Source organism: Oreochromis niloticus, linkage group LG13, assembly GCF_001858045.2.
Source record: "Oreochromis niloticus isolate F11D_XX linkage group LG13, O_niloticus_UMD_NMBU, whole genome shotgun sequence".
In the NCBI taxonomy this organism is placed as follows: Eukaryota; Metazoa; Chordata; class Actinopteri; order Cichliformes; family Cichlidae; genus Oreochromis; species Oreochromis niloticus.
The window spans coordinates 7,604,127-7,857,205 of record NC_031978.2 but is presented as its reverse complement, the minus strand read 5'-3'; the positions used below and the strand labels follow the sequence as shown (position 1 = coordinate 7,857,205).

Below are 253,079 nucleotides of genomic sequence, written 5' to 3'. Positions count from 1 at the left end.
CGCTTTGCAGTTATTTATTTGTAAAAAATGTTTGGAATCATGTATGATTTTCGTTCCACTTTTCATGTGTACACCACTTTGTATTGGTCTTTCACCTGGAATTCCAATTAAATTGATTCATGTTTGTGGCTGCAATGTATCAAAATGTGGGAAAGTTCAAGGGGGCCGAATACTTTTGCAAGACACTGTATATGAGCTATGGGGATTCTCCTGTATTGGTCCTATGATGCTGATATCTCAACAACAAGCATATCAACTTAAATATTTTAGACTTTGGCAAGAAGGATGCAGCAGAATATTGGCAAAATTGCTTGGTTAGTCACTCACTTTAGACTCGAATAGCTACAACACATATTGGATGCATTGTCATAAAATTTTGTGTTGATATTTCGGGTTTCCATCTGAAGAATCCCAGTTTGATGATCCACTGATGTTTACTTCTGCACCACCAATAGATCTGCATTTTTCATTGCTTTATTATTTATTAGTATTACATGTTTTTTCTGTGCTATTTGGTATGAAAAATCACGGTGAATGAACTGCCTGACTTATCAACAAGACTGTCAGGGTGAAAACAGTCAGCTTCTTGGTTCGGCCTGTTTAACCTGTTGGCATACAATCTGCACTAAAACAGAGAACATGGTAAACATTATAGTGTCTTAACTTTAAAAGTACATTTGCATGCTAACTTCAGCATTTAGCTGAGAGCACTACCATGCCACAGTGCAGCCTGTGGAGCTTTATGTACCCTTTGAGAGAGCCTGCAGAGAGTAGTGGCCATTATGCCCTTTATGACACATAATGCCTTTAAATATCTGACTTCCCAATTCTAAAAATGTGTTTTCTCAGTTATTCTCGATCAGCGAGTTTATCTGTGTCTAGTTGTTTGTAGTTGGAAGTGGGCATGAAAAGAGGAAGTGATTGAGCAAATCAGACATGTTGGAATTTTTTATGGTTAAATGACTGCATTTTTTGTACTGTTTGTCTGTGTTGCCAAAGTCGTTCAGTCGTTCAAGGTCAGATGTATAGAGAGCAGTCACCCATAGATATTTCTAAAGCTCAAATAATGTGAACGCAGAGGTTAAGCATACTGTTTCATGGTCAGATGTTTGTTTGGTGCTTTTTACAGAAGAAAAAAACAAACAAACAATTGTTGTATGTCTCCTGCTGGCAGTGGTCATCACTGGATTCTTCACCTAGAAAAGGAAAAGGAATGATGAGGAACAAAATGTATGCAGTTTTACACAATTTTACATGCAAATAAGGCTTATACAAGAATCCCAGAATACTGAAATTAGTGTTTTCTACCATTAAGTTTCAGTTTTTATGTTATATATTAGTTAAGCTCCACTTACAAAGACTTAATGAGCTCAAAACTCTTCCTATTAAAAATTTGTAACTGTGTGTGTGTGTGTGTGTGTGTGTGTGTGTTCAAACATTGTTCATTAGTTCACCATCTGGCTTTGAACCCAGAATTGAAATGTCCATGGCAGACTCAGAAATAGTAGCTTCGCAGTCATGTACTAGGTCAGTGTTCCTTTCAGAGACCAGCCTGCTATAGGCCAAACTCATATTTTCATTTTCTTTCACAAACATAAATTCAGAGTCTTTATTCTCAGTCTTTGGTTCTTTTAACTCAGAAGCAGAAAAACACAAACTTAAACTGGCTGTCTCACACTCACCAGAATTAACTTCACGACTCTTGGGAACACAGACAGAATACCCATCATGACAGTCCCCAGAATCAGCACCTGTTATAGTCTCAGAGTTCACAGAAACAGTGATCATGTGATCATGGTGGGGCTGGTTTCAAATGTCCCTGGCCTCTGAACACAGTTTCTTTCTTCTGGGCCAGGAAAACAAAACACAATGTCTTCAGACCCAACCTGTGGTAGGATTTTAAAGTCCAAATGGGCTGGTTTGGCCACGTGAACATCATTCATAACTGAACTGTTTAAGAAAACATGACTTGAATGTCCCTGGCCAGGTTTCTGGACTTTCAGTAACCCAACAGAGCTAGTCAAAGAAGATTCACATTCATTAATTCTGCCATCATGTAATGGATCAATGAACTTTTCAGAGCTTGAACTTTCCCATACAGCAGTTATTATTTACCTCTGATGGGGCCAGGTTAATGCTATGAGTCTGAATGAACTCTTCTGTAATTGGCTTGACAGAGCCATTAGCTTTACCGGTAACCACATTAGTCAAAAACAAATCAAAAGTGACGCTGTCAGAGGGGATTGAAGCCTCATTATCCTCTGACTGACAGAAATCATGGGGCTCTGTCCTAATATTTGGTAGTCTCAGTCCTGCATTCCCCAGCTAGCCCCCTACCAGAAGCTAACTTAGAGAATTAACAGGATTATCTAAGTGGGGGTGAAGTTAATGCAGTATTTAAAAGATCTGTGGCTACAAGTGGTGGTGCAGACTGTGAGTTTACTATGTCAGCATTACTCCCCAACAATACCCCATCCTGAAATGATTTAGAAGAAACAAAAGGGCACGATTCCAAATTTACACAAACTTAAGGTAAAACATGATCATTACAGACAGTATCGGAGGCCTAGATCTCAGCCTCAGCACTCACTGCGACCTGAGTGGAGCTGGAGTTACATGGTTCAGACACGTCCCATATTTTCGTCTTCTGGGGGACACAATTCACTCTTAAAGTTCAGAATTGTTATGGGAATTTTAACAATAACCTGCAACACACCCAGTGAGCTTGATTTGAAGTGGGTTTAATAAACACATTGCAATGTGGAGAGAGCATCCCAGTGAAATACCAGGACCATCTCTGAATTGTGGCCATCGCCCTTACATCTTATATACAGAGACACAGACAAAGAACATTCCTCAAACTCTTACATGTTGGCCCCTCTCACGGGGGGCGGCTATACCTCCTCCCGCACAGAGAGAATTATGACCTTGTTTTCTGCTTAGCCTTCACCTAAGGATTTACATCCCTGATAAGCAGAAGAAGTCTCACTATCTGTTTAATGTCTCCCATTACAATGGCCTAACTGTGTTAACTTTCCACATGCATGTAAAGTAGTGGCAGGAGTGCTCTTACTATAGTAAAGTGAGAAAGTGATATTACTATAACTAATGTGATATAATTAAATATGTGATTAATATATGAAAAAAGAAATCTGCCACCACAGAATATAAACTACATTGCCATTACTGTTCACTTAACCAGGTACACAAAACTCAGGTGAATTGTGCTTGTTGAGTACAGGAGGGAGAACTTCACTCTGAGATTGCTCTGAATTATTCTCCTCTGGTTTACACAACACCTCAATATTACACAATTCATAACTTGTATTAGAGTTAGTGATGGTGAGATGAAGCTTCGTGATGAGCTGAAGCTTTCCATGCAACTGGTCGACTCCCGGTTTGAAGCATTGTGATGATTCATTTGCTCTCCTCCACCATCAAGTGGACGATTCAAGTGAAACAGGCTCAATGATTATAATGATGTGATGTGTAAACCTCTAAACTGAATAAATAAATTGTTTTCATGGTTATTTATCCCGAATATTGTCTCAGTATGTCTGATACAAAAGAGAAAGTGGAAACTATCAGGACAGAGTGGTGTTCAGGACTCTCTGGACCAGCGCTTGGGCACGAAGCTCCTCCTTCAGTGGTCCCAGCGAGTCGAACGCCTCTACGGCACAGAATTTTCCCTCAGAAAAATGGCGTCCACAGTTGCCAATCCAGTGGAAACCACCCTTGGATTGGCGCACCCAAGGATGCAATCTATATTGCGGCGGAGCCTCTTGTGACGCTTCTCCCAAACTGAAAACACTTGAATGGTAAAATTATTTTAACATTACCTAATAAGACTGATTCAGTACAGAAAAGTAGTTATTTTAAACTTTTCTAGCAGTCCTTCACAAACAGGGAACAGTCTGTCTATTCTCTCCATCTGTCAGCTGCTGCTGGCTCTTCCTCCTCCTCTTCCTCACACACTGCTGAGTTTGTCCTGGTGGATCATCAGGGGTGCAAAGCCTCACAGATGATGTGCAGCAGTGGGTCCCTCAGTCTGTCCTCACTCTGGACACTTGCAGTTGTCACACATGGAAATCAAATGTGTGATAAGCTGCAGGATTCAAACACAAGTGTAACTTATAAATACATGTTCATACTTTTATTCCACAATCAGAGAGAAAGAAACAGAGAGAGAGTGCAGGACAGACAGACAGGTGACAGTCTCAGGTGTACACACTGCTACAAAACAGCACAAGAGAAGGAGGATTTAGTGTTTGTGTTATTACGAGTGCTAAACAAGAAGAGTTCCCAGATGGTACAGTGGACACATGTGTGACTCCTGTGATTAAAGCATCTTTCTTTCAGCTTAACGAGTGAACCGTCAGCTCGTTCAAACACACGTTAAAGTCCGTTTGGCTCGACACCACCGAACAGAGGCAGCAATATAACATAGCTAACATTAACAGTGCAGTGAATCCTGCTTGTGCCGTCATATTCAGGACTGCAAACCGAGCAGCATCACTGACTTTCAGCTTGTTATGCTTGTGGATATATTACTGACCTTAATTTTAAGATTATTTTAAAAATGCATATTTTTTTATTATATTAAATTTAAATCAAATTGAAGTGTTTTTAAAGTTATATAATGCTATTTATATTATGTAAAGCAGATTTTGACATTTTAAGTTTTTCACGTTTTCAGATAAAATAAAAACACACAAAACAAAAACAAACAACAAGTACTGAACACTGGCAAACTCACCTGATTGACCAAAATCAACTCAAAATACTCCCACACGACAGAACCTCCTCTCTTCCTCACTGGCTCCATATCTCTCAGTAGAATGATCAGTGGTTTGCTCTGTCTCACCATCAAAACACTCCATAAATCCTGTGAATGATTCACTTCCTTATAAACCACTGAATCAGTTACGTTCTAAATGAAGCTTCGGACATCACTGATCACGTGACTCTGGCCAAACGAATCAAGCCTCTACACAAGGCTTCTGAAGCAGTGTGTTGATTTTTTTGACACACGCACCGGAGTGTCAATCAATCAATCAATCAATCAATCAAAGCTTTATTCGTCACATGCAGGTTGCTCTGCAGTGAAATGGGACCCCCCCAACCTTACACATATAACACAGACATTACATGGGGATACCGGTCGGAGATTGGTAGCATTAGAGAAAAACATTGAAATGTACATTACAATGGGAAAGTACAAGAGGAAAAAAAGAGACCCCTACTCATGCTGTGCTTCCATGGTAGGACAGCATGAGAACAGGAAACAAAAAAACTCCTCTGCACAAAAAAGCACATGAATGTCCACAGCACAACATTATGAAGGACATGACAAGCCACGGGGATGGGTGGGGGGTGAGGAGTTATCCGAAGCGAACACAGCAGCCGCCCTGCACAGCGCTATCATTCCAGCGCGGCACATAGACCCGCCGTGTTCCCCCGCAGGAAACAAGCATTGAAGGCATTTGGAAAGGGAGAGGGATCAGTGTTTGCTTATCAGTGTAAGTGTATGTGTATGCGTGTCCATAGTTCAGCGGAGACAGTGTCCTTCGCCCTGCCAGGCTAAGTAAACAGTCTACCAGCCAACCCAGGTGGCCTTGCATGGGATGGGAAGGAACAGTCACAACATAGTCGTTATCAGGGATTGTTTTTGATCGGCTCCAGCCTTGAGCCCGCAGCTGGCGCCGAAGGGGTAGACGTATAATGATGGTGATTTTTCTTTTGCAAACAACTCATAAGAATTTCAGGCTGTTTTTTAGCACTCCGACACTGGTCTCTCAATCTCCTTTTTTATAGCTTCGAGTTTCTCCAAGATGTTATTAGCCATCGATCCCGAGATCTTGTCACTCTGTTGCTCACAAAGCAGATCCTGAGACCTCACGACCGCAGCCAACTGATCCGAGATGTAGTCCAGCTTCCTCCCTGAGTTGTTGTTTCGGGTGGATTCGTTCCTGATGTAATCCAACATACGCTCAGAGGTAGGGATGGGTATCGAAAACCGGTTCTTGTTGAGAACCGGTTCCCACTGTTTCAATTCCTTGGAATCGTTTGCCATTTTTGCAAACGATTCCCTTATCGATTCCAGTCGCCCCGAATGACGTCACCACGTTGCGGAGCGTCGGAGCGTACCTGGCAGGAAACACGGCGTCTAAGCGGCTCAAACGCTTAAAAGTTTGTTTATACTTTACGAGAACGGATTGTCATCCGTTCAGGGCAACTTTCAATACTTGCAAAGTAGATATTTCATTAAGGGAGGAAACACTACGAATATGCAAAAGCATTTGCTCACAAAACACGCGATGAACTTAAATGAATGTCTTTAATTCCGCTCCGGAGTCGTGAATCTCAACCCAGCAGCAGCGGTAACGTTTGCACGTCATCTCCCGTTAATGCGGCAGGTAAATAATAAACTAACAGTGCATATTATGTTAGCGCGATCTGCTTTATTACAAAACCTGCCATTGTGCATTTAGGTGACCATGATGAGAGAGACAGAGTCTGGCTGGCGCTCGCTGGCAGTTGTCGCTGCAGTCCACCGGTAGCGTCTCTTTTCAGGCCCGCATGTCACCGAGCAGTGACTAGTTTGTGGTCAAAACCTTGCAGCCATTTGCCACAGCAGATGGTAAGTGAATGTGTTTAATTGTAGGCAGGGACATTACTGGATATTCTTGTGTAATTGCTACAGAATAATTTATGTTATACTTTGTTAATGCTACAGAAGAATATTTATTTTATTATTTTACGTTTACAATTTTCCCCGGGTACCCTGTGACACCCCATTGAAGAGCTGTAGGCTGTGGATCTCTTAAGATCTCACTGTTGGGTTTGTAAGGCCATGTTACTCCTAAATTTCTATCTTGTTGAAAGAGAAGATATAAAACAGTTCTAAGCTAATCGACCTTAGTGTTCTCCTTTTTAAAAACAAGAATCGATAAAGAATCGAATCGTTAAACAGAATCGAAAATGGAATCGGAATCGTTAAAATCTTATCAATACCCATCCCTACTCAGAGGTGTTAGTTTGAGCATTCACTGCAGTCGTAAGCGCCTCCAAGCTCTTAACCATGCTGCTGCTTTCAGTGAGCCCTTTCTGAGAACTCGCACCTCGTCCAATCGTTTCAATCCCAGCGGGCAGCCTTGTGGGGATTTGGACAGCCGGCTCCGCTCTCTCAATTTTCCAATAAGCCAGGGCCAAGCCAGCTCCGATCAGCAAGAACCCTGTTACCATGGTTCCGAATAGGTAGATGTCTTCAGCGTCCTCCATCGACAGTCCCGCCAGGCACACGACCCTCCAGTTCTGCCACCCGTCCATCGTGTATCCGGCAGGGAAAGTCCCTCCAGGGCACTCGGGCTCTCCCAAGCCCAGACTTCTCGCTGAGAAGATGGTGTCAATAGCGTTCAGAGACCAGTTGATCAAATCCATAATTCTCTTTTAGGTTTTAGACACAGACTGTGAGAGAGTGTTCCAGGGAAAGCAATAAAACACAGACAAGACAAGGACACAAGAAGCTAAGCAGGGAAGATAAGGGCAGGAGAGGAGAAAAGTGCGACCGCCTTCGCTGAGAGCCAAAGAAGTGTCAGCTTCAAGCGGGCCACCACTAGTTCCAAGACTTTAGGATGTCTGTGAAAAGGGCCCCGACCCGACACACTGTTCTGTGGGGGTTAGGGTTCCGTGGGCGTCAGACAAGGGAATCTGTCCTGCTTAACAGTCTTTATTGTTTGCATGCTTGTTTTTTGGTCTCTAGATGCGGCCCAAACTTCAGTCAGTGTTCCAGCTGTCTCACACTCCCATACACAAAACAGCCCCCAGCCTGGGACAAAAGGGAGGGAAAAGTTAGGGGTATAGAGCAGCAGCTCCCCACAGAGAGCTTTCTTCACCTGCACAAACGCAGCATAGCATAGCCCCATCCACTGGACCAGATGTGGAACACCCTTCTGGCTGAGATCAGTCAAAGGGCTAGTCAAGTCAGCAAACCCAGGCACAAACCAGTGGTAGAAACCCGCCAGCCCCAACAACTGTCTCGCCACCTTTTTGGTCTTGGGGCGCAGGCAGGATGCGATCGCTGCTTTTTTCTCCACCTGTGGATGCCCCTGCCTGACCCCCAAGTGGTACCCCAGATACTGTACCTCCCTTCATCCAAATCACACACTTCTTGGCAATAAGCACCGCCTGCCTCAGGGACTCCAGGACCACGGCCACCCACTGCGCATGCTCCGCTAAGGTGTCACTATAGATGATAACATCATCCAAGTAGGCGACAGCATATGCAGTGTGTGGCCGCAGCACCCGGTCCATGAGGCGCTGGAAGGTGGCCGGGACTCCGAACAAGTGTGACATGTGACGAACTGGTACAAACCATATGGAGTGGAGAAAGCTGTTTTTTCCTTACACTCTTAAAACAAGGTCATTTGCCAGTAGCCCTTGGTTACATCCAGCATAGTGAAAAAATGGGCCATGCCCAACCAGTCCAGGGGTAAGCATCAAAGCGTGACACTTCATTTACTTAGCGATAGCCTACACAGAACCGTATAGAACCATCTTTCTTCACTACAAGAACTATGAGGCTACACCAGGCACTGTGTGACGCTTCTGTTACTCCCTGTTGCTGGAATGAGGCATGACGCGACCACGATTCTGCTTTCTGGAACATTTTACTTTATTTAACCAGTTGCTGCTCGCACACTTCCACGGCTGCTGCTCACACACCCTACACCGCTATTAAGCTGGCGAGGCGTGATTGCGATGCCTCACACGTGCATCCGCTTTCCCTGCCGTGGCACCACTGACCACGCCTCGCCACAGTCCCATTTTCAGCATTTCAGCCAAATCCCTCCGAAACAAATTGCCTTTTATATTTGGGTAGCCTGTAGGGCCATTAACACACTGTCATGTCAAAATGGTGCTCAATGAGAGTCGTACGGCCAAGCAGGGGGGAGAACATGTCTGCAGAGTGCTGTTGCAATGTGGCAACATCCGCTCTCTGGGCCTGTGTGAGTCATCAAAATGGAGGGAGGCAGGAATGGTGGAATTTGGCACCTCCGGCCCTAACTCATCTCTCTCCTTAACCAGGTTCACCAGATAAACGGTTTTAGCCTCTCTCCATGCTTTCAGGAGATTGAGGTGATAAATCTGAGTGGCCCCTCCCCTGTCCAACCATGCAACCTCATAGTCGACGTCCCCCACTTGCCGGTTAACCACTAAGGGCCCTTGCCACTTGCCGAGTAACTGTCCGTCTTATACAGGTGTTGCTGATGCTGCTGAGCCTGGAGCAAATTCTCCCGTGATAACTTCCCCAAAGTGTGGAGCTTTGCTCTCAGGTCCAGCACATACTGATCTTCCTCCCAGTTTTCTTTTATTAGGTCGAGCACCCCAAGCAGTTTCCAGCTGCAAGGAAGAAAATCCCGTGTAGGCCTGGGGCACCTTCCGAACTCCAAATAACAGAGGGCCTAACCAGCGATCCCAATTGCGTTCAAACTCATGTGTGAACTTAGCAGACGCTGGTCTGAACAGATTTAATGCCCAGTAATTCGTAAAGCTCTTTTAGTGTGTGAGACATGAACAACGTGCCCTGGTCAGTCAGTAACTCTTTCAGGATGCTGACTCGGGAGATGACCTGAAACAAAACCTGCACAACACTTTTTGCAGAAATGGTGCACAGCGGCACTGCTTCTGGGGGTTAGGTTGCATAATCCACCAGAACTAATACAAAGGGATTGTAGCATGCACTCCAGTGAAATGGCCTGATGAGGTCCAACGGGACGCTCAAATAGGACCTCCACAAACGGTAATGGGCGCAAAGGCACTTTTGGAATGGCCGGCTGGTTAACGAGTTGGCATTTCGGGCAGGACACGAACTTCAGCGCACAGGTGAAGGGTGCCCGGCCAATAAAATCGGGCCATTATTTGCGGGCCATTATTTGTGTTTTATTACATCCCATATGGCCTGCCATGTGGTTATTATGAGCCATCCTAGAAAATCATTTCCCGGAAGCTTTTAGGCACCAACAACTGGGTGTGCGTTTCCTCTGTGCAAGTGTCACGACTCACTCGGTATAACCTATCTTTCAATAATATGAAGTGCAGGTAGGGAAGGTCCGCAGGAGTTCAGGGCGCACCACGTAACCATCAGTTTCTAACACTTGGTCAAAGGCTGAGCGCAGGGTCCCATCACAAGACTGCTCCAGTGGGAAATCTCCCATGGGGTGAATTTCCAGAGCTGGCTGGGCCTCACTTGAAAGACTTGGAGTCAGTGTTGGACGACCCTGCGTCACTGCTAAACAGCCCGCAGACACTATAAGCTGCTAATGGTTGTGATCGCATCCCCGGATACTGCCCCAACAGGTTGTTAAGTACTCGACCCATTCGGTCGCACATGCGACCTAATTTCTCAATGGTGCGATTAAAAAAAATTCTAGGTCGCACAGGTGTGACCAAGTTTTTTTTTAAAAAAAAGCCCATTAAGCCCATATTGTGGTCTAAACCAATCAGCGATAGTCAAGGGCGGGACCTCTCTGATTGGCCACAGTCCAGATATTCCTGTAGGCCTACGTGTGTATACGTTTGAAAGTGCAGGCGTATAGAGAGAGCTGAGTAGCCTAGGCCTGATAGAAGTGGATCTAGCTGTGGGTAATGAGAAAAGATGAAAAGAACAATTGATAATTTTTTTGTTAACTTAAAGTCTGATCTGTCCTAATTTCATAGCTAGTACCCTGGCACAGAGCCATCAACCTCTCAGGTTATGTCTAACACCGGTCCAGAGACGGCATCAGATAATGAGCCACATACGATCAGCTCTGAGCCAGAGCCCACTGAAAGTAAAAGGGGGAATGTATATACATTTCGAAGAGAGCTTGACCAGTTTCCCTGGCTAAGATACAGTAAAGATGACAACACGATGCACTGCATTTACTGTCATGAGTGTGGAAAGACCATGGCTGGTAATACTGCATTTGTGACTGGTGCTAATACGTTTCACATTGAAACGCTGAAAAAGCACAGTGTATCCAGAAAACACATTATATGCCGTGATAAATGCACTGCCCAAGTGTCCCCTCTCCCCACTGCCTTTCAGCAGCAGGCAGCAGCAAACAGGTCATCAGAGGCGGAGATGATGGTTAAGTTTAACATTGCCTACATTATTGCCAAAGAAGAAGTTCCATTCACCAAGTTTGAGTCCGAAATAATTCTTCACAAGAAAAATGGCTTGAACATAAAACCCACGTACAGAAATGATGTTGCATGCACCCAGTTTATAGATGTCATCGCGGACACATTAAAAAAGTGTTAAAAAAGAAAAAAAGAGGTCAAATTACAGGAGTTGGCCATCTGAGGGGCATGTGACTGAGGATAGTCCATAAGATATCAGGCTGTTCAGATATTGAGTTGTTTAGTTTGAAGCCTTTGAGACACTTTTAGATTTTCTTTTTATTTAATATATGGTGAGATGTTTTAAGTTTAAATTTCAGCTCAGTTAAGCGCTATAAGCACAAGCACTTTTTCAGTATCTTTCTTGTAGAACTGTGCTCCAAATAAATTTTGTGTTGACAAGATTATTAGTTAATCATTTACAAAACAATATTGTCTGTATGGACAGCAATCCCCCCCCCCAAAAAAGTGAACATGTAAAACTGCGGTGTTAAGCAATGCCGTTGAAAAATTTGGGTGCACCTAACTTTTGTGCTGGAGGATCTTCACAATATATCAAAATAATATTTCTCTCGGTGATGGTGCATACAATTCAGGAAACCCAGCGTGTGGTTTCCATTAAGAGAAATTATGACCTCAGGTGTTCTCAGGTAAATCAGTGCAACTTTCTTGTTGCCAGTGAAAACAAACAGCATGACTGACGTGATCAAATGCATCAGCCCCGATGTATTATGCATAAAGGTATTTGTGCAATCATCCGGAGGAAAGTACCAGATTCTTGTGGGACTTAAATAGTGAATTAAAATCTTTTTAATTCTCCAAATTCAGTCCCAGTAGACAGCTTCCAAAAAATATCCCAATAAGCGTTCTTGTATTTGTTTTAATTAACATTACAGCAAATAATATATTGTTTATTTATCTGCTTCTTCTTAAAAGGTCCACATAAATCAGCTTAATATCTTGCTTTTCTAAGTGGCTTTAAAACTGTTTTATTAAAAGGTTTTATTTGTTCTTCTGAGGGTGAATTAATCTGAAAGTAAGTTTTTTTTCACATGCACTCCCTGTTGTTTTGATACACATAAAAGCTCACAGAGGTCACACCACACCAACTCACACCTCAAAATCATGTGAGGGTGAGTCATTGCAGCCGGGTTGTTGTCAGTCACGGCGTGGGACTGCCGGGTAGACAGTCTGGTCCTTCCTGTCCATAACACACCTGAGCAGGTTGCATCTTAGCACCGACCAATAAGATGCTTATTCTTACCGAATCATGTGCTTCTTATGTGACAGACCTGCCTAAGGAAAACCAAAAGCTTCTTCTCCCGTGTCTTCTGGCACAGTGGTACTCTGGCTGATTCTCAAGCAGACCTTAATGTTCTCACATAAGCATGAAACAGATTTTTGTTTCCTGTTAATAATTTATGGATGAGGCAGGATGGATAAGGAGCTCATTCAAATGTATTTTTTTAAGATCTTATGAGAATGAAGATATTCACACCTGATGTCCTAAAAACTCACTGAAAAGCCTTCAGTTAATTCAAAATGCTGCAGCAAGAGTACTGACAGGGACTAGAAAGAGAGAGCAGATTTCTCCTGTATTGGCTTCCCTTCACTGGCTCCATGTTAAATCAAGAATTCAAAATCCTGCTCCTCACATACAAGGTCTTAAATAATCAGGCCCCATCTTATCTTAATGACCTTATAGTACCATAGAGCACTTCGCTCTCACTCTGCAGGCCTACTTGCTGTTCCTAGAGTATTTAAAAGTAGAATGGGAGGGAGAGCCTTCAGTTTTCAGGCCCCTCTTCTGTGGAACCAGCTTCCAGTTTGGATTCGGGAGACAGACACTATCTCTACTTTTAAGATTAGGCTTATAACTTTCCTTTTTGCTAAAGCATATAGTTACACTGTAAAATGTAATTCTAGATGTTTGTTATTTCAACATATTATTCTATATCAGTTTGACGATAGATGACTGAAGTTGTTGTTATAACATAGAATTACAAGTTAAAAACGTCCCAATTACACCAAAAAAAGCTAACTTGAAAACTCATGTCCAGCTAAATCAGCAACTTATGTGAACTTGACAATGTGGGTAAGTTGAGCACAGCAGGATTCAAAACTGCCTCACGTGACTGCTACCGAGGTGCATCATGGGGAATTGGCGGTTAACGACATGCTCACTTTACTTGGACGTTTTCTAATCGTCTTCTTTGGAATATGCTTTCAAGGTGAGTAACATTGGTTATAACTATAAGGAAAGAGAGCTACAAAAGTTGGAACATGTTTTGAATCTATGGCATGATGTGTGTTTTTCTCTTTTACCGAAATGTTTGCTTTAGCTAATGTAGCTTTAGCGGACAAGGTCCAGCTTGTATGTCATGACCAAACTTGAGCTAATAAACTGACATATGGCCTTTTTTATGGGTTTAATGTGGCACTGACCAAATCACAAGTATTGTGCCGCTAGCTTTAAGGTTGTGCACTCAACCACTGTTGCGATATTAGCAAGCTAACTCAGCTAATTAATAAAGCTTATTTCATATTGTCTCTGTACTTGTAAATTTCTTTCAAGTTCACAGGCTGTTGTATTTTGGTGGAAGTTCATTTTGGCAATATTTCCAATAACTGACTGGGTTCAAAAAGAACTTTTTGGCAGGACTCGGATGCTTGTTGTCATCTGTTTACCCCTATGTAATCACTTAAGTTGTTATGAACTGCTGCATGCTAAGCTGCAAGAGTGCACTGAGGACTGAGACAAAATATGGTCTACAAACCAGCATTATATTAGTTTTTATCAGATAGTCCTCCAGTGTGTTTAGTTTTTGCTTTAATTCTATTGTGCAGTTATTTGTTACCCTGAAATGCTTTATGCTTAACAACAGCTCACTATTTTGACTTATTTTTGAACTCTTGTGATCAGTATGACTAGTTTGTGTGAGTTTCCATACTAAAAGAGCTGTAGTGATAAAATAATTGGCATCAGAGACACTGATTTTTGGCATGGTATACTGCAGAAGTTTTTTTTTTTTTTGCATAATTTACCTTTTAATTAAACTGCATTCTCTGTATTGTAACAAAACTAACATTGTTTATATGTCAGAAAATTAGCAAACATGAATAAATGGCGAAAACAATATAATTATAACATATATTTTTATTTTACTTATTTTAGGTCTGTGAAGCCAAACTTGATGCTGGGGATTTATTTTTGTCAGTGGAGTCAAATGGTAAGTTACAATTTGTGCATTTTGTCATACTGGAAACACCACAGATTATATTGTAACTTAATAGCTCTGTAGAACAAATGATATAAAGATTGTAGTGTCAGGGTACTTCTTAAGAAGTAATATGGCACTATTGATGATCACATGCAGGTGGCATAAACTAAATATTCAGACCTGTTACCAACAAGTGATTCATTAACAAAAGCAATGGAGCAGACTGTTTAGGTTCTTGTGGTTGTAATAACATCCATAACTGCAAGTTTGTCATTAATTTATTTTCACAGGTCTAGATGATCACATCTGTCTTTGTCATTTAAATGAGGTGGACTTGCAAACTTTGCACTCTTTTGGGTAAATTGCTGTCCACTACATATACACAGAATGTGCACAGTATTTCAGATCTAAAAAGGGAGTATGTAATGGACTTGCTGGCTTTAATGTAAAAAGCCTGTTGTGTAACTTTAATGAGGCAGTTGGACTAAAACAGTATTGCTCATCAAGGTAAACATCTGAGGAATAAGGAAATTGTTACTTGTCCTTTTACTCAGTGTTCTTTTAATCGCACGTTTACTAAAGTTTTACATCACATAAGTCATTTTCACAATCATTCTACTTTAAAAGATTTCAAGACAGAGCTTATTGTTCTCTGAACTTCCTTGTTTGCTGAACGGCAGGTAAAGTGCATCTTTTTGTTTGTTTGCTTTTGTGTGTTTGTGTTTTCTCTAATGGGCCTCAGATGACTGTTTGCTTAAATTTGGGTCTCAAAGAATCTTTTTTTTTATTCTGCCTGTACTCTCCACCCCTCTTCTTCTATTGCTCAGGTTGAAGCAGAATTTGCCCGTCTTACATCTGTTGACCTGAAAGGGTTCCTTTTTGCTGTGCTTGACCATTATGGAGAGGTTCGTGGAGCTGTACAAAATCAAGAGCGGCATAGGAGGGCTAACTAGGCTCATAAAATGCTTCGGAGATGATGTAAGTGTTCAACTGCGAAATGTTCTCCTTTGTTTAAGTTTTAGGTTATCCAGTTCAACTGATGAACTCATTGAAAGAAAGCTGATAAGTAAAGTCTGTCATCATATTTCACAACTGGACATTTAGTGTGGTAACTTTTACAGAATCTGTGTATATTGGTGGTAGGTTGGATATCATATTCTACTTGAATGTCCTGATAAGCCTGATTCAAAATCTCCAATGATAATCATATATTGATGGAATTATGTATCAAAAAGCTGTGAATTTGGAGCTGTCTACATGCTTCATAAACACTGTTTAAAAAGTGTTTTTGTTTTCTTTTTGACTTCTTTGACCAGAGCCCTACACAAAGGAAGAGGACAGAGGACCTCATTTTCTAAAGGAAGAGCCCTCACACACTTTCAAGACTGTGAAGGTTAGCATTGTTTCTTTTAGTAAATTTAATAATGACAGCACCACAGTGGATTTTAAATGAAACATGTGTACTTTTTCCTCACCAAATGTATTATTACAAGATCTTTGACACTGGATTTGGTCTGGGTTTCAGAGAAACTAACTGGCAAGCTAGCATTGATATTATTAGTGTCTTGTGTTTATTCATGTCTTCACCAGGGTCTTTGACATTTCGCTGCTGTACTGTTCACTTCAGCTTTACGTTTGATTTCTCACATTGTATATTGTAATGGCAGAGATATTAGGATATTTAAGGGGCTGCAGTGGCTGCTACAGCTGTGGGGGGCAATACTTTGGTGAAATGTCCTGGACCCTGGAAAAGAGACTGTGTAGACTGGGTAAGCAATTAAAGGTTACTGGCCGAGAGTCATTGGGCAGCTGGGTAAAGGTGGATGTTGATATTCAGTGCCAATTATGCAACCTGTTCAGCCACGTCTATATGCTCTTTTTTCATGCTGTTAATATAGGGGGAAAAATAAACTTTAATCAATAAACTGATTAAAGAAGCATTGTCTATGGAGCCACAATCTGATCCTGTAGTGTAGCTGCAGTTTGCACATTTCGTGTATTCTCAGCCAGATTTGGTTTAGAGCACAGCCAATATTTAGCATAACTAGATTTAAATTCACACACTGGTGATGGCAAGCTACATTGTAGCCACAGCCGCCCTGGGGCGTACTGACAGAGGCGAGGCTGCCAGACATTGGCACCACCGGGCCCTCTGGCCACCACCAGTAGGCAACAGGTGAAGTGTCTTGCCCAAGGACACAACGACTGAAACTGTCGGAGCCGGGGCTCGAACCGGCAACCTTCCAATTATAAGACGAACTGTCAACTCTTGAGTCACGATTCAGTCATCCACCCATGTGTGTGAATGACTGAATGTGTAAAGCACTTTGGAGTCCTTAGGGGACTAGTAAAGCGCTATACAAATACAGGCCATTTACCATTTAAATTGAAAATTTTGTTTGAATTCTGCAATTGAAGACATGCTCAGTTATTTATGAACATGGTCTTTGTTTAAAGCAAGAAATGGATTTGTAACATGGGGGTGCATATCTCATTCTGAAAAAACTTTAACAACTAATAAGTGTTACCCAAAGCCAATCACCATCATCCAAAGCATCAGTATGGCTCTTCTTTGGAAAGACATGAATTCTTAAGCACAAGGGATATTGTGTAATTGTAATTGTGTAATTTTTTTTTTTTTTTTGTCTTTGAACCCTTTTATAGCCGACAGGTATTGAAGACACGTTTTCTAAGAGGATGAAAGTTGGCATTGCGATGGTGAAAGAAGAAGACATCATCGATGTGTTGGTTGTCCTTGAGGCGGCAGTAATCCTGTCTAATCTGAGGGATGTCTCAAGTGCCATTTCCATGCTGATGGGCCTTCTTTTTGCCCTCAACATAGACTATCCAAAGGAACTTAAGGACATCTTTGAAGTCATTCAGAACATCCTAATGAACATTGGTGGAAGGCAGTGCATCTCACTAGTGCATGGTCTAAGAAACAGACTCTTGCAGAAAGCCATGCAGAACTGTAATTGTATGTTCCTTAGTGTTAAGGACAGTTTTTATTTTACTGTTTGTTTTTTTATTCTTGCAAGTTCTCATTCTCACTTTTGTATGTCACTAAATGACTACACTTTACATTCCAGATTAGACAATTACTCATTTGTTCATGGTTTAAGAAACTTATGTGAACAACAATATAATGCTGGACTTTGCAGATGCTTATCTCATGCAAGTCAGTAGTTTTTCCTTTGTTTTGCAATTGAGCAGACTCAAACTGATGTTTCTGAAATATCCATATTATCAAATGTTTCAGAAGCATGCACTCATTTTCAGAGATATTGGTTCTGTGGAATTTGTTGCAATTGTAAACGAAGACAAATACAAGAGTTTGATGTCTTACTTGTTATAAACTGATCTTTACTGTCACTTATCAAAGGTTTTGTACTATTTTAATATTTCAAGTTTTATGCTAACAGGTGTGACTGAGCACAATGAAGTTTAAAAATTTTGTAAATGTAAAGAATAACTTTTCTAAAATATCAAGTGTCCCGTTGATACATTACATTAATGCAGACTTTATGTTGTTACTTCACAAGAATCACTACTGCTCCTAGAGTATTGGTCAGAATTTAATCTTCACCCAAACTGGGCTCAAGACCAAGTTCAAATTTATTGTTTCACAGGGAGCAGCCTTTGAGTTTTGATGGATTGTGAGCCTGATGAGCTACGTCACTGATTTTTCTGTTTCTCAGATGACTAAGATGGCACAATAAATGGTGAATGTTGGGTGCTCATGAGTAATTGTCTTGTCATGTTCTTAAAACAAACTTTCTGTATGAAATGATCAGATAGACTTTAATGGAATCTGTGGGGTTTTATTTTTTTTTCTGTAAACAACAGAAAATTAATTTAAAGGAATGTAGGTATTTAAACCTGAGCTCTAAGATGAACCTAACAGGTAGTTTTGCTGAAATGGATGTTAGAAAGCTAAAAAAACAAAACAAAACTTAAGATGTTTAATACACATTTTTCTTTACATCCAGTCAATCAACTCTGATAATTAAAATGAAAATGATTTACAAGTTCACTCAGCTACCTTAAGGAGCTCAGTTAATTAATAAACTTAAATCAACTTAGCTAACAGATTATGTTAGTTAAGCTAAAATAGATTCCTAAGTTAAAAGAACTACTAAAGTATTTGAATTAACTAAAAAACCCAAGTCAACTGAACTAGGACAAGAGTTTAAACAATAGATTATTTTAATTTAGCTGAAAGGGTTTTCCCAAGTAAAAATGACAATTAAAGGAGTTGAACTGACTAACAAATCTCAGTCAACTAAACTAAGATGAAAGTTTAGACAACATGTGATTTTTCATTAAGATAACAATTGGTTGTGTTATAAGAACAAACTCTATTTCTTGACTTAACTTAAAATTTTAAGGCAGCCCTTTACCTCATATTTTTAAGTTGAAACAACAAGTTATATTTTACAGTGTAGGGATGGACCAGGTGACCCTGAATCCTCCCTTAGTTATGCTGCAATAGGTGTAGGCTGTTGGGGGACTCCCATGATGGATTGAATATTTCCTTTTCAGTCACCTTTCTCACTCAATATTTATTAATAGACCTTTCTGCTGAATCACACTTGTTATTAATCTCTGGCTCTCTTCCACAGCATGTGTTTTATCCTGTCTTCCTTTTATTTATTTCAAGGCTGTGATAAATTCCCTCCTGAAGTTTATTCTTCAGTAACAGCTTTGTTTCTGCCAGTTGGTGGCTATATTTTAACTCCTACCTTACCACCGATTTAATACAAGGTGCACGTTTAGATAGAAGATATAAAATACAGTCATTTAAACTGGAAAGTGCATCTTCTTTCAGTTCTAAGGTGTTATGTTTCAGGACATCTATCCATCCTGTCTCTTATGCTTATCCTTATCAGGGTTTGCTTGGGGGGCTGGAGCCTATCCCAGCTGACATAGGGAAGCAGGGTACACCCTGGACAGATCGCCTGTCTATCACAGGGTTAACACAGAGTCAGACAACCATTCACACTCACATTCATACTTATGGGAAATTTTGAATCATCAGTTACCCTAACCCCAGTAATGTCATGTCTTTGGACTGGGGGAGGAAGCCGGAGTACCCGGAGAGAACCCACGCAAACACTCTCTTTTAGAGAGAAGAGGCTTTCTCTTGGCACCATTTCCAAACAAGCCATTCTTATTCAGTAATTTTCTGATTGTGCTGTCATGAATCTTAACATTTTGTCAGAAAAATTTAATTTTTGCATGTCAGTAAGTAAAAAATTTCTTTTTCACATGTTAGTAAGTCTGAACAATAAAGAAGAAGGCATACTTTCCATGCTTTTTTAATAGTTTGTATTGCTTTAAAAAAAAATGCAAGTATTCTGTCATTTATATTTTATTGAGATTTAAACCTTAATACAAAATTTCTTCTTATCATACCTACAGTATCTTTGCGACCCACTTTGGGGATCCCTGTTATAAAAGTCACAATTAAGAATAAAACATATATATATATATCTAATATATAACATGGTGAAAAATGTGAAATGATGAAATACCCTCAATTTGAGGCTCTTAGATTTTAAGTCATGTATTGGCATCATCATCTCCTGAAAGGATTAAACACACCAATTACCGGTAGATCCAGGACTAACCGTAGTCTAGGTTTATGAGAGTAAGAACAGTATATTTTAATGATACACTGGTTTTGTAAAAGCCTAACTAGGGACAAGGCAGAAAATTTCCAGTGGCTACAAACTCTCTGTGCAGCACATCAGTTTCATACTTTCTACTACCATATTTTTCGGCCCATAAGGCGCACTGTCGATGAACGGGTCTGTTTTCATACATAAGGTGCACCGGATTATAAGGCGCATTAAGTGAAACAAAACATTAAGATAAGTCAAACTTTACTCAACTCATTCTTCTTGCTTCCTCCACTTCCATTGATTCATTAATGCTGAATTCTCTCGCAGCTGCTCTTTTCCCATGTTGTTGCAGTAAATTAATGACTAACCTCGTATTGTGGATGGATTATCTTAGTTGTTCTCCTTACTGAACTTTGGTCCATTTGCAGCATCCTGCCATGCGATTGCATTTGTCCCTAACCTTCGGGAACCCTCGTGTTAACTTTTATCTAGTGGAAAAATTATTCAAGTTATTCATTCTCCAGCTTCACTGTGTTTATGTTATACTAACATAGTGGTGTCACTAGTGATGACGTAGCACATCATTATATACCAGCTATTCCAACTTCAGTATCCCTACAAACGTCACTGCTGTTTAGTTTTCTGTCTTCATGCATGTTGGAAGTGATAGCAGAGCTGTACGCTTTAATTTTTTCACAAATCTCTCAGTCAGAACATGGTGCTAACCTATTGCATGTGCATCTGGTACACTAGCTGCACAGTGGCTCAGAGGAAAGCACTCCATGGGATCATTAACACCGCCCAAAAGATCACTGGCTGCCCTCTCCCCACTCTGGAAGATCTACACAATACCCGCTGTCTTAAAAACGCTCAAAACATTATAAAAGATACCTCACATCCTGGCCACTCCCTGTTTGAACTGTTGCCCTCGGGCAGACGGTACAGAGCAATCAGTGCAAGGACAAATAGACTCAAACACAGCTTTTATCCAACTGCAATAACAGATCTGAATACTCTGTCCATCACATGACTCTTATATTAATCTATGCGCTGACTGAAGCATGTATGTGGGAATGTATGTGAATGTTTGCTAATACTATTCTTATTAGCACTTTAAGTATTTTATTTATTTTATTGATTGATTTTATTGAATTTTATTGTTTTATTTATATTTTGATATTGTTAGGGATGATGCACTGATCAGGGACCACTTTTAATTTCGTTGTACCTGTGACAATGACAATAAAGACATTCTGATTCTGATTCTGTATATCATGTTTAGGTGGAAACTAGTGAGCTAACTTCCTGCAAACTTCTAACTGTTTTCATGGATGCCTGGATGTTAAACTTAATTGTTACACCTGGTAAAGCAGCAACGCTGATCATTTTATTAAAGGTGAAAGAATTTAGACAGTTTTTAACTCTCAGTGATGCAGCGGTGTTCGTTTGACCTTGGGACCTGAATCAGACGGAGTTTAGGACCCAGATTAATCCGTGAGGCGGCTTCGTAGCTTACCAAACTCGTACCAACTCTTTTGACTGATTTTTGAGCGCTGTGTACCACATAAAATCAGTTCGAGGTCAGTAAGCACAACCAGAATTCATACATAGCGTGCATTGGATTATAAGGTGCACTGTCGATTTTTGAGAAAATTAAAGGATTTTAAGTGCGCCTTATAGTGCGGAAAATACGGTATATTAAATTGTGTCACCCTAAATCAAAATTTTAATCTATGCACTTGCAGACAGTAAGTGTTTGTCCAAGTGAGACCATCTGAAATAAATACTATAAGGAATTCCAGGCTACACATATCTGACACGCACTACACAGTTCACTGGTATTCAAGAATAAAATTAAAAATTTAGTAATAGTAAATTACATGTGGTTCAATGCTCTTTTAATTAGTGCTACCAGCCTGCAGTCACTTGCATGCATGACTCTGTTTATTAATTCACTTGGCTCCTTAGTTTTTAAGGTCAGACACTCCTTTCATAAGGTTCCATATCAATAACAGGGTTTTAATTGTATTTAGATTCCTTAGGAAAAAATGAATATTTATGTTCCTATGCACCTTCCTCAGGTTCACCAGGTTTGTAGTGTCCTAATGACCAAATTCTTCACCCTGGTTCACTGAGATTAGATTTCACTATCACATAGATCAGTAATGCTTTATCTGTCTCCATCTGTCTGTCTTGTATGCCGCCCTATCATTTAAACTTGTGCTGCCAGACAAAATTAGAAAACCTGCAGATTTAGCAGATTATCACTCACTTTTCAGCTTGTTATTGCAATATTTACATTCTAGTGTTTTGTTGAGATTTAGGTTCGACTTTTTTCTGATCATGATTCTGCTTCCTAATTGTACAGGATGCTCCAGCGGCAGGTACAAATAATGTGAAGTCTATACTGTATACATAAAATAGCCATGTTTCAGGGCACAAGAGCCACCGTTGAGCTGTTAGCCACAGCCTTAGAAGTCTGGTTGTTGGCCAAGAAAGCACACCACTGCTTTCCCACAGTTGCCCCCTGCTGGCCATTGGAAAATAACCTAAGTTTAAAGAGCTTCCACATTGTCACTTTTCAAACACCTCCCATCTTTTTTAAGCGGTCTGTGGACGAGAGCTGTTGTGAACTAGAATTATGTAAACAACATTAAACTGATTTGAATATTTAATCAAAATACTTAAAGATCATAAAGAGTAGCACTGATTTTTTTCTTAAAAAACAGATGCATCACTTATGTTTTGCCCTCTGTCTGCAGGCCTTTGTGGATTATAAGTTGGGTGGTATGGCATATATGGTTGCCTTGCCAATAAAGGTAAGAGAGTCTATGGAAAAAAGCAATTGAATGTTATTAAATACTGTAAATACTTAAATGTATTTGAGTTTATACATGCTGCGTAATAAAGTAAAGTAAACACTCTTGATTTCTTCTACTAGTTTGAGGAGCCAATCTACGGCAGCCAAAACACAGACTTTACTACATTTGTGACCCCTGGAGCTGTGCTCAGGTCAGTACACTGTGTGCTGGTTAAAGTATAGGGTAGTAGACGCGTTACTATACCTGTGTTTATTTTCCTTTTGGTCAATTTTGTGAAATTTTTGGCATCAGCTCATAATAACAACATACCACCTTGTCATTTCACTTCCTCCTTCTCTTCTTCTTTGATCCCTCCAGTATCACCTTCTACCTGGCCGTGGGTCTGACAGCACTCTCCTTCGTGCTCGAGAGGAAAGAGGGGCTTTTGGACAGATGCTGGGTTGCAGGTGAGCCATCAAAGCTCACATTGCTCACACATTCGCACGCGACTACAGAACCACTGTAGTGGTACACATATTGCACCTGTACACATTAATTTTATGCAGGTTTTGAGTGTGCAAGTGCATTTCCATGATGATTTGTAGTTTTAAAACACTCCCTGGGCTCCACTTACATACACTCAAGTGGAAAAAGGAAAAAAGAAAATTATTCACCCTGCTAAAAAAAATAACATACCTGTGGCTTATTGCCAAAAAGCTTCAAGAAATCTGAATGTTAGCTATACCTGTAAGAAGCATGTTTTTAATTTCTCTTGTCAAGATTTGACAGTCTGATCTAAAAGTCCCATTTTGGATTGTTTGCAGAACTGGTGTGGATCACATAAATGGGAAAACCCATAAAATAAATTGAGTCTGTGTTCAGTATTAACCATATAGTGGTGATAAGAATCCAATCAATGGATTGTTTCAAGTGTAATTCATGACTTGACCACTAGAGGGAGTAAGAAGATCACATTAGGGTTAAGCAGATGTCCTTGAGCAAGCAGACACACTGAAAACCTTTTGTTTTTTCTTCTTATAAACTGCTGTTTTTAGCATTAAAATGGATTATGACTTAATAGTAATCTCTTATTGAGTATTTGTAATTATATCAAAAATGTGTTATACTTGCAGATAACACTGAGTGAATTATTTTGTAATAAAAGAAATGTATAATATAGCTGAGCAGTTAAAAATTTTATGTTTATCCTCTGTTATGATTATGATTTGATAGATACTGGGCACCCATAAATTGAACATTACATAATTAATTAATAAATGATGTGAATGTAAAATGTGTATAAATCTTTTAGTGAGTTTATTGAATTTTGTCTCTCTGTGTTTCTATCAGGCGTGAGCTCTCTGGAGACGATGCTGGCTCACCTCTTCTCTCAGCTGTTCGTCATCAGCGTTCAGATCATCCTGCTGCTTCTTATGATACTGCTCGTCCTCAAGGTAGAAGCAATAAAACTGCAAAATAACACAGAAACTCAAAAAACAGACGTGGTCAGATGAATCTTTGATATGAGTCGATTTGAGGATGAACCTTTGCAGCAGTAAAAACTGAGGTCCACAGAGAAGAAAGTATCAGCAGGGGAAATGAATGATAAAAATAGAAGCCTTAAGAACGGTTTGGTTATATAAACAAGGCTGACTGTTATTTTTACCTCACAGTATAACAGATGTCACCTCACTGTTTGCTTCTTTAATTGAGTTTCTGTGTTTGCTTTCAGTCAGTGTGATGCCAATAAGTGTTTGGAAAGCCAGACCACAGGGTCAGTCCTGCTTAACCTTTGCTGAGACCACAACACGGTCACTTAATGTTGAACACTTTAGGTTGAAACGTGGTATTTCCTGTGCTCTTTGCAAACTCACTGTGTGAGGGAGATTTTCTTTGCTTTTTAAAACGGCCTCTGATATGGTTTCGTTCAACATGCAGGGAACAGCTCTGACATACTGAAGGTTAATGCCTCACTGACCTTTTACCATCTTCATTTGCATTTTTCCTACATCATCAAAATCAGACTTTACCTGCAGTGGATTCAAGTCGTAATTTTATGATAATTTTATTAACCTCTATTTTTTTCAAGCATATACCTTTTTCGCCACATAAAAATTTGGGTACAGTGCACTCGAGAGGAAATATATCACATAAAGGCCACTTTCCACTTTCTTCTATTGGTCCAAAACTGTTTCATAACATCACTTATGTGGCAAGACAAAGTTCAGCTACTATATATACGCATGGACTTATCAAACAGTGCTGCTTTTCACCATATTATGACTCTAGATTTAATGCAGAATCGCTGATGTCATGAAACATGTGACGAATCTTGCCAGTTTTCATTGGCTATTTGCCATTTTATGACTTAACTATGAGGAAATGAAAACTTGTCTTCACATTTAAAGACATTAAACAGTGGCTCAGTTGTGTATTGGTTTACACTAACTGACTAACAAGCAAAGAAATCCTAAAAGGAGATACAAATCCCTTTGGGATTGGGCCAGGAAGAATATATTAGGGAAAGGTGCTTCTTCTTTATTTAAAGAATATGAATCCTTCTGACATCCAGTGAGAAAAGTATCTGAACTGTTAAAATATGCTGTTGTTATGTTGTTGTTCCTAAGACATTTTTGGTATTTTATTTATTTTAGTTATACTTTTTGTAAAGTCTGCTTTTCATTTTTATTACCATTAACTTAAATGTCACAAGTTCGATTAACTTTAATAACTTTACTGTGATGACCAAACCAGTGGGAACATCAGGATTTCATTCACTACTGATTATTGATAGACATCCATATGAAATCAATACAGAGAAGAAAGAACAGAGTATAAATGTGAGTGTGTGTTTAGTTCATGCAGGGACCTGCTTTTATGCGTGCGCTCCTCTATGTTAGTGTGTGTGTGTGTGTGTGTGTGTGTGTGTGTGTGTGTGTGTGTGTGTGTGTGTGTGTTAATTAAGGTGCTCAAGTCCACAGAACCCACCGCTCCATAAATCACTTCCCGCTCCGGCCGTATCCAAGGATCACTGCGGGATCACTACAACAACAGGCCTTGATTGCTGTGGCAACCGAGTGGTCATGTGGTCTCTTGGTGCAGGTTTATTTTTGCACGTTGTCAGGGGAGACGGGAAGTGTCTTAACACTCCAAGGAGGGCACAGACACACACACACAGTTTAGCTAAGGAGCTTATCACCTGGAATCTTGTGAGGCGAGACTTCCAGTCTCTGTTTCACTGCTTTTATGTGATTTTGAAAAGTTTCATATCTCATTTACACCCCAGACCAAAGTTAATTATCAGTGATATTTCTTTCCATTTCTTGTGGTATTTTTGGCTGAAGATAAGTCCAGAAAATCAAAGTGCTTTTATTTGTTTATCTTTTTCCCCCTTTCTCTTCATCTCATCTTCTTGTCTTTTCCTGTGTTCTTTAAAAAAAATTCCACTGATTCAGAGTCCTCATAATCGCCCCAGGTGATTTAGTATTGCACTCTGATATGTTACATGTGGTGGACAGTTAAACTCCTCTCTGCAGTGCCGGATTTTGTACACCACTCTTTAATGCACGATAACTTCCCATATTAACATCACAGGACCATTTCACTGGTGTATATTCAGGGTAAAAACTGTTTGTCCTTGTTATCTGTGGTGAAACTAAATGTTAAAACTCCGTGAAATAGGCTTGAATGTCCAGGGACGGGAAAACAACCTTAACACTTAAAAACGTAATAGTTTATTTCACATTAGGAAAGAGTTCTCCACTGATTAAGGCAGAGATTAGGATCAGCCCTGCAATCTCATTTCTTTCTAACTCCTCACCTCTATTTATTTATTCATTTTCAGACTTCTCTTTCCCCGCAGACGATGCAGATATGATAAAATAGTGGAATTCCCCTTTAACAGCCACACAAGATGATTGTACATCATTTCGGGAGTGAGCATGCAGCAAGCGCTGGTGTAATTTCATGTCCAGCAAACGTCTTTCACGGTTCCTTTTTGAAAATGTATCATATCATGGTTTTCCATGGCTTTAGCTTCATCATTAATTCTGTGACACAAACATAAACCATCACAAACATTTAAAAAAAACTACTATCATCTTCAAACAGTTTTAGAAACACAACATTTACTCCCAGCAGATAGACAACTGTAATATATTTTACAAGAAAAGCTTACATTGTTTCTAAGTTTAAAAAAATCCGGCTGTAATGCTGCAGTTTCTGTGTGTGTTTATTCAGCTTTTTCTACTTGTGATAAGTAACACTGTGCTTGCTAAAACAATATTGAACACTGGACCATCTTTAGCTTTAATCACAGCGCACATTAGCTGTGGCATCATTTTGATGACCTTATGCAATGTTACAACATTTATTTCCAAGCAGAGCAGAACTGATGATGAGACGCAGGCAGTCAGCTCACCTCATTTTTGGGGGACATAATGTTGCTGAACTAGACCTGACAAAATGAAGCAACCACAGATCATAGCATAGCCCCCCAGAGGCTCACAGGGAGTAGACGTAATGGGTGCATCACTTTATCCACCTCTGTTTTTAGTTCCAGTCAGTCTGGAACAACGTAAACATGAGATTATTACCTTTTCCCATTGCTCCAGAGTTCAATCTTTATGCCCCCTAGCAAAGAAGCCATTTTTTCCAATTAGCCTCATTGATAAATGGTTTCCTTAATGCTACACAGCTGTTTAGTCCCAATACCTTGAGTTTTCTTCACACTGTGCAGAAAATTATCTTACTAAGTCGTTGAAGATTTTTCTTTTCCAACCACATGACTTTTAGTAATTCCATTACTCTCTTTAGTTGTTTTCTTTGCAGGCCAATAATTCGACCTTTCTGACCGCAGATATGGTTTCTGACATGGTTGGATAAAAAATAAGAAGCTACTCACTGCATCAGTTAGGGTTAAATGACCTGCCAGCTGAAACATGTTAATCACTGCAGTAATAATCTGATGGAAGGCCCTTACCCATGTTTATGATGCTGGAAGCACTGCCTTGTTCTAGCTTCCCCTCTATTTTTCTCTACTTTTAGGTCTGCTGCAGCTTTGCATTGAAAATACCCACAACTTAATCAAGCTTGTTATCTTTTTCTCACCCCTGCTCTTCATCTCTTTCTCTCTCTCTCTCTGTCTTTGCAGAACCCTAACGAAGGCTCCTTGGTGCTCGTCGTAATTCTGATCGTGCTGCAGGGTGTCACAGGCATCTCATTCGGCCTCGTCATCTCATCTGCAATCGACGACGAGCAGAGCGCCAACCAGGCCGCTCTGGGTATCTTCTACCCCAACCTCATCCTTAGTGGTAAGCAGTGAGATTTACTGTTGTGAGTGCAAAATGCCTTAAAAAGCACAGTAGGTGTGAGTCTGAGCATCACTGAATCAGGGAATTAGGGAATCTGAGTAAATCATCTTTGATGCTGTGAACTGGGTGTAAGCATATGTGTAGGTAGTGCAAATAAATGGTGGTTTTAGTTGGATTAAAAGCTCAAAACTTTAGAAGCTGTAGGAGGATGTGTAATATTTTGAATATATACATTATGGGAAATTTGTTTATCCTTTGCTGACGCTGATGTGCAAACAAGCTTTTACTAAGACTAAAACCCACTGCCAAACTTACTGATATTTAATAATTTATAGCAGATTTTCTTTAATTTTGGTTTTTCTTATGCACACTAAGTCATCCAGTGTTTTCATATCATATCAGACTTCTTGTTAGCAGCCCTGCAGTTGCACAGAGTGGTTGCTAGTCTTCCCAAGGGCCACGTAAAACAACAACAACAAAATCCAGTGAAAAAACATGCAGACAAGAAAAACATGCCTGAAATATACAATGAAGTGTAAAATGCTCTTATATCAGTGTGAGGCATATAAGATTTGTGATATAATTCTGACATGCTTGTTATTCCTTTGATAAAGTCCCAATTAATGATTCATGAGTAAAGAAACGGATATTCTTTAAGACATTTTTTGGAGGATGTAATACTTACTCTGCATATTTCTCAAATGCGTATCTGTGATGTCAGACCACACAGAATAATAAGAAATTCTTTAAAGGCTTTTTCTTATTTTGATGCTGTGGCCTAAAAGGATGGAAACAGCAGTGAATAAAATCTCTCCACCGCAGTGTTCATCCTGTTGCTGTTCTGCTCTGGATCTTCCAGCCATATCACAATATTTCCATCTTTCAACTCTGAGTCCAGACTTCCTTAGAAAAAGATGGAATTCTGACCATCTGCAATTCAAAGCAAAATTTGTGTGCTGATGAAGTGATTGCTGCAGAAGAGCTGCTAAATGCACCGTGAAGTGAGATTAGTTTTTCAGCTGCTCAGACTGAACTTTGAACCTGATTTGGAATGTGAAAAAAACAGAAAAAACAAGAGAGAGGGGAGATTATTTTAATGCTTCACAGCCTGCTTGTTATCAGAATCCAGACACAAAGCATTCCTGCTGGAGGTGTAAATGATATCTTACCCACATCTGACACATTGTCCTCTCTGTCCTGTGATGTAGGTATCATCTGGCCCGTGGAATGTATCCCGTATCCTCTCCGCTACCTTAGCCTGGTCCTTCCTCAGACCTACGCCTCAGAAGCCCTTCGCTGTATCATGTACAGAGGTAACGCTCATGGACAGAACACATCACACACAACAACAGTTTAACGTCATGTGTTACTGCTGCGTACCATATGGCATATTGGTAGCGTGTAAGAGTTAGCAGCGTCTGCACGGCTCAGATGATTACGTTGTGCACAACGGAGCCGGTTGTCTAAATCATTAATCAGCTCTGGGTCCAGTGTAACTCATCTCTCAGGAGGTGTAGTGGTTTCACTCTGTCTTCCAATCTTTTCTCCTCCTGTTGACCTCTGAACAATAAGACTTGATGACAGCACGAGCTCCCTTGTGTTACTTGATACAGAGGAAGTCGGAGTAGCCATTTCCTGTTTGAAGGCCTTATCGTATAGGTGCGGTGGAAAAAATCTCACAGGGACAAGTCCACAATGTCAGAGTTCAATTTCGGAAATGAACTGCCACCTTCTTTCTTTTTTTTTAACATGGAAAATGCAGCTTCATCCTGCCACATTTGCTGACTGGACTTGATGACTGTTTAATCTCACACAAAAATTCCCTGTCTATAAACTCAGACCCAGATTTAAGATTAAGCTATTATGCATCGTTTTCTTTTCTTTTTTTTTCCAGGGGTCGAAGCTTGTACTAAAACTTTTTTGAGATACTGAGGTCAGCTTATATATGAGAGATCCCTGTGAGATAAAATTTGGGCTTGAGTCTGCTCTAAACTCTTGGGTTCCCCCACCTTCAAAGGGGAGCCCATTATAAGAAAACTGGCATGAAGCAAAATGAGCTACAACAGCTTATTTCAAACCGAGAATAAACTAAGCTGCGCTCTGAGGTCTGTTTTAAAACATGCAAAGCAATTCTAACAGAGTCCAGCAGACATGGAAATTTAACAGTAGGTCAGCTTTAAATGAGTTGAAGCTACATCTGTGGGTCACTTTTTGTTCTTTTCTTTTGATTGATAATTTTTAATAGACAGAAAAAGAAGAGACACAAGTTACAATTTTCTAAATGATCTAGAACTTTTGATAAAATCACATCATGTTGTGTCCACTTTTTTGTAAACCCTTTCTTAATCTTATTGATATAAAGGATTAGTTTACTAAAGTTTTGGAAAACTATGTTGCAATAAAATAATTCAGAGACTGTCGGCTATAAAAAAGCAAAAATTGTCCCTGATTCTTATTAAAGCACTGGGGCCTCTTTCAGCAGTCATTACTCCATGTCCAATCTGACCACTTGCAGGTGTGCGTTTGCTGTCAAGCTGGGTGGGTGATGAGTGATGACGTTGATACAGCAAAAAAACTCACAGTTTTTAAAGAGCTGTGACCAGGTGCATGTTGAGGCATATCACAGTTTGGTTGAATTTCATCAGAGGTCACACACAGGTTACATTAGAGCTTCCCACTGGCACTCTGACCCGTGGGATAGTGTCACAGTGCACAACACTATAAATATATCTAAAAAAAATGTAAAAGCGTGCTCCTTTTTTGCACAGTTGATCTGACATGCCTGACACATCTCTGAGTTGCAGCTGGAAACCCAGCTCCCATTGATACTCTTCAACATGATGAGTCAAATGGGTACAGAAGCTGATGCTTGCTCTCTGCACAAATCACAAATAAAAGGATGGTTAGAAAGAAATCTTAAATTATTTTGAGCTCAGGGAGATACGCATAAGTGCATACGGAGACAACTTTGAAGTGAGGGGGTAGAGTTTCTGCTTTCTTATAGGTGCAGTCTCAGAACTTTTTGATCACAGTTTGCATAAATCTGGTGCTGAAATCGTCGACCTTGTCCACATACAGGTTCCGTTTCTGTGTCCACTCTGTGCTTGTTTTTTCTTTTGTTTTTTAATCTATGTAGTAAATGTAGATATAAATCTTCCCATCAGGCTGGGGTCTGTCTCGGATGATGGTGTGGCGAGGCTTCGCTGTTACCTTGGGCTGGAACACTTTTTTCCTCATTCTGGCAACAGTCATCCTGAAGCTGCGGACGTGACAGCCTCACCCCACAGAGCCTCCCTCAGAACGGGGGGTGGAGCTGTCAGGTGAAGCCCTGAAGTCAACGACTCACTTGGGCCTCCTGCATGTGGATGGACTGGGGCAACAGCAAGAGGGAAAAGAGAGGGGAGGGGTTCACTGTGGTTTAATAGTCTGATGGGTTGAATGCATCAGTCTCTCTCCTCCAAATTATGTCTCTCTCTCATACACACTTACAAACATAGACTCTTGGGGTCCCCTATCCAGCTGCCTGATCCTGCAACAGTTGCCTTTGGCCTGTTTAAATGCAAGTGTGAATTTAGGATTCTGCACACAGAAATACACAAGGTAGAAAATAAACATGCACAATATGTTATCTAAGTATCGTGTGTGGTCCTTTAGTTTGTTTCACTTCTTTCTGTAGCTTCTTTAATTCGACACCGTCTGAACGGCCATGCACCAGCTCAGGGTCACATTTTATTATTTTTGTTTGGCCTTAGTCTTTAATGCTAATAAAGATTTTTCTGTAATACACTTTATTTTACATCAAGTGGAGCAGCCCATTTGGGGGAGGGGGGGGGAGTGAATGTAACTGTTTTTTGTCCTTGCAGTATGTACTGTCTATCCTGTGTATATTTGCATTATACAGACAAATCTGTTCAAGTTTATATAAAAAAGAAGAATCTTAGCACAACAGAAGCTTTTTGTCCACAAGAAAATGTGAAAATGTTTTCAAAGCAGAGAACCTGAGTGGAGGATTGTTGCATAATGTCGTGGGACTAGTTTTAAAGTGCTGATTGCATCATGTTGCTCAGAAGGTTCTCACCCATTCAGACTTCCCACAGAAACACCATCTTCTCTATCTGCTCGCTTTTAATGTTTGTGTTCAGCTTTATGTCCTGTCTGTTTATGACTTGACAGGAAGTGGTTTCATCTCACCGTGTTACCAGGTGCTGCAAAATCGTCACGTAGAGGTGCATTATCGCTGTTGACTGTTCAGCCTGAAGGTTTTCTCATTTTTTTGTGTGCCTGCGTCTCTTTTAGGAGGAGATTGTTGATGGGGAAAGTATTGGTACTGTATCTGATTTTTAATTATTATTTCTCTCTACTTTGCTGGACAGAGTGGAGGTTCTTGGACAGATTTCCTTTCGCTGGTATATAGCTGTACTAATCCATACAACTATTTTTTACACAGACACTTAATTTGCTCAGACTTTTTATTAATCTGTCTTTAAGAATAATACAGATTAAAAGCACACATGAGTAACATGAGTAATGCTGCTTTGAATTAAACATGTTATGGAAAGTAGGGAGAAAAAAAAGGGAAGAAAAATCAAATGAAAATACAGAAATAAGGTGTTTATAGTCAGAAAGCTTGGTTTTCCTTCCTTTTTTATGTAGAAGTAAACTGCAATGAAGAAATTTTAATCTTGAATGGACTTTTGGGGGTGTTTTGACATGCTATAACAGATACCACTCTTTGTTTTGTGGGGTATGTTTCCAATTAGAGGTTAGAATAAACAATGAGGAAAACAATTTTAAAACAAGACATGCCTATATCTCACAGGTTGTTTATTTTTCTGTCTTAAATCTACATCATAGGTGCATCCTAACCAAAAACCATGCACAATAACCTGATGTGCACCTCCCCAGCAATGTAATTATATGTCACACTGATGCAGGCACAGGTGTAAATGCTGGCAACCACATCAGCCACCTGTGTACGCTACATCATAGTGTCTGCATAGATCCACTGCAGAAGAATAACTTGAGTGTAAACCAGTGAGCTGTCTGCCTTTACCCATAACATCATGTCTTCAAAGGAATAGTTTGACTTTCCGATGGCCTAATAATAGGGCAAGACTAAACAGTTGGCTTAGCTTAGCGCTAATACAGGAAAGGGTAAAACAACCTCCCCAATTTAAAAAATACAAAAATATTTAAAGGTTAGTACATGTTTTGGTTCATCAAAAAATAATAACTAAATAAATGAACTAAAATAAAAATAAGGACATATTCAATCACAAGTATGTTTTTACTGTTCAAGGGGTTTTTAAGAAGTGACATTGGTATAAATTCTTTTATCTATTTTCCCAAAATATCAAAGTGTTTCTTTAAATGTAAAAACCTTTGAGAGACCCACAGTGCTGCAAAAGCACCAAACCAGCATTACATGTCGTGCCAGTAGAAGTGTTTACATTCATTAATGTTTAATAAATCAGATTTTACTTTTTAGCCAGTTTTTGTTTCCATCCTGTTGATCTAAAAACACATACTGATGCATAATGGGTTTTTTTACCCATGATGCAACAGTGCTGGTAATGGCAGTTATATTATTAATATGTCCATTAACAGGATAAATTATGAATCTAAATGACTGTAAATCCCTCTGCTTGCTTTGTGTTGGCTTACATTATGGCTTAATGATGAAGATGTGCATACACCATGCTGTGTACTGAGATTTTCTTGCACTGTAAATCTGCTCTTGTTGCTCTGCTGTACATTCATCAGTGTTCCTTGATTGGTAGAAATAGGGGAGCGTTGACTTATTCGTCTTATTTAAACAGCTTTCTATGATGTTCAGAGGACTTCTAAATGGACTTTACTGTATTTTTCCAAACTGTGAGGATATACTGTAGCTCTGTTCATAATCTTACCTCTGTGCCTCAGTTGTGACTTTCATCACACGATAATGTGTCTTTATATAAAATCATGTTAAAGTGGTGGTAAAATTGGTACAACTCATGTAAAACTGTTGCTGATTCTGTGAAGATGCTTTTGTTTGGTTTGGTTTGTTCTTGGAAAGCTGATATATTGTTGCCAAAAACTCAGTTTGATCTGTGTAAAATTTCTGATTTTTGTTCAAAAGTGCTTTGTATCGATTACTGAGTAATAATCTTGTGTTCACTACTTACATTTACTTTCCCACACTCCAGTACAAGACCAGCTCAATAATATGTAAACACAAACATCTGAGCAAAAGTCTGCATGTCTTTGCATCTTGTGATTTATATGAACTGCAATGATCCAACTAAAGATTCTGATTTAAATAAGCTATGGGGATTCTCCTGTATTGGCTCTATAATGCTAACGATATCTCAAGAACAAGCATATCAAATTAACCCTTTCATACATAGTGGTCACTACAGTGGACAGCTATTCAAAGGCTGTTTTCTTGTATTTGTGTCAGTGTTGATGGTATATTTGCACATAAACCACTACATTGGACACCGATGTGTCACTCCATACCCTGCCACTCACTGGTCGTTTAATGTTACTATAGATGTATGATGTGTTTCATTGTAATTATTGTTATTTAACCCTGTCATGCATGAATTATGACAACCTCAATCAGAATTTTATTCTTAAGTATTTTTTATTCATCTTTTCATGACAAAAGATGAATAAAAATACTAAAGAAAAAAATCCTGATTGAGGTTGTCATAATTCTTGCATGAAGGGTTAGATATTTTAGACTTTGGCAAGAAGGATGCAGCACAGCATTCACTGACCTTCAGTTCTGCGCCACCAAGAGATCTGCATTTTTCATTGCTTTATTATTTATCAGTATTGCATGTTTTCCTGTGCTATTTGGTATGAAAATTCATGATACATGTGGAAGAACTATAATAACTTTGTTTCACTGACTTTTCAACAAGACTGTCTGGGCTAAAAAAAAAACAGAACAAAAAAACAAACCGTTTCTTGGTTTATGCATTTACAATTCAGCACGCAAAGAAGCTAATCTAACCTAAAATAATGAATATGGTAAATATTTAAGTTTATGTTTGCATGCTAATTTCCGAATTTAGCTCAACTACTGCTACACCTTAGTGCAGCCTGTGCAGCTTTGTGGTGTACCCTTTGAGAGAGCCTTGCAAAGAGTAACGGCTGCTCTTGTGTCCTTGAAATGTCCAATTGCCCTATTCTGAAAATGTGTTTTCTCAGTTAATCTTGATGAGCCAGTTTGTCTGTGTCTTTTTTTCTTTCATTTTGAGGGAACGACAAGAAGTGGTTGCGCAAATCAGACGTGTTGCAATTTTGTTTTTTGCAGTCAAATCACTACATTTGTTGTGTTGTTTGTCTGTGTTGCCAAGCCACCATCAGCCAGATCTGACCAATCACCCGTAATGCCCTTAGAAAGCAGATTAGCTGCACTATGAGTGTCAAACACCCAAGCAAATGTAATCGCTGATTATCTTATCAAAAATATTTTGTTGTTAAGAAATTTTAAACCTTTTTTTTTTTTCAGAAACTTTACAGTGAATACAAGTCTGGAAGTTTTCTTCAGTTCTCCTCGATAATATGATTAGAAGCAGCCAAGTCTTATTCAGAGTTGAGTCTTTTTGTAGTTGGAGTATTGCAGTTCATATAAACAATGTTATGAAGGTTTGTGCTGCCAGGTTGAATCACATCCTCTCTGCCCCAAACTCTACCTCCGCTGTCTCTCCCTAAAGGGCATGTAAAGCATTTAGACTCCTGTGTTGTGACATTTATGCACTGTGATAGTGGACAGGCGTGTCTGCATTCATGTATTCTCATACAATAAACTCGTCTGAAAAATCCTCTCTTTGTCTCCTCCTTCTGAATATTGGAGCCATGCCAGATTTCACTCGGTGCCTATAAAATCCCCGCAATTCCTGTGGTTACGATAAACACCCGGAGGCCATGCACGATAGATTTATTTGATGACTTCATAGTTGCATCATGGTGTTTGTTACCTTAGTGATGGAGATGACCCCACTGCGTCTTGTATTCTTACCTGACTGGTTGACTGTTTGAACTCTGTGTGTCTTTGTTTGCGTTAGATTCCTGTTGTTAGTGCTTTTGTTTGTTTATTCAGTCGCATCGAGGGGACTCAACTTTTGGGGACCAGAAACATAAGAAAAATATATGATCAAAGCCTAAGGGTTGGGGTTATGCTGGGAATTTAATGCATTTCCTCTGAAGTGATGGAACATGACTATGTGTGGTAAGCATGCCTCATGGCCCATTGTTCATGTTTATGGGAGATAATGAGTCTGTGCATGCTTGTGTGGGTTTATGACCTGGGCACAAATGTTTCTTTCATTAAACATATTCAAACATAATTATTGTGTATGAGCTGTCAGCGCACCATCTTGAAGCCACGTTTGTGCACGAAAGAAAAAGTTTATTTACACAACTGCAGAAAAACAAACAAACAAACTCAAAATACATATTTTGTAATACAAGTCAAAATATTAATCCAGGACATGAATGAAGACATGACTTTAAGCCTTGACATTTTTCTGCATTCATCCTCTTTTCAAACACCTCTTTTCCATTAACACTGTTTCTCTTCGGTGTGCACATTTCCTTATTTCTGCTCGCTATGGATGTTTTTGGCTCTGCACCATATATTACATAACTGGGCTTTGACACAAAAAGCTGTCATTGTTTGATATATTTGCTTTAGGTGAGCACACGCTGCCAGGCTGAAAAACAAATCTCATGGGATGCCAAACTCAACATTGCATTAGTTCATCTCTCAGCACTTTTCATCTTGCCTCTCTTGTCTGTCACACTTAGTCCCAACCCAGCCTCACTTACTTGAAGTCTATAAAATGTATCTTAAAAAGGTTCTCTCTTCCTAAAACAGTGAGACAGTATATTTTCTCCAGAGTAAATCAGTAGCACTGCTGTTTTTCAGTAGTTCAGAATAAAAATAAAATCATTGCATTGTGCAACAGTGCGGATATGTTTTTGGACAACTACGGGGTCCGGTGCCCTTAGCAGACTTTTGTATTTTTCTATTGTTGTGCAATTTGTTGGGAAAAATGAGGATTCCATTCAAGACAGAGTGAACTCTATGAGCGGAGTTCTTCTTGATGCTTAATATACAGTCAGTGGAATCTTTATTAGGTACACCTTACTAGCACGGGGTTGGACTCTGCCTTAATTCTTCATGTCACAGATACAAGACAGTCCTGGAAACATTCCTCAGAAATTTTGGCTACAAATCCATGATGCTCCAACACATCCCAAAGGTGCTCTATTGGACTAAAATCTGATGGCCGTGGAGACAATGATCTGAGCTTTGTGGCACTCGCATTATCCTGCTGGAAGGAACTATCAGAAGACACTGCGTTCATAACACTCAGGTAGACTGTAATATTTTAATAATGCTCTGTTGGTACTAAGAGCTCCACAGCATTACACCACCAGCAGCAGTCTGAACTGTTGGTACTCTTCGTGTAGTTTTTGCCTAATTCTGTCCCGACTCTCTGAATGTCTCAGCAGAAACTGAGACTCATCAGTCCAACCAAGGTTTTTCCAATCTTCTATTGTCAAATTTTGGTGAGTCAGAGTGAATTGTAGGCTCAATTTCCTGTTCTTAGCTGACAAGAATGGCACCCTGTGCTTCAAAGTTCAGCATATTGTGTTTGACCTGATGCTCTTCTGCATATCTTGGTTGTATCGAGTGTGTTTTTTTGAGTCACAGTTGCCTTCCTGTCAGCTTGACGTCGCCTGACCATTCTCCTCTGATCTCTGGCATCAACAAGTCATTTTCACTCAACGAACTGCTGTTCGCTGGATATTTTCTCTTATTTTGGCCATGCTCACTGTAAACACCAGTGATGGAAGTGTGGGAAAATCCCAGTAGATCAGCAATTCCTGAAATACTCAGACTGGGCCTTCTGGCACCAACAACCATGCCACGTTAAAAGTCACTTAAATTAGCTTTCTTCCTTTCTGATGCTTTGTTTGAACTTCCGCAGATAATTTTCATCATGTCTTCAGGCAAATGCACTGAGTTTCTGCCATGTCGTTGGCTGATTAGATTTTTTTTAAAAAACATCTAACAAAGAGACCTGTGAGTGTATGTGTGTTCAGTCTGTGAGTGAGGGTCTCAGATGACTTCGTCACATGGAAGGTGAAATTAAACGCCAACAGGCATAGAAAAATTTGCAGAGTAAACCTGAACATATTTAATCACACCCAATATTAACTAAAACCCTAATCAAAAGATAAATGGAGCCACAATTCAGATATTAATACTGAAAAAAATTGTTCAGCTTAAAGAAAAATCAGTTGTCTTCTTCTTCCTGTCATTATTATTAGTAGTAGTTCTAATAACTTATTATCTGTCTTTACATATAAAAATAAATTATGTTTCCTTCAAGAAATGCTTCATGTTGACTGTTTCAAATTTACCACATGTGCTTGTGTGCTTATGTGAATGCAGTTTCAGTTGTGAAAATCCCCACGCAATTCTCTTTGCCGTGTCTTAACTGCTTCTGTGCACTCATGCTGCTCTGAATCTAACATTTCAACCAGGCTGTACACCTCATAATGCAACCTCTGGAAAACAGATAACAGCCTTACTGACAGGCTGCTATTAAAACAGTCCTTCAGTTCAGTGTGAAATAGGAGACTGATTGTCTCTCCACGCTCGATTACAGGCGTTGGTGAGCTCGGTGTGCTACCTAATTACTGTCAGTGACTCTGCAATTACATTCAATGACACTTAAATCAACTTTAAGCGTTTGTGTTGTCATGCCGATACAGCTGAGTCTCAAATATACATATATATGGTGCAATGTGAACAAATGCACAAACAAATTTGCTACAGTAGGAGACGAGCATGGTAAAAAGGCTCTCTGGGTAACTGATGTAACTGATCCAGATTTTGCAAAGTTTGTTAAACTTTAAATGAAGGAAAATTCAAGTTACAACTGTACACATCTGGTTGACATTACCTCTAATCATTTTGAGATGCGTCATATGTTTATTCTCAAAAAACGTTCCATTTTTTACTCTTCCTGAAAACATCACAGTGTAGCTGAAGTTAGTTTGAAACGAAGCCTTGCGTCAAATTAACTGCTGTCCCATTTAACAAAGGGGCAATAAACCAGGAGAAATACAGCGCACCGCATGCTAGTGGTGCACGTGGCAATAAAAGTTATGATTTAAGGGGATGCAATCATGTGGGGGATGATTTCATCCCCTCAAATGGGACACAATCAGCAAACCCAGAACAGATTAAACCAAATAAAAGCTACATTAACCGCTATCGGTTTTATCAAACTCTGGGAGAGTGCACAGAAGAGATATGTACAACAGAAAATGGCGTCGTCTGTTGGAGGAAATGTCTTATGTCTCGTCAAATAGATATTACTTATCAATGTTTCATACTGTACAGTAGTTAATGTATTGGTTTACAATGGCTATAAAAAGCTGAACTGAAGGCGTCGTCTGTGGATCTACCCATTCAATTTTCCTGTTGATTTAAAACAGATGTTGGGTAAATTACATCTGTACAAAAAAAGAAAAGAAAAAAAAAGAATAAAAAATTTAAAATCACTTATTTAGGTACAGAAGGAGATCGAGACGTTCATTCCTGAGTTTCACGGGGTTATAACCAGCACTTTGTTCAGTGCTTTGTTAATGATCTTCAATCTGTAGTCTAATAAGTCACCTTCCTATTTCAGATTGCCAATAAATCACTCACATCGTTACTAAATCACTTCAAAAAGGTCTAAGTCATTGTGTTTGATCTTTGCGAGACCAGTGGGAAGCCAGATCTGAAATGTCGTTATCATATCAGGGACTCTGCAATAGCTTCGGTTTCAGTGCTGCACAAGTCATTCAGAGAGTGAGACTGTATGCACGTTTGAGGAAGGTACATTGTGATTTTATAGTGTGTGAATGTGAGGCAGTTTCACTAGTTCACAAAAAAAGTTTTCCACACAGTCAACGCAGTATTGTGTTCTATTCACAGCATGAGATACAAAAGACCAGGAAGCTTTCTAGTTTGGCTTTTTAATAGCCCTATCTACACATGCCTGCCACTTCATTAGGTACAGGACCCTTTTTGACTTTAGGGCAGCTTCAGTTTTTGCAGCATAGATTCAACAAGGTGCTGGAAGCATCCCTAGACATTTTGGTCTATAATGACATAACAGTATCACACAGATTTATCAGCTGGGCATTTGTGAAGTCAATTTCCACTTTGACGACATTCCAAAGCTGCTTTGTTGGTCTGAGATCTGGTGACTCTGGAGGCTATTTAGATACAGTGAATCCGTTGTCTGTTTGAGTCTAACTTTATGACGTGGTACATAATCCTGCCGGAACCAGTCATCAGAAGATGGGTACACTGTGGTCCTAAAGGGATGGACATGGTCAGCAATAACACACAGATAGGCTGTGGTGTTTAAATGATGCTCATTTGGTGTTAAGGGGCCCAAAATATGTCAAGAAAATATCCTCCACATCATTATACCACTAGCAGTAGCTTGAGCTGTGGATCCATGCTTTCATGTTATTTGTGCCAAATTCTGACCCTACCATGTAAGTATCGCAGCATAAATAAAGAATGATAAGGTCAGGTAGCATTTTTTTTCCCAATCTTCTATTGTCCAATTTCGGTGAGCACATGCAAGTTTGCTTTTCTCAGCTGACAGGAACACTCGATATGTTGTGCCTTCATAGATCCTCTTCTCCATACCTTGGTTATAACCAGTGGCTTTTAGAGTTGTTGCTGCTGCCTTCCTAGCTCCAAACCTTCTGCCCATTCTCCTCTGATCTCTGGCATCAACACCACCCTTTCACTCGGAGAACTGCTTCTAACTGGATATTTTCTCCTTTTTAGGCCATTTTTAGAAAAAACCAGAGAAGGATGTCTGGGAAAATCCTAGTAGATCATCAGTGAAATACCCAGACCAGCCCATCTGGTACAAACAACCATGCCATGGTCAAAGTCACATAAATCACATTTCTTCCCCATTCTGACGCTCGGCTTGAACTTCAGCAGGTTGTCTTCACTATATCTACATGCCTACATGTAGTTTCTGTGATGTGATTGGCTAATTAGATGACTGCATTACCAAGCAGCTGAACAGCTGTACCTAAAAAAGCGACTGGCGAGTGTATATTTCCAGTTGTATATACAAAGATCTACACTGCCATCTATAAAGCGTGCATAGAAGTTGATATCACCTCATGAATATGTTCTGCAGTAAATATATAACCACTGAAGTCATTATCTGATTATCCAACAGCAAAATTTAAATTAAGCCCAACCATATATCCACCGTTTCAGATACAAATGCATTTCAGTCAAATGACGCACTGACAGCTAAGACAGAAAAAAACGTTTTCCCAGCAGTTTGCCTCTTGATTTGGTAACTTTAATTTCTAAACTTGACCACAAGGAGTTTAAAAAGTACAACACATTAAAGGTTACAAGACATAACCTAAACTTTAAATTGACTGCATTTATAATGCACTTTTCTAGTCTTACCGACCATTCAAAGTGCTGTATAAATTATTCTTTGTTACCTGTATTTTTAGAATATTATAATGCATGCAGACAGGGGGCTTTTATTTTAAAATCCCACCAAGAAAGATGACATCTCTTCTCAACCCTTCTCAGTAAGGAGTTTGAGTTTGGTTCATTTACATCTGGAGTAAATTACTGTGCATGCTGCATTATACTGTATGTAATAGCGCACATTAAAGTTTCTCAATCACTCTCAGAAATGTTGCTGTATAATTATAATATTTGGTTCTTCAGTGGGACAAAGCAGCGTTGTTAGGCAGAACCAATTCCACACTTCATCCTTTCACAATATGAGCAATCACCTTCAGTTTTGTTAATCAAATACACAAAGGAAAGCACACACACACACACACACACACACACACACACACACACACACACACACACACACACACACACACAAAGCAATTCTGAACCCTACCAGTTACAAAAGTCCTCAGTCTCGTAATACCAGCACACTCACACACACAAGCACACACACACTGATTCACTCTATGTGTTGCTTTGTGATATGCTAAACATTCTGTAAACATTACCCTGTGCATGGTTACTGTCACCATGGCAGCATGACAACAGTGCTTAGCCCGGCCCCTCAAACACAGGACAGTAGTGTTATTTAATATTTGGCTACCCATGAGCACAGCATGTTTCTATCACATAATCCTGTCACACTAGTGAAGACTTCTCCATGCAGCCTTGCGCAGCTGAACACAGCCCAGCTGTTGCTATGTTTTGGTCTGATCGCACAACAACAACAAAGGATAAAATGCTCCCTGAGAACAGACTGGCCTTGGTGCAATCCCACACACTTTGTCCACGGTCAGCATCACATGGGATGAGAGCAGATGCTTTTGCTCAGATTTAGGGCGCTTAGATCATTCTGAGGTTGTGTATCAAGTTAATTAAGGAAGGACGGAAACAGATATGTTTATGTGGCTGTAACTGAGGAGATTGATGCCAAAATAAGTTTTCGGCCAACATGTGAAAAAGTTATTTTAATCCGCTTTTTGTTTCCAAAACAGCATCAAGATAGAGGTTGAAAACCCAGATTGTGTCATGAACCTGAAGTCGGTTCAAACTCTGTCAAAACATTCAGTAGCAGAACACAGAAACGGCAACATTCTGCTCGTTTAGTGAAACTTGCACTTGATTAGTTGTGGTGAGACGCTTAAGTATAAACGCCAATAAATGTACTTTTTAAAAAATCCTCTGTAGTAAAAAAGCAACCATCATCTCTGATTCAACCAGCAGAAGAAGCAGAGGTCAGGAGGCTACATTATTCTCCTCTCATTAAAGTTAAAACTCAGAGCTTATTTAAAGTGTTTCATTGTATTGTTAATCACTATCTTTATTTTGTATCATCTTTATTTAATCATTTGCTTATCATTTTTTGTATTGCTTATTGAAGTTTCTTACTGCCTGCATTTATATCAGTCAGAATTTTGGTTTGCTCATTTCTTCATGTAAACTGTCTTTAAACTGTCTCTATAGACTGAATCAGAATCAAAAGCGGCTTTACTGGTGAAGTATATGTACACATACAAGGAACTGGGCTCTGGTTCAGACACCAACATGACACAGACAATAGTAACATATATAGTATATTTATATGTACAATGGTGCAGTGGTGCAGAGTACAAAGATGCTGGAAGAAATACGTTTTCTTTACTATAAGTCCACGTTTGTTTTTGTTTGTTTTTTTAATCATGCATTTTCCTAATTTTTAAATCCTTTTAAAAAACAAAAAACAAAAAAACATTTATCCGGGTCAAATCCAGACCAGTGTGTTTAGCCTTGCGCTATATGGTTGCCTGCTAAAACTATAAGTTAAATTTAAAATTTCTTAATTCTTAACCAAGCAGCAACCTCAGGGGCTGAAAAGTAAAGCTAGCTCAGAAGCTCCAAAAACTGCAGTTCCAGATGGATGTCTGCTTGGCTTCACCTCTGTTAATCTGATCTGGACAAAACTGGACGTCTCAGCAACGACTGTGGTATTAAACCCCATCCACACAAGAAGCCGTTCCCTCGTCAAGCATCACTTTGTGGCTGATGGTTGCTCGCCATTAGGTATTGTTGCCTAGGTGACCCTCTAATACATTTACCACCTTGTCATATGTCAGTCAAGGGTGTTCTGTGTTTTCCTTCATACTCGGGTCAAGGACCCGCTCACTTTGCAATTATTTCACTTGAAGTCAGTGAATGCGACTAGCTTTCTGCGCTCTTTGGCCGCCACATCACTGCAAGTTGTTTCCTTTTGTGGCCGGGCGTAAGTGCATTTTGGAACATTTTTAATGCAATAAATTCAAGTTATATAGCTCACTGTGTGGCTAACTGTGTTAATACATTCTCAAAAATGTCTGTCCTCCAGTTTTGAGTAGTAAAATTGTTACTAAATACTTATACAGGTATAACTGTGGCAGTATTCTAGATATAACTTTAAGATAATATCACATTTTGCACTCAAGCAAGGCTTTTTACCATGTGCACACATAAGTAATGGCAGGATCCACCTGTACCCCAAGGGTTTAAATCCAACCATATGCGCCACAAGTGTGTGTCTACATTTTTCATAATTTCCTGATGTTTTACACAGAAGTGCAGCCCACTGGCTCCTGCACAGAGGAGCACTTGTCAAAACATCCATTCTGAGTGAACTGAACTGGCTGCAGGAATCAAAGGAAGGTGTGTCTGCTGCTTTCAACCCTGGAAACGACCAGGAGCAGTGTTGGTGTTGTAACCGTAGCAACGTAAACAGGAGGGTTCAAACACTGATTAAAATGTGTGCAAAGATTATGCAAGGTGTGTGTATGGAAGTGTGTGTCTATGTGTGTGTGTGCATGCATACTGCACACATGGTTTCTTATGCTTCTTAAGTCAAAGCCTTAAAGTCAGTCTTCTTTCAGTCTCTGCAGCCTGTTGAAAACCACTTCAGCTCACAACGCCCACTACTCACTCCTGGCATCCAGTGGAGCAGCAGGCGTGTGTTTTATTAGGAAACGTAAGTGTGTGTTTTACAGCGTCTCAGCAGCATAAAAGTAAGTCTGTTTCTGTGCTGATGTGTGTGTGTGTGTGTGTGTGTGTGTGTGTGTGTGTGTGTGTGTGAGAGCAACGCTGAGTTCAGTTTAATGTGTTCTTGGCCTCCCCTGATTTTTCCACTCATTCTCACATTGAAGGAGTCGTCTCCCACTCTATCCAACTATATACATACAAGCATCATCAAAAAACATGAAGGTCTTCTGGTAAGACTGATCTTTTGGGCGTTATATACACACAGCTGGGGCCGTATTGCAGTAATTTTGTTTGCGCCACATCTGGTGTGGTTTCACTTCCCAAGTCTTTGAAGGAGAAAAGGTCATTTCAGTGAGATTTAGTTTGTTCCTACGTGTTAATTTTTAAGTTTTGAGACAGTATTTTTTCTAACGTACGTCACTATTAACTATTCTTTTTTTAATTAAGTGGAATATGAACTGATCCTCTTTGACTATGTGTTAGAACAACTGTGCCTTTCACATATTTGCTGTAACTGGTCTGAGCCACCAAACTAGTTTCCTTCCTGTGGATTAATGATGTGATCTAGTGATGTTTAGTGATGAACAACAGCTCTGAAATGTTACACAACATCCTGTATTTACCAGCAGTTCTCAAGCATAAAGTTGGGATTTAAGTGTTTTTGTTTGCTGGTTGCATTTTTTTTTTTGCCTTCATTGGACAATCACTATGTGAGAGACAGACAGGAACAAGAACCAAATGTTTGCTGCGTGTGTCATGGCTATAATTAAACTAAGGCTATTACGACTATGCTGCTGGTTGTTTCTTATATATGGGTCAGATGATTTATACACTTTACTTCTACGTTCCACCTCCACACTCTATTATAACTGTCAAACAGATTCCAACAAAATTTGGATCAATGGTTTAAGAACATGTGCATACATTTTAGTATGGATGAAAGCAATTTTCAATGATTTCCGTACAGGGAGTGAATTTTTTGGACAAAAATTATTGATAATTTGGTGCAGACTCAGCAATTTTAAATAATTTGGAGAAAAAACAAATGCAATATCCAGCATATACACTGCCAAATCAAATATGCAGTGCTACCTGCTGTGGCGCCCCCTTGTCAGTGATGGAGCAGCTGAAAAGTAGCAGATTTTTGCTTATGCTACAATGCTTTCTGTTGACCATGTTGTTATTGTTTTTATTATTCAATATTATCTTCATATGAGATAACATCAGTCAGTTACACTTCAGAAAACTAGCCCTAATTTCCATCCCTTCATTGACTACTGGGTTGCTAAATTCTACAATAAGATACAGTTAAGTCTTAAAGTGTTAGGGCAATAACAAAGTCCTCCAAACTATTTAGATAACTGACTGACAAGGGGTTCCATGACCTGCTGAGTTCTGCTGTTTATCATTAAAAGATTCCAAGTATAGAACAAACATTTGGTAGCTGTTTACTGGAAGTCTCCAAACGAGGTCCAAGGATATGTCAATGCAAGAGAAAGGAAGCCATCGTTAGGAAAACCAAAATAAACCTATCGGATATATAACAAAAACTTTATGAGAGATCATTCTTAGAAGATAAGTAATTTACTGTCCACCTTAACAACACCAAAAGGCCTGAAAGATCACAGAGGACGACTCTTACAAACTGGGCCACATGGCCATAACAAATGGGAGATAAGATAAGATAAGGTTACTGTATTTTCTTCCATAGGAGGAAATCATCCAAGTACTGTCCTGAAAAAACAGACATTAACACCAAATAAGACAAAAACCACAAATAGAAACACAGACATGGGAATAAATAATAATAAAAATAATTTAAAAATAATTTAATCAACAAGTACCTAAAAACTCTCCATTTCTCTGTCACTCAGTCACAAGCTGCTCATGTATTTATTTATTTGTCATTTTTTGATGTCATGATGCTCCAAATGTTTTCATTTGGTCTGGAATGAAGACCGGCCAGCTCACCACGTAGACTCTTCTTTTATGAGGTCATGCTGTTTTAATAGCTGCATTATGGGTTTTAGCATTGTCTTGCTTAAATATGCAGGGCCTTCCCTAAAAAAACACATCATTTGGATGGGAGCAGATGTGCTAACTACCAGTCCCTTAGGCATTAATGCAGTCCCAATACCATCAGAGATGTGGGCTTTTAGAGTGAGCACTCATAACAAGCCGGATGAATCCTTTCCACTTTAGTTTCGAGAGCATGGTTTCCATGTTTTCCAAAAAGACTCTGAAAATTTCAAAGACCACAGAAAACCTTTTCACTTTACTTCAGCCCATTTTGAATCAGCTTTGGCCCAGAGAAGATGGCAGCATTTCTGGATCATGTTCACATATGGCTTTAACTTGCATTTGTGAATGGACAGACAATGATTTCTGAAAATGTTTCAGATTCCATGCAGTGGCTTACATGACAGAATCATGTGTGTTTTTAATGCAATGCTGCCTGAGGGCCTGAACATCACAGGCATTCAGTATGGTTTTTTTAGCCTTGTCTCCTTGTGCAAATATTTATCCAGGTTCTGTGAACCTGTTTTTAATGCTGCAAACAATGAGAAACTCTTTATAATTTTACATTGATGAACATTATTCCGAAATGATACATTGATGAACATTATTCCGAAATGATTCCACAATGTCTGGATCCAGTCTTTGTACAGAATGGTGAACCTCTGCCCACCTTGAGAAACTCTGCCTCCCTAAGACGCTCTTTTTAGACCCAATCAAGTTACTAACCTGTTCCCAATTAACCTATTTATTTGCAAAATTTTCCACCAGGCGTTGCTTATCAGTAACATTTACTTTTCTGGGCTTTTGGTGGCCTGTCCTTTTAGTTTTGAAACTTGTTGCTGCCATTAAATTCAAAATGAGCTAATTTTTTTTCATGAAATAATCAAATGTTTCAACATTAAAGATCTGATATATTTTCTATGTTCTATAGTTAATAAAGAATTGATTTATATGATTTGCAAATCATTGCCTCCTGGTTCCATTTAAACTTTACACTGTGTCCCAGCCTTTTTTTAAAGGCTGGGGTTATACAAATGTTGTGTCATGGTTCAAAAACCAATGGATCTGCTGAAGTTTCTGAATCCACATATTATATAAGCATACCTGGTGCTGTGTATGCACTATTTTATCCACGATCAAGACATATTTGCTTGAAAAATGTAATGGTAAGGTCTAATATAAACTAGACAGGACCACAAGCTTTGTATTAATGCTTCAGGTGTGCAATGACAGCTTTGTCATTGAAAAAGCTCATGAAAAAAATAACACAGACTCGTTATGCAAACAGCTCCGAAAAGTTTCATTCCACTGACTGAGTCCATGTCCTGGATACTGAAATATTTTGACTCAAACAAAAACAAATAGAAAGCCGATAATTCACCACACTAAAACCTGCTAAGTTGGTTTCTAAAACAAAAAGATGATTTCTGGAAAACACCCACAGACTCGCTTATCCTCACACACTCACGAACAGGAGGAAAAAGGAAAAAGATGGCATGCAGCGTGGTGGAGATAAAGACAAAGATGACGGCGGCAGCAAGACAGACACTAACGCAACTTTCATTCCAGTTAGCTCCACCCAGGATAAAGCTTTAAAAATGGTATGTAAGGTGTTTTCACTGAAGGTGAAGTCATGTACAGCAAATCTACAGAGTTATTATCACATGAATCTCACAGACTGATGTGAAAGGGGAGAGGCAGCAAAGCAGAAGAGCCGGTGTTCAAAGGAACCTCATAGTGTTTTGGTATATATCAAATCATCTTACTTTATTTTTATTAGATTTATTATTATTTATTAGATAATTTATTTCTTTCAAATATGGATTAAAAGAAGTTTTTTTTACTTTTTTTTTATAAAAATACATTCAGTTTATTCTAGTAGAGACAGTGCAAATGCCTATGTAGACAGTCTATTACGATTATCTATTACCACATCTGTCGTGAGTGCATAATTAAAATACAGTGTTGTGATGTCACAGTGAAAGTGAACTAGTCCTTCCAGATCATCTACTACTTGACTGACTCATGCATATAACTCATACTTATAATCCTACTGTGTATGAACTACGTGAATCTTGTGCACGCACATATGCTTGAAATGTAAAGGTTTTATTTGAAAAGAGTGGCTTGGTGGTGCCATTGGTAGCACTGTTGCTAGGTTAACAGTTGAAATAAACGGTTAACATGAGAAGTTACCATTATCTCATTAACATGAGAAAACAGATGATTCCCTGCTAGGCAGATGTGCATGTCTGCTGGGTTTTATGGTGTTATTGAGATGTCCTGTATCAGTCCTTGTGGCAGCAGAGATAAGTAAGTGGCTAAAAATAGATAGATGTAAACTGTCTCACATTTCCCCCCTTTTTGTCATATTATTTCATAAAACATATCTTTTTAGAAACACCTTGAACTGATATATTATTCTGAATTTCCTACAAAACTGTCTATGGTCATTTTCCCTTCATAACAAAGAGTTAATATGGACTTTAGACCATAGCTTGTACATGATAGATGTATGCAGCCACTATTACTTGAGCCACTGGTTTTATACTTCTAATCTTGAAGCCCCAAAGTTAGCAATTTAGCCACCAAAATTTTGGCTTTTAGACATAAACTAAAGTAAGCTACAAAAACCCCCCCAAAAAACAAAACAAAAGACAGAAGTTAGCAGGTCTGGATTAAAAGGTAGTCCATTAAAAGTCACCAGCAGAACAAACACAGTGGTGATGTCCCCTTGAGTTAGGGGACCTGAGGCCTAGCAAATACTGACCTGTCAGAACATCTGTCAGTCTAAGCTGCCAGCATCTATATTAGTATTAATGTTATGGATCGGTCTTGGGGGGTCCAACCTGTCCCTAAAGGTAATGTTAAAGGTCATAGTAAATTATGTTAGTTTGGTAATGAAAAGACCCACAAGGTAGATAAGCTACTGCATCTTGAGATTAACTTAATTATTTGGTTAATAGTAGTTTAGTGCTTCTGCAGCAATTAGTATAAAATCAAGCACCTGGCCGTGCAGTCTGACTTTACAAACATTAATGAAAGAATGGGTCATTTTAAAAAGCTCATTGAATTCAAGTGTGGTACTGTAACAGGTAATTTGGTGAAATTTCTTCCCTCCTAGATAGTCCATGATCGATTATGTGTTATTATGACAACGTGAAACTCAGCCACCAAGTGGAAGACCATGTAAAGTTAAAGAGCGGGGTTGCCAGTTGCTGGGGCACATAGTTCACACAGTTCAAAAAATCCTCTGGCATTAACATCAGCACAAAAATTGTGTAGCAGGACCTTGATGGCATGAGTTTACATGACCAAGCAGCTCCTGTACATGTAAAGTGTTGGTGGCCCAGTATGCTTGTCCATATGATGTAGTTTTAAAACGTGACTTCACTTAAAAATTTCAAAAGAAGTGGAAATGCGGTGAAGATATTGTGCGCAACTGTCAGTCAACTGTTGTGTGTGTGTGTGTGTGTGTGTGTGTGTGTGTGTGTGTGTGTGTGTGGTGATTTCATATTTCCACTCCTGTAACTAGAGAAAATGTCTCTCCTGTTTGTCTCCTGCTTTGTAATCAAAGACAGAGGTTTCTGCACTTTAGTAACTGAGGTTACATTTCTCTCTAAGTCTGCTATCCATGTAAAGTTGTCATTATGTTTTGCTTAACTTTGACCTAGTGTATAGGTTTATTAATCATAGGACTGAACCTTACTCTTATGTGTAAATTTAACGGGTCTTGCCGCTTATTATATAACCTCAGCTTTGTGTGAGTAACAAAATAAATACTCTCTCCTTTTTTAATAAAACAAAAGGCCGGCCTATCGCCCTTGTTGCCCATCCAGTTCATATACTCACCCAGTATAAATAAATAAGAAATAAATAATCGGGCTTCCCAATATCTGTAAACCTGAAATACTGCTATATATATCTTTTGCTTACGCTAATAATTATGTAAACTGAGACCCCTGAAGGGCCTCATACGAGATATGGGAGGTAAAACTTCAAGTCCCAGAATGCTGTGCGGCGGCGTCACTCTCCCTGTCCCCTCCTACAGCGCACGCTCGCAGGCGGAGAACGGGCAGAACGGGTCGGCTCAGTGTTTACGTTGAGATGCTCACAACAAAGGACAGCGCACCGCGGAGAGGCTGTCATTTAAAATAAAGAGAAAGCACCGTGGATATTTTCTCTTACGGTGAGCGTCTGCAACTCACGACTCCTGGAAGGGGAGAGCAAATTTAAAAAAAAAACCCTAATCTGCTTCTATTTTATTTATTTTTCCTACGTGATACGCTTTATTTTTTTTTTATCATTATTATTTTATTTTTTTAAGCAGCTAAGACGCGGAGAAATTAGGACGAAATCTTCTGCCGTTTTTTTTCTATGTTTTTGTTTTTTCCTTCTGAGCCGGTGGGACGATAGCTAGCTCCTTAGCCTCTGCAAGTTGGTGGGAAGGCTAAGCAGCTGAGACCGACCGCAGGCTCGGGACAATAAGAGGACCTCATCATTTATATCGCAGTGAGTTCGCAGGCCACCTGACTTTGCTTGATAATTAAAACAGCGGGTGTAGTGCGACAATAGCCATCCTGCTGCCCGCTAATAACTGTCTTTGTTCTGCAAACGGCTCCGGGAATGAACTGCTCCTTCATTAACGCTACTTTACCTCATTTGGTAATGTCCACTCACTCACTCACTCACTCACTGCGAGTAAAGTCATGACAGGGAGTGCTGCAGCTGCAGAGCGCTGATCTTTGTCTCTCAGACGCACACACATATGCACCTGTTTTGACTGTGTGTTTATCTAAGTGGAAATCAGAGGCAGCTTCGCTAAGATACAGCTCTCTGCTTGGCATTGGCTGACTATATCTTTGTGTGCACTGCAGGCTTCAGAGATGCAGGTATTAGTTTACATCCCATCCATCCTGCGTGCTGACCTGTCACAGGGAGGGGTGAGTGAGAAAGGGTACATTGCCTGATAAGGAATTAAGCGAATGGACGGACTCTTTTGCCATTTCCAGAGCTTGATTGCGAGTTAATGACTTCCCCCTCCTCTCCTTCTCTGTCTCCCATCTCATTTCACCTCTCTGTCTCCCCCCTTCTCCTCATCTCTTTTTCTTTTTTCTTTCTGTCTGGTTTGGGTAGCTGATGTGGATCTCACCACTTCCCTTCCCCTTTCTGGAAATGTCACAGAGAAGAGAGACGTGCATTAACACCATCTGTCCCTGGTCTTACTTCCATTGTCTGCCTTTTATTGTGAACGCTAATGAGGAAATGTTGGCAAGTTGTAGCAGCCAGTGCATTTCATTTTGTCACTGAACCAACCTCAGAGCTTTTTAAAATTTGTATTAGAATAGGAAATTCAAATAATTATAAACTGTCTAGTTCTATCACATTTCTTTTTAAAATTTAACCTTAAAAGAAAGCAAGAAAGTAGGCTTTCAACGAGTTATAGCTACAGATGCATAGTGCGAAAAGTGTTGTGTGTATATAACGTGCTCTGTTGCAGTCAGTTTTCTGCAAACATATAAGTTGTGCATATGGGTTTGTATCAGTGGCCAAAGACGTCTAGATCTGGTGTCTAGAATCAGACCCTGTATTATGAAAAAGATTTAAACAGTTCTCAGAATATGTCTTCATATTGTAGCAATGCTGATAACCAACCAAGCAGAGCAACATGGGTTTTTCGACATGTTCACAATAAAGTGTGTAGAAACACTGATGAATGACAAATATTCAACAAGTATTAGGAATTTGAAAGCAAAACAGTTACTGCTGCCAAAGCTGTTAAAGAACGGTGTCGACTGTTAATCGTGTAAGTTTATATGCTTTCGATGTCATTGCCAAATAAAGTCTGACTACAATTAAAATTTTGTCCTCCATTGAATTTATGTTAGCTTAATGTTTGCTTAGCTGTATTTTTTACCAGCTCTTATTTTTTCAACTGTGACCCGACAGTAGGGGGACAAGACAAAGAACAAACTAAAAAAAAAAAAAGTTCAAATTGGTGAATATCATTTGCAAATCTTTAGTAAACTTTATTATATAAATATATTATTATTACATTAAATATGGAATTAAAAGACACAAGAAGTAAAGTCCTCTCAGCTGAGAATCTCTGTCGTTTGTTGATGTTTGTCAGGGAAAGACAAAGACTTATAGAACTAAAGACTTTTTAACTATCCATCCACCAAAGCCAGAGTGATCTCCAAGGAATGGGGATGCTGTTTCCAAGAGCATTGATTGGTCAGTAGGTGGTGATTTTATACTTATCGATCCCCTGAACATAACAGAGGAAAAGGAGCGAACTGCTTTGCAACGCTGAAAATCCAGAGTTAAATCTGATTTCTTATCTCACTAATCCTTAATCCTGCTTCACAGTGCAGACCTGCAATTCATCACTGCTTTAAATTGTGGAAACTTCAGTTTCTACTGGGCCAGGATTTGTTGTGTAACAGAGGTGAGAGTGCAAGTGTTGCATATACACTTTTGCACATTTACATAGGGTGTGTTGGCTACAGGCCCAAGTGTGTGTTCATGTTCTCAGCATGCTTTAGAGTCTCAATTTCAGGAAGGAAATCGGAGCTGTTGGTGTCAGACGGGAGTGCAGCTCTGATGTCTTAATGGAGGTTCAGTGCTGCCTGTATCCTTAGTTACCCAGTCTGTGGGGACACAGGGAGGCCTCACAGTCTCGCCTCGGTCTGGACTGGAAAAAAAAAAAGAATGAACCCTTTTCATCTAAAACGTTTAAGTGTTTTAATTTCAATTAAATATTTAGCATGATTTTGTAGACGGACAGATTCAATAGCACCATGAAACTGTGCTAAACACCAACAGAATTACTAATGTGCTTGCCCCTATCGGGCTTTTAAAAGTGGCTTTCAATATTTGAAGTTATGAGCAGTTGACTTTACGGCAGTTTTGGTATTGCATTTATATTCACTTTTGTTTCTATGAGGGATTTTGGATTCCTGAAGCCATTTGCATGATGAAATGTTGTCATTACGAAGCAAATGTTCAGAAGTAGTTTTAGCAAAACATCTTTAGTGCGAAGATCAATGATAGTCTTTCAGAATTAAAAGGAAAATTCTACATATCCTACGTATTTTTTCTGTGTGTGTTTTGCACTTAATCTGAAAAATACTGCTACAGGAGATTTGTTACAGTATATTTTTAAAACAGCATCACAACATAGCGCTACATTGTTGTATTACTTTGTCAAGACAGCCTGATAAGTAGACTGTCGAAGATAAGTGGGCAAATTGAATGAATGCGTTTATGTGAACTGTGTAGAAGCCTTTTATTGCACATTCACTCAGACAAATTAAAGCTGCCAATCAGGACAGGATCCTTACATTGAGTGATTATATTTGAGTTTCAAACCAACCACTCAGCCACTTGCCAAACATCTGTGTGCTGGCACCCTTTTAAACCTTAATGATACAGTGTGCTCGTGCTGAGAGGAGATTTTTTGTGTTTGCAGCGTTCTTTCTGTGTGCACGTGCCTGTGGTGTGTAGTTTTATCAGAGAGGGCCGATGAGCTCAGCGGGTGTAATCGTCGGTACAGCTGAGCGGCAGCTTTCCTCCCGCTGTGTGTGAGGAGCTTGGCATACTCCGCCCGGTCCGGCTTACACTCCGCTGGGCTGGTAAACAGGCTGAAGTTTGTGCAGGGAGATTACGTCTGTCATGAAAAGTGGGTCAGACAGTGGGCACAATTCTATGGCCTTGTTTCTGCAAGGTAGGGAGTAAAAGAGGAAGGGGAGCGTTAAACCACCAGCCATTTTCCATAGTGTTGCTTTAAAGAGCCTGCGCTTAGGGCGCTTTCCTTTTTTGCCAGAGTCACGGTTAGGTTCTTGTGCATTTGCTTGCAAGGCAGTCATGTGTTGGTAGGCTGCTCTGTTAAGGAGCTGTGAGGATGCATGCTCAGTATGTGACTCATTTTAAAAAACAAATGACATTAAACTAGTCAAACCTAAGAAACAAATGGATCATTCCTTCCCCTCATTCCAAGTGGTTCATTTCAGATTCAGACAAGCATTTGTAAAAATCATATTTATGTGAGCAGCTGCCATAATATGTGTTTGCTTTTTGAGTCCTCATTTTCCCGAGATAGAACCAAGGTAGAGCCACAAATGCCACATATGCAGCTAATGCACCGGGTTAAAATAACCGAGTTTCCTTTGAAAAGATTTGGGAGAACGCTGCTTTTGTGGATTGCATTTTGGGCAAGTGAAACCAAACATGAAACTGATTTGCCAGAACATAAAAAACACCTGCCTATTTTGTGCATTGGGTCATGGACACAGGAATCTCTGAATGTTTCCTGCTGTGTCTAACACGGGGGTGTTGGGAGTGGAGCTTTTTTTCGGTAGTAGTCATCCTATTGTTGCTTAGTCGGATTTGGAATCTGGAATTTAAAGGCCCAGATAAGACTATATAGTCTTTATTGTCTTCCTCAAGTTGGTCCTGTCCAGTTCTTATGGTGTTGCAGGTGGTAATATCCGGATGGGGGAGTGCCTCGCTGTGGGTTAAGGCTCAAGGTTTTTCAGCACATCATTGCATTTTAAAGAGAAGATGAATGTTATTCACTTCACCTGGCAGTGGTTTTAATGCTGTGCCTGATTGCTGTATGGTCTCTTGAGTCTTATTGTCTTAACACAAATAAAGATTTTATAGTGAAAGACAACAATTCAAGACATATGGGTACAGCAGCTGAAGACAGTGCTTGCTTATGCCTTTTCTTCCACCAAAGCAAGAGCTGATGCCAAGGTGGATGTGATGAGTGCTGTCTGTTTGTTTGTTTGTTTGTTTGTAAGATTAAGCAAAAGCTACAGGGCTATATTTCGTTAATCTTACTGGAGCAGTGGAAAAGGAACGGAAATAAATCTTTCTTTAAAATTGCACGAGAGGTGAAGGATAAGAGAAAGAGCTTAGGTTAAGGACGAGCTCGCCCAGTTCCTTCTTAGTTCTTACTACTTTTTTCAGTCAAGGACACAGTACACTTTTTTTTGTTCTATATTTTTTTACTTTTTATCTTCTACCATTAACCAATTTGTTACTCTGTTCCTTTTCCTCACAAAGACCTTTTCTCTTGCTTTAAATACCCAAGTCAGAAAACTGAGGGTAGAGTGGAAATGGAAATAAACTGAAGCTTTTTTTTGCAGCTTTATTACTCTAACGGTACAACCGCTAAATTCATGAATAGGATCCCTATTTGTAAATGCTGATGGGGGAAAGAAATTCTGTTAATGTTGGGCATTTGCTTTTACACTTTAGTAAATAAATGCAGGTGATGTAGATACTCGATGTGCAGTTTGTTACATAAAGACAAGGCCACTAAGTTTCATGTTTTACCAAAGAGGCCGATTCATGGGAAAGCATGACCTTTTGACAGCTCTTATGCCCTGAATGGGTTGGTTTTCTCACCTTTGTGTTGTTGGCATGCCTTTTTGATGATAGTGAGCAACACCTCTCCCCACACTCAAACCGCAACCTGTTGCTACAAGAGCTTTAGTTTCTGTTTACATCACAATAAATTTTCACTTTTTATAGCTGAAACTGAAAGTGCTGTTGAGGTTGTGTATTTAAAAAAAAAAAAAAAAAAAACAGTGAAAGAGAACTTTTGTGCGATTATCAAGATAAAATCTCAGAGGTTTCCTGCTTTGCTATTAGTTCGGACAGGCGACTACAGCTGTTGATGGTGATATCAGTTGGCACTTTATACTGCTGCACGCACATGCATGCTCATTTTCATATGCACACATGGGCTTGTAATTGTCAACCCCTCCTTTGATCGTGCTTGATCACCATTTCCTGCTTCACTTTTTAACCTTCCTGTCTCAAATGAGCTTGCGTGTGCATCGGACACACAGACAGTTGAGTGTGTTACTTGTTGATGCTTTGGCCTCCCCATGGAGACTGTTAATGTTGAGAGAGACCTGCCAGTAATTGCTGAAAAAAATCAAGAGGTAATCAGTCTTACAGTCCTTGTGCAAAGGCAATTTGTAAAGTTTCTGAGATGCTAATTAAATACATAATATATAAAAGTGTTGTACTATTTAAATTTTTGAGCAATGTAAAGTCTTTGTTTTAAATGTCTGGAAAGAGTAGCCAAACTAATACAGCTGAAGCCTGAACGGGGTATTAGGACTAAATGCCAGCTCATTTAATTTGGCTGCCTTTCAACCAGGTGCAGCTCAATTAGACCTACACACACCCTTCCCTTTTCCCTTTCTAGAGAAAATCAACCGGCACCAACACTTTAAGAAATGGATGGTGAACGGAAACATTAACCAACCAAAGGCACGCAAGTGATGAGATCGTTTTCACTGATGGTTCCTTTTCTGCTTTAGCTTCTGTGGAAACAGGATGATTGATGCTACATACCTTTATAACATCTGTTTCAAACTACTAATTTACCTTTAAATACAGTAAAATTATTTAACTTAAATGTTTCCATCTTTCTAGTTGCTATAAACAATAAATGTAGTCATTGTATAGTTGGTAGGCAAGCACCGTCCTCCATTGTTTAGAGCAGTTACTTGTAAAGTCTGTACTGAAATCTCCCGGTAGACTGTGAAGGTTTTACAGAAGAAAATTTGACTTGCTTTACTTTTTAAAAATAAAACTTAGTTGCTAGAAGAAGATCAGTGAGTGAAAACACAAAAGCATCACCTACTTAGCCGCAGAGTTGGGGTGGACATTTAATATTTTTGGATTTTGAAATGGGGCTGACGTTATGGGCTGGTTTAGAGTTGTTGTGAACTCATTGACAGTTGTTGCTTTCCCATTGGAAGCTATAAAAACAAGTTGCTCAATTGCAGCTGCTCACATCTGTTGTTTCGAATTCCTGCCTCAAAAACAGCAAGGATGCACTGACAGTGAAAATAAACTTTCTCCCTGGAACAAACTCAGTGTTTTCCCCATGAAACTCGTGATGACATTGTAACTAAAGACATGTTAATATTCATAACCTGTATTTGTGTCTCTGTTATTAAAGCATTCAGATTGACAGTGTCTTGCACAGCATTTCAAAGAAACACTATATACACTACGAAAAGAGCAAAGATTGTCTTTTCAACGCACACATCACTCATTTGTCAAGCAAGCATAAATGGGCAAAACCTGAAGTGAAGGAAAGCTAAGGAGTTATGATAGAAAATGAAGACGCAAGTCGTCTCTGCCTCTGTATTATAGCTTCTGTCACACATTTGATATTATACAATAATATTTGACGCACGGTGCAATCCTTAAATGGCCTCCTGTTTGTTATTTTATTCCTGCACAGTTAGCATGAAGCACCCACAGTTTCATTGAACATGTACAATGACAATAAAGGGCTATTTTTTTCTATTCTGTTCTATTCAGTATTGTTTTTCTAGATAAGAGTGACACATGCTGACCTCAATAACACTGCACTGGATGCAGATGAATCATTTTGAGCTCACATATCACACACACACTGTTTTCTGCTGTTGTGTGCATTTAAGAAGGTCACATTGGATGCCTCATGCAATCAAAACATGACATGACTATATAAGCATTTGGTGATGATGATGTGGAGTCAATAAACACCCTGTGAGGACTTAACTTCGTGTGGGGAGAAAAAAAACAACTCAGGTCAATGAGTTTGGTTCTTTTATGTTGTTTTTTTTAGGCTAGTATAAAAAGAAGGAAATGCATTGAAAATCTGTGTTTCCGTATATTTAGTGACTCATTTTAGCATTTTTTTCCCACTGTCCTTGAGAATAACGCCATATTACATTGTGGACATCACCATGGTCATAACTTGTAGGTTAAGCTAATCATTTATTCTTGTTCTTTCCTGTCTCATGCTTTCTTTCCCGCCTGGCACACTGGCCAGGTTTGTCCTGGATATCATTCAGCTGCTTTTCTAGTGTGTCTTTTGTCTGGCGGTCGAAAGTACTCAGGCTCCACTGTGTTGAATATGGCAGTACTAGTCCTTGTTCTGCTCTGGACATCGACTGGCTCTTGAAATCTGTATCGCTTTCCATGGCTGCTTAGGGCTGCTTTCACAACTGCAGGGCAGGAAGTTTATCCGCTGAAAAGAAAAAAAGGAAAATTATTATTATTATATTTCTTTACAACCACGCGTACCTGTAGAATCTCAGGTATCCCTATACAGGAAGTCTGGACCAGTTATCCATGTAAAAGGCCAGAGTTTGTGTTCTGAGAGTGTTACTCGAAGTGGGATCACCTGGCTTACTGGCTTAAACTAGAGGCTAGTTTAAGTGCCAAAGAGACACACCTCACTCTTTACTGCTTTAGTCTAGTGTCTGCCTTTGCTTCTTCTGAAAACGCACCCTGAATTAGATATTATAACCACTGGCACTCATTAACAGCAGTTCTCCTCTTACTGATGTGGGTACTTGGTTAATTATTACTTTAATGGCGTGGAAATAGGCCCCAAGGATCTGTTAATATTTATTGGCTAAATGTTATAATCACAATCCTACAATCCTAACCTTTTGTTATTATATGAGGAGTCATCAAAGCAGCTTCTCTTGTTTAATCTTATATTTGAAATATTTATTGAAGAATTTAAGCAATGCAAGCGGTTATATAAAAAAAAATCAAATCAAAGAAATCACAGGCTTATCATAAAGCTTAATCAAGAGAACTGAGACTGGATATATAATGCTAAATTTGGAGAGAGTGATATGAACGTTGCATGGCCAATACAACCTCCCTCTTTTAAAGTCTTTGGGCCATTTTGGCAAAATCAGATTCAGAGCTGGCATTGGTCGATTCTCTGATGTTCCCAGTTCTGTACTCCAATTTACTTACCTACTTTCTATCATATCTTTCCCACTCCTAACTGCAGACATGTCTCAGCTTGGCCTTTATGATTATTTCAAGCACATTTCCTGTTTTTTTTACAGCTCATCCTTATTCACTGTGAAATTGCACATTCTTATTTTCTCAATGAATCATTACCTTCATGATAAACTGTTACTATAGATTATTGAATTTAAACAAAGTCATCATTAGTTTAATGGATTTCAGAAGTCGTAATAGTCATATTATGGGTCCATACTAAACCGCTTGTTTGTGGTTTATAAGTGGCAGGGGCTTGGGGACATCAGCCCATTTTGACACTCCCTCTTTGCAATCACCGGTTGCACTTAGGGAGTGAAAAGGTGGATATTCTCCTTGTCTTCCACTTCCTGTGTAAGGCTGTATTCGTCTGCCAGTAACTATTGACAGGGTCACTTCCTAAGATGAGCTTCCCATTGATTGATCAAGAATCATCATTCATCCATGTAAGGAGCATTTCTTATAGCTCACTGATCGGGTGGTTCAGTTTTTGAAGGGTGGACATCCACAAGAGACCTGTGGCTGGTCTGTCACCATAAACAGATGGTGGGGTATCTGGCATATCCTTAGCGTACACTCCTGTAACTCCACACTTAATATGTCCTGCTCCATCTCTAAAGACAGCTTCCACTGTCATGTAACTGGGCATTTTAAAGATTTTTTTCCTACTCTTCTGTGGTAGCATTCACTTTGTTTCTTCATCTTACCTGTCCCGTGGATCCATGTTCTTGGGTTGTTGTGCCCTGTCTTTTCAGCTTGTGACACATGTGGCTTGACTTATCTCTGTTTCCTCTCGCTCCTCCTGTGGGTTGTTCCTCCGTTTCACTGGCATCTTTCCTTGTTCCAGAATAGGGGGGGGTAAACTGGGGTAGGTTTAGGAGCCTAGATAACTTGCTCCCAGTTCAGCCCTTGGCTTCTTGCTCAGGGGCCCCTGGGTTGTGTCCTCATTAAGCCTGCAGCTTATATCAAAGTCTCCCTCCAAAGAAGTCCCTTTTGCTCCATCGCCCATGTCTCGCTTTTTCTTAAGTGTAGCTATCGTCCTTCTTCTGAGCAGCTTACAGGTTCTCTTCTTCTCCCCGCCTGCCTTTAGCAGTTTCTGCGGATAGGGAGGTCTGGCTTTTTGTCTTTGGTGTTCAGGTAGATGTTTTTACTGCTGCATTTCTACACCAGCAGCTGACTCCCGCCTGCTTTCTTGGGTTGTCTTTAAATTAAAAAACAAAACAAAACAGAAAAACACCTAGTTTTCCTCTAGTCTATTCAGACTTCTCAACTCTGTTTTAAAGATCCCTGGTTTATTACAGCAAAATGAGGAAAAGAAGTTTAATTCCAGAGTGACGTTTGCAGCTGTTTGCCGTTGGTTGATCCTTTGAGGATCCTATTTTTATACTATCCTTTTGAAGTCCTTCCTTTATGATGACACATTCCTTGCCATGAAACCCAGTTCCTTCTGAAACATGGCTTTTTATACTCTTTCTATCATACCCTCCCCCAATCTTTCTTAACTTCAGACCTGTCTGTCTACAAACATACCCTCTATGATTATTTTATGCAGACATACTGTTTTTCCACAACTTATCCTGATTCTTTATGAAACTGAAAATCCTCATTTGCTCGGAGAATTTTAGTCATTCTTTATAAACTTTTACTATAAAATCCTGAATTGTATCTTTGCAGTTACATATTTTTCGGAACTGTGCTTCTGGCTTTTAAGTCCTGTATCTGCTGTTTGTGTGCCAGGAGCACGGCGATATCAGTCCTTTTTGGTAGCTAAGATGCTCAACCTCTGCCACAGTCTAATCTGTATCTGTGGGAAAACCCTGGGTGTTGTACAAACATTTACAGTATAGACACATGAGGTTTCAAACTTAGAAAAAGTAAACATCTGAAGGATATGAAACATGAGGACGTCATGTGTCACCAAACACAAGAGATTCCGATGACCATGAAGATAATGAAGAAAAAACACACTGCACAAACACACAGGTGTCAAAATTTTATATCCATGATTACATTTTGTAGTAAAGGTTTAAGTTTATTACTGTGATGAGTATCCAGGAAATAATGTACTTCAGTGTAATATCCTGTTCTACAACTGTGATTATGACCTCATGTTTATGCTTGATTCCATGTTTTTATGGCCTGCTTGTATTAAGATGTCCAGTGTGAGTACAGAACATCCTTGTTGTACACATGCGTCAGTGTCTGATTGCATGTACCGCACATGCAATCATCCTATATTATATGTCTGCCTCTGTGATCGTGTCATTTTTGCATGTCTAGGACCTTGCGTAGGTTTGTGTCTCGTTACACGTCCACCTACGAGGCTGTTTGTCGTCTGTGTGTATAGTCTGTGTTCTTCCCTCTGAATCTTTAATGAGACTGTAACTCGAACACCAGCCCTCCTATTTCTGCCGCCGCCTTCTGTCATCAGTTATCCTCCTCCCCGTGCAGCTCACGGGAAAACCAGACAGTAGACCTTCCCTGAAAACTGAAAAAAGATACCTTAGTTCCACAGTGGACAAAGCAGCACAGGGGCAAACTGCGACAGTAACTGTATGACCTTTTTTCTCAACATATTAACATGCAACCCTGCCTGGCTTTTTTAGATATTTTGTAGCAAAAGGGAATTTGTGTTCCGTGTTTCAAGGTGTGAATATTTGCTAGATGATTGTAACTTGAAGATCTAAAGGTTTCTGGATATTTGTTAGTGGAAAACCCAGTGCCTTCATAAACTGATGAATTGATAGCACCACGGGAAAACCATAGCAACCATAGTATGAGACCATACTAGATTTCTACAAATGTCTGGCAAATAGCTTGTCTGGAGCTTGTCTTGTATTAGAGGCCTTGAGGTAAAATTAATTTCTTCCATTTGCCAGACAAAATAGGGTTTACTGCTATAGCCAGTTTTGGGGGGAATCAAGACTTATTTTAATTATTTTTAATTTAACACAGCCCAAGTTAGATTTTGGGAAGTCTGATTCACATGGAGATTATTCAGGAAAAAAAACAGAAAAACATGGGAACCACCTCTGTTTTTTATTACTCATCCTGAGCTACTTTTATTTGAGAGTAAAGATGCGGAAAGAAGGAAATACTGGGATGAGCCATGACACATTAGCCATGACTCAGATTCACCTCTGTTCACAGTGGACTTAGTCTTCTAATATACCTAGCCTCCAGACAGTCCCATATTATAAGACCTTGAGTGGATCTTGTTTCCTTGAGTGCGCTCTTGGATTTTGTGGAGCTGCAGTCCATTGGGGCCTCTGGAGCAACCAATGGTTTGTTTTAAGTTCTCAGCAGGAATTTGATGCCAGAGGGGTTTGACTCCAGTCTCCCATTAGGAATGGTGGGTGTGTGGTTGGGTGGGTGGAGGTGTTGCCATTTTATACTAGGCAACATTTTTACTTTTGAAGTGAAATATGAGATGCTTTGTAAATGGATGTGCCATGTTCATAGTTAAAATTGGCCAGGGAGGTGTGAGGTGTGTTGAGCCTGCAGCAGCATTTATGGGATGCTCCTGCATGTTTCCTTCTGGCTTTGATTTATACATAAAGCCCCTTGACCTTTGATGCCATCTTCACCATGTTCACATGTGCTTTCAGCAACACAGCTCAGGTTTACATTCCTCACCTTGTCCCTAACGTTCAAGTCCCCTTCCTGACCCGCTCCATATATTTCATGCCTGGCTGTTCATAGCTGATGAGTGCGAGCATTGTTGTGGCAACACTTCCTCCGGTCAAGTGCTTGGCATCCGGCCCAAAGTGGATTATTCTAATCGGCCTTGTTAGCGACTACTCGTTTTTTCCGCCATCGTCACAGCTATGGAAGATCCTCTTAAATATTAGCCACTACAGTGTCTATGTAGACTCACTGTTTCAGTAACACCACATGGGAAAGTGGTCTGCTTTGTGTAGAAGTTTATAAGGTCTCTGGTGTAAGCTAATGGTTACTCCAGAAAGCCCAAACACCACAGAGAGTGGATGTCTTCTAACATGTTTCCGTAAAAAGGGAGGAAATTTAACTCTACCTCACATACAAAATGACAGATGGGCTGGAGCTAATTAATTTTTTATTTGCCATACTAGAGAGCATATGTGCACCATCCTGAGCTAGTCGTGTATGTCTACTGCTTATTCACATTTACTTTAATGGTTTTTGGCTGAGTCTCCCTTCTTGTGTAAATCACAATTCTGCTCAGCTTTCATGATTAAGACAAACAAAACCAAATGAGATCCAGTGAAGTCACATATATTTTGCAGCAGTCAGTTACAATAAACTGATATATGAATATGAATATTCAGTTTTTGGTACCGGGAGCTTTTTTGGTTTTTGTTTGTCTTCCAACTGGTATTTATGGACGACATCTGGGTGGGCTTTTGTTGCATGCAAGTAAACAGTGCATATGTAAATCAAAAGAGGGATACAGTGGCTGAAATGCAGTCTCAAAACCATCTGTTATCATTAGATGATAAATGGTCTTTTTACAAAATTAATGAGCATTTGTATTTGGGCTATAAAGAACAGGAAGTCGTGGCCTACTTATTAATTATCCATATATACACTGGCAATATTGAAAAGCAGGAAACACTGGACTGATACATTAGGTGATAGCTGATGGGATTCTATCGATTGGGTAATGATTAACCTCATGATGAGATGACGAGTAGACTTGCAACTTGAGGAGGAATTAATAATAATAATGGATTGCATTTATATAGCGCTCTTCTAGGCACCCAAAGCACTTTACAATTCCACTATTCATTCACTCTCACATTCACACACTCACACATTCACAATTACCCTGCAGTAAAACCTAGATCCTGGATTTTTTTTTTCTTTGTTTTGAATTTCTTTGAATTTGTCTGTCTTTCAACGTTGGACTGCAAAGTCAAGGTTCACTGATAAATTTCCCAACCAGGCAGGATCAATTCAACATTTCAGTTTAAACCAGATGAACTAAAATGAGTCAAAAGACTTAAAATAATTTAGCTTGTGGGGATAACATCATATTATTTGATCTGGGGACACAACCACACACAAAGTTTTTGGTCTAGGTGTAAAATATGAGCTTTTAGACATTAGCTCACTGGACCACAACAGCTAAAGATGATCATTTTTGGGTGACTGCCCTGTCTTTTGAGAAGCAAAACTAATAAACAGAAAGAACATGTATAATTTGGACAAATTACAACTGCAGGGTCCGTTACTATGAAAGGAACCTCAAAGATTAAGAGTTCAAGAGTGGGAAGATATGCAAACTTTATACAAAACACTGAGCTGCTATGCTCTCATGTTATTTATTGAGTTAAATTCGAAGGAAAGAGACCACCAAAACTAAAAAAGAAAAAAAGGAGCTGTCCATGGATTTGCCCAATATATCGGTCCAGAGAGTTTTGTAGTGTGTGGATTATAGAAGTTATAGCTGTAGTGTGTTGAGTTTCTTTTAAAGTGTGTTTTAGCTTCGTTATTAGAAGTTAAACATGGAGGTTAACTGAACTTGCCACCCTTTGTCTCCAGTTTCCTCTGAGCTGGACGTGACTCGCTGCCTGCCTCACTGTGCCCACTGTTTTTATCTTCTCCCTGTCGAGCAGCGTCATGGGGCTCATGTGATTCTAGCCTGACACTATGTGTTCATCCATCATGGTGTAAATACTGGACCACACACAGACACACACTGGAGAGCACCTCCAGGGACCCCTGAACACGATAAGTGTGTGCCTGTCTGTGAGAGAGCAGGGAATTGGGACTTCCTGTGTGCATCGACACGCTGGCTCGGTGTAAATCACTTTCAAGCAGGCCGAGCTGCAGGCATGTCTATGTCCCAACAGAAATGATCCTATGGTCCTGTGAGGTCCTGTATTTATTTAGCCTCAAAATAACATCAAATTTAAAATACGTTTAAACCACTCACAGCCATACAAACAGTAATTTTATTTCAGTTTTATTGCTGAAGCTACCACTCAGCAGCACGTGTTAGGAATTCCCACTTTGACTGCTATTGATAATGCCATCTTATCTCTGTGTGTACACCCAGCTGAGCTGCAGGTGATGTAATTCACACTACACTAATTTTCTGTAACATTGCATCAGCCATGAATTTCCCAGACACAAGGTCGTCTGCTGGATTATAGTTTCTTTGGATGGAAATGACTCTCATGTACTCTTTGGGGGTTTATTTTAAGACAAAAAAAATCTGTTTGATTGGAAAGAAGTTTAATAGATAGAGAAATGGTCTGATAATGAGCTAATTCTAACATAAAAAAAATCTTTACATTAACTGTAAGAATTTAAATTTTACATTGTAGGAGGTGTTGAAGCCCTATTTCTTAAATCCAAGTCACACCACTGAAGGAGAGTGTGAGCAGCATGGAAAATTAACGCTCGGCATTTGCCAAGCGCAGGCAGATTTTGAGATTTTGTCTCGAAGCATCATCCAGTCAGTTTGGACAGTAACCAGCGGTCCTCTGGAACATCTCTCCAGTCTGTAAAAAATTTACTGCTTTTGAGCAAGACTCATCGTTACTCATACCATTTCAAAGCCTTCGATGTTCTGTTTTACATTTGGTCAGTCGTGCATGTTCTGAGAAAGCAGCGGGTAGAGATGTGCCAGTTAATGTACGTGTTTGTATTGAACCATTAAGCTTATCCCACCTTTAGATAACAGTTCATAAGTATTCAGAATGCAGAATTCAAAAGTTGTCTTATGGGGATCAATCCGATTTTTTGTTTAGTTGTAATAACACTCACCAGGCTGGTTATTAGGTCCACCTGTCTAGTAGCAGGTTGGACTCTTTTGTCTTCACAACTGCCTTAATCCTTCATGGCATTGATTTAGTAAGGTGCCAGAGAGGTGGACCATTGTGAATTTGATTTTGGCTTTCTGAAATGGTGAGGCACCCTGCTGGAAGCACCCATGAGAAGATGGGCTCACCATGGCATTTAAATGATGCTCATTTGGTATTAAGGGGCCCAAAGTGTACTAAAGAAGTATCCCCCACGCCATTAAGGCACCACCTGCAGCCTGAACTGTTGATGTGGGGTGGCTGTAGGTCAGGAGGTAGAGCAGGTCATCTACTGATCGTTAGTGGTTCGATCCATGGTTCCAGTCTGTATGCCAAGTATCCTTGGGCAAGATACTACTAACCCCAAGTTGCTTTTCTATAAACCCTAGAGATGGTTGTGTGGGAAATTCCCAGCAGATCGGCAGCTTCTGAAATACTCGGATGCCATCTGGCATTAACGACCAATCGGCTTTCCTCATTATTGTGATGCCCGGTTTGAACTCCAACGGGACAATGACTTTTGAAAATGTCTGTGTCTAAATGCACTGAATTTCTGCCCTGTGATTGGCTGAATAGATTTTTTTTTAATCAGCAGCTAAACAGGTGTACCTAAGGAAGTGTCTGGTGAGTGTGTGTATATTCCTGATACAGTATTAACTGAGGGGCCCAGTTTAATTAAATTGGGATCATTTTGAATTGTGAATTGTGCAGAGCTACTCTAGTAGAGTCCAAAAAGCATGGCGCTGGACTGAGGACTCTTAAGTGTAGACATAAATGGAAGGCCACTCATGAGAACAAACAGTGTATACCTTTCACAGAGTCCATTTCCGTGCCATGTCCCAGGTGACTTCCTTAGAGTTCTCCTCCTCTTTCCTTTCTTTTCATGTCCTGTAATGTTAACGCCAGCTGTTCATGTCCATCGATCTAACCATGCTGACAAAGGAAGACACAGACAGAAAGAAAAGAGAGAGAATCTATCATCACGTTTGCTCACCCTCCTGCTCCCCAGATCACTTTCTGAATCATCGAGCATCTAATCTTCCTCACCTGACCCACCCATGCAGCTATTCACACTGAAGAGCAGACCCCGAAAACGAGCCTGCACCCACACAAATGCATTTCACTTCACACAAACGCTCACAGAAAATCCCCACACACAACCTCCCACACCCAAACGGAACTCTCCAAAATACTTAACCATAATTTGTAGGGTTAACACATGATTTGACTTGTTATTGGGTCTTGTTAGGATGAAACTGGTTTTTTAAGACCAACAGCACTTACGAGGATGAGGTTTATGGTCAAGACTCTGCAGTCCTCCTTTTTTTTCTTTGGTCGTAAAAGCTCCAGCGTGATGTGCTGGATAATGCTCTGTTTTAGTCACCATTTGGAAAAACAATGAAAGACATTCCAAGAACCTGCAGGAAGCCTTTCATCTCGAGTTCTTTCCTTCTTTGAAAGCCATAAAGAGACGACTGATGTCAAGACCCGTGAGGCTTTTTTATTGTTACGTTTACCCCGCCATCTGCTTCAAGCTTGTTGTTTCACATTTGGTTGTAATTTGTTTGTGGGCGTCAGTGTCTGGATTATTAGCACTTTGACCTGATGCTGCAAAGATTAATCGTGTGACGGGTTAGTTGCGGAAAAGGCCTTCTCAGTGCTCTGTGGATGTGAAAAGAGTGAGCTAATAATTTATTTAAACAAACACCTTGTCGGCTCCCATTAAAGGTAAAGAGGCAGAAATTATACTCATCAGCTCACAGAAAGTTAGACTCATTCTGGTCTTCCTGATCAGCTGCGATCCTTGTGTTTTTATTCTTTTTTTTTAACCTTCTTTAATTAGAAATCATAATCTGGCAGACAGCTAACATTTTGAGTCGGCTCAGAAATTGGCTCTCCCATCAACCAGCTGGTGTTTGAGGTTTGTGATTTGAGCCATCTCACTCCTCCCCCACATCGGGATTCTTCTAGGAAAATAAAAATCACAGTTGTAAGCTTGACGCTGTTCTCTTTTTTCTTATGCTCTGTTTAATAGATGTTTTTACCTAATTGTAGATGTTTAACCCGACCCTTGAAGTCAACACTGGAGCTTCAGTCTGAGGCTGTTTTGTAGTACACTAAAGCTCTTTCAGTTGCTTTCTTAAGACAAAATATTGCTGCCATTGTGTCAACAAAGGTTTCCCATTTTACCATCTTTATATCAATCTTTGTTATTCTGTCATATTTTAGGACAACTTAAAATGACTGAGTTAAAACAAAACACTTCATAAACTTGTCCTTAAAGTAATATTTTGAAGAAATATGTTATTTCTCTTAATAAGATTAACTCAATGATTATGTCATCACATAGAAAAAAACTGACAGATCAGTGAGAGGAGAACCTGAACTTCTACTTGCAGGTTACAAGTCAACTTCTCAAAACTCCATGCTTCATCTTGCCCAAGTTGCCCGCCTTATTTCTAGCTAAAGCAGGCTGGAACACCCTCAAAGTGTCTAAATCCCTTTTGCAGGAAGCATTTAAGGCCAAATACTGCCCTCGGTTTGGAAATATGAATTTCAGGCCCTGTGATGACTGGTGCATGCCGTCACCGTAGTTACATATAAGATTTACATTTGCACTTCACTCGAGTGAATAATGTTATGACAGAAAGGTGCTTCTGCACTTTGGATAGTAGCATAGTACATTTCAAATTTGCAGCTATGACCGAGGGGCTTTGACCACAGCAGCAATAACCTCCTCTCTGTGAAGGTCATTCCTCAAGGCCACGAGCTTCTGCACGGAGATTTGTCTTCTGTGCTCTGCTGAGCTCAAGAAGCTTACCCTGGTTTCCATACAGAACGCAGGTTAGGCAGATTGGGAGTGTGACGGGGACAAAGAGTTCTGTTTTTCACATTCTTGGTGGTGTGAGATGATTAGCTGCTGTTGCTCGCTGGATAAGGATACAAAGATTTTAATCCACTTTAGAAAAAGCACAGTGAATATTTATAAACTTCCTTTGTGCTCTATCTTGATAGTGTCCCTAAATCTGTACTGAAGAAGGTTACTTGTGCAGGTAAAAGAAATAATTTCTATATGAGAATATAGAGACTATTGACATCTAAAAAACAGTAAAAAAGGAGAGAAAATAAAAAACACAACATCAGCAGAGTGCTAAAACTGAAACAACAACAACAAAAAAAACGATATTAGGGGAGTGATAAGAGTATTGGCCATAGTCAGCCTTGTTAACTTCTTGGTTAAATAGAACTCTGATGATGAATTCCCACCGACCATTTTTTGGTTGATGGGGACCCTCTTTGGTTTTGCTGCACTGTAACCATCTTTGATGTAAGCTCAGGTTGGTACCTAGAAATAGTAACCTGACCTGAGTGTCGGAGGAAGGCACAGTGGGTGGGAGCAGGTGTCTTACTGACATTACCATAAACCAACACTTCTACCAATAAAGTATTTTTATCAATTCAGTTGGAAAGTAGGACAACACCCACTGTATCTCTGAAGTAGCTCAGAATATCTTCTGTGTGATGTTTTTCGTTTTCTGTGGTTTTCTGATATTTCACTTGTAAGCATCACAGTTTCAAAAGCTTTCACCTGTGACATGAAAAGGTTTCAGTACAGATTGCAATCAGAGTTTGTCACAGCACGGCTGTCTTTCAGCACCATGGAGCATCTCTCTTGCTGCTCTACATTGCTGTGTCCTCTATTTACAACAGCTTTTTCCCTCTTTCTATTGGCAGTAAGTAGACTAAATAAGTCTGCTCAGGGTTAAGGGGCAATTATAAAGAATTAAGTGATCAATCCTCTCAGCACTAAAATGAAGACTTTTGGATATTTTGCTTGAGCACCCTTCAGCAAAGCAGATGTTTGCATTCAAGAAGATGTCTCACCTCTCCCTACTCCGTCTTATCTGTTTCCAGCTGCTTGTGTGCAGATTCAGCAGTTTCTCTAACCATACTACAGTATAGTACAGTAGTGCAAATCATGTTATGTCTACGATTTTTCTGACTGCAGATGTGACTCTGGGTTCTTTGATTGCAGAGTTGACTTTGGCACTGTTGTCTTGAACTTAGCATCTTTCTGTAAAGTGAGCTCTGGGCTCGGGATGCAGGAAAATTCAGTTCACACTAGCGCGGTGCATTATAATTTCTGGTTTTATGCACACATGATGGAAAGAAGTTAAAGCCCCCCTCGTGTTGGAGTTTCTCGGCCTGATGGCGGAGGGAGAGATTCTGTTTAAAAAGCTGCGAGCTTTTGAAGCACACGTGATTCTGCTGCCCAGCATGAAACAGCTGGGGAGCTCAAAGCGCCTCGCTTGCACGCCACTCATAGGAAACATGAAAGGTGTGAGATGCCTAAAAGCCTTAGTGTTTGAGGATGTGGTGAGAGCCAGTAATACTGGGATGATTAGGCATATGATGGCCTTCGTCACGAAGAGGTTTGATTAAGATCAGAAAAGCCACAAGTGATGAGATTAGCTTATTTTTTTCCTCACGTAGAATTCTCGTTTTTACACAGAAACCCAAACTAACAAAACAACGCTTACCTACTTTTTGCCTGCATTGGATTATATTTACTGTTAACCAAGCAGGCAGAATACTGGGTCCGTTTTCAATGTCATAATGAAACACAGAGGAAGTGAATGAGTGACACGAAGGTTTCATAACATCTTTTGGAGACACCCGGGCAGTTTGCCGATGTGACTTTTCAAGAAAAATAATATGAGGTGGATTTTATTTCAGAAACTCATTTATTAAAAAATTTAGCATCGCCATTCACTGTGTTGGATTATAGTAGCATCAAATGCAGCTTTCATCTTTGCTATTAAGATAAAGGGGAAGTTAAAAAAAAATGGAATTTGTTCGAACTGGAATTGAAAGAATTTAAAGAACTCCTCTCTAATTATGTACAATTTCACACTAAAAAAACAACAAAGTCCAGGTTATCTTTTCACATAGCAACAGGTATTTTCATATTAAATACCTCATCTAGTCCAAAAGGGCTAAAACATGGCATCCCCTTTGACTCTGTACCAGACATCTGTGATTATTTATTGATCGGATGACCCACTTTGCCAGGAGGATTTCATTACCGCTTTCCAGTAATGAAGATGCTGCACTGTAGGAGGTCCTGGTTTTCTTTCCTTCCTAATCAATCGTAGGTGTCCATCAAAGTCCTACTTTAGTCTTTCTGTGCCCTCTTGGGCATCTTTTCTTGACAAATCTTGCTAATTTATAGTCAGGGCCTACACCTAAAACGTACCCTCAAACAATAAAATGCCTTCATTTAGGTTTTTAGATTTAGATTGGATAAGGTTAATAGAGTAACACTGCACTTTTAGCTTCTATTTTGAAGCTACGTCTCTGTTGGGATTTCATTAGGGCTGCTTTTAGGAATTGTGGCACCAAAGTAGGAATTTAAATCACTTAAAAATGTCCCTAATATGTAGATAAGTGTCCATTTTGGGAGGTGTTTTCACATGAGCCAAGCTGAAGGCCTTAGGCCAGCAGCTCATGCATATCAGGACTTGCCTTCTCACTCAGTCATGCACTAGACTTTGCAGAGTAGTTAAGGGATTTCCTGCAAACAGAGCCAAAGAAAAGTCATTGGAACTGTAATAAAATTATTTTCTTAAACCATTCCATTAAACTGGGGTCCATTTACTCTATCAAATAGACGTGAAGTGGTCAGCAATAGGAGTTCCTGAACCAGGAACGACCCCGTTAGTTCTATTTTCTGACCCATTTCTGGTTCCTGACCTGCCAGCCGAGAAACACACGCTGCCTCTGTAGTTATGTTGTTTGTTTCAACAAAGCTGTGCTTTGTGATCCTGAAAGTGTGTCAGCCTTTAACTTACCATAACACTACCCTTTTTAAGCACTGCACACCTTTTAACTCAACATGAAAGCATTGTGCTTGATTCCAATCCTGCAGAGATCTCCGTTGAGTGTGTGGCGTGGGGGGCTGATGCAGGCTCGGTTTCACTGGGCACGGCTCTGTGTTGCTCATTGGCATACACTAAATAGCACAGTTTGACATGTTGCACTGTTGCTAAGTTGGCGATGCATTAAAAAGAAGAAGTACAGCTGCTATCCTGCATGCAAATATGAAAAAGTTGGTGTGTATTCGTCATGTGTTGAGCTCTTTTGGAAACCGGTGGGAATAGCAGGTGCCTTCTTGAAGTAAACTTTTCAGAAGGCTTTTGATTTTGAGGTTTCTGTTCTCGCTGTCAGCAGCTCGCCGTTACAAGCAGTGACCTCGGCCAGCAAAGTCAGCCTTTCTGAGATCTGGCCCTATTGTTGTAGGACTGTGTCTCGGTCGCTAAGCAGCACTTGGCATGCAGCCACACGGAGCTCTATGTCATGAAGAGCTGCAGAGGCCGAGAGCTTAGTCACACACACATTTAAAAAATTATATACACGCCCATGCAGTGTATGCAACGTATGTGTACAGGGGACGTCCTTTTTAAACAGTTTGCTCCCCCTCAGCTCCTCCAGTTTATGGATATTATTAGTCCATAATACAAAATGCATTTATTTTCCTCAGAAAGACGATTCTTTAAGCAAATGATGTAGGCAGTTTAACAAATAGTTTAAACCAAATTAAAGCAGAGAAGAGCTGCCAGAAAATGAATCAGCAGCACTCTTTATAGTTACTCAGTTTTTTTTCTTGAGTGAAAGCACCCACTCGTTTTTAAAGACATGTAAAGTGAGTATGTGAAGATGTCAGCAGTGACAAAATATTAGATTTGCAGAGTTTTTGTCTGTAGAGCAAACGATTAATCTATTAGCCAAAAAATAACTTTCAGATTAAATGATTGTATTTGTTCGTTCTGGTCCACTTCGCTTTCGATTTAGTGTAGCTTTGTTTGAACATGGCTGAGTGGAAGTCCATAAATGTGCATCCAACACATTTTCACTGTCGTGTTTTAAGAAAAATCCAGAATGTGCAGTTGTTGTGACTGAAGAGGCAGCTACTGGTTTTTCTGAGCTGAGACAGAAAGACATCCTGGAGCCGCTTCCAGTAATGAAACCCACAGCATCCTGACCTGTTTTTGCTTTGTTTTCAACGTCTAGATCCATTGGAAAAAAAATCGATTCCCAGTGAGCCAGCCAACAGTTTGCTCAGCACTGCTGATTGTGCACACGTGTGTGTTTGTGTACAGTAAGATGTGTGTTTTCATGTGCGTTGATAATTCAGAGTCGAGGTTTGGGGTTAGTGGGTTTAACCTCTTCTGTAAGAGGAGCATGTGGGCTGCATCTAGTTTCACAGTAGTGTCTAGTGTCAGGATAAGCTGAGAGGATTCACTGCTCTTCTCACCACCTGCTGAACTCTGCTCTTAAAGTGTCAGCAATGCCACAACAGTTTTGGCTAGTCTAAGTAAGTCATAATCTTTCTGATGGGGTGAAATGACGTGCCTGATCGTCTGATATTGCGTAGTCTGAACCAGACACAGCACGTTGGAATTTTTGTGAATCTTCCACAGTGATTCTGTGAGCACACGGTCATCACCAGTTGTCTTTTTTATTACCAAGTTCTCAGTCAAATACAATAATCAGCTAATCTGACACTGTGACCGTTGTATCAGATAAAAATAATGTGTATGTACTAACACTGAATATAGCTGCGTTGTTGGTGTGTAGTAACAATAGTTTTCAAATCTCAAAAAGTTGATTCTGTTCATCTGGATGTAGCGTTTTCAATGGGAGAAATGTTTCGTCACTCATCCAAGTGACTTCTTCAGTCTCAGCTGACTGCAGGTTTTCCCAGTCTTATAAACAGTACATTTGCATAATGACTGAAACCAGCCCACTGAAGGAACAATGGGCTGGGAGAGCAGTTCCTTGCTCATTAATATGCAAATTCTCATGACCATTGATCAACAACCATTGATCAATGGCCATGAGTACCGTTCAGGAGAGTTGGGGAATGGCTGCAATCACAGCATAAGATGGTAAAAGATGTACTCTTAGGCCCCCTCCTCGACTCAGAGATGGTCTTTCCCTTTTCACGTAATGGCCTCCTTGACTTCCTGCTCAAACCAGCGTTCCTCCCTGTCCAGGATGTGTACATCCTCATCATTAAAAGAGTGTCCCCTGGCCTGTAGGTGTGAATAGACTGCAGAGTCCTGGCCTGACGAGGTAGCTCTTCTGTGTTGTGACATCCGCTTAGCCAGAGGTTGTTTGGTTTCCCCGATGTATAAATCCTGGTAATCTGCCTGGCAACAGCGTACACTATATTACTCTCTTTGTGTCGGGGGAGCCAATCCTTGGAGTGGACCAATTTTTCGTTTTTTAGTTTTCAAATAGACAAGACATGAGTTAAACTCGAGCTCTTTTTATTGGCCACAAAGAAGTTATCTGTGGTTGCAAAAAGGGGCTCTTGTCTTATAGGATTCTATGGCAAAGCAGTGCTGGGCCATGACATAGAATAGAATAGAATAGAATAGAATAGAATAGAATTCAACTTTATTGTCATTGCACATGTCACAGGTACAGGGCAACGAAATGCAGTTTGCATCCATCCAGAAAGTGCTTTAGCCGTGATATAGATATATTACAATATATATTAGCAATAATATAGATGTGTAAGTATATTACAGAAATGGGTCTATTATGGTATGTTATAATGTACACGGTGTGAAGTATGTTATGAATATTCTATAACTATAAGTATGTACAGGCTGTAGTGAGTACAAGCTATGTACAGACATCTGAGTTTATGGGCTTAGTCACTCATTTCCAGTCATATTGAAGTTTCAGAAAGGAGGATTTCCCAGTTGTTAACCAGCACCATTAACCAACATAGTCCCCCTCATTCTTGTCACATCTGGTTTCATAATGCCAAGATGGTGGCAGAAAAAACAGATTTTGAGGTTTTGTGGGTGACGTCATGGTAACTGCATCCAACATAGACACTAATTTTGAAATGCCCAACTTTAGAGCTTTAAAAAGCTCACAGGTTGAGCTCATCCACTTGGATACTAGAGTTTATCCATCTGATGAATAGGTGTCATGACAAAGGTAGGTGTCAGGCATCTAAATATGGTCACCTCTGGCTCCAAAAAATAATAGAGAACGTAGTCCAAAACCAGTGAGTAATATCACTGTGGCTGCGTTGATCTTTTATATGATTATACGATTGTAAAGCAGTTCATGACTGCATGAGCATTTAGCATGTAAAGCGTGTAGCTCCTAAAAAGCTAAATTGTGATGATTAATAGCATGCCCTCATCTGACTACTTAAAAAAACAACTCCTCCCTCATGTTATTTTTTCTCATGTTATCACGAGAGATCAGATTACTGTCAGCAAGACCAAGAAGTAGGTTTCTGGGTCATTAAGAGCTGTCCAAAGCTGAACCTGGGAAAGCCTTTCTTCACCAGTGAACTAAATTATGTAAATGAGTTCTCACCTCTAGAAACTGCCACTCAAGTGTAAACCACAATGCAGTGTGTTTCCCCATGCTCTCTGCTGTAATATTTACTCGTCTCCAGGTAACGTTTTGAGCTACTGCGAGCTTAATTTGCACATGACATGTAGAAGCAGTAGAAAAAATGAGAGTTGGGTGCACCACTGATACCCACAGCTTGTCACAACTGATCAGCCTGAAAGCGGCGCTTGTGGTGGTATAAACACTTTGACTTCCTGTTTCTGTGTGGGAACTGTTTAAGTGTATGCATTTACCATTTAGCGCAAAGAGGCATCTTCCTCCTAGTAACCCACTGAGCATATGAGCTGTAGGCGTAATCAGCAGACTTCTAAAAGTGAGGGCAACAAATCATATCAGACTTTGTTTTGCACAGCATTGTACCGTGTGTTCTATTTCATGTGTGCACTGTTCTTAACAGCAGAACGGCTTATTTGTTTGATATTTTGGGAAGCAGCTTTTTCATTTCTGGAATAATTTGATGAGAGATGCCTTTCCATAAAAAGCTTTCCTCTGAACCTTCAGATTCTGTTCCAGAGGTAAGAAAACCTCAGTCACAGTACATTTGACACTTGTTACTGTGATAATTCGTTCTGTTAAGATGACAAGCGAGTTAAACACATCTGTGATAACAGCAGGGCAGAGAGAAATGTACAGTGTAAAAGTGTTTTAGTGGCTAGTTTGCCTCAACCTATAGAATGTTACTGATGCTGGTGGTATGGACACTTGGAGTAATTGGAGAGTGCAGCACGAGCAGAAGTTTTACGACCGTGTGGTGTGAGTGTGCAGTTTTGTTGCCTTTGAGATGATTGCTTAATAGATGGAAACCAGGTCTGCAAACATTCATAGTCAGCTGCTGTCTTCAAAGCCACTTTGGTGTGGCAATAAGGTCGTCTGCTGTCAGTTTGTGATTGCATGGCTCAAGGTGGCAATCTTACATTTGTGAGAATATGGTGATTAACTGTGACAACTCTGCGAAAATCACAAGTATTTTGCTGTCTGTAGCAGATCTGTTGCGTCTACAATAACAGAAATTCATATTAACTACTTGCATTTAGATTCCAGTTGAAACCTCATACATCTGACACAGAAACTGAGAAATTTCTGCTCAAATAGTTAGGTAATTTCTGGAGGACGGCATTCTAACTGCAGCATGGCTTAGGCGCTCACCTATGCCATGCTGCACAGGACACCTGTTATTAGTGGTTTTGGTGCTACAAATTCAGACTTTATTTAACAAACTAAGAATCACTAAGTAAGTAATTCTAACCACAAGTTGAGGTCTTGCAGTCAGGTCAGACACATCTGTAATAACAAAAACCTTCGATAGCAATTTAGTGGCCAGTTGATCTCAGATTAAAGAAAACCAACCCCTGGAACAAGCTTTATTTTCTGGACAGAGGCCAGTGGTACTGATGCCTCTGGTGTTTTAGTCCTATGCAAAGATGATTCTCTTCTAACTTCGGTCCTAAAACAAGTCTAGTCTATTAAAGGAAGTTTCTGTGAGTTGGTTAATTATCATCTACAAGCCACATCCTTGGATTTGGGCTTGATTTGATTTTAAATTGTGTACTCTGATGCTCCACAAACGCTCATATAACTGTTGCCTTTAGTTCAAACTAAATAGGGCATTGTGCCTTAAATATTTATTTGGAAGGCCTCTGTGTGAACCTAACGCTCAGTCTTTTGGGACTGTATTAGCCTCACTAAGAGTACTGAGAAACAACAAACCTACCCCCACTCGTCATCAAAACACTTTACTTCCTATACTTTATTCATGCACTCTCTAAGCAAATAGGCACTCTGGGAATATTCTGCTTCATATGTGGAGGGTTGCCTGGAATTGAAGTGATGATATTCTTGTTTGGAAAGATGTGCATGCTGTTTTTTTGGTTGTTTTTTTTTTACCTTGTAATTGGAAGAGAGGGGGACTTACACAAGAAAGGTCGTGAGTTAAATTTAAAGTAACAGGAAGTCCATCCTCTCCATTTTTCTCATGCCTTCTTTTCTCACACACACTCTCTTTCTCTTCTCCTTTCTTTGATTTCCTGTGTATTTAGAAAGTTGTGTATAAATGCTGACTTCAGAAAATGACTCAAAGCACTATATGCAGACACCCAGATCAGTCAGCAGAAACATTTCCCATCCAGACATGTGAAGGTGTAGATCTTTGCGTTTATTTATTTAATGTGCGGAAGTTTAATGTTGTAATCAGGCCATGTGGCCTGATTATGGTCATAATATGACCGTGACATTCAAAAGAATATCAAAAGAGCATCTTAATTGACTTCAGACATTCCACAGTTTAAAAACAAAAGACAATATAACCATATGACACCTGTTCTGAGGTCATTACTTTGGCTCTGCGTTAAATTTAGAATTGATTTTAAAATTTTAATGGTTGTTAGTAAGGCCCTGCAACATCTGGGACCTTAATATCTCTCAGACATGCTTGTAAACTGTGAACCAGCTCGACCCCTCGTGTAATCTGGAACAGACTGCCTGGATATTCTTTTTGCTCGACACCAACACTGGTGAAGATGCAGGAAAAACTTACCAAATCATTTCCATCTATCTCCATCTGTCATCGGTTCTGGTCTCATTTATAATTATCTGTTTATTTCATTTCTACTTCTGTTGTTTTTAATTATCATCTTTCATGGGGTTAACTTATAAGTCTTATTTACAAAGTTTTGTGGCTGCAGCCGCCTGTAATTTTGATCCCTGTACACTGAGATTTGGTCTTAATGTCATTTCATTAATCTTCATTTAAAGTGGCATTAAAGGACTTATGTGGAGCCCCTATAAAGGACAGCTCCATGTTTGAGGGCTTGTTAAATCTTATACTTGTGGTTTATTCTCTAAGTGAAGATGAAAGGATTGCCCAACTTTGTAAAGCTAATAGACCTCTCTGCATCGAATCATATCTGTTATTAATCTCTGTCTCTCTTCCACAGCATGTCTTTCATCCTGTTTTCCTTCTTTCACCCCAACCGGTCGCAGCAGATGGCCGCCCCTCCCTGAGCCTGGTTCTGCCGGAGGTTTCTTCCTGTTAAAAGGGAGTTTTTCCTTCCCACTGTCGCCAAAGTGCTTGCTCATAGGGGGTCATATGATTGTTGGGTTTTTCTCTGTATTTATTATTGTGCTATCTACTGTACAATATAAAGCGCCTTGAGGCGACTTTTGTTGTGATTTGGCGCTATATAAATAAAATTGAATTGAATTGAATTGAATTAAAGTGTTTAAGGTCATTTTACTTCTCAGCCCGAGGTGAAAATAGTGAAGTAAACTGCAGAAAAAAGAAAAGTGTGTTTCTAAATGATCTGATAGCAGGACTGTCTGTGAGTAAACACACTAATCTTTGTGTCTTTGTCACTTTTCAGTGTAGAACAAGTGGAGCTACAAGAGACGGACCCATGAAGCATGACAGGGTGGAGCTGAGGCTCAGCTGACCCTTCCCCTTCCTTCTTCTCCTTCTTCTCCCCAGTGCTCCATTCGATCAGCACCAACCCCCTCCCTTCCCCTCGTTGCCCCTTCCCTTCCCCTCGTTGCCCCTTCCTTCCTCCCGTGACCCCGTTGCATCTCACCCATCGTTCCTTGCCTCCAATTCCTCCAGACCTCAATAAACCGTGCCCAATGTACTCCCCGGAGCAGGAAAACATCTCCACCACCGCCTCCACCAAAGTGCCAGTGAAGTATGGAGAGCTCATTGTGCTAGGGTAAGCAGATGACAGATACTCAGCCTCACATCCAGAACACACATTTCTGAATTTGTATTATTTTTTATGCAGTTATTCTTGTCTGTAAATCTTCTTACTATATTAGACAAACTCTGTGTGTTTGATTATGGGCCGCCGACTCCTCCCACAGGATCTGGAGTTGAGCAACCAAACTTGACACACAGGTACATCTTAGGCCCAGAAAGGTTCTTATCTATATCAGATATGATGGCATTGTCACATTGCCTAGCAACCACCTAACAGCAGCCTAATGTGACTTTTTTTTTAGCATTTAAGTAAATGGTAAATGGCCTGTATTTATATAGCGCCTTTATGGTCCCTAAGGACCCCAAAGCGCTTTACATACCCAGTCATTCACCCATTCACGCACACATTCACACACTGGTGATGGCAAGCTACGTTGTAGCCACAGCCACCCTGGGGCGCACTGACAGAGGCGAGGCTGCCGGACACTGGCGCCACCGGGCCCTCTGACCACCACCGGTAGGCAACGGGTGAAGTGTCTTGCCCAAGGACACAACGACCGAGACGGTCCGAGCCGGGGCTCGAACCGGTAACCTTCCGATTACAAGGCGAACTCCAAACTCTTGAGCCACGATCGCCCCGATTTATGCAGCTATACCTTGTAAAAGCATTGTATCGTTTCTATTTCACTACAACAACACAATAACTTATACCCACAAAAGTTCTCATTTATTAGGACACCATCACTTTGCCTGGCAACCACATAGTAGTAATGGGATCAAATGACCTAATTTTTGCAATTATGCACCTGCAGCACATTATGAGAGCATGCTGTAGCTTTAATCCCATGACAGCAACATCTCAGTTATATCCACAAAAGCTGAAGTATACATGATGTATCATAACACCATCATGCTGCCTAGCAAGCACAAATCAGTGGGTTAAAATGACCCATATTTTTTTGCATTTATGCGTTTACAACACCTCATAAAAGCTTTATATTGTTTTATTTCATAGCCAACAGCACATAGAGGCCAAATAATACTGCAGCGTGGTGAAAAAACAGAAATGTTTTCATGATGCTAGAATAATAATCGTAATAAAAAGTAAGCTTAAATTAAAATCTGCCTGATTATTCGTTAAATTACCCGGCACCTCAATACTCAAAATATCATGTTTTTTAAGTCTTCCTCAATTTCAAAGCACAATTTTTGTACACTTTTTTCTCATGTCTCTCACTTTTTTTAGATGTCGTCAAATTCATGAAAATTATTTATAATATTTGTATTTAATTTGTTGATGTGTTTAAAGAATCTGATTCATGGTTGGTTAATAATTAAATGTGTTGGTTGCTGCTTGTAAGTTCTAGTACTGTTAATCTGGCTTCATAAATCAAGACTCACCCTCAAAACACGGACAGATAATACCTTAATACCCTTCATGCTCATGCATGATGAATATAGTCACTGTTGAGGATTGGGGGAATCCACAAAGCTGTTTTTTTTAACTGTGTTTTGCTACACAGTTATTATCTGGCATTCCAGATGCTGGACTGACAGTGGTTGGTTACAGAAATGTAATGTATCGTTCAGCACTGATTTACACTTTTCTATAAATGTTGGCTCTCTAAGTCGATCCCTTTCTGAGCTAATAAGTTAGCTAATGCATCCTCGTTAACCTCCTGTCACTTAAACCATCTTATAGATATAAAACCAGCAACAAAAAACAAAAACTAAAGAAGTTTTAAAAAGCACTAAAGAACCGGCAACACCTTGTGGCTTAATAATGTTTTAACTGTTCAGCTTGTTTCTGGTGAAGAGAATTATAGAAACATAATAGGGGTTGCAAGAGAAATACAGTGAAATTTTCGAGGTACTTTGATTGGTCAGTTCATCTGTGGATATTTTCTGACAAGCTTAGAATGATTCTTTTGAAAAGATGCCAAAAAGAAACAAAAGGAATGTGTTTCCACAAAGCAGCATAAACAGTAGGGATATTTTTATCCAGTTGCACAGGGTCATGCACTGAGAACACACAGAGTGGTGCTTTGGACTTATTGAACATGACAGTAACCACACTGCTCGATGCGTTACTAGATCAGTGGATGCTGAGATTTGTTTTGAGTCAAGTCCACATAGTCAACCCTTCACTCCACCCTGCATCTTCAGCATAGAAGACACATAACTATAACTGCACACACACTTTCTCCAGTAACAACTGACAGTGGAGGACTTCCTCTATCTGTATGTATCTCTTGTTTATTCCCCAAAGGGGCATTCCACTCTGGTCCCTGTCCCAGCCCACTCCACAGAGGAATGCAGATGTCGGAAAGACTCCTTACATGCACGTTCACAGACGAACAAACATGCACATGCACGCACACACATTTATGACCATAGAGCGCACATTTTTCATGTCTTACACACACACAGACGCACATAGTTGGATCCACAGCTGACTCACAGTTTGTTGTTCTGGGTTGTGCTAGAGCAGCATTGTCAGGGAGATGACCGTGGAAATTTTCCCTAGTGGAAAACCGCAGTGAGCAGTAAACTCAGTTCAATGCCTTTACAAGGGAGAACCCCAGTTTTCCGTTTTGCTCTGCTTTTTCCGCTCCTAGTTTTTTGATTCTAGGTCAGGCCTCCCTTTTTTAAAGGTCAACACAGGCACTCGCTGCTCCATGACATGAGCAAATACATACTGTGCAGCAACTGAGGCTGCTCTTTAAACCTTTACAGGGTTCATTGAAACTGCATGTGTTTTGTGAGTGGTCACTGTTGGAGTTGAGCATCTAACCCTCACATTAGCACCACAGCAGGTGTTTTGACCTATCACAGTAAAGTAAAGACATCACTGGCATTCAAGCCACGCTGCGAGCTTTCTTGTCTACAAGATGAAGCCTTATGAGCTTTACTGTTGCCTTTGAAATGGTTGCTTCGAGGACAAGGACCACTTTGCAACCACCTGCAGTTAGTCGCCACCTTCAAAGTGTCGAGATGGTAAGAGGTAAACTGGCTCAGTCTGCTGTCAAATAATGCAATCTGTTTGTTCATTTATCACAGTTGATTGGCGATTTTTGTTATAATACAGCAATCTGTTGTGGTCAGGTTGCGCAACATGTTGGCAATCAATCTGAATTTATAATCTGAATTTATAAATGAAGCCATGATTATTTGCAAACCTTCACCTATGTGTCTCAGTGCGCTTGCAGTCTGTCTGATTTGGACGACAGTTGTTTGGAAGCAGATTGCTTCATACCAGACAACCTTTGTGATTGTCTTGCGATTTAAAGTTGCCATCCAAAAGTAAAGGGTGTTGCACGCTCAGCCTCTGGTATCTTAAAGCAAAAATATTCAGTGCAATCACTGGGCAACTTTTCTCCAAGGAGGTTGCTATCCTATTTTTATTCTAGTGTGACTGAGCCACAAAGTAGCATTGCTCTAGTCTCATGTGTCAAAACTCAAAGACACATGAGACCTTTGTCAATTAAAACTGGCAAAGGCCCAAATCTTAGCCAGCTGCAGACTTAGTTTGATTTGTTGGTTTTTGTGTATTTAGTTACCCACACTGACTAAATGGTGTAACTTTGAGGCATTTATGTGGACTAAATCTTTGCTAAACGATATCCAGGATATTTTTAGTTTTTTATTTATCAAACTGTGTTCATGCACTACATATTTCCAGCCATTCATGGGATCCCAACTGGCCCATAGTAAAACTGTGTTCAGCTGCTCTAGTTGCAGCCAAATTGTACTGTGACACCAACAACAAATGTCTCGCAATAAATTATCAGAAAGCAGCTGTTGAAGAAATCCTCAGAAAATGTAAAAATGTGACTGTATTGAGCTGATCATTCGATTTAGCTTGAATCGCTGCCAGCATCCTCCTGTTCTCAGCTTCAGCAGAAATTAAATAAATCACTAGGAGAACAAAAGCTGGCATGATGGGTGACAGCTCAAGAAAGCAGGGCTCTCTTTTTCACCTCTTCCCTATCATAAAACCTCCTGCCAAATCAGGATGATTGCACTTTTGCTAGCTGGGGGGTTGGGAGACAAAAGGCAAAGCAATAAATTACTTGGAAGGCAGCAGGAAGGTTTTCATGGTTCTGCGAAGTAAATAGCTTAGCTGTTGTAAACTCCACCCATCTGAATGTCTGTTTGTCCGTCTGTTTGTGTCGCCTGTGTAACTGACAACAGATCCACAAATAGTAATAGAGAAACCCATCAACGCATAGCACACTGTTGTCTCTGACCTAAACGCCTAACTCCAGTCCAGTATGTTTCATGCCCGGTAATGCTAGTAGCCTAATGTGGAGGAATGCTGTGGTGTCTCTGGGGATGGTCTGTTTACAGGCGCTCTGGACATGCATGTGGGGCTTTTAAACAGCTGTAATGCCACTAGATGAATCAGAGCCCCTCCCCCAGTGCACCTCTGTCTGTCTGCATGCATCATTTCTGTGAGCTTAACTGTGTGTCCACAAATATTATTAGTTTATCCGTGTGGCTTAAATCCTCACGAATCATAAATGTGATTCCCTATACTTCACAGCTGTGCAAACACATACATACAGGTCTCACAGAGAGAACTATTACAATCATGTTTATTTTGTCTTTTAATGCCTACTTTTTAAAGCACAACATCTTTTTAAGTAATTACCAACTCTAAGTCAGTACTATTGCAGCATTAAAGGTGACTGGACTAGTAGATTTAACAATAAGCCAGATAATTTGTCAGGTTTTCCCAAATGCCCCATTTGGAGATCTCATAATAGAGGTGAGGCCTTGGAGACTACATTTACCCATGTCAGCATCCACCTGTCAGTCAATGGGATCATACACCCAAACTTTATGTCTTATTAAAACATAAACTAAGCCCTGTATAGGCTGTAATCATTTTATAGTTAAACTTGTATGTTTTTAACATGTCTTTGGGGACTGGCTCGCTATCAGAGCTGGCCTTAAATGTCCACTAGAGGAACTGCAGTTTTTGGCCTTGCTCACTTTATTTTTCAGCCCTGATAGTTGCTACTTGGTTTTACACATATAAACAGAGACACAGAGAGTGACTCATGCATGAGAAGTAATTGCTCACACTACCTGCCTTTATGCTTTTATAGGTTTACTGTATGAGTGTTACCTTGTTGCTGCAAACTGGGATTTAGTTTATTAGTGTTTGGAGTGAGTACACAGACACACACACAGACACACACAGACATACTAGCTTGTTGCTACCTGTGGGAAATGAGGAATACAGTATGAATCTGCACATTCAGACTAACTTTTTCCTGACTCTGGTTCTTCCTGTCTTCCAACCTGCATGCACAATCATGAACACACACTAACTTGTCACCGATCTTTGACCTTTCTGCTTTTGTTTTGAGAATATTTGTGTCATGCATGCAGTACTGCTACCCATGGGAACCTGGTTTTGAACTGCCAGCAACAGTTTGGTCTCTTTCCAGCAGACCGCCCTGCCCTTGCTCTGGATACGGGCTAAACTTCACCATGGTTACAGTCTTGCCATGGATACTCTTCCCAAACGTTGCCGTGGCTCTGTTCTCTCACCATGGTTACTCATAAACCCTTCAAGCGTTGTTTGATCCCAGATCTTCTAACTCAGAGAAACATTTAGCTGGAGGCTGGGCGTCCTCACAAACCCGCCTGTGTCGTCTGTCATACCTGGACTTCATAGAGGGGGTGGGTTTGTTTCAAGAGTCTGATTGGCCGGAGACACGTTCCAACTGTGCTTATACTGCATGAATAGTTTTCCTGTATGAAAAAGATTACCTCTTTGAAAGACTACAAATTGAACCTTAAGTTATGTGTGACTGTTTCTTATGTGTTCTGAGACGTAAAGTGCAGTTAAGGTATAAGTCAGAAGAGTTCATACCATAACGTCTGTGGCTTCTGGATGTCATAACAATGTTAAAGTAGCGAGCAGTGTTTATGCATGCAGTAATGTTTATAAAGCCGTGGCACCGCTCATAGGAATATCACTTCACACTGGTGACGGCTTATCTGAAACATGTGTGTGCAATAACGAGTAAAACATCTGTGTACTGAGAGAAACACGGATCCGATGTGTTTGGAAATCTCTTTTTGTTCAATAATAAGTTTGTTACAATTTTCCATAAATGAGCAAACAGAACCAAAACCAAAATGTAGTGTGTTTATATAAATACATGTAAATATTGCTTAGACTATTTATTATGTGTTGTCTGCTTAAATAATTAGTGGCAGACTTCAAATTATGTGTGATTGCATTTCCTTGTTGTACAAATAAACTAAGTCAGAGAAGCCCAACGTGCAACAAACCACTCCTCTTGTACAATTTTAGCCAAAAATCTTTCAGCAGGTCAAAAAGCGCAACATACTGTTCTGATGGACTTTCTGTAAGATCCAAATTTTCCACATTTTTCCAAAAATGTCCCAAGAACTTTTTAAATACAATTAGTTTGTCCTTGAATGTGCATATACTTTCACATTATTTTACCCTATTAGGTAGACCTTGCTAGTACTGAGTCATTTTAACACATGACAGCATCACAGTTACTGCAGATTTCTTTATTTCATGATGCGAGTTTCCCATTTCACGACATCCCAAAGGTGCTCTGCTGGACTGAGATCTGGTGACTCTGGAGGCCGTTTGAGTTTATTAAATTACTTGTCATGTTCAAGAAACTAATATGATATGATTTGAGCTTTGGGGCACGTTATGCTGCTGCAGGGCCATTCAAAGATGGTCTCACAGTGGTAGTAATAAAGGGATGGACATGGTCAGGAACAATACAACAGAAGTCGAGACTTATTAGCCTAGGTAGCGTTTTTCCAATTTTCTGTTGTCCAGGAGAGTCTGTGTGAATTGTAGCTCAGTTTCTTGTTTTTACCTGACAGGAGTGGCACCCGGTGTGATCTTCTGCCTGTGTGTGTGTGTGTGTGTGTGTGTGTGTGTGTGTGTGTGTGTGTGTGTGTGTGTGTGTGTGTTATGACTGACGTAATGTTAGTCTGCAAAACTGGGTTATAACACGTGGTCATTTGAGTGGCTGTTGACTTACTGCTTCCAGCTTCTCGTCTGACCTCTGGTATCATTAAGGCGTTTTCTTCCAGAGAACTGTGGCTCACTGGATATTTTCTCTGCAAACCCTAGAGACAGTTGTGTGGGAAAATCCCAGTAGATCAGCAGTTAGTGGGACCATGCCACCTTAAAAGTCAAATCTGAAATCACCTTCCCTGTTCTGATTCTCTGTTTGAACTTCAGCATGTCACATGACAGCGCTGAGCTCCTACCGTATATATCAAATATAAATGATTAAATATTTGCTTTCAACAGGTGTACCTAATAAAATGCCAGTGAATTACATATTACTTTTAACATGTATCCAGTGTGTAACATTCAACCTGTTTTGTTTTGTTTTGTTAAAAATAAAAACAATGCTATCAGCTTTTTGTCCTTTTTAGGGGTTTTTTTTGTGGGGGTTTTTGCTGGATACAAAGCAACTACAAATAACTTCAGCTCTATTGGAATTTGTTTTGAAATAATTTAACTACTTCCTGAAATCCTGTGTGGGCACTTTTACCTGGAAACTCAAACTACCTTTCAACCTGTTTTGCTTTAATGGCTTCCTTTTGTTGATTGTGTTGTTGTGAGGGCGAGTGAGCACCTACCTTCTGCTGTACTGAATAGAAAGTGTAAGGTTTTATGAGAGGGATGAACCAGATATCATCTTTTTCTTTCTGTCTTGGTAATCAGTGGCACTTTGACCTGCTCAAATGTGGACAGAAGTGATGAATGTTTTCTTATTTCAGGATGTTAACACGCTCAGAGAGACACAACAGCGCAGTCACAGTGCTGCTGAGAGCCACAGAGACTCCTTTCTGTTGGAGGGAACGCCTCTGTTTATTCTCCTTTCCTCAGCCATGTATCAGTCTAAATGAGTCTCTCTGTGTGTTTATTTTCTCAGCCTTTCGAGGGTTATGTTTGGAGGGCTTTATTGTTTTGGGGCACATGATGTACTGTTGTAGAAAGGCATGTATAAAAAGTATAGGTTGCTGTTTGTGTGCCTGTAGTCTTAGGCTCTTGGAGGGAGTGCGCTAAAAGGCCTCAAGCATTTTCCACAATGACTGTTTTTTCCAGCGTATTATGCAGCTGCCCAGACAATAATGCCCTATTGTTTTATGCATGCATAAGTGTGTTCATGTTTGTGTGTTTGTGTACGTGCAGATACAATGGCTCTCTGCCCAACGGGGATCGGGGGCGACGTAAAAGCCGCTTTGCACTTTGCAAGAGGCCGAAGGCAAACGGGGTGAAGCCCAGCACAGTTCACGTCGCCTGCTCTCCACAAGCAGCCAAGGTGAGACGCACAAAAACACGACCTTTTAGACTTACAAGTGATCACAAAGCTGCAGCCGTCAGATTCATTAAACATATGGCCTAAACATTTAATGATGGAAAATTGCATTCTTTAATTCATCTCTGCGTAGGTGTGGGATGTTGTTTTTATGAAAACGTCAAATACAAACACTGGTTCAGTGGTTTTGGCCTGCAGTGTTCCAACAAAGGCTTTTGTGAAACTCTGCTTTTTTGTTCTGTGATATTAAAGTACTGCACACAATGAATCTCACAAACACACACACACAATTGTCAAGAGAGAAAAGGAAAAAAAGCTCAGCAGAGCTTCCCTGAGTTTGCAGAACAAGGAAAAAAAAAATCAGGTACAAGGTTTTGTCAAGGTTTTAAAAGATATTTGGACAATGGCTTTTACATTGGATTTAACTGGAACATGGTCAAGGTTTATAAGAGAAACAAATGTGAGCGGTCCAGTGGAAGGTAACTGAGCATTTTCTTGCAAAATTCAGGGAAGAACACATTCATGTGTTTCCATCATCAGCCCAAAGACTGCCCAGAAATCCACTAAAATCTGTTAAACGATCAGGGAATTGTAGTTGTGTATGTGTGTGAGAGAGTGCTTTTTTGGTTTGACATCTGCACATAATGGCTTCTCTGAGAACACACACTTTTATTCCCTGACTCACACACGCACTCACACTCGGGTCAGGCTTTAGCTGCAGTCTGGAAGAGCGATTGTCCGTTTCTGTCCTGTGTGTGGTCCTAACTGACCAAAAAGAACATGGGTCCAGTTAATGATTACACATCTCCACCCTTCCTGTGTGCATCTGTTATTTTCTGCAAGGATCATTGAGCACATGTCAGAGGTGTTTTTGATATAAAACATGCTCAGTTCAGTCTTCTGCATTTTAAGTGAAGGGTTTGATTCTGCTTTCGTTGCTGATCTGATCTCTTCCTTCTGTCTTTCCAGGCCATAAGCAACAAAGACCAGCACAGCATCTCTTACACTCTGTCTCGAGCCCAGACGGTGGTGGTGGAGTACACCCACGACAGCAATACAGACATGTTCCAGGTAACAAGCCCCAGCTTTTATCACCATGCCTGGAGTTTTACAACCAATTCACAGTCCTTATTTTTTCCACTTCACTGCTCCACTCACACACATATTAAATAGAGGCTGGTAGCAGAGCATCTGCGTGTTTAGTGCAGGGATTTTCGATCTTTAAAGCAGAGCCCTTGAAGGGACGCAGGAATGAGAGACATGAGGCACACTGTGTGAGGTGAAGTGCATGATGTCTTTCTGAAAACAATGGGAAGTTAGTTGTTGTGGTTTGGTCCGCTTATCAACACAGTCAGCAGTTGGAGCTGCAGCAGTGGAAGTGACACACAGACACTTAAGATACTTTGAAACCTCAGTCCTGATTACAGCAAACTGCTTCCAAATTTGTACCTCTCGTCATAACGCACCCTTTATTCCAATGTGCACAATGAATAAAGGGCCACAAATGGACTTGGAAATGCTAAGAAAAAAGCCTCTTTGAAAAACAATATCAAAGTACTTCAGTTATAGTTGTCTGTGTACTAAAACAGGTTCAGCATCTTCATAATGTGCCATATCTCAAAGTATAAACCAGAGATTCTCAAACTTTTTGAGCTCTGTCCATATCAAGTCACCAATAAACAAGGAGCAAAGCTGAATTTTAGTTAATATAAAAAAGTCAGCACAAAAGCATCATTAGAGTTTGGTTTATTTTCTATACAAAAATCTTCTGCATAGTCCACATCCCCCTGGATGAGCCACAGTTTGAGAACCACTGGTGTATACAAATGTAAATGTATAAATGTTTTTAATTTTAAAAAAGGCCCTTAATGTAACACCTCTCCATGAATCGCCACCTTATCGTGGTGGAGGGGTTTGCGTGCCCGTGTGATCCCAGGAGCTATGTTGTCGGGGGCAACTTGCCCCTGGTAGGGTCTCCCAAGGCAAATTGGTCCTGGGTGAGGGGCCAGACTAAGTGCGATTCAAAAAATGAAAAGCAAAAACAACAGCAACAAAAACATAAACAAACAAAAAAACCTTAGAAGTACTGCCCAGATTAGGAAACTACCCAGGAGCCTTGGTGGAAGGGCTTGTTGTCAGCTCAAGTGATGTTCGACTCCACCATCCTGTCAGTTTACCACCTGCAAAAGGATCCATGGGGGTCCGGTGCTTTGTGTATTCACTGAGGTGTTGGCGGTGTAATCCCTGCCCCCCTAAGCTGCACATAAGAAAAGGCAGAACTGTTCATTTATTGGTCGATCTATGAAAGAAAGAATAAGATCCCAAATGCAAGCTTAGTCATTTGAAAGGAGGAGGTTTAAGTGACGTCCTACTAGAAAGAGGCAAGTCCAGGAACTGCTGAAGACAACACATTTCTCAGTTGGCTTGGGAGCCCTTCAGTGTCCTCACCAGAAGAGGGGTAAAGGGAAGCCTGGGCATCTCTGCTTAGACTGGAGTCCCTGTGTCCCAGACATGGATAAGCAGCAGAAAACGGATGCATGCTTGGATATAAAATGATCTTTACATCAGATGGAGTTTTGATGAAATGGTAAATGTTAAAATTTCTATTTATTTTATTTTATTTTTTTTGTCTGATGACCTTAACTGGTGAGTCTCCTTAAGCTTGGAAAAAACAGTCTACTGCTCTGCTGGTGCTTTCAGCCATGTCACATAATGACTTCTTTCCATCTGGTGACATTCATTCTTGGAACTGACTGCGTCCTGATCTCACTGTGTTGAGTAATAAAATGAACCAATCATGAATCATTCATCTTAGTCAGATTTGGACAAAAGATATTACTGCATCGTTAAAGTTATTAACACTGAATTTCTCCAAAGTCATTGTGTTCTTTCTTGACTAACACTAACACTGCGGCTTTCCTGTGTGGTGTTTATGGTGCTCTGTTGATGCTATCAGGGAGGAAAGTACTCATCTTTAGGGGTTTTATGGGTTTTATACAAGTTTGCAATGCATGTGAAGCAACTTGACTCTACTTAAAAGTCATTTAGCATGTCTTTGTTCTGCGTATTGTCTGCTATTAAAGATTATCCAACTGTCTTGGCTTTTAAATTTCTAATTTCCTAATGGATTTCATCCTGGACACATTCTGCATCCATTTGGCAGTTTTTGTCTCCATTTTCTGTTATGTTTTTCATCCTACCAGCTTCCCCTGAGGTAATGCATCATTATATTATCACATCGCTGAAAAGCATTGTGGGCTAATCTTTCCATCTCTCTTCTCCAGATCGGTCGATCCACAGAGAGTCCAATAGACTTTGTAGTGACGGACACAGTGGCAGGCAGCCAGAGTAACGCAGACACTCAGTCGGTCCAAAGCACCATCTCCCGCTTCGCCTGCCGCATTATGTGCCAGCGCACGCCGCCTTACACAGCGCGCATTTACGCCGCAGGCTTCGACTCTTCCAAGAGCATCTTCCTCGGGGTGAGCAGTGTTTCATCTGGAGCTTCAGACACGTGTGGGCGGGTTTATGAGAGCAAAAAGGCAGAAGGATGAGAGAAGGAAAGACCAAAGAACCACAGGATAAAGAGGAAAACAAGACATGAAAGATGTGTCATAGAGCGTGTGCTCTCATATTATTATAAAACCTTTAACCTGCTTTTACTTTTCCCTTTTTTTTTTCGTTTTTTTTTTTTTACTGTCCTTCTTAGTTTGTCATTGTTTGACAGCAGAGGACAACAACTGATGGTGTCCTGTTAGTGCTCTTGGTGGCAACACTAAACTCACACATGCTCAGTAGAGAAAGAGAAACTGACTGTTTTCAAGCTCAGTCTGCTAAATATGACAGGAGGTTGGACGAAGGGCTGCTGAACACATATGAATATCAGCGTGTTTTTTGCTTCATTCAGGAGAAAGCTGCTAAGTGGAAGACATCTGATGGTCAGATGGATGGGTTGACCACCAACGGCGTGCTGGTGATGCACCCTCGCAACGGCTTCAGCCAGGACTCCAAACCAGGCGTCTGGAGGGAGATCTCAGTCTGCGGCAATGTCTTCACCCTGCGAGAAACGCGCTCAGCACAGCAACGGGGAAAGATGGTAGGAACACATGCAAAACTTTTAAATCTTTGTTCCATAGGTGTATCTACTTAAAATTTCATACAAGTTTGAATCTCACTGACCTTGAGGTCAAGTTTTCTGAAAAAATATACAATAGGAGTGTCTACTAGGCTGCTGAGGGGCAGCACTGGTGGTTGCCAATATTTTTGACACTGTGGATTGTCATTTTTCAGCTCCACAGGTTTCAGCTTGGTCTCCACTAACTCCTAGCAACCTGTGCCAATCAAGGAAGTTAGTGCCAAGCTTTGTCACCAAAAATAGTCAATTCTGGCCAAAAGTTATGAGTTCCGGCATATTTCCACTTTTTTAATGTTGTCAGGAAATAGTCACAGTAATTAGTAAAATATACAGGTTAAAAGAAGAAACTCTGAGGAGCACAAGGGGGGACAGTCCAGATATGAAGGGCGAGGAAAATCAGCGAGTTCTAAAAGTTGCATAAATGTTGCACAAACATCATCACACGTTCAGTGATTATTAGCATCTCAATGTTAAAACTTTATTATATAGCCCAGTTATTTTGATTTGAACATTTTAACCTGTTTTAATCACTGCTAAAAAACGCATGAAAACCTTGAAAAATCATCGCAGGCCTGGTAAAAACCACCCATAGGGCAGGGGTTTTTTTGGGTAACAACAAAGCACACAAACTGAAAACCACATGGCAAACAGTAAATGCACAATTCTTGGTCTTTGTCTTTTTAGAGGTAATTTTCTCTTCTACAGTCACAAATATTGTGATTTTCTTGAATGTGGGAAATGTATCACGAGTTACTGTGATTAAAATGGTGAATGCATTTTCAGTCTCTCTGCTTCGTGTCAATCAGTTAACCGCAAAACATATTTCCCTCGCACGCATTCCATCACAGCATCTCATACTTCATCACAATCGCATAGCAGCGCTGTCACTCAGGCAGCAGGAGGTCAGTCAGAGCTTAACACCCACCAGGAGGTCACTGGGATGCCATCTCCATAGCAGCAACCCCTCCTGTCAAAGCTGTTTGTAACAAGACCATGTAAGGGATCCTCCTGCTGAGGTCACAGTCTCCCAGCCAATCGCGGTGTGGACAGTTGTCTGATTGGATTTACGAGGCTGTTGGGATGTTTCATTAGGTCTTTGTTTCTTCTCCTCTTCCTCCTCCTCTCCACAAGATGTATATCATCAGCCACGCGCACACAGTCAGCAGCCGTAATATTAATCCATCCCTTTATCGAGTGTCCCACCTGCTCTCAAGTCTTTCCACAAATTAACAGCTCCCTTATCTCCACCTGCCCTTTCCCATCCACACACTTACCAGCCTGTGCGTTATCCACCTCTACAGCATCCACTCGTTATTTCACAGCTGATTGATCATTTGTATTGCCAGCTGCGGGACAGCACATATTTTCATTATGCACGGTAACAAAGCGTGATGGTGTTTAAACCGTCTGCCTGAAGCACATACGAGTGGTTACTGCTCAGGTGGAGTCCTCTTTCATTCTCAGCGTCGCTACAGTTGTGGTAAAATTCACTATACAAAATGAAAGGCTGTGAGACTTTACTGCAAAGATAACTTGTACTTTCTTAAAACATGTTTCTTTAACATGTGACTACAACAAGAAGCATTAACTCTAAAGAGGCTGTTGGAGCCCTGGTGGATGTTTTAAAGATTACACCCATTGTTGTTTTGTTGTATGTGCTATTACACAGAGATACAGAAGAAAGAAAAACATGAATTTCATTTTAAAATTACCGTATTTTCTCTGTGATTTAAAAAAAAATATACCTTAAGTTTGTTAGTAAACCCCACTTAGATGAACTATTTTTCTTTTATTAAAGTCCTAAACAGGCCAAAATCTGTTTAGTGGAGAGCAAATCTTGGTTGTTGAGACTAGAATTTAATGAATAAATAGCTGACTATACATGTGTGCTTTTATAAGTCATTTATTCTGTTTTGGCCTTTGATGAATAATGTGAAACCAAAAGAGAGAAATGAAATCTTGTGTCACGATGAAACTGAAATAAACCTGCTCAATGCATTTTTGTGCCTCCAGTCACATCTCTGCATGAAGCAATAAAAACACGCCGTCATGTACAGGAAATTAAAAATAACTGCCATTGTAGAAGCTTTGCTACTCAGCAGTGACTCCATGCAGTCCCATCTAAATAAATGAGGAAACAGACCTAACATGAATTTTAAATCTGATAATAAGTGCTTTAAAAGTTTTGCAACTGTGATTCAGGATGAGGTTTAAAAAGCTTGTCTTTGTTGCCAGTTCTTCTTAGCCAAAAATAAGACATAAAGCACACTTCTCGATATCTTTTCTACAATAAAGTGTAGATGGGAATCACTACAACAACATGATTGTCTTAAATGCTTCCTGGACTGGATCTTTTAGTGGCAGAGGCAGCACAGCCTCCATCTTTAAAGTTAAGTCATCTCCTACAGATTTCTGTTCAGGGTTAAACTGCTTGCAAACCTTCCAGCAGATGTCATTTCAGTCCAGTTAGGTGTTGGTTTCTATTTACTCGATATCAAAACTAGAATTAAAAACTGAGCGTTGGACTCATCCAGCAACCTTAAATTATTAAACAACAACATTATTTTTGACTGAAAAGGGTGAAAACTGAATATGTTACTGGCTTCTAATGGTGTTTTCCGTCTTTCCTCAAGTCTCAAGTACACTTCTCTTAATGAGAAACTGCTCTGCCGTAGCGGACGCTGACACATGAAGGACATTGTGATTGAATGGTCTTGAATAAATTGGCTCAGCACGTTTGCCAAAAGCCCCTGAGTTGTTGCTTTAATGTTTAGCTCCACGGTGTGTAATCTTTAAATGAGATGACGGGGATAAAGATTCATCAGAAGCATTTTTGGTTGCTTTTTTGCGCCGTTACTGTGAGGTGAAGATGAAACGTGCACAAGTTTGTTTCAGTTATTGGGTGGATTGAGTCAGCCAGCAGGGCAACTGGTTTGCCCTTCTGTTTGACATAATTAGGAATATCTTACAGTGCAGTCTACACACACACACACACACACACACACACACACACACACACACACACACACACACACACACACACACACACACACACACACACACATATAACAGTGGGGTGTAGTGGGGGGTAGTGTTGCTGTGGGGGGTTTTCATGAGGGATGACAAATGATCGGAGTACAGTGTCTGAGCTCCTGCTGCGTTTAATACAAGCTTTTGTCCTGATAATTTAACGGTTTCAGTGTAATTAAATTAAACTCTGAGAGGAGGTGAGAGGATCTTGATGTTTACATGGACCGAGGGCCCTTATGTCATTAAGCTTGAGCATGATTATACTTCAAATACTTCTTCAAACTGTCTTTTTTTTTAAGTGGGTTAGAAGAAGCTACCTTATAAATACAGGGTTTTCTTTAACCTTCTGAACTCTCAGTTGTTCCAGCTGAAAAGCTGGAGTACGCAACATAAAGCCTGAGGGTGAGAATCGGCTCACAGACTATCTTAATCCAGGCCGGGACTTTTTAAAAGGAAAGGAAAACGAAACAATGCCTCAAAATGAATAAAAGGCAATGTTATGCAATTCAGTCTCAGAATAAATGACTATAGCACTTTGTACTGCTGTTAACTCTATTCCATCAGAGATCACTCTACTAATAGGTTCAAATCGGGCAGTTTGAAGGCTGTATTATGGTCGCTGCATGACCATAATATTGACCATTCAGGACAATATACAGTAAGAACAGATATAAACAGTGAGCCGATGGTCATTTTCACCATTCAGTGCTAGTACTGGGGTTTCACAGTCACCTACTACTAACCACGTTGACGGTAACTCGTCCGTCATTAGTGAGGGGAAAATGTATGTTCCCCAACCACTTGGCCTCCTTAAAGTTTCTTTGGACCCTTGCAGATTTCCGCAGTCACCCATAGTTTCTATGGAAAACTCTGACTTGTCTAAGAAAACTCTCCAGCTGCTCTCCAAGCAGGAATGAAATTGTGTAACATGCAACACAAACTGCAAACAGGGACAGTTCGCCTTCAAATTAAAGATGAGCATTTTCTAATGTGTTGGCTGCAGCTTTTACTCTGAAGGTGAATGTAGTCCACCAGGTTAAAAAAAACTACAAAAGGTGCACAACAACAGTGAGTGTGAGTTTGAATGACCAAATGTCTCAAGTCTTGGGAGTTTTTTTGTGACGTCTCCTTACTTTCCTGTCTAAAAAATCTCCAATAAAGTTAAAAATGCCAAAAAAAATCATGTTTAAAAACAACAACACCCAAGTGTAGTTTGCACCAGCAGTTGTGATGTCACTTTTGTTTTTTGCTTGGGGCTATAATCGACCTTTATGATGGATGCAGACTTTTTCTGAAGTCTTGCAGTGAGCATGTTTGCTGTCACCATTTTGGTGTTTTGCAACCGAGTCATTGCACCGACTCAAGATGTTAGCCAATGAGGATAACCCTGGATACTCCTCTGTGAAACTTGGAATGCCCAAATATACAAAATGGACTTAATGTTTTAATCAGTGTGATCTGAAGGGACTCGCTGAGAAAATAAATCAGGAAAGTGTCTACTGAGGTTGAGTCAGGTGCTGCCAGGTTGGCTTTACTTTTCAGACCCAGAAGCTACAGCCGCGTTTCTACTGTGCATCTTTCCTCTGTGCTTCGGTATTTCTGCATCGAATCCAGGCTTTAATGAAAAGGGAGGACATTATCTCAGGCTATTATTGTAGTCATGTATTACACATTGTGTTTGTTCATAAATAGTAAATGTAGGTCAAGAGTTTCTTCAAAGTCTGAGTTAGCTGTGACACATTTAATAACAGAAGATCAGTTTGGTTAATTCATGAATTTGACCATGTATGTTTTTTTATATTAATCTGCTATCACCAACATTTTCTTAAATCATTGATGTAGGTATGTAGTACAGTGGTAAATATTATATCCTGATGATTGTATAATAATCTACTTTAAGTTCAGTATTGCAGTTTAATGTGTTTTATCAGTGACCCTCACAGTGATACATATGAGACGATAACCAGCACAGAGGCATTTATTTGTTAATCTGTTTGCATTTATACGTTAAAAAGAAGCCCACATACTGTAGACGTATTTGTAATGAGTATCACATTTATGTAGGTTATCAGAATTCAGCTGTATTTCTATTATGTTTCATCATTTAACTTGATCAGTGTGTTCCTCTGGATAAAAGTAGAGTGTGTGATTTCACTGTGCAGATGTGAATTCTGTGTTATTGCAGAAGAAGGGCATTACTGACATAAATAACGCAACGTGCGCTCAGCAAACATTTGCTGCATACATGAAGGTTAAAGACCAGGAGGGACACATGAGCCAGCGGTGATGTAATGCTGCCGCTACGTAAATCTGTTCACCCTGAATCACGGGGTGACCTCAGTGTCAGTGTTAGGGTGACTGATGGCATCAAAACGTCTGGGAGCTGACTTCACCCTCATCTCTGTATCACTTATTGTATCACTTTCCCTCCCTTTCTCTCTCTCCCTTTTTTCTGTTTGTCTCCTGGTTTGTTTTGCTTTGTTTTTTCACCCTGCCCTCAACCCTGGTGTCCTCTGGTTATCTCAACATGGAATTTCCCATCCTGTCTGATCTTACAGAGCCAATCCGAGCACTTACTTCGAGACTGTACTTCACCAAAATTTCCACCAGCTCTCTGTCCTGCCCCGTCTGCCGCCGTCATTTCAATTTCCTCATGCCATGTTGTCTCCGGCTGTCAGCCCCATACTTCCCTCCCTGAAACCCACATCTGTCAGAGGGAGACATGTAGATATTTGTGTTACGCTGCCACCTACTGTGGTCAGACAGGTCCTGCAAGCCCCAGTGTTTCATGTTTCATGTCTCTTACAGCCTTCAGGGTTGAGCGTATCCCAGCATGCACTGGGTTAGAGGCGTGGCATTAGAGACACAGGAGAGGTCACTAAATGCAAAAGCTTGAATGACTAAAATAAAACCAGCTGTATTTGGAAAACGATAAATTAATCCTGCATGGTGCACAAATGCTAAAACCTAACAACCTTCTTCTAAACAAACACGTTTTAATATTTTTGTTGAAAATTATGTAAAATTTCATGTGTTCCACAGGATATTTGGATCAGGAGTGTAGCTGCTGTAAGAAAAAACGAATTTCAGAATGTGAAAACCTTTAATTTGAATAGTAGCTATAGTGAGTAAAGTACTAGGTTGCTACAACCATACAATAAAATGACAATAAAAACAAATGAAATTAGTAAACATGACTTGGTCAAAGGTCAGAATTTCCAATAAACTTCAGTGTGGATTTGCATTTACACGGATCAAGACAACAAACAACCTTTTTAATTAACTGAAAAACAGAAAAGCTAACTATTGGGAGACTCTGTGGGTGTAAAGAGATTTTCTTTTCCACAGATCCTTAAGTGTTCAGTTAAATTTTAAAGTATAGACTCACTGCAATGCAGTAGTTTACACTGTCACCAAAACTGTTGTTTTAAACCTCCTGTTCTTCTCCAAAGACACATTAGTGGTGTTTTTGAATTGGTTGTCTGTCTCTGTGTTTGCTTGGTAGTTGACCGGCAGCCTGTCCAGGGTGAAGAAATTGGTTCGATATTTAAGGGTCATAAAATATGCTAAAGAGTTAACTTTTACTTTTGTGAGCAATCTCATTTGTTACTGAATCCAGTTATGATTTTTTTAATTATTGCTTTGTGCTGAAAAACATTTAAATTTGGGACAATTGAGACCTTTCTTGGATTTTTTTTATTGGACTTGCTCAGGGAGGCCAAGAACCAATAGCACTTCATCATCTTGCCGCTACTACCTAATCAGCTCCTGTCGGACATAATGCTGTAGGCTTTTGGTGTCATTAATGTCTTCTGTGCACAATAAATCATCACCTTTCCACTTTTTTTGTTTAGCTTTAAAGAAAGTTGTTGAAAACAAGTTTTTCCTTACCTGGGGGTAAAAATCTCAGTCTTGTCTAATTTTGACTCTGGGTATAACCTGCTACCCTTCCTCTGTCTTTCAGGTGGAGATGGAGAGTCAGGAGCTCGTTGACGGCTCCCTTATCGACCTCTGCGGCGCCACCCTGTTGTGGCGCACTGCCGAAGGCCTGGCCCGCACTCCCACCCTGAAACACCTGGAGGCCCTGCGGCAGGAGATCAACGCGGCCCGCCCGCAGTGTCCCGTGGGCTTCAACACGCTGGCCTTCCCTCAATGCGTCGCAAAGACACACCTGACGAGAAGCAGCCCTGGGTCTACCTCCAGTGCGGCCACGTGCACGGCTACCACAACTGGGGCAACCACCGCGAGGAGAGGGAGGGCCGGGAGGGCCGCCTCAGGGAGTGTCCCATGTGCAGAACCAAAGGGCCGTACGTGGCCCTGTGGCTGGGCTGCGAGGCGGGCTTTTACGTGGACGCGGCCCCGCCTACTCACGCCTTCAACCCCTGCGGCCACGTTTGTTCGGAGAAGACTGCGGCCTTCTGGAGTCAGATCCCGCTTCCTCACGGCACACACACCTTCCACGCCGCCTGCCCTTTCTGCGCCCAGCAGCTAAGCGGCGAGCAGGGCTACGTCAGACTCATCTTCCAGGGACCCCTCGACTAACGGCGGGAACTTCCCAGCATTCTTTGGAGGTTTTATTTGGACGCTGACCCCGTATTTAACACGGGGACCTTCCCAGATCTGTTTTTTTCTGGACTTTTTGTCTCTCTCTCTCATTTTTAAGTGACCTTTGTATTGCTTTTTCATGAATGACGACAAAGATTTCTATATTTTCATGTGAAACCAGAGACAGAAAAACCAAACAAAGAACACTGCTGGGTCTCAAACCTTTTTTGCGTTTGTTTCTTGGAAAGGACTTTCAACAGTATTTATCTAAATTACTAACACACCGCAGCACAAACCTGCGGTTTTATTCATGTTTATTGTTGCATTATACATCTGTGTACATCTCTTAGAGCTAATTTAAACGAAGATGTTTATTTATGGCCCTGGAGCATCGCTTCATCCTTTATCTGTCAGATAACTTCAATACTATTAAGCGTTTTATTTTGAAACTTCAGTATATTGTTAACCAGATATAAAGTTTTAGGTGTGTTCTGAGGGTTTTGTTCTGTCTCTCTCTGCCTTGTTCACCACTCAGATCTGTCATATTTATACACCCCGTCCTCTCACGTCGTGTGTTTAAACCCCTCAGTTATTCTTCTCTCTCATTAGCCATCACCACAGCCTTTTCACTTGCAAAGCAATAGATCTGGAACTGAAACCTCCTAAAGCATTATGGGAAACCGAGTCTTCTAGGCATCTTTGCAAATGGCCTGAATGACTGCTCCCTCCCTTTAAAGTGAAATATCTTTGTGGGTAAGTGAGTGAATCTCTACGCAGCCATGTAGCTAATGTTATACTTTACACAAACACACACACACTTGCAGACACACACTCTAACCAGACCAGAGGGGTGCACTGCAAACCAAGATTAGTGGGTCAGCGAGGTATCTTTATCCTCAAGTCAGACTTTAAGTCACAAAGATGGCTTTCTGTTAACCATGTCTAGATCACATGGCACGTTATGCTGGTGACATCATCTGCTCCAGACTACATTATGTGTAATGTTTTGAAGGAAGGAGTACCTTTTAATAAAACTGGTGAAGGAAGACAATGCGTTGCATTGTCATTGGGAGTCCTTGCATTCAGCTGGTGATGCAGGACATGTATAAATAGTAATTTTATGCTTGACCTGAAAGCATATGGGGGGCATATGTGACCTGAAACCAGCAACTGAGCCCATTAAGGTATCAGGAAAGTGTTGACTTCAATACAACCAGAAAGTGTTCTTGTAAACAGAGCAGTCGCCCCCTGCTGGCTACCAAAACGAATGCAGGCATACGGTTTTCAGCCATCTTTTACAGTGAATAGAAGTGAATGCACTGGGCAGACTATATTATTGAAGAAAGCCTGGCGGCCACGTTGACCTTGCTTCTCAGCACACCCCTCTGGTCAGATGCTTTTCATGTGTGGACAGTGTCTGGTTTATTCTGCGTGATAACTGGGATGTCTGAGGCACACCTGCACAGTCAAAGCAAGATCACTACTGTGCCAGATGCAGTACGGTTTTCTGATCGGTATTAGTATTGAGCTCCGAATGTATTTGACGTCTTTTTGACAGCATTGCACTTATGCCAGTATTTTAAAATCCTTTTCTTGTCACGTGCCCTACTGGAGGCTGGAAAAAAATCAACGCACTATTTGTTCAGCTACACCTAAAAGTATGCAAACCGAGGCAGTTGAAGTCATTTCAGCAGGTTTCTCCTCCTCTCGTGTGAATCGTCACAGTGCAGGAAGTCCCATCTGTCTTACGCATCGAGCGAGCAACAAAAAGCAGGAGATACAAACACATCTGGTGTGGTTTGACTCAGGTTTGACACAAACACACACACACGCACGGCTTTAAGCTTCAAAACTCTCTTTATGCACGCGTGTGCGCTCATTAGGGCTTCGTGTTAACTTGTGCTTTCCAATCAAGGTCGAGCTTCAGATATCAGGGCTGCTCTTAGTTTTATTTTATGTTGATTAAAAACAAGCACGAGAGCTGTTAGGCTTCAATTATTAACTTTATAGTTAATAAGTGAGTTTAGAGTTAATACAGTAACTTGGAGAGCTATTATATATACATTTCTTTCAATATAGTGCTCAGTCATTTTAAGCCTTTATGAAAGAAAATAGAAGAGTAGAGCATAAAGTGTCAGACAGGAAAGGCCTCGTTTTCTAGTTTGTTTCCAATGTAGAGCTCTGAGTTAAATATAATATATTATTAGATAACCTTTTACTACATATGATGAAAACTGTCTTCCACTGATGCGTTCACTTTAAATAAGGACCTAAACAACCAACTGCACTCCATTATCTTTATATTTAAACCACATAAATGCATAAATCTGGAAACAGTTTCTTTAATGGGACTTGATCAGAGGAAAGATTTCTGTTGGATGTTTCTCTCTGCTGACATCTTAGCTTCAGGATAGACGAGTCAGTCAGACTCAAGACAACCACTTTTGGGATAAACACAAAGTGGAAAAACCGCACAATGATGCCTCTTTATTTTTATTAATTTTGTATTGAGTTATTGGAAGCGGATAACAAACTGCTTCAGAACTTCAGATTATTAAAATTACTTATCATAGAAACTAAATATGAACAATACCTGCATGTTCAAACTAAGTGTAGAGCTTTTTAAGGAGAGATTTTTTTTTCAGCTCCAGTGCACGGGTTAGTTTTGTATGATTAGTTATTTAATATCTGCCCGCCAACCCGTCTGATAATCCTTTGACTGAAGAGGTAACGAGGTTTAAACGTGACCTTAAACTTGAGATTTGATTCCTCTAATAACATCAGACTTGCACTAAACCACAAATATTTCTTATTTTTCTTGTCTAAACTTTTCTTTTTAAAAGTTGCAGCACTACAGATGCTCTTTTCCAGATGAGATTCTCTTAAAGTAGCTTTGCATGAGTCACAGTTCAAAATAATCCTTATCTTTTACTGTTCCTTGGTTCCGCCCATCAGTTCATCCTCTGCATGAAACAAGCAGTTTTATCCTTTTTTTCCTTTTTTCTTCTGATTGGCTATGCAAACAACGGGCTTGAGCTCCAGGTGGGTGGGGCTGGTGGGATGTCAGCTCTGAATGACATCATACAGAGCTAAAAGTCAGAGGGGAAAAACAGTTTGAAACTAGTTTGAAGCTCTGCCTCGAAAACAACGAAAAGCAGAGATGCAAAATAACCGAATCCAACTCCATCTGCTGAGGAAGACTGCGTGCTATGATCAAAAGCTCGGGATGAGCTACTACAGATCATTTTATCAGATGCTGTTTGAAAAGTTTTTGCTAACCTCAGAGATCACGGTCCTGATATTTGGAGCTTTATGTGAAGCACAGATTCTCCTGCTGCACACATCTGTCACGTCACTGCTGTTCGCCCACTTCACTCGAACGAGACACACACTCAAACTGTAGAAACCTCCAGAAAATGAAGCAGCTTTACTAACCAGTCACTTCCAAACTGTTCACACAGAGCCTCAGGTCTGCGTGAACACACTCGTCTCTGCAGGTATAAGTAGTGCGTGTGTGTGTGTGTGTGTGTGTGAGAAGCTGTAATTTATACGTTCGTGTTGATTGTATGTGTGCAGTTTGTATGTGTGTTCATGTGTCCACACATTAAGTAGCTCTCCAGATAATGTCCATCAGTATCCTCAGAGTGCAACACACTAACTCACCTCAGGGAGAAAATATGAATATGAATCACACCTGCACAGACACACACACGCACGCACACACACATAGCTAAGGTCTACTGAGGATACCTCACGAGTTAGAAGTCAAATCTGGATTCAGATGTGTGTCCTGCCTGTCTAACCCAGTCTTCTTTCATGGATTAAGTGTGTGATTTTTAAGGGCTTCCCTCCGTCTCTGTACTGTTTCTCTACACGAACACAGGCCTGACCCCGCCCCCGCCCTCCACTCGCTCTTCCTCCTCTCCTGTTTGGAGTGTATTTGTGCTTGTAAAAGGCGAAAGCAATGAATGTTTCCAGCAAACACTTTTTTGTAAACGACTTTAAACAATAAAGTGTAAAAGTGACACATTTCACCGTGTGCTGGGTTTTATTTGCATCGTCGGTGCGAAGTTATGATTAAACAAAATTTGCGTTAACTGAAACAAAAACTAAGGTTTACACAACAAGTTAATAGAAGTGAGAGGAAATAGCTTGATCACATTTACCTGTTGATTCCACACAAGTCTCATTTTTGTTCTACTGACCTTGAATCAACTCTTAAATAGTTAAATTTAGGTAGCCTTTCAAATTAACTGCTGAAAATTATGTCAGAGGTTTTACTAAGATAGTTTCAGAAATGACAGAAAACAGCAAGAGGTAAAGGGAAGGTTTACAAGGTGCTGGTAAGACCTGCTATGATGTATGATTTGGAGATGAAAAAGATAAAGAGGCACAGCTGAAGGTGACAAGTGAAGATATTAAGATTTTCACTGGGAGTGAGCAGGATGGACAGGATTAGAAAGAAGTACATCAGGGGGACAGCTCAGGTCGAGCAGCGTGGACATGTTGGACAAACTAATACTGAAGCTGGTAGACAGGAAGAAAGAGGGAGACCCCAGAAAAGGTTTATGGATGTAGTGAAGGATTACATGAAGAGTGTTGGTATGACAGAAGAGGATGCTGGGATAGGGTGAGATGGAGGCAGATGATTTGCTGTGGCGACCTCTAAAGGGAACAGCCGGAAGAAGACAGTCCAACCCTAGTTCCTAGTTCAGGGTCAGTTGGTATCTCTTAAATACAGAGATTTTAGACAAAGTCAACCAGCTGCTTCTGCACATTTTGCTTTTTTTTTTTATGAGTTGAGTTCATGAACTATTAATTAATACCCTGACTGCTCCACACACATGATTTCTGGTGCTCTTACACTCAGAGGCCACCAGGTGGGCCTTCCAGAAACATTCATAAATGTTGTGCCGACATCTCTCAAGAGTTGACTGATGGACAGATGACACAGTACACACATTCGGTATTTCATATTGCACTTTATTCACCTCTGAGGAGGCAGAAGCGGTCTGGGCTGAGACCTCGTCGCTGTCATAGATCAACACTTATTGCTTTCGGGCTCTCGGTCCGCATGGGTCGGACTCACATCGGACTCACATGTGAGTATACTCACATTGAAACTTTGTGTACATGTACATATGTATATGTATATGTATATGTATATGTGTATGTGTGTGTGCCCCAACACTGCAGAAAACACGCACCTCGTGTCTTTGAAGGAATAATGCTGAGTGATGGGACGGGCAGAGAAACAGGAGAAACGCTGAGGTTTCACACGACATGAAGGTGAAAACAAACCGGATACAAAGGAAAAAAATAATACACAACAATGTGATGTTCTCGTCAGCTACTCCACACAGAGACGAATAAAGGCCTTCGCTTTAAAATTACATCCCGTCCCAGAAAATCTCATATCGCAGTATTGGTACCTGGATCCTCACATTCATCATGAACGAGAACAGGCGTCAGAAGCTCGGGTGAGCCAAAAACTAGAGCTGTGACTCTATGCAGTGGAAGTATGTTCTGTCACAGTTTTCATATTTCTGAAGAAAATTACCCAATTATTTCTCAGCACAGACGTCGCTGCGGGCTTCGGGGCTCCACTAATTCAGCTGTTTAAGCTTCATGCTAACAACAGATCTAATGACGACTCGCGCGTTTTAGATGCGGCTCGTAGTGAAAAATCAGCAGGAGAGACTTAAAAGTCACATTTCCATCTGAACGCAGCTCGAAATGTGATATCTTTGGGTCTTCATCCTTTGAAGCCAATAAACTGAGAGGGTACGGTGATATGACACTACTGAAACCTGAAACTAATGAAAGCCAAGCTTCACTTGAGCCACATGCGTAACGATCCGTCGCCTTTGCCATTTATTCTCATGTTTCCAGTCATTCTATTGAGTGTTTTTACACACATGCAAAGACTGACTTGTGGTTGGTAATGCAGTTAAAGTCAGTGAGAAGTCTGTGCCAGCTACATCAATACTATATAAACTGGAGAGCTGGTTATATTGATGTTACTGATCGTTTCAATCAGTTGATCCGATAACATCAGACAATCTCAGAGCATTCTGGACAAAAAATGTGCCGAGATGAAAAAGCTTTATACGGTTTCTTTTTGGGGTTTTTTACTGAACATGAGGCATAAAGGCGTTATTTAGAAATTATATCATTCAGTTTCTGCAGCAGAGCAGCTTCGCCTCCATTAACAATGCTCTCAGCACTCTCTGCGGCGTCACAGCTGAGCAGATGGTACTACAGAGGTCGGTCCATCCTCATAGTGCAGCAGACGAATTAGTACTCCTGGGACACGTTTCACAAGTGGATACAAGTACCAAAGTCTTTTGTGGTAAAGTCAATTATCCATTTAAAAGCTCATTTTCAAAAGGCCTGCCAGATGAAGTCATCTAGACTTGACGATTTTAAATGATCTTAGTGTCAAATTACACCGAGTCCACTGAGCCTATATCCCTACCTATTTAGAAGTCTTCTTTGTGTCATTTATAAACTTTTGATTCAGAATAATTCACTAACAGGAGCACAAGGTTGCAGGATGGACAGGATGGGTGTGCACCGAGGGTAAAAGGAGCTTTCACTGTTGTAAAATACATGAAGTGTAAATTCATTCTCACTGGATGAATGCAGGCAGACAGTTAAATGTTCAGACACAGCTGTATAAACCACAGTACCTTTTCTTTAATGGTGCTGGTAATTTGGACGCATAAGAGTCGCTAAATCAGACCAAATGTTCTGTTTCTGTTGGAAAATGAATGCAGAGAATCTTTTTCTCTCTCTATAAAATATCAGAAAACCTTAAAAGTACCCTCAGTGTTTGTATACTATCATAAACACCAGTGTTGTAATGTTTAATTATAAAATATGTTTGTTAGAAATGAGACAAGTTCTGAAGAAGCTTTTAAGCTGTGAAGTTGAGAATTCAACTGACTTCTCTATCCAAACGTTTTTGGTGCTTGTATCCACTTTGTCTCCGTTACCTGCTACATTTGAGGGTAGACTGAGGGCAAGTTTGTGGAATAAACTGCTGACACGCCAAACCAGTGCTAAGAGCTGCATTTCCACTTGGGTTTATAATAAATCTGATTTACCAGTAAGTCCTTTCTGCACTGCTAGACATCTTTTCCTGTTGTATTGTTGAATTCAGTGATAAATCAGGACCCTGTGCTGGGTTTGCATTACATAACTCGGTGTGTTTTGCTGCAGCTAAATTGCGAAACCATATCGAGTCCAGCAGAGACGTCTTTGTGCTTGAAATAAGAGGTCAAAACCTTCCCATGACGCCCATGACTTCATCTTTGTGATTGCATTAGCAGTGCAAAAAACCCCAAATCTAATTTGTTCTCCAAACTGTACTCCCACTAGTGTCCCTAATAATATGTGAGTACATCAGTATATTATCCCTACCTATTTAGAATATATTATTTTTTATTTTCTGGCCAACTAAAGTCAAAATCAATATAGTAGAAGAAGAAAACAAACGGTGAGTAGTTTCCTCTCTAATCTGGATAAAAGTGTTTAAAGTGATCGCTAAGACTAGTTCATTAGTAATACTTTTTAAGGTTATGTGATGAACAGCCTGCAGAGGGCAGTATATCCCAGCTACTTCCAACCATCAAAGCAGGCGAACTGCTTCTTAATGCTGAGACTGCAGGGTAGCACTGCACATGCAATCACACTCAGCCTCCAGGGGAAAAAGTCATATCCTCTCACAATCTTTTGGTGTCGGGTCAACATGTCAAATGGGTCACATGACAGGGATTACGGGGGACTACGTCACAAGATGAGGGTGAAGAAGGCCTCAGTGGTCCAGGATGCGGAGGTTGCCGGATACGATTTTGTTTTCCAGCATGGAGCCGGCCGGAATATCGATCCGATCTCCGTGGTTGGCGATGATGATGACGGTGCCCTGTAGAGACAGAAATGATGACAGGACTGAATTTAATTAAAGCCGTAAATCAAAAACAGAAGCACGCAGGTTCAAAGTCTGAAATTAATGTCTTCAGTTCTCTCTGCACTTCATCTCCACCACATTACTAAAACACAAGTTTCTTTTACTGTCGGCAAACTTTCTGGGTTTTACGCTCAACAGAACAGGCATTGTTATATTCAGACTGCAAATGAAATAGCTTTAAGATGTTTAGTGGCCATGAAAACAACTGTAGCTCACATGCTGGCATTATGGAACAAAAGAAAACAAGGTTTCCTCCTCTTAAAAACCAAATCTGACTGCAGACATTCACCTTAAGCGACACATTTTTCCCAAAGGTGACGTCTCCGGACACCGTCAGATGGTCGAGCTCCAGCATGTCGGGAATGCTCTCGAAGCGGATCAAGTATTCCTGAACCTGAGTGCAGACACAGAGGAAAGTCAGTCACCTGTATGTGAGCTTTTCAACCCCACGGATCCTAAATTACTGACTAAATACTGAGATCTGGAAATTTGGGGGCATCAGTGGTGTAACCTCTGAGGATCAGGAGATTGCTCAGAAACCTTCTTGAAATAATTTATGTTTTACTAACATCCCATTTAACATCACAATGGTCATAAGAAATCTCTACTCTTTTGTCCAACTTTAAAAAAAGAAAGAAAAAGATTTAAGTATTGAATCAACATTTAATCAGTGGCTTTGAAAAAATTCGGCACTAAAATCATCACAGCCATCAACAGGCTGCACACCCAGTGACAGATGTTCCGATGTTTCCACAGCTGGTATGATTACCTTGGTAAAGGAGCTGCCCAGTTTGACGTGCGGCGTTGTCGGGAACTCTCTCTTGGGGCTCATGGTGAGCGAGCCGGCCTCCAGGCTGTACAGGTTGGACATGACCAGGAGCAGGTCCGACGTAGTCTTGACCGGCAGGAAGCGGCTGCGGGGAACGTTTATTCCCAGGGCATTGTCAAAGCATTTGATGGCCGCACCCACCGCAGTCTCCAGCTGGATGACATTCTGCCCGCCGTCGAGCGTCTGATGAACAGGAGAGGGGAGAGGACACGTTAGCTGTTTTTCTTTTCCTGCTTATTTCCAACAATGTGAAGAAAAATGAGACTGAGCACAGCTTAGCGTCAAACACCACAAAGTCTGAATCACGTTGTTCCCTACCCAACATGTTTTTTTAATAAAAACAAAAGTGCATGTTTGTGCACCTAACTGTACAGTCTTTACTATAAAACTACATTTAAATTATGCAGCAGCTCCCAACAGAGAAGCTTCTTCACCTAAATTAAATAAACAAGAGTCGAACAACGATTTAAGCCAATGGCGGTCCAGATGTCAGTGTCAGTGGTGACTGCAGGATATCTCCTTCCATGACTTATTTTGTTATTTTCCATTACTAATACTCTACCTGTACAACTAATAATGTTACCCTTCAGATGATCTGTACTTTGTGTTGAATCCTAATTAGTGGATATTAATTTTATCTTAAGCGCCTCTAAACCACAACAGCGCACAGTTCTACCATGCATAGGCCTCTAACTGAAACTGAACCCTCTAACTGAGTGGTTTTAGTGCTGTACTCTTATCTAAATGAGACCTACACTTATGTAAAACCACACAGCTCCTGCACAGTTATGTTCAGTTTGCATAACACTTGCAATCCTGCACATGAGGAGTGGAAAATTTTATCTGTACCTATCAGGCCAAGACAGCAATGATCAGGGAGGAGGCTGCGGTTCAGCTGTGAATTTATTACACTGGCTGCAGTTTTGGACGGCCTGAGGCGATGCTTCCCCATCGGGGGGGCAGAGGCCCGCAGTGCCAGTGAGTGAGCACGACCGAAATAACACAAAGTCACAGCATGTTACATTTGTTTGCTGTGCTGCTTTAAATCAGGATTGCTCTCTCAACAAGGACTCTGGAGGGCAATAAAGGACAAAAATATGTGCTAAATAAGTCACATTTGGGCAAATTAGGTACAAGATTAAATTCACTGATTAAGCATTTACTCAAACATTTTATTTGTGCTTCATCAGTCAAGTGTTCCTTTTTTCTTCTGACTTAACATGACCTGTGCAAACCTCACTGAACAAGGGAGGAACCCCTGTTATTGTGTTGGTGTTGTCAAAAGAGGCCAAATATAAGCTACAAATCCAATCATCTAAGAATCTAAGAAGGGCCAGATGCATCTCTGAGGTCCTCTCAGGCCTTTGCTCGGTCTTTCCCATTTCTCAAGAACAAGATTTTCAGATACTGTTCGTCTGCTGTCATTTAGTCCACTTGTTCAGTTCCCCCACATTTAAAGACTCTCTGCAGTTTTTGGCCAATAGCTATTGAGGAATATTCACCATTTTGTGCGTGTCAAACGCTTGTGTACGGCAATTTTTGTAAATTCAACTTAACAAACAAAAATGTGTTTTTACGACAATGCTGCTAGTAACAAAAGGGCTAAAGATAGAATTGAAAATTGGTTTATTGCTAAATTGCCTGTTGTGCATAGATAACACTGCTTCATCTCTTAAGTTAGGTGCTTGAATGATTCATATTTCAGAGTTAAGTAAGTAAACAAACAAAAACATCCATCTATAAATGTTCAGGCACAAGAACGGGACAGAAAGTGAGTGAAAAAGCAGCCCATGCTCACCGAAGTTTTGAAAGACCTTTAGAAACCCAGAAGAACTATTGCTTCAAACCACTTTTTAAAAACAAAAACAAAAAAACATTACACCACAGTGTAATGTAAAAAAGAAAAGAAGACTTTTGCTTAGTACTGTATGTTTTGTTAGCCAGGGGGTTTCTTCGGATCAGATTTGTCTGAAGTTGACCGATAAACTAAACTGACTTTGACACCTCTGTTTTTACGCCGGCCTGGCTCCCTTCAAACACCTGATCAGGGTGTAAGAGTTATTTTTTGGGTTGAAGTTACAGTTAAGTTATAATTATGCTAACAGTATTGAGAATGCATTCACGTTGGTCAAGGCCATCTAAAGATAATGTATGAGCGTCTCCCCAGTAGACGCCGAGTGACTCGTCTGCAGCCTCCTCTCCTCAACACATGAGCCTAACATGAAGTGCTTCTTTTAAATTATTAATTTTGATCTTTTGGCAGTTTTTTAAGGCTGATTCTGTGGCACCTGATTGATGACCTGGATTATAAATATATATCTGAGAATTATTAAAAATAATACAGATATATCAGCAATTTAAAAAATGAAAAAGAAAGTTTACTATAAATTATGTTTTGCAGCCCAACTGCAGTACTTTGACTGCCCACCAGGGGGCTGCATCCCACACAGGAAGTTGGAAGAGAGGAACTTGTAGCAAAAAAAAAAGGACATAAGGTTATCCAAATTAGGATAGGTGGATGCCGGATGTTTTTCCAAGTCCACAGCAATACATGTGTGTAAGAGGAGGAAGAACAAGCTCAGAATGTTCACATGCAGCTGAAACTTTAGTCCAAGCTGGGCAGATGAGCTACCAGGTGACCGGAATACTGGATTGTTTTGTGTGGAAAACTGTCATGTGACATGTGGGAATGAAGCTGTGCAGGATGGCAGAAACATGAAGCGGAGAAGAGAGAAGCTTTAAAATATGGGTGTTCTCAGCAAGCGTTTTTGTTAGATATGATTTATTCATGAGTGATGCTCTGTGTGGGGGAAGAGCAGTCCTGTCCCTGCTCCACTTTACATGGTTAAACCGGACAGATGATGATATTCTGGGAGGTTGGCTGGTCACTGAAACTGAACAGTTTCTTCTGCACACTCAGCCGTCCTCGTGTGAACCCTCTTTGAAATTTCCAGAGGGCTCGAACGAGAAGATTTATCACTCATTTCTCTTTGATGCCCTTTGCAATTTATTTAAAGTGAAGCATGGAGGAGAAACAGGCTAAGCAGAATTCGGTTAGTTAGTTTTCCTTTAACTGCACTTGTCAGTGTAGTGTGAGCCACAAATAAATCCCAGTTTGGACTCTTTGGGGATGTAAACAGTGAAATGTGTAACGTTAACATGAAATCAGTGGGCTCTTCTCATTTCTCCCAGTTTTAACTTCCATCTTCTCCTGCCTTTCACCCGAAATTAATCTCAGTGTGGCTCTTAAAGGATATAATGATTTCTAAAACGCATGTGGTGACAAGAGCAGGCTTGCTGGGAGAGCGATGAGGTCACATTATAGCAGTGTATGGGAATGAAAGGAATCAAGGATGTACAAACTGAGAAGTGACACAAGGGAAACAACTCAAGTTTACTTATCATCTGCACTATTCAAAGAACCGCTAATTAATCAACAGTTCCTGGTTAAACTGATACCTTAATTTGATAATAAAAGAACTGTTTTTGTTCCCTCTGTTCTCTAAGAACATTTATGTTTGTTTGTTACGGAGAGAACAGATTCTAAAAATCTTCCAAGGAGAGAAAAATCAATCTAAAATGCAGCAAAGCTTTTAAAGTGCCTTAAATCACCTGAGGTATGAGTCCCAGTTGTGTCGCAGCTGCTGCTGGTGGGTGAATTATTACCTCTGAATGAGGACCAAATCCTTTGCTAATTATCCTCAACTCATCTCAAATCGACAGAGAATATTAAAGCAAGAAAAATGCTTTCATTTTCTGTCATCTGCACACTGTTGCAGTGGCGGAAGCTCATATTAAACACAGTTTTGAACAATGAGGTCAGTGTAAGGTTTGTGAAAGTATCTGCAGGATATTAAACATGTGAAATATGTCACTGTATCATAGATATGTGGGAGAGTCCCATACAGAATGCAAAGCAGGTTACAAAGATTATTACAGAGATTATTCATTTTTAACTTTTACTTTCACTGAATGCTGAATTAGTCTAAGCTGCACATGCAGTAAGCCATGTGCCTTATGTTTGGCTCCTCTTCACTCACCTTGGGGTTGACTATGATCTCCATGTCCATTGCATTCTGCTCCTGCAGCCTCTTGATAGCAGGTAGAGAGATCCACAGGTTGTTGGTGTTGAAGATTTTGAACTTTGAAACTGATTTGAATTCGTCCACGTGCGTTTTGGGCACCTGGGCGATCTCCAACAGGCGCAGCTTCCCTTCATACTGGATCAGCGTGCCTCCCTGGAAACCACAAGCAGCATTTTTACAGCACACTCACTGACCTGAGAGATTAAGCAGGTTTGTTAGGTTTGCAAAAAATAATGGTTACACTGAAATGCCAGCCAATAACCACCTACAGGAAATGCAAACCTCCAACGTGTAAACTAGTTACAGTGAAAGTTCGCAAGGTTATTAATAACTACAACTAATTCAGACACATATATTGGTCTTAATAATACTAAGATTACAAACATTTAACCACAGAAAATTTAAAGGTTCTGTTCACTTAAATACTAAAAAAAAAAAAACCTGTGCTACTTTGTGGGCATGAAGCTGTTCGAGTTTGGGGTAATTTCTTTTTCAGTGAAAAGTAGGGGGTACAAATTCCATTCACATTCATTGTACTGAGACAGGAGTAGAAACATTAGAGACAGAAATGATGTCAGGGCTGAATGCTAACAGAGGGAAGTAAGAAACCACAAAAACTTCTTGACTTTGGTTAAATGACCACAAAAATGTTTTATGTCCTTGTTAATGCAACGGGGATAAATCAGAATTTCACATCCACAATAACCTTAATCATACCTTCACGTCAGCGCGGGTCTTATCTGTCACCTCCATGACGAACTCGCAGCGTTTGCCGTTAGGCTGGCTGACCAGGTGGTGCAGGATGTGGAGGTCGACGGTGGCTCCCAGATTGTCGATGTTGGACACGAAGATGTACTCTTTGCCCTGCTCAATCAGCTGATCCAACAGACCCGAGTTGTAGAAGCTGGCGTAAATGTCGCCGTGACCGGGAGGGTACCAACCCTCTGCGTTTTGCCCGTTCATGCTCAAGTTTGTGGACACGGGAAGGAGAGACTCTTTGTTGACACGAGGGTACCTGGATGAAGAAAAAGAGTTCACGATAAGATCCGGCGTTATTTTTACGACCAGTTCAGGTTCAGTTTTTTCATCGTCCTTCATTTTTTTCCAATCCCATCCAGTGGGTTGGATTGGAGTCCTTGACAGGCCAATTATGGCCCCCGGCCCTCATGTTCTAGACCAAACTGTGTACAAATATCAAAGAAATAAGGATTAAAAGATGCAGAAGGATGTACGAGACACAATACAATGACCCCAAAGTAAGACCGTCAATGTAGATATCTCTAACATCTTGGTGTCATATATGTGCTACTGGCTTCGTGTAACGTTGTTTTATACCTTAAAATCAAATTCCAGTTAACAGCTATCATTTTGACACACTGGAGTAGATCCAGCACATATTGCACACACGCAGGGAGTCAGAAGAGGACCCCGTAGGGATAGATCTAAAAATAGAAGCATTCTTGGAAGTGTTTCAGAGGTGCACAAGAAAATGTCCTTCAACAGGAGAAAAATCAGAAAAGTTTTTGGATTTTAAGGGCAGAGCACGTGTGTTGTTGAACTTTCAATAACAGATTCATTTATTTTTATGACTTTATATAAAGCACATCTTTGTCTTCTGTTGATGTGGTTAAAGTCTATCTCCTTATGTAACTCATAATATGTATGGAAGGGAAAAAAACAGCTTGTTGACTCATTTATCTGTAGAGCTGCAGAGCTGTGAATCTCAGACTGTTAAGCAGACAAACACCACAAAGAGAAAACAAAAAGTGTGAAATCATTTTTGCTCCACATTTGACGTAAATCCTCGGAAACTCTGCACCAAGCCAGCACGCCAAGTGCCATCTAAATTTCTCCTTTTCATATCACTGCCTGGACTTCAAACTGCTCACTCGACAAGCAAACTTTTTAGCTTTTTCCAAGAAGGCAGAGAAAGAGTCCAAGCCATGATGGCTGTGTGCATTAAACTGATCAAAGGGCTTGTACCAAGGATCTGAGTCAGGTTGAGTTAACAAACCTCAGGGTGAGGAGCCCGGTGAACCGCTTGTGTTTTTAGCACTTTGAGGAAGCTTGTGAGAGCAGATGAGAGCTGGTCAGGTGAGACGAGCTGCGGGGCCGGGGTACCACGGTCCTTTTAATGGAAGATTAATTCTATCTGACTGTTCTGGGAAGATGTTTATGATAAGACTTTCTAATGAAAGTTCACACACTTCAAAGGTTTCATGTCATCTTAAAACCAAATCTGGGAAGATTGTATTACTTCCACAAAAAATGTTCCTCCTTTCTTGGACTTTTGGTGCCTCAGAGGGAAGTGTCTTTCAGGGAACAAAGACACGGACAAAGAAAGAAGTGAAACAAAGAAGTCACTTGATGTATTCAATGATCTCATCTGGGAGTTTGTCTTTTCTGACTTCTCTCCTGAGGGATATGATGAAAGTTTATGGGTTTACCACCCAGAATAAATTTGTTATGTAGCTAAAGAGAAGGAAATTTGAAACTTAAACTGCATTTTTACATCGGCTTGACGACTTCTCTGGTTTCTGGTGCACAGGCACGATTAAACCAGACATTCAAGAGGTACTCGCACTGTCTAGGAAACTACATCTGTGAAATCCAATGTTTACATGACAGCTGATTTTGTCTTCTTGAAGACACTGAAGAAGGAATGATCATGGAAAGAAAAACCTAGAGCATTGTTCAAAGGGCCACCCAGTTATTATTTTAAGGCTTAATAGGAGCTTTAGTAAAAGTAAAGTAAACCATGGACCAGCACACAGTTAAAATCTCTACTGCTTTGGGGAAGTTGACAGATTTTTTTTTTTAAGAATTCAGTTTCACTTCAAAGTAAGTGAATTACATGCCCTATATGGATAAAATACCTATGCATGCCATGAATCTGACACATGGTTTCTGAGCTGATGTTAATGCCAGAGGAGATCTGGAACTCAGTTATTCATTCAGCTGTGACTTTCACATGTGTGCCATAACTTTATGCGGTCTGCCACTGAGTTGCTGCTGTTCCTAAACTTGCCCACTTTGCAATAATGCCACTTACAACACCAACAGTTGATTGTGAAATATCTAGGAGGTAAGAAATTTCACAACTGACTTGTCGCAACAAAGGCATCCTGTTACAGCAACATGCTCGCATTCAATTAATTCTTTAGAATTACCAATATTTCTAAAGACAGCCTGCATGGCTGGGTGCTTGATTTTATACAGATAGTGCAATGCAACTGCAAGAAAACAGAATTCAAACTGTTTATCACTCTTACCAATTTGAGTTTTATCAAACATGAGGAGACCTCATTGTACCTGAAAGTGAAACTCTTGAGGTAAAGAATCTCTTTTCCAGGCTGACACGGGCAGCACTAACCTGGCAGGTTTTCCAGTCTCAGGAGAAACCTGAAAAACCGGAGCTCCTGGAAAAAGCCATAGTGCGGAGTTTCTGTGGGAGAACACAGAAACTCCGCACTGAAGGGCTCTACCCAGATCTGTACCCTGGACCTTCTTGTTGCAGGGCAACAGTGCTAAACATTGATCTAAAATGTGTTATTTGTTACTTGTATCCAAGCTAATGAGTTACTATTGCATGGTGAATGTGGGTATGTTAGTATGCACTGCACATTTCTGAGAATGCATTAGCTTTAACACAAGTGGCAGAACAGGCTAGCTGTACGTCTCAAGGTATGCATTTAGAGCAAACCTGATTTTCCAGCTCTCTGCAGGAACAGACCCTTCAGTGCACTTCAAGACCATAATAGTCAAAAGGAAACTTACTTTCTTTTTCAACCATTTACACTTGGCAGTATATGCCCCTGCTCCACCCTTCCAAATGCATTCATGGAAAGGTGGAGGCAAGGTAATAAGCAGCGAGACCCCAGCACAGAACCAAGCTGGCATCAGTGCCAGTGAACATGACATGGATTCAGTTAAATACAGTATAAGTAGAGGAACTGGGATAGAGGTGAGCTGCAAAGCAGTTCTTAGAGGAAGCAGCTACTATATGCGGGCTAACATCTAAAACAGTATCAGCTGGGCCATCAGGAGGATTCCATGCTCAAGTCTATGTATTCTACTCCTCATTTGATGCCCAAAGCTTTATTTAAGATACTATAAAAAGTTCTGGGTTTGTTGGGTATATAAAGCAAACAGTTTTTTCCCTTCATTAAGTGGAACACCAGATAACGCGACTCTGAAGCTGAATTTAATTCGCTTTTTATGAATTACTGTCACGGCCTCGGCCACAGACTTCCCTTTGTTCTCCTGTTGATTGACATTTAAACCATTCAACCACTTTTTCTCTGCTGACATTAAATCCTCCAGCTTCCGTCCCCAAGTGCTTTGTAGTACACTCCTTGAGGCACGCGGAAAATGCAAGCTTTAAATAATTCAAGCGAAATGGTAAAAAGCAAGTTCCACTCGACTGACAAACCGGAGACACCAGGGCGTTAAATATTAAAAGCCTTTTCCATACATTGCATGACACCTCCTGTCTATTCTTGACAGTCTGAGCTCAGAAGCAGGAGCGTCACGGAGGAGTTCATTTTAGGGGGAAATGAGTTCATTCAGGAGATTCAATACTGCTAACTTTTTAAAATATATTTAGATTTCTGTGTATTTGTCTTACACAATTCATCTTTCCTTCAATATTTGACAGAAAAATTTCCTCAGATTCCTCTTGGTACTGTTTCATATACAGTATATCTGACTGTGTCAGGGAGTGTTTGCTGGGCTCACTGTTACTCAACAGGACATTGTTTTACGATCGTGCTCCCTCACCTGCTTTGGTTAAAGGTGTGTATCTTGACCCGGTGGTGTGTGTACTTCTGCAGGATTTTCTTTGTGTCTTCATCTGTGTTGAAAGAGTTCATGAGGACCAGGGGGACGTCTGTGTTGTAAGTCTTGTTCAGGTGCTGTAGGGTGAAAAAACAAAGTATATAAATGCATGTATCCATTTATCCTTATTTATTCAATAAAGAATAGAGAAGTAGGCAGTAGACAGTCATCAAAGTGCTCCTTAACAGTGTAAGGGGCTAACAGTGTTAAAATCAGAGATAATGCTAACTGTCAAGGACCATTTCACATAGTAAATATGCCTTTTAATTCAGTAAAATTGGTGGAAATGAATAAATATTTTTTGGATTCACCAAAACCGGCTGACTGGAGAGCTAATAATGGGTCTGAAGGAGGACTTTCGTGAAGGCAATGAAACAATCAAAGCATTTTTGCAGAACCTGATGGTCAGTTTGAGCTGTTTATCTCATCAACAACCAAACAACTTTGTGCTCTTGTGCAAGTAATGTGACCTCATCTGATACGGATGACATTTTGATGAGGAAGGAAACAACATAGACAAATAAATGTAAATCTCTACGCCACACTTCCGCACTGTGTACGTGTACATTTATGGAAAGTATCCATAACATAACGAAACATGCAAACAGAGTGTGTGTGTGCAGGTATGAATTTTCTTATTTTTGCCCTCATTTTTTAGGGCTATGTTAAATAAAAGGTAACTGTGCTGGCATTTACATAACATTTCTACTCTGAACCACTTCTGCACTATAAGCTGTATGCGCTTAGGGGGTCAGTTCCTTGAACAAGGACATGTGGACTGAAGCACGCTTATGCCCACAAAAAGCATAAACCATGCCTGATGTAAATTTGGCCAATCTGGCCTTTCAGGTCATCTCCCCGAACATCTCTGGACCACTTCCAGGGCAGCTGCTGTTTTGGATGATGGAAGACCACCTCTAAATCTCCTCCACTGTGTATTAACTCTAACTTTAATTCTATTTTTGACAGAGAAACAAAGAAGCAGGGAGCCAAATTTGGTGAAAGTGACCACTGTGGTGGTGATTGACCAAAGGACACTTCTCCCTCTGACTTTTAAAGGCATGGTGAGCGTGCGCTTGCTGGTACAACCCTCTCTTAGATGTTGTAGATGCTTCAGTAACAACATGAAAGTTAAAACAGTTTTACACAAAACTTTATGATCAATCTTTGCACATGTTTGAGGTTCTGATGCATTTGCAAGTGGCCAGAACAGGGATCACACCAAATGTAGGACAACACCTGGAAGTGGTCAAGAGGTGCACAGAGCAACAGGCTTAAAGGAAAGATCACCCAATCCTAAAACAGCGTATCTCTTTGTTTACAAGTCTGGATTTGAGAACTTTGTATGCAAATTACTTGGAATTTAACTGCATATAAAACTTTTTCATCACTGTGTTTTCAAGTCTGTGTTTAAATAGAAATTAAACTGTTGTGACATTTAGAATTTGTAAAATTCAACATTGCAAAAACATATTAATTTTCAGATCATCATAAGACAAAAGGAAAACTGGCCTTAGTTTTCAAACAATATTTCTGTACCTTGACTGTGCGATTTGAATGAATACAAAGAAGGTAAATTACACCTGAGGAGAATGGGAAGCAGTTTCTTTACTGCGATAAGAGAAAATTAAAGTGAGCAGAGGAGGCGGAGGATGAGGCGCGGGCTGTGAATAAGTGGGGCTAAGATGACGCGAGTCATCGAATTTATTGCCCGTTACAGACACAAAGAATGAGTGGGCTTTTCTGAGCTAAAGTGAGAACGTCATATTTCCATTTATTAACCAGGATGGGTGTTGGCTGGTCATGAACTTGTACACAGCTTGTAACCCATGGAGATGTCTTGTTTCTGAGTTAAATAGATGTGTTTAACTTTCAGACACTTTTAAATGATGTGCCCTTCATACTAATCACACACAGAGTGATTTTCTTTTCAGTATTTTGTCAGTGCGTTCATGGAAACAGTGGGTTCTGTTTCTAACTAATGCATCCATCTACATATTTATAAAAATCTTCAGGAAAATGAATTGAAATTGATTCAACAGCTGGGTACAACAGTATTCTCATTAAACTCATCCCAATCTTTTAATTTAACGTTTTCTTTATATGCAGTGTTTTATGTAAAATTTAAATTACATCATGGTTTTTATCAACTACGTCTGGAACCAGATTTCTGTGAGCAAATAATAAATCTCCACTTATTTGTTTAGTGTGGCAAATATCAGGGGCCACACTGGTTAATCTGATAATGCTTTTGTGAATTCCTCTATTTACCTTGTGCTTCAAATAGCCATAAATTTATATATTTTTTAAAAACCCATCACTTTTTATCTGACCAACAGGCCAACAAAGATATTAAATAAGTAACAGAAAACATTCACGTCTCTGCAGGGAACTTTTGCTTATGAACAAAAATAAATAAATAAACCAGCTGCTCCATAATGATAATTTCTCCTGATATTTTTTTGGTTATACATCAAAAGGACTACATACAAGTTTCAGTTGCAAAGACCTCTGTGGTCCTTGTTTGGAGACATGTATTAGACACTGTCTCCAGTGAATCCTCAAAGCAATAGAGATTGGGGACAGGTGCAGGACAACCACAGAGGGCCAATCAACACTCGAAATATGACCCATATGAGCCAAGCGTTGTGGTACTAGCAGTGAGAGTCTGTTGTTACTGTAGCAAAGAAGCTTTTCTTGATGGTCTTCCAATTAGTGGATGACCCACTCTACTTCCAGAGCTGCTGTAGATATGTTGATCATGTGTGTATCTGTTAACAAAGCCCTAATTGTTGTGAAACTGCATTATTATAACCTTTATTTTACCAGGATGTCTTTTAGAAAAGAGACCTGGCCCAGGCAGTTTACAGGTTTACCCTCTTTCACACATCTTTAACTGAACTTGCCTAACTTAACAGATCTGCTATTGAGGGAGGCACTCAGGTGAAAGCTGTAAATCTTCAGCAGCCAGGCGGCGCCTGAGTCGGAGCTTTGTCCGACCTTGTTACGTCCGCTCTCAGTGAGAGGGTACATGCTTCAGCTCTAAATTAAACATGCATGATTCAGCGGGGTGGTTGAGAGGTGCGTTCTCCTGCAGGAGGGCCTGTTCAAGGGGGTCTGTGTGTGTGGTATCCATTTTTCCCCTTTCTCAATAGGTTGATTCAGTCAGCAAGTAATCTGACCAGACTGAGCAGAAAATGGAGAGCAGTGCCTCTGACACAGAGAGCAGTGTGCTGGGAGAAGAGGAGTGTCCCTGGAGGCTGTTATGAAACACTGAAACACTCCAGTAACGTACAGCTCCCAATTAAACTCAGTTACACAACACTATGAAAGACTTTAATATTACTCACAATAGATTCCCTTACAATAGTCACAACTAACCCAAACCACATTTAGAAAATAACTTTTCTTCCTACATCCCCCTGAAAGGCCGCTTGAACATGTGCGATTACTGTTTATTTAAATTAACATAAATGAACTGAAGGATTAAAAGTGCTGCAGAAATAATGTAGGATCAGATCCAAATAATCACACCAACTCCTCTCCTCCCCCACACAGATATCTCCGTTTCCCGGTCAGTCGCCAGCACTGTAACTCCCCTCAGATTTCACACTGAACCCCTTTCAGAAGCCCCTCAGCTCTGGTTCACAGAAGCACATGTCTGCATGAAGTCAGGCTTGTCTCTGGAGGATGATACGCATGCCGTGTAAGACTGGAAAAAGGCAGAGGTAAACCCACCCCCACCCCCACGAATCATCTGATTTTTTTGCCGTGCTCTATAGTAAAGTAAGAAACATCAAGACAACACAAACCTTCACTACACAGAGCAAATGTTTGTATTACATCAGGCTACACATCACTTCCTGCTCCGTCTACTCTGATGTCTGAGCCACATCATGAGTGCTGGTGTGGCTGCAGACCAGAAGGCAACACCCAGCTGTTCCCAAATCTGAGCCACACTAACAATTTCATACGAAAGAAGGAGCTCTCAGTAATTATCCACACTGATGGACTGAATCTGCAACTTTAGTAAGAAAGTTTTAAAATAACCAGTGGTGTCAAAAGTGTTCCTTCTGCCTCAACTGAACCACCATTTATTATCAAATTAAGTTCTATGAATAGGTTCTTGTGCCTGAAAGTAAGTCACAACTGAGGTTTGACTTCAGGCTTTCAAGGAATACACATTGTTCTCTATGCAACACTATTGTTACCGGTGTCAGGGCTGACATACTGCAGAGTAGTGCATTACTACAATGAGGGGTGTTCCTGTGAGATTTTCACTTCACAAAATAATAATTAAAATTTAACAAAAATCTTCAATGAATTTATCTTATGTACTCAAGTCACTTTAACATTTTACCAGCTGTTAGTGGGAATTATTATCATCATCTTCATCTTCTTCAGATTTTGATATTTCAGTAGTCTCAGTGTTTTAAGTGCTTCTGCACAACAAATAAAGAAATCAAATATTGCACATCCACAAACAAAATGTTCTTTTAGATGTTCTTTTTTCCTCTGAATTTTGAAAAGTGGCAACCTAAAAACATTAGTTTTTATTGTAAGACAACCTCAGTCTTCTATCACTTTGCTGTTAAAAGGTTTCACATTGGCAATTAGCTTACATACAATCTGTTTGTAAGAGACTGTGGCACGACCACAAATTACTGTAACCGTGTTGTGTGACTGGTTTAACTAACCCATGAATGCAGCTTCGTTGCTTGAGGGATATATAAACACGTCTCACAAAATTTCTTCCAATCAAGGCTTTTAGAGTGGAGCTTTTCAAGCGCTTTTGTACCTCTATCTGCTGCACAGTGAGGTCCAGGAAGGTGTTCTCGTTACGGACACTGATCAGGCTCTTGGGGCCCTTACATCCCATGCTGGTACCCAGGCCTCCATTCAGCTTCACCACCACCAGTTTGTTCAAGCTGTTGGCCACATTGTCTGGCAGGCCTCGAGCGGCAATCTTATCGTACGGCTGAATCTGGAGGAGAGAAAGGAGATGGCTGCGGGTCAGGAAAAAAAAGCAAACAAACAAAAATAAAGCAAATAAATCCAAATTTAAAAACCAACACAACTTTACTGCTCTTTTAATTCTGATTCTGAAAGTGCTTACGACTGCACAGCCTCTGGATCCCACATCTCACAGATCACCTATGACTGACCTGCTTTTCTCGTTCTTTTAGATTGTTCGGCTTTCGTGCAAGCAAACTGATAGTCTTAAATTCTTTACAGAAGCAAAACAGAGACATTAACAGCTTTGGGCGTGGGCTGACTAATTACCAGCTGAGCAATGAAACGGGCTGACGTGATATGGAATGTGAAAATGTCAGAAATTGTTAACTTGATCTGCAGCAAACTGCTTTTGGGAAATGTGCATACAATACAAACAGACATTCTGCAACTGCTTCTTGAGCGAATGGTGCAGAAAATAGTCATTAACAAGGCTTGATACACAACACAGCAAGTTTATATATACAGTACAGAGCAGTTCTGTTGATTTATTGGAGTATGGTGTGTAAATGTACATTAGAGGATCAGCAATGCATCTCTCACATCAGCGTATCTACCTAACTGCTTTCACTGTCTCCTACAGATGATGATGACATAAATATATTGTGTCAGCTAGGAACATGTAAACCTGCAGTTTACCCCTTTTCCCACCATTATTTCTTCTTAACTTTAATCAAGCTTGACTGAATTTCACTTTTTCACCAAGAAGCTAAATTTTAACCAGATGTCGTGATATTTTTTGTTGTTGCAATGTGACCGATCCCGTCAGTGTTTAGTGCAGTTTTATCGTACAATAAATGCGTCAGCACTGATAAGGCCGGATGTCATCCTGCCTCCTCTTTCTGCTAAAATAACAGAGTAGCTGATCAGTGATAGTGGACAAACCAGCAGACTTCCTGCTGGAAACAATCTCTCTGGTGTTTATCCCCTTTGCTTGCCACACACAGAGGATGAGGTTACAAAACACAACAGACAAAAATGATGCAGCTGCTACCCGCTCTCCGTCCTTCACAGAGACGGGCATCGTAAAGGACAAATGAATGGCTAGAGGCGGTAAAATGTGTTTACTGACTTGCATTAAAGGAAGGGAGATGATTATTGTGCATAACAGTGCAGACAGATGAAATCCCTGCAAGTACTGGGCATCAAAAAAGTCCAGGAGGGAAGGAAGAGAGGCTGTTGACGTGAGGTTATTTACAACGAGTGAAATGTTTTCAGCCGATTTCCCCATCCTATCCCTGTACCCCCGGAGGGAAATGTCTCCCACACGCTGATGTTCATTTCCCTTTCTGCAGAAAAAAGATGAGGGGTTACTTTTACTTTTGACTCCTGCGTGTGTGTTGATTCCAGCTACAGCCAGTCAAGTTAAAACCCCATTTGGTGACCAGGGAACATCTCACTGACCACTGACTGAGAAATGTGCTGAATTTGCTTTTCACCATTTCCTCTAACTGAAAAGCTGTGTCAAAGGCAGCAGTCAACACCTAAAAGAAATCTGCACAGTATTATATCAACTGCAACGAGCCCACTGTTCGATTACAATTATGAGGGCGTCAGCAGGATTTGTCATGTTAGACAGTTAAATTATGGTTTTCACAACATGTTAGCATGAGTAGAAGGAGAAAGACATTTTCACACTACACTGAGATTACTAAGCACAGTGGTAGCGCAACACTACTGTCACTAGGAGACAATTGGAAAATATTTTTTACAGTTGTTGTTGACTTGGCTGCAGTAGTTGGAAAATCACAGGGCTTTCTGGATGTGTCAATGGATAATGCAAAAGATATGATCAAAAAAGTTCTGGGAATTGGCACAATAAAAAACCAAAAAAAAAACATATCAGATCTAAATTTGGCAAAAAAAAAAAAAATTGTGGTTTGTAGGTAAATATTCTCGTGTACGTCTGGACAGCTTCCAGCATGGCGACCCTTTTCAGACTAGTGGAAATTTCATTCTGTCCCTGTTTTTTGGTGCCTTTGCAAAGTGAAAGGACTTGCAGAGAGGATGGCACAACTGCACGAAAATTTGGATCATTTCGGTTGAATGTTGCCTCATAATATTATATAAGAACTCCATGTTTACAATTTGCCCCCTTGGGAGATGAACTCTCTGTGCAAAACCTTGTAAATGTGAAAGAAAAGGATAAACATGCCCTTGGTCACATTCAGGACCTGATGTGCTGCCTCCAGGCTTGGGAGATATGGACTCTTCAAAAGAAAACCGCCAGGTCTTATAACCAACAGAGTTCCTGAACACACAAAAGTCAGGTCAGTTCTAAAGAGAAGTTCATATTTGCTTTCTGAGCTAGTGTAAGAAGTCCAAAGATGCATGAGAACGTAACCTCACAGCAAAGATCTGATTTTTATGAGGCGACTCAGAGCATTTTGCTCACACTTTCCATGTCTCTTGGTTAGTGGGCTCACTTATTCCTTTAATACTGAGCTTACACACACACACACACACACTGAACCGTACAGAAAATCACACACAAGCCATTAACTGTAAAATAAATGTGAAGTTTACAAATGGTAGAATTGCTGATCTTCTGAGATCAATTTACTTTTAACAAACAATGGTGTACCACAAAGCTCAGTCCTTGGCCCACTATTATTTACAGTCTACATTAATTAACTATCACTTTAAAACATATATAAATAATATTTTATGTAGAAGATAGAGGCTTTTAAGCGCACGTTCACTCTGAAACTACATCCACATTAGAGTGCACCTTTAGCTATCGCTCTAAAAACTAAACTTTAGATAGTTGTAGCAAAAATTTGTCCAATTTCTTTTCATACTGTAAATGCATTAGGTAGCAGTGAAGTTTAAGCTGTGTAATGTGAAAAGACAGAAATGTTACTTTTAAACCTCACGTGATACAATGGAATTAACTGTGCAAATAAATCCTTGTGTCAGTGCTTATGAAGACATCCTGTAACCAACTGCAGCTTAAACTGAAGTTAAAATAACAGGAAATAATTTACACATCACTGCATTTCACTTCCAGAGAACTAAAGTTTAACAGGTAACAGGACTGTTTAACTGTTGATACTCTACAAACAAATACAAACATGCCTTTGCGCTGTGTTAAGATTTTGACAGATTAAAATGGGCCTATCGCCAAAATTTCCAAATACCTATTTTTATTATTAGGATTCTATTACAGCTGCTTTCCATGTCTTGCAGCTCAGTTTTATAAGGGTTAAATATCTTCTACTGGACCTTGGTGTGGCCGCTGATCTGTATGAAACAAGCTGTCATAACTCATCGCAAACACAAGATTTGAACAGTAGTAGTTTGTAGTTTGTGCTAGAAATGGTCCAATGAGGGTTATCTGCTCTTATATAAAGAGCCAAAAAGTTGAGCTTGATCTTTTGGAACACTAGGTAGGTACTACTAAGAACTACTTACAAATATGCTCACCTCATTATGTTGAACTTTTATATATATATATATGACAGAATATAAAGAAAAGCACAGCATGTCCCTTTTAAAAAAGGATCCCTATAAACTGTAAATTAATGATATATGATGTGTGATGCTAAAACTAACCTGTGCATTGACATATTACTAATAATTTGATGTAGTGAAATATCGCCATTTACGGGGGGAAACGAAGAGGGGTCAATCACTCATCTTCCTTTTAGAAAAAGTTAAAAGAAAACAATACAAACATCCCCAGACATGAAATTACTTTCAGCTGTTACTGAGTCAGAGTTGTGCATTTTTCCATCAAGTAGTTTAAACATTTGTATTTTTCCATTCTCCCATCATTCAAAGTTTCTTTTTTTTTAATACAAATTAAAACTCACCACTGCCATTTATGCATAAAGATATTCAAGATGTTCCAAGCCACAAACATTTCCTACAGAAAACAAACCTCAGGATCACAACAATGCACGAAATCATCCGCAACCTCATCTCATCTCTTACAAACCGCACGCACACAGAACAATATGACCTTTTACAGCTCCAGTGCTGTGTGCCATCAAATCTCCCCACAGCACTGAGTCTGACATTTTTATCCAGCATTTTTATTAACGTCAGCAAATAATCTTGAAGATGAGATTTAAACGCTCAGCCCAAGGGGGGGTAAGCGGTGCAAAGTTCACAAATTTGTCCTTGTAGAAATGCTGAAAATGTTTCATACATGTGAGTGTACACACTGGGAAGAGACTCAAGGGGTAACAATTAAGGTGACAAACAGTCTATTCAGTTTATTTTTGAAAAAGAAAAGAAAAGAAAAGAAAAGAAAAGAAAAGAAAAGAAAAGAAAAGAAACTTCCACAATAGTGTTGTTTTGTTTTTGGATGGCTTGTCTCTCTGATGCTGTCATGTTTTTGCAAGTCCAGCATGTCTGAAGCGCTAATAATCACACCTCCAGTTTGGAGTGAACAGAGGTTAGCCAACCAGCACTGAAGAAGAAAATTTAATACACTAAACTGCCACATTAATAAAGCTGAATAATAATGATACACACTAAGATACATTTATATATAATAGATGACTTTCTTGCAATATATTGAGTATCGCAGTAATTCAAATGCTTCCTTTGGCTGTAGATTTTAAGAAACTTTAGCTAATGATGTGTCCTCTTATTTCAGCTTCTCTCTGTCTCACATGCATATATCATCTCCACGGTCTCATTACAGTCTGTCACTGTCACAACTTTTATTTCATTTTATGTTCTCCGTTTCCAATTCTTGCCTCATCACTTTTCTCTCCCAAACTCTATCATCTCTCTGTCTCCGTCTTTCTTTATGGAATCCTTATCTTTCTGTGAAGCCACATCCTTTTGCTCCTTATTCCTATTTTCCTGCCCTACTCTCCATCTTTAATCTTCTCTTTCTCTGTCTGCAGCTTCTGAGATCGTTAAGGACAAAAAGACGAAGAAAGGGGAAAGGCAGCTAAGAACTGGAAAGTAAAAGCATTACAGAGAAAGAGAGAGTCTGTTTACCGTGACGGATAAAGTAACTTCCTCATTTACTTATCATATATAAAGACATGCCACACAGAGACAACCCAAACTGGCTTATCCGGTGCTACTTCTATAGAAAAAAAAAAAAAAAAAAAAGGATTTCCTAAGAAGTACCTAAACATTTTTACTTTGTTTAGCTTGCAGAGTGGTGTAACTGCTGACAGTGAGAAACAGAGTCTATGGTAAGAAAGATCAGGTTTTGTTCTTTGAGCTACTGTACCGAAAAACACTTCTGTTTATTCCGTTTATTTTGTCACACACTCAAGAGAAAAAGTTAAATGCCACCTGATGAACATGAAAGCACACATGAAACTACTGGAATTTTAAAAATGTTATAGAAAAATCACTGTTTAAACACAGCTCATGAGTAGTAACCAATGTTTAATAACTCCTTTGCAGGGTTTTGTTAATCCATTTATATATGGTCCATAAGCTAATAATAAATGGATAATGGTGCAAGTACTCCTGCACAAGATAAGTGCTCCAACTGTCTGACCAGTCAAAGATGCTTTTGGGGTTTTTTTGACAACCAAAAAGTTGTTATTACAGGGTCGTGGTGATAATCAGAGTGATCTGCAAAGCTTGCTAAGAAAGGCAATATTAGGACCTCTCTCCCATTAAAAATGCCACACATCTTCTCCTACTTAGGGACACAGCGGAGGCTGGAGCATATTCCTGGTGTCATTGGACAGGCTGCTGGTCTGATGCTGGGCTAACACAAAGAGGCAGACAGCTATTCACGCGTAGCTTTACATCTACAGCCAATTCATCGGACATCTTTGTCTTTGGACTGCAGAAGCAAGCTGGAGAGAACGTGCAAACTCCACAGATAGTTTCATACTTGAGAAATTAGCATCAACACGGCGCTAATCACTGCACCACCACGCTGCCCACTCATTAAAAATACATTAAAATAATATCAGATTCAAATGTGACTGAATCTGCTTGACTATACTTTTACTTTGGCATGCAACAGTTGTTCATGCAGGAAGTGAGCAACTTCTGAGATGCAGTTAAATTATTTCCTAACTCTTATGGCACACATATGTGTGGGTGTGCAACTATGCACTCTTTAAAATGAGTGCAGTGCTCCATAATCTCAAAATGAGAGGAAACAACAGGAAGAGATTACTGTGGGTTGTTAATCCAACTATAAAGACAAAAAACAATATACCAATAATCCAATAATAACCAATAATACTAATCCTCCAAAACCCACCCTCAAATTAACAATCCAACAGAGGAATGATAGGACGGTGGACTTTTGAGAAGATTTCCTAACCTTCCTTCCTAGTTTAATAACAGTTTATGACTGATCTGTAAAACAGCAGTTAATAATTCACAAAACACTAATAAAAATATCATAAGTTACGACTTACAGCCCACTCAAAAGGAGTGGTAGCTATAAATACATATTTTTGGAGGGTTTTTTGTCAAACGCTGAATGGTTTTATTCACACTGAAAATTAATCATTATTTAAAATGAACTTGGCTTGTGTCCACAAGTACAGATTTCAAAGAAATTACAAGGAGAAAGCAGGTGACATGTGTGGACCTATGACGCACAAGAAAGTCTATAAAGGAAACACTTGGGAAACTTCAGTGACTAATACTTTTGTTATACCTGTCTGACTCGCTCTGGAATTCATCACGCTAATGTGGTGGAACGGGACAAGTGACTTTGCACGATTATGTGTGTCAGTCAAACACAAGAAATGAAGAAAAAAAAAAAACTGAAGAAAGGAACCTTGACAAACTTTACCACAAACTTCACTAATAAAGCCCACATGAGAAACTGACACATAGCTTTCATAGCTGATATGAAGTGACGGACTGCAATGTGAGGAATGCACACATGTACGTTTCATGAGTCCTTTTAGGTATTTAAGCTGCGATCCAGCTAATTTAAGCAAGCTGGTGTAGATGTGGTATAAATGAAAACAATCTGCACCAAATACTTTAGCTGTCCAGATTCAACATTTTCTGGTTCTGGCTTCTTTGCATTGGCTTCCCATTGAATTTAGGGTTCGTTTTAAAGTCCTTTTATTGGTTTTTAAATCTTTAAATGGTCTGGCCCCTGTTTACTTATCTGATTTGCTGAAACCACATGTTCCTCCTCGCTCACTCCGTTCAGCTGAGCAGCTGTTGCTGTCGGTTCCTAAGTCGCGGCTGAAATGCAGAGGAGACTGAGCTTTTTCAATTGTGGCTCCGATGCTCTGGAATAACCTTCCCCTTCAAATTAGACTAGCGTCATCAGTGCAGGTCTTTAAGTCCAGATTGAAAACCTATTTTTATTCCCTGGCTTTTAACTCTGTAGGAAACTGACACCTTCTTATTTATTTTATTGTATGTAATGATTTTATCGTATTTTTAAATTGGTAGTTGTTTTAACCTGTGTTGTTCAGCACTTTGGACTGCCTTGTGTGTTCGTAAAGCGCTATACAAATAAATGATGATGATGATGATGATGATGAACATTCAATTTATTCCATATTTTATGACATTTGTCTTTACTGAACAATGAAGAGGCGAGTACGAAGAGTACAAAGATGTGGTGGGAGAGCAGGGTGTGACACAGAGCGCGGATGTTGTGGTTTTCTGGGTGTAATTATTAGCTATGGTTACATTCAAGACATGAATTTTCTCCATTTTTACAGTTTAAACTGGATGGCTGCAGCAACAGTTAAAAACAGAGACCTTCAATTTCTATACAAACTAGCGTTTATTATTAGTTTTGTAAATGGCTTAAGGTAAAAAAATTAAAAATTAAAAAAAATCAAGACACATAATAGGACAAGGACATACTTGCATGCAATTCTTCAGATGTTCATTGCTGCATCATAACCACCATTACTGAGAATATTTATTGCTCTTCGCACTCTTGCCTGCATCTACCAATCTTCTCAGTTCAACATGGAAAATAAGTTTAAATGGTAAAAATATCCAAATTAGTTACTAATGCCAGAAGTCAGCCTACGACTAATACTAATACTAAAGTATTATAAACATGCCTTCATCTCACAGTAACACTAACACAACTATGTGTTTTTATACCTTAGTGACAACTTAATGGTTAAAGGTACTTTTGACTGTTCCCTTTATTTTCCAAGGGATTGTCACAGTGGATCTGCATATTTGAGTTGGCAAATTTTATACCGGATGCCCTTCCCGTCTATATATCCGGGCTTGGTATCAGCGTTGTCCCAAAAAGTGATTCCCAGTGTTTGCATTTACTTTTAACTTCCAGTATCCTTGTTTAATTTGGTAAATACACAGTAGACAACAGGACTTACAAAAAGGTTTTATATATAGAATAAAGAAACGACCTGTTGTGCAAATATGCTTAAGGCTGCATTATAAAGCAATCCAACTTTTTTTGCCTTTTTAAAACACATTTACAGAGCTGCTAGGTTAGGTTTTTCCTGGCCTCTTGGCCAGAACTCGGAAATGACCTATAATCTTTTCAAATACCAGTAATCCTTTTTTGGCACAATACCAGCACCAGAACACTAGATTATGACACCCTGCTAGACTTTGATTATGAAAGAATTGCTAATACTTCAATAGCCGATGCTAACGTGTATTATTTACAGTAACAGTTTGATACATGATTGATTTGTGTTGTTGACCTGATTTTACTGACCCAATTCCTCTTAAATGTGTCAAACTGAGGTGAAGACGTTGCTCTGACTTTTGCAAATGAGCATCTAATCCAATTAATTATTAATAAAATTTCCTTTTTTCTTCCCCTGTGTTTCACACAGTCTGATGTTTTGCTTTAACATGTTTTTGCAATCTCATCTTACGGCTTAACAATTCACTACTGCAGTGTTTTCATTTCTGTTATTAGTCAGACTTTCCACTCCATCAAAAGAGAGAGCGAGAGAGAGAGAGAGAGAGAGAGAGAGAGAGAGAGAGAGAGATTAACTTCCACAGAGTTTCAAAGAGAACGCAGACTGAAAGCCAGCTCTCAGACTGATCTGATTCTGCAGATCCATTTGCTCACTGGCTACACTCAGGTGCTGCTCCTAACTGCTCAACAACAGCTCTCACAAAACACAGCGTTTAAATTTCAAAGATCCCCCTCTTGAGATTAAACTGAACTTCAATCTTGCACTTTTAAGTTAACACAAAAACATATAAACACAGCACTGGGGAAACTGGAGGGGAGCACTGAAGGCATCCCTTGTGACTGGAACTATTGAGGCTCTACAAAGTGTGCTTTTTTCAGCGAAAGAGAAACAAACTCTAAGACACCCTGACGATTTCACACTTTGACTATGTAAAGTGACTGATGCACACTAGCGCCATGAAGACTGACTCCTGTGGCTGGTGTGGTTGGTTTGTTTGGTTTCCTGCTAAGACGACAGTGTAGAGTTAGAGGTGTAAATGTTAACAAAAATTAACAGGCATTTTTAAGTCCCCTGTTAAGACGATGTGTGCTCACTTAGGCTACGTTCACACTGCAGGTCTTAATGCTCAATTCCGATTTTTTGATCAAATCCGATTTTTTTGTCTGCTTGTTCACACTACAAATAAAATGCGACAGGAAACGCGCTCTAGTGTGAACGCTCAAAGCGGCCCGCATGCGCAAAAGAAGATGTCACACACACAACGCGCTCTGTTTAGACCCAGAGCAAACAATATTGTTTGACTGATGGCCCTTAATATAAAGACTTCGGACTTTACGTTTCCCAATTTTTGCTTTAAGTTATTTTGTTATTTACATAATAATGTAAATAACCTAATAATTATCCTTATGGCTGTTTTAGAGAGGAGTGGTGCTTCAAAGGATAGTTGCAGATTTCTATCAGAATCTGCAGATTATACAGTACAAATAAAATGTTCACATTGTCTTCCCAACAATTTCACTGACATCTACACTGGATGGCCAGGAAGCGTTCGCGATGTCTTCTCGGGCGCTTCTCTGGCGCTGATAATTGGCGTCTGTCCTGTGTCAGTGACGTAAAAGACGGATTTAATGCGGCATGACCGTTCAAACAGCAGTCGCTTTCTAAAATGGTAAATGGTAAATGGCCTGTATTTGTATAGCGCTTTTCTAGTCCTTAAGGACCCCAAAGCGCTTTACACAACCTGTCATCCACCCATTCACACACACATTCACACACACTGGTGATGGCAAGCTACATTGTAGCCACAGCCACCCTGGGGCGCACTGACAGAGGCGAGGCTGCCGGACACTGGCGCCACCGGGCCCTCTGACCACCACCAGTAGGCAACGGGTGAAGTGTCTTGCCCAAGGACACAACGATCGAGACTGTCCAAGCCGGGGCTCGAACCGGCAACCGGTTCGAGCCCCGAACATCGGATATGTATCGGATTCAGGACCACATACGAAAGTGACCCAGATCGGATTTGAAAATATCGGATTTGTGCCGTTCACACTGCCATACCATGATCGGATATGGGTCGCATAGGGTCAAAAAAATCGGATTTGATGTGCTTTCACCTGCAGTGTGAACGTAGCCTAAAGGGCACTACGTATAGTTAGATTGAAATTACCCATGTTATTGAGCACAGCTGGTCATCTTCATCTGTAGTTTTATCCACAGTGGCTTAAGAAGAAAGTAGAAAGGGCTGACTACTGCAATCCACGAGGGGGCCTTCAGGATACAAACAAACAGCTCAGAAATGTGGGTGTTATCCTTGCAAAGTCTACAATGGTCCATTACCATTTCTTTAGAATCATTCTAATAAGATAACCCTGTGTCTAAAAATGTTACCAGTCACTAAGATTACATTATAATGGATCTTACTGTAATGGCTTTACTGTAATGGAATAAAGTAAAGCCAGGAGTACTGCATTGGTGTTCGTTTGCAGAAAGAAGGATTACAAACAGACAAGCAAACTATGGAGGTTCACTTGTGTGCAGCACTTATAGATTGTATAAAACATAGACGTAGACACCACAATGGCACACGTTGGGATGATATAGGTCTGCTTTCCCACAACCACCACAATCAAGCAGATGCAGGATTAGATGATGCTAACAAACACCTGATCACAGTAGGGCCCAACATCCCATATATGATGGACAATACGAAAATTACAAGAATCAATGCAACCAGAACCGAGTCAGTCATACTTGGAGGAAATGCCCTGGAATAGTGAAGTTATCTTGGAAGTATCATTACCAAGGACGGTGGTCCAGATTTAGATGTCAAAGCATGGAATCAAGGCAAGAACAGTCTTTCTACAGCTCAAGAGCTGCTGGAGGTCCCGAGTGCTGTTACAAAGAACAAAAATCTGACTTGCTGAGACACAGAGGGTAAGAAAGACCAGCCTCAAAGTGTAGACTGACGAGGCCGTCAGGCAGACACCGAGAAAATGTGAGATACTTGGAGTTAGCTATAGGCAAAGGTACAGCACAAAGGACTCTAGAGGTCTGTGTTGCTGGCCCATGAAGGGTTAACAAAAAGAAAAACGATTCAGGTTTCCACCATGTTAGTTTTTTGAACACAAAGTCACTTGGCTTTTTAAGACAGGAGGGGGAAGCCAATGTTAGCAAGCTACAAAAATTTCACTCCTAAAAACTTAAACACGAACTTATACATCTAGCACGTGTGTTTTTATCTCCCTGGAGCGGTTATGAAGAAACCAAAGCTGGTTCTAGTACCAGGCTGTAACATGGGAGTGCTGCAACATGGGCTTGATTTCATGGGCTGTAGTGGTTCCTTCTTGGCAGCAGCAATAGAAAGTTGACACCATTTGTCTGTTGAATCCTGATTGGCTGAAAAGTTGGAGTCAACAAAGATCACAGGACCATGCCATAAATGCAAAAACTATGGTTACAGTAGATAGTTTTGTTTTGTTCACTTCACAAAAGAGACATTTTTCACTATTATGCCTAATCTGGGACAACAAAACAAAGAAACAAACAAAAAAGCAACATTACTGGTTGGGCCACATATTTCACAGTGTTCCCCAGTGCTAGCTGACAATACCAATAAAAAAAGCACTTCCTACGCAGCATCCCACAGGCGTACAGAGAAGTTTAACAGGAAAGGAAAACCTATTCTAACTAACCTGAAACCCACTGTGAATTTTGGTCACTCAATCATCCAAAGAATAAACTCTGCTTACAGACTTGGATTACTCTATATATTAAATTTGTATTCTGTGTGTAGCATTCATCTCATTGTTGAGTAAATATGTTTGTAAATAATGTGATATTTAGAATACCCATATATCATTCCTTATACTTCTATATGTTGTCAATACAAACAACAGCAGTAAGAAACAGTTTTAAGTAGCTCTGAATGACATTATTATCATTTTGACCTTGAGACCAATCTGACCTTGAAAGTGAGGTCAAAGGTCAAATGTGACATGACATTTCCAATCCTTATATATAACTTTCTATATGTTGACAATACATGCCACATTTATAAGAATCATAGCTTTTAAGTCACAAGATTTACTGTCAATGTGCTACCAATTAATCATCAAGTTAACCTTGAAGATGTTGGTGGATGTATGCCAAATTTGAATGGATTGTTAAGATGCTTCCACTCTACACCCCTACAAGGTTCTATCAAAATTCACTCAAAAACGTTTGAGCCATCCTGTTTACAGACAGTGGCACGCATGCAAAAGCTACCAAACACATAACCTCCTTGGTGGAGGTGAAAATAATAGCTGTCGAGAACCACACATGTTTTCTCTCTCTTTGTTGACTCTAACACAGGTTTTCATTGGTGCAGGAATTCCTTAGGTCATTATAAAGGGTAATAACATCCTGAGGCAAGCTGAATTTCCAGTTTGTCCAAGGTGTAAAAGTAATTTTCTAAGTGAAGCATTTTAGACAAACAAACTATTACAATAGTCTATTCTTGCCATTGTTATAAAGAGTTGCAAAGCAGCTCATCTAATAGCTCTGAACCTGAGAGCAAGGTTAGTCACACGTCAGACTTCTACAGTGCAGATCGATTCTTGAAGCACTAAAACGAACTTTATTACTGCCTGTGTTAGGCACTGTTAGGAAAACGTCACTGTGCAGAAATAGAAATGCAGGTTCCTCATTAGTTTTAACGACACCAACGTGCTGTTATTAAAACTTGCAAAACACCTACTGGTTTTTTTTTCACAATCACAGTGAATGACGATGCTCTAGGATTGAAACAAGTGATGCTTTCACAAGTTGAAAAGATGAACTTATCACTGCAATCTTTTGGTATCACTTAATCTCACAACTAGTGAATCCATCACCCAAATGGTATTTCATCATTTCACTTGTGCTTTCAGTGGTAAGGGTCGAATCGACAACCCACCGATTAGAAGTTATTTTATTCTGTATTCAATATCAGCTACTTGTTAAATATATGACATATCTACCATTGCTGTGGGGTTGAATGCCCCCTTCTGCAAGGAAAATAGATGCTTTAATATTTTAAACAAAGACAAATCACATGTTATGAGTGGTGCAAATCCAGAGTCAGCACAGACAAACATACAATTAACCGCTAAAAACAAAAAAAGAAGGCTTACAGAGTCTTCTGGAGGTCGCTGTATCTTGATCCACTCCACTGATGGTCCCTTCACCTGCAGAAATCTATGGAAGAGATTCTTGAAGCCCTCGAAGTCTTTCTTGGATACCTGAAAAACAAAGATGTTAACTTAAACTAAGGCTGAGTTTGCAAAGTCACTATGAAGTGGTTTCTAGAAAGACATGAAAATGTTGAAAATCACTTCTGAAATTGCCTCAGTTATTTCAGAGTATTATCGCTTCGAGGGCAGAAGAGAAACTGCACACCTTGGAAAAATGGTTTGACTGAAACCACTATACTTAATTTTACAGGCATTTTACTGTTTCTTTAAATGGGGCTGGTGTCTGGAATTTAAAAAGATCCATTCATCAAAGTCATACTGGAAAGCTTTAAATATAAAAGATGAGTTTGAGAATCCGTGATACAATATTGTAGACATCTGTATTGCAATTTCAGTCTCAGTTTCATGGATTGTTACACACATTAAGCAGTGTGCTTCAAAGGCCCCATACCTCTTATACAAAAAGGATAATTATTGTTCTATGCAAATTTATGGGTGTGAACTTCATTTAGAAACTATTTATAGAATGTTGATTTCTTTCCTGTGGGTGATTTAGCATATTCTTTAAGCACAACTGTATAGTGCAAAACTGCAGCAAAGGACGTTTTTTATATTTCCACGTTTGAAGCGTTAATCTGTATTTGTTTCGACCAAATAGTTATTACATTTTTAACACAGACAAACAAAATAGCCAAGGTCCAAAGTCCCAAAACTATTTAAACACCCCTTTTTTGTCCCTGAATATACATTAATTGTTTTACTTGAAGATTTGATACAATTTGTCTAGTCCACTGTGATTATATGGAATTTGTTTTGACCTTCTCTTCATAAACCATTTTACACAACTTTAACAGATGTGCACACAAACAGATGAAACAGCATCTGGATATAAAAGACAAGAATGATGTATTTATACATTCTAAACTTGACCAGTTTGTGGGAAGAATAATAACAATACTACTACTACTACTACTACTACTAATAATAATAATGATGATAAGTATATCTTATTGTAAAAAGTGAAATCTACAGTACAATTACTCCATGTCAGCCACACACAGCTGGTTGGATTTATTGAAATTAAACTGAAATTTTTGTTTGCTTTCACATAAAATATTTGGATTTGTACAGTCCAGACTTTGTCACATGCCACGTAGCTTTGTGCTTTTTTTTCTTTTAATAAAAAAAAGAGAAAAAGAAAAGGAAAAGTCCCATTTATGGGTGACGAGTTAAACACCCAATGTGGAGCAAATAACACTTAAGCAAATAACAGTTTAGGTGGCCGTCACTGTCTGGACTTTCACACTGGTATCCAATTACACTGGAGACCTTCAAAGTTCAATGAGTAACCCATTGTGTGTGTGTGTGTGCACATGGCGTTTGACACGTATAAGTTACAGCAAGTTAATACATTTGAAAGTGTGTGGGAATTACTGCTCACACCTGCATGTGACAGACTTCTCACCTCTTTACTCTTCAGTGTTTTATTCCCTGATTGCTTGCAGTTAAACAAGGTTTGGTTAATGCCTGAAAGAGTTTACAGCTAAACGCCGCGTGTTTATTTCCAGTTTTGTCCCAAGCTTTATGCTAGTTTAAAGCCAAAGAAATCTCACAGAGGAAAGATGAGTCTGTAGAGTGTTATTGCTGCCATTTTAATTTGGATTTTAGTCTGAATGTTTTATTACGTTGGTGCTGTGGGCTGAAAAGAGCTCACTCTCAAGTTCATTTAGGGCTTCTGAGAAAATTTACCTAGTCTCTTAGTTCCTGGATCCCTCTGCTGACGTATTATGTTATGAATAAAACCAGACAAAATGGGCGAATGTTGCTTAAGAAGTTTGGCTGCTAAAATGTTATGAGACATGTAGGTGGAACCCTTTTTGGCAGTGTGCTCCAGTATGTGTCATATTTTGTGTTTTCCCAGCATTGTGACCCCACCACCCTCTAAATCACAACCAGATGGTCAGAGAGGGAGGTACAAAGACAGCGAAGCAAACAGTTAGTGTACCTCTCGCTCAGCCCCTGTGGTGGTGTCCAGCAGCTTCTCCAGCTCATCGTGCATGGAGCTCTCCAGCTGCTGCCGCATCATTTCCTGGAACTGAGCCATCCCTCCGTTAGCCACACCTTTAGTCAGACCTAAACACGAAAGACGGTGAGATACAGAGTGAGACGGGAGACAGTTTTAACGTGTTCGATTTGTATCATATGCTCAATCCTTAGAGTGAAACATTTCTTGATTTTTTACAGATTTTATTCATCGTTTATTTTTGTGTGTGATAAAATTACGTCTGATTACGAAACATAAACAAATTCCTTTAAGGTTTTTTCTGGCTCAAAATGGTCTTTTGTGCAAGTAACTATATCTCAAACCACAACTGGTCCACAAAAATGTATAACATGCTTGAATAAATAAAATTCCACTTTTAGAAAAACTGCTAAATATATTATTTCAGTTCTGACCTCTTTAATAGCCAGTTAAAAACCCCACCTTAATGTGCAAAAAGAAAAAGTCCATCTAAAATTTAAAGCTTAACTGGCCACTCAAATCAAGAGATTGAATGCCTTTTGCCACTGATTCTGTTTATAGCTTTTAATGGACAGAATTTCTACATGTAGCCAGAGAGCTTACATTTTGGTAGTAGCTACATTATGAAGATGTAAGCCTGCAAGCACTGCATAGCACCCACAAACCACCAATGGGTGCTTGAGAAGCCCATATTAAGGATATCGTCTCTCTCTGACATCATACAGATCCAACAGTAAAAGAAAAAATATGGTCTGAAGCGTTTGAGCACTTATAGCTTTTAACTCACTTGTATATAAACTCAGGTTTGTAAAGCTACATCTGAACAAATCACAAGACTTCTTGAATGATGTCCTTTGCGCGGATGATGCCAAAGTGGAAATGTCTGGACATAATGCGCAGCACCACTTTTGATAAAATGCACAATTTGCCTCCATAAACACCTCATACCAACTGTGAAGCACAGGGGGTGATGAATTGGGCTCGTTTTGCACCAAGGATCTCTATAGCACCTGGACATCTTGTATTCATTGAGTCGTCAATGAATAAAAGCAGACTGACATGCTGTGGCAGAAACCTCACAGAGCTTTACATAAACATACGCCCACAAACCTAAAAAACCCCAAAAAACTAAAATACAACCACAATGAGTGAGAATGTGAGAATCTGATAGTCATAAAAAATTTACTTCAACTTATTGTGGCTAAAATTGTGAGCTACTGAATAATGAGGGGTACATTTTCCCCTCTCACAGGATCTCAGAGTCCTGTGAAAACTTTTTCACGTGACTGTGTGACAGAAAATAAATAAAAACCAAACAAAAAAAGAATTTGTTGCTTTATACATTATTATTTCTTTTTACTTGTAGTCATTCGAGACCAAACGATTTTATCCTCAACAACAGCCCTGATCTCAATGGAAACATCTGAGTGACTGATGTACAAAGAAGTAAACGCAGGCTCTTGTACCATTATTGTAGCATGAGCACACTCCAGTCTTTGAGTCAACAGCCATCTGCATTGTACGATAAAAGCAATGAGATTTAAGAGGAGGGCTGTCATGCTTCTAGTCAGAGTTGACGTAAAAGGGTTGAGGTATACTTAAAGAGTCACTGTAGCACCCGTTATTCCAAGCAGCAACACCCTCGTGATTATGTTGGCTTGTGTGTAGTAATCTGTTCCATAGATAAGTAAACAATAGTAAAAAATGAAACCTTGGACAGCTGTGAGAGGCGTTTGAGAGTCTCAAGCAGAGTTTTAATCTAACTTCCTTGCATAACAGGAAAAAAATGACAGCTGGCTAATTACATATAAAGTTACAGCAGATCACTGTAATTCAGAAAAAGAAAGTATAGCTTTTAGATAGTTATGAAAACAGTTTTTTAACAGTAACATACCCAACACATGTTCTATGTTTTTGGAATCTTAAATCAACTTAATCTATGGCTAATTTATCTCTAAAATGACAGTTTATGTTGTATGTTTATGTTAAGAAACGATTATCAAATATCAGTCCACCTATTCACATTGAGCGCGAGGTAAACATTAATAGCTCTACATGTGCCAACAAAACCATTAAACACTGACCAGGTAAAAAGCTTTGATTAAATAAAAAAAAAAAGACAAGGCAATTATACCTGCTTGCACAGCAATTTTCATCCTAATTGTTGTTATGGTCCATTAGTAGAAGCAGTTAAACATGTTCACTGCTTGTTAAGCAAAATGTGACACACTGACCTGAGAGTTTATAAGGAAGGTTTGGAAAAGGTAAATATGACAACAGAAACTAGTAAATCTGTTCAGTTTTCCAAAAACCAAAAGAAAGAATAAAGATCTGTAGTTATTCAAAAACCTACATGAACTGTAGCTCAAATATAATGAATGACAATGACAAAAATAATAATATTCACCGAGACTGCCTTCATAGTACCATTTACTGTTATTACTTAAAAAATGAAAAGCATATGAGTATACAAAGATGGTAGAAATCATTAACCTGCTCTGAGATGTAGCATATTAATTCCTGATATCCTGCCTTTCAGACTTTTTATTGCCAATTTCCCAAGTAGCGCTGCAACTAACCGTAAGTAATCTTACGACATGTTAATCAACTGCTCCTGGCACAGAGACAAAATTGACAACAGGAAACTGAACTTTGAAGCCAAATGACAAACACCACAGCATACCGTAACAGCAGTAGGAAAGGGAAACAGTTTAACACCGTTTGGAGATTTACCAATCAGGTGTTAGCGTTGTGTTACTGTTGACCAAATTACTGTCACTTTTTAACAAGAAACAGAAAAAGCGGATTCAGCCATGTGTAACTACTGTAAGTCATGGGAAGTATTGCAGCATTAACCAATCAGTTAATTATACCATTTTAGAAGCAGAAACCTATGTAAAATATCCCAATGAGGTGTTGGAGCCACCACGTGTCAGCAAAACCATGTTACCAGTAAAAGACTGTGAAACAGAGCCTCGTTTAACACCACAGCAATCTATTTTCATACTAAAAGAAAAAAAATCAAACTTGCATTATCCTAGGTTAATCCTGATCACTTTATACTGATTTACAATAAGCCTTCCTGCTGTGAGATGTAACACATTTTGTGAAACAATTTTTACCGAAAAAAAATCCCAACTGTGTTTATAAGTGCTATAAAGCAGTTCAAGGTTGTGTGTTCATGTTAAGTAGGAGGAATTGAATGAAACCAGTGAGTAAACTAGTAAACTGTGAGCAGATTGTCTTCCAAGAAGTCCTTGCTTACAAACAGATTTCTGATAATCTACTAAAGATTATGTAAAGAAAACTCTAAGACCTCATTCTTCAAATGAAGGCATCAAGTTATCAGTTAATAATTACTGACAGTTATTAATGTATTCATTTATTGACTTAAACATAATTTATCATATTCATATTTTATCACAGTGGGGCTACTCTACTATAGTGGTGAAGAATATTTAATATGATTACTAAAAGGCTTAGGAATACTAGTGGATTTATTAAACTTAAAAAAAAAACAACTTTTCTTATTAGTCAAATTAATAATGGTGAACGGAACTAAACCTGTAACAGTCTGGCAAAGAGTGGATTTTTATTTTATTTTTTTAATAATCAGTGATTAGAATTTAAATGTGATAAATCTCACTTTCCCTTATGTGGGGGAAAAGTTAAAATGTTCTGAGACACATAAAGATCATTTTTAAAAAAACACATACACACACAGACATAATCATTTAAGCCTCCCTCTCCTAGAGTCACAATTGTAGTGAAATACCTTCCCTGAGATCACTTACCTTCGACATAAAGTGCCATGGTTAAGCTGCCACGTAGTGTTTAAAATGACAGTAAGTGGACACGCTTTAAGTTGTGTATCCCAGAAAAAACAAGGTGTCATTGAACAAACATCCGGTAACTGGATTTAAAAATATATATAATAATAATATTAAAAGTTTCCTTGAGGTATCCTTAAATCATCCGACTGGTCATTCATTCATTGGTGCCCAAGCCTTTTAAATCCATCCAGCGTTGAAGCTTTAAAGGATAAGACGCTGTGCCTGCGAACAAAACAAGGACACATTCATCCGACCACACTTATCTCTCTGGACACCAGCCAAGTGGTCCTCCCCTCAACGTGAAGCTGGATCCGATGTACCCAGCTCTTTTATTGCTCGTAACGCCTGTATTTCTCCCCCTGCCCCAACCCTGCAACCACGTCACAAATCCTTACTGTCTCACAACCTCTGGACACTTCTTCTTCTTTACTCCAGTGCCTCGCCCCCTCCCCCTCGAGTACTTTCATTTTTATCACCTTATGGCTGCCACAGGGATTTTTAAAGTCAACTAACACACACGCCGTAAATAATTAACCGGCGAGATGTGCACACATATACAAAGACACACCCGGGCGCACACTTACAGTCACTCTGTATGACATGCTGCCTACGGAAATGAATGAGTGACTGGGTGATGGACAGACAGAGATGAACGCCATGCCCTCCACAAACAAGTCACATGCAAGGAGACAACTCTAATCAACAACGGTGCCGTGAACGTAACACCGGAGGAAGAGGAACGACCTTTTTCAGCTGAAAAATGTCAAAAAGAAAACCCGGACATAACACCTCAACACCCAGCCGCGTGTGGAGTCCTACTAATGGCTAATGTAGAGAGGGAAACACGTCATATACACACACATATGAAGCCATTTTCTTACTGTAGGATACTGGCGGAAGAAAAGTCGATGGGGTCGGCCTGGTCCTTCAGGTCTGGAGGACCACAGATATCCAGCAGAGGAGACAGCGGGATACACAAAAATATGTATGTGTTTTATTTACACCTTAATTCAAGCCGCTTCTGCTCCCCTTCGACATCGCTGACTGGATGTTAAAAAAAGCACAGGATGTACAAAAAAGGTGCAGAAGTTAAAAAGGTGATCGGATAGTTTTTGAAGATATTTTACACTCCAGTGCCATTCGAGGAAGCGACGAATCGGAACGCCGAGGAAGGATGGGAGCCAATGAAAAAAGCTGTTTTTGTGTGCGTGATTTTAGCAGCCAATAGGATTCTGCTACGTGCGATGTTGGTTTCTGGCAATGCCTGATTGAAGATAGCTTAAAATATTGAAAATAAGTGATAGCAATAAAAAGAAGTAACGTGTTCACATTGACATTGACATGTGTGACGTCTATGAAACACCGGCGAATGATTTTTTTTTTTCATGTAAATTTAATGTAAAGATTAAAACGAGTTCTTTAACTGGGATTACCAAAATGAAACGGTTGATATGGGAGTGGTGACTGTTTTTGGTAGCTTTGCCCCCTTTAAAGCTTATCCTCAGTGATCCACTGTGAATTTATTAATTGCAGATGTTACATAATAACTCTTCATACTGTAACTGAGTAAAAAATAAAACAGGAAATGCTGCCCCTGCCTGGTGAAACTGTGTCATTTCACTGTATGTGAATCACTACTTTACTTGCTGTCCCCCAAGTACCTGCTTTACCTGGGCTGCACACTGCAAGCAACAAGGTATAATCTCTGTAATGGAATGACGGTTGCAAAAATAACTATGTTTAAAATAGTTCCCACCATAAACGAGATCTCAGTCTACACGTTACTTTGCATGCCACTGTCATGGCAAGCTATAGTCTTTCCACACTCATTTTAACTGTAATTTCAGCTCCTGCTCTGACGGTAGTCTTTGGGCTTCAGTGGATCTCCTGTGAGCCACATATGTGTCAAGTCTTAATAAGTTAACTGTATATTTTACGAGGACCCCATCTGTCCCGACTCCCTCACAATCAGGGGCCTATAGGAAATCAGAAAACTACTGAAGTCCAAACAGAGCTTTCAAAAATACCTCAAATTACTTACTATGCAAAATAGTGCATAATACAAATATGCATGCATAATTGTTAGTACACCATTTAAATGTTGCAATAGGACCCGATTTTAGTTACTTTATATACATACTGTTAAATATATTAACATGACATGTAGTATAAATACTAGTGGAGTAATATTTTAATGCCACCCTTTATCATTTGTGTCCTACACTACAAAACTACAGATCACAAACTAGTGGAGCATCAGCATCAAATTATACTTACATAAAGTTGACTCATTGAGGCCCCATCTGGTACCCCAGGGGATTCAAACGACCTATTGTGACCGTTTTAAAAGGTTGTGGCTCAGCATCCATGTATGGAAACCAATAATCAGACAACTTGTTTTTTTTTTGTTTCTTAATTGTTTCAGCATTAATATTCCAGTGTTTTAGGACTTCACTAACTGTAACAAGGATCCATGTAATAATCAATAAAGGGAAAAAACAAACAAAAACAAACAAAGAATGGAGAGCTTTAACCGGCATAGTGGAGTTTCAGTGTATACTGCATACTTATGGTGAGTGATACTTGTGCATCATGATGTACAACAACTCTGCTTTTGACACTAAACTTACCCAGTCATATGTAGTCAAAGTAAAGTATGACACATTGTTATTGTTATTCAAGATCACAAAAGTCAGATTCACATCGTTTGACATACAAATGCAACTTTACATCCATAAGCACCGACTCTCTCACACACAAGCACACAGTAATGGAGGGGCTGGTGGAGTGCTTCATCACAGGCGTGCATCTGGAGTTTTGAGGCTGTCTAATTGCTGATGTACAGGCTCTAGTCATACTCCAAGGAAAGCCACAGCTGTGTCCCTCTCCTCCACCAGTTCAGCTGCAGTGGCGTCCATCTTTGATTTGGAAAAATCATTGATGGGCAGACTGTCCACGATTTTCCAGGTCTTGTTCTGAAAAAAGATGTACCTTCAGTTTTGTTTTGTTTTTTGTTTGTTTTTTTTGTTTTGTTGTTGTTGTTTTTTTTGTTTTTGTTTTTTTTTTTTCCCCATCTATAATGTTTCTACAAATCCCCAAAGTTTAATTTACTACAAACTTTAATACAAAAAACCCCAAAAGAAAAGAAAAAAACCCTATTCAATATGAAATCCACATCCAAAAAAAGACAATGGAGGGTAATGCTAGTCTTAAGCTGCACTGAAAAGATATTGCTAGCTGCTAGAAGAGTGGAGACAATGTCAGATCAAGGCTTACCTGGATCTGGACAGGGAATGAGTAGATTAGGTCTTCAGGGACTCCATAGGAGTTGCCAGTTGAGTAAACACCCATAGAGATAAACTCACCCTTTAAAATGAAAAAACCTCATTAAAAGTGAATTTGAAATAAAATGCAGCCTTTTCCCAATACTTTGCATCCCTGACAATAGAACCATATGTAACCTGTCAGAAATCTGAGGGCGTTTTCACTCTGAGGATTTTTGACCTTGAGTTTTAAACTCGTCTGATATTTTTAGTAGATGCACCTATGGTATCAATATGAAAAGCCTACATCACCCCATTCCAGTTATCACATTCACAAACTTGAATGTCCATGCCACCGCCCACCGGCTGACAATACCCCAGCAGCCATTTACAGCTGAGGGGTAAAAAGTGCAAAATGGACCTTTTGTGTGTCCCATTAAATGTCTCAATAATTACTTCTTATCAGAACAGTGCAACATGCAAAAATTCCCAGATGACCGGTATAACAAACAGATGTAGGATTTACCTCATGGGTGCCTGACCAGATGTCTCTCATGTGGTCACAGATGGCCTTGGCTGCAGACATGGCACTAGAGAGCTTCCTGGCTTTGATGACTGCAGCACCTCTCTGTTGCACAGTCTGCAAAGTAAGAACATGGGCCATTAAATGAAAATGCAGGAGTGTTATTGAGCTCTGTGACTAGTTTTGATTTTGAGAATCAGTTGTCTTTATCAACTGGACTCATAGGAAATGCTGCCCCTGCCTGGTGAAACTGTGTCATTTCACTGTACATAAATCACTACTACTACTACTTCTTAACTTATTGTCCCACAAATATCTGCTTTACATGGGCTGCACACTGCAAGCAACAAGGTATAATCTTGTTCTCCCTTTGTTCATAAGTGGCAGATTGACAGAAGGACCGGTACACTGTCTGTAGCGATGGAGAGATTGTTGTAATGAAGAGAGCAGATCATAACAGTGAAGCTGTCAGGTAAGGACAGGAACATAGGGTATTGCTACAAGATGTGTGAAGAATAAGATTAGAGACAAGCACCTTCTAGGTAAGGCGTTTCAGGCATACCTACCTACCTAAAAGAAGCCAGGATAGACCCAGCAAATATGACTTTTGGAGGTTTTGGAAACACATCCTGAGGATTTTTGACCATTCTGCAAATCTTTGAGGTTTTTGGTTCACAAAAATCATGTTTTTGAATGTCTCCCAGAAAATATTTTGCTTGAAGGAAAATTAAATGTTTGCTTGCCAGAAAAAAAAAAAAAAAAAAAAAAAAAAAAAAAAAAAAAAAAAGGGACTTCATGTCTTACTGACATCTGCCCGCATGAACAGCAACTGGAAAACTCACTATTGTGCAAATTTAAAAAACAAACAAAAACAAAACAAAAAAAAGAGCATTGTTGAACCACAAATGTAACCAGTAATGTTAAAAACCATTAATCTTATGAGGAGCATCAGGATGAAGAAAAGATGGAAGAACAATAAAGTAAAATATGAGGATCATATTATAGGCCTTTTCTCAAGCACAGCCAAAAGCATCCAAGTGTGAGTATACTCCAGCTATAAAATATCATGCTTTCATCTAGAAACCATCAACTCACAGTAATGAAATCGCCTTTAAGCCAATCATCATCCTTGATTGCATCAAAGCAGGTCACCTCACTGCCGGACATGTTGACCTTGCAGTGGTGAACATCTGGGTATTGGGTGGAGGAGTGGTTCCCCCAGATGATCACATTCTTCACCCGAGTGGCTGGAACACCACAGCGCATCGCCACCTACAGGATACGAAGTAAAGTCAGGTTTTCAGTCAGCCACGATTGACAATGTGGCTGCCAAACATCTGAGACTGACATCAGAAAGTGAAAGAAGTGAGAGGACTGTACCTGAGAGCGAGCCCGGTTGTGGTCCAGACGGGTGAGGCAGGAAAAGTTCTCTTTGGGGATAGAGGGAGCAGACTTGGCTGCAATCAGACAGTTTGTGTTGGCAGGGTTTCCCACAACCAGCACCTGAACACACAAACCAATTTAAAAACATATGCCATGTAGATTTTATGTCTTATTACTATCATGAGTAAATCGACCAAACTTGTATTATGCAACACCGAGAAGGGAAAAATGTTTTGGCATCAGGAAATACTTCATTAAGATTTTGCTATTTTTCCCAGTAGCACAAAATGTTTAGGAAACATTTCTATCCATTTGGCAGAGGCTGAGAAGTTTCTTTCAGATTTGCTCACTTGACAGGAAGGGAGTGTTTTACATCAAAAAATATGCTTCCAATTACCTTCACAGTCTTCTTGGCATACTTATCCAGGGCAGCCCCTTGGCTCTTAAAGATGGCCACATTGGCTTTAAGCAGGTCCTTCCTCTCCATACCCTCCTTTCTGGGCATTGAGCCCACCAAGATAGCTGCATCCAGGTCCTTGAAGGCTACCTCCTCTTTGTCAGTGGGTATGATCTCTGTAGAAGGAGAAAATTAATTGCCAATAGGTTTTTAAAACTCCACTCTTTGGCAATTTGTCAACTTTGAACCTTGAGAGGGATTATTAAGTTCATAGTGGAATTTGTTCTCCACCTGAAGAGAACCAGTCAAATGTGTAAAAAAAAAAAAAAAAAAAAAAAAAAAAAAAAAAAACCCCACACACACACACACACACACACACACACACACACACACACACACACACACACACACACACACACACACACACACACACACACACACACACACACACACACACACACACACACACACACACACACACGTAAAAACTTTATAGTACCTGCAACTTTTTGCAGAATGCCTTTGAATTTCATAACAATATACTAGGCCTTTGGGGGGGGACATAAGTACTTAGGTTGGTTAAGGATTTAACCTTTACTGTTAGCACCCAAGGTGGAAGTAGACCTCACTTTTATTTGATACAGGGGTTTTTTTAGCAAAACTCAATCAAAAATTATTAGCACTGTGGTGAAATTGTGTTTACAAACCATATTAGTGAGAATTGGGGATGCATTTAAATGACCATAAAATATATTTTTGTTTATTAAACTGAAAATAGCAGGACAATACTTGAGATTTCTGACAATGCCATAATACATGGGCAAACTGAGTTTCCAATACATGATCCCCCCAAAGGCCCATTTTGAACTGGAAAAAAAAATGAATTCATTTTAAATTAATGGCACATCAGATCTTTACTGCAATATGTGAACATTGTGTCAGCTCCTGATGAAAGTTGCATGACTAAAAGTTGTTCTCACACACTCCCTAAAACTGTTCCAACAAAAGAACATGAGGTACACAGGAAGTCCTTCCTGTTTGTGTTGTGCATCTGACATTTACCGTGTTGTCACCTTTCTTTTTGAATTGTTTGAGACAAAGCATCACTCTAAATTGCAATCATAATATTTAGAAAAAAAGGTGACCAGTTTGATGAGAACTGCATTTATCTTTGTCTTGATGTGCATGAGGTGTTGTCTTTGCATCGTGGCTGGTTAATACAGGGGCCTCTTTCAGCCCCCGTGCAAACAAAAGCAAAGAACAGCACCACTGCAAAGTAAAAATTCCAGGTCACAATGGAGATGGCACATAGTGGCGCCTCATGACTGAGTCCATGACAGCAGCCACGAAACACACACCAAAAAACTAAAAAACAAACCAAAAACCAAAAAACTGGGTCCATACTCAGACAAGAAAATGAGCCCATTCTGTGCAAACAAATCTCTACAGCTTATTCAAGAGAAACCATCCACCTCCAACAAGAAGGGTGTAGTTGCTCTTATTAGCTAACATCTACTCAAGGATCATATTTTGGGATATGTAGGTATAGAAGGAAAGGTGAATTAAAACATTTACAAGGTGATCCTTCTGCCAAAAAACAAAACAAACAAACAAAAAAAACATGAAGAAATTGTATCTGTATAAATGGGGAAAAAAAGATAATTTAGCTACTTCTGCTTTTAAATATCCAGTTTGTCAAAAAAAGAAAAAAAAATGCCTACAAAAAAAAAAAAACCAAAAAAAAACCAAACTGGTATTGCTCAATTATTTGAGCAAAGCCTTAAATGATTACCTTTCAGAAGTGGAAGGGCACAGTCCTGCAGCTCCATGACTACACCTTCCAGGACCGGCAGCATGGGGGTGATGTCCAACAGGAGCAAGCTGATTGGCTGCCATAAGAAAAATGAAATAACTGAATTTAAATGATTATTATGAAATTGCATAATAATCCCTGTTTACCATTACATGTCAGTGGGAGACTTAGTTCTCTGGGACAGCGTGAGAAGGCCTAAGCCATGTACCAATTGGATCAAGTGGCTTTAAAGTTGGCGTAAGACTCTTGGCACAAGAGCCACTTCATTGACTTCAAGGACAGTCCAGGGTGATCGGAGCAGTCATGAATAAGCTAGTGTAACCCAATCAATTTCCAAAGGAACAACATACAGTATGTGCAATGTCATCCCAGATATGACCTGGAAAATTTGTGACATTCCCAGCTGTCAGTTTCATGGGTGCGCCTGGTGACAGGCAGAGGGAACTGAGTTTTTAACAAGCGCAGGGCAAAACCCTTCTTTACCTGGTCTTGGCCAAACACATCTCCTTTGGCAATGCTGAACAACAGGGAATAGGCAATCTGCCCAGCAGCACCGGTCACCAGAACTCTAATAGGCTCAGCCTGCAAGACACAAGGTGAAGAAAACTGCTGTTAGCAATCATAGCATTGAGTTCTCTCATAGCACACACATGAAAGTTTAACTGCAACTGCACGTGGGCTGGGTGTCTATTCTTGTCTAAAAGATTTAGTAAAGCAGGGGGTGAGTTCAAAAATAGACATGTGCCTGCAGACACGACTCAGGGTTGCATAACAAATGAGTATATACTTGGGAGATCAGCATCAATTTAAAATAACCAAAATTAGAAAAGTGTCACGTGACTTTGACACGAAACGAGACTTTTTAAATAAAGTCAACTTTTGAGTCCTCTGGTTGGCTGCGTCATGCCGTGAGCTAGAAACAACGCATACCTTACTTTGTGAATTTCCTGCATAAGCAGGGTGAATATCAACAGTTTAATCTCCATTGCAGAAAAAAAAAAATAAGATAACCAACATATTTACTGTATCTACTCACCATACTGCCAAGACAAGCAGGACGTCCCTCACGCTTCTCTGTTTCTCCCACTTGTCGCTCAAGCCAGAGGTCACTCGTATTTAAGCTCTTTTGATTACGACACTTAAAATAGCTAAACGGCAGCTTGAGGATCCATGTAGTTGTAGTTTTCATCGTTTGTGTAGTCTTTTAGGTATTTTTCAAATGCCACATAAGTAAGCCAGCTTCAACAAGAAATGTATTAGCAAGCAAATAAACAATCCTACAGACTGCAATACTGTTACCGATGCTATAAAAAATGCTTCTCCATGATATCGATATTTACTGTGCTAGCTGGTTAGCATAGCCTTGGAAGATTCGCTTACCGTTGCTTAGCGACCTTGCTAGTAGCGTGAGTGCAGTTTGTCATTAGCTTAGCAAACATATACACAGACGAACAGATGGTGCAGTTAATTTGGCAGAGGAGTGAGATGATCAGGTGAGACTATCTTTATATATTAGGGTACAGTACAGTTCGTAAGTCTAGGTTAATGCTAGTAGCTATCTATCTGTAGTGAACAGTCAGTATGAAAGTTTTGTAGTCGCTATTAAGTTTAAGAAAACGCTGAAGTCATTCGGGTGGAGAAAGACCAGACACTGCTGCAGCCCTCGTCAATGAGCTAATTGAGGTAAGTTGTTAATAACCTGTTTTATTCGATATCCCCGTTTCCTTCGTGGGAGCTGTGTTATGGACCATTCTACAATTGCAGGATATTTTCAGTTTCTCACATGAATTTGAAAACAATTCATGCACAAAATACTAGAACAGGACAAAAGGTAAACGTAGTAGTTGAAAAAGTGGTTCCAAAATATTTAAAATGCAAAACAGTATTTGAGACCCCCTCCCCTTTTGCACTAACGTTTTGAAAACCAAATTGCATGTCAACTAACAGTTAAAATACTTAAAATACGTTATGAATCTTTTGTTGTTGTTGTTTTTCTGTGTTTGTTGACATATCTCTCCTATAATACAGCAATAACTCCGAACAGTAATTATCCTCTGCAAATTTTGTCCCACCGTATATGCACAACCCTGATACTGAAGTATATTCAGTCTGGAAAAGGAAGCAACAGAACCGTCATGACAAAGACGAAATGACACGATTGAGTTGTGTGTTAACAATATAGGTCAACTAAAAGTCAGACCTCTTTGATACATTTAGCATTTTCCCTTTTAGTATTTTCTGACCTTCCGACCTTGTTACCCGTGTTACCAAAATAAGATTAATTAATTTCGGTTTCCTTCCTTTTATATAACTATATTTATCATTGACTGTCACAGTGCATTAGGTTCCAGAGCTCACATCTGTCAATACCCTGTTTTGCCCCACTATGTTAAATGCATATAAAGCAAAGAATACAAACACGTGTTAACAAAGTAATATTTTATTCAAAAAACATTTCTGTAGACCTGAATATTTTTTTCTAATCTACAAATTAAAACTCATATGTCGATTCTGCATACAAGAGTTTAATGTGTTGCCTTTGTAATAGTTTACATTTTTCTATGAATAGTATTTTTAAGATTTCAAAATAGATGCTGAAATTCTTAAAAAGGTTGACTACTGAAAAGTTGGGTAAGATAGATTTTAAGTTGCTTAAGTTAACATAAATTAAGTGTTAATTTAATAGTATTTAGTGTGAGGGTGACTATCTTTAATTTAATGGTCAAAGATTTAATAAATAATACTTTTCAAATCAACTTTTCCAGACTGAAGTATTGGCAGCAGGGTTGTGCCAAGCATAGCATACAGTAACTAAAATATCTTATAAAAAGTGTATCTTTGGTTGGTAGTTGGAGAGATACATTTTTTTTAATGATTTATTTGTTTTTTTTTATGTATAACAGAAATGTATAAAATGAAGGGTTGCATTTTTTTAAGCATAAATTGTTCTCCAGTTGTAGTTGTGCTAACACAAACTTAATGCTTCTTTATGTAAATTCTTTTTGTAGTTTTTTGCCTTTAAAGCAATAGTCTAGACCTATCATAGCCAAGGTATGACAGAGTGAAGTATTTTTGTGCTTGAATACAAGTTATGATCTGTTTTTACCGAGTCCTCTCCTGTTGTGAGTCTCCTCACCTGTACTTCCTCAGGAAGGGAAGTGTTTCTTTCTGCTGTCTTGTTTTAAGTTGATCAGTTAGTTGAGCGTGGGCATCAATATTTTATGGCTTCATTACAGGCTCATTACATGACTTGAACAAAAAGCAAATGAGATACTGTTACACCTGAATGGTATCAGACTTACTCCAGACTAAACTAAATACCAATTACATTCACAGCCCCTGTTTTTAGACACTTTACTAGTAAATGTTTCATGTCAAAAAATGATATCCTTATGTAAACTGTTCAGTTCAATTCAGTTTTATTTTTTCCCTAATCACTTTTTGACACAATATCAGGTTGGACCTCTTTTACTTTTAGAGTTGCCTTAATTCTTGATTTTCTCTATTGGCTGCACATCCATAATGCCATGCTCCCATTCCACGCCAATCCAAAAGTGGTGTTTGGACTTAGATCCAGTTCAAACACCACTGTGTTTTATGGACTAAATCTTAAGATCTGATGGCTGTGGAGAACATTTGAGTTAAGTGAACTCACTATTATGTTCAGGAAACCAGTGTATTCAGAAGTTGGGTACAATGCTCAGGTAGGCTGTGGTGTTTGCTCAGTGTCCAAGGGCCCTAAGTATGAAAAGAAAATATTCCCATTATCCCATAACACCATTAAAGCACCACCAGCAGCCTGAATTGGTGATATGAGGCGGTTTGTATTTTATTTTCAGCAAGTTCTGATCACACTGTCCAAATGTTGCAACAGAAATTAAGACTCATCAAACCAGGCAATATTTTACAAATCCTATATTATCCAATTTTTGTGATTCTGTAGGAATAAATCACCTTTCTACCGCATTCTGATGCATGGTCTGAACTTCAGGAGATCAGCCATTGTCTATGTCTAAATGGATTGGGTTGTTGCCGTGTGATTAGTGGATTAGATTTTTGGGCAAATGAGAAGCTGAACATGTGTATCTAATAAAGTGACTAGTGAGTGTATATTATTCTGATTGAGGTATTGATAGTTTGAGCACATTTGTTTTGTTTTGGTTTTTGATATTTGGGATTGTATTGGTTATTTGTAAATAGGAGTTTTAAGTAAGTAAACTACAACTGCAACAAAGTACTGGAACAAACTCATCAGGAGTTTTATCCACATTAGAGACAGACTGCCATGAGTAGATCTGTTTGGCTGATGAATGAATTAATAAATTTGTCCAGCACCAATCAATAACATCTCTAATATATGGACTTATTCTTTATCCATACTTCTGTGGCAAAATTGTTTTTATTATCTTATAGGAATTGGAAGTGAAAAGCGATCTTATACTCCTCATACCAATTTACTGTCTTAAAGATACGTTTTTGTAATTATTATTCCATTGCAATAATGTTTGATTGCACGCAGGTACAGACTAAAGTTTGCAAAGCTTAAATCTTGCTTGACAGCGGTCTAGCGACTGATGGACAAGGGTCAAAATAATTAATCAAATTACATTCACATATTTTCCTCAGTTCAAAAGTGTCTGTAAAACCTAAGGCACAAGATTAACCCAAACCACCACCAATTCTCCATCCAAGGCCTAAATCTGCCCCATCTGCTAGTGACAGGGGCCGACACCAATGCTTCTCTTCTCAAAAGGCCCTGCATTTGATGCCCTGATTCATAGCTGTTTGAAGCAGCTGCTGCAACCTGGCAGTGCTCCTCTGTGGTCCAGGAAGATTTTTACCCCTCTGCGTGATTGGTACTTGTGTCTTTGAAGGATATCAGGAAGGGACACACAGGTTTTCACAGCTTACCTTTGTGTAGGGCTGCTGTTTAAACACAATGTCTGTATAGTATTATGTTAATTTTTAAGAAGTGAGATATTGTATGGTCTACTTATTTACATATAGTTTTCTTTTCTTCACTTGCCTCCTATTTCTAACATGAAGGAGTGAGATTCTAGGGGGGGGGGGCAAAATATACCGCTGTACCTGAGATGGAAGCTGGATGCACTCTGGGGAAAAAGGGGGGGGAAATGAATGGAAGCAGTGTAATGCTCTGAAATCTTTGGCCGCTGCATTCATGTGTGCTTTAAGTTGAATCACGAACCCAAAGATGGCAGCTTTTCATGGAAACCGTATTCCTGTTTGTTAACTGTATAAGCTTTATAAATAAAAGCAAAGCTAATAATGCAAATTTGTTGTGAATTAATAAGTTAATAAAAGTATTTTACCTCTCAGTGGATTTCCCCCTCTTACAGATGCCCATTAGAACTCAGAAAAGGTTCATTTGATGTATGAAAAACATTCAATCTTGATGCATTCTGGTTGGACTCATTAAAAAGACACAAATATCATTTTCACAAAGTGAAATTAAGTTTTTTGACTGAATATGGTTCATAATTATAATTAAAAGCATAATTAAAGCTTTTTGTCAAAATGTGGTATTTGCAGCTGACTTTTAAATCAAAACTCTGAGCATAACCTGCTTCAGTCTAGTCTGTATCCAGCATAAGTTACCATATCACTTCTGACCCAATGAAAACTTTGATTTTAAGCCCAGTATACCTCGTTAAGCCATTCATATCATGCGCTCCACTCCGTACCTCTGTGCAATCAGGTGTTTTTAATATTGTTTAATATTATGGCTAATTAATTTTTATGTGAATTAGGTCAAAATCACACTCTTACTGAAATTTGTCAGCATTGCCTTGTTGTATTTCTTTTACCTGCTTGATTTGGAAGTAACTCCATATTTTGCTAACTCAGTGATAATGTTGTTTACAGGTTATTCACCTGCCTTTCAGCTTACCTACAGCCACAAACTTGTTGACCCACTGAAATCATCCAAAATCCCCCAAAAGTTTATAATGACATGCCACGTGACAGTTATGACTGCACACATTCAGAAGAGTTTGTTGTTGCTGTCGCTGCCGTGTTTATTACCATGGCAGTCTCCACAGTCAGGTTGACATGAGGGGATTAGCATACTTTTCTTTGTTAAAAGAAACTCTGAATGAAACCAAGAAAAGCAGCAGCACACATGATAATATCTGGTGCCAGTTTATTTGCAGAGCAGCCTGATGTTCTGTGTGTGTGTGTGTGTGTGTGTGTGTGTGTGTGTGTGTGTGTGTGTGTGTGTGTGTGTGTGTGTGTGTGTGTGTGTGTGTGTGTGTGTGTGTGTGTGTGTGTGTGTGTGTGTGCATGTGCCAGGTGAAACCTGGAGCACCGAAAGAAAAATAGAGGTGTTAAAGTTTCCCTATGCACAAATCTTAAACCACAAAAGACACTCACACATGTGCAGTGTGACCAGTGTCAGTGATGTCTAGATTTTATGAACATATATGTCCACACATACAAAGTACATTTCAAAATCTGGATAAGTGCTTGTCAGCATTTCCTTTGTCCACTCGATCACCTCCTCTTTTTGTTCCCTCACCTGTTCACCTCCCTCATCTCCACCCGCTCTGTCCTCTTCTACTTTATCTCCCCTTATTCTGCTCCTCCACTCGTCCCCGCATAGTGCACCTGAGTGACCCTGTTACATTGGCAGCTGGGAGACTGATAGCCAGCACACCCACCGGCCTCTATATCACCCTCTTATCTGCGCCGCTAGACCAAATAGCCCTCACAGTGAACCACCAGACACCGTGAGATAGCAGGCTGCATTCACACGAGTGCACATGCACACATACGCAGCAGATAACTACATCGCTGTCACTGTTATCTCCCATCATATTCAACTTCTGTATCCTCGTGCCATCACCTTGCTTACTTGTTGGCATATCTGTCTCCGCAGTGTCATGTCTCTGTCTTAGATTAATTGATGAAGCTTTAGATCAGATGCAGCAGATGATGTTTGTTCCATTATTTATCTACACACTGTAATGCATGCAGGTGCTGTGTTGTCTAAAATGAACCTGTGTGGCCCCATCCTGTTGGGATATTATTTGCAGTAACCATAATGATTCACTAGGTGTCAGTATATGGCTACAGTTTACCTGTAAGTCATAGATGACTCTTCACACAGCACTTGGAAAAAGCTGCTGATGGATTTGTATTGAAGACTATCCAGAAACACTTGTTGCTGCAGCAGGCTGGCAGCAGAATGGGAACAGCTGTCAGTTTTACTGGAATTTGACATGAAAACAAGGGATTCAGAATCCTTTTTTAATCTAGACCCACGCCGTAACACGGCACTGCTCCGTTGTCTTAAACATGAAAACCATTTTTGCAACAGTGCATTGTCTAAATGTGTTCCAAAAAATATACAAGTAAAGTTTAGGAAAGTTAGCAGCCACATGTGCTTCAAGCAAGAAGGTGTGGAAAAAAAAATCGTGGGGTCAGTTTACAGAACATACTCATACAAATTATACACAATTATATACACAAGTTATACAAGACACATTCAATGCATCATTTAAACCCATATGATGAAATACAATTTAAAACATGAAGTAAAACATTAAAACAAGTAAGGCCAATTAAGAAAACAAGTTAAAATGGCAATTATTTAATGATATACTGGGGTTGTTAGCACTGTATAAAAAGAGTATACTTTTGTGAAAAGGGGTAAATTTAAATGGTGTTAGTGAGGTAGATTACCTAACGTGGAAGGTGACGTCTAAGCAAGGATTGTGGAACATAAAATATTAAAGGTCTGGTAACATTGCACATAAAGGCAAACAGGAAAAAAGAGAGACAAGTGGTTAAAAAGAAGCTGGGTAAAGGTCATGTATGGATGCTCTAATTCTACACCCAGATTTTGTTCTTGATTTTTTTAAATAAAAAAAAAATATTATCTAGTTTTTACTAAAAGTTCAACCTAATCATTCTACATACTGTTTATGCTTTAGCTTTAAAAGTAAAAAAAATCTGTCTTTTGTTTTGTGATAAATAAAATGGAGTGGATCAGATCTTCTGAATCGCTGATAATTAACGTTCTTCCCCTGACCCCACTGATTTTAATCTTTTATTTACAATAAAAAAAATTATCCTAATTGAATTTGAATTAAATGGTTGTAAATATAATAGTACCAACAAATTCTTTTAATCCCCCTACATAAAAATCATTTATATTAACTTCATATCCCCCCCCCATTATCTGCACCTGAACTGCTGTAGGTCCGGGCCTATATATTTTCAAGTAAAAGCTAAATCGGTGTTTAAAAACATTTGATTTATGTGCAATTAAAACAAAATTAAAACAGAAATTTAGAAAAAAATCCTGTAACTTTAAAGATTTTGTGCACTTGCAAAACTAATATGAAATGTAGAGGAAATGTCACCATACTAAACTACATGTTTGGTATAAGTAAACATGTCCAGGTTTGGGTTACTTTATTTGTTCCCTTTAGATTTGGTCTGCAGCCATCCATCCTCACATATGCACTCCCAAAACCAAAAAAACAAAAATAATCATAATTCTGAGCATCATGTAACTCACAAAGTAACAGCTATAATTTTATAATTTGTGTGTTTCAGGTGTTGTTCTGAGGTTCTTAAATCTTGCCCTGAAAAATGTCAGTTAAAGAAAACTGAGCTATAGCTAAATATTTTCTAACTAAACTGAAATGGGCAAAACAGCTTTAAGTGGAAACTCATAGAAACGTCTGACTTGAAAACAAAACTAATCAAAAATACAAGACTGTCATAACTTTGCTTAGCTATGTACTGATATTTCTTGAGCTGGTTGTTTTCTCTGCTTGTGATTGAAACCTGAGAAGCACTGTTTATGTTGGCCTGCTGTGAAAATAATGATAATGATGATATTACAAAATAACAACTGAGCCCTCAATCAAAAAGAATGCAGACCTCTGCAAACACACTAACGTAACTTTTTGGCACTGATGCAGAACTATTCAATTAAATCTCATAATGTACACACACCGAGCCATCCTCAGAGGTGTGTTTCTTCCTGTGACCAAGCCTCAACCACACTCTGCCAATCTCCCTTCCTCTTTCTCCCAGAGGTGTTTGCATAGGGAAATGGTCCGTGAAATGGGTTTGATGGAATCAAACTCTGTATTAAGACAAATACATATTTCACAGCAATTGATGGACTGATTGATGGGGCTCCGTCTTCATTTCCTCAGAGAAGATCTTTATCAGAAACGGTAATATGAAGGATCATGGCTCGGCTTGTTTCGGAGGGGAGAGTTGTTCACTTGTCGTGTTATGACTTTGAATGATTCTTGCTAGAAGTGTCTGTAGGTGTATTTATGTGCTTCCCGAGCACCTTTTCTCTTTACCATGACCACAAGGGGGCACTAAACTGCCACATGTTGTGCATTGGGTCCTCGCTGAAAACTTATTCCCTGTTCTCTCTGCTGTTGACGGCAACCAACGCATGGAAAACTCACTGAAGGATGACCAGAAATGCTGCAGCAACAGCATCCTGGACCCACAGCCAGTTGACGTGGTGGCAAGCTCGCACAGGAGAGGACGGGGTGGAATGTGGTTCACATTTGTTTTTATCAATGCAACTGTTGTTTTAGCATAACAAGTCTGGCTCACAAACCCCCCTCTGACCCACCCCAGCAAGCCCACTCGCACCACCTTTCATTAACTTCAAAATCCAAATCCATCCAACTGGACCAGCGATGGCAACTTGCTGCCGATGCTGGCGGTCACACCCCTCTGCACAGCCATAATGGGCCGTGGCACAATCGGGGGCCACGTAACCGACAGCATTCCAGGTCCTTCCAAGAGGCCAGTTGCCTGCAGGTTACCAGCAACACCGCCTGTCCCTGTTTGTCTGCTCTTTCTAAAAGGAAAGAATGTTTTCCCCCACAACATGGCTGTGTGGGGATTAAGGCCCATTCTGAGTGGCCCCGGGTCGTGCAGCAGATGTTAGCCAGGATAGCACTCGTTGCCGTGCCGACAGTGAGCCGGCGGGATCGTCCCACCCAGACGACGTTAAGCCTATGGGCATGCATGGGAGAGAAGGGGGTGAAGGGAAGGTTCTGTCACACATTATAGAGAATAGCGTTGGGAAACTTGTTTCCACAGTTCCACAGATTCATCTGCACTGTTTCGCATACAGTGTAGAAAAATGTTGGCGCTCCTCAAAGAGCTTTTGATCTTCCCCTGAAGGAAAATCACCAGTAAAGCGAAAAAATAATTGTTTATTCTGTTAAATAATTATTTTAAATGGGACTGTGTCAGTCTGGTTTTAAGTTGATTGGACAGCCAATGACTAATTTCACTTTCCACCAATCACAGTTATGACTTCACCTGTAAAGCAAACTGGCTGAAGCAAATCTTTAGTAGGTTTTTATATACCACAGGAAGTCCATGACATCGGATGACTTCAAATGATGAAAGGTAAAATTACTGGTAGTGACACAAAGTGGGTGGTTCTGGAGTTAAACTGCGTGTGACTACGGGTGAATTAACAGCTGGCTACAGGAAGTGGGCAACACCCAAGATAAACCTTCTCAAATTTTAAGCAAGAGACTGAAACGACTATCAACGAGATCGAAGTATACCACTGATTAACACATGACTTTAAATACATTAGGTCACCTAGAAGTGGATGACCTAAGTGGGTGGGTCCAGAGTTAAACTTTTGTCAATTTTGACCCAAGCGATTAAAGCAGTGACCAATGAAAATACTAGATACTGTTAATAGTATTATTTTTAATAGTGTTACAAGGACAATAAAAGTGAAATGTCTACTAGCAACCAACTGTCAGCTGCAAAGCAATGCACATCACATTGCTTTTACTGGTGGAGTTTTAGATGACTGGTGGTTCAACTGGTCATTTCAGGCACGGATTACTTGGGTAACCTTCTCGTTGTATGTATTTATGTCATTTATCTCACCCCATCATGCCAGTGAATTTTATCCCATTGGTAGATGCTTCGGTCACTAGGATCAAAGTAGACTAAGAATAGATGCATGCAGAGTATAAAATGTATATGTATGTATGTATAATGAAAGAAGACAATTTTCTAAATTAACAGCTGTGCTTGTTACTGTAATTCTTATCAAAGCTATGGATAAAATGCCAACAAGTCATTTTATCAAAATACCTGTTTAAAGCACATAAGCAACAGGACGAGTGATGTTTTTACCTGCTTGCATCCTCCACAGCACAACTAAATCAAGAAAAAGCTCAGATGAAAGCTGTCTTAATGTAGACAGGCCGTGGGCAAGATACTGAATCCCAAGTTGCTCTCCCATGCATTCGTTGGAGTATGAATGTATGTGAATGCTACACAGAAAGCACTTTATCGTAGAAAAAAGTGCTTGTATGAATGGGTGAATGAGGCAAGTTGCATAAAGTGCTTTGAGTGCTCAATTAGAGGAGAAGTAGTAGAAGAAGTAGTAGTATGGTATTATAATTATTTTACCAATCATGGGTATGTGTATAGCCTTCCTTGAGCCTGGCACGCATAAAGCTGAAAAGTTGTGGATGACAAGGTTTGTGTTTTGGATGCTTTTGAGTGACATGAAGAGAAACCTGAACAATAATTTAGCTGCTTAGTAAGTGAATATTATATTATAGGTGTCTACCAGGACCATGATGGCAAATACTTAAATTGTACTTATGCAAATAATAATGGCCCTGCAATTAAAATTCCAACTTGTTAAAGACTTTTAAAGAAGTTGAGACTTAAGGCTTTTGCTAGTGTTCTTTTTAACTCATCCACATAATGTTTTAATGAGCAATTAGTAAATGTACAGATGGCATTATAGGTAATGGAAACATGAAGTTTTCTTTTAGTGTTTTTTTTTAAAGGATGAAAAATTGGTTGACAGTCAGCTGTAGCTATTCAACTAAATGTGGTAAACTTTGAATTGTAGGTGTGTCAAAGTTTGTATAGCTGTTTGATGTGAAAGATGAGCTGTTTTCTTTAAGTCAGACAGGGATAACTGCAGGGTGAATGTGTTTAACATGGGGCCCTGTGCAGCCCCCTGTGCTACTCTTAACTGTCAGGCTCAATGGAAACAGGATACAGAGTCTGACAAGACATGACTTGACCCAACGATGTACAACAGAAATGAGTGCTGTAAAATTTCCCTTTATATAAAAGCTCCCAGGCCTCAGGTAGAGGACCTGAGCTTGAAGTATAACTGAACCTGTAAGACTGCATGTGTGTGTCAAAGTGAAGTAAAGATGGGTCATGAGTCTAAAAGAACACAACACTGAAGTGAGTGTGTGTGCGTACGCACGCGTGTGTGCGTGTGTGTGTCATGGGGTGCAAGCCATGCCATTCAGTCCCATAATGACTGTACTCTTGGAGGAGTGTTGGGCAGGACAGTGCTGTTTTTACGCACGGCTGGATGCTTGGGCTCTCAGACAGATGGAGAATAGCCAAATGTGTGTGTGTGTGTACGTGTGTGCGTACGTGTGTGTGCACTGTTGTCTTATTTTGTACTCTGATTTTAAACCTCAGCACCAGTTTCACTGACCTCTTTACTGCAGGAAGCAAATTATCAGACTCTGTGCTGATGGAAAGCTGAAAATGCGTCAGAAAATTGTAGCGATACAAAGGCCAAACTTTACCTGGGGTTTCTTGTTTATTATACCAACCCTTTGTAACCAAGGTAATGGCTTTTATGCGTATGCATAAATGCATGCAGTTTTTGGAGATTTTAACATTTTGTCTAGCAGATAATGGTGAACAGGTATAGAAAGAAATTAAGAAACTGGTTTCCACTTAGGGCTGCTCGATTATGGTCTAAATAATCCTTACTGAGTCTTGGTCTTTATTGCCATGAGATACATGTATGTTGTTTTTTTTATTGTGGTAACTTTAAAAACAATTTTAAACACAGTGCTCTTGTTGAAATCTTTCCTCGCCAGGCTCATTAAAACTAGTGCTTTCAAAGCTTTGGCTTTTCTTGGCTCAAGCTGAACTATTAAAAGTGCCAGATAGTGAGTTTGGCTTTTTACAATCTGAGTAATAATTGATAGACGCCATAATTGTAATTGAATAAAAATGTCAATTAACTGCATTGCCTTATTTCACATTGCTTTACAATAGCCAGCAATGGCTTGGCTATCGGTCCAGTTTTTGCTCTCTTATTGCCACTGAATGTTGAAAACTTTGTCAGAGAAATAAATTCATATCAAAAACATTATACTGCTTGACAGGGATGGGCACTTTCACCAGAGATGCTTGTGTGGAAATGATCCAAAGATAGCACCCCACCCCTAACTGCTGGGAAGTGACTGCAGATAGCTGGCAGACCTTAGCGTTACCTGCTGAAGTTTTCACTTTGTCTCATTTCTGTTGACAGCTATAGTCTGCTTTGGCTTTGCATGTTTCTTATGTTTGTACAGTAGCAACTAATGTTAAAGTTCCATAACACCCAGTAGTTAGCAGTATTTCTCTATTATTTTTGTTTTTCTGACACTAGAGCATTAGATTCTATTGGGCACCTTTAAAGACAAGGCAAACTGTACTATATATAGTCTAAGAATAAAGCTTGCATGGTATTTTAAAAAAATAACCTAGTTACTGTTTATATATTCAGAAATATTTGGTTAAAAAGTTATTCTTTTTTCATTTGTAGTTTTTATGAAATTGTTAAGTTTGATGAGCCACTCAAGTGATATTCCTGTTACCTAAACAACAACAAGAAATCCACTGATGAGGACCTATACTTTTCCTACTACTGTTTCATATTTATATTAGTACTGTGTTGATTTGTTGGCCTTCATGACTTCGGTCCCCATCATACCGCTATAAGATTTTATAGTTAAACTTCACCAGCAATTTGTTTTCCTTTACCAAATACTTTATCAAATTTAAGAATTTAACACCGTTTTTGACTAAATTCCTTCAGAATCTATGAATTGGACAAGCTGAATAAAGTTTGATTATTACAGCTGCTGTCATAGAATTGGCTTTAATCTGTAGATTATGTTCATTGCAGTCTCCACATAGACCCTGCAGTGATGCTCATGACAGACAACTGCCAGCTAAAGAGAAGAAGAGTTGGGAGTCGATGCGAGAAAGGATTTTATTTCCTCTTCTAAGTTGACTGCAGCGGTGGGAGAACAGAGATATGACACCAGTGTCCATCTCTGAGGTCACAGCAAAGAGAACAAACCTCTTGCTCTGAGTGTCATCGACGTCCGACCGCTCTGCGCCATGTCAACCTGTCAGAGAGACAGATGGACAGAGGGAGGCACTGCCTGCTGAGAGGTGTCCAAGGTGTCATGGCCTCGTCTGGGAGGTGACAGACAGCGTGTGTGTGAGTGTGTGACGGCGAAATAAGACCGCTGAGAAGTCTAGGGGACGTTCATTGTGACCTTTCGTTTTGCCTGGGTCTATCTCTCTCAGTGCATCTGACAACAACCTTAAAAGGGCCTGGTCTTCCTGAGACTTTGACAGGTGTGTTTGTGTGTACCTGAGTGTGCACATGTGGTTAAGTACACAACAGGGAAGTTTCAGCTAAGCTTGATGTTTCCTGTATGTGCGCACAGACTCAAAAACAAAGCTAACGCCTTTCTTGGTCTTGAAACTTTGCAAAGGTGCATTATACATCGACCATTCAAATCAGAAACTAGTTTCTCTGTATTGAAATTGGTTTGTGTTTACTGGTATTTAGGTGCTCACACCTGCGTGTGAGAAGAAAAAATAGTTAAGTGGCCAATCACTTTTAATGAGTGGATATACACTTGTTAACGCAAATATCTAGTCAGCCAATTAGATGACGACAAGTCTGTGCATTTAGGCACATGGACGCGGTCTTTTAAAGTTCATGAGCATGAGAATGAAGAAGACAGGTGACTGAAGTGACTTTGAATGGTTGTTGGTGCCAGATGGAAAATGTTATGATGTCGGGAATAATTTCTTGGCAATCTTTAATCTTCACAGCCTACCTGAGTATTATTGCTGACCATGTCCATCCCTTTATGACCACAGGGTACCCAACTTTTTTTTGTTTGTTTTTTAACATGATCATAAGTTAACTAGTCCCCAAAAGCCTCCACAGCCACCCAATCTCTGTAACAACAGAGCACCTTTGGGACATGGTAGACAGGGAGGACTGACATCATAGATGTGCAGCCAACAGATCTGCAGCAGCTGGTGATATTATCATGTCAATATGGAGCAAAATAATTTCTACAGTAGAGTAGCTGTGGCATTCACTGTGAAGTGCACTTTGTACTGGTTACCAGCGTTGCTGTCGGCTTTATGTTAATACTTAAGCACTTAATATTTAAGCAAGAATGATCTTCTGTGTCCTCATTATGAGAGGGATTTGCATCTATGTGCAGGAGTGTACTTTTTATTATTAACTGATAATTTTGGGCAGGTAATTTGCTTCATAAATGAATGAAAAAGTAAGACAATTTTTCATATTTGAGCCATATGTTTTAGAGTGTGTGTGTGTGTGTGTGTGTGTGTGTGTGTGTGTTTGCTGTTTATGGTCAGAAGGTGAGGGGCAAACAACAGGGCATCAGACAGCTTTAAAAGAAGAAAATCCAACAACATAAACAAAACCACGGTCAGTGTGACACGCGTCACCTTCGCTGTGACAGGGGACAGACACCAGAGAGGCTCCTAGTCCCCGAGAATCTCTTTGAAGTCGGGCGATTGTGCCGCTGGTTTGGAAGTATTGCCTTTCCTGGCCTTAGGAGTTGCTTTACGGCAGAACATTCAGCTTTTAGTGAAACACTTGCCTGGATTAGAACTATTAGCTGAACAGGAATGAAAGACGACCACCATCAAGTTTTTTTAATCCTGGCTAAATGTAGAAATCTTTGCTTGTTCAAACATTTTATTGGCTTCAAGGTGGAGGTCTCACTCTCTTTTGCTGGGAGACCACATTTTCTGCCCAATCAGTTACACATTTTCCACCAAACATCTCTTTCTCTCTGTCTCTCATCACCACTTTTAGTCATTACTGGTACTTGTTTGTGTTTCTGCTCCAGGCGTTGGGTAAATACCTCTGCTGGAAAAAAGGTTTTCCCCTCACTTCCCACCTTCCTCCCTCCATTACCTCCTCTAATGATGTTTACGCGTGTGCTTAGAAGAGCCTCCACACATCTTTCCGTCTCCCCATTCTTGTCCTTTCCCTCCTTTTCTTGTACATAGACACAAAAGCACAGGCACACAGAGAGTCCGAAAGATTGTGTAAAGAATTAGTCTGTAATTTGTTTTGTTTATATTATTTAACAGTCTCTCAATCTTATGTAAATCGTAACAAAACAGAAAAGGGAGGTTGAAATGTAAATCAAAAAACAAATATATTCAAATGCCTATAAAAACAGATGTGCACATGAGGAAACGGGATGAAGACAAGAAAAAAAAAACACGTCCTATGTGTCCTCTTTGCTTCGAAATTAGAAATGCATACCTTGTGAAATAATTGCGTAGTGGCCACCTATGTAAAAGTCATTGTAACATATCTTTTAATTTTTAATTTAAATTTTTTTTTAAAAGGAATCTATAGTTGGCAGATTAGGGCCTCCACAAACACAAATGTAAATGTTATGAGTTGTAGATCTCATAAGACTCCTAAGTGGCTGATATAACTTCCTAACATAACTTCCTAAAAACAGTTTTCATCACTCAGATTTTTCTCCTGTGGTTGTATTTTATCTGGCTATTCTCAAGTGTTGATACGGAGAGGTTCAAAGCCCTTAAAGAAGGTAAAATTCTTTAATGCCACGGATGACAGTTGGATGATGCGAATCATGCTCGCCCAAAAAGCCTGTTATGAAAGCAAAAATCTTTAATAACAGGCCAGACAAGAAATATCAGCCATACTGCTCATCATTTGAGGCTCTGTTTGTACATGGTAAGCCTCATTTATAGTTCCTAACACAAAGTGAGTTAACAGTATTTTTCCCTTTTTTTCCACTGACTAATATACTTGAATTTAAAAAAAAGTTCATTTTTTTTGTTGATTTGTGTGCGTCTCCACTTTGTTTCCCTCTGAACTTTTCAACTCCTCACCTCCTCACGCCCTCCAAACCTGAACTAGTGCTTCAAGCGATCACCTGGTTTCTTCTGCACACAACATTAGACATACGCTTCTAGACACAAGCTCTCTTGACAGTGTCATTGCCCAGAGGTCATGTAATGATTCATTTTCCCACTGAATGTCATGTCCTCCAAAAAACAGACACATATTCGGATTCATGCAAAGCTACTGTACCTGCCGCCTGTTTTGAATAGTATTACCTTTGCATCATTTTGTTCCAGCTGTCCATCACTTCTATTCTTCTTCTGCTGACAGTTCAATGGGCTCCTGTGGGACTCTGTATAAAAGGTTTTCAGCCTGCTGCCTGGCGCCACTTTGCCCACTCTCTGCTCTTCTCCGTCAAACCGCCTTACTTGTAATGGGACAGTTGAGAATATACACTGTACTTATGGTTGTGTGTGCATGGTTAAGTACATACATTGCCACAAGGCTTCACACCCTTCACTTTGTCCCCTCTTTATCTCCCCTCAGTGGGTGGAGTTCTGTAATGCCTTAGGTCTTTAATGAAACCACAGAACTAGAGTGTTTGAAAGACTGGTAGGACAGATATGCTGACAAGAATATGACTAGAGCCCTGAGGCCCAATAGTAACAACTAGAGGCTGTAATATTTATTACGCCACCATATAAGTTATAAAAGATGGATGTAGCCACCATGAAGTTATCAGTTGGTTAGTAAAGTGTTTTATGACTATTCAGAAGTGGGGATCTGAGGTTTTTAAGGTGGCAGTAATTAAACCTTAACTATGGAACCTGGTTTCATAGTTAAGTGTTTTACTTAACTGAACTGAAATAAAAAGGTAGGTAAGAAATTGGTCTACAATTAGCTATGAAACCAGGTCTAAGTTCAGATTTGGTAGACAGACACTGTCTCTACTTTTAAGATTAGGCTTAAAGCTTACTTTTCTGATAAAGGTTATAGTTAGGGCAGGATCAGGTGACTCTGAACCCTCTCTGGATTATGCTTGGATTGGTTTATCTGCTGTGTGGCTTCCCATGATGCACCGAGCATTTCTTCTTCAGTCACCTTTTTCACTCACTATCTGTTTACATACCACTCTGCTTTTAATTATTACTTATTATTAATCTCTCTTTCTTCCATAGTCAGTTTTTTGTCCTTTCTCTCTTTGCTCTCCTCTCTTTCCTCTCACCCATAACTAGTCAGCCCACTGTCACCAAGTGCATGCTCATGGAGTAATAAATATTATGCCTGTTTTTAGACTGTATAGACTGTCAACCTGTCCAGGGTGTACCTCTCCTTTCGCCCTTTGACAGCAGGGATAGGCTTGGTTGGGACATTTCATAAAAGTTTGCACAAGTCTCGTCCGTCATCTTATCTCCGTCCCTTCTGTATATGGACATGTAATAGTGTGTACATTCAAGCTCTTTGACTGCTTGCATTCGTTGTTTTGTGGTCATTGTTATCAATATTATATAAACACATTGGTTTCAAATTCTGCCCTCCTTCCTTTGCTCTGGTACAACACTGAGAGCTTGAGGACTTGCACCTCAAGGGTATGGTGAAGATAAGAGCTCATGTGAGTCTTTGTGCATGCTTTCATATGTATGTAAATGTGTCCATGTGTACATTTCCTTAGGAATCAAAAGATAGGAGAATATGCGCCAACTATAATATATATCCCTTTCCATGCATACGCATGTTCTGGAGTGCTGTGCGAGTTCACATATCAGAAATTTGAGAGATTGGAGTGTACACAACGCAGGACTGATCTGAGTGCCTGAGTGTGTCCGCTGAATACATGAGTGCGTGTGTCGATGCAGTCAGTGACTGAGACTTGACAGAAACTCTGACCTTAGGTTTGAAAATACTGTATTTACACACTGCTACCCCAACTATCTTTCTCTGGGTGTGTACCTTTTGGTCTGTCTTTGTATGTTCTTCATGTTTGCCAAGTTTCTCTCCAAGAGCCTAAACAAAACAAGCCAGCAGCTGAGAGCGTATGTAGGAGATAAAACTTGTGGGGAAAAAAAGTCATAAAATTTGAAACACTGTCCTTTGAGAGAGACGAGACAAAGAATGAGGTGAGTAGAAATTGCCAGGAAGAGAGTGAACGCTTGAAGACAGGGTCAGAAAGCTTAATGCATTTCTAATAGGAGGTACCTCAGAAAAACTAGACTAGAAAGTGTGGGGGGGAAAAAAAGATAAAAAGGCAAGGGACAAGTAGGTAGAGGGATGATAAGTGAAGGTACATGAGGAAAAGAGGAGGGGAAAAAGTGACAGACAAATTCGCACAGAGCCAGGTAGGTGAGAAGGGAATTGCGGTATGTGTGTGATGTTTAGTGAAGGTTTGTGTGTGTGTGTGTGTGTTGTAGGGCGACGGAATGAGGCAAGGCAGTGATGGCCTTGTGTCAGTCACCCCATGGCAGCTCTTTAACCCTGTAATTTATCACATCACTCTTCTTGCAATGATGGGGCCAGTGCACTGGGTGACAGAAATGCCTCTGGCATTTTCATCTGACTGTTAGAAAGAAGCTTGGGGGAGAAGAAAACAAGAGTACACACCTGTAGGAGAGGATTCTTTTTATGTTATGCCACAAAACGAAGGCAGGCTTACAGACTGAGTCTCATTCTGATTGCAGTGGCTTGAGATCTGGACCACAACCTTAATAGACCCTGGATTTATTGCAAAATTTTTACTCATCTCTTGTGAATATAGACAGTCTAGAAATAGACATGGCTACTGAAGTCCTGTTATGAAACCTTGAGCCTTTTTTGTAACATTTTTGTGTTGTGAAACCAGATTTAATGAGCAAGCAGTGGCTCAAACTGTGAATCTGGATGCTCATACATTGGTTAATCCTTCTTCCTGGCTCTTAACACTTACCATAATTTACAAAATGAGCTTCACATTTTATTTAACATCACACTAGCAATTAAACCCCTAAGGTTGTCAGGAACCTTTACTGAGGTCACAAGGGAGCAAAGGAGGTGAGGGTTGTTGCCATGAACTTCTGTACAACGTGAAGGCTGGTTGCAACCACCAAGGTTCACCTCCAGTGGCCATTAAAAAGAATGCAGCTTTAAAGCAACGAAGGTTAGTGAGGTTATGTAGTTGTAAACAAGAAGTTAAGAAAATTGCCCCACAAAAAAATTTGAGATTTTCCATATGCATGGAGTTTAATATGTGTTTTTTGTTTGTTGGATGTTTGGTGTCATCCAAAGAAATGTGTTTTCCTCCAAAAGTATACCAGGATTACAATAAAAAAATGTTAATGTTTCATTTAAGAATAGTTTCATTTCCCCAGGTGTAGGATACAGTCTTGTTAATCAAATGTTCAAAAATAACAACAACAGTCTATAAGTAAGGTAACACACACACTCATTGATTTAAGTATAATGTACAATTTGATCCAGAAAATCTATAATATCTGCTAAAGTGCTCAAAACCACCTTTTAGGTCGCTGCTACTAGTGTTCCAGGACTTAATTTTGCCATTACATACAAACAGACTCACAAGGTTAAAACACTCTCAGCCATGCCGATGTGTCTGTCACAGACACATGCACACATATCGAAGTACACACTTACAAAGACACTTTCGGTCTCTCTGTCTTTCACACACACATAACTGCTCATACACTCAGTAACCACCCAGAGGGGACAGTGAAAGGAGAGTAGAGAAGAGATGCAGAGAGCAGGCAAGGTCGTAGTTCCTGTGGACTGTCTTTGAAAGGGGAGTCGTATGTTTTCCCTCCCCACCCTTTGATGTTAAAGCAGTCTCTTTACTAGTGTAAAGACGGGGTACAATAACCTAGACCCCCTCCAACCCCTCACCTAGCTCCTCTGTACACCCCCACAAAGCTCTGCAGGGGGACAGGTAACCCACAGCAACCCCAGCCAGAAACCAGAATGTGTGTGGCAGCTGTCCAGGACCTGTGCAGTACTGTGTGTGTGTGTGCACTTGTTTGTTCAGTATGTGTGTCTATGTACTATATGTATGCAAATGCTGAACTCTTTAGGTATACCAGTCACTGTAACAAACAAACAATCATGCAGATTAATGCATTGATTTAGCATTTGATATTTAAAAAGCACAAATGGTTCTGTTTAATAATTTTTCAATATTTTTTCCTCAAATTATGCCATCATGAAACAAAACTTCAAATGATTTTCTAACATAGATGAATTAAGCAAAGCACTACACTTTAAATAACTAAATTAAAATATGATGCGCATAGTAAACATTTATACGAAACTCAGTCATTGACTTGTTTTAACTTTAATAATAAACAAAAGCAAATAGACTGCTTTTTTTAATCATTATTTCACATTTGGTTTGAGAGAAGAGCTTTCAGGAGAGAAGCATAGGTTATCTTCTTTACTTTTAAATATGAAAATGTGTGCAGACAATAATCAACCTTACCTTGATCTGGATCGTGCTCTAGATACAAACCAGCACGTGATGACGTGAAAGGCTTGACTGGTGTGTCGGCAAGCCTCTCGCTATACTGGCGTGTCATCAGTATAGTATGCATGTAAACCCCAGTTTGGGTTTACATGCATACTATACCAGCGGTCCCCAACCTTTTTTGCACCACGGACTGGTTTAATGTCAAACAGTATTTTCATGGACTGGCCTTTAAGGTGTCGCAGATAAATACAACAAAATAAAATGATACAACCAAGACAAAAACTGTGGTGTTTTGTAAATATAATAATAAACGCAAATTCACTGTGTAATTGTGTAACTTTATTAGCAACATTGAGAGTAACATCCTCCTCTCGAGCCTAAACTCTCCCGGCCCGGGACCAAACGACTCACGGACCGGTACTGGTCCATAGCCCGGGGGCTGGCGACCGCTGTACTATACTGCTTTGAGTGATATCCTTAATATTCTTAATATGATGTCAGCTCAGCATTTAGAGCTATTACAGCTTCAAACATTCTGGGAAGGCTTTCCAGAAGGTTTTGGAATGTGTTTATGGGAATTTTTGATCATTCTTTCTGAACCACATTTGTGAGGTAAGACACTGATGTTGGATGAGAAGGCACAAAGTTGGGGGCAAGAAATTGTCCAAAATGTCTTGGTATGCTGAAACCTTAAGATTTTATTTCACTAGACCTAAGGGACTGAGCCTAACTTGTAAAAAATAAAAATAAAAAAATCACACAGTAGTTCTTGAGCTAATCTGAACGTCACATGAAGTTTGGAGGTCTGTAGTGATTGACTCTGCAGAAAGTTGGAGACCCCTGCATACTATGTGCCTCACCATCCTCTGACCCACTCTGTGATTTTACGAGGCCTGCCACGTCATGGCTGAGTTGCTGTCGTTCCCAATCACTTATACTTCTACTTCAGTCGACTTTAGATTATTTAGTAGTGAGGAAATTTCATGACTGTACTTGTTGCACAGGTGGGATCCTGTCACCACACTGGAATTCACTGAACTCCTAAGAACGACCCATTCTTTCACAAATGTTTGTAGAAGCAGTCTGCATGCCTATGTGCTTGATTTTATACACCTATGGCCAAAGAAGTGATTTGAACACCTGAATTTAGTATTTGGATGAGTGAGTGAATACTTTTGGCAATGTAGTATATGTCTCCTCACATACCTAGTGTGAACGATCTCACCCTCAGTTGCTTTATCCTGCCCAACTGCTCAGATACATATATGACCACAGGGCTAATTTTTGTCCAGTACAAACTCCCCTATTTGTGCTCTCATTTTCTGTATCCCCATCAGTCTCCGTGTTTCCTCTATTTGCAGAGACCCAGACATCTCCTCAGAACAGAACCTTTAGGCCAGCCAGACTGGCAATAAGAGAGTGAAAGCTGTCTGAAATTAGGTTTTCAGTCCAAAAGAGCTGACTTCCTCTTAAAAAAAAAAAAAAAAATAAACTGGTTAGGAGAGGATGAAAGAATCCTCTTATGTCAGTAAACTCGTTTCACCATCACCACTGTGCCATGCTAGCCCTGTGTTATCTACGTGTATTTTTGTTGGAACTTGTAGTTTTGGGAGTTGAGTGGCAAAATGGGATTTTTTTTTTTCTCCCCACACCAAGAGGAGCAAGAGGGCAAAGATAAGAGAGAGTCCCCTCTCAGCATTAACTACAGAAAATAAGAGAGAGGGAAAGGCGGAGAGCATTAACTGCACAGATAGAGGAGTTAATGGCTAACACAGCAATACTGTGAAACATACAAACTATACAGAGGTCCTGTCCTGTGAGGAGCAAAAACATTCATCTGTGGGCTAATCTGAGTTCATCCCTGGTTGGATTTTAGTCTCATAGATTGGGGCAGTAGTATATGTAATCAAATCTCTGCTAGGCTTATTAATAAGTGCATATTTAACTCTCCTCAATTTTATTTTATTTACTTAACATCAGTTCACAACAACAGTCACTTCAAGGTGCTTCATATCTTATGTAAAAACCCTACAATATGACATGTAAAGCAGGATTTTGTCCAGGCTCAAAATGGAATTTTTGTGAGCACAAATGTTCACACATAAGCACATTTGGTCTGCATATATTTAAAGCAATGAGTCTGTGTTACCTTACTTAACAGAGGTCCATGCATATTCCTTTTATTCTTGGCAATTTGATTAAAAATGTATTTTATGCTTGAGTAAATTAAACCCCCACTCAAACAGAGCTGGTGGAGAAATATTTTTATTGCAGTTCTGGTAATTTTCCTTTGCAGGAGAAAACCAAAGCCTCACTGTCTAGATAAATATTAGTCCTCATTTCAGCTGAGTGCATTTATATCATTTATGTTTCCATTAGTTTAGTCTTTGCTTTGCTCTCAGCCCGACTATGTGCATCTCCGCTCCTTAAGTTTAGGACAGTACGCAGCGTTACAAGAAGCAGAATGAGCATGAGAGTGAACAATCAATAGCGAGTAACTAACAGGGAAAGCTTTTCATTTGTGCTTTACAGACATTTCAACTCGCTTGATGGCAACAACTAATAACTGCGACCCTCAGAACAGTAGTGATAGCACTTGTGATTTTATTATTCCACTGAGAAATGTTTTAATTATTCCAGAAACATCACAGCAGTTTGATTATTGTTTATACAGTCTGACTAAAAACCAGTCAACAACACATGACAACAGTAGTACAGGGGGAAACCAAACAAAGGGCATGAGAAGACAGCCACAGCTCAACCCTTTAAGGAAGCAATGGAAACTGCCTGGAGAATAAAGTGTGTAATAAAGAAGGAAAGCAGAGGCTGTGAATCTGGAATGTTGTCTGCTTGGTCTGAGCTGTCAGCCCCAAAGTGTTCGTCCATCACTACACAACAGTGATGTGTGAATGAATGCGCAAGCATCACCGCTTGTGAACTTGTTTCGGTGTCAGTCTGAGTTCATGCACATGTCTGTCAGTTACAGTTATTCCATCTTACCAGTAATTCAGGTGTAGCAGGAAGGTTTGCCTCCAGAAGAGTTTTGTCTTGCACGCAGGTATTTGTCATGTGTTTTTTAAATAACTCCTTGCCATTACTCCTACTCCTGATAATCGACTACTAGCACTCATACCACTAATACAGACATAATAGGAAAATCTGAAAGCTACATTTTCTATTTTTAAATGTTAATCAGGCTGCAGTGCTGTGCCATCCTCTGATTATATGTTGATCTGATAATATTTTTGTGTGACACCACTGAAAGTTTTTTTTCTCTCTACTTTTGTCTTGGCATACTGTATTATCTGAATTAAACTTCACAAGCACATTGCAAGCCTACCAGGGCCCCACTGGGCCTGTGTGCCAGGATGCACTTATGCCACAGCCATCCGTCCATATGTCCACAATTAATAAGAATCACTACTCCTCCTTTAGCATTTTTCAGAATTAAAGTGCACATAGATCTCCTAATGAGTCTTTACATGTGTTCAAGGTCAAGCTTACAGGCACTTTTCTAGTTTCACAAGAATTGCAGCACCTCCTAGAGTATTGTACAGATTTTAGTGGAATTTGGTCACATTGATCACGTAATTAGTTTTCACTTAAACTGAGTTTAAGATGACATTTGTTTTTTCTGAGCAATAACCTGTGGTTTGTGAGTTATCGTGAGAAGGGTGAGGTACTGCATCACTGACGTTGTGGTTAGTCAGTGCAGGTATTTGTTAATGCATCTTATTCGCTGTTCCACTAATTAATGTGGGCTAAATCATTCATTGCTTCATCTAGATGTAGTGCTAGATTGCTGGTATAACTGTGCTACTTTCTCTTCATGCTTTAATTGAAAAATAAACTCCTGTATCTCTTTTCTCCTATATGCATATTCTACCACCACTCTGCTTCATGTTCTTCCCTCTTTTTTGTTTCACTATCAGTAATAAAAACTTTGAAAAACAAAAGGACACCACCTCATCTCTGGTTGTCATTAAAGTGTATGCATCTGTATTTGTAGGCCTGTGTCCCTACATGCAATGCTTCGCTTGACCCTTTGACATAAATGGCCCTGTCTATTATGTCTCCTCATCAAGATATTTATCTGTGGTCATGTTTGGTCTGCCCCTTCTTCGTCTTTCATTTATTCTTTCTCTCACTCGTCCCTCTCCGCAGACTTGTGTTACCCACCTCTGTCAGATGGCGTTCTGCCTGGCTGAGCTGCACTTGTGGTCCACCAAGGGCTCACTTCAAGTTAAAGGTACAACTTATCAACATGTTCAATCTCCCTCCCCTCTCTCCTGGTTTCCCTCCTTGCCTCTTTCTCCCTCTGCCTTGTTCTGGCTCTTTCTGTCATCACTCACTTTGTTGATGCACCTTCTAAGTACTTAGATCTACTTCTGCAATCTGACCTTCACTTCATTTCTCAATGTGTCTGTTTGCACTTTCTCCTGATTTCAGTGTTTATTGCATTATACCTTAAATTCTTTATATTGTTTTTACCTTTTTTGAACACAAGCAGTTTAAGAAACCAGGAAGACATCCATGTGTTGGCCAAGGATTCCACATTTGTTGATAAGGAAAAATTGAATATCTAATCCACTTTCTATCCTCACTTCTTCCCATTTTGCTAAAATGCCTTTCCCTCTACAAGGTCACTAGTTTAAAATTACAAATAAATGAAACAAAAGCTAACTAAAAAGAGTCATCTGGCTTTGAGAAGCTTTTTCCAAACAGTGCTGTACAAGACCTGAAAACTACCTGCACAACATCATCATCTACATGTGTGCATTGAGAAACTGCCTTGTTGGGCCAAGTGTGGTCTAAGTTTTACTTTTCTGGTAGTTTTTGTGAGGTGCCCTACTCTTCACCTATCAGTCCATCTCGTTTCTCCATTTTCTTGTTTTCTCTTCCCTTCCTTTCTGTCTTGTCTTTCACAGTCTGCTGAGCTTCAGGCGAAGATAGTGTCTCTCTGAGGCTCTGTGTGTGTGTGTGTGTGTGTGTGTGTGTGTGTGTGTGTGTGTGTGTGTGTCTGTGTATGGGTGTGTGTGTGTGTATCGGCCTATGTGTACACACAGAGGTAAGGGAGGGTGTTTATCATAGGTGACAGTGACATATCCTTATTTGTTTGTTATTTTTTTCTCCCCGCTGTGTGTGTTTTCTGCTATCTGAGAAAAACGTGGATAGATCCATCTGAGGGAAGAGACCTGGTCGCTGAGGTGTGACGCTCCCTATCACCACCTTTCTTACATCATATACGCCTACCTCAGAAACAAAAGTATAGAACTTAGAAGAGCAGTACAGTGCTAGGAAATGCTGTGTGTGTGTGTGTGTGTGTGTGTGTGTGTGTGTGTGTGTGTGTGTTCTGCATGTGCTAATCACATTTTTAATAACCGCTGACAGCATTGCACAGCTCGACTCCTGTTGCACAGAGGGATCTCAACAGAAGTCAACAGATTTTACATGAAGATGCCGATTTGATCTAGAGACTGCCAAATGAGGACATCAACCCAGAATTAATTGGGGTTTGTGTCCTTATGTGGAAAAACCGAGATTTTTGCATAACAAAAAACCCCCGTATGAAACCTTTTAATTCCTAATTGTAGACAAAAAAAGGAAGCAAGCTTACAATCTTTCTGTTACTTGTGCTTCATTGCTGCTTGGGAACCAAAAGGCCTGATTTTGATTTCCGTGTGTCCGCAATTATTCATGTGTTGGTGAATCAAGTGGTGCTAATCACCAAGTCGTCATGTCCTGATGGTTTTTTACGAGGTGTCAGCGGGTTGAAACCTCGGGTTGGAAGAAATAGAACGAAATGGAAAAAAATAGAAAGTGTTTTTCCATTTCAGTTTTGGTTTTTCAGGGGCAGAAATGTTTGTCTCTGTAGTTTTTTCACTTCTTTGTACATTCCCTCACATCAATTCCAGTAGTTTTAGCAGTCTCCCTCCAGGAATTTGCTGACTTTTGCAAGTCCTTGTTTTGATGCTATGATTATTATTCTTTATACTGAGGCAATGATTGTTGTTCTGTCACTGATAAATTAAACAGCTGTGGCGAAAAACTGCTGAACAGGCAAATCATAATAGTTGTAGCCTGCATAGACCCGTCATGTAGTTACTTTTCTCTGGAGGTGGACATCAAATTACGACATAGATTATAGTGTAGATTTTCCACTAAGCATTAATCAGATCTGTTTGCCTAAAATGACCATATGGAGAAGGATATTTGCTCTCTTTGATGTCATACAGATACAGTACACACCAAGAGCAGAGTAAACCTGTAAGAAACCGAGCACTTCGATTTTGTACGCTAACAACCATTATTTGAAACTTTGCCCACTTATGCAGTATGTGATTAAATTATATGGTTACAGGATGTAATTAAAAGTAAGGTAAAACATGGTGATCGACTTTGAACAACTCGAACTTTAATAATGTGTTCGTCTGGATATGCGACAGGGCTTCAGGTGTCTCTTGGTAAAAAAACCCTTTGCTTGCATCATCTGTGTTAAATCTGTGCTGTAGGTGTGCCAAACCTCTTCCGAAACCCTACGCTGTAACTTGTGCTACTGTGCATGTTGCATAGATGGCGTCTGCAATGACTATGATTGCCACATTTAGTAAGATTTTCTCCTGTGCATTTGTAGCTACTGCGTTTTTTGCTGTAAATGGATAAAATGCGAAAGTATAAATCATGAATTTCCCGTGACACAAATGGATCACAGGTTTTTCTTTCAAAGCACAGATCCTCGTGATTTGAGGACATCTTAGTCATTGTATAATCTAGATTATATTATGTCTGTCAGAAAGCAACCCTAAACTGTTACTTAAGGCTGTGGGTTTTCAGTGAGATGCATTTGCAAGACTGAATCTGTCCTAATTTTTAAAACCAAGTAATTTGTGCATATGTTTCCCATATGGTGTGTGGTGTGTGTGGTATATGCGTTTGTTTGTCTGTCTCTATGCGTTTGTGTGTCTGCCATCAGCTCTCCTGTTGTATTAGTGTGACCTGGCCTCAGGAGCAGCAGCAGAGGCAGCAAGAGTAGTGGAGCGATAAAGAAACGATGTGTTGTGCGAATCCGAAGCTGGCTGCTTATGGTTTTGGGGCCTGCAGGAATAACACTCACAGAAAAAGTCTCAGCTCAGCAGTTTGCGTGCGTATGTGTGTATATCTATCTGTGTGTGTGTGTGTCTGTTTTTATGCTTGTTGCATGCCCCGTGTATGACGGTCATACGTTTCTGTAGCTGTCCACAGACTCTTTATCTGCTTTTTTTAAATGTATATGTTGCATGTGTGTAAATCAGTGTTTGTCCCTTAGGTGGGATGGGTGAAGGCACACTCCTGTCTTTATTAATACCCCTCAGCCCCCCTTCTATATTGGCTCGGACCCCCCCAGCCCACCCTACCACCTCCTTCTCCTCCTCCCTCACAGGGTCTTATCTAAACTGTGGTGCTGGCAGACGGGACAGGCCACTGGCTGATAGCGATTGTTTATCCCACGGTGCGAAATTGCTGATCTGTCTTCTGCTTTTCCCTGACAGCTAGATGTTCATCTCTCTCTCTCTCTTTCTCCCTCTCTTGGCCCACAGATACAGATATTGGCACCTATCAGTACTACGATAAAGGAGAGCCAGGTAAATAGTGTTTATATTGGATGTCTGTTTGTGTTTAAGATAACTTGCATTTGCCTTGTTTTTTTGGGACGTATGTGATTTCCTTATATATAAAGAAGGGCTTTTTGCTGCCTCCTGACACACAGATTATTGGCCCTGTGTATTTTGGTGTCCTACACACATTGACTTGTCCACATAGAGGCTATTAGTATGTAGGATTTACACCCTAAAACCTTATATACACATGCACATACTGCTCACACACGAAAATTATATTAGGCCTCTGTGGTTCTATCTCTTACACTGCCTGTGTTCCTGTTGACCTGGGGTCCTGCCACATAGCGATAGGAAAACTAAGCTGTTGACTTTCTCCTGGATCACATAGCAAGAGGCCCCATGCAGTCCAGCTTCATATTGCCTCAGGCCAGGAGGCTTCCCTTACCATCAGGAAGTGCTCAAATCGCTCTCCCACCGTCTTTGCTGCCTGGGGACGTTCTTCCTTATCCTTCAGGTTTCTCCCCCCTTTTTTCCACATAAGTGTGTGTGTGTGTCGGGGGGGGGGGGGGGGGGGTAGTAAAATCGGTGGACTATTATATTATCACTAACAACCTTGTTTAGCAAACTGCATCCATAAACTATTGGGGAACAGTTAATAGACGACTGAATAGTACCAAGTAAAATGCATTTAATACAAATAAAACACTAGAATTGTACTGAATCTTCTTGGAGAGTCTTTTAAAACATTTAATCAAACAACAAATCATGTTATTTCAAAGGCACCACTGACACTGTTCCATGTCCAGGTGAAGCCAACAAAAGGTTGCTGGTTCGATTCCAGTTGGAGACCTAAATCCCTTTAGGGGTTGTGTCAGGAAGGCCATGCGGTGTAAACCCCTGCCACATCAAACATGTGAAGCTACAGTTTGTGACAAATGAGCTGCCCACGTAGCACTATAAAGTACTGCAGTTACACATGTTTCAATATGTAGAGTACAGTGACACACTTACATGGCTGAACTTTTAACATCACTCAGGCACAACAATAAAACCACTGCCGAAGTCAAAATTCACTATGCTGCTGGGAAATCCAAGGGTTTTTTTGCACCTCGTCATGGCACAGCAGCATTCCCAGCTGGTCCCTGCGCCCCCATTTATTTTAAAAGAAAATGCTCAGGAGCAATCTGACTTACCTTCCAAACTCCCCAGATTTCTATCCAGTTGGGCATCCAAAAGATACGCCAGAACAACCCTGATCTATGGAAGCTCCACGCTGTAACCCACAAGACCCAACAGATCCGCTGCCAGTGTCCCAGTGCCAGACACCACAAGACACCCCCACAGATCCTGGTCCATCCCCTAACAAGTCAAAGCTGTTTCGGTGTCACAAGAAGGACCCACACAATACTACATAGATTATTTTAATGTTTTGGCTGAAAAGTTTTTTCTTTTTGTTTTGTTGTTTTAGCCCAGGAGTATAGCTTATCCTGAGATTTGTCAGATTATAGAAAAGAACTGACATGTTATTAATTCTGTAGGTTTTGCTTCATTTTCAGTGGCAAATATAAGGACTTGTCTTATCTGAACACATTTTAATAATTTCATCTGCTACAATTGGTCAGATGTTTTTGGCAAAAACTACTGTACTTGTTTTAAAACGATTGCTCACATTTGTATGTTTGACTGGTTGGAAGTAATGCAACGACCTGATTGAACTTGAAATGAATATTACTAAATATATAATGAATATTGCTTTATAACCAGACACTTGGGTCTTTATGCATCTAACAAAGGCTAATTGATATTAACCTTAGCATTCATGTGGCTTTTTAAGTTTTAAGTTTGATTTGTTTGGGTGAACCAAAATCTAAAATCTGGGACCATCCTCTTTTACCTTACACACAGTGGTTTGGTTTGGTACATATTTTCGATGAAGCGGGTTTAACTCATCTTTTCTTCCTGTGTGTAGTGTTAAGGAACCTCTATAGGTATAGACCTAAATATCTTTGTTTCATCAGTTCTGTATTTTTTCCTGTAATCTGTTGCAGTCTCACACTATATGTTTCAGCCCCTTTGTCATGGATTTCCTTTGCCTTGTCACAGTTTTCGTCCGTTTTGTTCTTATTTTGTGTACAGTAAGTCTCCCTGTCTCGTCCCTCCTCTCCGTCTTCCTTTCTCTCTCATCATGAGGTTCTCTCCCTTCCCTCTCATCTGAGAAGCTGCCTTCTCTTTCATTCCAATCTTCAGTGGAGAGACGATGCTCTTGCTCCAAATCCTTTCATTTGGAGGATTACTAAAGTGTGGCTTGATATCAGAGTGGAGGGAGGAGTGGGGAAGCCGTGGGAGGAGGAGGGAGGGGAGAATCACAATCCAAAAGTATCACAACATTTTCACACAGCGGTGTAACGATAGCTTGGGTCATGATTCAATTTCATATACAATAGATTACATTGGATTACAATAGAATTTGAATGTTTTCTTGTCCCTGTGGCATTCCTCATAAATGAGGGAAACTTTGCATGCCAAACTTTAAAAAACTGCATAACAGTGAACTCCATAATGAGGTAACATGTTTTTAAATGTAAAGATCCCTACAGGCCCTATAATATTGCAAAGCCTCTATAAACATGGGTTTGGATTTTTGATGTTTCTCTTCAACACTGAATGTTCATATTAGACCAAATAAGCAACATTCAAGTTGAAAACAACTTAAAGCATTTTTTTGTTATGCTTTATCAGAATAATGTGGGTATGTTTAGATTCATTTTGATTGGTTTCAGATTTTCAGTAACAGTATGCAATATCACCTTTTGTGCCATGTGTTTATGCAGGACCCCATCACTTATAGGTACAAAGCTGAGAAGAGCAACATTTTCTACTTTGCATGTGTGTGAAGTTTTTTTTTTGTTTGTTTGTTTGCTTTTTTTTTACTTTTTTGGTCATTTAAGCAACATTCATATGTTTTGTTTCTTTGTTGTTTTTTTTAAACACATTGTTAAAAAAAAGAATTAATGTTTGTATATCTGTAAGACTTCAATGATTGGTTGTTCACTCTAGCTACGAGCATCATTAAAATCAAATTTTGTGTTTAGTTGTTTGTGTTTATCTTTGTTGCTTCCACCTGTCCCCACTAGAGGGAGGCCCAAGCTCACTGGAGCAGCTCTGGGGGTCCCCAGCAGCCAGCCCCCCGCCCCCTCTCCATGCTCCACAGTCCCAGAGCAGGTGCCCATGTCTGGGCCTGTCTGGCCCTTCACCCCCTTATCTGATTAATACTACTAATCCTGGAGGTGTTCCTGCCTGCCAGAGAGGCGGGCCACCAGACTGGCCACTGTCTTGCTCAGGGCAGCCAGGCCGTAAGGCATGGATGCGGGTTGTACTTTGCCAACATGACCCCTTGGAGCTAAGGGGATGTTTGAGCTCCAGCTTAGTTTTCTTTTTCTGTCTACATCATATAATAAAACTAGATAGCATATTTAAACAATCCCAAATATTGTCCTTTTTTGTATTTTCTGTATATTCCAATAATTCTAATAAGTCCCTTAATATGGCTTCTTTATTGTTCCCAGTCATTTCCCTGGATCATCACTACTACAATGACAAACTCCAGTTCTGTGAAGGTAAGTTTTCCAGCAGTTTCCAAAGAGTGATTGTCACAATTGTGTGTTTCTTTGAGCTCTGGTCATCTCGCCATTGGATGACCATCCTTCAGAAATCACTGCAATACTCAGTCAGCTGTCCTGTTTTCCTCTTTTCGCTCTCTCCCACCCTCTCTTCCCTCACACTCGCGCTGCTTTTCACCCAGTGGTGGAATACAAACACCCTTATCAGGAGACGAACACTCATCCCCCTGCCCTCTTCTCCCTCCCCTCGCTCTCCTGCCCCCTCCTGCACTCACCCTCCACATTCTCATTTGCATGCATCTGTTTACCTCTTCTTCCCACTTATTCTTAATAGAGAAGCCCCACTCCTTAATGGTTCGTTTCTATAAAGATGAAAAGAGAGGCTGTAAAATACACAGATAGGCAAGTGATTGCACCACATTGGAAACACCACTCCTTCATTTCCTTTTTTTTTCCCCCCACTGAACTTCATGTATACGTGTGGGCAGATGCACAAATTCAATTAACTGTTTTTTTTTCTTTCTATATGCTTCTTTCCCTCTGTTTAACCACTAGAGATGGAGGGGGGAGAAACGGAGGGCTGGAAAATTAAAATAAGGGGGGCCTTGGTGTGGTACTGGTTGAGATATGTGCTGCTAAATGTGAGCTTGCATTTAGGAGATAACTTGTATAAGAGCACCAGAAGTCCTTGCTTCTCCTCAAGTATTGGTTTGTGTGCTTTGAAGGGACATTTTGCTTTCAGTAGAATATTTTTGCTTTATAAATTAAAGTGTAAACAACTCACATACCTGCTGGTACTCCATTGGTTGTTCCATTAATTCATAGATAAGGAGATATGTCTTTTAAATGTCTCACATTTTTGTTAATAGCTCCAATCAGGGTGACTGTCATTAACAGTCAATTAAACTTGAACTTTATTAAGTACTGTGTAGTGCATGTGTTAGTGTTAATTCGATAATATGATAAAGATGAAAATTATGTATATAATGATTAAAAAATTGAAAATATGCAGGTGAGGTGAAGGCAGTGGTGCAAATCACAAGATCCATCCATTCATTCATTTTCTTTCACTTATCCAATTCAGTAGTAGCAGTTTTAGTGTTGGGGGAATATATGACTCATGAGATAGCACTGGTCATCTACTAGGTTTGTGATTTCATCCCAGACTCCATATGTTGGAAGCGAATCACAAATTGACCCCAGTGCATCCGTCAGAGTTTTGAGTGTGTGTGAGTTACGGTTAGAAAGCCTTTATTAAAGGTATAGATTAAAAACACCGAACAGTCCTTTTTCTATTTACTTGTGTAGGTTTAGGAAAAAGTTGAAATACTTCTGCTTCTAGTACATGCTTTGACACTCTGGAAGTTACTAATTATTAAAGAAACTTTTTATTTGCAATCATTAAAAATGCATAATGTAGTTGTACAAAAAGCTACTTTCTTTATATATCACAATAAGCATATATTATAACCTAATCAATTATATCATTGTTAAAAGTAAAATGAAAAAATTACCAAAGTTTATTATCAATTTACATTTTTAATGTATTTTAGGTATTATAAAGTGTTACATTTAAGATGAGATGTCATTAGTGCCCTATTTGTATAAAATATGCAAAGTAAATCCATAAACGCCTAATTAACCAGTTTTATCATTGGCTATTAAGCCAATCTTTTTCAGGGGCTCTGAAAAACTCTGACTGTTCTGTTCAGTGCTGTCATTTCCACCTATGCATTTTTGGCTACTTCCTCTTCTGCTCCCATTTCTTAAGTTTACTAGAAGAGAATGGATCAACTCAAAAAGAGAAACTCTTTCAACTAGTGTTTTGGTGGCGAAATAGCACAACAATGCAGGGACACCATAGATTTAGAATAGAAGTATAAATTAAGCGTAAGGTGCCCCTACTTCAGATGGGGTTCGTTTACCCATCTTATTGAATAAACAAAGTGCTTTACACTGTGTGCCATATTTATAACACCTTTTCACATATGTAATAAAAAAGTTCTTATTCTGTGCAGTTAATTGCTACAACTACAGCTAATTTAGACTCACAAGTCAACCTGGATACATTTTTTTTGGCTGTACAATGAAGCTGCAGGCATTAATAACATGTAAATCTCCACATAGAAAGGCTTCAACTGACTCAGACCAGGACCCTTCTGGCTGAGTGCTAACCATCACACATCTGCACCACGGTAAATGCTGTAGAACAACTCAAATGTGTCCACACGTTGTACTTTTCTCCCACTAGATTACTTAGCAGAGCAAATAACTCTGTCTTTAGTTCTTTCAGTGCAGTAGATTACAAACTTCCTGAGGTAAGGTCGGGTTTATTGCCAAAGCTTTCAGTAAGGAGTTCCCCATTGCCTCCTCAAACCATATTTGTGGTTGAATCACGTGGAGGTTCATCTCGCTGTCTGCACTGTTAGCAAAGACAATTATGCTACAATCCTGGAAATCTGATGTTTGATAGGTTGGTAAAGGAATTAGAAAATGGCTCACACCTAGAGAAAATTGTATACAAACAACTGTATTCAAACAAAAAAGAGACCAATTAGAAGGAAATAGACTAAACTGACTGTTCAAATGATTGGTTATTGGTGCAACAGATAAACTAATAAGTCATTACTGATTAAATGACTGCCTATGGAATCATTCCCAGTGTTCCAATGTATGTGTTTGGTGTTTTTAAAAAACTTTTCTTCTTTTTTTGTACATCTGTAATGTGCAAACATTAATAAACGTGTTTAAAAAAAACTTAATAGTTATTGGAGTTTTCTTTTTGTTTTTAAACTAAGACATTAATTGTCTTGAAGTAGTGCAGCAACTCTCTCTGTATGCATTCACAAACACAATCACTGGCATGTGGACCGCCTGCCTCATCTACCTACATCTCCTCATTCCACCTGGCCTTCATTCCTCATGTCGTCTCTTCTCACACTCAGATCTCACCCAAGATATTAACTTTTATCATTTTCGGGTTTTGGGTGCCACATTCTTCTCAATTCCCATGAGTGGCTTTTTAAGAAATGTCCGTGTCTGTGTTAAAAAGTTAAGTCACATGATCTCCCGGCTCTTCTTGTGTTTTTCCTCTGTAGCTCGAGGCTATTCGTGGACTCCCAGGAACCGCCGACCAGAAAAGCTACGCGATTCGCTGAAGGAGTTGGAGGTACCCGCCTCCTCTTTTCAGTAGCCCCCCCCACCACCAACTTCACCACCACCATCAACACCATCCCTCCTGGATGCCCCCCATCTTCTTCCTCCCTCTGGGGATTTTTGGAGTTTTCCCTTTCCGAAACGGCCGATTGATTAACAAATAGGGGCATTCTCTCTTTTCTCCCTCTCCCTTCACTCTCCCTGTTGTTCCCGTTTGTTCTCCTCTCTCCCTCTTCTCTCTCATCACCTCTCTTTCGGCCGAGCTCTGTCATCGAGGGGATATTTGAGGGGATCAGGGGCTGCCTGCAGCCCCCTCATCCCTCCTCTTCCTCCTTCTTCCCCTCACTCTCTTACCCCCCCTCCCTTCTTCCCCCCTGTACTTGTAGCAGTACAGACCTAGCTTTGTTTCCTGGAACCTGTCTGTGGCTGTCACACACACAGATGCACACACACACTTTCCCCACCCATCCACCTCCCTCCTCTCACCCGTAACCATTGTCTGAAACTAGAAACACCCCAGCTCACCTCCACACCCCACCCTCCGCCTCCTTTTCCGTCCCTCTCTCCTCCCATCCAATCACCCCAGCTGGGTTTGGAATGTGGCAGGAATGACTGACCTTACACACACACACACACACACACACACACACAGTTGTTACCTGCACCCCTTTCTCAACCCTCTTCTACCTCTTCATGAGCAGGAACTGCTGCAGTGACCCCCTGTGGTGGCAGTTGCCTGGTACTGTGTGCTACCAAGACAATTTATGCATTAGAAAGTTAGTGAATTGTGACTCCAGACACTTACACAGACATATTTTTTGCTGTTTAATTTCCCACTCTGTCTAAAGCACCTGTCTGGTCTCAGCTCACTTTTGTTGCGTTACTTGGTTCACCTCTGTCTCTTTGTCTTTCTCTCCGTTTGTCCATCGTGCTCATTCAGGAACTGTTGCAGACCAACACCTGCATTCACACCAGATGGAGAAACAAGCACTGCTGCCAGGTATACACCCTCCTAAGTCCAAGACCTACTGTGTGGAAGTAGAGACACACACACATACACTCAGATATGTCTTTGTGGGTGAAGTATCAAGAGTTTCTCTTTATTATACTACCGCTTACTAGTTCATCTCAAACAATATCAGTATAATTACAACATGGCATTTTTAAAAATCCCTAAGGCTGATTTACATGTTGCTAATCCTGGTAAAAGCAAGTTTCTTGTTTTCTAAATGTTAGTAATATGTGAATTTGTTCATTGTGTCATCCCTGAGCAGGATAATTTCTTTAACCCCAAGTTGTAATGAATAGTGAATCTGAGAGTTAAGCTAATTTCTTTAGAAATTAAACTTGTATTAAAGGTATATTAGTTTTATTTTCCTAAGATTAACACAGAAAAATCCCCAAATTTCTTTACTATCTAACCTACAAGTCCCTCTTTAGGACTCTCGATTTATAAAAGAAAAATGATTTCCTTTAGTATTTTCTTTCTTTCTTGATATGAGCTAGAAAGACTCACACTAGACATATTTCTAATGTTAATGCTAATCTAAAGAGTAAAAAAATTCAAACTATGCCAGCAATCATAACAAGGATAAATAAACTGTATTTTATTCAAGTTCATTTTTCCCAGGTTCTTATGAACATGAATTGAAGCCAGAAGCTGCTGTTTTGTTTAGTATCATCATCCTTGGGTTGTAGTAGGAGCACGTAGAGCTGCACATCTCCTTTGGAGCCACGCATTTCTTGTCTTCTTTATGTCTTGATTACATTTAGGATGGGCTGCAAGGGATAAAAAATTACCTGGTTTAATTTCAGTTGATAAACTTCATATGTGATGTCTTCTACATCATTAGAAGTCCATTTTCGCTGTTTTATGCAATGCATCCTTCACGTTTCCACATTAAAGTTCTTGCCAAGTTACCTGTTGGATTTTAATTGTGATGTTACACTTCCTGCTCATAGGTGCACACCTTGTACATTATCTCTGACATTAAATGGGATTCAAACTCAACAAAGGAGCTGCTCATTGTTGAATGGCGTAATAGAGATACTAGACTAAATCTCTTTTAGCTGTAGCCATTCTGAGGTTTCTGTTTTTGTGTGTGCTATCCTGCAGGTCATGCTCAGCAGTGGAGTGCTGGTGACCCTGACTGTACAAGGACCTCAGCTCGAACAAGTGTGTATAGACCGTACATTAGTGGGCCGACTACCAGCCAGCACTGTGACGGATGGTTAGTTGTAAAAGCACATTGACATAATAACATAACAATATACTTAAGCCCCCCTTTAAAATCAGGCTACTTTAATAGACAGACTTTAGGACTGCATTTTTAAAATGTGAAAAGTGCAAACATGCAATTTTGGTCTAAATTTGGACTTTTCACTGTATTTGTCCTGTCAAATGGGCCACATCAAGAGAGCCTGAACTTTTTTTAGTCAGAAGTTTAGTCCGTTTAAAAACATCATCCATCGCCTGCCATACTGCACTAAAGAAAGTAAGTAATAAATAAACTGTCACATGGCAGGGTATCTTTTTACATCTAGTATTCCATTAAATAACTGAAAGTTCCTTTTTTTCTCAGTAGAAAATGAGTTAAGTAGCTTAATGTTTCCCTTTGTTTGTGTGTTGTTTTTTTACGATGGCACCGTTGTAAAACTAGAATGACTTAAAATAGAGTAATCTGTAACTTTACACATTTTTTTCTTGAAGTGTAAGCCCCAGACTTACTGAGGTATTGCTAAAATTACACTTCATTTTCTTAAGACATCTCAGGCTCATTAGTTTTATAAATGGATGGTATATTGAATGAGTAGATAAACTCCTTTACACTAAATTAAAGGGGAGCAATTTGGAGAGGTTTCTTTTTTATTATAGCTTAGAAGTGAATAATCTTACTGGTTTCATGTGGCTCTCAAATTAAAATGAGTTTGACACTTATTTGTTTTTTTTAGTCCAGTGATTGTAGCTGTATGTTTCAGGTATTTAAAGCAAGAACAGTTGGATGTATGTCATATGCTTTATTGTAAAGGTATAATAAGAAGTTTCTTTGCTTGACCAAACGGCATGAAAGATGAGCAGCGTTTGTGTTGACTGGAGGTTTTTAGGCTATGTGGAACATGCATTTTACATTAAATTAAAGCGTTTCAATGCTATATATATTTGTGGCCCTTAATTAGTGGCCCTTAGTGCTACTGGGTTTGACAGCCCTGATCAGCTGGTCCAAGACATTCAAAGAGCCTCTAGTGTACAATAAACATCATAAGACATTTTTGACTGTCGTACTGGTTACTTTGGTGCTGCTGATGTTAATTAGTGCTGTTGCAACCGGCATGCCCATTATAGCTGTAAACAAAGGGCTTTCTAGTGTATTGTTTTTATTTTTGAATTTACTGAAAGAAATTCTGTTTTTTAGGTGATTTAAATATTCCAGAGGTTCACTGTGCTTTAAGCAGATTTACGGACACAAACATCATGCCCGGCTACCTCTCTCTGCCCACAGCAACAAACAAACAAACAAACAAACAAATGTGGACGCATTAGCATTTAAATGTTCAGTTTTATAAAAACCACAATGACGTCTATACCTCGCACTTTCTCTTACAGCGGCGGCACAGACGCCGCGGTTACACCTGCTCACCCCACATGCATCTACCGGCTACCCTTTCCTCGCCACTCTGTCACGCAAACACTCTCTCGCGCCACACGCGCCAACTCAGACACACATAACAGGTGCCACAGGTGAGCAAGGCGACTCTGCTAGCTAATTGCGGGCAAATCCTTTTGTGCTGTGTGTGTCCAGGGGCCTTCCCTTAAGAGCATCCATCAGTGTTTTTCCCTCCATCGCGCGTTCCTCCAGGGAGTACCGCCCCCCTCGCGCTGCGCTCCCTCGCTCTGCAGACCTGGCAGGAGAGAATAAGGGGCTGTGGACACCGGCCCAAATCTGCTAATTATTTCTTTCTTTCTGTATCAATTATTTGTTCATAACACCGCCCTCCCCACTTCCGCCCGGGGTCTCCAGACACTTGATAAAGCCCCCATAGTACACGCACACATGAACACACACACACACACACTGGCATACAGACATACACACACTTGTCCCCATATGCATACATTTGCAATTACAGATTTTTCATTTTTTATTTTTTTACCCTCTTATAGACAAACAAACACTTTCTGTATGTCCACTCACATTTACACACACACACACACACACACACACACACACACACACACACACACACACACACAGGTACACACACACTAACTCATCTCCCGCTGCGCTCCATTCAAAGCCTCAGAGGCACTAATTATTAGAGTAATGGTTGTGAGAGGGTGGGTTCCGGGGATTGTGTGTGTGTGTGTGTGTGTGTGTGTGCGCGCGTGTTTTCAGGGTGGTGCAGTAGGTTAGAGGTTCTCACATCTGCCACTTGTTAAATTAGCCTGAGACAATTAGAGTTGAGAGCCTTAGTGGATCACACCATCTAATACTTACAATGTACAGTTACTGAAACAGTTTACAATTACAGTTTTAATTCCTATATGCGTGTGTCTGTGTGTTTTTTTTGTTTTGTTTTGTTTTGTTTTTTTGTTGTGTAAGGACATATGTGAGGTAAAAGTGTGTTAGATTTTTTTTTAATATCTAAATTACTGCCATGTCAGATAAGTTGAAAACTTACTTAAATTGCTGCTCATATTGATAGTTTTTTCACCATCAGTTAAAGTGAATATTATTTTCTTCATCGTTTTAATTGTTTAACGCATTAAAAGTAAACCATAACTTCCTGCAGCCAGCCTTTTACAGCCCAAAGTGTATGATTTTCTGTCATGTATTAGACAGGAAATCCTCATATTGTGAGAAACTGAAACCAGCAAATATTTGGCATTTTGCTTGACAATTATGAAAATACTTTTCCTTCATTTTCTTTTACTCAAGCAATTAATTGGCTAAATATTGCAGCTGTAGTCAAATCTTAAATTAAACTCTAAGCCGCTGTCTAATGCCAAAGAATTCATTTTCATTGTCTGCACGGGATTGGACAACTTTCTAAATGGAGAGAAAAAAAGCTTTTTGGTGTTCGCATGCAAACGAAAATCCCTTTGATTTGCATGGTTTCAGCTAAATGTGAGGTTTGGTACTTGAAGCAGCTGCATCCGGGTCTGTTTTTATTTCACAAAGCAACAAAGCTTGCTCGCACTCCTTTGTTAAACTTTGCATCCTGAATGCTGGTTACGACAGTGTTCCTACCATGAGCTCTGATTGCATCATAAAGAGCTGCAGATTACAAACATTTTACACCATCAAAGTATTAGCAGCTTCCTTTGGCCGATGGCTGGGCCAAGCTGCGCATATGCTCCACGATTAAGCATCCTTAAGTGATTTTTCATAGCCGGTTTCATTTACCACTGTTTAAATGTGCTTTGGTTAAGCCCATTGGCCTCTTATGTCAACATGCTGCTGAGGAGATGGCATTAAATGGATTTAGGGGACTGTGTGTTTGTGTGTGTGTGTGCATTTTGTCTAAGTATGTTCGGTGAGGCCATGTGTTAGCTTTGCTGTATGCATGTGGGCGTGAATGCATTTCTACATGTGTTACTGAGTGTAGAAATGCATGCATAAACTGTGGTTGCAGGCTTGTCTGTATGAATGTATTTGTAGCTATCCGTGCATGTGTCTGCGATGGTAGATTTGAATGTGTATAAAATGTGTGTGCGTCTGGGGTGTTCACGGGTGGGTCATGAAGGTCTAGTTCTTAATGCCAAATCAGCCACCTGGTCCCAGATTGGGCCACAGCCTGGGTTCACATCCCTTCCTTCATTTGGAAATGAATGGGATTAATCTTAATCCCGTTTATAGACACCCATCGAGATCAATACTAAACTGCATTTAACTCGATTTGTCTGTAATCTATTACAAAGACGCTTACTACTGCATTAAATGTTGTTTTGTAAAGCTAAGGCATCGTTAATGGCTGGATTTTTTTTGTTTTGTTTTGTTTTTTAATGGTTTAAGCCTTGAACCAGTTTTAGTTACGAATGCTTTATAATCCAACTTCAACATGGGGACAACCTGACTCAGTTGACCTGATTTAAAATGCTAGTTTTTCTGCATTTCTCTTCGCACGTGAATATTTGCATATTAATTTGAAATTTTCACACAACAGGATAATTTGACGTGTAATCGTACCAATACCCTATGTTTATAAATACACACATACCATGATTAATTGCTGGTTAGATTTCTGAATCTCGGGGTGCAGCCTTACTCGTTCAACTCAAAGCAGCAGATATCCTGCATGTGTAACAACCCCCCCACCCCCACCCTTTCCATTTAATTGGTTTCATAAACAGATTAATTTGAAGGAGAGGGGGGCTTAATTGCTAATCAGCGTTTCCATGCAGCTCCTGAAGAGTTGAACAGGATCAAGTGTGTTCTTCTACCACAAAAAGGCCTTAGAGCTTCCAGTGCACTGACAGGAGGGGAAGAGATACAGAGGAGGAGGGGATACAGGAAGCTGGAGATAGGAAAGGAGTAGACTAGGTGAAAAGGAAAGAGTAGGAAAGAAGAATTATTGACAAGATGTGAGACAGATGCTCAAAACTAATGGAAACCAATGAAGGGTGATAAGCTTAATTAAGGTGTAAAGGAGAGCATAATGTTTAGAAAGGATCTCCAGGACGCTGTGCAGGTTGCAGAGTTAACAGTGTGGAAGCTAACAGGATAGGCCTGGATATTTTCCACATAAGAAGCCCAGTCTTTATTACTTAATGTGTCCAGCTGTCAGTGATTAGTGATGAATCTTAATGAAGCTATCGCAGACTTTGTAGATTTACAATGAAAAAAAACTTGATGAATCATAACATGCAGATTTGCTACTAAATTATTCCACATTTTTCTCATGTGTTTACAAGTAAAAGCTGTAATTGTGCTCTAATAATCTGGTTCTCCTCAATAGTGTACAGTTGTGGTGGGTTTTTTTGTTCTGTTTTGAATGATGACATTTCGTGTGACGATGTCTTTACCAGCGGTGCTGAGCGATAGGCTGATTCTGCTGTCCTTCCTGGAGCAGAGCCAAGTGGTGGCAGTCTACCTGAACAAAAAGACCCAGAACTCCCCAGAGACTGGCAGGCGAACAGACAAACTCTCACCCTCTGAAATCAAGGTACAGTAGAACACATTGATGGAGAAATGTGTGTGCTTAAGCCTGTGTGTGTTTAGGTTGATGACTGCAAAAGGAGAGAGAGAAGTGTTTAAAAAAATAAAAATAAAACAGAGGCCAAAAAGAAAAAGTGCACTCAATGTATCCCGCTGCTTGGGAAACACTTCCAGAGTGTTTTCTTGGATCATTTTCACATTCGGTAGGGTACTTTTTCTTGTTGAGATTAAGTAAAACAGTTACATGTCCTTTCAGTGGACACCAGAGAGGAAATGCCATTAAAAATAACTATGAAAATGCTGCTAGGAAAGAAAAAAACATGTTGAAGCTCGGTCAGAGCCTGCTGGGTCCTTGATTTGTTATTGACCTTCTCCCTGTGACAGCTAGATAAATTACCAACTCTGCCTTGGTAAGTCCACTAAGAATAGTTTCCTCCAGTCAGGTCTCAATGTATATGGACAGTGGCATGATTTTTGTAATCTGTCGACCATCGCTATGGATTTTGACAAAGATGTGAAAATTGAATCTTATTTAAATGGCTGTAAATAATAAACCATTAATCCAATATTTTTCTCATCACATTTTCTTAAATATAAGGTTGACCGCTCGGTCTTGTGGCAAAATGTGAAGTAGTTACAAAAAAGAAATCTGTTCATGTGTTCACGAACACAAATTCTTTCATTTTTGTGAAGTTAGAATGAATTTGAATGCAATGCATTTCAGTGGGAAGTATGTTTCATGTCTTTTGCATGTATTTTATCCAGACTGTAACCTGTGTCACCCTGCAACCAATAAAATGGAGTTGTGTTTGAAGCCAAACTAAAATGTTTCTGTAAACCTGAGAAGTTTATAAAACCTAAACAAGTAGTTCTTTTATATCCTGAACCTAGCAAAAAACCTCTTACTACCTAAACCTAACACAGTTTCTAATGACAATTAATAAGGCAATTAGACTAAAGCAGTTGAAGTCCCATGTAGGCCTCCAACTGTGGTCTGTGATGTAAACGATGAAATGATTCACACCACCACCAACTGCTCTTTTCATGCTTTAAAAGAGGAAAATATTCAATTTGTACACATGACATGAATCAGCACATATGAGACCAGTCAAATGGAAAAATTGTTTTCAGAGAAACACTTCAAGAAAATAAGGGTGGGAAATGGATTAAAAGTCATAAATATTTCTCAAACTGGTTCAGTTTACTATTACATCAATACAATATATATATTTTATCATGAGAATGTAGCCTTTATATCTCACATGTTCCCAGTTTGACTCTGGCTCTGCGACTTCCCTGTTCCTGTCTATTATTCTCCATTCAGGTGTGTATTGGGCTCCCTCTGATCTGGAGGGGTTTTTTTTGGGGGGGGTTTTTTAGCCGTTAGTAATATGCCTGATTATGTGCGGGCCGGTTCTTCCCACAAAACAAAACTACACTCTGTCCTCTTTTGCTAGCTGGCTAACTGCTAACCCTGGCATTATCACATTACTGCCAGGCCCTTTTGTTAAGGGGTGTGTGTGTGTGTGTGTGTGTGTGTGTGTGTGTGTAAAAGCAATCGTTGCTGCTGTGCGTCTGTCTCCAGAAGCACAGTCCTGATAAGACACCCCCCTGCATCACCCCCACCACTCCATATTGTACATCCAACACACCTCTGTCAATGCATGTGCACATGCATGCATGCAACCTGCGACCAGTACACACATGTGTACACACATGCCCAGCTGCCCATCCCCTACAACACACATGCACACGCGTACACGCCGCCCTGGTCCAGTGGGCTAAGCTGGAGAAGGGAGAGTAGGGGGCGTTGAGGGGGGGGGGGGCTAAACTAATCCGGCCCACAGAAAGTGGTTTTTGATTATTGCTGACCAGCAAACGCCAGCAGAAAAAAAAACCTAGAAGAGCGAAGAGATGGGTAGGGATGGAGGGGACATACGGGGGGTAGAGATAGAGTGTGTTATTAACCCAGTGATTTTCAGATTTTATTTTTTCTTTTCCATTTCTAATCTGTCAGTGATCTCCCGTTCAGCTGTTTGGGGCAACTCTTTGTTCCCTTTATCATCGGATGTAGCTCCATCATTTTCAGGCGTATTCTGTGTCCAAAGCAAATTTCCCCCCCGAGGGGGCAAGGAGGGCAGACATGGACCACTGACTCTCAAATCTGCTCCACTCATACAGTACAGCTTGTTGAATTACTAATTTCTGCATGTTCTGGGACTTTTAGACCATTTTGTTTTGTTGAGACATGTTTTTAGTAATTGATTTTCTAAAGACATATTCCCAAATTCCTGCTGATGCCCTTTTAGGGGGATTTTGATGTTACAACTGCTCTTTTCCTAGGTTTCAAACATTTATTTTGGCACAAACCTCTCATTGATCTATTACTGATACTGATCTAATTAATCTGGATTTCTTTTTAACCTCTTCATGTGCACTTTTTTGTTTCGTCCTTCACTCATTCATTAATTCAAGCTTGTATTTTATTCCTCAATTCTCATTTCCCCGAAGCTATAGTGCATGACAACAGCTTTCACCTCACTTGCCTTTCTTAACCCTCTCTCCAAACCCAAACAATCAGCTTTTTTAATTCATTATCACCATTTATTCCTCTCTCTTTTGCCTCCTTCACCTCTGTCCTCTCTCTACCTATCAGGTTTTGGCCATTCTTCTGCAGAGTGACAGAGGTCATGGATGTGTGTGTGTCTCTTAATGTGTGCGTATTAGCCATTGACTCTGGTTCCTTGTGTTCGTGAGTATGGCTGGAGATAAAGAATGTATGAGAGGTTTGTATGAATATGGGGCTGTGTGTGCGTGTGTGCCTGCACTTTGTGTGTCTATCCGAGAGTGTTTGTTTACTTTATAAATCAATGATTGTATACATACATGCACATATTTATGTATGTGTGTCTACTTGTGTGTCTGTGTGAATGTGTGTAACCCGCCCACCCCCCAAGCGCCACGAGAGCTCATTACTGTGCGTCTCTTTGTTGTGGCCCGTAGAGCGTGGCGGACCTTCCCAAAAAATATGCACATCACTAAAACAACAAGCCCGACAGAACAAAACGCACACAGACATTAATAATGGAAGATGAAAAAACAACCTTAGACATCAACAAAAACAGGATGGGGGAAGGACAGCAGAGGCACCAGGGGCTCCAGCCGTGAAAGTGTCAGAGCCCTCGGGTTTTAAAACAGGCCAGGAAGGTGAATCCAAATGAGCGAAACACTGAGATACTCGCATATCTTTCCCATTCTTCATAAAATATGTTCTAACTCCAAGAATCTCTGTCTTCCTACTATTTTAATTGCCCATTTTCACAATTTTGTATTTTTGTGTCCAGGTGGTGTGTGTGGAGTTGGGCGGGTGTGGTCGTAGGCTTCACAGACATGTAGGTCTCAACAGTGTCCAGGATGTGGTGCTCTGCTGGTGGAACCAGGATGAGTCCAGTGAGGAGCTATGGCCCTGGACTCCCACAGATACACACAGGAATAACCTTGTCCTGATCAGCTGCTCACCTGCTGAAGGCCTGAAGGTATACATGCACACACACACAGAGCATAGCACAGGTATACTTATGATGGCTACATTAAACACAGGGATAATGAGTAATTTCCACCTGTGCATTTCCTAATACTACTTGTCAAAATTCTATGATAAAGGTTTAGTGAAACAGCTCAAAACTTTAAATGTCTTGTTTGGATTTTAAGACCTTAATAAAGGTTCCAATAAACACCACATGTAAGCAGTCGAACAAACCCTGTATTCATTAAAACAGGGGAAAAGGTTGTGGAATGAAAACATTTACCTACAGGGAAACCAGAGCGGTAATGGTCTTTGCTCATTCCAATGTTTTACTGGTTTGGAGAGGGTTAATGAATTGGTCTTGGTTGCTTTTGAGGTTACTGTGGGTATATCAGGCTTGTGTGTGAATACATTTGCAGAAAATGATTACTCCCATCGTTTTCTTGGGAAGAAAGCTCCTACTCCATGTGGAGCAATTCAAGCATCTTAATTGATGACTGAGATTGACATGGCTGGCGGATTTGAGCAGTGACATCACTCACAATCCACCTCACCTAGGAGGCATTTAGCTGGTTTGTTTTGACCTGTGGTCACAGTTATATTCTGAGTTCCTCCTGAAAGAACAAGCTCCTGGTGCAAAATCTAAAGCTGTGTGCGCTTTTATATGCTGTCTCATCTTTCAGTCACTGCCCACAGCACATGACCCTGTGTAAGGGTGGGAACAAACAGAAAATCTACACCTTCACCTTCTCTCTCAGCTCTCTTCACTACAATAGATTGGTGCAGCAGCCGCACTGCTGCAGACAATCCATATTTCAGTCTCCTGTTATAGAGTCTTGCTATAGTTGTCCAACATATTGGATCTGATACAATCACTGGTCATGAGCGTGAAATGTATATCCCACAACTGGTTGGCGAATGGTTCCTGGAGGTTGCTGGCTGTTGCAAACAGTGCTGAGAAAAACATTGTTTTTATTGCTTTGGTTGCTAACAGATTGCAGCGGCTTCCTGTGCTTTGCACGCAGGATATCGACGTATGTGCAAACATTTGCTGACTACTTGGAAAGGGCGATGCAAACCAGAAAATGTTTGCAATGCCAAGACACAACTTTTACTTTGAAGGCAGATTGTTTGTGTCACAGTTTCACTGCCTGTCAGAGAGTAAACAAGTGGTTGTAGACAAAGCAGAATCTCCCATGCAAACTACAGGCAAATGCAGCAATAGCAACCAAAGAAATTGCAAGGAGATTTTTCCTGACTGGCTGAGGAGTACACATTTTTCCCTAGTCACCAGTGGTTGCCAGAGAGTCACTGACCAGTTTCTAGGCCTGTGTGATTAGGAGCTTAGTCATTTGACCCTACCATGATTGTCACATACCCAAAATGATGGACAAACTAAGATCACATGGTTAGTGGTCATGTGTTTGCAAAACCTCAGTACTCTTCCCCCACTTAGGAATAGATGCTTAACATCCTCCACTTGAAGCAACAACTGCTCCCAATCTGCAGAGAGCACCTACAGCCCTCCCTCACTTCAGACTTGAGGTGCTAATTGTCATCCCCGCCACTTCACCACCAGCAAACCAATCAGGTGTAAGCTGGAAGTCACCAAACAAAGCCAACAGAATCAAATCGGAGATGTGATCCTGAGACCCCCACCCTGACACCTGACACCAATTAGCTGCACCTAGAATCTCTCTATAAAAGAATCTGTTCACCTCTACAAACCACATATGTCTTTTACCTTAACTCCTTATTTAAATTACCTGGCTACAAGTAGCTTTGAAATAAGTTGCAAAGACATTCATGTTTTCTTAAAGCCTAAAGTGTGATTGATTAAGTCCATCTGTTCATGACTTAGATGAAGATTGATTAATCAGTGCAGAAATCCTCATACTTCCTAAGTGTTCACGATAGATTTTGTATAATGGTAGCTGATGGTTTGGCAAGGATGGATGCTCTCATTATTGAACTAGGAATTTTTAGAGGACAAGCCAAGTTGAATTTTAGTTACATGAACACATAATGAAATATAGTAAATACTTATAAAATACTTTTCAGTCTTTATTTGAAGCCCCCAGTGTCAGTAACACAAAGTCCTCCCATATATTTTTATAGTTTCACACACAGGGAGGCTCGCAGACACACTCACCAGACACCAGCGAGGGAAAAAGGGGCAACAAAGCTGCTGAATTTGAGGAGAGACCTGCGTTATCCTGGATGGGATTGGGGATGGTGTGTTAGTCACCTCAAGGGTGGTACCTCTGTGTTGCACCTTCATGCATCACCATATGAAATAAGCAAGAGAGCTAAGCTGTGGTACAGCGTGAAGGAGAACGCCCACACATTCACGCACGGGCTGAAACGCACATCCTCGTGGCCTATGGCAAAAACCCTACCCATGACCCGATTCTGTGTCAGTGTAGGATTGGCCTCGTGCCGAAAGCAGATGAAAGATCCCAAATTACCAAACCGGGCTTAACTCTAACCCCGGTACGTGTACCTCAGTAAGCATATGCAAAATATTCGCCACACCAAAGAGAGAAGGGAGAAGGAGGAAAGATGAGCGTTACCAATCGCATGCTAGGAAAACAAATTCACGCAGCAGAGAAAGAGGGAGGAATTGGAGAGGGGGGGGGGTACATGAATATTGAAATAATCAAAGCAGATGCTGTTTGCTGGTTTTTCTTCTTGTTTTTGGAACGCTCGCCACATTTATCACACTCCTTCACCTAGTTTAGTCTCTGTGTCTCCTTCAACACCCCCCTCCTCTCATCCTTCTCCTCCTTCCTTCCTCCTCGCTTCAAGAACATTAAAGTCTCTTCATGGGGCTGCGCCATCGCTCTCTAATGAAAGCGTTTGTTGTCATTTTTCAGATGCGCGGTGTGAAATTAAGCGAGCAGTTTATGTAAGAGCCGTAGCGGGAATCAAATGCTGGGCACACATCGGGCGACGCCAGCTACTTCAATCACTTCAAGCTCATATATATGTTCCTTTTGTTCAGTTCGCTATCTGCCGCACTAAGCCAATTTTCTAGCCAGTCTCTCGGCATTTAAAAAAGTCTGATTTCTTTCCCTATGTGGTCTTAATTCGTATACCCCCCTCGCCACCTCCTCCCTCCTCATGCTGATAAGTGGAGCCACGGAACGTGGGGGGGGGGGGGGGGTAAAGAGAGGAAAACATACACAGTTGGTTTTTATGCAGGAGCCAGTTAACATTTTTAATGATCCTTCCTTCATGCTTTATACACCCTCCCCCTCCAAACAAACACACATAAACCAGCCATTTCCTGGAATTTAATAATCTTAAATGAAGTGAGATGAATGTTTTGTTTGCTTTTGCTTTTTTTTCCCGGTTGTTTGCAAACACTTTTTTTTAACAGTGTGTCTATCCTGTTATCTGTCACCAAACAGTCTGTAGTTGTTTGATCTGCATTTGTTTGTTGATTTGTGCTGTCTTTTAATTATTTTTTGACTTAAGAGTACAGCAAAAAAAAAATTCATAGAAATTAAATAATTTCTAATCTATATTTTATTTATTCTTCACTTCAAGAACACTGTGATGAAGAGTAAGGGTGCTTTTGAAGCAAGATTGCTGGCAAGACTTGCTCCTTAAACATTAAAAGCTGCAGTCTTAATATGAAGAATTAAAGCACATGTTTCAGAAAGCACTTTTCAGAAATGCACTGCAAAATAATTTGTACCATGAAAGGGTCTGGCGCTGAATCCAAAGTGTCGATTTACCCCCAAGCTCCGCTGCTTTTTAAACATCACACTGGAAGCACTGCTGGTACAGTTTTGCGTCCAGTGAATGATATTCCCTCCGTTATTTTCAGCCGGGGAAGGTATGAGGAATATTTTGGTTCGTAATCCCGCTGTGCCTGTGCATTTTCTCACATCAGTACTTCAACTCTAACCCCAAATCACATACCTAAAACTTCCCCAGTCCCACCCAGCTATCCCCCCTCCGCCTCCCCAAACACCCCTCATCCCTCGACTCTCCTCCAAGTCCCTCCGTCTCTCTCTATCCGTCTCTCCCTGTCTTTCTCTGCTCCGTGAGCTGGAAAATTGGCTTCAAAAGGCCACTGCTGTGAACAAGGGCCAGCCACACAGTTGGGCCCGTCCGCTTTATCTTTCACGCCATGGAAGGGGAAAAAAGGTGCCGGTGAGAGAGAGAGAGGAGAAGAATGGAGAAGAATAGTTTTGACCAGTCACTGAAACCAATAACCAGGAGAAAGCTACTTACTAGAAGTCTTTCTTTCTCTCTCTCTGTCTCCCTCTCTCCCTGTCTCTGCTCTCTTTGCATCTTTCTCCTCTCTTTATTCTTTTCCATTTCCACTCTTTCTCATCATCTTTACTGCATATTTCTGTCTGCATCCCTTTTTCTCTGTCTCTCTTTTTCACATCTGTTCACTCACTTGCTCACTCTCATTCTTGACCTGATTCATCATTTTTTATTTTATGCTCCCAGAATCAGGGAATGCTGTACATTCACATGCCACAATATACTCTGAAGAGTTCACAGGCAAACAAAGCTTTGCTTTTCTGGACACATTACGACACATCTCTACACCTTTTTTACAGGTTGATTGTTGTTTAAGGGCATAAATTGTAGCAGCTTGTTAAAAGAGGTGAAAAGGGGTGCTTTAAAAATAAGAAAGTAGTTAGATTTGGCTTTGTAAATGATGAGATTAAGTCCCAGTGATTTGTAAATATTTACTGTGCTATGCTAAGTCTGTCTAAAATCTAAAGAGTAACACATCACCTACATCTTATTGTAAAGATCACACAGCCAACTGCAGGTAAACAGTTTTATCGTTTGTCTTTCTTCCTTTCTGGTCTTTAGAGTAATGTTAGCATTTCAAGATTATATTTTGGCCCTGAAAGGCAGAAACCTCCATAATCCTGCAAGTCTTGAATTTTCTTAAATCTCCTAATCAGTTGTGTTGCCTTCAGGGACATTTTGCTTGACTTTGCTCAGTCCAGATGAAGGAATATGAAGCGTACCTTCGACTTAAAGATGACCTGGAGTTACAATGCAACTACACTGGCTGTAGGAGTGTGGATGCTTCTGGCACTGAATGTCGCTTTTAGCACTAGCAAATGCATCCACTAAAATATTTGACGCATGTTGTACTATTATACTTAAGGGCAGTAAATACAACATAGTTAAATACAAAGGTCAATGCATAAAAAAGTGAAATGGTGAAATGACGGCACTCCAGAGTATGAGAATACTCATTGTAACCAGATGAAATACAAAAGAGTGACAGATATATATAACCAAACAGGGATGGAAGACCACTCTTCCAAGAGATGCTACACCCTTGATGTTTTGATGAATGTACCAATGATGCACTCTCAACAAATCAGCCAAAAATCTCCTTGAGGTGTCCAACTGGTTTGAGGTCGTAGCATATGCATGACATTAAGATTGGGAAAATGGATGAGACCACTCAAATAGAGAGACCGTGATCGTGTGATGAACCTAAACTTAGAGCATCTTTGTATCTTAGGGGAATAGTGGGCTCACACTGTGGCAGCAAATCACCTCCTACAGTTTAATGGAGCCATCATCTGCTCACTTCAGCAGTCAACTGTTCAGGATTGTCACTTCTTCTCGATCTTTGTGTTTTTTGAACTTCTTAAATCAGCAGTCCCCAACCCCCGGGCCACGGCCTGGTACCGGTCCGTGAGTCGTTTGGTATTGGGCCATGAGAGTTGACGCTTGGGAGTGAAATTCATGGTTTTCAGGGTTTCTAACAGTTTTTAGTGTTATTTTTTTTAACACTAGTGTTATTTTTTTTAATCGCTAACTCGGTTTCCCTGGGGATTTTCCCGTGTGTTATGAATAAATCTTCTTTTTTTTTTGGTACCGTTACTGGTTTTATTTTGTTGTATTTATCCGCGACACCTTAAAGGGCGGTCCTTGGAAAATATTGTCGGACATAAACCGGTCCGTGGCACAAAAAAGGTTGGGGACTACTGTCTTAAATAACTTGAATATTTTTATTGGTGAGGGGGGTTATGGGATTATGACCTGCAGCCACTCATGGATTGATGGACTCAGGGACTTTTCACAGTCACTGTCTCTATTGAAACACTAGTCAGTTCAGTAGCCTGGATTCTGACTTCCATAATCCACTTTTCTAGTGACTTTAATCTTTTTCCTTTACTTTCTTGATACCAGTTCTGAATTAAATGTGCCACAGAGCAGGATTAGATGATGAATATTATGTGCAATGGTGCTAAAGTTGGTTTAATATTTAAACTGTGAATAATGTTGGTCAGAAATATTTATAGAGGGGCTGAGAGTGTAATAAAGCAATGATCATCAGCTGTGTTATGAAAATCCCAAATTGGGTTGAACATGCTGTTGTTTTCTCACGTCATATATGTTTTTTGTGCATATTGTACATTTTTAAAAATCCTGTAAATATTGGCTGCTGCAGGTTGAAACCATCCATGTAGTATTTATTTGTTGGCTCAGAACTTTAGCTGCCTCTGCCCTCTGATCCCTGTTCTTGGAGGGTCATCTGTCAGGTGAAACAGAGCTGAGTCAGCTGCACCTCAACCCCCCGATGGTGCCATGGTGGCATGCAGGCTCACAGCAGGCAGCGGGCACTAGCAAGCCGGGCATGCGATGAAAAGCTGAAAGGATGAGATGTGGTTGAGGGGTGGGGGGTGTCACGGTTTGTGGCACTGAGGTAGGTCTTATGAGTCCAGTGTTCTGTAGGGTGAATACGATGGACCCTCACCTGCTATGCATTTGTGTGCTAGTTTATTTTCACGCATGTGTCACTTTGCAGAAATTAAGCTATCCAGAGAACTGCACCAGCCCCAGGATACACCACCTTTTACATGAATTGAGCCCCTCTACCCTGCTGCTTCAAATAAACACACACATTCACACGCAGCATCCACCCCCTGGGGTGCAGCAGGAGCTAGCTCTGGGGGATTATAGGGAGGAAAAAAAGCTTTCAGGAGGACAGTCATCTGCTTCTCTCCTGCTGTAGACCATGGGCAGGCAAAAAAAACCCTGCCTTCCTCCCTCTAAGTCCCTTTTTGGCAATGCCTGCCAAAAAACTGGGCCGAGCAGCTTTGCAAAAGGAAAGGAAGGCAGGCAGGCAGGCAGCCGATCCTTCTTTCTGTCTACACGGCGAAAAGAAATGGGCTCATTTAGCCAAAGCTGCCACGGTCAATGCAGGGCTCTGATAGAGGCTTTGGTAAGGTGAAATCCTTCCTAAAAAGCTCTTTTAGTGACTGTGTAACTGTTGGACTGATGTTCAGTACAGCCTGTGTTCTCCTGTCATCCACGTACTGTTCCAGGTTTCTTGTGGGTGTTTATCGACACTACCACCCGTGACACGGCCTGTCTCCCTCAATGTCAGTGCTTGTTTGCATAGCAGGACCCACGCAAACTGGTTGTAGGCCAGGCAGAAATAATCTACGTTTTGCATTTGACCATTGGTCAAAAAAATTCAAGATTTCTTCATGTATCCAGTGAAAAGGGCTCCTTTTCTTGTCATTTGCCATGTCTATTGCTGAGCTCTTGGCTCCTCACACAGGTAAACAGAGGAGGTTGTTTATCATTATGTGCCAAGCCATGGCATGCTTAGGGAGAAGATGATGTTGACCTTGAGTTAAAATAGAGCTCTTATCATTAGCTGTCTTGATTGACAGCTGGGTGTTTATGAGCAATATGGAAGGCTCCATTTCTTCCATCTCCAGGGGGTTTGGGGCTGCTGCCACGGCATGACTCATTTCTGTCTTTCTCTCACGTGTTCTGTCTTTGTCTCCGCCGTTTTATTCCAAAACAGGTTAGTTCAATAACAGCTGCAGCACAAAACAGGTTTCAAGTTGAAGAGCATGTTAAAACAACAACAGAAATTACAAGATCTATGATGACGAATACAGACTAATAAAAACATTTTTTAAAATACACTTGATCTAGATGCAGAGACATGATTGTAATTGCAGGAAGTATTTTTTCCATCCTCTTCCCCTAAAGTTTACAGTAATGTTTTTGTTCCTTGACACTGAAAGAAGACATCATCCTTCAAATCTTGTTTCAGCATGCTGGCATGCCTGTATCAGGACGGAGGACTATGTTGATTTCAAACTCCACATTGCTCTTCTTGCTCTTTATTACAGTAGCTTTGCTTGATTCGCTGTTTAAAATAATCCTTTCCTCATACTGGGCCTTGGTGGCCTCCTACAGTTCATGTCCGGTCTGAAACGTGCCGATTTAAATCCAATTGTCTTCTGATTGGCTGCCTCTTGTAAACAGAAAGTTTGAACAGCAAATGAGGCATCTTGGGTCAAGCAAATTATTATTACAAATCATTCTCTGTGAATATGTGTACTTAATTTTCATATATGGATTCCATCTCAGAAAGGAAATTGCCAGACCAAACTGTGAAGACTTCACCAGGGATGTCTGTAGACAGACGTAGATTCAGATCAACAGACAACCACGATCCTTCACACATTCTTCCATTTCCTGTGGAAACATTACATGCCAGGATATAGCCGTGCAAAACAAGATTACAAGATCATTTTTCTTCAACTTCGAAATTTCTCTTCATGCCATTATTTCTGAAGCTGTTCCCTTGTCCTCTCTACCTTTTTTCTCCTTCAGGTCCTAAGCTCAGTCCGCACTGAAGGCAACCCCCTGGACTGCCGCTTCAGCCTGCTCCAGCCCTACCAGGTACTAACAGTGGAGTTACCTGCAGGGCCTCAGGGATTCAGAGAGGAGTCCTGGGCTGATACCTGCGTGTATGAATGTGCACGAGGACGCCTGCACCGCCTTTCAGTCACCCGAATCCCGCTGTCATCTCACCCAGTCTCCTGCTCGCGTCACCCCTCTGAGACCACTCTGCTTCTTGGCTTAAGTGACTCCTCCTTAGTCTTGTACGACCAACGACGCGGGATCTCTTTCCTAGCCTCGTGCCCCGTGCCGGCCACCCTCCTCGCCTGGCACCCTGCTGGGGCTGTTGTCATGGTAGGGGGAGGACAGGAAGAGCTGATGTGCTTTGATGTGGGCTTGGCACCTGTAAATATGGCGCTCGTATCAGAGGAGGTAGCTTCAGCTCCCACGTTAAGACTAGCTCAGCACCTGCGCTGTTCTGGAGGCTTGGCAGGACTGCAATGGGCGACTGGCTTGGATGGAGGCCCAGAGGGGACAGATATGCTCACACTGGCTTTTCATGGGGGACCACTGGCAGCCTTGAGATTTAGACTAGGTAGGTAAAATAACATTGGACAAAAAATGGTCTTCTGAAATTATGAGGAATGTTTTGTTATTGTCAATCACCAGAATCTTGTATAGGAAAAAAACAAAGGCTGTATATAAAAGATGCATATTGCTAGTGTGCTGAGACTGTTTGATATATAGACAAACCATGGATATTGGCTAACTAGTGCTAACTTAACACATATAAATTAAATAGCAGAATCTCATGCACTAAAATTCTTCTTGGATGTTAGGACAATTAATGGCACAAAAAGACAAAAGTTTCAGATAATTGCAATACAAATGCTCCAAAACAAACCAACACCAGAAAAACTGATTAGAGGAGGCGTCTTGTAAGGTTCAACCTCCTCAAAATGGCCATGCCCCTGACCATAAACCTAAGTCTAAAGTTTAAGGCCTCAGTCTTGGAAGCCTAGAGTCTGGTTAGTGACCCCCGTGGTAACCACTGGTTGCTAGGGAGAAAGGCGGGTTCCCTGATCAGCTGGGGAGTAGTAAATTGCTGCAGTCACCTATAGATTGCATAGAAGATGCCAACTTGCCTGCAAACAGCTGGCAACAAAGCTATGTTCAGCTGCCATGGAACTGAAGAGTGCAACGCAAACTGGAAATGGAGATTGTTTGCCTTCAAAGTAAAAGTTGCACTTTTTTATATGGTTGCAGGGGTAAAGCACAACTTTCATTTTGAAAGCAAACACAGTGTGAGTTTGAGTATTTGCAGAGAAGTCAGTGACTTCCATGCAAGGTACGGTTGAACATAGCAAAAGCAATCACAGGGAGATTCCTGGTACAGCACCCTGTGTCTCTTTGCAATTAATTTCACCCAATGATCTCCAGTAACTAGTTGAGGAATGCACATTTTGCCCTGGCAACCAAGGTTGCCAATGGGCTGCAAACTGGTCTTCTAGTCTTGTAACTGAGGCCTCAACAAGTGTGCTATAAAAAAACATGCATGTCCCAGCTATAGGACTGCAAAACCTTTTTCTTTTTCTAATTCATGGAGATTAACTTTTTTTCCCCGTAAGTTATGGAATAAACATATGTGTAAAACAGATGGATAATGAGATCCATTTTTCCTGTTTTACCTGTTTTCCTGTTTGAGTTCTTTGTATTTCTTACTCCTTCTGCCAAGAATAAGTTCCCTCACATTTCTTTAAATTTTACATTACACGGTTCAAAGTAGAAAACACTTCAGGCACAGCCTCCCTTTCCTAACGAAGGTGCCTTCCTCCCTTCACACACTCTCGCTCTGTTTTAGATCTGACGCTGTGTCTGAACCCGCCTGTGTGAATACTGCTGTCGAGCTGGTCGTCCCTTTACCTTTCCACTCCTGAAGGAAGTTAATTTGTTGACAGGCGGGAAGGTTAGCGGGAGTCACGCTCTCAGAGGTCATTCAATAATCGCCCCGGGGCACGAGCCCCCGAGGAGCATTCTGGGATGCATTTTTCCGATAAATCATTTACAGTGGCTGCGCAGTCCCTCGGGGTCCCCAGATAAAGTTTGCCAATCAAAATTTTTACGAAGCAGCCACCTCACCCTCCGAAGCACACACACATATTCAGCATCTTTAATTGTGACTTTGGAAAGAAGATGTGACAGTGGCACGCAACTCTCTACCGAAGTTTGAAAGCAGGAGAGTGAGGGTGGAGGGAGGAAGGTAGTAGAAGTGTGCATTTGAAATGTGTGTTTGAGGGGTGTGTGTGTGTGTGTGTGTGTGTTTGACTGTGTTTGCCTGTGTGCACAGGGAAAGAGGAGGGTGTCTTCCAACAATAGCTTCCGCTCCTCTGATCGTCTGCCAAGTATTTGATGAAGAAAGTCACTGCACGTCTTTTCTCCATGATAATTCTCCCCCCCTTCACACGTGTGTGTATTCTTCTATTTCTGTGCTTCTGTTCGTACACACACACACACACACAGACTTTCACTCCAACTCATTTGTTTGCTTCTTCTCTGTATTGACTTGTTTCATAAGGCCCGCTACATGACAGAAGGAGTGAGTCGGGAGGCGGTTAGGAAGAAAGACTTGGCCAAGCTCCAAGTTCTCTCTTTTCCATAGGAGGCAGCCCTCCCTGGTGCCCCTCCCACCCCCACCCCCTGCCTGCACTGAGTTATCTCATCTGGGCACACGTTGGCCATGGCTGGGCCTGCACTGGTACAGGCTGTGGAGGGGCAGACTGGGGAATGTGCTGCACAGCACCCAAGAAAAAATAGCAATTTCTTTTATTTTGTACAGATGGGAAAACAGGGAAATATTAAAGGACAATGATGTAACTGTGTGTGGAGAACGAGCCCACCTAATGCTTCTTTCATTGGCAATAAAAAAATTCACTAGGTCATCAAGGTGACATGGAAGTGAGTTTGTTGATCTGCTGCGAATTAGTGAGCAGAGTTATCCATCATTTCTAAGATGGGTTTATGGTCTGTCAAAATTACATGTTTGATCGTAACATCAGAAATCCCCCGCTCGTTTCCAGTGTTTTATAGGGAGCTTCTGCCATTATCTATAGATTTTGACACTCACACCCACTGCACACCGTTATTAGCCACCTGTGCAGAGGTGTGAGAGGAACCAGATACATTACTTCACATGCTAGATTTTTCTTTTTTTTTTGTATTTGTTGCTCAAGGATTTGTGGCACGTTTCATGTGTGCGAACCAAAGCTACCTCATCATTGTCTTCCCAGAGAGAATGGACTCTTTGACCGGTTCTTGGAGACAAAAACTTGATCTTAAAACTGATTAAAACTTCAAATTAAAACTTGCTATTATTTATTGAAGCATAGCCTATCGTAGACTTTTTATATGGGTCCCATTCTCCTCAGTTCTGCATGTGTTTCCACAGTGTGGTGGTTATTATATTGAACTGACACCAAACCAGAGATGAAACACAAGCCCACTCATAAGCCAGTGCACTCCTACTGCCAGTAACCAGCATTGATTAATGAGGATGGAGCCATCTGTAGCCAGAAGTACTTACTTGAGTAGGTACTCCAGTAGCTTTACTTGATTCTCACTTCTAAAAAAAATCCATATTTGCCTAATACTGTGCCTGGGTGAAACCCCTAGATTGGTACTAAGGAGCCAAAGTCTGCCAAGAAAATATCCAACCACACCTTTACACCAACAACAACAACAAACTGACGTTTGACTCAAGCCAGTGTGACCCTACCATCTGAATATTGCAATAGAAATCTAGACTCAACAGACCAGGCAACTTTTTTTCAAATCTTCCTAATGCCTAAATTAATTGACTTGCTGCCATATGATTGGCTGATTTAGATGATTATGCTAATGTGAAGTTCAGTAGCTAATGAGTTTATGTGACATAATAGCTCCAAGTTAACACGTTTTGTTTTTTTATGTTTTAGGCCAACGTCTAACATATTTTTTAGTCCTGTTTATGCTACGTTCTGTGTTTCTCCATGCTGGTGCTGATCTTGTCCTGCTCAGTGTTGTTTGTGCACAGTCAAATAAGTCAGTGTGGACAGGTGTGATCCATTGTCTGCGTCAGCTTAGACCAGATGTCAGCACCCAAGTCCTGGACTCATACATGCAGTTAAACACATACAGTACCCAAAAATCACACACAAGCAACTCAGCTGATGTATTAGCTACATTAGCCCACTCTTTAGGGGATTTGGTGGTTTGCTAATTGCCAGCTTGTCATTTTAATTGCTCATACCCCCCCCCCCAGATACTAATTAGACTAGAGTCAGTAGTGAGTTTTTCTTGTCTGCCTGCAGCATGGCCCATTGACAGTACTGCTGTCAGTGATCACCTATTATGCCACTAGCCATGTCCAGAAATTGTTTGGTAAATATATACACTTTAATACATACACAGCAGAGTGTTAAATGTTGCATGCATGTGAAAAAGGCTATTAGTTCAGAAGTGAGGTGAAACTACTGCCAGAGCATGGTCCTGTACCAACTCGTCTCACGCAGATCAGAATGAGCCAGGGAGTCCTCCATCTGCTGCACTATGTACCTTCGTGAATAAGTGACAATAGAGCATAATTATCCCTGGCATTCAACACCTTCACCTGTATATGTGCTTTGAACTTTAAGAGACAGAGTGAGACACCTCTGCTGCGGTTATGGGTACAAAATGCCATTCTTACATTATTTAACATGTTCCTTGTCTGCACAAACAAAAGCACAATCAGTCATCACTGATCAGAAGGCACAGTCCATCAGAGCAGTCCTCAAATGAGCTCGGGGTAAAGGTCACTCTATGTTATAATATCATTTGCTGTAGCACACAGACACACCCCACAAGAGGCTGGTTACACCCTGGAAAGGTTTCCATTCTTATTGGAGAGCTAAATATTTCAATAACATTTAGGCAAGTTATTTGAACATATGCTGACATGCACTCTGCTAAGTGTTAAATCAGGATGAGGAGAAGCTTGCTTTTACTTTGCATTTACACACAGAAACTGATGCACACAAAGTACACACGAAGGCTTGAACACACTTCCTCTCTAATTGATTGACGAGTCGATGCCGGTCTAACAAATCTAGTGCTGCCTCAGAGTCAGAACTGATCCACTGGACACTCACTTAACTTAAGTAACTCCTCCAGGTTATTCTGCACGGTCACAGAATCATTATCACACCAACTGTTAAAGCTTAAAGAGAATTTTCCCTCTTTTTAGCACAGAAAGATGAAAATATACTGTATCATTCAGTACTGTGATGGACTGGGAATCATGAGCTGGGATAGGCTCCAGCACCCGCACTACACTAAATTGGATAAACTGTTAAGGGTATAGATGGAAAGGAAAAGATCAATAATCACATACTGCTCTATCATCAAAACCTTAGAAAAAAATATAAATATAGAAACTAAACAAAAAGGTATAAAAATGTAGCAAAATATGGAAATACTGAATAAATTATTCCCATATTTGTTGGTTTCTTCACTGCAGATCCTTAAAAGTTGTTCTGAGTGAATGCAATAAATCACATCTATCTTCTATTTCCCAGGATCCATTAGGGCATAAAGGAGTTGCTGAAAATGATGTGAATCATTTAGTAAGGCCTTGACAATGACCTACAGGACATTTTGTACCATTTTGTTAGACACCATCACCATAACGCCAAATGAGAAAAATCTTTTGAAAAAAACATCTTCCTTTCCGTAGAGACTTGGAGAATCAATTGCATGCTATGTAGCATCACCTGATTAAACCTCAGTTTCCCAGATATGCATAAATCCTGGCCCTAGAGTTTAAATCTTTTTCTCAGTGGTAGTTTTATTTGAATTTATGTTTTAGTATGGGACTAGGGCCCATACTTATTATTTCGTATTATTGCTTACAAACCTTCCCTCAACCTTCCCTCAATATGACAGGAGCTCTCACGGGGGGACAGATGGGTCCAGGGGAGCTGCTGCAGCAGAGGCTACGTTGTGGTCAAGTCAGAGAGGCACTGGGCATCCTAGAGGCCATGGACTGGAGCACCACGGGGGACGAGATCTACCGAGGCCTGAGCTCAGTCACCAACCACCTGCTGAGGATGGAGCTGAACCCAGAGAGAGAAGGTGGCTTTGATTGGTTTTACATTTCCTGGTGATGCTTATCAAATCGAAATTGCTGCTTGTCATATTTCATGAGTGTAAATTAACCTGTCGACTTTCAGTGCTTGAAGATTTTTGATTTACCTTTTATTTCGTGTACATTTTATGACGTGTACCTTATGAATGCTTAGATATATTTGATATATTTTTATATATTTTGGATGTTATTCTTTCAAATCTTAGTTTCCTGTCATTTAGTTGTTAAGTTTTGCTGTTACTGGCTTTTAGTCAGTGAGCCTTTGATTTGGCATTGTCTCTCTTTTTAGAAGATGTATATAAATCTCATTTTTGTGCAGAAGAGCAACAGATTTTACATTGTTAGCTTTAAAAACACACATCCTTAAACCTTCTTGGCTAACTTCAATGCAAACATCACATGCATTTGTTAATTTTGTGTGTCTCTCTGATCTGTCTGTAGCCCAGCTAGAAGCAGCTCTGGGTGTGTTTTATGCCCCACCTGTGCCTCTCTCTGATACAGTGATACTGGAGTACAGGGAGCCAATCAGCAAATACGCCCGCCGCTTTTTTCACCACCTCCTCAGGTAACACCACTCACTCTGTGCTGTTGCTGTGGTCTTAATTAAATGCACTGAGGGAGAAATTTACTTTGTGCATGTCCTCAAGGGGTCAAGGACAGGGTTTTCTATAGCTGTCCTGAAATATAAAATATAGACATCTAAAAAGTAAAAGCATTAAGAGTGCGTTCCTCAATCAGGTTCCAGGTCTCTGAAGACTTTGCACAGACAAATATATGCACAGACTATTTTTAAGGGATTACCAGAACATTTAGTGCAGTTTATCAGCACAGGGTGGAGAATCAGAATAAGAAATAATATCCAAAAACCTCTTTCAGAAACAATTTAACACTGCTTAGTTCCTTCTCTTTATTGCTATTTTAAAAAAAAATCTAAAACAGGAATAGCTTTTGAATTTCATTGCACACACATGCTGATGCAGCTTTGAGTCATTCATAAGGCAAAGGAGCACACATGCACCTGTTTAGACTGTTGTTTCATTTTCCCTTCTGCCATGAGAGCCTTTTGAAACGCCTGTTTGACTGAAATAGACCCTGTTGTTCCCACACACTGCTGCTCACTGCTCTCCATCCTGCAATTACCTCCCGCTCCCTCTCCCTCTCTTTCTTTTTCCTCCTCTGTAGCCGAGCTGGAGCGTTGTTTGGCATCCCTCGTCCTCTCCTCTCTTATCACCTACCTGCATTCTTTTTCTCTCCATCAACATCAAATGAAGGAAGCCCCCCCCCCTTCCTGCACCTCCTCTCTCCGCTTGTGTTTGTTTGTTTCATGTCGGCTGTAGACGGGGAAAGTTGAGGTGTTTTGTACTGGGAGATACAGCTCTCTCTCCCAGCTTTAATTCTGGATAATAGGAAAAGAGCTCGCTATTCTCAGTTCAATTATTGACAGCGTTGAATGCAGAGGTGCATGTGCATGTCTGTATTGAGGCGTGTGTCTACGTGCAGACCAAAGCAAGCACGTAAATGTACCTTAGACTTATTTAACTATACATTTTCATTCAAAGCATGTATTTTTAGATTGATGATTGTTTTGCTTTCATGTTCACGGTGTTGTCTTTCTTTCTTTTTCACTGTCTCCTTTTTTCTCTGCAGGCACCAGCGTTTCGAGAAGGCCTTCCTCCTCGCTATAGATTTAGAAGCCAGAGATTTATTCATGGTGAGTAGAAAGAAAATTTCCTTTTATGTGCTTTCTTGAGGGGGAAAAGAGTCACAAAAAGGGTTATTGACATCAAAACAGAATCCACAAGAAAGCCTTTTTTTTTTTCTTAAATAAAATCTATAATTCCATGGACACTAATTATCAACTAATTTAACAAATGAACTAATGAAAATAGCCAATGATTCAAGATTCAAAATAGTCCATGTTTATGTTTAACTGGCATTTGGTGCTGCTGATCGGTTTTATAGCTCTTTTTAGACCATCTTCCTGTCAAGCCAACTTACTTTAAAGTGACTGCTGCTCACAAACAGACTATTTACCCAACAAGTGGGTTGCTTACAGCCAAAGCTGTGCATCTGAGACGACCATATAAGGATATCCTGTCTCTCTCTGACATCATGCAGATCCAAAAGTAGAAAGAACTGTGTGAAATTGAGTGTTTAGCAGAATCTGAACCATAAGCTTTTAGCTAACAGGGATTAAAAAACTACGGTACACATATAATATCTCTGAAATTTAGAAACCTTTGAGCTAGAGTATAAAATTCAAAATATATGCCATGAGCTTTTAAAAATTATATGATATTTAAACTAAGCCAGTGAAAATAGGATGGGATAGCATGTACCAAACATCTTTAAAAGATCTCTTTCTTGCATTTATAGTCCAAATTACCACTGCATGGACTTAACCTGTTTTCTGCAAATCTCATCATTTGGGGATCGTGTATCGTGAGACCCTGTTCATGACATGTAACATGCTTACCTCCATTTTTCTTCATTCAATACCTGTTTTTGTTTATAAATACCTCTGAACTCTGAATCTTTTCTTTTTTGTCTTTTAAAGAAAGTGTTAAGGTGCAAGGAACCCAACACGTAAAAATGAATGAACGGACACCAATGAATATTTGAAAATTCTTAATCATAATCGCTCATAACATTACAGTAAAACAGTCGTGAGCTCTGATAACTGTTAACTAGTTAGTTTAAGCTTGCCTTTCTGCCTTTTCTTAGTTTGAGTCTCGTAAAAAAACATTCTGGAATCTGTGTACATCAACCTTTTCCTCAGGTCTTCTTTACATGTTTACTCTAGATTATGTTAGTGAAATAAAACATGTTTGGTGTATCTGCTCTAGATGGACTCCTGAGGGTTAGATGTTGACTCATGCGCTATAGGGAGCTTCTCTGCAGCTCTTCCACTGGTATAAAACCTATTATAATTGCTCATTCACTGTTGCACCCTTGTTACTTTCATTTGCACATGACTTGTAACCCATACAAGTGTGTGTGTGTTGCGTGTCAGAGAGCAGGTGTGATCTCAGTATGGGCCTCTATCTTTTCACAACCTCCACGGCCTCAGCTCAGCCTTTTCCTCTCCTCTCATCTTCGCTCTAACTCGGTCTTTCTTCCACTCCACGCTGAAATGCTCCTATGTGTTTGACCCCCTTTTTCATGGGGCCCCCTTTGCTCCATGCTTCACCAACACCCCAGACATTAATACAGACCCTCTTACACACATACACACACTCCTCTTGGTCCCTCAATCACACTGATAGCACTGGTTCCAATTCCCTCCCCACTAAGTAGTGCTGCTGGGAAGCCGAATTGAAAAGGTGGAGTCGAGCCTGTGAACCTTGAAAGAGTGCAAAGGAAAGAGGGGGGGAGAGAGGAGAGGGGAGGAGGCTGTGGTGTAGATGGAAAACTAAATGATAAATGTAACACAAAAATGATGGATGGAGAGACGAAACTGTGTCCAGATGAGTGAGAAGGGAGAGAAAGCTGTAATCATAATACATTTCAGTGAAGGGTATGAACTGGCTTTGATGGGTGGAGTCAGTTACAGGACAAATCAGCCCGAGCGGAAGGCGGCCTGTACTGTCAGCAAAGTAGAGGTCAAGAAAATCAGTCCAGAAAGCCTCTGCCATATTTTCCATAAAGCTTCATGTACTTTCACAATCTTCTTCTGTCGTCTTTTTTTAAAAATGATTCGATGCAGACATGATAATCTATCTTTAGTCAGAAGCACTAATGTGATTGCAAAACATGATTGTAAAACATACCTCTATCATTGCTCTAAATTTGTCTGCCATATTTTCTTAAAAACATCAAGATTATAGCTCCCATTTTTAGCGACTATAATTAGTCATGTATTTGAAAAGATAAGGGACACAATAAACAATGTGGCCCTCACAGTGATAGAGAAGCCTTCCTAAATAAGCTTCATCTCTGGTAAAAATCCACACACCTTTTTGAGTAATGTTGCCCTAAACAGACAAGACTGGTTAAATCACAAAATTTATGATTACTGTATTACTAACTGGTAAAATGAGGCTTTTTCTTTTTTTTCTTAAAAAAAAAAAAAGCGATTTCCCTCACAGAGAGGATTTGGATCACAGCAGCAAACAGAACGTGACCTTGAAGCCAGATTGTGTGAAGCTGGTGTGATTTTTATCTGGTACCGTTGTGTCAGTGTCCACTGGCTCTCGGGACTCGGCGAGATTTCATGGGTATGGTTGTGGAGCCAGGTCACTCATTTCTTGTTTGAGGAAAGTAAATGTAAAAAATCTACGCATGGAGATAAATGGATCTAAATATAAAAGTGATGTATGTGGGGGAGCTGTTTTTATGGATTCGTTTGTTATGCTGATTTTAAATTCAGCATAGGGAGTGTTTATGTTGCAGAGGTGACATCTTTCTAAGCTCTTGGACATCATTTGACTGCCCTGTTTTACTCTCCTTTTTTCTTTTTCCTTTACAAACAAATTTCAGAGACAGAATTACTAAGCATCTGTGGATCCCTTTGTGGTGGCCCATTATGGGAATTCTCACCAAATTTAACAGATAATTGCAAGTCCTTGTCATGCTGGATCTGTAACAAAGTTCAGGCTCAGTCACAACAATCTTTTTCAAGCACTTTTTTGCCTCAGCGACCAAGAGAGCAGCACCTCATTGTGCACAAAGAGCGAAAGAGAGAAGGAGGACGTTGACATTTCACCCCTCGCTCTGTCCTTCGGTCTAATTAGGTTGTGTTGTTGCTTTAACCCGCTGGTTTGCTGATCGAGTCGAGGTGGAGGAGGTTAATGAGGGCAACCCCCACCTTCGCCAAACTCTTTTTAACTACCAAACTCGCCCATAGAACTCAATAACGCACCGTCGACTTAGTAAAGAGCACACACATGCACACAGATAACATGCTCACCTCTTCTAGAAATGCTCAGCATGATACACCCCCTCTATCATCAGACCCCCACCCCCTCTCGCCCCATTGTTTCCCAGCTAACAATAGAGGCCCTCTAAGCCTTTTTTCCCCAAAAGAAGAAACCTTTTGTTAAAATGAAACACTTGTGTCGGGCTAAATTGAGGGGGAGGAGGAACTGGTGGTGGTGGTGGAGGTTGGTGGGGTGTATGAAGAGTTGGTAGTGGGGGTTACTGAGTCGTTTGCATTTTTTAAAAAATAATTGATGCTGTTTAGTAGCTCCCTAATTAGCCTTTGATAATGAGTCGATAATGTAACCAATTAGGTCATTCGTCAGCCAAGTCAAGTTTTCTTTTCCCCCACCACCTCCCCTTTTTCTTCTTCTTCTCTTCCTGGGTGCTTTTGGCTCTTGATGTAGCTTGTTAATTAAATCAAATTGTGTGATAGCCGAAATCTGATGCCGGCTCTTTTGTTCCCCAGTGAGGGCTTGTACTTTTTCTTGTTAGATACACAAGCAGTAAGGCGAGCTGCATGTTTTCGGTTCACCCTCTATCTTCCTCTCCTATCTGATGCCAGGCTTGGCAGTGCTGTAGGTGGAGGAGGAATTGCACATCTTTGGCAGTAAGCTCATTGTTGTTGCTCAGATAAGCAATTAGCACAATTAAAGTCCTTAAGGCCTATCAGATAGAAGTCAAACACAAGACTCCTGGATAGCAGATGTGTCAGGAAACAAATGTGAAACGGATACGCTCATGTACAGAGGATTAAACTTTATGTCAGGTTGTTAATATGTTTTTGTGTGCATGTGTTTGTACCACCAGCAAAAACTAATTTGGTTAAAAAGTAAAAGGTGAAAAGACATCTTTTCACATCATTGATAAGATTTCCAAAAAACAATTTACATGTAGATCTGTTTGAAAACTGAAAGGACATCTCTTCCTCTTCAGCACCTCGGCAAATGTGCTGCTTGGTAATATTAAGTTTGGTGTGCTGAAGGTTAAGTTTTGACTGTGCATAGGCTCACACAATAAACTATCACCTCATAGCAAGAAGGTTCCTGGTTTGATTCCAGTCAGTGTGCAGAGTTTGTGCATTTTTTCTTCCAGAGACATGTATGTTTGGATGAGTGGTGATTCTAAGCCGGTTGTGGATGAGTGGTGGAGAATACAGCACTGTACGAATGTGTGATTAGTAGCATAAACTGCTTTGAGAGGTAAGTGAGACTAGAAAAGTGCCAATGCTTTTCCAGTCTGGTCACATAAATGACTGGATGTTGTGTGGCTATCTGATCACAACCATTTGACAACCAATGAATATGTTGTAATAAAAACAAATAAAGTCTTGCAGATTGGCAAGTAGAACTGTTCCTGAGATTACTGACGAAGTGTAGGAAAAATGCTTGGAAGCTCTATAGTATATCTATATCAACAGAGCAAGGAAACCTATCCTATCGGTTTATTCTGTGTGCAGACTTTTTTGGGTCACCTATTTGAGTTTTTCACCAAACTCTATTTTTCCTTTCCTCTTTTGCAGCAGTATTCAGGGTTGATGATTTAAGCAGTGTGAATGATCATTGTGAGGCTCAGGCCATTTCCTTATTACCACTATTAGCAAGAAAAATTCTGCTGCAGTCCTGGAAGTCTGAGACACCTCCAACCTTCGATAGGCGGCTGAAGGAATTAGGAAGTGCGTGACACCTAGAGAAAAGTAGATATAGTATGTTTATCAGGTCTCTTCCAGAAAATGTGGTTACTAATCACCAGTCTGATTGGAAAGTTGTAATTAAACTTTACTGATCTTCTGGATTAACAGTATCACACTGCACTATGAATACTTATGTATCATAGGTCGTATGTGAGCCTCTGCCATTGTTCTCTCTGTTTCATTTTTGCATATTAGTTGTGATGTAGTCTAGACCTCTACTAAACTTTAACTTAATTTAACCTGATCTTAGTCCTGAGTGCAATGTACTATTTAGATATGAAAGGAGTCTTTTTAATAGCCTTAACCAAATGACTTTTCACGTTTCATTTTTCAATCATATTTAAAGGGACATCTTTAAATATGTCATGACTAGACGATCTTTGGTAGAATTGGGTGGGTGGAGTTTTGTCCAGGCTTCTTCTCACTATTTAACTGAATATTCATTGGCAGCCGGTAAAGGATAACTGTGTCCTTAAACATTTCAGAAATCACGTGAGCTCAAAATGCACTTTATTATTTAGTTAGAACTTGTAGGACTCACAGCTATTTGTGTGTGTTTATCACCAGGGATAGCCGACTAGGTGCAGGTAGATATTTTCCAGTATGTCTGCTTCAGAGGTAATCATCAGGATTTAATGCCACCCCCATGAATCAAAGAGCAAAAGCTGTGCCCGTACTCATTCACTAATCCCTGCATGTTGAGATTTCAGACGTGTATAAATGACCATCATCATTTTGACTCCGGGCTCACAGGTGCATCACTGGAATTCACAGAGCTATCAAATGCCAGGTATTACAAGAAATAAACCACATGATCAAACTGACCTTTACGTGTAATGCTGCAATTTGAATGTATGAGTGGAATATGTGTGTACTGCAAATATACCAATAACCCATTGCTTTTCAAGTGATGTGTTGTTCGTATGCGCCCACTTGATTTGCTTTTATTAAAAGCTGAAAAAGGTGGGTAGTAAATAAGAATACATTCATATTCGGTTATTAGTTTGATGTCAAAATAGGCATTGATTTATAAGAATAAACTGTAAAGTTTGTAACAAGAAGAAAAAGCCCTAAAATTCAATGAAAATTACAGAAGAAATAAAAATCTGCAAATATCTGATGGAAGAATTATTTTGCAGTCTCTGCAAAAGGCCACACATCCATAGGACACTGAGTTTATATGCTGTTATCACTCCATAATAAGCTTTTGTGCACACATGCTTGCCTAAAAAAAGTGCAGTGCACTTTGTGTATGCTCATTCTCATCGATCCTGAGTCCAAAGCCAACACGTCACACTGCAAACATACGGACACGAGCCCGTCAGTTAATGTGCTGTAAGCGCTGCTGTGTGCCAGTTAACCTAATCCCTCATTTATTTGGAAGTAACCCAAATATCAGGCAATATCGGGCTCTTAGCATCCACCACCTCCCTCCCCTCTACTCCCCAAATATGGCCCACTAAAACGCCCCTCTTTATCGGTGCAGTTAGCTGGCTCGCTGCAACCCCTAAAGCTCTTATATAAATAAGATTAGTGTCGCGTTTGAGCGTTGGGGAATAAGAGGTGTAATATCTGATGGTTTTATATGCAGTATTATTGTTATCCCTTCTTAGTCGGGTTGATACTCCTCTCTCTCTTTCTCGCTCTCCAGCTCTCAGTTTGTCTCTCTATCGTTTCGCATTTGTTCACTCGTCTTTCTCTGGGTCTCTTTCCTCAGATTCAGACAGCATTATGAGGGGCTAAGCTGGAATAAAGCGCCCCAACATCAAATGTTCATATTGTTCTGTTCTGTCTGTCATCCCGTCGCTCGCTCCCGCTCTCTCTCGCTCTCTCTCCTTGTTGTTGTGAGTTTTGCTTCCCTTTCGTCTTTTTACGTCTTGTTCACCCTCTCCCTTTCCTTGTGCTCTCTCACTCACGCGCCTCTCCATCATTTCACTGTACTGCCTCCTCTCCCTCCTCGTCTGTTTAATCTTGTGCTGCTCTGTTTGTTATCAATTAAGAAGCCTCACTCATATCTAATTGAGGGGCCATGTCTCCTCGTTCACAGGGGCTCAATTGGCCACCTCAGTCCTGGGAGCCGATTTAGGCTCTTTTGAGGCCATTTTGTTGTCGGCCATTTTCACATTTCCTCCTAACTCTTCGCCACAGAGGCCAGGCACCACACTATAATTACCCAATCTGTTCCCATTCATACTCCTCAATTTCAGCACCTCTCTCCCACTCTCTTTCCCCTTTACTCTCGCTCTCTGTCTGCCTCAATCCCTCTCTGCTCCACACCTCTTTTGGAAACCAGCACCCCCCTCTCTCTTTCCTCTGGGGGTACAAAAGCTGGGTTACAATATGGGGGTATTAGGGCCGGGTGCAGACTCAGCTGGGGGCTGGCTTTAGCCAGCTGAGGGTTATCCATGGCGAGCCCTGAGTCACGGCAGTGATGTCCTGTGATGTCGCTGAGGCGGAAGACTTTCCTTAACACGCTGTACCCTTTGATGGAGCCTCAGGCCCTGCACTCAGCCCGGGGAAACCCTGCGACTCTCACTCGGCCCTCGTGGGGTGCCAGGATGAGGGTTTGATTCACTCCCACTTCAATCAATTCAAGAGGTTGAATGTTACAGAGGTTCTACCATTACTACTGCGCAGACTTTAACATTTTCTCACATTTGTATAATTTGTATATTTGGCCTTTTCAGCAGCGTTGCTGCCAGATTCACAGGATGCAACAACTGAAGCAACATGGTGATGATGATCACGCTTCCAGTGTCTTTACATGAAAACAACAAAGCCAACCTTTAACATCTGCCCTCACAAATGTACAACAAGTGATCATCGTGCAGGATATGAAGCATAAAGCTTTCTTCCTTTTATTTTGAAATTAATTGAATGAACTAAGCTGCTTCACTCGCAAAATGCATGCAAATTATCTATAGACTGATCATTATAGTATGCTGTATTTGCCTTTGATATCCAAAAAGTCTGATTAATTGGGTGTCCCTGAAAGCTTAACACACATGCAAATTAAGAAAATGCCTGAAAACAATTTGACAAAACAAAGTGAACAAACACAACCAAATACAGAGCTTCCAGGGTCTTTCTACACTATAAACCTTTTTTTTTTTAGTATTTATCATTTCTAGATAAAACCTCTTGCGAAATATGCCTCTGTTTTCAAGGTGGTCCAAGCAAGCATTCATACAGTGAATGGAAAACCTAATAACATAAAACAACCAACCAACCGAAAGAACAAAGAGTCCAGAAAAAAAAATTGTCTAATTTAATTGTTTAAACAAGTGAAACGATAACAAGCAGTGGGTATTTAAAGGTAATTAATGTATTAACTTCATTAGATACCAAGAGGACAATTACGAATATCTGATGTGACATATAGTTAAAAAAACAGTACAAAAATGTTGGATGTTGGTCAAATTCAGACAGTTCATAAAGGGAAAATAAAGTTGAGACCTCAGCTATTGTTTGGAGTTTCTACTTTTAACTTCAGTGCATAACAAAACTGTAAGCTTGAAGATGAAAAGCTCGGGCTCTTTGAATGGGAGGATTTAGAAACACGTCTCATTTTGTTCATTATCAATCCTGAGTGTGATTTAGAGAAAAAAATGCCGGGGAAAAAACTACTGTTTTACTTCAATCTGATGAAAATTGCAAATGAGAACGTCTCAGCTGCGTCTCTTCCAAATCAACAGAAACGTCTCTCTGAATGTATCAGGCTGGACAACCTTCAATAAATCTGCACCAATTGAGTTTTTGTAACCTGGACACAGAACGTGTGGCTCTAAGGATAGAGGCCCTTTGCAAAATGCTAGAAGCACCTCCTTTATTTTATTTGTTTCTGGCATTTTCGAACCACATCACTTAAAAGAAAATATAGATATTTTTGTGTTTTTCCACAATTTAATAAATAATGAATTGACCTCTGCCTCACTTGTAGAAGCAGATGTAATACTCAGTGTGGTTGTTAATGAATATGTGGCGGCGCTGGGCTTCAAATCAGCCACCCTCAGACATCATTTAGCTACATTATCTCCATCTTTGTGGCCATGTGAGACTCAAACAGAGAGATACAGAGGATACATGCTGTTTCCAATATTGTCGCGGGCTGATATCGTAATGTGCTCAGCTGGATATGTTTCTCCGTAAAGAGAGAATACCAGCGTTTCTGAAAGGTGAACAGTCCCTCGTCTCCTCTCACACTTTTGAAATGTGACTGATAACATCCTCCGTAGTTCAAAACCAGGGAAGCGGGCGTGATTGTGTGTGCGCGTGTGTGTGCAGGAGGTTGGTGATGGTGCGGGGCGCAAGCAGGCTGATTTCAAAGTTTTTTGAGGAACCGGCATTTCATCCAAACCGGTGCTCCTTCTGATGTTGGGCTTCAAACGGTTCATTTTTTCCCCCTGTCATTTCATCTGTTTCTTCCTTCTCCCGCCAAAATGCCGCGTCTCCCCCACCCAAAACCCCTCAAATAAAAAAAAAACCCTATTGTCATCTGAGCCTAGATTCATTTTAGATTAACGTTCACGTTTCTTTCTTTCTTGCATTACCTTCAAAGGACCTCCATTATGTTGCCAGTGATAAGGGCGAGCTGGTGCTAGCAGATGTGGCCAAGAGGAAAGCTAATGAAATCGAGGCCTGGACCATTGCAGGCAACGGTAAGAAAAGTAATCATCATGTCTAACCAAAAGACACCAAATGTGACTCGTTATTTCTCCTCACATCTGAAATGGGAGGTGGATACCTGATAACCTCGGTAACTCACATCTAACAGCAGATTTTTTTCTCAGGCTCTAACCTTCCTTTAACAGTACAGAGGAGAATCATGCTTGCCAGAGTAATAGCCGTGTCAAAACTCTGAAAACATGTGCTCAGTTGGTATATAAGAATGAGCAGAAGTGAGATTCTGCAGGAAATATTTGTCACAAATGAAATAAAGTGATGACTACACAGTGGACAATTAAAATTTACCCCCACAGTTTTTCAGCGTAGATGTTTCAAGATTAAGTTTTATACATTTAACGTCCCATAAAACAAAGTCTTTAATGTCAGGCTAATGAAATGTAGTCTGACGCCAGCAAGAGGAGGAAAGGCCCAGCTTTTCTGTCATTTTCAGCCTCTGCTGCTGCCCTTTGACAAACACTCCCGAAAGCACATACCAGAGGGGATCAAGCTACGTTCCTGATTACACACACACACACTCAAAAACACACCACACACACACACAACTCCTCACAGAAGCTTTGAGGGCCAACGGGTGAGCAGACTACATTCAAATTTGTGAGGGAACTAGATGAACATGTCGGATGAGTCCTTCATTGGTGCTTAAAACACACTGGAAGGCTGTGCGTGTGTGTGTGTGTACTCAGACATCCAAATGAAGCAAGAGAGGTATTTAACTCGACTGTATAAGGTCAAACCCCTACGGCTGAGTGTCTGTGTGTTTGTCTGTGAATGAAAATGAGCGCTTGTCTAACTGTGAGGCCTGTTTGCATGCAGTTTTTTTTTTTTTATATATTTCAAATGTGATGCGTAAAACGCACACTCCTCCTCGTAAGCCTCTTAATTATGTCCTCGATGATTTGCCTCCATCACCTGCAGCGTGTCCTATCCTTGGACAACAGCACTTTAGAGCAAGAGGGACAGAAGGGAGAAAGAAAAAGGAGGGATGACAGCGGGAATAAGAAGGAGGGTGAAAAGGGAAAATAAATAACAAGTGAGGAACGAAGAAAGTGTAGATAAAGTGTAAATAAAGAAGAGGGAAAACATCAAATATTAACTTGCCAAAGTAAAGAAAACAAAGAAATTAATGAATATTAAACACAACGTTGGTTTGTATGGCCTGCCTATATTTTTCTTTCACAGTCAGAAGTCTGGGTCCTGATCAGTTCTCACAACTTCACTGAATAAAATCATAATATTCAGTGCAAACTTATCTACTTGATTCAAAGCTTATTCTGTGTTGCTGCATAGCAGTAGATGATGTTTCTACAGCTTTGAAGCTTCATTATGTGTCACTAGATTTTACTTGCAGTTTCGTAATATGGGACATAAAGTCAGTAAAAAGAAAGTACATCGCAAGTCTTTACATAAAAGGGGATAATACACATTGCAATACAAATTGCAGCTACCTGTGGAAAAACCCAAAAACTGGCGGTCGTCAACACCCGTCTTTATTGATGTACACTGAGGTGCCACAATCACAGGGTATAGAGAAAAATAGTTAAAGTCCCGTCACAGTATTTGTCAGGTTGAGGTCTGGAGTGGGCCATCGCAACACGGATTCTTTTCTTTTTCCAGCCATTCTGTTGTAGATGACCCAAATTCGGCCAAGCTTTATCTATCACACAGATGGCCTCACATGGTCGACTCGGTGATTGGAAGATGCCCAGGTCCTGTGGCTTCAAAACAAGCTCTAATCATCACCCCTTCACGGCCATCCTGACAGTTGGTATGAGGTATTTTTGCTGATATGCAGTGTTTGGTTTTCATCAAATGTGACACCAAACATCTCCACTTTTGTATCCTCTGTCCAAAGGACATTGTTCCAGAAGTCTTGTAGTTTGTTCAGATGCAGTTTTGCAAACTTAAGCCGCCATGTTGTTCTTAGAGAGACGAGGCTTTCTTCTGGAAAACCCTTTCAAGCAGTCCATACTTGTTCAGTCTTTTTCTACTTTTACTGTCATGATTTTTACAGTTTAGCATGATAATTGAGGCTGTAGAGAAATGTACCTCTTGGTTTTTTGCAGGTTCTCTGAGCATTGCATGGTCTGACCTTGGCAACATTAAGAGTTAACTTGCATGCACAGAGTCCTGTAAAAACTCGTTTTCATGTGATTATATTGTAAATTAAATAACTAAGTTTAAATAAGTTTTTCTTCTTAGTAAAATGTATTTGATTAATAGATTTTTTAAAAATGACACAGTCAGCCATCAGAAGGTCTGAATTCATTTAGAAATCACACACACTCATGATAATGACACTGAGGTGTTGTCACAGCCCTTGATGATGACAGTTAAACTGATGCCATTTTATAAGAGCGTGTGTCCCCTTGTATGTTGGTGTTCAGACAAGCAGACAGCATATTAACAGAGCAGAAAAGCCAGGTCATAAATAATGAGTGGCTTGCTTCAAGCAGAGGGCTCCAGTGAACAAGTCTCGCTTTACAGACACACACATGCATGCGTGCGCACACACAAACACAGCCTCTGGCGTGTTTGTGACACACTCACACATTTATCATCAGGCATGTGCAAGCCCCTAAAACAGAAGCAGTAAACGGACTGATTGTTAAGGAAACCACTTTAACTTTTAAGGTAATGATAAGAAGTCAACCTTCGAGTTTCGGTGCCTTTCAGGGTTTTTCAGTTAAATTCAGTCCGTACCTGCATGTACTAATATGTGCTTTGCAAATTAATCAAGGTGATGTTTGCTGTTGAAATATAAATAACATCTGCAGGTATGTCTGGTTGTTCTCATCATCACATGGTCTCCTCCTGATTCCTTCCTCAATGACTAAACACAGACTGTGTCATCAGTCACATGCTCTCTATGCACAAAGTTCCCACAGTGCAGCTTCAGTCACCTTTGCCCCATATTGTCAAAAATTCAGTTCAAACACTTAAGAAACTGAAAGTTGTTTGTTCTCAATAGAAATCAAGCAGACACACGTTTGTGTAAACGTGTTCTGGTGGTCGTTTAAAAGCAGATCAATTCTAGTTTCTTGCTGCTCAAGAGAAACTTAAAAACAGCTCGTTTTGTTTGTGAAATCTGAAATGACCTTTATTAGGTCAACCTGTTGTTATGACAAAAGCATAAGCATGACCTAACCCCAGCTTTGTTCTGAGCTTTGAAAGAGTTTTTCCTCCCTCTGTATGGATTTCAGTCATGAGTGGCCAGCAGTAGCTTTCACTGGAGTAGCTGTTACACATTTTACTTATTTAGTTAGTTTTGTTTCGTTTTTTAGGACAGATGGTGGGGGATCTGTTCTGAGACAGCAGTATAAGACACTATTTAACTGAACAACGTAGGTATTTTGTTCACATCTGTTTTCTTGCTTTAAAATTATAGTTTATTCCATCCATCCTTCCGTTTTCTTAACTGCTGATCCAATTCAAGGTTGTGTCTAGAAGGATGGAGCCTATCCAGGCTGTCACGGGGTGAGAGGGACAGGCTACCAGTCTATCACCAAACTAACTTCATCCATTTAAAAAAAAACAGAAAAACAAAAACCAAATGATTGTTTTTTTTTTCTTTACGTTACTTACACCGGGCCTTTAGATTGATTCATCATCACTGATGATGATAGATTGGTCCTGTGGAATCGTTTGAGGAACCAAACTGTAGCTTTCAGTCAAAGTTTGCTGCATCCAAGCTTAAAGATGATGCATCAGGTTAGAAGTATTCTTGTTGAGGTTTTTTTTTTTAGTTGTGAACCATAAATTTGTTTACCAGTCAGACTGTCATTCCTGTGTTCTAGTGTAACGTGCTGAGCCGTCTTAGGGAGAACATGGAGCACAAACAACCTACAGCCATATTTGGCTCACTACAATTTCATCCTCTTCCCCACAAAGAAATTCAAATTGCAGGTTGTGCCTTTGACAGTGTGCAGGTGGTGAGAACAGGACTTCCATAAAGCGAGTCCAGAGGTGCACAAGGAGAAAACATTGAAGGAGAAACCAATATTCAGCCAGACAGTATATTGAACTTTTCCTTCAACTGTGTGTAAGTGGGTTTATTTGCTGTTCTCCACCCTGCAGTTTCATTCATTGATGCTATGTTTTTTTGTTTGTTTAAATGAATGTATTAGCTTAAAGCCTAATTTTGCTCAAACCTAAAACTGCTTTCCTTTAGTCAGACGTCAGAATAGCTGTTAAATCATTCAAGTTGCTTTTCAGGTTATATCCTGAGGCAGTTTTACACCTGAAATTACCTGCAAATACTGAAAGGCTTTTCCAAAAGGGAAGCATGTGGTGACACAGACCACCCTGAAATATGATGCCCCCACCACCACCACCCACTAAGTCATTAGTGTACTGTTAAACTTAAAGTGCCTAAAGCCATTGCATGAGGGCGTAATTAAATGGGAACGGATGAAATGGAACTTGCTACATTTATTCAAGTACTTCACTATATTACAGTTGCTGCCTTCTCTGTCTATGTGGTTGGTACTTCTCCTTTATGTACTTTTAGTATATTTTGATGCTGAAACTTTGGTCTTATTATCGAAGTAGGATTATGACTTCCAGAATCACCCTTTTTTAGGGTACAGGCAACACATGAGCCCAGATGTCTCCGCCTCAGTCTTCTGTGCCAACTCAAAGAGTCTTTGAAACCCATCTGCAGCTACCTGAGTTATAGGACAGAAAAGCGACTTGCTGCAGTTTCCCTGAGGAGCAACTGGGGAAAAAAACCTCATCTAGGTCATCTCCACCATGTGCTATTTCACACAATGCAGAACTGAAAAAAATAACACTGGAAAGATGAATACATCTCCTCCTATTGTTTGACTCATTTTTGTACTTGTTTTCAAAAAAAAAAGAAAAAATGACTCATTTCCAAATCGAGCGGTTGTTTAAGGTGGATGTCAGTCTAAGACTTGGAAACGGCCCATATGTGCATCCATTGTAAGTCCCAATGAACAGAGGTTCTGCTGTCGCTTGTAGACAAACATAAATGCACAATAGAGAACACACATTTCAGCTTAGAAATGGTCCCTTTTTATAACAGCATTGGAAATCGCTTATAGCTGTCTGGCTGACAAGTGTGCTGATTTGGATAGATAGAGCATTGTGAGAGGCAGAGTAGCGAACAAGTGCGAGGGAAGGCCCCTTTCTTTTCCCCTCTATCTCTTTTTCCTTTGAGTAGCGTTTTGCCAAGAGGAGAAGCCAAGTTGGTTTCCCGATCGTTCTGTCTCCCCCTCACAAAGGCTGACATGACTGCAGGGCTTTTCAACCGGCAAAGAGATGAGAGCTTTATCTGAAGATCCACTTCTCCACCTCCTCCCTCCCGCTCCCTCTCTTTCCCTCTCTTCTTGGTTGTTGCGGTAAAAGCCTGTTAGCTGCGGTGTGTGTTGAAGGAAAGCAGCGTTTGTTTCTTGCTTCCTTCTCTGCTCTGTCGGCTGCTTTGTTCGCACATCCTCCGTTTACTGTTTGACATCTTGTCTCAATTCAGAAACTCGGATCGAGTGTTTATCAGAAACAAGATGATCAAGGTTTGATGTCCAAATTAGCAGAAAAAGACGCTCAGGCACTGTTTGCCTAGTTGTTTATACAAACCATATTTAGAGGAGAAATTGCAAGGCTTAGCAACATGCTATAGACCGAAATATCAGCACCAGCAGCTGCCAATAAACAGAGCAACATTTTGACGCCAGAGAAGCACACACAGTTTATTAGCATATGTGCACCATAATGAAAGCAGTGACACAATCTGGGTCAATTTATTAATTTTTTGCTCTCACTAATCCTTATATTTGTCTTTTGTGTTGAAGAAGATCTTCAGAGAGGCAGAAGTGATGCCTGTGGTTCCAGCTTCAGTGGCCTTCAGGCAGCGAGGAGGCAAAGTGCAACGGGCCCTCCACACTCCCCATCAACACAGTAAGTCACATGTTCCGTGTGCAGTTCCACATTTGTCAAGTGTTATCTGTTTAAACTGGTTTTCAAATGGGGTGTGACATCCTTAGATCTAGAACCATTTTTATATATTTATATCAAAGCAAATTTTCCAGATTCTCCTCCCTTATTCTGGTTAAAAAACAACACGCTAATGCTGAAGCTTCAATATGGAGAGTCTATTATCAGATTAAAGTTACAAAACCTTGCCTTTTAATGACTGAGAGACATGACAGCTTTTACGCTGATACCTGATCAGTCATAGATGCTCTTTTTCAGGACATGCGTGATGGCATCAGAGAAGAGGCACTAGAAAAAGACAGTAAACAGACAGCGGTTATCAAAGTGGTGCATATGACACTGTAATAAAGGCTGTAAGCTTTGGACTGAGGTCCTTTAATGTTAGTACATACGCTCACCAGCCAATCATTAGATACTCCTTCCTAGTACTGAGTTGGATCGCTTTTTGCCTTCAGAACTGCCTTAATTCCTCATGGCGTAGATTCAGCAAGGTGCTGGAAACACTCCTCAAAGATAAGATGACATCACATAGTCGCTGCAGATTTGGCCACTGCACATCCATGACGTGAATCTCCTGTACCATCAATTAACAAGCAGTTATTTGAGTATTATGCATTTAATTATGAGTGATGATTCATCTCTGGCTCTCTTCCACTGCATGCCTTTTGTCTTGTCTCCCTGCCCTCACCCCTAACCGGTTGCTGCAGATGGCTGCCCCTCTGTCAGCCTGGTTCTGCCGGAGGTTTCTTCCTGTTAAAGAGCGAGTTTTTCCCTCCCACTGTCGCCAACGTGCTTGCTCATAAGGGGATGATTGTTTGGGGTTTCTCTGTATTATTGTGGGGTCTTTACCTCACAATATTAAGTGCTTTGAGGTGACTGTTGTTGTGATTTGGTGCTATATCTGCCACTCATTGGGTATTTTCTGTTTTTAAGACTATTCTCTGTAAACCATAGGCATGGCTATGTGGGGAAAATCCCAGCAGATCAGCAGTTTCTAAAATACTCTGAACATGGGGTGGTTGTTGGTGCCAAACAGGCTGCTTAAGTTGCCTTTCCTCCTCATTCTGATGCTCACAACTTCAGTAGCTCGCTTTGATCATGTCTGCATGCTTAAATGCACTGAGTGATCGACTGACTAGATATTCGCATTAACGAAGTAGCCGGTGAGTGTATTTTATGTCCTTCTGGATAAAAACAAGAAGCAACAGGTTTTGGTGAAGCGTGATTTGCTGATCGCTTTAACCTCTTTCCAAACACACACAGTATAACACTGTTTCTTACCCTCTGTGCATATAGTGCCAGAGAATTAACCACAATACGTTTGTGGATCAGGCAGATAAACAAACGTAAACTTTCTATAGTGTTAAGAGGTTACAGATTCAGGCGATACTATACTGTCATAATCATTTGACACTTTGTTTTTGCAAAAATGTTGACTTGAGCTGCCATTTATATAAAAACAAAATATTTAGTTCAGCTCACTACAAATAAGGCATCCAGACACTGCTACGTTCCCCCAGAGGTTCTGCATTGTCTGCTCATGAATCGTATGAGAGCGTCTGTGGCCAAATGACCCAGCTGCAGCCTAAGAGCCTTCACTCCCAGCGACATTTCAAATGTCAAAACCACATCAGTTCCGGGTCTTACGCTTCCAGCGATCCCAGAGTTGAACCCGGAGCCACATTTTTAAAACGCCACCAGAGTCCATTTTCACTACGGTTCAGTCTCCAGAGTGCAGACCAAACTCAGTGTTTCAGAGTGATTGTTTAATACAATCGTCCACATGAATGACATGTTGAAACAGTGTGACTAAAGACGCGCTGAAAGCATCCCTCTCCGTCTCACACACACACACAAACATACACACAAACACAGCCACATCCACGGCTCTATTATTGTGGGATGGTGGTGAGGTGGGGAAGTGATGGAGGGGCCTTCCTTGTCATACCCCAACTAACATATTGGAGTATTTATATGGGATTTGTGTGCATTAGATAAAAAGGCACTCTTGTTCTTTTCATCCTCATAGGCTTTTCATGGCTGTTTGACTGTAACACTGATGACTCTCTGCTGCACCCCCTCCACCCTCCAACCCCTCCACTCTGCATTTCTCTAAGCCCCTTCCATCCACCCCAAATCCTTTCCTATCGGCCAATTTAAACAAGCTGGGTCCAGAGAGAGAGCGAGAGAGGGGAAGAGACAGAGATGCTGTGTCCTAAGCTCTTTTTAAAAACAGTAAAAGGAACGAGACGAGGGAAAAAAGAGCAGTAAAGAGGGTTAGGGCGATTTGGCAGCCAAAAGCCCAGTCGTACTACCCCAGGTCTTCCCCTGCACCGCTGACAGAGGCTAAGAAAGCAGATCCCCAAACCTCCCCAAAGATAATGGCCACAGAGAGGAAGAGACAAAGCTTCTGCTTTTTTATTGCACACCCCCCTCCTCCTCCTCCTTTAGAACAATTTTTATATTGAAACACCCCCCACCCCCCCTCCTCTTTTGTAATCTGGTCTCCGATGAAGTTTCATTGTTTCTCATGTGAAGCCAGTGACAGCTTAGCTGAGATGGAGTAGGGCAGGAATTATAGCGCAGGCGTTTTCCCGTTTGGCTCGCTGAGAAAAGAGCGGAGAAAGAGAGGAAGGCGAGCACAATGGCAGTTTGGGGGCTCCTCGCCGATTCCCGCCGCATTCCCCAAATCCGACTCGAAGTGAGAGAGAACAAGACGGAAATCTGGGAAGCGTCCCAACGTTCCTTTGATGGCTGCTGGCCTCTCTCGCTCATCACACAGTCTTCTGTCAGTGGAGGAAGGAGAATACAAGATTTCATTTTTTTTATTTTTGCTTACTGGAGGCCAAAGTTACTGTGAGCATTCAGAGTGACAGAGAGCTGAGAATTTCCGTTAGCAGTTTAATTTATGATGATTGTTAAAAATGACATGCGCTGACTGTGACTTCTTGGTGTGATCTAATCTAAAGCTTTAAAGGAAAAACTAAAAAGGTTCACGTTTGAACATTTGAAGGGTTGAGAGAAGTATCTGCTTGCAGTTCAATACTCTGTCTTACCGACCATTTATATTTCTTCTGGTAACGCTATAGAGAGAAAACACCTTAGTTTTTGTTTAGCAGTAACAGTGGAGTATATCTAAATCTGTGATGGAAACAGACAAACCAAACACTCATGCATCACATAACAAAGGGATGTAAAACTAACTAAAGTTTCAGATTCATTTAATTCATTAAATCTCTATCTGAAATATAAACTAGAAGCAGACTTAAAACCTTAGTGGACAAAGCAAACCCAAGATGCATAAATACATAAAGTTTTTATGAAATAAGAGAGCTATAGTAGTTGAAAAATTGGACAAGGGGAAATAGTCAGGTGTAAAGACCTGCGCTGCTTTCACAAGGCCGAATCATCACAGCCAGATAATTGGATGGGAGCTCTCTGAGGTGGCAAAGCTCATAAGGTGCTTTGAGTAACCAGTGGTGACCAGAGAGGTTCAGAGGGGGGAATGAAACATGAACCAGTGACAGGATCCTGGAAAAAGTAGTGGTTTAGGAACGCCCAAAAAATTCCAAACCACAGCCAAATGTTCAATAAAATTATTTTCTATAAATCAATGTATTGCTTAAAAGCATGGAGTAATGCAAGCTTAATGTCTGCATTGCTTCCTTCCTTTTTTGGGCCAGTAGAAAATCTCATGATTTCACACTTCATGTCGATCTGTTGTGAAATCTCTTTTTTATCAGTTGCAGTGAGCTTTTCCTGAAACTGCATAGCTTAGCCTGTTAGCCAGCTGGAGAAGCTCGTGAGTGAGTCCAGACCTGCTAAATCAGTGCTGGGTTTATAAGAGGGTTCATGGATGATTTCTGCTTGTCTAAAGATCCCTGCCTTTCAGGATTTGCCGCTAATGGTTTCATGCCAGATATAGAACCACAGGCCACCTTAGAGGCTAACAGCATATTTACTTTATCATAATGTTTCTGGTATTATGTATTCTGTGCTTTGTTTTACGGATGCACTCATTCTTTCAGTTTTAAACAACATGAAACGTGTGTCACCAGCTCTGTTTTCGTTCTTCAGTGCTGATAGAGCAGCCAGTCGGAGGAGACAACAACCAGAGACCTTACATGTGACCGTCAACCCAGACGTGCTCAGGATGCTGAAACAAACAGGTATGTCTGCAGGTATGAGTGAACAGTGCAAACCCAGCAAAACCCTCTCAGAGGATGACATTGCTAGTCAGCTTTGGTAAAAAACAAAGTGAAACCTGTCTTTTTGTAAAGAAACCGTAGCTAGGTGTGACATCGATGTCCACTAAACTTTTTACTTTTTAATCAGTTTAGCTTTTTTTAGATGTCTTTCCAACATCTTGGTTAATGTGGCCAAGGAGAGGAGAAGTCAGGGCATCTCTACTTAGACTGCAGCATCCTTTGACCTGACTGCAGAAGTGGCAGAAAATTGATCGATGGATAGACTGATGGATCATTTTTCACCTGGTTTACATCTAGACTGAGTTTAGATGCAAACCTAGCAGACTTTATTAAATGCTTTATAGAATAATGAAAACAAGAAAATGATTAACCTGAAGATGATGACCAGAGAAATACAGTTTTTGTGTATGATTTTGTGTATGTTTGAAGACCTTTCAGGCAGCTAAAGATCTGATCCGTGTCCCGTTATTGTGGCTCTTTCTTATTTAAAGAAGTCACGCCAACATAATTTTTCTCATTTGTACAGGTACGTATACCTGTACAAAGCATCTGATTTCCTTCTGGCTCGAGTTACCTTCCCTTCCCAAATCTAGAATTTATGCCAAAACTGCACATCTAATAATTGAATCCACTATGTTTACGTTCCTTTCACTTTAGATTAATCCACCCTCCATTTTGCTGTTAATCATCCCAAACTACCTACAAGACAACAAGTGCTTTCACCAGTAACAGCTGATGGAGAGAGCGTGCCCATTATTTTAAAGAGCAGCTAATAATGTTCAGCATTTCAGTGTCAGGGCCACGTTTTAAGCCCCGCAGCAATTCTCCGGCGACATTCAGCCTGCTTTTTATTCTCTAAACGTTGCCTGAGTGCTCTGCTCTCCCCGTCTCAGATGTCTGAGATGACTAACTGGTCATTTAGGAAAAACACCCATTAAGAAAACATCACTTCTTCTTCTTCTCGTAGCTGTGCTGCCTCCTCTCCTCCATCCTGCTCTCTCCATTTTAATAATTCCATTTTTTCCTTCTTCTTTTTTAGGTGATTAGCAATTGTCTCTGCATCAAATCGCTCTGTCATTCCATAATCCGGACTGTAGGCTATTGAGGGGAATTTGCATCACCGTTTTAAATATCTGTATATGCACGTTGGGGTTTTAATGTCAATCATAACCTTATTAACGCAGCGCTCAGAGCGAGAGAGATCGCCATGAGTGACAACGGTTTACGTTCGTTAAAACCCAGAAAAGGCGACGTGTCCGACCTGCTGAGCGAGCATGTAACCTGTTCAGGCGTTCAGCTGCGTGTGTTTACGCGCCGTGGGGCTGTCGTGTGTGATTATGCATGTCTAATGTTTGGTTGTTGTACTTGTTTCAAGTGTCATGGCTGGTTTACGGCAGCATCGAACATCATTCTCAGACGCTTTCTGTCGTTTCGTTTTGTTCTGCAGGAAGCAGCAGAGCTGACGGAGACGGAGTGAATGTAAGCTGACTGATAGTTGAAGTAACAAGGTTGCAGAAGCAGTTTAGTGCAGAAAAACGTGCAAAGTTTGGCATTTATAATCAGTGTCTAAACACTTATTAATGCTAATAATGCTCTGCATTTACAAGCAGTTATGAGGACATTTAGGAGTTTATTAATGTACAGTTTTTTTAAGCAATCACAGCTTCTCATATTAAGACACATTAACTCAGAGCTCGCTGTGTTTCAGTGCTGTCGTGTTGGCAGATTTTCATGATTACTGCGCTAAAAAAGTCTCACTACAGGAGTTATTGTAACACCTGTAGAAAAATAACCAATACAACCATCCTATCATTGAGTTACACTTATAACTTTATTTATTGTCATTTATACAAACTTTATATAAAAATGCATGGACAGTCTATAACCATAACGGTTTATTCGCTAATTTCTGATGTTCTTAAATGTGCACTACTGGCCTCGCTCTGTTTGGCACACCTTGATAGTTATATGGAGTCTAATGCAGGTACTCTGCTCTAAATTCAACCTGGAATATTACAAAACCCTTTGAATATGATGCAGTTGGAGTGATCGGGTGTCCTCCACCATACCAACAGTTCAGCTGACTGTAATTCATGAAGGTGAACAACTAGAAAAGTGTGGCTGTGTGGATTTATCCTCAGTAAAACCCCAAGATCATGAGCAGTGAGACCAGCGGCTGAAAGACTGTTGCATAAGATCGCAAAAACAATCCTTAGCTTCCATTCATGGTTCGGAAAAATTGGGGCATCAGTAAATCCATGCTTCACGTGAGTGATGCAAACCAGAGCAGTCGCTGTTTAGCATCAGTGACATTTCCCACATCGTCCTAGATAAACGCATAAACTTTGCCCCACATTTGGTTGGTTGGAAGCTGCTAACTGTAAACGCAATCATTATCTAACAGTGAGGTGAAAGGACACGTTTGCGACAGCGTGGTAACGTCATAAATGTGACTGCTTGCATTGGAGTCATTTATACAGGTGGACCTAATTAAGTGGCCAGTGAGTGTCAATCTTTTATTACCTGAATTATCTTAATTACTGAAATGAAGGTTAAATCTGTAGTTGCTGATAATAGATCAAACTGCATGAATTCAACTTATAGACTCATAAACTGTAACGAGAACTAAATAAACAATGTATTTATTTTATGTATAAAAGTAAACAAAGAGAAGTTATTGCAATAGAGTTGAAGAATATCTGGAGGATGTCTTATTGGACTGCTGTTTACAGTGATTAGCCACTTAGATATTAAAAAATTAAAAATGAATACATGCTGGTTTTTTTATTACATTTGATAACTTTTGATATTACATTGGTCACTTAGTTCTTTTTATTGTCTTTACAGGATTAATTGGTCAGCAAACTATTGGATGATGAATATAATAAATCCAGATATGACTGCAGATCCATATGTTTATATTTATATAATATGTTTATTAAGGGGGATGTTTCTGTTTCTTCCCCAGGATGATGACGACGACCCCGGGATGCTGCATGTGGTTCATTTAGGGATGGTTTGAAAAGACTAACGAACAACAGATAAGACTTTATTAATCCCAGAGGGACACAACATCTCACCAATAACAAGCACAGTAGTTACTTTGCTTGAAGCTTAATCTATAAAGGGTTTAAAAGTCCCCTCATTCACAGCCACACATGGAAAACAGTTTATTTTTTTATACCTGTCATAGTACGTTTGTGAATTTCAGCCAAATCATAAACATGAAATTCACTGAATTCAGCTTATTTCGTGTCTTTGTGAAGTCTAAACCAAATGAACCTTTGAAGGAAACACTTACCTGCTTCTTCCTTTAAAAACACAACAGAAAATGTTTAAAACCTTTACATTAATCAGCCTGAAAAAATAAAGACTCCCATTATACACCCATCACACTGATATTGGATGTTCCAGGCTTCCTCTGCACGCGCGTGTGTGCCGAGTAGATGTGTGTGTTTGCGTGTTGGCCGAGATTACAGGCCGCAGTTTTATTCATGAACGGGAGCCAACCAGCGACTTTAAAGCATCGCGCGGAGCCCCTTTCCTGAACAGCAGCCATAGCCGTGTCAGAGCTGTCGACGCGCTGCGCTCACCGACTAATCTGACAGCGCCGCGCGAGCCCTAATCCCTCACTGTATCGTAATCTATTTACTTTGCATTCTAAGAGGATTTCCACCAAAAAATATACAAGAAGCGATGTTGGAAATGGACAGAAGATCAGCGAGGATGCTTTTCTGCTGTTTTTTTTTTTGTTTGTTTTGTTAGCTTTAAAAAAAAATCATTGTATGTTTTTCGGGGAGTCAATCCTCTACGAAAGGGACGGGTGAAAGGAATTACATTTCTGACTGATACTAATACTTCTCTTATGTAAACATCAAAATGTTATATTTCCCTTCTGATGATACAGTCACACTGCAGAGGCAGCTGGAGATAAGTGGCATCTGTCGCCGCCTTTAGTGCATCTCTTGACACGTTTATAATTTACAAACCAAGGCTGCATTATCTCCTGATTGTTTGACTTGACAGCTTGAATAAAAACTGCAAAATTGCTTAACAGGCAAACACGGGTCCCTCCCATCCCTCCGATGGCCTACACAGTCGCCTTTTTGACATGCACACAGTGAAAGCTCATAATACAAATGAAATTTCATAATACAGAAAACAAAGTGGGAGACCAAATGCTCTCCTCGGTTACCCTTTAAGCAATTATGTCAGCTTTGTGAAATCCTAAATAGTTATGCTTCATTTAAAATGTGGCCAGCAGCTTTTATTTATGAAACACCGCCTCACGCTCCAATCTTTGCCATCCGAGATGACTTGCAGAGATAGGCTTATTAGTGGTATTAACATACTGCGCGGCGTGCTGGAGCTGTGAAACGGCCTTGTTAACATTTGGAAATGAATCAAGCCTCCAGCATTTGCTATTATCCAGGTTAGCTGCCTATTTTTTTCCCCCCTCTCCTCTGTGCAACAGCTGTGCTGTTTCTCTGCACTGCGTCTAATGATGGCCCTGATTGGACTGATACGGTTCCCCCCTCAGGGGGACGTTTGTATGATTTATAGGTTTGTTTCTGATCTCTGCGAGAGAAATCCCTAAAATATTATAGACAAATATGTCAGGACCATTAAAGACATCAAAGAGACAAGTTTACTTACAACAGAGAGTTTTTAGAAGGAAGAGATTCCCTGAAAAACGAAGAAAAATACTGACTAGTGTTACAGTTTCTCTTTGTTGTTGGTTCTCAGGTGATTGAGATGCACTTTGCTTAAGGATCACACTGCGATCGCTTCATCAAGAAAAGTGCCCGGTTATAGTTCAGCATATCTGGGTTTAATATCTGTTCCTGAAAAAGCCTCACAGACAAAAGCATTATATCTTGATTCTCTGATTAGAACAGTCTGTTTTTCCTGTCTTTTCTTTTTTGTTAGACTAAACAAAAAATAAAGCACGGATAAATATATACACGATCTGATGGGTCCTGTTATAGATTCTGGAGACTTCTTATGACAGCAAATTATACACACATTATACTTTTATCAGGCTGATACTTCATGAATGTGGCTGATTTTGTCAGATTTTCTTACAAAGTTTTCTTTTGTAACACTGTTAGTTATTTTCTTTAAAGAAAATTTACTTCTGAAATCCCCAAAAGATGCATTAGGATTTGTCTTCTTTTGATTTTATGAGCTGAACTAACTCTCAGACTGAAATAAATGTGCACACAAATAATGTAAACAAGTTTTTGGCACCTAATAGAAATCTATATTTGCTCATGCATGGTCCAAGTAACTTTATTTCTCTGCTGTGAGATTTTAATTTTAAAGGTTTACGGTCATAGTACTGCATCATTTTTATGCATTTCTGCCCCCGGCCTCTGGTTGTGAAGAGAATCTTGTCTCTGAATGAAAAAGGAAATGTGGCCAACACGTCAGACAGCGATGCATTGACACACAGAGACGACGTCCGCTGCTGGGAAGCGCTAAAGCCTGCAGGCCAACCAGCCCTCCATTAAGCTCTCCTAAGTCTGGTGGGCTGCGAGGAGAAGACAAGTTGTAACTTGGGATGATGGGTCTGCTGCATCCTTTGCAGATGAGATAATGTAAGCACTCTTCAGATACCTCTCTAATCCATCCCCTCCTCGCTGTGATGCAACTGATGCATGAGGAAAGAGGACAGGAAGTGGGGCTGTCATCAGAAAAACAAAAGTCAGATATGAGGGGAGTTGTCCTGTGCAGAAATCAGCAAGAGCTGCTTTCGCCGGTCCAGTCTTGTCTGATTTCCCCCCATCAGCCACTTCAAGGGAGGAAAAGGAGGAGGAAGGAAGTGTGTGACTGCTCAGCTGATCTCAGAGCAGCACAAAAGCCTCCAATCGTTTAATTTAATGGTCTACAGTAACAGGACTTCAGTGGAGACGGTGTTGGTGATTAGCATAACCCAAGTAAGATAGTGGCAGCAGTGGTGTAAGAGGCCAGTGTCAGTGTGAGCAAACATCTAGTCAAATACATCTGATTCTGCCCTGCAGTTTGGACTTCTCTTGCATGTTGGCAAAAAAAGAAATGGTAAATCTCAATTTCACCATTTTATTCTGCCCATGTCAATAAAAATGCCAACTTTTCAGCCTTGTTGCCTCCATCAGACCTCTTTTCCTTTGGCTAATTCAGCACCACATGCCCATGGTTCGGACAGTTTAAGTTCATTTGGTGTTTTGTGAAACTAAACCGATGTGTGGCTGCTGGTTCTCGTCCCTGTGCGTCATTAACAGCTGTGTTTTAAAGAGCAGAATTCGACTTCATAGCGAACGAAGTGCACGCGAGATCCCAGGAGGCCACAGTTCTTGTCTCCTTTGTGAGCTTTGGTTTTGCACTTCTTTGTTTTCACTCGCTGGACAGGTTTAAGAAAATATTGTGTTTTTGGTTAAAATATGCTTCATTACATCACAAACCTGCAGGCTGATAATGATGCTTAAGAGTACTCAGCGCATTTAAATGGGACATGGTTCCCACGTTTGCTGGTAAAGCTGGTACTAATTTCCTGTAACTTGCCGATAAGTCCTGTGGTTTCACCCACTGTTCTGTCTCCATATACAAGTAGTGTTGAACCACAGAGCTCCAGCTGCCCTCAAATACAGACTAGGAGCCTGTCCTTCATTCCTGATGTGATGGTGTCAGGAGGATCCACTGACTTATTTTCTCCCAAAGTTGAAATACTTTCACCTTACCCATCTTTATTTAAACTTTGTGGATTTCCATCAATACCATAAAAACGGGAAGATTGTTAGATGCCATGTGAATGAATGAAAGTGGGTCTTTTTAGTTATTATTTATGGGTGTTAATTTGAAATCAAGTCATTAATATCAAACTTTTATATAGAAAGAGATCAGAAGCATGGCAGCTGCTAAATTTACCATTTAAATCATCAAATCATCACGTGCATAAGTGCAGCTTCACGTGGCTCCTATTGTGGTTGTAAATTTGTTTACCAGCCTTCATCCTTTATTATAATGAGGATTCTTTGCAAATTAGTACAATAAGCCACCTGGGCCTACAGTGTTTCTGTGTAAATGCACAATTTTCTGCCACAAGAAGCATTTTGTTTTTAAATTATGCCTTTTCACGCCTGTTTTAAGAAAAGCTCTCAGAAGTGTTGGATGTCTCACAAGCTGGAAACTGAGAATCACCAACAAAGTGACCAGAGCTGTCTACCTGACGTAAAGAGAGGTGACCAAATCTCTCAGCACGCTTCAGGATCAGGTAACCCGTGTACTCCTTTAATTCCACAGAAAAGGGACGGCTAAGACTCGATGTACAAATTGTCCCTAGTCTGTCCTTTGCTGAACTAAACCTACAGCTCCCAAACCTAAGAGGAATTTCATGAATGCTCTCAGTGCCTAGTGCCACAGGGGTGACTAAGCTGCTTTCACTCCACCAGCTCGGCTGCGCCGGCCGCCTGGACTCAGCTGTGAAATCCCCGATGGTACTCGCGGCTTCTTTGAGTCTCGATGACGAACTCAAGGGGTCGACGGGTTTTTAGGCCAGAAAACATTTCAAAATTACTAAATAAACCAAAACAAATCAACCAAGCTACCCTTTTTTAAAAATTCCCACACCTGATGTTCAACTAAAGAATTTAAAAGCAGGAAACTGAGGCCTTGCCTGACAAAGCACAGAAACCTGAGACGGTGGCCCGGACTACTCCCATGTTGGTGTACAGTTGACCCCAGATCAACCTCTCAGGTAAATTTAATCCTCCTCTATATCACCCTTCACTCTTCATACCGGCCTATGAACACAACAGGATGCCAAGGTCTGGCGACAGTCAGCAGCCAATGAAAGACAAGCGTGAGTGCTGTTTTTTTCCTGTCCTGCATGGAAATGGAAGACAAGAAAACAGTCCCAGCATGCAGGCTGCTATCGGTGCATCTGCTGGGCCTTTCGGATCTTTGTCTTGCGCGCGCACACACACACACACACACACACTGACTTATCGAAGCCCGTGAGAGCTGGCAAACCAAATACTGGAGGATCAGTCCGGTTTCTGTCTTTATCTTTTCTGTCTGTCTCGTTTTTACTTTCCTAGATACAAATCTCAAACCACTCATGCGAGGACCGTCCGGCACGGTTCCAGTTCATTTCCTGGACAAAGTGTGAACAAAGTGTCAACAGTTTCCAGTCCACCCACATTCACACACCTTAACCGCAAAAGACGAGAGGCCAAAAGGTCAAATCAGCTGACAACAGGGGGACGTTGTGCTGCGATCGATCGTCCCGTTGAGCAGAATATGAAGGTGTCAGACCCTCAAAGTCAGGCTTAAACAAACACTGGTCACACTAATAGTTCAATAACACCCTTTTTAATTATTAAAATATCTCATATCTAATATACTCCTGCAGGAAAACTGCTGCAGCACTCCGTTTTTGTATCTGTGGATTATTATTTGAAGGCTTTAATTCTCCCTGTCAGCATTTTAGAGGATCGCATTGCCAATACTCAGGTGAAAGAACCGATTATTTGTAGTTCTGCTTATCCGTTATGTTGATTAAACGGTGTCCTCAAAACACCCCCATGCTTCCGATCAACTAAAACCCTCCAAGAATTCAAAAACTGATTGAAAAACATGCGAGATGAACAAAGACAGAGACTGTTTGACTGGATGATATCATTTAGATATGAAAGTTTCTCATTGGTGGAGCTCAGTGAAGCTCAGGTGAAGCCATGTTTTGTGTGTTTAGCTTTTCTACACGTTATTGTTGTGAAACGTGGGAAAAATATCATTTGAATTTGTGCATTTTTCAGCAATTTTCTTGTTTTCATTTATAATAATTTCTGTCTTATTTTCAGGTCGATAAATATTTCTGTCCAGTTTTCAGATCAGTCAGAACATTTTAGGATTAGAAGACAGTGTATCAACACATTTACGTCGTTTTAGAACTCCATCAGGTGTAAAAAGAAGTGTGGTGCGTTTAATGTTGTCTTAGAGAAAACTAACTACATGTCTGCGTTGTTAAATCAATCTGATAGCTTCCCCTGTAGCATACATTACCTGAAAAATGTTAAATCTTAGTGTAGGAAACAGTAGAAACAATGCCAACTAAACAATATGATTTTGTTTTTTCCACCTTTTGCTAAACATTTAATTCACCATCACCTCCTTTAAACTTGAACATCTTGTCAAACTGCACTTGAAATCATTCCTGATGGATTTACGCCAAATAACCGGGTAATTTTCTTGACTTTCAAAGGTTTGAATTCCTTCGTTTGACACCAAAATTAATAAGTCAGCAACTGAAACAGCAACACGAATATATAAATTATTAATTAAAACAATCGGATTATTTTACAGGATTTTTGTAAAAATTGAAACTTTTTCTTTTTTGCTCCTTTCTCATTTTAAGTGGGCCATTGCTGCATTTTCGCAGGTGTACCAAAGTGCTTCTTCGTGCTCTTCATTGCTTTCTAACGCTGCGCAGAATCAGATTGTATTTGCGGGAGTAGTTTAGCCTTAAATCCCAGATTTTAATCCCTGCATTGTTCGCACCGAGTCTGATTACAGTCTGTTTTACACTCTGATTTCCTGCTCGACTGTTTAATTAGAACCGCGGCTTCGCTCGCTCAGAGGAAACTAAATGAAAAGCGGGTCTTTTCACTCCAGCTCGTGTTTGAAGGTGAGCAGCTGCCTCACGAGAGACCTGTGGCTCCCTCAAACTCCTTAAATCATCGCGCAAGAGCGGCCGCAAATATTTGTTTGATGCAAATCCGAACAAATCCGCCGCTCGCTGCGCTGTTTGCGCGTCTTGGCGCAAACACGTTTAATGTCCTGGTCTGCAGATATTTATTCAGCTGCTGCGAGATTCATTTGCATAAAGGGAGAGATAGAGAAATAGAGGGAGAGGGACAGAGTGGGAGAGGGCCGGCTGCAGCTTAAACAGACTCCACACAAGCAGCAACCCTAATATGTATCGATCAGGCCAATAATCTGATCAGGGCGACAGGAAAAAGAAAAAGAAAATCTCCTGAATTTTAGTTTTTTAGGCTTTAAATAGAATCAATTTTACGTCGTGACCTTTGCTCACAGGCGGAATAAAACTGCTTCTGTTTGTTTGCGTCGCTTTCAGAGGCCTTAAAGCGCCAGAACCACCCAGATTTTACCGGGAAAAATTGAGTCAAAGTTTAAGCAGTTTTTTTGACATTATTTGTTGCTAGCATTTCCATTTTTGGTTTGGATCTTTTAAATCAAACACAACCCGAGACTTCTGCGTAAAAGTGCATACATTTGTAGGATTTAACTTCTCAGTGAGACGCATTTAAAAAGCAGAACTCAGTTGGCAAATCTGTGGCTTTCATTTTAAAAATATTTGAACCAATAAATGCAAAAAAATAAATAAATAAATAAATTCGTAAAGAAAAAAATTCCAGCGTTATTGTTCTCACCTTTTGAAGTTATCCTCCTTTTTAAAAACAGTCTTACTAACTTTAGGTTTCGGACGTGTTGTTGACGTTTCACAGACAGAAATATAGAAATAATCAGCGAGAAAGAGCGAGCCCTCTAATAATAAACAGAAATCAATTTGTCTTCATTAGGGGCAGAAAAGAAAGTGCGCACAACCTGCTCATTTTCTTTGCGCAAGGATGAGGGTTTAATTGGGGCAAATAATTAGCCTGAACCTCTCGCTCTCTGTGCGGCCTTCATTGCTAAAAACGCGTCCAAAACAACCTTGCCAGCACACTGACGCGATTTTTTTTTTTTTTTTTTTTAACTACCCCCTCCTTCCTTTTGATATTGCCCCGGAGCAGAAACGCATTAAACACACACACACACTTACATGTGACCCCCTAACCTGGCCCCACCTACGTAATTACCGCATCAGAGGCGGTGAAATTCCTGCAGGATATTTTGGAGAAACCAACTCGGGGCGCAGGAGTAATTATCACGCCATTACAGCGCTGCGTTCAATTACGCCTCGATCAGCTGTCTCCCGGCTTACTGTTTGGACTGTTTGGTGAAGGAGGTTAACTTTAAAAAAAAAAAAAAAAAAAAATATATATATATATATATATATATATATAATTATTATTTTATTTTAAAAGACACTTTGCTTCCCTAAAGCAAGGAGAGATGTCAGCATTTCAATTTAAAGGCAGACACTGAGAGGATTAAACGGCTGCTCTCTAAAATGGAAATGCAAGCCTACACGGCATTCACGGCTTGTTTTAATTATGGCCTAATTTGCATTTACCCCCGTTATAATTAGGGGATGGGGGTGGGGGGGACGAAAATCAACAAGCTTTTAAATAAAAGTGTGACTAGTTCAAATAAGAGAAAACAGCAGTGTCGAGTTTGTAATTTGATGGTGTACAAAAAGAAAGTTGACTCCCTGTTGGGAATCAAAGTGAGACAAGGAAAAATAAAATATGACTTAACGGATCTTTATTGGATGAACATGTATGTAAGGGTGGTCGCCTTTAAAGATACATTCAACATCTCACTGTCATTTTTGGAGCTATAAATCCACATTTTCCTCTCCTCCCCCAGAAGAGTTAAAATAATAATAATAATAATAATAAAAAGCTTTGACTCCAATAACAAGCCAAGTGCTGCGGTTCAAACATGTCCCAGAGAGGTGGTCTGCTTTGAAAACGTGGAGGCTAGAATAATAATTATAATAATAATATCTGGAAAAAAGAAAATGTCCCAGAATAGTTTCTGCATCTATAGTTTAGATTTAGAGTTTTCACCAAGACATTTCAAATTTTGCTGAGTAAAACAAGGTGGATATAAAAGCTGAACTTTATGGCCAATTTGTTCTCTTTGGAATATTTGGGAAGATTTACATACAGTTTCTTTTTTTTTTCTTCTTTCTTTCTTTCAAAGTGGTAATAAACAATTTTAAATCCAGAAAAGAAAAAACAACAACTAAACATGGTCACTGTAACTGACCCAAATACATATTTACATATTTCAGCTCCTGTGCGCAGCTGACTAAAAATCTCTGTCATCCTAAAATAACAAATTCCAGAAAATAATAAAAACTATACAGGACTCGATGGAGGTAAAGAGGGCACGGCAGGCAGTTCCCGTCGGTGCACCAGAGGGGAAAATATTCCTCCCATCCAGAGAGCTGGTGGTCAAAGGAGTTTGGTTGAAATGACTCTTGGAAAAACAGTTTTGTTAAGCTTATCCCAAGGAGGGGTGTCTTTAAAAAAAACCCTTTTTCTTCATCTTCAGGAAATCTGCTCCTGATGCTTTCTCTTTACAGGTCTGTCTTTTTCTTTCTTTTTTTTTTCTTAAACTTTGAAACAGGACGAGCGGGAGAAGGAAGTCCGATTCTTGAGCATTCCTGCTGCTATCTTGTTGTCTTATGGTTCATAAACTCTTTTGTCTTTTTAAAAAACAAGCAGTAAGCTAATCTGGAAAATAAAAGAGAGCAGACAAGCAGGGCGGGCAGTGGCGGGTGGGTGGGGAAGAAAGCCTGATCACAAGACTTGGAACCTCCAGGACGCCTGGTCTTTGTAGTCCAAGCAGTCTGTGGTGTTAAAGTTGAGCTTCCATGAAGACGCGGCAGTCTGCTCTTTGTAATCCAGGCAGTCGGAGGAGTTGAAGGCCAGGCCGGAGCCGCCGTACGCCTGGTGGTGGTGGTGATGGTGGTGGTGGCCTGACGACTGGGAGATGTGGTGGTGCGGGTGGCCAGACATAGATGAGGCCGTCATGGGGCTGAGCTGGTGCGGGTGGTGATGGGAGTGCATGGGGGCTAGGTAGGAGCCGCAGTCCACGCCGCTAAAGTAGGAGCTGGAAGGGGTGGGGTAGCCCTGGCCATAGCCCGGCGTCTGGTTGTAGGACATGGGGTAGGAGGTGGCAGCTGCAGCGGAGCCTGACATGGAACGCTGCATACAGGAGGCATTAGATGGGGGCCCGGGCTCAGGGAGCGGGGCCACGGCAGGAGCCGGAGCGTTTCCGGGGGAGATAGCGGGGCTCCATATAGAGGAGACGGTGCTGATGGAGGTAGAGGTGCTGCTGAGTGCCGCTGGGCCCGTGTGATTGGTAGACGAGGATGAAGAGGAGGAAGAGCCCGTGCTGGAGACAGCAGGAGGTGTAAACTGGCCGCTGCTTTCGGATCCAGTACTCTCCCGGGCCGGAGAGGACTTCTTCTTGGGCGGCCGGGCTTTGGCACTGCTGCCGCTTTGCTGCTGCTGGCGACACTTGGCCCTCCGGTTCTTGAACCACACCTACAACCACAAACACCAGCCAGGAGTTAGCAACCCTACACGACACCGGCCTCAGCATTTCAGGAAAAAAAAGAACCTTCTGGGCCATGGTGGGAGTACATTATGGAGGAAAATTGGGGGTTATTAGCCATCAAGGTTCATTTCCACCCCGGCCCCTTGGCTTGGACCAGCCAGGGGTCTAATTTCATACCTGGTAGACGGGTCTAAGATAACAGGCTATTGAGTTTCACCACACAGTAGAGTAACTCTAGAGCACAGAGAGGGTATGATTGTGTAGAGCATTTTGCTTTACACACATTCTGAAAATAACTCGAATTGTGCCTTGGTTTTCCCCTAATGTCTTTCGAGGAGCAGTGTTTGTTCAATACTGGAGTACACAAGTAAGATGTTTGGAGTATATGCAGGTTTGAGTCTTGGTTTCTTCATATTTCAGATCAAATTACACGACCTGTACTTGAAGAGCATCAAAAATGAAAAAAATAAATACAATTTTTAAAAATAATTGAGTGATTCTGCTGTAAAATAATCTTTACTAAATTCAGTTTTGTTTGCATCAGCCTACCGGGGTCTATGATATCATTATTATTATTATTGTTATTATTGAAATTAAATGAAGTACTATGAGGTTTGTGTGACAGAAGAAAATGCCACACAAACCAGTGTACTGAGCCAAATACAAAACAAAAAAAGAAACAGAAAGGCAGCTACTAAATTTTACTTTACTGAGGAACTAATAAACAAACCAATGTGTGTAATTTTAATTACACTCGTTATCTGACCAGTATCGAGCCATCTGCATGATTTTTGCTGTCCTTTTCTTCTTAAAATCAGTGCATCACCGGGGTACATACAAGGTCTAAAGTTACCCAGGAATCACTCTTCATTTTCCCAATAATTGACTTAAATATTTGCGACTCTTTAAAATAAATGGTTAATATTTTATTAGCATGAAAACGGGGACATAAATCTACCAAAATCTAAGATATTTGCTTGTACAGTTTGTAGCTTGCTAGCTGGAGCGTTAACCGATAATTAACCTTTAATTCAGACGCAAATGACGTCATTAACAGTCCCTCAGGAGATAAGGGACAAAAATGTATTTAAATTACCGGTAGAGGTTTTTGAAAATAAAGAAAATAAACTCTTTAAATAAATTACTTTGAAGTTCATAAGAGTAAGTTGACATCTTCATTTGACTATTTTAACTAAATTTGCAGGTCTTCATTGTCCTACTTTTTAAAAATACGGTGAACCACACTAAAGACATTAACTTAATGTCAGTGGAAGCAGAGATTAAAATGCCTCTTTTTTTTACGTTTTATTTATTTTTGTACCTGGACTCTTGATTCAGGCAGGTTGATTTTCAGTGCGACCTCCTCCCGCATGAATATGTCCGGGTACCGGGTTTTGGCGAACAGAGCCTCCAGGACGTCGAGCTGGGAGCGGGTGAAGGTGGTTCGCTCCCGCCGCTGCTTCCTGGGAGTAGCTGCGGGAAAGAAAGGCGACACAGAGGGGAGAGAAAGACCGGAGAACCGCGTCAGTAACACGGAGGAAACCTGTAAATAATGTCGGTGAGTGGCAGCGACATGCAGGCCTGTCCTACTCTGCTGTTGGCTGAGCTCTGGGGATTAGAAAAGACTGATTGAAAAAATGTTTAGCCCAAATATAATGTACTTATTGTAATGATAATTATTATAATTTTCTTTAAATGAATTGTGTCTTTTTATTTATTGTTTTACGTTTACATTTTTATTGTGTGCACATTTTAAATTTGTTTTACCATTTTAACAGTGAAAACACGCAATTTTATTATTATTATTATTATTGTTATTATTATTATTATTAAAGTTTCTTGCTGTTTAACTCTAACCCCTTGATTTGGAGCTCATGTTTACTGCGCATGCCTCTGTCCAGGTGCACTATCATGCATGTATTTCTGTGTGTTAAAAGTGTGTGTGTGTGTGTGTGTGTGTGTGTGTGTGTTTGGAAGAGAGAGAGAGAGAGAGAGAGAGAGAGAATTTTTTTGGGGGGGGGGGGGGGGCTCCTACCTGGGTAGCCCACTGAGGGGTGCAGCAGGTCCATGGCAGCGCCACTGAGCCCCAGGCCGTTGACGCCATAGGGGGGCTGTTTGAGGTAGGACATCATGCTACAGGCGGTCACTGCTCCACCCAGCTCAGGCCAGCGGTTCAGTTTCCCCCGATGCTGCAGCTTGGCGGGTCAGGGGGCCGATTCCAGCTACTGCACGGAGAGAAGACACGGCAAACAAGTGAGAAGTTTGTGCGCCACCAAAAAACAAGATAAATCCCAACAAATCTCTTCCAGTTTCCACTCACTTCCCCCCCAACCCACGGTTAACTGAAAAACGCATTTATTTTCAAATAAATGAAGAAAATCATTCCATAAAAATCAGGAAACTAGGAAATCATAGTGTAGGAATTTAATTCAAGATCGACATAAACCTGTTAATTGGTGCAGAATACTGTGAACTTCTTTTTAAAAAACGTGTTCAGGATTATTTGATTACTTTTTAGGCTTAAGAGGGTCAAACGGCCCGAGACTCCAGCGCAGAGAGAGACGAATGCAAAGCTTTTATTCTGCAAAGCAGAATTTATCCACACTTTAAACCTGAAAGCTCCCCACAGCCTTTACGAAAGTTATAAAAGGAGAAACTAGATTTGCATTTTGTCTCGTGTGTGTCCACCTATAACAACGTTTATTTACAGCAGACCTGCACACTTATTCCAGCCCTCCAAAAAAATAATCACGCACGGGCACTCTTACTGCGATATAAACTACAAAAACGCGCGGGTAAACATTTCCGTAGTATTAATAATTCACATCAAAATAATCATCTGCCTTCTGTTTTTTGCGCTCACATATTTCTATTTGTTTTTTCAAACCTGCATTCAAAAAAAAAAAAAAACAAGTCCTAAGTTACGTGTATTTTTCATATAAATCTGGTTATTTCACACAACAAAAGCAAACTTATTAAAACTTATGAATAAAACGTGTGTGTAGGCCTGCACTTTCTCCCTCTGTGTCTCTTTCTCTCTCTCACACACACAGGCAGTTACAAAAAGCTAGATTATCGGTGTAGTTTGACAATCAATTTAAATATATATGTATATAACAAAAAATCTCTGTGTTCTGGCTCATTCTGTTTCTTTTGGGTCGTCAGACTTTGTGTGCGTTTTTGACCACAGCAGGACTCCTGTGGCTCTTCAGTCCTCGGCTGAGAATTTCTCAACCAGCTTCTGTTATTATATTTAAACCAGGCTGAGGATGTGAGGAGTCGATTTTAGTGCTTTGTTTTAAAGGTGCACAAAGTGAGGACCAAATCCAGCTGGAAAAAAGTTCAAATTTGTTTAATTTTGGGCTGTTACTGGATTAAAAAGATACATTTAGATTGTATTTTTATTAAAGCAACACTTCGATCTTCTTTACTTTTCGGCTCTTAAAAAAAGAAAAACAAAAGAGAGAGAGAAAAATTAATTAATAAATAAAACCCTGCATGATTTTATTTTTGTTTCTAGTAAAGTAAAGCTGGTTAAGTAAAGACGCAAACCTGAAGGAAAATAAGCAAAATTATATCTACATATTCAGCAGCTCCTAAAACATTTACACACAACCACACACACACACACACACACACACAAAGAGTCCGGGTGGAGAAACTAGTTTTTCACTCCTGCGTGCAGACTGATCTGAAGCTTAAAAACACGCAGCCCGGGAGTGTGAATTAAATTAGTGAGGTTATTTTAACAATGACCAAACCAAACCTCTGCGTGCCAAACGCGTATTCCAGCGGCTCTCTCTAAAAAAAAAAAACGAGCTTCCAGCTCAGCCAGGCCGGAGTGAAAAGGCGAGATCTCCGTGCAAATGAACTCAATTAGAATTTAGATTAGACCTCCGGGGAGAGAGAGCGTTTCAGAAGGGTCCTTATCAGCAAAATAAATTAACAAAAACCAAAAAAAAAAACAAGCCTCTCCAATTATCTGCTGAGCGCTTCAGAGTCTTTAATGGACAATTGCTCTTAATAAAAAAATAAAAATTTACAGGAATGGGAATATTAAAAAAAAAATCTACTCCGGAGGAAGTTGGCTCGATTTATCGGCTTCAAGATGAAGTCCTTGAAGGTGCTGAGTAATTGATATCTGCGCAAAAATTCAATATAAAAGTGCAGCGGTGCAAATTGAAATCAGGCGCGTGGTACAGGTTATTCAGCAAAAATGTTTCAGGTTTTAAAAAAAAAAATATATATATATATTAATATCTTTTTGTACTTTAGCTTCAGGGTTATTTCGTGAATGAACCGCGGCTCAGAGTTCCTCGGAACGAAAATGCGCACAAACCAGAAGATTGTGCGTAAAATCAGCGAAAGAAAACAGGAAACTTTACCTTGTTGTTCTCCTTCCCTTGTCCCGAGCGCTCGAACCACAAGAGGCGAGTAAAAATTATCCAGCTGCAGGAAGTCTGCGGGGCACAAAACTCGCGCAGCGGCCGCAGACTTTCTCAGAAACAAATATCAGTGCGCAAACCGAGCAGCATCACCAGCATCGCCGCGTCCTCGGTGCGGTTCCGGCCGTTTTTACAGCCAAATAAATCAAACTCATTTGCTTTCAGGGGGCTTGTCGTTGTCTGTCAGAGTGTTAAGGTGATTTCTAATGGAGATGGATGGAGATTGATCACCTTCTCTCCGCCCCGCGCCTCTATGAGCGGAGGATCACCTGCGGATCCGCCTCCTGTAGCCAATCAGTGAGGGCTAGCGAGCTGACGGACGGCGCAGGCGACCTATGGGCGAGCAGAGGCAGCCGGGGGGGAGCCCACTCCCACTCATCTCCCCCCACCACCCTTCCTCCTCCTCCTCTTCTCAGTCCCGGACCACAGGAACCACAGAGCGGTTTTAAAAAGATGGAAATGTTTCGTAGGCCTGCAGGAGAAGGTGCTTCAGTGGCTGCAGGCCTGCGCTCTGCTGTGCGTAAAAGAAGAATTTAGAAGGTGCTCTCACCTCACAGGAAGCCGTTATTTTATTGTTTGCATGCCGGGTATAGAGCATCTTTGCTGGGATTGTCAGCAAACTTTACTGCTGACTTTTCTCCACCTAAAATACATTTTCTGGCTTTTTGAAAAGACACCCCCCCCCAAAAAAAAAAACCCCAGACAAACAAACGCTTCAATGGCAAAGGTTACAAATCAAGATTCAGTAGAACTAGAAACCCGAGAAAACCCCCGCTGTAGTTTGGCAGTTAGTTCCTAAAAAACAAAACACACATTTACGACAAAAAGGCCTTCAGCCACATTTTTATCTACTGTCACCGTCACCGTTTGTTCCTCTGCCGTTTTTTAAACACAAACAAGTGGACACAGAACCATAAAACAGAGGATAGAAGTTAAAATTATCCATTTTGATTTTTATTGTGATGCCCCCTCCCCGCCTCCTCCCTTCTCTTTTTTTCTCTCCCCCGCACACACACACACACCAGTCTCATGAATATGAATGAGGTTTAATCCCCATTTAGAATTACATTTGAGGATGGTTGACGTAAAGTTTAATAGGGATAGACCTCCAACTCACTGCGGAGGAAAAAGAAGAATCCATAGAAGAAGAATCAGCAGCAGAAAGCTGCGGTCACTGAATTAAATCCTGTGTTGATGTTTTTAACGCGTTTTTAACTCTCCGCACTTAAAGAAAAACACTGCGTATGCTTTATGATTTGGCCTGAGTGGTACCGAGTGTCGGAGGGGGAGGGGGATGCCGCTTCTTATTCTCTGCAAAAACACAAACTTTTGTAAATGAGGCCCGAGCTGAAAGCGAGCTAATGCTCAAAAAGAGAGGGAGAGGGTGAGGGTGAGAGAGAGAGCAGGGATGGAACTTACATTTTTATGTGTGTGTGTGTGTGTGTGTGTGTGTGTGTGTGTGTGTAAGAGGAGGAGGAGTATCAAAGTGGAGGCCGATGGGACTTAAAAGTCATCGATGAGAGCACTTTGACAGAGAAACTTGCGCATCAAAAGTCTGCAGAGCACAATAATAATAATTAAAAAAATAATAATAATATGTAGGTTGTGTGCGTAGGCCTGCAGTGATGCTTGTTACAGACGCACCTGAACGCACCTTTCTGTGCAGGAATTAAGCCCGTCCGTGTTTTTACGCAGAGGCCAAAATCAAAGAGAAATCAGCCTCCCTTCAATCAAACGGGCCTGTGTGTGCAGAGAGGCGGCGGCCTAAAGTGGAAGTATTTGATTTGGGTTTCACGCACCTTTTATCCATTTTTTATTTCCACCACATCTGAAGTCCGAGCTGTCAGAGGGCCGACGAAGGCTCTGACCGAAATACCACCACCCCTCCTCTCCTCTCCTCTCCTCTCCTCTGCAGATGCACACACAGGCTCCGTTAAATTATGCAAAAAGGCCATTCAACAAATATGGCCCTCACAACACAAAAGAGACGGTTTATTCTGACATTTCCCCTGCATTGCTTTTTTCCTCTCCCCCTTCCATCCTCTCTCGATGTGAGTAAGACCCCGAGATAAACCCCTGAACAAGTATCAAGTTATCAAGTTGCACCAACCTTTTGTAATAAGAGTATTTTGTCTAATCCCAAATTGCAGTTGAATTTTCTTAATGCTGAGCTGGTAAAGCCTGGGATTAGGCGGCGAGGAGAGGAGGGGGAAAAGTTTTGTCCCTTCAGCCGGCAGGATTGGAAGCGGGGATCTGTGGGGATGTTGTCGGTGCTTATTAAAACGATGATGCATAAAACGGAGTGTTGTAGGAGCCTCGGCGCTGCACGCAGAGACCGCAGCTCCCTCAGGTGCAGCTTTTTTGGACGGCGGCGCGAGCGAGGGAAGTGAAAAACGCAGAGGCCGAGCGGCGCTCAGCACCTGTGAGGTGAGGCCAGGAGACTTCAAAGCTCAGGAGATAATCCATTCAGCTGAAGGATCCTCAGCTGCACAGCAGCGCCGAGCCACCGCCGCTTTTTTTTTTTTTTTACGCAGTGCGTCGCTCTTATTCAGCGAAAAAAGGAAAACGACTCCAAATAAATTTTCACTCCTTCTACTTCTGCTGGAGCGTTAAAGAAAGCCGGGCGATGCTGCGGAGGTAGGACAGGTCGGTTTCAACCGTTTTATTCTTAAAAAATGCAAAAACGTCAAATTAAAAACATGCAGTGATTTATTTAAAATGGTTTAAAGTCGTTTTCAGTGAAGTTGAAGTCTTTTAGAGGAAGTTAAAACTTTTAAAAGTTCAGTTTTACGCATGAATGATTGTGTAAGGACACAGCCTTTAAAATGCTGCATGTAAAATAATTTATAAGCAAAGTGTAAACGACAGGATGTGTGCATCATTTTAAAGATTTTTCTTCACACACACTCACACACACACACTCAGCACCGTTCAGGCTCTGCTCTTTTTTCCCCCAGATCACAGGCGCCCGCGATAAACGCGCTGCAATACAAAGTCAAACAAAGCGCCTCGGGGGACGCAGAGTGCGTAATGTGCGCGTACAGTCGGTCCCAAGCAGAGAAGAAACGAATCAGCAAATTAATTTGAAAGTATTAGAAAGGCCGGGGAGGACGTCTGCTGTCACAACCGATTTTCCTGCTTTAATCGGGGATGGGAGGCTGCCTGCAGGGACGGAGAGGAGGGTTAAACCGCAGACACTTTGTTCATCCGGAGCTTTTATTGCAGGAACATTTTCCACAGCTCATTTCAGTAAATTGGTGCAAATTAAAATGGACACTTTAAGAATTTAAGGGTGTGATTTTTTTTTCTACATCTTTGAAAATTAATACCAATTGTTGTGCCCCCCCCCCCCCCCTCCTCCGTGGTTGCGGGTGACCGAGCCTCTCCAGCTCTGCAGCCCGTCCTCAGCGCGCACAGGAGCGGCCCAGAGAGAGGTGTGAGAGAGGGGGAAAAACATCTGCTCGGTACAAAGTGATCTCTCTCATCTTCCTCGGAGGAACCTGCTCGACACCGACCTCACAGAAGAAAAGAAAAAACCCGCCAATTTTAATTTATAAACACGCGCACAGGTCGCAGGGGAATTGAACAGAGCGCCGAATAATAAACGCAACGCTCGCCGGTGGAGGCGGTG

General features: G+C 40.4%; 6 protein-coding genes across 15 annotated transcripts; 3 read left to right on the top strand and 3 right to left on the bottom strand.

Moving 5' to 3' along the window:
• The first annotated feature begins 22,773 nt into the window (after positions 1-22,773).
• LOC109204856 (ABC transporter G family member 20) lies at positions 22,774-31,423 on the top strand. Its single transcript, XM_019367025.2, has 7 exons — positions 22,774-22,827; positions 22,950-23,020; positions 23,188-23,276; positions 24,160-24,263; positions 27,962-28,121; positions 29,330-29,434; positions 31,286-31,423. Exons 1-7 carry the CDS (start codon positions 22,798-22,800, stop codon positions 31,390-31,392), a joined length of 666 nt encoding a protein of 221 aa, XP_019222570.1. The 5' UTR covers positions 22,774-22,797; the 3' UTR covers positions 31,393-31,423.
• A 19,335-nt stretch (positions 31,424-50,758) lies between these two features.
• On the top strand, positions 50,759-103,536 carry peli1b (pellino E3 ubiquitin protein ligase 1b). The gene is given in 9 exon segments (XM_013268458.3): positions 50,759-50,896; positions 51,038-51,219; positions 79,130-79,465; positions 87,671-87,800; positions 88,767-88,868; positions 91,082-91,279; positions 91,705-91,893; positions 98,927-99,110; positions 99,113-103,536. Coding segments are annotated over 7 exon segments (1,278 nt in total). The 5' UTR covers positions 50,759-50,896; positions 51,038-51,219; positions 79,130-79,382; the 3' UTR covers positions 99,505-103,536.
• A 933-nt stretch (positions 103,537-104,469) lies between these two features.
• On the bottom strand, positions 104,470-143,632 carry ugp2b (UDP-glucose pyrophosphorylase 2b). Of its 4 annotated transcripts, none has more exons than XM_019366561.2 (11): positions 142,529-143,632; positions 141,609-141,869; positions 137,797-137,924; positions 135,732-135,839; positions 122,028-122,213; positions 117,173-117,306; positions 113,111-113,408; positions 112,349-112,546; positions 108,249-108,491; positions 107,769-107,873; positions 104,470-107,434 (listed from the first exon to the last, which is right to left on the bottom strand). In XM_019366561.2, the coding sequence occupies exons 2-11, from the start codon at positions 141,625-141,627 to the stop codon at positions 107,327-107,329; spliced, it is 1,527 nt and encodes a 508-aa protein (XP_019222106.1). In that variant the 5' UTR covers positions 141,628-141,869; positions 142,529-143,632; the 3' UTR covers positions 104,470-107,326. The 4 variants fall into 4 exon arrangements, with proteins under 4 accessions (XP_019222106.1, XP_005473717.1, XP_005473716.1 ...); XM_005473660.4 differs by lacking the exon at positions 141,609-141,869 and adding an exon at positions 140,174-140,178 and having other exon boundaries at positions 142,530-143,623; XM_005473659.4 differs by lacking the exon at positions 141,609-141,869 and having other exon boundaries at positions 142,529-143,621.
• Positions 143,633-144,059: 427 nt separating this feature from the next.
• On the bottom strand, positions 144,060-150,251 carry mdh1ab (malate dehydrogenase 1Ab, NAD (soluble)). The gene is made up of 9 exons (XM_003438332.5): positions 150,063-150,251; positions 149,510-149,608; positions 149,006-149,102; positions 147,214-147,389; positions 146,814-146,936; positions 146,529-146,705; positions 145,437-145,550; positions 144,924-145,013; positions 144,060-144,622 (listed from the first exon to the last, which is right to left on the bottom strand). The coding sequence occupies exons 1-9, from the start codon at positions 150,213-150,215 to the stop codon at positions 144,500-144,502; spliced, it is 1,152 nt and encodes a 383-aa protein (XP_003438380.2). The 5' UTR covers positions 150,216-150,251; the 3' UTR covers positions 144,060-144,499.
• Positions 150,252-150,391: 140 nt separating this feature from the next.
• On the top strand, positions 150,392-235,063 carry wdpcp (WD repeat containing planar cell polarity effector). 7 transcript variants are annotated; one of them, XM_025897776.1, is made up of 20 exons: positions 150,660-150,709; positions 174,613-174,697; positions 177,422-177,589; positions 178,026-178,070; positions 178,435-178,560; positions 181,613-181,663; positions 184,765-184,835; positions 185,763-185,822; positions 186,939-187,053; positions 191,850-191,986; positions 195,324-195,515; positions 204,146-204,749; positions 210,113-210,301; positions 210,756-210,879; positions 211,962-212,025; positions 221,483-221,582; positions 227,418-227,523; positions 231,637-231,728; positions 233,215-233,246; positions 234,736-235,063. In XM_025897776.1, exons 5-20 carry the CDS (start codon positions 178,446-178,448, stop codon positions 234,787-234,789), a joined length of 2,106 nt encoding a protein of 701 aa, XP_025753561.1. In that variant the 5' UTR covers positions 150,660-150,709; positions 174,613-174,697; positions 177,422-177,589; positions 178,026-178,070; positions 178,435-178,445; the 3' UTR covers positions 234,790-235,063. The 7 variants fall into 7 exon arrangements, 6 of the variants coding, with proteins under 6 accessions (XP_005473719.1, XP_019222103.1, XP_005473718.1 ...); XM_005473662.2 differs by lacking the exons at positions 150,660-150,709; positions 177,422-177,589 and adding an exon at positions 150,392-150,519; XM_019366558.2 differs by lacking the exon at positions 177,422-177,589 and having other exon boundaries at positions 150,576-150,709; positions 227,421-227,523.
• An 8,114-nt stretch (positions 235,064-243,177) lies between these two features.
• On the bottom strand, positions 243,178-249,796 carry otx1 (orthodenticle homeobox 1). The gene is made up of 4 exons (XM_003438333.5): positions 249,389-249,796; positions 247,039-247,228; positions 246,325-246,476; positions 243,178-244,990 (listed from the first exon to the last, which is right to left on the bottom strand). Exons 2-4 carry the CDS (start codon positions 247,133-247,135, stop codon positions 244,241-244,243), a joined length of 999 nt encoding a protein of 332 aa, XP_003438381.1. The 5' UTR covers positions 247,136-247,228; positions 249,389-249,796; the 3' UTR covers positions 243,178-244,240.
• Positions 249,797-253,079: the final 3,283 nt, after the last annotated feature.

Bases quoted from the DNA above. Each gene is read 5' to 3' on its own strand.
- mdh1ab (XM_003438332.5), bottom strand. From the start codon at position 150,215: ATGAAAACTACAACTACATGGATCCTCAAGCTGCCGTTTAGCTATTTT. The intron at 149,609-150,062 runs GTGAGTAGATAC...TGTGTCTTGCAG, and splicing joins CTGCTTGTCTTGGCAGTATG to GCTGAGCCTATTAGAGTTCT. The intron at 144,623-144,923 runs GTAAGCCTTGAT...ATCTTTTTTCAG, and splicing joins CATTCCCTGTCCAGATCCAG to AACAAGACCTGGAAAATCGT.
- LOC109204856 (XM_019367025.2), top strand. From the start codon at position 22,798: ATGGCATATATGGTTGCCTTGCCAATAAAG. The intron at 23,021-23,187 runs GTCAGTACACTG...TGATCCCTCCAG, and splicing joins ACCCCTGGAGCTGTGCTCAG to TATCACCTTCTACCTGGCCG. The intron at 29,435-31,285 runs GTAACGCTCATG...TCTTCCCATCAG, and splicing joins TCGCTGTATCATGTACAGAG to GCTGGGGTCTGTCTCGGATG.
- ugp2b (XM_019366561.2), bottom strand. The intron at 117,307-122,027 runs GTACAAAAGCGC...TTCACCCTACAG, and splicing joins TCACTGTGCAGCAGATAGAG to CACCTGAACAAGACTTACAA. The intron at 107,435-107,768 runs GTGAATGTCTGC...CTGTCTCTACAG, and splicing joins GGAAAAATGTGTCGCTTAAG to GGCACCGTCATCATCATCGC.
- otx1 (XM_003438333.5), bottom strand. From the start codon at position 247,135: ATGATGTCCTACCTCAAACAGCCCCCCTATGGCGTCAACGGCCTGGGG. The intron at 246,477-247,038 runs GTAGGAGCCCCC...TCTTTCCCGCAG, and splicing joins CCCCTCAGTGGGCTACCCAG to CTACTCCCAGGAAGCAGCGG. The intron at 244,991-246,324 runs GTACAAAAATAA...TTGTGGTTGTAG, and splicing joins TGCCTGAATCAAGAGTCCAG to GTGTGGTTCAAGAACCGGAG.
- wdpcp (XM_005473662.2), top strand. From the start codon at position 174,637: ATGGCGTTCTGCCTGGCTGAGCTGCACTTGTGGTCCACCAAGGGCTCA. The intron at 184,836-185,762 runs GTACCCGCCTCC...GTGCTCATTCAG, and splicing joins ATTCGCTGAAGGAGTTGGAG to GAACTGTTGCAGACCAACAC. The intron at 204,750-210,112 runs GTAGGTAAAATA...TCAATATGACAG, and splicing joins AGCCTTGAGATTTAGACTAG to GAGCTCTCACGGGGGGACAG.